Source organism: Oncorhynchus mykiss, chromosome 1, assembly GCF_057628025.1.
Source record: "Oncorhynchus mykiss isolate SJ-2025 chromosome 1, ASM5762802v1, whole genome shotgun sequence".
NCBI classification, from domain to species: domain Eukaryota; kingdom Metazoa; phylum Chordata; class Actinopteri; order Salmoniformes; family Salmonidae; genus Oncorhynchus; species Oncorhynchus mykiss.
Window position 1 is genome coordinate 76773178 of NC_143022.1, and position 282412 is coordinate 77055589.

The 282412-nt window shown below is 41.5% G+C and overlaps 10 protein-coding genes across 24 annotated transcripts; 7 read left to right on the forward strand and 3 right to left on the reverse strand.

Moving 5' to 3' along the window:
* Positions 1-9506: 9506 nt before the first annotated feature.
* On the reverse strand, positions 9507-11307 carry LOC110529015 (cholesterol 25-hydroxylase-like protein). Its single transcript, XM_021611166.3, has one exon. It carries the CDS (start codon positions 11275-11277, stop codon positions 10345-10347), a length of 933 nt encoding a protein of 310 aa, XP_021466841.1. The 5' UTR covers positions 11278-11307; the 3' UTR covers positions 9507-10344.
* A 2605-nt stretch (positions 11308-13912) lies between these two features.
* On the forward strand, positions 13913-16100 carry LOC110529026 (antiviral innate immune response effector IFIT1-like). The gene is made up of 2 exons (XM_021611170.3): positions 13913-14031; positions 14168-16100. The coding sequence occupies exons 1-2, from the start codon at positions 14006-14008 to the stop codon at positions 15483-15485; spliced, it is 1344 nt and encodes a 447-aa protein (XP_021466845.2). The 5' UTR covers positions 13913-14005; the 3' UTR covers positions 15486-16100.
* Positions 16101-33338: 17238 nt separating this feature from the next.
* LOC118936305 (antiviral innate immune response effector IFIT1-like) lies at positions 33339-37282 on the forward strand. The gene is made up of 2 exons (XM_021611211.3): positions 33339-33508; positions 33641-37282. Exons 1-2 carry the CDS (start codon positions 33483-33485, stop codon positions 34956-34958), a joined length of 1344 nt encoding a protein of 447 aa, XP_021466886.2. The 5' UTR covers positions 33339-33482; the 3' UTR covers positions 34959-37282.
* A 5153-nt stretch (positions 37283-42435) lies between these two features.
* itprip (inositol 1,4,5-trisphosphate receptor interacting protein) lies at positions 42436-51884 on the forward strand. 2 transcript variants are annotated; one of them, XM_036985027.2, is made up of 3 exons: positions 42491-42675; positions 47996-48063; positions 49099-51884. In XM_036985027.2, exon 3 carries the CDS (start codon positions 49190-49192, stop codon positions 50810-50812), a length of 1623 nt encoding a protein of 540 aa, XP_036840922.1. In that variant the 5' UTR covers positions 42491-42675; positions 47996-48063; positions 49099-49189; the 3' UTR covers positions 50813-51884. The 2 variants fall into 2 exon arrangements, with proteins under 2 accessions (XP_021466854.1, XP_036840922.1); XM_021611179.3 differs by lacking the exon at positions 47996-48063 and having other exon boundaries at positions 42436-42675.
* A 10543-nt stretch (positions 51885-62427) lies between these two features.
* On the forward strand, positions 62428-103536 carry cfap43 (cilia and flagella associated protein 43). 10 transcript variants are annotated; one of them, XR_016497138.1, is made up of 38 exons: positions 62428-63036; positions 86122-86375; positions 86496-86592; positions 86695-86865; positions 87027-87177; positions 87333-87477; positions 87759-87841; positions 88014-88145; positions 88233-88349; positions 88437-88517; positions 88698-88846; positions 88972-89075; positions 89177-89329; positions 89508-89671; positions 89881-90045; positions 90293-90423; positions 90644-90815; positions 91230-91340; positions 92049-92126; positions 92247-92372; positions 92526-92630; positions 92725-92841; positions 92988-93182; positions 95319-95525; positions 95644-95733; positions 95955-96035; positions 96218-96346; positions 96466-96585; positions 96686-96793; positions 97291-97377; positions 97472-97560; positions 97650-97860; positions 98175-98287; positions 98399-98669; positions 98836-99000; positions 100838-100918; positions 101006-101159; positions 101395-101699. XR_016497138.1 is itself a non-coding variant. In XM_090240523.1 (38 exons), exons 5-38 carry the CDS (start codon positions 87050-87052, stop codon positions 101568-101570), a joined length of 4473 nt encoding a protein of 1490 aa, XP_090096649.1. In that variant the 5' UTR covers positions 62428-63036; positions 86122-86375; positions 86496-86592; positions 86695-86865; positions 87027-87049; the 3' UTR covers positions 101571-103536. The 10 variants fall into 10 exon arrangements, 8 of the variants coding, with proteins under 8 accessions (XP_090096649.1, XP_036840925.2, XP_090096658.1 ...); XM_090240523.1 differs by having other exon boundaries at positions 87027-87223; positions 98510-98669; positions 101395-103536; XM_036985030.2 differs by having other exon boundaries at positions 98510-98669; positions 101395-103536.
* Positions 71317-73564, forward strand: LOC110529046 (antiviral innate immune response effector IFIT1-like). The gene is made up of 2 exons (XM_021611189.3): positions 71317-71436; positions 71654-73564. The coding sequence occupies exons 1-2, from the start codon at positions 71411-71413 to the stop codon at positions 72969-72971; spliced, it is 1344 nt and encodes a 447-aa protein (XP_021466864.2). The 5' UTR covers positions 71317-71410; the 3' UTR covers positions 72972-73564.
* sfr1 (SWI5-dependent homologous recombination repair protein 1) lies at positions 101575-103025 on the reverse strand. Its single transcript, XM_021611213.3, is given in 4 exon segments — positions 101575-102059; positions 102191-102438; positions 102441-102552; positions 102885-103025. Coding segments are annotated over 4 exon segments (648 nt in total). The 5' UTR covers positions 102981-103025; the 3' UTR covers positions 101575-101867.
* A 6783-nt stretch (positions 103537-110319) lies between the features above and the next one.
* Positions 110320-134403, forward strand: col17a1b (collagen, type XVII, alpha 1b). Of its 2 annotated transcripts, none has more exons than XM_021611215.3 (55): positions 110320-110489; positions 112544-112611; positions 113171-113221; positions 113415-113531; positions 113645-113974; positions 114394-114441; positions 114589-114630; positions 114756-114806; positions 115043-115189; positions 115417-115611; positions 115955-116041; positions 116298-116369; positions 116487-116645; positions 116727-116822; positions 117164-117208; positions 117305-117460; positions 120157-120453; positions 120601-120651; positions 120830-120856; positions 120955-120981; positions 121117-121179; positions 121340-121444; positions 121556-121618; positions 123210-123245; positions 123407-123460; positions 123568-123603; positions 124929-124964; positions 125098-125160; positions 125264-125299; positions 125394-125465; positions 125621-125647; positions 125764-125799; positions 125879-125914; positions 126018-126098; positions 126296-126331; positions 126444-126554; positions 126811-126933; positions 127071-127133; positions 127261-127320; positions 127475-127501; positions 127657-127719; positions 128139-128216; positions 128352-128399; positions 129929-130057; positions 130174-130305; positions 130384-130503; positions 130749-130880; positions 131006-131110; positions 131222-131389; positions 131482-131637; positions 131723-131959; positions 132135-132299; positions 132461-132541; positions 132638-132718; positions 132816-134403. In XM_021611215.3, exons 2-55 carry the CDS (start codon positions 112554-112556, stop codon positions 132863-132865), a joined length of 4965 nt encoding a protein of 1654 aa, XP_021466890.2. In that variant the 5' UTR covers positions 110320-110489; positions 112544-112553; the 3' UTR covers positions 132866-134403. The 2 variants fall into 2 exon arrangements, with proteins under 2 accessions (XP_021466890.2, XP_021466893.2); XM_021611218.3 differs by having other exon boundaries at positions 116301-116369.
* A 1-nt stretch (position 134404) lies between these two features.
* Positions 134405-172026, reverse strand: slka (STE20-like kinase a). 3 transcript variants are annotated; one of them, XM_021611226.3, is made up of 19 exons: positions 170871-172026; positions 166111-166275; positions 162725-162773; positions 160317-160466; positions 159519-159591; positions 154286-154480; positions 153873-153954; positions 153539-153670; positions 152352-153425; positions 152076-152206; positions 151537-151660; positions 150965-151144; positions 149230-149322; positions 146772-146901; positions 144590-144714; positions 143860-144051; positions 143655-143780; positions 138669-138782; positions 134405-138399 (listed from the first exon to the last, which is right to left on the reverse strand). In XM_021611226.3, exons 1-19 carry the CDS (start codon positions 171021-171023, stop codon positions 138253-138255), a joined length of 3435 nt encoding a protein of 1144 aa, XP_021466901.3. In that variant the 5' UTR covers positions 171024-172026; the 3' UTR covers positions 134405-138252. The 3 variants fall into 3 exon arrangements, with proteins under 3 accessions (XP_021466901.3, XP_021466903.3, XP_021466909.3); XM_021611228.3 differs by lacking the exon at positions 149230-149322 and adding an exon at positions 148478-148549 and having other exon boundaries at positions 135069-138399; XM_021611234.3 differs by lacking the exon at positions 149230-149322 and having other exon boundaries at positions 135069-138399.
* Positions 172027-175674: 3648 nt separating this feature from the next.
* LOC110529112 (SH3 and PX domain-containing protein 2A) lies at positions 175675-271219 on the forward strand. Of its 2 annotated transcripts, XM_021611240.3 has the most exons (14): positions 175675-176126; positions 180114-180194; positions 188384-188459; positions 189137-189213; positions 190516-190607; positions 205674-205705; positions 227173-227301; positions 249357-249470; positions 252263-252346; positions 258242-258359; positions 258463-258824; positions 258923-258972; positions 266735-266854; positions 266970-271219. In XM_021611240.3, exons 1-14 carry the CDS (start codon positions 176055-176057, stop codon positions 268902-268904), a joined length of 3342 nt encoding a protein of 1113 aa, XP_021466915.1. In that variant the 5' UTR covers positions 175675-176054; the 3' UTR covers positions 268905-271219. The 2 variants fall into 2 exon arrangements, with proteins under 2 accessions (XP_021466915.1, XP_021466924.1); XM_021611249.3 differs by lacking the exon at positions 252263-252346.
* The last annotated feature ends 11193 nt before the right edge of the window (positions 271220-282412 follow it).

Below are 282412 nucleotides of genomic sequence, written 5' to 3' on the forward strand. Positions count from 1 at the left end.
GTTCCTTTCTCGCTGGATCTGTTTGTTGTCCCTCTCTCTCTGGATCCATTTGTTGTTCCTACCTCTCTGGATCTGTTTGTTGTTCCTCCCTCCCTCTCTGGATCTGTTTTTTTGTACCTCTCTCTCTGGATCTGTTTTTTTGTACCTCTCTCTCTGGATCTGTTTGTTGTACCTCTCTCTCTGGATCTGTTTGTTGTACCTCTCTCTCTGGATCTGTTTGTTGTCCCTCTCTCTCTCTATGGATCTGTTTTTTGTGCCTCTCTCTCTGGATCTGTTTGTTGTTCCTCTCTCTCTCTCTGGATCTGTTTGTTGTCCCTCTTTCTCTCTCTGGATCTGTTTGTTGTCCCTCTCTCTCTGGATCTGTTTGTTGTTCCTCCCTCTCTGGATCTGTTTGTTGTTCCTCCCTCTCTGGATGTTTGTTGTTCCTCCCTCTCTGGATCTGTTTGTTGTTCCTCTCTCTCTGGATTTGTTTGTTGTCCCTCCCTCTTTGGATTTGTTTGTTGTCCCTCCCTCTCTGGATCTGTTTGTTGTTCCTCTCTCTCTCTCTGGATCTGTTTGTTGTCCCTCTCTCTGGATCTGTTTGTTTTCCCTCCCTCTCTGTATCTGTTTGTTGTCCCTCTCTCTCTGGATCTGCTTGTTGTCCCTCTCTCTCTGGATCTGCTTGTTGTCCCTCCCTCTCTGGATCTGTTTGTTTGTTCCTCTCTCTCTGGATCTGTTTGTTGTTCCTCTCTCTCTCTCTGGATCTGTTTGTTGTCACTCTCTCTCTGGATCTGTTTGGTGTACCTCCCTCTCTGGATCTGTTTGTTGTTCCTCTCTCTCTCTCTCTCTCTCTCTCTCTCTCTCTCTCTGGATCTGTTTGTTGTCCCTTTCTTTCTGGATCTGCTTGTTGTCCCTCTCTCTCTGGATCTGTTTGTTGTCCCTTTCTTTCTGGATCTGCTTGTTGTCCCTCTCTCTCTGTATCTGTTTGTTGTCCCTCTCTCTCTGGATCTGTTTGTTGTTCCTCTCTCTCTCTCTCTCTGGATCTGTTTGTTGTTCCTCTCTCTCTCTCTGGATCTGTTTGTTGTTCCTCTCTCTCTGGATCTGTTTGTTGTTCCTCTCTCTCTGGATCTGTTTGTTGTTCCTCTCTCTCTGGATTTGTTTGTTGTTCCTCTCTCTCTGGATCTGTTTGTTGTTCCTCCCTCTCTCTCTGGATCTGTTTGTTGTTCCTCTCTCTCTGGATCTGTTTGTTGTTCCTCTCTCTCTGGATCTGTTTGTTGTTCCTCTCTCTCTGGATCTGATTGTTGTTCCTCCCTCTCTGGATCTGTTTGTTGTCCCTCTCTCTCTCTATGGATCTGTTTTTTTGTGCCTCTCTCTCTGGATCTGTTTGTTGTCCCTCTCTCTCTCTCTGGATTTGTTTGTTGTTCCTCTCTCTCTGGATCTGTTTGTTGTTCCTCCCTCTCTCTCTGGATCTGTTTGTTGTTCCTCTCTCTCTGGATCTGTTTGTTGTTCCTCCCTCTCTCTCTGGATCTGTTTGTTGTTCCTCTCTCTCTGGGTCTGTTTGTTGTTCCTCTCTCTCTGGATCTGTTTGTTGTTCCTCCCTCTCTGGATCAGTTTTTTGTTCCTCTCTCTCTGGATCTGTTTGTTGTTCCTCCCTCTCTCTCTGGATCTGTTTTTTGATCCTCTCTCTCTGGATCTGTTTATTGTTCCTTTCTCTCTGGATCTGTTTGTTGTGCCTCTCTCTCTGGATCTGATTTTTGTTCCTCTCTCTCTGGATCTGTTTGTTGTCCCTCTCTCTATGGATCTGTTTGTTGTTCCTTTCTCGCTGGATCTGTTTGTTGTCCCTCTCTCTCTGGATCTGTTTGTTGTTCCTCCCTCTCTGGATCTGTCTGTTGTTCCTCCCTCCCTCTCTGGATCTGTTTGTTGTTCCTCTCTCTCTGGATCTGTTTGTTGTTCCTCTCTCTCTGGATCTGTTTGTTGTTCCTCTCTCTCTGGATCTGTTTGTTGTTCCTCCCTCTCTGGATCTGTTTGTTGTCCCTCTCTCTCTCTATGGATCTGTTTTTTGTGCCTCTCTCTCTGGATCTGTTTGTTGTCCCTCTCTCTCTCTCTGGATCTGTTTGTTGTTCCTCCCTCTCTCTCTGGATCTGTTTGTTGTTCCTCTCTCTCTGGATCTGTTTGTTGTTCCTTCCTCTCTGGATCTGTTTTTTGTTTCTCTCTCTCTGGATCTGTTTGTTGTTCCTCTCTCTCTGGATCTGTTTGTTGTTCCTCCCTCTCTCTCTGGATTTGTTTGTTGTTCCTCTCTCTCTGGATCTGTTTGTTGTTCCTCCCTCTCTCTCTGGATCTGTTTGTTGTTCCTCTCTCTCTGGATCTGTTTGTTGTTCCTCCCTCTCTCTCTGGATCTGTTTGTTGTTCCTCTCTCTCTGGGTCTGTTTGTTCCTCTCTCTCTGGATCTGTTTGTTGTTCCTCCCTCTCTGGATCAGTTTTTTGTTCCTCTCTCTCTGGATCTGTTTGTTGTTCCTCCCTCTCTCTCTGGATCTGTTTTTTGTTCCTCTCTCTCTGGATCTGATTTTTGTTCCTCTCTCTCTGGATCTGTTTGTTGTCCCTCTCTCTATGGATCTGTTTGTTGTTCCTTTCTCGCTGGATCTGTTTGTTGTCCCTCTCTCTCTGGATCTGTTTGTTGTTCCTCCCTCTCTGGATCTGTCTGTTGTTCCTCCCTCCCTCTCTGGATCTGTTTGTTGTTCCTCTCTCTCTGGCTCTGTTTGTTGTTCCTCTCTCTCTGGATCTGTTTGTTGTTCCTCTCTCTCTGGATCTGTTTGTTGTTCCTCCCTCTCTGGATCTGTTTGTTGTCCCTCTCTCTCTCTATGGATCTGTTTTTTTGTGCCTCTCTCTCTGGATCTGTTTGTTGTCCCTCTCTCTCTCTCTGGATCTGTTTGTTGTCCCTCTCTCTCTCTCTCTGGATCTGTTTGTTGTTCCTCCCTCCCTGGATGTTTGTTGTTCCTCCCTCTCTGGATCTGTTTGTTGTTCCTCTCTCTCTGTATCTGTTTGTTGTCCCTCCCTCTTTGGATCTGTTTGTTGTCCCTCCCTCTCTAGATCTGTTTGCTGTTCCTCTCTCTCTCTCTGGATCTGTTTGTTGTTCCACTCTCTCTCTCTCTGGACCTGTTTGTTGTCCCTCCCTCTCTGGATCTGTTTGTTGTTCCTCCCTCTCTGGATCAGTTTGTTGTTCCTCTCTCTCTGGATCTGTTTGCTGTTCCTCTCTCTATGGATCTGTTTGTTGTTCCTTTCTTGCTGGATCTGTTTGTTGTCCCTCTCTCTCTGGCTCTGTTTGTTGTTCCTCCCTCTCTGGATCTGTTTGTTGTTCCTCCCTCCCTCTCTGGATCTGTTTTTTGTACCTCTCTCTCTGGATCTGTTTTTTTGTACCTCTCTCTCTGGATCTGTTTGTTGTACCTCTCTCTCTGGATCTGTTTGTTGTACCTCTCTCTCTGGATCTGTTTGTTGTCCCTCTCTCTCTCTATGGATCTGTTTTTTGTGCCTCTCTCTCTGGATCTGTTTGTTGTTCCTCTCTCTCTCTCTGGATCTGTTTGTTGTCCCTCTTTCTCTCTCTGGATCTGTTTGTTGTCCCTCTCTCTCTGGATCTGTTTGGTGTTCCTCCCTCTCTGGATCTGTTTGTTGTTCCTCCCTCTCTGGATGTTTGTTGTTCCTCCCTCTCTGGATCTGTTTGTTGTTCCTCTCTCTCTGGATTTGTTTGTTGTCCCTCCCTCTTTGGATTTGTTTGTTGTCCCTCCCTCTCTGGATCTGTTTGTTGTTCCTCTCTCTCTCTCTGGATCTGTTTGTTGTCCCTCTCTCTGGATCTGTTTGTTTTCCCTCCCTCTCTGTATCTGTTTGTTGTCCCTCTCTCTCTGGATCTGCTTGTTGTCCCTCTCTCTCTGGATCTGCTTGTTGTCCCTCCCTCTCTGGATCTGTTTGTTTGTTCCTCTCTCTCTGGATCTGTTTGTTGTTCCTCTCTCTCTCTCTGGATCTGTTTGTTGTCACTCTCTCTCTGGATCTGTTTGGTGTACCTCCCTCTCTGGATCTGTTTGTTGTTCCTCTCTCTCTCTCTCTCTCTCTCTCTCTCTCTCTCTCTCTCTCTCTCTCTCTCTCTCTCTCTCTCTCTCTCTCTCTCTCTCTCTCTCTCTCTCTCTCTCTCTCTCTCTCTCTCTCTCTCTCTCTCTCTCTCTCTCTCTCTGGATCTGTTTGTTGTCCCTTTCTTTCTGGATCTGCTTGTTGTCCCTCTCTCTCTGGATCTGTTTGTTGTCCCTCTCTCTTTGGATCTGTTTGTTGTTCCTCTCTCTCTCTCTGGATCTGTTTGTTGTTCCTCTCTCTCTGGATCTGTTTGTTGTTCCTCTCTCTCTGTATCTGTTTGTTGTTCCTCTCTCTCTGGATCTGTTTGTTGTTCCTCCCTCTCGGAATACTATATAACAAAGTATTGAGATAAACTTTTGTTATTGACCAAATACTTATTTTCAACCATAATTTGCAAATAAATTCATAAAAAATCTTACAATGTGATTTTCTGAAGAAAAAAAAATCTAATTTTGTCTGTCATAGCTGACATGTACCTATGATGACAATTACAGGCCGCTCTCATCTTTTTAAGTGGGAGAACTTGGACAATTGGTGGCTGACTAAATACTTTTTTGCCCCACTGTATGCTGCCATATACTGTACATTGATTGAACTGAAAGCTTAAACATCTACTTGCTTTTTTTCTCACTAACCTTCTTCAGACATGCTCCCTCAGCCCTGTCAGCCTCCAACTGCTTTCCCTCATTCTTGTCTGCTGTGTTTTGACATGTATTGTTATTAAACTCCTATTTACAATAACTCAAGGCTTAATAGGTGATTAATCAGTTTAAGTTTTAATTTGTTTGTTTGAACTGGTCAAATCTTAATTTCTCACCAGATTGGCCTTCTGGCTGCTGGCACTGCTTCTCTTGAAGAGTTTCCATATATCCATCTAACGTTAGTCATTAGCTAGCCTACAGTTGAGAAGTTGAGGATAATACAATGACATTGTGATCAACACTATGTCGCCTTTTCTACACATGACCTACTGATAATTGTTTTGCAATGGCCTACTGAATGAAAGCAACTGAGTACGAAAAGGTTTGTGCATGATGTTACGTCATCTGTCTCATTTATAGCCTGGCACAGATAGCAAGACTACATTAAATATAATGTTAATTAGATATCATCTGTCTCATGTATAGCCTGGCACAGATAGCAAAACTACATTAAATACAACGTTAACTAGATATAACTTAACTTGTGTCGAATTTAAAAGACACCGTCACCGTTAGCTAGCTCGCAGCGTCTGTTACACTGTAACTTACAGGCAGACTCACATAAAAACTTATTGGTTAACAAAAAATACTTTATTTTATTCAGCCAGGAGTTTATTGTATGAAAAACATATTTCACTGTCTCTGGCATCTAATGGTGTTTGTCTTGGTCTTAAAAACATCTGATGAACATCTGATGTTAATTTCATCAGTGATTTGAAATGATGTCATCAGTGGGAAAGGCAGGGAAAGTTTTTTCAGGGTATTTAGGAGCATACACTGGGGAATGGTTCCTAGCTACCTACAGTATGAGGCCATGAGAATAATTAAATAAAATATCAGAAGCCAACGAGAGAAGTTTTGTGCAAGAGAGAGATGGGAGGGTGAAAAGAAAAGGAAAGGGAACGCGAGGAACAGGGAGTAGCAGGTACTGTATATGAATGTCAGGTTAGCGAACAAGAGTCTTGAGGGTCATTGTCCCTTTACCATCAGCCACTCTGTCTCAGCCAGTCTTACGGAATACATCAACATGCATTATGCAAATATGTGTTAACAACCAATGACATTGATTTGCTGTGATTTGATTAGATTCGCTCTAAACATACTCATGAAAGTTCAATCTAAAGCATTTTTTTAATGGAAAATCCCAAACCTCGTTTTTCTTCGCTGGGACGGGTACAGTTCAAGTTATGCCCAAAACGAACCAGTTGTGGATGTAACTGTTAGTTTTGCATTGATGGATTCATGTGCATTTAACATCCCAAAACCCATACTGCTCCCATAATATTCACATACCTCAGTTTGCTTTCACAATTCTCCAATGCCCAAGTGAGATGACAGACACTTTGGCACCCTACTACATAGAACCTGACAGGCATGATTCTCTATTTCCATGCACTGTTTTGTCTTGAAAGATATTTTTGCACAGAGGATGTTGTGTCACAGTTGTATTGTAAGTAATGTTTTAATTTTGGTACCTGTGCCAATAGTTCATTGACATGTACTGATCTGTTGGAAGGGAGGTACAATTTCAGTGAGTTTTCCAGTGAGTTTTCCATCCGGTATTAAAACAGGAATTACTGGTCAGGAAATATTGGTCATAAATCTACTCTACTCACAGTGTGCTCTCCTTAACAGTTTGACATCTGGTTTGAATATGTACACACTATACATTTCAGATTGTGTTTTATTTAGTAAAAAATCGAAGAAAAATATTATTGCTGGTAACTAATGAACGTATCCTCTGCATCAAAGGTAACCCTTCCTTTCCTTTGGCGGTCATGTTTTTTGCAACTGCACTTGAAGAAACTTTCAACGTTTTTGAAATTGTGCAAATTGACTGACCTTCACGTCTTAAAGTAATGATGGACTGTCATTTCTCTTTGCTTATCTGAGCTGTTCTTGCCATAATATGGATTTGGTCTTTTACCAAATAGGGCAATCATCTGTACCACACCTACATTGTCACAACACAACTGATTGGCTCAAACGCATTAAGAAGGAAAGAAATTCCACAAATTAACTTTTAACCAGTGACACCTGTTAATTTAAATGCATTCCAGGTGACCACCTCAAGAAGCTGGTTGAGAGAATGTCAAGAGTGTGCAAAATATATTTGTTTAACACTTTATTTGGGTTACTACATGATATGTGCTATTTCATAGTTTTCATGTCTTCACTATTATTCTACAATGTAGAAAATTGTAAAAGAAAAGAAAAACCCTTGAATTAGTAGGTGTGTCCAAACTTTTGACTGGTACTGTATATACACACACACACACACATATATACACATACACACACATACACATACTGTATATTCCAACGATTTTACTGAGTTACATTTCATATAAGGAAATTGGGTAGGCCTGGGAGGGCATAGGCCCACCCACTTGGGAGCCGGGCCCACCTACTGGGGAGCCAAGCCCAGCCAAAAGTGCTTTATTATAGACAGAAATACTCCTCAGCACCCACCACCAATGTTCCCTCAAATGTTTTTCGTCACTGAGCAAATGTCATGTCTGCTGAGTGCAAACCTGAGCGTTGTGAAAATTCTGTGCAACTTCCAGCAAACTTTTACTGTGAACTCTGAGGCTGTACCCACTTTAAGTTACAGTTTTAAAAGTGGCCAAGAAGGCTACTGTGGCTATTTGATCATGATGTAGGCCTACCAGAGTGACCTACCATCAAAAACAATGGAGAAAATGCACCCCATAACATCTTAACATAGAAATAGCTGTTCAATCATTCAGCCTACACTAGCAGCCAATGTGTGGTATTCAATGTAGGTCTACATTCCGTGAGACTTTTGAAAAAAACACATGCAGGGCTTGATATCAACCTGTTTATCCACTTCTCCTTCAGACAAGGAGTTGACTGAAAATGATGCAAGAATCCACCTTATAAAATAAAATGCATTATTATTACAGAGAATTAGACAAATTATACTACCCTCTGCCCATTGGCTACTTAGCTTATTCAAGCCTGTCTCAAGATACAACACTTTCAGCTCATGAAACATGGGACCAACATTTCACATGTTTTTATTCAGCAAATATACACATTAGATATATGTATACAGTATATATATATAGATACACATATATATATATTTATAGATACACATATATATATATATTTATATGTATACACACTGTATACACACACACACACACATATATATATATATATATATAGATATAGATATAGATATAGATATAGATATAGATATCGATCTATAAATATATGGGTGATTATGCAACTACGGGCACTTCTATGTCCTCGGGTCAATTTTGGGGATTTTATAAAAAATAAAACAAATACAAATATGTGTATGTTAAGTTCACACTGGAATCACCCCATACTTTTTAAAACACCTCTCTATCAAGTATTCTAGCTACTTTTCAGATGCATTGTATACCTCAATTTCACTATTTTGCCCTTGTCCCTAACCCAGACTTTTAAGCTTCTACTACGTTTTTCTATGAGAAAACATTAATAATTACACATTATATAATATTATGTACTACAGAAAGAGTCAATTAAATAAAATCTATATCAATATTTATTGTGAGTGTGCATACAGAGCATACAGAGATCTTATTATGACAAATGTCAAACTTGATCATGCTTTATGGAATGCTGAGAAATACAAAAAAAGGTATGATCGACTGATGAACAAAATGGAGAGACAAGATTCCCCAAAGACAAAGACAAAAACGCAAATGAAGGGAACTCTGAAGAACTTGAGAAGGATTGTATTGTTTCAAAATGCCATCATTGCAGAGTTAAAACAAAAGTATAAAATAAATTGCAGTGCCAAGGACAAACAAGGGGCTTCAAAAATGCTCAGACATCCTGAGAACGTATGGCCTGGTCAAAGCCGCAAACAGAGAATTTTGGGGCCAATGAAAACAGGCCGTCAAGTCTTCAATACTCCAGGAAAAATTTGTGTAACCGAATTAGCACAGCCACAGAAGAGAACATCACAAGATTCTATGAACGTGATGACAACAGCAGAGACAACAGGGAAAAGGACACACTAACGAGGAACAAGAAGAAAAAGCAGAAGCACTTCTTGAATGACACAATTCAGAACCTTTATCAGAAGTTTAAGAGGGAATATTCAGAAATTCAAATTTCCTACTGTGAATTCTGCAAAAGACATCATGTTGGTGTTGTCAAGGCAGCAGTACAAGATAGGGATACATGTCTCTGCAAAACCCACGCCAACCTCCAGTTCATGGCGGACAAACTACAATATCACTAAGTGATCAGCTGCAGCAACATTGAGGAAGTTATTGAGTCTTTGTGCTGTGAGAACCTGAAGAAAGAGTACATGTATAGAGAGTGCTCTCTTTGCCAAGCCAAAGAGCTTAAAATATCTGACTTTGATGCTGGTGAGCAGACATAGTGGTTAGAGTGGAAAAACAAAGCGAGAGAGAAGAAAAACAAAGAGGGAAACATGGAGAAGTTCACTGTACATTTGACAGTAAAATAAAAGGTAGGTGGCACACTGCAGATTCTATTGGAGGACTTCTCCAACGGATTGAAAGAGAAGTTGGGGAAACACGTGTACAACATTCGACACCAATACTCCAAACTGAGAGAATTAATAGAGAATCCGGAGAAAGAGGAGATCATTGCGCATATTAACTTTGCAGAGAACTACAGTACCTGTGTAAATACACCAGTGAAATCCAGGCTGTTCACTTTGTTTTCATGTTTTATTTTTACATAGAAGTCATTTCCACCACACCTTGTCATTTCCATCACAACCCATATTTTTGAGGTAAATTAGTATATTCTGTATAATTTACATACATTTATTTGTTTTAGATATGGAAATCATACGGTTATTATCATAATCTCACAAAAAGGTTGGGTGGAAATATCTTATTTTTCATGATAAATAAATGTTTTCAGCTGTCAGCAAGGCAAGTTTATACATTCAGGCATCGTGTTGAATTATTCATATTAGGAAAACCTTAAAAATCACTTAAAATAATATTCAATACAAGTTCATGTACAAATGTATAAGAACTCCGTCATAAATCAATTGTATGATATTTGATTTTCAACAAAAATGGATGTTTAATGACGTGATGGAAATGACATTTGTCTATGGCTGTCTGGGAAAAGGGACAAAAATATATACATTCCTGAATAGTACGATCGCAGGCATTATCAGATATAGTTTCTAGACAAATAAAAGGCAAGTACAATACTGGTAAAATGGTGTTTGAATAAGTTTTACTTTCTGAAAGTTTGCACGGCCAAAGTGGCCAAAGTTGCAGAATCACCCATATATACACTCATATACACACACATACATAAATTCATTGTATTGAAGCAGCTACAGTAATAGTCCATTGGTCACATGATTCTCAATTTTTTTCTTCACAGTTTTGCCATTTTTAAAAACAGAGATAAGATTCATACATTCATACAGTGACATAGTACTATTCTGTTTAGTTTCGTTCTAAGTTAAATGTATACATAATTTAGTCATTATTCATAAAAATCCAAATAACAGTCAGAGAACAGGTCCTCATTTTCCTCTGAACTGTACCTCATAGTCTTTCACACAGCTTTGTGTAGTCTCATACACTGGTGCATGGCTTACATCAGTCACACCACTTGATGCTGTATCACATCTTTTTGAAGCATCCAACACATCTACATCAAACGTGTCTGGTTTGTCTGTATGCAGCAGCGAGCCAAACAGCCTGTCCCAGTGTGTGAAGTAGGGTGCGTAGTTGACCATGAACTTGAGATGGTGGAGGTCGTGGTGTGGAGATCCGCCATAGAGCCCAAAGGGTACCAGTCTGTGAGGGGCCCAGGGCAGGTCATAACCTGAGTGGTCCTCCACAGACAGCCAGATGTTCAGGGTGAAGAAGAACATCTTGGTGAGCGGGTGGCAGCCCAGCAGGTTAGGGTTCACTGCAGCAAACAAGCCCAGACTCAGGGTCTCCCAGATCCCAGAGTGCTCTGTGGTCAGGGCGAAGGTGGCTGTGTAGCGGTGGTGCACCTTATGGAAAGTCCGGTAGAGCCAGGGCACCTTGTGGTGCAGCACGTGCCACACAAAGTACTGCAGGTCAAAGAGAAGGAGACAGGCTAACACATCCCAGGCCACACGAAGAGACCCAGGGGCTTGGGCAGGGAGGACCACTGGTCTCCAGTACCAGTGCAGAACACTGAGGGGGAAAATGAACACAGCGTGGGTGTGCAGGGAGGTAGCCAGGCAGCTCCATGCCATTGCCCAGGTCACCCTGCTCTGTGACTGAATCTTGTAGCGGTGCACCAGGGCTACTCTGGAGGACAGGGTGTCCAGGCACAGGTAAGGCAGGCAGCAGCTCAGATAGAGTGTCATGGAGAACAGGACAGGGAACAAGGGAGAGCGGAGAAAGTCTTCTTGTGCTCTTATCTTGTCCCATAAAGTCTGTAGCAGGAAAGGAGAGGAGGACTCCAGTGAGGGCTCCATCTTTACTGATCGAATGGTCTTCAGTCTGCAGTAGAGGATGCCCTGCCTTTTAAAGAGGGTGTATTGTTACTCTGTGTGACGTTGTGCAGGTCCTTATGAGTCTTTTCCTGCTGGGGAACTCCGCAAGGAGGGAACGACATGCTTCACTCTCCAAACTATTTAACCCTGTGTGTCTATGAACAACTGTCCTCAAATCAAAATGTCATTTTTCAAAGGGAAATAAAATGATGTTTAGGGTGACACAATGCTTCAGACAACGAAGTAAGTCATTATTCATTAGTTTAACATAGTTGATCGTAACTGTTTTCAAATGGTCTACAACACCTTCCCACCCGTTTGAACCATAGACAGGTAAATACATCACTTGATCACATCATGGACTCTAGTTTCCAACTGTGTGTATGTTTGTTTTGTTTCGTGTTTTTATTTACAAAAATACTAGTATTTAGTATTTATTGCTGGGTTAACCAATAGGAATACGCCTGAGTTTCATTTATATGCAGTACCAGTCAAAAGTTTGGACACACCTACACACCTACTCTATTAAAGGGTTTTTCTTTATTTTTACTATTTTCTACATTGTAGAATAATAGTGAAGACATTACAATTATGAAATAACACATATGGTATCATGTAGTAACCCAAAGATTTGATTTTATATTTGATGTCTTCACTATTATTCTTCAATGTAGAAAATAATACAAATTTAAGAAAAACTCTTGAATGAGTAGGTGTGTCCAAACTTTTGACTTGTACTGTTGGTACAAGGTCAGGGTTAGGGTAGGCGGTCAGAGACAGAGTTTTGGTAGAAAGCAATGTGGAATGAAAGGTGACTAGACTTCAGTATCCATCCCAATACATCACCTTCTCAGAAGTGCTCCAGAAATCACAGTACAATTTCTCTTAGAAACATTGGACAACATTTTGCCAGTAGGCCTACTGTACAGTATTTCACATATTCTTAAACTTCTATTGTACATGACATTATTGAAATACCCACTACACTGCACACCTATTGATCTTCTTGATGTTGTACAGTGCAGTAGTAGTGACAGCGGGGTCATTCGTGGGTCATTCGTCTCTTTTTGAACGGCTCTTGTTGGTGAACGTCGAATCGCATCCGTGGAAGAGACATTTCTTTGTCTCCCAGATTTGTCTAGCCTGCTGTTACCACTGCTTTTTGAATCTGCCAACAACAATTATCTGTAGATAAGTTCTTTTAAATATTATCTGGAGATTCCTCACTGCAGGAATAATAGGTAGTGAGGAGAGAGCATCATTCTGGTCCACACACTGTGTTAAAAAAAAATCATTTCATTTTCTTTGCAGATGTGCTCTTTTGTATGGTTTTATGTAAAAGTTTAAGCACTACAGAATGAAGAACTATTTGAGAGGCAAATTAACAACTCTTTTAGTTGAAAGGAGCAAAATGATCCGGCTCACCAAAAAGACCAGAATGCCCATCACTATAAAGTAGACTACCCCTTCAGTCTTCGTGATATACAACACTCTTTTCCTTGCAATGGCTTGACAAAAAACAGGATTTTTATTTTTGTTTAAGGTTCCACCTAGTGTTTTAGTAAAGTCAATGCATCACTTCACCATCGTCTCATGCAGGGATTGGCAACTCCAGGGTTCCCCAAACACGGTCCTGGGGCCACATTTTGTTTTTTTCCCCAGCACTAGACAGCTGATTCAAATAACCAACTCATCAACTAGCTTTGGTTATTTGAATCAGCTTTAAGGAAATAAGCAAACGAGTTCGGGAAACCCTGGCCTAGCCCATAACTCTTGTGCGCTCTTAAAGGGGCACACAGCGATTTAACATTAACGTCACATCTCTCACCATCTTTTTCTCTTTGAAAAGTGAGATGACGAAACATTGCTTTTGATTTCTTAAGAAGAAGAACTAAGAACTAAGATGTTTCAAACATTATAATAAAATGTATCTAAAAAAGCTAAGTCTTGTTGTCAACTATGGGAACCTGTCCTGGGTTATTAACTGTGGGAACCTGTCCTGGGTTATCAACTATGGGAACCTGTCCCGGGTTATCAACTGTGGGAACCTGTCCTAGGTTATCAACTGTGGGAACCTGTCCTGGGTTATCAACTGTGGGAACCTGTCCTGGGTGCACCAAGAGGAGCTAAACCACACGTGATGCCATAAAATATGAAACCTTTACATCTGGTGTACAACACATCTAGACCTTGGACCTGAAAGAGCCTGCTCTCTGATCTTAATAAACTTTAACCTGTAAGATGTGATACACAAAACCTCCTTTGGCTCAACGTGTTGACTCAACATCTCTGTGACTGCCAATTAAAATGGGTCAGTTAGCAATCCACTGACGTGTTTCTTACTTTTGCATAGAGTAAAAAAGGCTGAATAATGTTTGTATTCATTTCTCAGAAATATCATAATATCATATATTAAGTCATTGTGATGATGGGTCGGTTGGTTGGTTGGTTGTTTGAAGTTGATTGATCTTTAAATGTAAATGATATTGGAATGGTGTCTTCAATGACCATTCACTTTAGTCTCTATTTGCTAGAAACAAAACTATGGCTAGAAATTAAACTTTGATACTGCTTGTAAAGTGAGGCAGTAAACAGCATAAGCAGCTGATTGTAAGATAACAATGTGGTCCAGACAGTATAAAATCAGGAGAAAAGTCAGTGAGGTATCTAATCAGACACTCATTTGCTCTTGAAACTCAGAGACGACAAGATGGCTTTCTCTTGTCCAACTAAGAGGTAAGCTCTCGCTCTCTCTCTCTCTCTCTCTCTCTCTAAACAAGTAATTGGTTCATCATCCAGGTCTGAAATATTTCTCTTAAGTATTGTTAGTTCTAAACTATTTTGATTGAAATGTTGTCTTTTTTTAAACCAGAATGGCTCAGACCTCCTTGAAAATTAGGCTGCAGGGTTTGGAATGCCACTTCACCTGGAAGCTGGACGACAGCAGATCTAAACTGGAAAGTCTCAGACATACCCTGATAGATATCATCAGCAGCGAGGGGGTTCTCTGTTCCTGGACGGGTCATCTGTACAACCTCCTGGCTTACCTACACCACGCTTTGGGCTCCACAGAGGACGCTCTTCAATGCCTGAAGAAGGCTGAAGAGGCCATTCGCCTAAACAGCCCAGACGACGTGGAGCTAAGTCTAGTGGTCCACTATGGGAACTTGGCCTGGGTGCACTATCACCAAGGGGAGCTGACAGAGAGCCAGACCTATGTGGAGAAGGTGGGGAGACTACTGCGGGACAACCCCTCACCCTGCCCAGGTGTAGTGTGGGGAGAAAGGGCCTGGACTTTGAATAAGTTTGATGTAAGCAAGAGGAAGGCAGCGGTATATTGTTTCCGGATGGCCTTGAAAGGGGACCCTGAGAACAAGGTGCTGCGCTGTGGTTATGCCATAGCATTTAGTAAATCTTTTGAAAATAAAGACATTACCCCGAGGCTGCGATCTGAGATGTTGGAGCACCTACGGATTGCTAGAGAATTGGATCCAGAACATTTGACCATCACAGTGATGTACCTGCAGAGGCTTGCAGATAGCGGCCAGGTTGAGGAAGCACGTAAACTTGCAGAGGAAGTGATAGAGAAGCCTTTGGACAGCTTTGGTGGATTTGGACTCTTACTATCATTTTTCAGAGATTACGTCTCTCATGATTCAAGCATTGACCTGGCAAGAAAGACCCTGGAGAGACACCCTGATTCACGCCAACTGAAAAAGCGTCTTGCGCAGTGTTACAAATGGAAGATTTTCTCTCCGGAAGAGAAAAGGAACCCAATGAGGCATATTCTGATTGAAAATGCAGTCAGCCTTTATGAAGAGGTGGTCACACTCTACCCAAAATCCCTTGCTGTAAAACTGGAACTGTCTTCCATGTACAAAGAATCTGGCAGACTTGATAGAGCAGATAAGATATTCGAGGACCTGCTTCTTGAAATAGAAGCAATGGATCCACAGGATTTACAAAAATTCTACAACAGGTATGCCCAACATCTGTTTTATGCCAAACACGATGCTTCCAGGTCAATTGATTTCCACAAGAAGGCAGTAGAGATTATGCTACCCACTGGCCAACGTGACAGCAGTATTCGTGTTTTGTTGTCAAATGTCCATAACGGAGGAGACAGAGCTGAGGAAATTGTTGACTTTCTGGATGGACTTGATAGAGATGGTGCTGTCAGCCAGTTCTAGACCTTTTTTTTACAATAAAGGCTTGAATTAACCAGAACTGCTTGTCGAATCAGTCAAATTTGCATAACCTGTTTATGATTGATTCATGTGGAAAATATATTCACTATACCACTAGGACAAATCTAGGGCAATCTAGTACAAATTTTAATTTAGTTCTAACTGAATACCTTCGTATTCCAAATGTCTGTGCTCAATTTTACTACTGGGATTGCTGAGAGATGCATGATCATCAATACTAACACTGGAAAGGAAATTCAAGGCTGAGAGTAAAGTCATAAATATGTAGGCCTAACAGGACAATATCTGTCTGGAATCCACATTTTGAATTGAGTCTCTACAAGTTAACTGTGGACAATGTACTGCAGACAAACTAATATGTTATTTTAAATGTTTCATTATAGAGTAGAGAGGTCCAGTATAGCCTCACAGACAGACTATCCAGAACAATATGATCATATTTATTTTATTTTCTTCACACTGGGCACAATAGATAGAAAATGAAAATGTATGTAATGTGTAATATTATACTGTCTAATATCTTGTAAGTTCTTGTGAAAATAAAGTTGTTCTGTTCTATTAAGAGATCATTAATTAAAGAAATACAATAACAGCAAACAACAACAAGTCATTTTATAATTATAAACCACTATCCCAGTAGGTTACTAAAATGTCTTAATGCATAGCTGTGGATATCCAGTTGAAATTGTATGACTAAATACATTGACTGTCATCAGCTATGGTCTGAGTTTGATTGATTAAGGCTCTGAAGGTCATGGATACGGTACAAGGTCAGGGTCAGGGTACACGGTCAGAGACAGAGAACACCCCAATACAGCACAGAATGTTTCAGTGGAAAGCAATGGGGGAATGAAGGGTGATAAGTGTCAGTTGACATCACAATACATCCATCACCTTCTCAGAAGTTGCTCCAGCAATCACAGTATCATTGCTGCTGAAAAAGATTGGCCAACAGTACTGTGCAGTTTTTCACTAATGTTTTAAGTTCTAAGGTATGTGACTTTATTGAAATACAGATTACACTACACACCCATTGAGCTCCTTGATTGTGTTCAGGAGGCTTCCTCTTCAGTTTTTGTCATAGGAAAAACAGGATTAGATGTGTATACTTCGCCACCTAGTGTTTTAATAAAGACAATGCATCACTTCCCATTGTCTCATGCATCACCACCAGTTCAGCATCCAAAATTATGTCAACCTTCATGAAGAGGTGGTCGCACTCTACCCACAACCCTTTGCAGTAAAACTGAAACTGTCTGGCTTGTACAAATAATCTGTCAGCGTTGATTGAGCAGATAATATAGAGGATTTACAAAAGATTCTTCAACTGCTATTTCCAACATCTGTTTTATGCCAAACAAGATGCTTCCAGGTCAATTGATTTCCACAAGGCAACAGAAATTATGCTACCCACTGACCGACGTGAGAGCAGTATTCGTGTTGTTTCGTCCACTATCCGTAATGGAAGAAACAGAGCGGGGCAAAAAAACGCCACCTGCTGGAGACTTCATATTTTGGGCCCACTTCACACCTCTCGGTTCAACTCTCTCCCCTAACATAACTTTCATGCGCTCTTAAATGCGGCACACACCCATTAGCTTTAGTCTCTATTTGCTAGAAACTAAATCATAGCTAGAAATAAATCTGTAACACTTGAGGCAATAACAGCCCATTGGAAGATAAGGATGTGGTCCATACAGAATAAAATCAGGACAGAAGTCAGTGAGGTATCTAATCAGACACTAATTTGCTCATTAAACTCAGAGATCATGAGGTGGCTTTCTTTCCCTAAGTGCGTTTCTCTCTCAATCTATCCCTCACTCACTCACTTAGGCATTGTTAGTTGAACTAACTTAGTTCTAAACTATTTCTCATTGAACTGTTTTTTTTTTTAAAAAAGCTCTTCAACTGGTATGCCCACCATCTGTTTCATGTCAAACAAGATACTTCTATATCAATTATTTTCCACAAGAAGGCAGCAGATATTACGCTACTTACTAAACACCGTGACAACAGAAACCGTGTTTTGTTGTCACTTGTTCGTAATGGAGGAGCAGCTTTGGAAATTGTGGACTTTCTCAATGACCTTGATGGAGAGGGTACCGTTGGTCAGTTCTATTCCTTTTTTCCAATAAAGGCTTGAATTAACCAGAACTATCTAGTATCTAGAACAATCTAGAGACAAAAATGATTTAGTAAAATCAAAATACTTTCACATAAAAAAGTGTCTGGGCACAGTTTTAGCTACTGGGATTGTTGAGAGATGCATGATCATCCATACAAACATTTCAAAGTAAATTCAAGGCTGATGGTAAAGTATTCTAATTCCTGTAAACATGTAGGCCTAACATGACAAAAATGTGTCTGGAATCAATATTTTCAAAATCAAATAAATAACAATTGGTCACATACAGGTGTTGAGCAGATGTTATAGCTGGTGTAGCATAATACTTGTGCCTCTAGCTCCAACAATATCTAACAGTTTCACAACATATACCCAAAATACATGTAAATCTAAGTAAGGAATGGATTAAGAATATACAGTTGAAGTCGGAAGTTTACATACACTTAGGTTGAAGTCATTAAAACTTGTTTTTCAACCACTCCACACATTTCATGTGAACAAGCAAGTTTGGCAAGTCGGTTAGGACATCTACCAGTTCCTCTTGCAGCAAAGCACCCCCACAACATGATGCTGCCACCTCTGTGCTTCACAGTTGGGATGGTGTTCATCGGCTTGCAAGCCTCTCCCCTTATCCTCCAAACATAATGATGGTCATTGTGGCCAAACAGTTCTATTTTTGTTTCATCAGACCAGATGACATTGCTCCAAAAAGTACTATCTTTGTCCCCATGTGCAGTTGCAAACCGTAGTCTGGCTTTTTTATGTCAGTTTTGGAGCAGTGGCTTCTTCCTTGCTGAGTGGCCTTTCAGGTCATATCGATATAGAACTCGTTTTTACTGTGGATATAGATACTTTTGTACCTGTTTCCTCCAGCATGTTCACAAGGTCCTTTGCTGTTGTTCTGTGATTGATTTGCACTTTTCGCACCAAAGTATGTTCATCTCTAGGAGACCGAAGGTGTCTCCTTCCTGAGCGGTTTGACGGCTGAGTGTTTATACCAGCATACTATTGTTTGTACAGATGAATGTGGTACCTTCAGGCATTTGGAAATTGCTCCTAAGGATGAACCAGACTCGTGGAGGTCTACAATTGTTTTTCTAAGGTCTGGACTGATTTATTTTGATTTTCCCATGATGTTAAGCAAAGAGACACTGAGTTTCAAGGTAGGCCTTGAAATACATCCACAGGTACACCTCCAATTGACTCAAATTATGTCAATTATCTTATCAGAAGCTTCTAAAGCCATGACCTCATTTTCTGGAATTTTCCAAGCTGTTTAAAGGCAAAGTCAACTTAGCATATGTAAACTTCTGACCCACTGGAATTGTGATACAGTCAATTTTAAGTGAAATGATCTGTCTGTAAACAATTGTTGGAAATATTACTTTTGTCATGCACAAAGTAGATGTCTATAGGCAGCTAGTGATGGCTGTTTAGCAGTCTGATGTCCTTGAGAAGCTGTTTTCCAGTCTCTCGGTCCCAGTTTTGATGAACCTGTACGGACCTCGCCTTCTGGATGATAGCAGAGTGAACAAGCAGTGGCTCGGGTGGTTGATGTCCTTGATGATCTTTTTGGCCTTCCTATGGCATTGGGTGCTGTAGGAATCCAGGAGGGCGGGAAGTTTGCCTCTGATAATGCATTGGGCAGACCACACCACCCTCTGGAGAGTTTTGCGGTTGTGGGCGGTGCAGTTGCCATACCAGGTGCCATACCAGGTTGTGATACAGCCCGACAGGATGCTCTCAATTGTGCATCTGTAAAAGTTTGTTATGGTTTTAGGTGTTAAGCCACATTTCTTCAGCCTCCTGAGGTTGAAGAGGCACTGTTGCGCCTTCTTCACCACACTGTCTGTGTGGGTGGACCATTTCAGTTTGCCAGTGATGTGTACACCAAGGAACTTGAAGCTTTCCACCTTCTCCACTGCAGTCCCATCGATGTGGATAGGGGAGTGTTCCTTCTGCTGTTTCCTGAAGTCCACGTCCTTTGTTTTGTTGATGTCGAGTGAGAGGTTATTTTCCTGGCACCACACTCCCAGAGCCCTCATCTCTTCCCTGTAGACAGTCTCATCGTTGTTGGTAATCAAGCCTAGTACTATTGTGTCGTCTGCAAACTTGATGATTGAGTTGGAGGCGTACTTGGCCATGCAGTCATGGGTGAACAGGGAGTACAGGAGTAGGCTGAGCATACACTGTTGTGGGGCCCCAGTGTTGAGGTTCAGCGAAGAAAAGGTGTTGTTTCCTACCTTCACCACCTGTGGGCGACCCGTCAGGAAGTCCAGGACCCAGTTGCACAGGGCCTTTGTTCAGACCCAGGGCTTCGAGCTTGATGATGAGCTTGGAGGGTACTATGGTGTTTAATGCTGAGCTATAGTCAATGAACAGCATTCTTAGATAGGTATGCTTCTTGTCCAGATGGGACAGGGTAGTGTACAGTGTGGTGGCGATTGCATCGTCTGTGGATCTTTTGGGGCGGTATGCAAATTGAAGTGAGTCTAGGGTGGCGGGTAAGGTGGAGGCGTTATAATCCTTGTCTAGTCTCTAAAAGCACTTCGTTATGACAGAGGTGAGCACTACGGGGCGATAGTCATTTAGTTAAATTACCTTTGCTTTCATAGGACAATGGTGGCCATCTTGAAGCATGTGGGGACAACAGACTGGGATAGGGTGAGATTGAATATATCTGTGAACACACCAGCCAGCTGGTCTGCGCATGCTCTGAGGATGCGGCTATGGATACCTTCTGGGCTGGCAGCCTTGCGAGGGTTAACACGCTTAAATGTCTTACGCGTGTTGGCCACGGAGAAGGAGAGCCCACAGTCCTTAATAGCGTTCCCCGTCAGTGGCACTGTATTATCCTCAAAGCGAGCGAAGAAGGTGTTCAGCCTGTCTGGAAGCAAAACTTTGGTGTCTGCGATGTGGCTTTTTCTCCTTTTATAATCCGTGGTTGTCTGTAGACACTGCCACATGCGTCTCGTGTCTGAGCCGTTGAACTGGAACTCAACTTTGTCCCTATATTGACGTTTAGCCTGCTTGATTGCTTTGTGGAGGGAATAACTACACTGTGTGTATTCTTCCATATTCCCAGTCTTCTTGCCCTGGTTAAATGTTGTGGTTTGTGCTTTCAGTTTTGCGCAAATCAAATCAAATGTATTTGTTACATACACATGGTTAGCAGATGTTAATGCGAGTGTAGCGAAATGCTTGTGCTTCTAGTTCCAACAATGCATTAATAACCAATGAGTAATCTAACCTAACAATTCCAAAACTACTACCTTATACACACAAGTGTAAAGGGATAAAGAATATGTACATAAAGATATATGAATGAGTGATGGTACAGAATGGCATAGGTAAGATTCAGTAGATGGTATCGAGTACAGTATATACATATGAGATGAGTAATGTGGGGTATGTAAACAAAGTGGCATAGTTTAAAGTGGCTAGTGATACATGTATTACATAAAGATGCAGTAGATGATATAGGGTACAGTATATACATATACATATGAGATGAGTAATGTAGGGTATGTAAACATTATATTAATGCTCCCATCTATCTACGGTTTCTGGTTGGGGTAGGTTTTAATAGACACAGTGGGTACAACATCTCCTATGCACTTCCTGATAAATTAATTAATCGTATTTAATGACTCCAACTGAAGTGTATGTAAACTTCTGACTTCAACTGTATATGTCAAAACGGCATTGGACTAATATACAGTGACATAGTATAGAGTACATTATATACATGTGTGATGCAATATTTACAAACAATTCAAGTGGCTAATGTGTCAATATTATTTTCTGAAGCTACTCTGAACATATCCTAGTCCACGTGATCAAAACATTCTTGAAGAGTGGATTACGATTGGTCAGACCAGAGTTGAATAGTCCTCACCACGGGTGCTTCCTGTTTGAGTTTCTGCCTATAGGAGGGGAGAAGCAAGATGGAATCGTGTTCCGATTTGCCGAATGGAGGGCGGGGGAGGGCCTTATATGCATTCTGGAAGGTAGTATAGCAATGGTCGAGGGTTTTAGCAGCGCGAGTACAGCAATCAATATGTTGATAGAATTTAGGAAACCTTTTCCTCAAATTTGCTTTGTTAAAATTCCCAGCTCTAATAAATAAATAAATGCAGCCTCAGGATATGTGGTTTCCAGTTTGCATTAAGTCCATTGAAGTTCTTTGAGGGCCACCATGGTATCTGCTTGGGGGGGATATAGACCGCTGTGGCTATTATTGACGAAAACTCTTTCGGAGATAGTACGGTCGGCATTTGATTGTGAGATATTCTAGATCGGGTGAACAGAATGTCTTGATTTGCTGTATGATATCAATTAAACCATAAGTCGTTAATCATAAAACATATACCTCCACCCTTCTGCTTCCCGGAGAGATGTTTGTTCCTGTCGGCGCGATGTACTGGGAACCCAACTGGCTTTACAGAGTCAGACAGTATATCTCGAGAGAGCCATGTTTTCATGAAGCAGAGTATGTTACAATCCCTGGTGTCTCTCTGAAAAGCAATTATTTTCATATTGTGTCTGTAAAGGCATACTGCGGACGAATGTAGACAAACTAATGTTACTCTTAATTCTTGCATTATAAAGTAGAGAAACCCATTATAGCCTCACAGACTGACTATCTGTTTGTTTTTGTTTTCTGCACAGTGGGAACAATCGATTCTGTTTCTAGAAAATCTGTTAAATGTGTAAGATATACTGTATAATACCTTATAAGTTCTTGGGAAAATAAAGGTATTCTATTCTATTGTCTTTACATATCATTAATTCAATTAATACAGTAACAAACAAGGCAAAGTAATTTTACAATGTACATCACTATCCCATGTAGATAACTAGAATTTCTAAATGGAGTTGTGGATATCAAGTAGCAATTTTAAGGCTTAATACATTGACTATTAGCTAAAGCGCCATTGAGGCCATTTTCATTTTGAAGTAGTCAATATTCTTCTTCTACTTCTTCTAGGAGTTGGCAAACAGACTGAAAGGGAGCATTCTGCCACCTAGAGTGGGTTGTTTGAAAAGGTATAAAGCTACGGTTTGTAATTTACTGCCATATCCAGTTATGGAATGTTTGCTCACCAGTATAATTCATTGGAATATCCCTTCTGGTGACCCGGATGTAATCACGTGCAGTGATGCCAACTTAGCAATTGTGTTGCTAGATTTAGCAACTTTTCAGACTACCCTGGCAACTTTCTTTTCAAACAGCACCTAGCAACAAATTTAGCTACTTTAAAAAATGTATTTAGAACTTTTAGCAACTTTTGAAAAGTGACTCAAACGCTAAAATGGACACATTCTCCCTCACACTCAGTCACAACACACGTGCCTGGCTGCAAAAGTGCATTGTGAGTGATGTCAGCAGCAGGCGCTCAGCTCGTGCACAGGCAGCAGCAGGCCAGCAGCTATTTCAGCAAATTGCAAATCATTGTTGGCTGACTGCAGCAGCAGTAGTACAGGTTCGACAAGCCAGACCCAATGAATATACACTGCTCAAAAAAATAAAGGGAACACTAAAATAACACATCCTAGATCTGAATGAATGAAATATTCTTATTAAATACTTTTTTCTTTACATAGTTGAATGTGCTGACAACAGAATCACACAAAAATTATCAATGGAAATCAAATTTATCAACCCATGGAGGTCTGGATTTGGAGTCACACTCAAAATTAAAGTGGAAAACCACACTACAGGCTGATCCAACTTTGATATAATGTCCTTAAAACAAGTCAAAATGAGGCTCAGTAGTGTGTGTGGCCTCCACGTGCCTGTATGACCTCCCTACAACGCCTGGGCATGCTCCTGATGAGGTGGCGGATGGTCTCCTGAGGGATCTCCTCCCAGACCTGGACTAAAGCATCCGCCAACTCCTGGACAGTCTGTGGAGCAACGTGGCGTTGGTGGATGGAGCGAGACATGATGTCCCAAATGTGCTCAATTGGATTCAGGTCTGGGGAACGGGCGGGCCAGTCCATAGCATCAATGCCTTCCTCTTGCAGGAACTGCTGACACACTCCAGCCACATGAGGTCTAGCATTGTCTTGCATTAGGAGGAACCCAGGGTCAGCCGCACCAGCATATGGTCTCACAAGGGGTCTGAGGATCTCATCTCGATATCTAATGGCAGTTAGGCTACCTCTGGCGAGCACATGGAGGGCTGTGCGGCCCCCCCAAAAAATATTTTGGAGGAAAGTGTTGTCGGTGAGAGACACAAGAAGTGGTCATATTTAGACATTTTGTGTGTTTACCAAGCAGAAGAAGCATGTTTTAATCCTTATTAAAAAGATAATCGGTGGAATGTTCCTGTATGGTTTTTTTTACGAAGCAGGGCGCCTATCAAGAGGGTTATTTCTGGGGTTGTGTAAGAAGTAAAGGCAGATGATATAACTGAAGACATACTGTAGATGGAGTGGTTGTTGCACGTTGACTGACCCGTATGGTGGATGGAGAAAATACATTTACTTCATCCATACTAGTGTTCTTTAATGAAGAGTCTTTCCCTTCTCATATAAAGTCAGGATTCATGAGTTTTTGTGCACAAACCCTTTCAGTGTCATTAATGCAGAAGTTTTGATCTCGTGTCAAATGCGGGTAGATGGGAAGAGTATCATATGCCAGATGAAGTGAAATGCTGCAATTGTCGTGGTGAACATGCGTCCGAATTCCTGGAGTGCCCTTTTAGGGTGAAGGAGACAGAGGTGGAAAGAGTAAGGGGTGTCCAGAGTGTCTCCTATCTGGAAGCGGAGAGAAGAGTGGAAGGAGCAAATGGCGGTGAAGGAACAATGGTAGTAGAGCCACACTAGTTTCTCATTAAACAAGGGATCATGAAATGTTACATGTTAAAAAGATGGACTTTGTATTATTTATTTCAATGGTTGTAAACTGTACAGCACAAGCTGAGTAGAAGTCTGAGAAAATTGGAATCATTGTGAATGCAGATTATAGTTTTTGGGATATTCATGATTTCACAGCGAGGCCTTGCAATAAATCTGATCGGTGAATGTTCAATCTCACAGGCCTCTGAGCCTGTGTAGGGATGCATTCTGAAATGGACTGTGATTGAATAAGTGGGATGCGTTTTGTTTGTTGAAGTGTTTTTTCCACAATTAATGTTTTTATTTTCTCTTTCAATACCCCGTCCAGCTGGTGACAGTAATGCACCATTAACATTGGGTGCCAACGGCCATCAAACCCCATCAATGGAGAAGGAAATGTGAAAGCTTATCGTCAGTTCTAAACAAGCTCCTGTTGGTCTTGAAGAATTGCAATCACAGAAGAATGAATTACGTTTAAACGTTTGTGATTTTAAATAGTTCTTAAAAATGCAATGTATCATAAAATGTATCATTCAGTTGATCATCTTTTATTTCGGCTCCAGTTCAAGTGTTCCCGTTCATTCATTGGCCTAAACATTATTAATGGAAAAACTTCTAGTTTTGTTGAGTTATTGCATGAATCCACAATTAAACCATGGATTGTTACAATAGAAAATGGGTAAATTGCAACTTTTTTAATAGACAGCTGGTTTTGATAGGCTCAATGTATTATGTCTACGTTTAAAGCAACATCTTACATTATTTCAAGTTGGAACTTTATGACTCATCGTCAGGTCCGGCAGTGCTAGTCGTCAAGGGTCCAAATTGCAGTGTCATAATAAATGTCCATCCTTCATTGGCGTATGGGCTAGTTTGAAGTATCTTTTAAACAATAACAAAACACTTCATTACAAATAATCGCTTTGCTAATGGTGTATGGTTGTAGGCAGTTCCTATTTCAATTCTGTCCGCCATCTTGGCAGCCATCTCTCCTGTTCTGTCTCTCTCACCTCTATCGCTTAGATTCTGCCAGTCCACTCTGTCTTCCATCTGTTTTCCACAAACAAGTGCTGTGACATGGAAATATGGCCGTGTGGGAACCCTAAACATACAGTGCCTTGCGAAAGTATTCGGACCCCTTGAACTTTGCGACCTTTTGCCACATTTCAGGCTTCAAACATAAAGATATAAAACTGTATTTTTTTGTGAAGAATCAACAACAAGTGGGACACAATCATGAAGTGGAACGACATTTATTGGATATTTCAAACTTTTTTAACAAATCAAAAACTGAAACATTGGGCGTGCAAAATTATTCAGCCCCTTTACTTTCAGTGCAGCAAACTCTCTCCAGAAGTTCAGTGAGGATCTCTGAATGATCCAATGTTGACCTAAATGACTAATGATGATAAATACAATCCACCTGTGTGTAATCAAGTCTCCGTATAAATGCACCTGCACTGTGATAGTCTCAGAGGTCCGTTAAAAGCGCAGAGAGCATCATGAAGAACAAGGAACACACCAGGCAGGTCCGAGATACTATTGTGAAGAAGTTTAAAGCCGGATTTAGATACACAAAGATTTCCCAAGCTTTAAACATCCCAAGGAGCACTGTGCAAGCGATAATAGTGAAATGGAAGGAGTATCAGACCACTGCAAATCTACCAAGACCTGGCCGTCCCTCTAAACTTTCAGCTCATACAAGGAGAAGACTGATCAGAGATGCAGCCAAGAGGCCCATGATCACTCTGGATGAACTGCAGAGATCTACAGCTGAGGTGGGAGACTCTGTCCATTGGACAACAATCAGTCGTATATTGCACAAATCTGGCCTTTATGGAAGAGTGGCAAGAAGAAAGCCATTTCTTAAAGATATCCATAAAAAGTGTCGTTTGAAGTTTGCCACAAGCCACCTGGGAGACACACCAAACATGTGGAAGAAGGTGCTCTGGTCAGATGAAACCAAAATGGAACTTTTTGGCAACAATGCAAAACGTTATGTTTGGCGTAAAAGCAACACAGCTGAACACACCATCCCCACTGTCAAACATGGTGGTGGCAGCATCATGGTTTGGGCCTGCTTTTCTTCAGCAGGGACAGGGAAGATGGTTAAAATTGATGGGAAGATGGATGGAGCCAAATACAGGACCATTCTGGAAGAAAACCTGATGGAGTCTGCAAAAGACCTGAGACTGGGACAGAGATTTGACTTCCAACAAGACAATGATGCAAAACATAAAGCAAAATCTACAATGGAATGGTTCAAAAATAAACATATCCAGGTGTTAGAATGGCCAAGTCAAAGTCCAGACCTGAATCCAATCGAGAATCTGTGGAAAGAACTGAAAACTGCTGTTCACAAATGCTCTCCATCCAACCTCACTGAGCTCGAGCTGTTTTGCAAGTAGGAATGGGAAAACATTTCAGTCTCTCGATGTGCAAAACTGATAGAGGCATACCCCAAGCGACTTACAGCTGTAATCGCAGCAAAAGGTGGCGCTACAAAGTATTAACTTAAGGGGGCTGAATAATTTTGCACGCCCAATTTTTCAGTTTTTGATTTGTTAAAAAAGTTTGAAATATCCAATAAATGTCGTTCCACTTCATGATTGTGTCCCACTTGTTGTTGATTCTTCACAAAAAAATACAGTTTTATATCTTTATGTTTGAAGCCTGAAATGTGGCAAAAGGTTGCAAAGTTCAAGGGGGCCGAATACTTTCGCAAGGCACTGTATAAAGTTGATCAATTTAATCTGTTTCGATTAATGAAAGATGAAGAAGGTCCTCATGCTTCCAAAACCGTACCGCAAGCAATGGGGGTTAATGTTCAGACAGAGTGTAGCAGCTCTTAACAACCCCCCCCCCCCCAAGGAAGATGCCTTCGTCCAATAACTCTTATGTGTAATGTAATGCAACTGAGAGTCATGATCAAGGGCTAGGGATGTATGGCAGGCTACTGTAGAGTCGTAAGAGTGGCCTTTTGGTGTTAGCTGTTATCAGTAATTTGTCTTGATTCTAAAGACAAATGTCAGTGCTTTGAATAGAGAACACCACTTGTCATCTCTTGTTGTTGCAGGCCTAGATTGTTTGTTGAACTGTAGATTATGGAAAATGCAAATAGCCAAGTGAAGTAAGTAATGGGAGAAAAGATTTGAAGTGTTAGCAAGGTAAAATGTTACTCTGAATTATATTTTTCCTGGCTCTATAACTTTCATACCTCACTATAGTCTTTGTCATGAGGGAAAATTCAAAGAACAGACAAAACCCACCTAAAAGCCATGACAACTTTATGGGGTATATTTTGTATCATATGCTTGGCTACTATTGCAGTTTGCAGAGGAATTGCCAAATATTCTGAACAAAATATAAACGCAACATGTAAAGCATTGGTCTCATGTTTCATGAGCTGAAATAAAATACCCCAGAAATGTTCCACAAGCACAAAATGCGTATTTCTCTCAAATTGTGTGCACACATTTGTTTATATCCCTGTTAGTGATCGTTTCTCGTTTGCCAAGATAATCCATCCACCTGTGTCACGACTTTAGCCGAAGTTGGTCCCTCTCCCCTCTTGTTCGGGCAGCGTTCGGCAGTCGACGTCACCGGCCTTCTAGCCACCGCCGATCCACTTTTCATTTTCCATTTGTTTTGTCTTAGTCTTACACACCTGGTTTCACTCACCCAATTACCTGTTTATTATTTAACCCTTTGTTCCCCATGTTTGTTTGTGAGTGATTGTTCTTTGTAAACCGTTATTTGTGGGCTCGTATATTTGCCTTGTATTTTTGAGTAAAGTACGTTGTTTACTCATTTCTGCTGTCCTGCGCCTGACTCTCTACACTAGCTACACACAGGACCACATTAAAACCTGACAGGTGTGGCATATCAAAAGCTGATTAAACAGCATGGTCATTACAGAGGTGCACCTTGTGCTGGGGACAATAAAAGGCCACTCTAAAATGTGCAGTTGTGTCAAACAACACAATGCCACAGATGATTCCAATTTTGAAGAAGTGTGCAATCGGCATGCTGACTGCAAGAATGTCCACCAGAGCTGTTGCCAGAGAATTGAATGTTCATTTCTCTACTTTAAGCCTCCTCCAACATTGTTTATAGAATTTGGCAGTACATCCAAACACCCTTGAAACCACGTGTAACCATGCCAGCCCAAGGACCTTCACATCCAGCTTCTTCACCTACGGGATCGTCTGAGATCAGCCACCACGACAGCTGATGAAACTGAGGAGTATTTTTGTCTGTAATCAAGCCCTTATGTTGGGAAAATGTATTCTGAATTGTCGGGCCTGGCTCCCAAGTGGGTATATATAAACGCAACAATTTCAACGGTTTTACTAAGTTACAGTTCATATAAGGAAACCAGTCCATTGAAATACATTCCTTGGGCCCTAATCTATGGCCTTCACATGACTGGGCATATGCCCACCCACTTGGGAGCCAGGCCCACCCATGCCTGCACCCCTGCCCAGTCATGTGAAATCCATACATTAGGGGCTAAGGAATTTATTTCACTTGTCTGATTTCCTTATATGAACTGCAATAGTATATTTTTGTTCAGTATAATTAAAGGAAACTATTCCCCTCTGTTTAAGTTCAGTCTTGGGTCAATGTATAATTAAATGTCAAATAGAAATGTATGGTTGAAGATAGAAGAGTGGAATGCACTAGTTAAAATTTGTGTAAATGTTTGTTCCTTTTATTTAAAAAAAAGTTGTATGTTTTGTAGTATTGACAGTATCTCTCATACCCATTGTAACTTGCCTATTTTACCACAGAATGTAATTTTAACAATGTATGTTTTTATTTGCATTAATGCAAATAAAAACGATTCATTAATGTTGAAGGCTGCTTCCATTTTGAAGGACTGTCTATTACTTGTGTTGTTAGTCATTACGTTGATTTAGCTATGCGTGGACATACAAGATAGGACTTGACAATGTGGCAGGCAAGACAGTAGAATAACCAATTCCACAAAGAGATATTATTACATGGCAGTGCTCCACCCTCTTTTCACAGACCTGTCCAAGTACCGTATAGGTTTATGTCAGGACTGGTGGTGAACATAAGGTAATGCAGATGACTATCACACTATTTCACTTCCAGATTTCAGGACAACAATAAAAAAAACACCGGAACTCTTGTTGTGCAGTCTTTATTACATTAAAATATTTATATGCTTTTGTAAATGTTTTTTTTTTTTTTTAATATGTCAGGTGTTGACAGAGCATGATAGAATTTAACTTCAACAGACATGATTCACATAGTTCCCATCAGTATTTCTGATCTACCTCTTATGAACCTACACTACAATCATTCTAAATAATCATTGTTATGGGTTCATTGAACATCTGGTAATCAAACCATGTTCCATATACAATGAAATGTAAACAAAGGAAAGGAGTACAGAAATGAACCTTCAGAAAAGTTTCCTATGAGATCAACAGCTGCACAACTAAGTTGACATCTTCAGCTGATGCCCTAATTACATAGAGGATATATAAGAAATCATTTTAGAATGGGAAAACTGGGCGGTTAAGGGTGAATTACCATCGTGCCATGTATCTACAGGCAATAGTCAAAATTGGATTTCCATTCGACCTTTGTTAATAAAGGCCTTGTACAGTAGGTCTCATTGGGGTACATGGTGGCTTTCACTGTTGGATCCTCAAACATGCATTCCGTCCACTTCTTGAGCTCAGTGGGAATAAGAGAAGAGATGTATTTTATTTTTTGAAATGAGACTAATGAGCCCTTGTCGATCGCAGTGCACTTTAGTTGAGCCAAACTATATAAATCACTCAAGTAACAGGACCATCTCATAAAACCTGTGAGAGACGCAATAAGAATATGGAGGATTTTGTAGACTGCTATTCATACACTAGGGCCAGTATTCACAAAGCATTTCAGAGTAGGAGTATGATCACACTATCGTATGATCAGGGGGGACCAGAGCCCTTATCCAAAAAGCGTCCCAGAGTAGAACATTTGTCGCATGTGCTGAGAATAAACTCTTATGGGTAAAAATAAAAACTATGAATGAAACCTCTTTATTCATAAGAGTCCCACTTAGGAGACAGATACTTAGGATCTAATGAGCTCAGTGTTGCCAACTCATTTTCAGGGTAAGTTGCTAGAGGCAGGTTGATTTGTTGCTAAAAGTTGCTAAATGACGTTGTGATGTCATTGCGTGATAACGTAAAACTGCGTCATTACATAGAATAAACAATAACGTTACTCAAATTGACTGGCCATCTCGGCAAAAAATATGATTTGACATTTGTTCAGGTTACAGACTCCCACTCTTTTCTGTACTTCTGGCTGTGCAATTTTGATTGAGACATGTTGATTGATGTTGTAAGTTCTGTTCAAGTTCAAACATTCGTGACCAACTATATTCATTGGGTTTGGCTCGTCGAACACGTACTACTGCTGCTGCAGTCAGCCAACAATAATTTTCAATTTGCTGAAATTGTTGCTGGCCTGCTGCGGCCTGTGCACGAGCTGAGTGCCTGCTGCTGACATCACTCACAATGCACTTTTGCAGCCAGGCACATGTGTTGTGACTGAGTGTGTGACAGAGAAAATCGTTTTTGTGTCATTTAGAGGGAAAAGGTGTGCAGTGTAGCATTTGAGTCACTTTTCAAAAGTTGCCAAAAGTTCAAAATACATTTTTAAGTAGCTAAATTTGTTGCTAGGTGTTGTTTGAAAAGAAAGTTGCCAGGGTAGTCTGAAAAGTTGCTAAATCTAGCAACACAATTGCTAAGTTGGCATCACTGAATGAGCTGCCCTAACCAGTTGAGTTAATAGCAGGTGTCATTATAATAGAAAAAGGCAGTGAGTCAATGGTTCCTGCGCCACATGCAACTGCTTTGGAGTTGCTAACATAATGTTTTGGTATATGATCACTCCATAAATAATGTAGACCTACATGCAACAGTGTCTCTTGCGCTTTTGACAATGATGTTGCATGATGCCTATTTCACATGATATGCCTAAATACTTAAAACCACTAGTCCAATGAATACGTTTCTTTCGATTATTGAATTAGCTACATCATGTTATTATTGAAGCGCAACATCACATAAAAATAAACAAAAATCCCTAAATTGGGCATGCTTAAAGTTGGGAAATTGAAGGCATCTAGGACTTATGTTAATTTTGATTTGTGTTTGATGGGAAAAAAATCAACATTTGTTTCAAACGTATGCAATGTTGTATGCAACCCAGACAGCACACATACATCTCACAGAAGTCAGCCTGAAGGCGGGATATAATTAGTAGATCGGGGTCCATTTAGAAGGTTGGCACGAGGGCGTGTAGACATCGAAATGGGGCCGAGTGTAACAATGCTGCCTTCTCTCGATGCATAATCATTCCTCACCCGCTGGGGCCACATTTCACATCTTTTATGCATAGCCTACCCATGGACAGTCAAACATCTACGGGTCATGGTTGGCAATACTTTTACCAGAAAAGATGTATAAAGCCTATAAGCTTAAATTAATTAATTCAAAACGCATTTTCTGACAACAGGACACCACTTGGCTCAAATGTTATCATTTTTTGTAAATATATTCATCACACATTCACTGCAAAAATCAATTAGCCTGTAATAAAACCTTAATTCCATCTTTATCGAGCTAACTGGACACCATCTGCATTAGATATATTTTTGTTACATGTGATGTTTCAGTTTCTCTGTTCCTTGTTTCTCTCTTTATGCTGGAGTTCTTTTAAGAACTTGATTGTATAGCAGTAGCCTGATAAACATTAACTTGAACCTTTTCTTTTCATTTTACTTACAAACAAAATCCCTTATAGTCCATTATAGTCCCATTTAGCTCAGTTGGTACAGCATGGTGCTTGAAAAACCAGGGTTGAGGGTTCAATTCCCATGGGGGACCAGTATGAAAATGTATGCACCCACCACTGTAAGTTGCTCTGTAGAACACTCTCTGCTAAATGAAAAGCATATTGTGTTTCATTATTGCCAGTGTAATTTTGCTAATAATATTTTATATATTTTCCATTCAAATTTGATGTTAACACTCATTTGGTAATGAGTATTTCAAATCGTGTAGTGAAACATTATTTGCTGTTGGATCCGACCTCAAATAAAGGTATTTTTAATGTTGTCTGTAGAGAGCTAGAGGCATCAACATCAAGTCACTTTCCCCGGTCAATTGTAAGTGCAGTTATTGTGAAGTAGAAACGTCTAGGAGCAACAACGACTCAGCTGCGAAGTGGCAGGCAACACAAGCTCACAGAACGGGGATGATGAGTGCTGAAGCGCCTAGCGCGTAAAAATTGTCTGTCATCGGTTGCAACACTCACTACCAAGTTCCAAACTGCCTCTGGAAGCAATGTCATCACAATAACTGTTCCTAGAGAGCTTCCTGATATGGGTCTCCATGGCCGAGCACCCACACACAAGCCTAAGATCACCATGCGCAATGCCAAACATCAGCTGGAGTGGTGTAAATCATTCCACCATTAGACTCTGGAGCAGTGGAAATGTGTTCTCTGGAGTGATGAATTCCGCTTCACCATCTGGCAGTCCGACGGACGAATCTAGGGTTTGCTAGGAGAACGATACGTGCCCGAATGCATAATGCCAACGGTAAAGTTTGGTGGAGGAGGAATAATGGTCTGGGGCTTTTTGCCATTGCTCCGGCCAGGCCCCTTAATTCAAGTGAAGGGAAATCTTAACACAACAGCATACAATGACATTCTAGACGATTCTGTGCTTCCAACTTTGTGGCAAAGGGCCCTTTCGTGTTTCAACATGAGTCTTGTGGAGCACACACCCATTTGCTTAAGTCTCTATTTGTTAGAAACGAAACTATGACAATAACCACATAACCCTCCCATTGGAAGATAACAATTTGGTCCATACAGTATAAAATCAGGATAGTCAGTGAGGTATCTAATCAGACACTAATTTTCTTTGTCGTGAAACAGACACTCATTTTCTTTGTCGAGACCACAAGATGGCTTTCTCTTGCCCAACTACGAAGTAAGTGATCTCTCTCTCTCACTCACACATAAACAACAAGTAATTGGTTCATCATCCATGTCTGAAATATTTCCCTTAAGTATTGTTAGTTCTAAACTATTTTGATTGAACTGCTGTCTTTTTTTAAACCAGAATGGCTCAGACCTCCTTGAAAATTAGGCTGCAGGGTTTGGAATGCCACTTCACCTGGAAGCTGGACGACAACAGATCTAAACTTCAAAGCCTCAGAGAATCCATGATTGACATCAGCAGCAGCGAGGGGGTTCTCTGTTCCTGGACGGGTCATCTGTACAACTTCCTGGCTTACCTACACCACGCTTTGGGCTCCACAGAGGACGCTCTTCAATGCCTGAAGAAGGCTGAAGAGGCCATTCACCTAAACAGCCCAGACGACGTGGAGCTAAGTCTGGTGGTCCACTATGGGAACTTGGCCTGGGTGCACTATCACCAAGGGGAGCTGACAGAGAGCCAGACCTATGTGGAGAAGGTGGGGAGACTACTGCGGGACAACCCCTCACCCTGCCCAGGTGTAGTGTGGGGAGAAAGGGCCTGGACTTTGAATAAGTTTGATGTAAGCAAGAAAGCAGAAGCACTAGATTGCTTCCGGAAGGCCTTAAAGGGGGACCCTCAGAACAAGGTGCTGCGCTGCGGCTACGCCATGGCGTTTAATAAATCTGTTGAAAATAAAAACATTACCCCGAAGCTGCGATCTGAGATGTTGGAGCACCTACGGATTGCTAGAGAATTGGATCCAGAAGATTTGTACATCACAGTGATGTACCTGCAGAGGCTTGCAGAGAGCGGCCAGGTTGAGGAAGCACGTAAACTCTCAAAGGAAGTGATAGAGAAGCCTTTGGACAGCTTTGGTGGATTTGGAATCTTGCTATATTTTTTACGAGATTACGTCTCTCATGATTCAAGCATTGACCTGGCAAGAAGGACCCTGGAGAGACACCCCAATTCACGCCAGCTGAAGAGACATCTTGGGAAGTGTTACAAATGGAAGATTTTCTCTCAAGAAGAGAAAAGGAACCCAATGAGGCATATTCTGATTGAAAATGCAGTCAGCCTTTATGAAGAGGTGGTCGCACTCTACCCAAAATCCCTTGCAGCTAAACTGGAACTGTCTGCCATGTACAAAGAATCTGGCAGAGTTGATAGAGCAGATAAGATGTTCGAGGACCTGCTTCTTGATAGGGAAGGAATGGAACCACAGAATTTACAAAAAATCTACAACTGGTATGCCCAACATCTGTTTTATGCAAAACAAGATGCTTCCAGGTCAATTGATTTCCACAAGAAGGCAGTAGAGATTATGCTACCCACTGACCAACGTGATAGCAGTATTCATGTTCTGTTGTCCATTGTCCGTAATGGAGGTGACAGAGCGAAGGAAATTGTGAACTTTCTGGATGGCCTTGATGGAGAAGGTGCTGTCGGAAAATTCTAAACCTTTTTTCCAATAAAGGCTTGAATTAAGTAGAACTGTCTGCTGAATCAGTCAAATGTGCATCACCTTTTTAATATTGATTAATGTAGAAAATATATTTACTATACCAAACACCACTAGGAAAAATCTAGGGCAATCTAGGACACAGTTTGATTTAGAAGAAACTGAATACCTTAGTATTAAAAAGATCTGCACTCAATTGCATGACCATCAATACTAAAACTTGAAAGTAAATTCAATGCTGATAATAAAGTCTTATAAATATGTAGGCCAACATGACAAACATCTGTCTGGAATCCACATTTTGAATTGAGTCTGTAAAAATGTACTTTGGACTAATGTACTGTAGACAAACGAATATGTTATTTTACATGTTTCATTATAGAGTAGAGGCCCTGTATAGCCTCACAGACAGACTATCCAGAGCAATAGGATCGTATTGCTTTTATTTTCTTCACACTGGACACAATAGATTGTGTTCCTGGAAAAGGTATGTAATGTGTAATATTGTACTGTCAAATATATTGTAAGTTCTTGTGAAAATAAAGGTAGTATGTTAAGAGATCATTAATTAAAGAAATACAGTAACAGCAAACAATTCCAAGTTATTTTATAATACACCACTATCCCAGTAGTTTACTACAATTTCCTAATGCATAGCTGTGGATATCTAGTTGAAATTGTACAACAAAATACATTGACTATGACCAGCTATGGTCTGCGTTTGATTAAGGCTCTGAAGGTCATGCATACGGTATAAGGTCATGGTACACAGTCAGAGACAGAACACCACAATACAGCACAGAATGTTTCAGTGGAAAGCAATGGGGAATGAAGTGTGACAATGGTCAGTTGGCATCAAAATACATCTTCTCCGTAGTAGCTCCAGAAATCACAGCATCATTTGGGCGGCAGGTATTCTAGTGGTTAGAGTGTTGGGCCAGTAACCGAAAGATTACTAGATTGACTCCCCGAGCTGACAAGTTAAAAAGCTGTTGTTCTGACCCCGAACAAGGCAGTTAAGAAGGCTGTTCCTAGGCCGTCATTGTAAATAAGGATTTGTTCTTAACTGACTTAACATTGCTCCTTCAGTTTTATACAGACAACTACTTATCTCGAAAGGGTTTGACAAAAAAAATGATTTTATGTGTATAAGGCGCCACCTGGTGTTTTAATGAAGACAATCCATAACTCTCCATCATCTCATGCGTCACAACCAGTTTAGCATCCATAAATTCACCCATGTGTCTCTATTTGTCATTGATTGACTGACCTGCTGAAGTCCGGTCAAGGAAAACTCCTGGCCTTAAACATAACATTCTCATTCCATCTCTCTTCTCCTGTCTCTGGTGGTGGTAGCTATTCATAGTAGGTGAATCCAGTGTGAGGAATATGTGAACCCTGGGCTCGTTAATATACATTCTGTCCCGTACTCTTCGATTGTATATCCTGTTTCTCTATTTGGTTATCTCTCCCCTAACCTAATCTGTCAGGCCTCCCCAACATCCTGGATCTGACATGAAGAAAAAAAACTTTCGGGGGAGGTTCTCTTCTGCACTGTTCAACCAATCCAGTAAATGTGGAGTCACCTCGTGTCTGCCAGCAGGGGAGGACCTAACACCTCAGCTCGTGCTGTATGGGGTGGGCCGAAGGCCCATTCCATCAAAGGCCTTCACCAAGCTCTGGCCCACCCTCACGTGCCTGAAGGAAGCACTGTGGTCCTCCCGTAACCTGCTGGTAGCGAAAAACGTAGAGACCACCCCCCAGGCAGTGGCCACGGTAGCCACGGAAGCCCTGGGGTGGTACGGAAGGAAGGGGGCCTCGACCCCAGGCGAAGGGTCCCCCACAACACCCTAGGTCCCGGCGGCCACGGCCTGACAGCGCTGCGGCGCCTAGGGCGATGCGCCTAGGGGAGGGATCTCCTCTGGGCCCCGAAGGATGGGACGATGATCTATTCAGAAGAGCAGGATGAGGTGAGCTTGATAAAGGACTCACCCCGCTCCTGTACAAGGGACCGAAGACAGCCTTTTAACAAAGTGACTTTTTAACATGTTTTTCATGTCTTAAAAATGTTTTACCTTTGTTAGATCATTAGTACACATTTTAAATGGCTTTTACAGATTTGATGTTTTTACAAGGAAAGTACTTTTATTCATGGTTGTTTTCATTGGTTTTAACAACATGTACTTTTTAACAAATTTAAATGTAACTTTCAAATGCTGTGTTTTATGCTTTGTTGCCGTTTTTATGTGTATCAATGATGTAAAAAATGTATGAGCTGTTTTTAAAGGAATGTGTCAATAAAACTTTTCCAAAAGAAAAAAGTAACTGTGGAGTAGTTCAAATGGAGTGTCGCCACAGATAGAACAATGAGACAGATATTTCACTAGGTGTATAAATGTGAAGCATCCGGAAGCATCCGCCAGCAAGCCTATTTGCGGGCAATGGGAGAAGATGGAATGAGATGGATTTTGATCGACATCCTGCAAATCTTCACATCAATGAAACATTTGATCTCAATGCAGTTTTCTGTTCCCAAAACTAAAATATGTTATGAACAGAACATACAAAGTTTTGTAGACTTCACCCTTTGCCAAAGCTTTTAAAAAATTGCGCTGTTTAAGAGTGCAAAGGTGAATTGAGTTCTTACACACACACACACACACACACACACTTCAGAGTAGGCGTTCCCAAACGGAAATATGCAGCTGTAGACTAGAATGCGCCAATAGGTTCTGCCCACTATGACTCATTTGTTCCTATTGGAAACGACAAGCTTTTTATTTTATTTTTGTCTAACGTTTTTGTCTCTTTTTTTTACAACACAATTTTTGATTGTTTTAATGTATTTAGAAGCCCTCGAATGAATTACATCCAAAATCAAGGCAACATTTCTTCAGCCAATGGCTGGGCCACAAATTCAATACTAAAATATCCAACTTGTCATGTCTGATGCAACAAAAACTATTCTAATGACATGCCACTATCGTTGTTGTCTCGTTGTTAACGTCCAAAAGCGGATTTGGTTCACAAGCTCTCTTTCCATTTCTTCTGAAAACCAGAACCAGATCTGGTTAGGGGACTCGGCAGAGGCACAGATAATCGATTATATTGACCAGAAACTCCAGAGAGAAATAGTAATTACGTATTTTTGAGGCACACGAACTCTGAATTGTGTTTTTGTAGTTTTGTTTTTGGATAAACGCCAAAAATAAGGTCAGCGGCAAACACAGGTTTAGGAGATCTTAAACGTGTTTTTGTAATCTTTATCAGGCTAATGTCACTTAAAAAAATAAATAATTTAAAAGCACATAAAGGCTTCATCATTAATAAAGGTCATGTTAACTGACTTATATTATTTCACAGAATCATGTATGTTAACCTCAGACCTTATTTTCGGCATTTAGTCCAAAACCCTTCTCTTTCCCAATAAATAATCCACATTGGAATACATGAACCAAAGATTATGGTCATACTGACAAAATACATGTTTCACAGCCATAACAATGGGAGTTGTTGTTCACAAAGCGGCACAGAGAGCTGTCTAGCTCCCGCTTATCCTTTCTTTGGATTGGTGGATATATCTCATTATTGTAAACCTCTTTTGAATATTCGATGAGGGTTGTTGACGTCAACCGCCCATATTCAATAGAGAGATGCTATGCTACTAACCTCAGACCATGCATCTCAAGACAACTCTGATTACGTTATTTTTTTCAAAGTTGCTGGGTTGCCACGCACACTCGTAACAGCAATTAGCAGTAATTAGCATTACGAAACCTATTTTCAATCAAATAAACCTCACGTAGCAAATAAGCCATGCATTTTTTTATTTACCAAATTCGAAACTCCATACAATTGATTTCCTTACAAAAAGTCCTTGCTTGGTTGGGGAAACAACAAAAAAACGTCATGCTGGAGGGAGACAAAATTTCCCCCGAGTTGGGTCTTCCTCTCTAGCTGAACGAACCAGAGGAAATGTATTTCCAGGTTTAATGACTACAACAAAGATATGTACAGTGGGGCAAAAAAAGTATTTAGTCAGCCACTGTCCACTATCCCAAAATATGTTTTCTGTATAGTTCACAGTGAGCAAATGAAGAAATGAGCTGGGCAAAGTCAAGCACGAGATACTGGCGCGTTGTAGCAACTATTTGCATATTGTCGTTAGGTAACGCCTTCTCTGTGAAGTACGCGTGTGCACAAACTCAATTCAAAATTGCACTCCTTCTAAACAACGCATTTTTTTTTTTTTTACTTTAGCATTGTGTCAACTCTATAAAACTTAGTGCACTGTGTTCGTAACATATCTTAGTTTGGGGAACTGAAAAATGTATTGAGATCAAATTTTTCATCGATGAGCCAATTAACAGGCCCAGTTTGACCAGAGATACTTTAGAGGAGACGGAAAACTCCATAATTCTCTTGATAACGTCATTGACGATGCATGGGCAACGTACACAAAGGGTGTGCATTCTGAGCTATTTTGGGACACAGAGCGTCTCTCCTTCAAAAGGGTGAATGGGAGTCAATTGGGTGCCAGCTCAAATCAAATCAAATGTTATTGGTCACATACACATGTTTAGCAGATGTTATTGCGGGTGTAGTGAAATGCTTGTGTTCTTAGCTCCAACAGTGTAGTAATATCTAACAATACACACAAATCTAAAAGTAAAGTAATGGAATTAAATAAATATTAGGACGAGCAATGTCGGAGTGGCATTGACTAAAATACAGTACAATAGAGTACAGTATATGGATATGAAATGAGTAAAGCAATATGTAAACCTTATTAATTACGGTGCAGGGTTGAGTAACCAGGTGGTAGCCAGCTAGTGATGCCTATTTAACAGTCTGATGACCTTGAGACAGAAGCTGTTTTTCAGTCTCAGCTTTGATGCACCTGTGCTGACCTCGCCTTCTGGATGATAGCGGGGTGAACAGGCCGTGGCTTGGGTGGTTGATGTCCTTAACAATCTTTTTGGCCTTTCTGTGAAATCGGATGCTGTAGGTGTCCTGAAGGGCAGACAGTGTTCCCCCGGTGATGCGCTGGGCAGACTGCACCACACCTGGAGAGCCCTGCAGTTGCGGGCAGTGCAGTTGCCGTACCAGGCGGTGATACAGCCCAACAGGATGCTCTCAATTGTCCATCTGTAAGAGTTTGTGAGGGTCTTAGGGACCAAGCCAAATTTCTTCAGCCTCCTGCGGTTGAAGAGGCGCTGTTGTGCCTTCTTCACCTCACTGTCTCTGACCATTTCAAATCATCAGTGATGTGTACGCTGAGGAACTTGAAGATTTCCACCTCCACTGCGGTCCCTTCAATGTGGATAGGGGTCTGCTTCCTCTGCTTTTTTCTGAAATCCACAATCAGCTCCTTTAGTTTTGTTGACGTTGAGGGAGAGGTTATTTTTCAGGCACCACTCTGCCTGGGCCCTCACCTCCTCCCTGTAGGCTGTCTTTTTTTATTTGTTTTTTATTTAACCTGTCAGATAAGAACATATTCTTATTTACAATGACGGCCTATACCGGCCAAACCCGAATGACGCTGGGCCAATTGTGTGCCACCCTGTCTCGTCATTGTTGGTAATCAGGCCTACTATGGTTGTGTCTTCGGCAAACCTGATGAATGAGTTGGAGGTGTGATTGACCACACAGTCATGGGTGAACAGGGAGTACAGGAGGGGGATGAGTCCTACCTACCCTTGTGGGAACCCTGTGTTGAGGAACAGTGAAGTGGAGGTGTTGTTTCCTACCTTCACCACCTGGGGGCGGCCAGTCAGAAAGTACAGGACCCATTTGCACAGGGCGGGGTTCAGACCCAGGGCCCAGAGCTTGATGATGGTACAATGGTGTTGAAGGTTGAGCTATTGTCAATGAACAGCATTCTTAGATATAAGTATTTGATGAGAGGGCGGAAAATGAGGTTTTGTTTGAAACTGTTAGTGAGTTAGGTGAAGATAATAGCACAGAGAGTGAGAATGAGTGGGTTACAGTGGAAAAAAAGGGAAACAAGAAATGTACAGTTGTGGTGGAAACTAGGAAACCCCTAGACTCATTTTTAGTCGGAGTGAGGGTATTGGACCAATGCTACCTGGGAAATCTGTTTAACGTCTCTAGGAAAATCTGGAATGTGTTGAAGGAAAGTGTTAAGTCAGTGAGAATCACAAGAAGTGGTCTTATTTAGATGTTTCATGTCTGCGGAGCAGAAGAAGCATGTTTTAATACTCAAAAAGATAATCGATGGAATGCTTCCTGTATGGATTTTCTGAAGCAGGGCGCCTATCAAGAGGGTTATTTCTGGGGTTGCGTAAGAAGTAAAGGCAGATGATATAACTGAAGACATACTGTAGATGGATGGAGTGGTTGTTGCACGTTGACTGACCTGTAATGGTGGATGGTGAAAATACATTTACTTCATCCATACTAGTGTTCTTTAATGAAGAGTGTTTCCCTTCCCATATAAAGTCAGGATTCATGACTTTTGTGCACAAACTATTTCAGTGTCATTAATGCAGATGATTTGGTCATATGTCAAATGTGTGCAGACGGGAAGAGTATCATATGCCAGATTAAATTAAATGCTGCAATTGTGGTGGCGATCATGCGTCCAAAATCCTGGAGTGCCCTTTTAGGGTGAAGGAGACCGAGGTGGAAAGAGTAAGGGGTGTCCAGTGTCTCCTATCTGGAAGCTGTGAGAAGAGTGGAAGGAGCGAGTGGCGGTGAAGAAACAATGGTAGTAGAGCCACACTAGTTTCTCATTAAACAAGGGATCATGAAATGTTACATGTTAAAAAGATGGACTTTGTATTATTTATTGTAATGGTCATAAACTGTACAGCACAATCAAAGAAGAAGTCTGAGAAAATTGGAATCATTATGAATGCTGATTAATGTTTTTTAGATTTTTGCTATTTCACAGCCGAGGCCTTGCAAGAAATCTTGTCTTTGAATGTTCCACTCTCACAGGCCCCTGAGCCTGTGTAGGGATGCAGTTTGGAATGGACTGTGATTGAAAAACGTGAGATGCGTTTTGTTTGTTGAAGTGTCTATTTTTTGTATTTTGTATGATGTAATTTTCCCCACTTTTCTGCAATGGATTTTTGTATTTTCTCCTTCAATATCCCGTCCAGCTAATGTACTATCAAAATTGGATGCCAAACGCCGTTTAACCCAAATGAAGAAGAAGGAAATGAGAAGGCTGAACCAAAGATTTTTATAAATTAAACAAGAAATCCTATTGCACGTTCTAGCACACGTCTGCATATTTCCGTTAGGGAACGCCTACTTTGTGACGTGTGCAATAACTCAATTTGTCTTTGCACTCCTAAACAGCGCAATTTAAAAAAAACTTTTGCCACGGGTAAAGTCAAGAAAACTTTTCCCACTCTGTTCATAACCAATTGTAGTTTGGGGAACAGAAAACTGTATTGAGATCAATTGTTCAATCGATGAGAAAATTTACAGAATGTCGGCCAAAACGCCAGTAGTCTTCCTCTCACTACCATATTTGTTAGGGAGTGGAAACGCCAACCGGATGCTTCACATTTATACATCCAGTAAAATATCTGTCTTATTGTTCTGTCTGTGGCTGAACCACTTCTTCCTCATTCGCACATTTCAGAGTTTGCGTTTCCCCGGTTCTAAATAATCTCCTGTTTGTCTTGAAGAATTGCAATCGCAGAAGAATGAATTATGTGAGATCTGACATCACTTAAAGGTTCGTGATTTTAAATAGTAAATCAAAATGCAATTTATCGTTTAGTTGATAATGTTTTATTTCGGCTCTCGTTCGAGTGTTACCGTTTATTCATTGGCCTAAACGTTATTACGGGAAAAAAAAACGTTTTATTGAGTTATTGCGGTAATCCACAATTATCTATGGATTGTCAGAAGAAAATGGGTGAATTGCTTATATATACACACACACATATATATATATAGCTTGTTTTGATAGCTTCGATGTATTCTATCCGTATTTATGGAAACATCTCATTCTTTCAAGTTGGCACTGTGTGACTCATCCTCAGGTCCGGCAGTGCTAGTCGTCAGTGGTCCAATTTGAAGTGCCATTCTGTTTTTCTATCCTTCATTAGCCTATGGGCTATTTTGAAGTACCCTAGAAACAATAACAAAACATCATTGCCAGTAATCACTTTGCTAATGGTGTGTGGTTGTAGGCAGTTACTATTTCAGGCAGAGAGTACTGCAATTTTGTAAAAGTTTTTTTGTTTTATGGTTTTCCATTGAGTCAGTGTATTTTATTTTGTCCCCTTTAAGTTATGGGTTGTAAGTAGCACAATATTGGACTAAAGGAGCTAGCGTTACTCCTTTGTCAAAGAACCATACAAATACTCCATCTGAACGTGAAATTGATTCTCAATTGCTGTATGTCTCTGGAAACATAAATCCATCTACTTTCATATCAAAATAATTTCACAAATGCAAAAAACACACTTAATGTACACTGTTTAACCGGTTTAACACAATTGCAGACGACAGTTATTTTACAGTGACAGCACGTTTGTGGAGTCAGTCTTCTGTTTATACACAGGTGGTCGGAGACACAGATAGCTAATTAGCACAGGTAGTCCACTTTGGGATTGGGTTGGCGGATCGCATCCAACTTTTAGGTGCATATACCGCCACCCACGGTCTAGGAGTGTGAGGCCAGTCACGGCCTACCTACAATAAATTCTAGTACTACAAAATTGTGGAAAAAGGAAAATTACCCTGCCAACTATTATCCCTCACAAAAAAACACCACCTCATTCCACTATTTAACCGTATCTAATCTTACTACTGGCCAATGGTCTGGGAAGACAGATACTATCACACAACACCCCCTGCAACTCTTCTGCAGTAAAACCTTGCAATCCCAAGGACTTCTTTGCAGCTGCCAACACAACCTCTATTTTCTGTGACTTACTTTTTCTGTAGTACAGTTGACAACCATGGCTAAGAATGCTAAGAAAACCCACCATACTGAAGCACATTCTTCCCATCCCCCTGTATTGGTCTCTGCTTATTCACGGGAATCCTCTCAGGATCCCTCACCCTGTACCCATCTTACTCTACCAATCTCTTCACTGCTTCAGCATACAACACTTTCTTTACTACTCTGACCATGGAAACCTCAACCTGCTTTTCTCTCACCGGACACCTCTGATTTCCTGCCCCATGGGCAACCCCTCGGCTAGCACACACAACTTTCTCCACCGATACTACACATTCCTTCATCTCATGTCCTCTTGCACACTTCTCAAATCTAAGAATCTCCCTCTTACACACTGCTGCCACATGACCATAAGCTTGGCACCTAAAACACTGTAGTACTTTTGGAACATAATCTCTCACGGGATAACTGACACATCCTACATTGACCTCGTAGGGCAAAGACGGCATCAAAACTTAGCAGGACAGACAATGTCTTCACTGTTTCACCACGTTCCTACCTCGTCTGTGTCACACCAAACGCCAGGCGTCACAGACACCAGGGATCTTCGATTTCAGCTGATCCTCCTCAACACTTAATGCCACCCCCTTTACCACTCCTTTCCAACGTCGCCCTGCTCCAGGGAGCGAAGCAAGTCACAGTTCTTGTTGCGTGGTCCAGTTGTGTTTCGGAGGACGCACGCCTCTCCTGAGTCCATACGGGAGTTTCGGCGATGAGACAAGACTGTAACTACCAATTGGATACCAGCAAATTGGGGAGAAAATGGGGTAAAACAAACAACGTTCCACTTTTCTCATTTCTTTCTTGTCCACCATCTTCTCCTTTATCAGATCTTCCAGAAGGCTTGTGTAATCCACCACTCCATATTTACTCATATGTTCATATGTTGTTAGCCATCTCTCCTGTTATGTCTCTCTCACGTCTATCGCTTAGATTCTGCCAGTCCACTCTTTCTTCCATCTGTTTTCCATAAACTAGTGCTGTGACATAGAAATATGGCAGTATGGGAACCCTAACCGTATAAAGTTGATCAAACCTTTGTTTTTTGGCCGTTATTTCTCACCGATATGAAAGACAGCGAAGGTCCTTATGCTTCCAAAACCATACCGCAAGCGATGTGTGTTAATGTTCAGACGGAGTGTAGTGGCTCTTAACAAATCCCCCCCCCTAAGTAAGACGCCTTCGTCCAATGACTCTTATGTGTAATGTAATGAGGGGTTGGGTTAAATGCGGAAGACACATTTCATTTGAAGGCATTCAGTTGTACAACTGACTAGGTATCCCCCCTTTCCTTTCCTAATGGAACTGAGAGTCATGATCAAGGGCTTGGGATGTAGGATAGGCTACTGTAGAGTCAAAAGAGTGGTATTTTGGAGTTAAAATAGTTTAGGCTTTAGCTGTTATCAGTATTTTGTCTTGATTTTTAAGGCTAATGTCAGTGCTTTACATAGGGGAACAACCTGACATCTCGTTGTTGTAGGCCTATAATGTTTGTTGAGCTGTAGATTATGGAAAATACAAATAGCCAAGTGAAGTAAGTCATGGGAGGAAATGTTGCCAGTGTAAAATGTTACTCTGAATAAAAAAAAAATCCTGGCTCTACAACTTTCATACCTCATCATAGTCTTTGACCTGAGGGAAATTTCAAAAAACAGACTAATTCCACCTAAAAGTCATGAACAACTTTATGGTGTATATTTTGTATCATATGCTAGGCTACTATTGCTGTTTACAGGGGAAATGCCAAATAGTTGTTCAGCATCTTAATGGCCTATGGGAAATTCCAGCGAAATGTCTCAGAATGGACCAACCAAACAAATTAAATGTGTGTCTACAGAACCACTTCGGGGGGAGCGTATACCCCAAAAAACAGACTTATACATATTGGCATGTTGGAGAAAAAGCTAATAATGGACGTTATAGATGTGTCATGAAATGGACAAGCTTTTTGGGGAGACTGAACATAATTAGCGATGTGAGTTTGTAAGTCCTACGTTAATGCATGGATGGCCATTTTGAAGGAAAGGCTTGGCTGAATACAAAAACAATCATTTTGATCAAGAAATCAATCATAACACATTTGTAGTCATCTGGAATAGGGATGCACAATTTATTGGTGAACATATCGGAATCAGCCGACATCAGCTACAAATGGCAACATCGGTATCGGCCCGATGTCTAGTTTAACATCGATGTGAATAACCGATGTCAAAGCTGACATGCATACCTATATGACGTAATGACGCCAAGGAAAATTTTTCGCTACACGTGCAACACAGCATTCCTAACCTAGCCCACAATGTCTGCTATGTGGATCGAGCAGTCATTTGAAAGAGTAAGAAAATTTCAGCGAGACAACTCAAAAGGCGAAATCCATTAATGCCAAGATAATGGAATTCATTGCTCTTGACAGTCAACCGTTCTCTGTCATGGGTGATGTTGGCTTTTGCTAATGGCTTCAGCACCGGTACACACTAACGTTACCAACTGCACTGTTATTCAGATGTTGCCCTACCGGAGTTACACAGTAATAACGTCACTGCTATTAGCTTCACAGCATAGCTAGCTTTTGCTTGGTACCTAGAGATCACCAATACAACCAGCATGAAAACAATGACCAGTAGAAACTGCAGTCATTTTCACTGTTCTTAGCAATGATTTAGGAATCCTTGTGAGTAAGTATTAGCTAGGTAGCCACTTGTTGTTTTCCTATTTAAATTGAACTTCAGTTCATGAAAATAAATAGCTAGCCAGCTACTTAACCTTGACGCCCAAAGCTAATGTTATAAGCAGCCAGACAACTTCATCTGGCTAGTGAGGCTTGACCTGACCGGGTTATGTGTTGTGAAGCTAGCCACAATAAGAATTAGGCACAATAGTGGAATTTGCTGTTTGACTTCAAAATAAAAGTACCTCTTTGAAAGTGATGCAGAAGGTTACAATTGGTGGAATCATGCCATATTTAGACTAGATAATGTTAAACAAGGTTGGAATGTGACGCAATGAAATGGGGTATCAGTCTACTCGGTGACACCCACAGAACACAACTGTAAAGAGTTTACGCAAATAGCATTGTAGCTCTTATCGCGGGACTGTGACTATGTGAAATCACCTCCCCAGTTAGCCTATTGTGTGTATTGACATTAATTTTGCACTCTACAGCTTTACCTAAGAATTGGGAATCAATGAAATGGGGTAACACTCAATACCCAATATATTTTCTCCCAATGTGCTCCTCATCAGACTCAGCATCCACACAGTATTGTTATTCCTTAGGAATAGTGTTCAATACACATAGGTTGACAATAAATGTGGCTCAATTCACAGTTGTTTCAGAATCCCGCAATAAGAGCTACCATGCTAATGTTCTCTGGGTGTCACTGAGTAGACTGATACCCGTGTCATTAATCCACAATCCATAGGTAAGGCTGTACAGTGAAACACGTATGCCCCCCAATGCAATTCTAAAGTATAATTAATCCAGTGTGATTAACAGATTTGCCAAATTAACAAATTGTCTTTTGTTGATTTTATATAACAACATTCCAACCTTGTTTGGCATGAGCTACTAAAACAAGTATGGCATAATTCTACTATTTGTAATCATTTGCATCACTGTCAATAAAATATTTTTATTTTGAAGGCTAACCGCAAAGTTCACTATTGTGGCTAATCCTTATTGTGGCACGCTTCACATAGATGTGTCCGACCACCATTAATCAAATAAGAACTGTCTTATAAATTAGGGTTCTTTTAGATGATGACACATAGCTCCATAGTTAGCTAGCTAACTGTAGCCACTGAAACAGATTATGCCGTTTTGCTATGTTTTTGGGGAAGAACATTGTTTGCATCCATGAGCTAGCTAGCTTTTCTTTATGACCAGCACTGTAGGTGTGCGAGACAACTTCACCAGCATCATAGCATCGGTATCGACGAATCGTTGTGACATATGAAATACGAGTGATTGTGTAATAACTACGTAAAAAAATGTATGAACGCCTTAAATGATTACGTGCAGTCATATTCAGGTCTTGATTGGTCAACATGCTTATTTGACGTGTATCTTTTTTGACATGCAAAGACCCAAACGGCGTTCCATAGAAATCCTGGTTGAGAATGAAACAAATGAGCAACGAAACAGCACAGCAAGTAAGTGAAATAAATAGGTTTTGATTATGTTTTACTGGTAATGGGGACATACGTAAATGCCAACAAAATAACTTTTTGGTCAGTGTGGTGTGTGTGTAATCTTTTTTTTACTAGGCAAGTCACTTAAGAACAAATTCTTGTTTACAAATGACGGCCTACCCCGGCCAACCCCAGACGACGCTGGGTCAATTGTGCAGTGCCCTATGGTACTCCCAATCACGGCCGGATGTGATACAGCCTGGATTCGAACCAGGGACTGTAGTGATGCCTCTTGCACTGATATGCAGTGCCTTAGACCGCTGCATTCATGTGTGTGTGTTAACTATTTAACTGTACTAGAATGCTTAAAAGGCTGCCAAAAATGTCATATTGGTGCGTCACTAGTTTGGAAGGTTTATGTTCAGTCTCCCAAAAAGCTTGTTAATTTCATGACCCATTCATAATGCCTACAATTTCTTTATTTCTCCAAATATTTAGACGTCTGCTTTTTTGATTATATGCTCACCCCATTATGGCATTTCCTTTCCTATTTAGGCTAAATTATGGTTCCTTCCTATCTAAACACAATCAAAATGTTACATGAACTGAGCTACTATTTACTCCCTTAATAGCGCTATGCAATAGTGATTCTTTGACACAAATAAAAATGAATTATACATTTGCCAAATTAGTTATTGTAAGGCTTTTCATCTAATTGTTTACTGGAAGCAAATTCTTTACAGATGCAATGCGATCCGTTCTGTTTGGTTCTCGCAGTGCTTACTTCCTTCCATGACACACAGTTCAATTTTTGGCTACAGTGCGTCACTCCTCTCTCTCTATATTTAGAGGTGCAGGCTGCTTCCTCAAGAAGGCTGAGGCTCTTCAGAGTTAACATGTGATTTTGTGTTATGATTCTACTGAATCACCTCGCAATGCATAGTACACAATAACAACGTGTTTGAAGAAGTAAACTAGCTCTCAAGCTGATTACGAAATCCTCCAAAAAGTTGCAAGGACATTTAATAATTTAGTCAAATCCTATTTATTTTTCAGGTTTTGGGCTGCAGCTTGATCAGAGTTGATGAGATGCTGGCGTGAGGGGTGACACTGGTTTTGTCTCCCCCCTGAGGTCCAGGGAGCCAGGATGCAGGGGGCCATAGCACGGGTGTTTGTGGTGGTGGCAGCAGCCATCTTGAACCATCCGCTGCTGTTCCCGCAGGAGAACACCACCCTCCCAGAGCAGGATGAGGCCCTGCTGGCCCGCATGAGGGAGCATGAGAAAAGGCTGGAGCTGGAGCAGGCGCGGCTGGAGCAGGAGCTCTTGTATGCAGGCACGGAGCAGCAGGACCCTGGCTCAGAGGACGGCTACGGCTGGTACTTCTGGAGCGCCCTCTCACTGGTCATCTTCTTCACTATAGAGGTGTGTCGGCAGGATTTGGCAGACATGGAAGCCCGATACGCTGATGATGAGGATGGGTTTGTTGAGGGTGGATCCATCAGTTCCAAGACACTCCAGCTTGATAAGGGAGTCCTAAACAGCTTCTGTGAGAGATGCATCCACACCTCGGCCCATGAGAACTGGAGGGTGCGGGAATTTGTGGAGGGCTTCGCTGATGACCTGCTAGAGTCCCTGAGGAGTGTGTGTGACAGGGAAACTGACATGGAGGTGGCGGACTTTGTGGGCGTTGGGAGCATGTTTGAGTCGTGGAGGGTGAGCAAGCCCCTGATGTGTGATCTCATTGTCCCTTTCGCCCCACCGGAGCCATACTCCTTCCAGTTCCATCTGTGGTGCAGCCCCTCCAGTGACGTGCCCCTGGACATGCAGGGCTGTGGCAGGATCAAGGTGACAAAGGTCGGGGAGAATGAGGACGGCTGTCTCTGTGGCTCTGCCAACCTGGGTGAGGACATGCTGTGCTTGCTACACAGCAAAAATGAAAAGCCTAGAGCAGACTACACCCCGGATGACCTTCTGTGCTCCAAGAACACACCTTATCTGGCTAAGGACCAGGTCATGAAGTGGTTCCAGATCTCCGTGACCAAAGCCTGGGGTCGGATTTCTCACAAGTACGAGTTTGAGCTCACTTTCCGCAACCTGGATGCTACTGGAGCACTGAAGGTCCGATTCCGCTCAGGAAAGGTTGTTGTGATGAACATCATCCCTGTTGTGGAACTAGATGGCACAAATGCCTACTTTGTGTCACACTTCCCCTCTGACAGCAGCACCTCCTCAGACACTTACTGGCCCCTCTCCTTCGCTGTCTATGAGAGGAACCTGCTCAAACATCTGGCTAAAAGCCTGCCTGAAAATTCCTGCCACCTCCACTGCCTTCAGATCATCACTTTCCTACACAACAAACAGATGGGTCTAACTGGCAGGTGTGCTCTGACCAACTACCACCTGAAGACGACCCTGCTGCACCTGTTGTTGAGTAAGGGCTCGTCTAGCTGGGGCCCTGAGAGTCTGGAGCACAGGCTACGGGACATGCTAGGCTTCCTTCACAGGAGTCTTCAGGAGAAGAGACTCTGTCACGCTCTGGTTGGGAACAGCCAAGTTCCGCCAGAAGTCCGGGTTCCGGAAACATTCCACAGAGCGGAACCCATCAATCTTTTCCGGCCACTGGTGTTACAGAGAGAGCTTTACGCTGACACGCTTCGGCATTTCCAGGAGATGCTCAGGAACGCTCCTGTTCTGATTCAGGAGTACACGCCTCTGTTACAAAATGGCGACACTCACCACAGATTCAACTCGATGGCACAGTCTGAGTAATGGACTCTGTTTTAATGCACTGCAATGAGTGGAGGTATCCTTAATAACAACAATAATAATAACAATAATTAACAAATGTATGTTACAGCCTTAAGACATTTCTCTAGGCACTGAAAAGAGAGGTGAACAATGTTCCTTTGTTATTTTGAAATGGACTTTGTGGTTGGTGGTTTTATTTGATAGCAGGTTCTAAAAACACTCAAGGAAGTTACCAAAGTGTGTTCTTAGTAACAGTACTGTAACTGCTATTTCAATATGGCTGTTTCCCAAGTGCAATTATATTTTACTGAATGAAGGTTTACAAAAACAGTTTTCCCCTCACAAAATTAGAGCAGTATATTTTGATATGAAGAATAAGTATTATTTTTGTATTCTAGAGAAGACCACATCATACTTTGTAGTATGTGTGTTTTTATGATGCAGTACTTGTCAGCAATTGCTGTTTGACATGAAGGAATATTAATTTTGTAAGCCGTGCAACAGTTTGAAAATACCAATTGAAGACTCCCTGTTACATGTCTTGGCTGTCATTCACCAAAAGATAAGAATGTCAGCAAAGGTATTCCGTTGAAATTCCTTTACAATGGGTACACGAGGAACATAAGATTATTTTAGAAATTCCTTTCAGCATGACAATCTTAGAAATGACACAACATGTACACAGCAGATGTTGTAAGGTTGTGCTAACTAATTGAAGGAAAAATTCCCCTCTGTTTAAGTTCAGTCTTAGGTTCAAGTATAATTAAATGGCAAATAGACAACGTATGGTTTGAGATAGTGGAATGCACTCGTAAAAATTGTATTTGTATGTATGTGTGTGTGTGTGTGTGTGTATGTATGTATGTATAGATGTATATACACATACATATAGATGTGTGTGTATATATGTATATACACATGCATATTTTGGAAGCCGAAATACTCACATTTTATTTATTAAAAGAAAATGTATATTTTGTATTACCTGTATCTCTCATACCCATTGTAACTTGCCTGTTTTACCACCGAATGTACTTTTAACAGCGTATGTTTTTTGCAGTAATTTTATTCATAAATGTTGAAGGACTATCTATTCCTTGTGTTGTGAGTAATGCCATTGATTTTTCTACACATTCTACACATTTTTCTACATAAAAGATAGGATTTGGCAATGTGACAGGTAAGATAGTGGCATAACCAGTGGCAGTGCTCCACATTCTATTCACAGACTTGTCCAAGTACGGTGTAGGTTTATGTCAGGACTAGTGGTGAAAATAAGGTAATGCAGATGACTATCACACTATTTCACTTCCAGATTTCAGGACAACAATATAAAAACACTAGAACTCTATTACATAACAATATTTATATGCTTTGTAAATGTAAAAATACATATCTGCCAGGTGTTGACAAAGCATGATAGAATTTAACTACAACAGACATGATTCACATAGTTCCATCAGTACTTCTGATCTAGCTAAACTAAATTATCATTGTTATGAGTTCATTGAACATCTGGTAATTAAACCATGTTCCATATACAGTGAAATGTAAACAAAGGAAAGGAGTACAGAAATGAACCTTCAGAAAAGTTTCCTATGAGATCAACAGCTGCACAACTAAGTTGACATGTACAACTGATGCCCTAATTACCATAGCAGGAATATAAAATATATTTAAAATGGGAAAACTGGACGGTCAAGGGTGAACTGCCACTGTACCATGTATATACAGGCCATGGTCAAAATTGGGTTTCCCTCCAACATAGCTCCCTTGTAGGTCTCACTGGGGAACATGGTGGCTTTCACTGTTGGATCCTCAAACATGAACTCTGTCCACTTCTTGAGCTCAGTGGTACCATTCAGACAGCTTGGAATAAGAGATTACTTTTGAGTTTTGAAAATGAGATCTTGTCACTCGCAGTGCACTTTGGTTGAGCCAAACTATATAAATCACACAAGCAATAGGACCTTCTCATAATACCTGTGAGAGACACAATAAGAATGTGAATGATTATGTAAACTGATATTCATACACTAGGGCCAGTATTCACAAAGCGTTTCAGAGTAGGAGTATGACCACACAATCATATGATCAGGGGGGCCCAGGGCCCATATCCACAAAGCGTTTCAGAGTAGGAGTATGACCACACAATCACATGATCAGGGGGGCCCAGGGCCCATATCCACAAAGCGTTTCAGAGTAGGAGTATGACCACACAATCACATGATCAGGGGGGCCCAGGGCCCATATCCACAAAGCGTTTCAGAGTAGGAGTATGACCACACAATCACATGATCAGGGGGGCCCAGGGCCCATATCCACAAAGCGTTTCAGAGTAGGAGTATGACCACACAATCACATGATCAGGGGGGCCCAGGGCCCATATCCACAAAGCGTTTCAGAGTAGGAGTATGACCACACAATCATATGATCAGGGGGGCCCAGGGCCCATATCCACAAAGCGTTTCAGAGTAGGAGTATGACCACACAATCACATGATCAGGGGGGCCCAGGGCCCATATCCACAAAGCGTTTCAGAGTAGGAGTATGACGACACAATCACATGATCAGGGGGGCCCAGGGCCCATATCCACAAAGCGTTTCAGAGTAGGAGTATGACCACACAATCACATGATCAGGGGGGCCCAGGGCCCATATCCACAAAGCGTTTCAGAGTAGGAGTATGACCACACAATCACATGATCAGGGGGGCCCAGGGCCCATATCCACAAAGCACCCCAAGAGGGGAAAATTGGTTGCAAGTTCTGAGAAGAGACATTTTACTCCTACTCTTATGGGTAAAAAAATGGATTTTTAGGGAACCTCATGAGCTGTCCTAACCAGTTCTGTTTTAATAGCAGGTGTCTTGATAATAGAAAAATGCATTGAGTCAGTGGTTTCTGCACCACATGCAATTGCTTTGGAGTTGTTAAAATGTTTTGATTTTTTCATCCATAAATAATCTAGAAGTACATGCAACAGTATTTGCGCTTTTGACTATTTCGATCATTTAATTACCTGCATCATGTTGTTTCAAGTTATCCCTTTGGAGCGCAACATCACATCGTAAAACAAATATTTCTACAATTTGTAACGGTTGTCGTAGGTGGAAGAAGGTGAAGAGGACCAATGTGCAGCGTGGTACGTGTACATGGTAAATTTAATAAAGAAACTGCACACTAGAACAAAAGAAACAACAAAACAGTTATGTTTGATGCAGACAGAAAACCACACCCATAGTAGGAAAACAGGCTGCCTAAGTATGGTTCTCAATCAGAGACAACGATAACCAGCTGCCTCTGATTGGGAACCATTCCAGGCCTAAACATAGAAACACAACACCTAGACATACAACATAGAATACCCACCCACATCACACCCTGACCAAACTAAAAATAGAAACACACAAAGCAATCTACGGTCAGGCCGTGACACAATTGTGCATGCCTAAAGTTGGGCAATTGAAGGCATCTAGGGCATATGTTAACTTTGATTGTGTTCGATGGAAATAATAGACAGTTTCAAACGTATGCAATGTTGTATGCAACATTATCAGGAAGTGACTTAATCTTGATGCCTGTCAGCCAAAACGATTTAGAGTTGTAAAACTGGAGTGACGAGTGTGTTGATACAAAGGTAATATTGTAAAAATTCCACTTTAACAACCATCAGAATTGCTTTAAAAAAAGTTATTCATGCCAACAGTCATCCATAATTAAGAATATGCAAAGTGATCATGTCAGGCAAAAAATATTTTAAACATTTATACTAATGCTGATGGTTGTTAAAAGCGGAATTTTGACAATATCACCGTTATATCAACACACTCCTCATTCTCGTTCTACAACTTTAAATAGTTTTGGCACACAGGAATCAAGATCAAGTCACTTGCTGGTAATGTTGCATACAACATTGCACAAGCAGCCGCACAATGCATAATGCCAAGCGTCGGCTGGAGTGTTCTAAAGCTCGCTGCCATTGGAAACACATTTTCTGAACGGACGAATCTGGATTTGGCAGATGCCAGGAGAACTCTACTTGCTTGAATGCATAGTGACACATTTTTTATTTGTTGGAGGAGGAATAATGGTCTGGGGCTGTTTTTCATGGTCCGGGCTAGGCACCTTAGTTCTTCAGTGAAGTGACATCTTAATACTACAGCATAGAATGACATTCTAGAAGACGATACCGTGCTTCCAACTTTGTGGCAACAGTTTGGGTAATGCCCTTTCCTGTTTCAGCACGAATATTGTGCACTCTTAAAAGTGGCACACATAGGACTGTGGCGGTCATGAAATTTCGTCAGCTGGGGATTGTCAAGCAAATAACTGCTGGTCTTACGGTAATTGACAGTTAATTAACAAACACATTTAGCATATCCAGGCTTCCACACAAGCTACTGATGCAGACCTTTGGAACATCTACATTTTAAAAAGTCAAATAAACCCATGTGATATAGCCTACATCTTCACAATAAATCCATTATTTATTTAGGATAAGTCTAAAGAAACATGATATGAAGAAAATGTAGTCTATTTCAGAAGAACTGAATAGCATACTCTGAGTTGTCCTTATGTTAGGTCCTGATCTGGCTATGCCATTTGGCTGTGGGCTACGCTAGTTAATTTAGCAGACAAGATTGGCTTAGAATTCCATGGCATTATTTTACAGTTTGAAAAATACAATTGAACTAAGCAGAATAAAATAGAAAGGATATTTTCTCCAAACAATTTGAGGGAGTGCGCACACTTACCTATTCTGTGTTAAGTTGTTAACATACTGTAGAAATACAATGCATTTGGAAAGTATTCAAATCCCTTGACTTTTTCCACATTTGGTTAAGGTATTGTTTTTTTCCCTCATCAATCTACACACAATACCCAATAATGACAAAGCAAAAGCAGGTCGTAATCTTTTTTTGAAAATGTATTAAAAATCGCAAAGTATTCAGACCCTTTACTCAGTACTTTGTTGAAGCACCTTTGGAAGCAACTACAGCCTCAAGCCTTCTTTGGTATTACACTACAAGCTTGGCACACTCGTATTTGAGGAATTTCTCCCATTCTTCTGTACAGATCCTCTCAAGCTCTGTCAGGTTGGATGGGAAGCGTCGCTGCACAGTTATTTCAGGTCTCTCCAGAGATTGATCGGGTTCAAGGCTTGGCCACCCTAGTCTGAGGTCCTGAGCACTCTGGAGCAGGTTTTCATCAAGGATCACTCTGTACTTTGCTCCGTTCATCTTTCCCTAAATCCTGATTAGTCTTCCAGTCCCTGCCGCTGAAAAACATCCCTGAAGCATGATGCTGCCACCACCATGCTTCATCGTAGGGATGGTCCAAGGTTTCTTCCAAACGTGACACTTGACATTCAGGCCAAAGAGTTTAATCTTGGTTTCATCAGACCAAAGCATCTTGTTTCTCATGGTCCTTTTGGTGCCTTTTGGCAAACTCCAACCAGGCTGTCATGTGCCTTTTACTGAAGAGTGTATTCCATCTGGCCACTCTACCATAAAGGCCAGATTGGTGGAGTTGGTTTTAAACTTCTTCCATTTAAGAATGATGAAGGCCACTTTGTTCTTGGGACCCTCAATGCTGCAGAAATGTTTTGGTACTCTTTCCCAGATTTGTCCCTAGACACAATCTTGTCTTGGAGTTCTACGGACAATTTCTTCCACCTCATGGCTAGGTTTTTGCTCTGACTTGCACTGTCAACTGTGGGATTTTATATAGACAGGTGTGTGCTATTTCCAAATCATGTCCAATCAATTGAATTTCCCACAGGTGGACTCCAATCAAGTTGTAGAAACATCTCAAGGATGATCAATGGAAACAGGATACACCGGAGCTCAATTTCTCACTTTTGAGTCTCATAGGAAAGGGTCTGAATACTTATGTGAATAAGTTTATATATATATATATATATATATATACAGTCATGGCCAAAAGTTTTGAGAATAACACAAATATACATTTTCACAAAGTTTGCTGCTTCAGTGTCTTTAGATATTTTTGTCAGATGTTACTATGGAATACTGAAGTATAATCATAAGCATTTCATAAGTGTCAAAGGCTTTTATTGACAATTACATGAAGTTGATGCAAAGAGTCAATATTTGCAGTGTTGACCCTTCTTTTTCAAGACCTCTGCAAATCTGCCCTGGCATGCTGTCAATTAACTTCTGGGCAATGTCCTGACTGATGGCAGCCCATTCTTGCATAATCAATGCTTGGAGTTTGTCAGAATGTGTGGGTTTTTGTTTGTCCACTCGCCTCACACCTGCCTGCTGCCATTCCTGAGCAAGCTCTGTACTGGTGGTGCCCCAATCCCGCAGCTGAATCAACTTTAGGAGACGGTCCTGGTGCTTGCTGGACTTTTTTGGGTGCCCTGAAGCCTTCTTCATTCACAACAATTTAACCGCTCTCCTTGAAGTTCTTGATGATACGATAAATGGTTGATTTAGGTGCAATCTTACTGGCAGCAATATCCTTGCCTGTGAAGCCCTTTTTGTGCAAAGCAATGATGACGGCACGTGTTTCCTTGCAGGTAACCATGATTGACAAAGAAAGAACAATGAGTATATGCAAATTGCCATCATACAAACTGAGGCAGCAGACTTTGTGAAAATGAATATTTGTGTCATTCTCAAAGCTTTTGGCCATGACTGTGTGTGTATATATATAAATTGACAATTTCTTTAAAAAAATCTGTTTTCACTGTCATTATGGGTATTGTGTGTCGATTGATGAGGATTTGTATTTATTTAATAAACTTTAGAATAAGGCTGTAACGTAACAAAAATGTGGAAAAAGGTATGGGGTCTGAATACTTTCTGAATGCATTGTAGGTACTACTATATGCTTAATTTAGTTGTTCTACAAACACTGGGCTATATGTTTTGATTTTGAATACATTGTAAGGCTGCAGCATGCGATTAATGATGATTTGAAAAAAGTTGCATGAGATGTGCTTTGTTTTTTTGCACAGGCTGTACACACTTCATCAGTCTGTCATTCACAATTTGACAAGCACATGATAATGCCTCGACTTTCTCCTTTGTGTGTCCGTAATGCCTCCTAACAAAATCCATGCCTTTGCGCTGAATATAATAAATTACTATTCCCTTCTCCCTGAGTGCTTCACGCTCCGAAGCACCTCTCACTCACATGGTTCTCCATCATCTGATCGAGTGTTGTTAGGCCTACTTTCTCACAGGCTACAAGTGAAGACAGACACATCGGGGACTCAACTACCTTATCCTATTCCGAGGTGCATATTGAAGATATTAGAAGATCTGTCCACATTTACAATTTTGTCAGCCAACATGATAAGTAGGCCTGACAAACAGCAAAAGCACTAGCCTATGTCAATCCACTATCCATAATACAAAAGTTGACTTATTCTATTCTGTGTAAGAAAAATATATTCCAAACATAGTCTGGGACAGTTATGGGAAGCTATAGATCCCAAATTAATACAACTACTGGCATCAAAAAAACAGTTTTACTCAATGAGGCTGACTCAACAGATTAGGCTGACTCAACTATTAGGCTATTTCTTCACATTATAAATGCAGCAATGCACACACAGCAGTAGGCTATAAGTGTGAATGGTCCACTTAGCGGGAAAACACCATTATCAAGTGACTGCAAATGCGATTACTCATGTAATGCTTTTATTATAAAGGTGCGTTTTTATTGTGAAAATGATCTTCCCCAAATTTGAAACTCACGCACTGCTTATGTATGCCAGTTAGGCTGTAAACCCCTTGTAAAGCGGATTAATGTGCTTATTTATAAGAAGTTATTTGGCCACTTTAGTTGTAAAACAAACCTTATCAAAACATACAGGCCTATGGGCACTTGATAATGGTGTTTTCCCGCTAATGCACCATTACTCATGTAATGCTATATGATTCAAAATTGTTGCGAAAAAAAAGCACAGTTTCTTGCCTTACGCTGGGCATCATTCACAAGTAATAAAATATCATTTACAAGTGATAGCCTAATATTGTTATTAGGGATGCACGATATATCAATAAGCATATCGGAATCGGACGATATTAGCTAAAAATGCCAACATTGGCATCGGCCCGATGTCTAGTTTAACGCCGATGTGCAAAACCGATGTCAAAGCTGACGTGAAAACCTACAGTGCCTTGAAAAAGTATTCATCCCCCTTGGCGTTTTTCCTATTTTGTTGCATTACAACCTGTAATTTAAATAGATTTTTATTTGGATTTCATATAATGGACATACACAAAATAGTCCAAATTGTGAAAAAAATTACTTGTTTAAAAAATGAAGCCCCTAAATAAGATCTGGTGCAAATAATTACCTTCAAAAGTCACACAATTAGTTAAATAAAGTCCATCTGTGTGCAATCTAAGTGTCACATGATCTGTCACATGATCTCAGTGCATATACACCTGTTCTGAAAGGCCCCAGAGTCTGCAACACCACCAAACAAACGGCACCATAAAGACCAAGGAGCTCTCCAAACAAGTCAGGGACAAAGTTGTGGAGAAGTACAGATCAGGGTTGGGTTATAATAAAAAATCTGAAACTTTGAACATCCCACGGAGAACCATTCTATCCATTATTTAAAAAAATGAAAGAATATGGCACCACAACAAACCTTTTGTGCAAAGCAATGATGACGGCACGTCCCAAGAGAGGGCCGCCCACCAAAACTCATGGACAAGGCAAGGAGGGCATTAATCAGCGAGACAACAAAGAGACCAAAGATAACCCTGAAGGAGCTGCAAAGCTCCACAGCGGAGATTGGAGTATCTGTACATTGGACCACTTTAAGCCGTACACTCCACCGAGCTGGGCTTTATGGAAGAGTGCCAGAAAAAAGACATTGCTTAATAAATAACAAAATAAGCAAACACATTTGGTGTGTTTAGGGAGACTCCCCAAATATATGGAAGAAGGTACTCTGGTCAGATGAGACTAATATTGAGCTTTTTGGCCATCATGGAAAATGCTATATCTGGTGCAAACCCAACACCTCTCATCACCCCGAGAACACCATCACCACAGTGAAGCATGGTGGTGGCAGCATCATGCTGTTGGGATGTTTTTCATCGGCAGGGACTGGGAAACTGCTCAGAATTGAAGGAATGATGGGAACGAGGGAAACCTGTTTCAGTCTTCAAGAGATTTGAGACTGGGACGGAGGTTCACCTTCCATCAGGACAATGACCCTAAGCACACTGCTAAAGCAACACTCAAGTGGGTTAAGGGGAAACATTTAAATGTCTTGGAATGGCCTAGGCAAAGCCCAGACCTCAATCCAATTGAGAATCTGTGGTATGACTTAAAGATTGCTGTACACCAGCGGAACCCATCCAACTTGAAGGAACTGGAGCAGTTTTGCCTTGAAGAATGGGCAAAAATCGCAGTGGCTAGATTTGGCAAGTTAATAGAGAGAGAAGTATTGACTTTGGGGGGGTGAATAGTTATGCACCCTCAAGTGTATAGTTTTTTTTGTCTTATTTCTTGTATGTTTCACAATAAAAAATATGTTTAATCTTCAAATTTGTAGGCATGTTGTGTAAATCAAATGACCCCCCCCCCCCCCCCAAATTAATCTATTTTAATTCCAGGTTGTAAGACAACAAAATAGGAAAAATGCCAAGGGGTTGAATACTACGATGACGTAATGATGCCATGAAAAATATAGCTCTACACGTGCAACACAGCAATCCTAACCTAGCCCACAATGTCTACTGTGTGGATCTATTTTTAAGTTTCAAAGGAAGATAACAAAAAGGCCATATGCAACGTTTGTGCTGCTATTATTTCCCGAGGAGGAAAGAAAGTGACATCATTTAATACCACAAACCTAATTACTCATTTGAAAGTGCATGACCCCCAGACGTTCAGCAACTACTTAGAACAAAAGCAGAAAAATAGAGCTCTAGGGGCGCTATTTCATTTTTGGATAAAAAACGTTCCCGTTTTAAGCGCGATATTTTGTCACGAAAAGATGCTCGACTATGCATATTCTTGACAGTTTTGGAAAGAAAACACTCTGAAGTTTCAGAATCTGCAAAGATTTTGTCTGTAAGTGCCCCAGAACTCATTCTACAGGCGAAACCAAGATGATGCATCACCCAGGAATTAGCAGAATTTCTGAAGCTCTGTTTTCCATTCTCTCCTTATATGGCTGTGATTGCGCAACGAATGAGCCTACACTTTCTGTCGTTCGCCCAAGGTCTTAGCAGCATTGTGACGTATTTGTAGGCATATCATTGGAAGATTGACCATAAGAGACTACATTTTCCAAGTGTCCGCCTGGTGTCCTGCGTCGAATTCGGTGCGCAATTGCCAGCTGCTTCTACTTTACCATTTGATTCAGGGGAGAAAGCATGTGTCCAAGAACGATGTATCAATGAAGAGATATGTGAAAAACACCTTGATGATTGATTCTAAACAACGTTTGCCATGTTTTCAGTCGATATTATGGAGTTAATTTGGAAAAAAGTTCGCGTTTTGAGGACTGAATTTTCGGATTTTTTTTGGTAGCCAAATGTGATGTATAAAAGGAGCTATTTCTAATACACAAGGAATCTTTTTGGAAAAACTGAGCATCTGCTATCTAACTGAGAGTATCCTCATTGAAAACATCAGAAGTTCTTCAAAGGTAAATGATTTTATTTGAAGGCTTTTATGTTTTTGTTAATGTTGCGTGCTGGATGCTAACGCTAATGCTAACGCTAAATGCTAACGCGAAACGCTAACGCTAGCTAGCTACTTTTATACAAATTATTGTTTTCCTATGGTTGAGAAGCATATTTTGAAAATCTGAGATGACAGTGTTGTTTACAAAAGGCTAAGCTTGAGAGATGGCATATTTATTTCATTTCATTTGCGATTTTCATAAATAGTTAACGTTGTGTTATGCTAATGAGCTTGCTGATAGATTTACACAATCCTGGATACAGGGGTTTTTTCATAGCTAAACGTGACGCAGAAAACGGAGCGATTTGTCCTAAACAAATAATCTTTCAGGAAAAACTGAACATTTGCTATCTGAGAGTCTCCTCATTGAAAACATCTGAAGTTCTTCAAAGGTAAATGATTTTATTTGAATGCTTTTCTGTTTTTTTGTGTAAATGTTGCCAGCTGAATGCTAATGCTAAATGCTACGTTAGCCATCAATACTGTTACACAAATGCTTGTTTTGCAATGGTTGAGAAGCATATTTTGAAAATCTGAGATGACAGTGTTGTTAACAAAAGGCTAAGCTTGAGAGCTAGCATATTTATTTCATTTCATTTGCGATTTTCATGAATAGTTAACGTTGCGTTATGGTAATGAGCTTGAGTCTGTATTCACGATCCCGGATCCGGGATGGGGAGATCAGAAAGGTTAAGAGCACACTTCCAACAACTGAACAAGTTCAAGTCGAGCAGTCATTTGAAAGAGTAAGAACATTTCAGCAAGACAACTCAAAGGCGAAATCCATTAATGCCAAGACAATGAAATTGATTGCCCTTGACAATCAACAGTTCTCTGTCGTGGATGATGTTGGCTTTCGCCGACTGGTCAAGCACCCCGACTCACATCCATGAACTACTTGCTATGGGCGTCACTGCTATTAGCTTGATAACTGACATTTAGACCAGCGATGTCAGCCCCATGAGCATGCCGAGTCTGACAGCACAGTGGGTCGACAAGGATTTCGTACTGAGGAATGCCGTATTGCATGCTCAAGAATGTGCTGGCACCCATACCGCTGCTGCCATTTCAATGGCATTTGAGAACATGTTTGAAACTTGGAAACATGAACACACTCCTCGCTCCATTCAAACAACTGGCTCGAGAAATAAGCTCATCAACTGCTTCTGCAGCAGACGTAATACCCTCTGTCACGGCATTGAAATGCCTGCTCAACAAAACTTCCGCCAGACCGTGAGGTTAAACTTGCAAAGGTATTCTACTAGAGGCTGTGAACAAGCGATTCGGTGGCATTCTCTCTGAGCCTCTTTACTGTGTCACCACCATGCTCGATGCTAGGTACAAGGACCGCTACTTCAATGCAGACAAGAAACAGGGTTTACGTGAAATGTTACAGACACAGCTGGACAAGTTGGAAACGGACACAGTGACAGTGCGCACCAAGGAAGAGAGACCAAGGACACACAGAGCTGAAACTTCACTACTTGACATGTATGACAAAATCCTGGTTGAGAATGAAACGACTGAGCAAATGAACAGCGAAACAGCCAGCAAGTAAGTGAAACAAATTGGTTTTGATTATGTTTTACTGGGAATGGGGACATAAGTAAATGCCAACAAAATAACTTTTTGGTCAGTGTGTGTGTTTCAACTATTTAACTGTACTAGAGCAATTAAAAGGCCTCTAAAATTTTAAATATTGGTCATCGTATCGGGTTTTCTGGCAAGAAAATATTGGATTTTGGTATCAGCTAAAAATGTAATATCGGTGCATCCCTAATTGTCCCCAATCAGACTATTCTTGATTTAATCTTGTCTTTACATACACTAAATAATATGTGTGAAATTTGTTTTGATTTAGAATGGACTGTTACGGAGTCTAGTTGATAGGTAATCGACTAGCTGGGCTGTTCCCCGGACCCCGTATGTAGGGACTACTACAATACTTGAACAAGGCTATTGAACTTCACATTTGTGTCTGTCTTTATTCGTTTATCCAATATATCATACTGAAACATGGTATCAGAGGCTAAAAAAACATGTTTGTTATTTTTGTAGCTAAGTACAGTTTAGGCGCAGTTACGTTCCATATGTTAACATACACCGTTTCCTACTGCCAATGTTAGTCACACCACTGATCAACTCGTTGTTAGCTGGCTAGCTAGCATCACTACCTACCTCGATGGCTGAAGGCAAAGAGATCTCCTATTCCATAGCTATGGCAGTGAGCATTCCGCCACCAAATCCCGTGGTTCTCACAGGGGACTGGAATACTAATTGGGACAACTTCAGGGATGAATTTAAAGACTATGCACTAGCGACCGGTCTACAAGAGAATCCCAAAGAGGTCCAAGCGGCAACTCTGAGGAGCTTAATGGGGAGAGAATGCAGGCATATTTAACGGCACAATCTCACCCTCACAGCACGACAACAGGCTGATGCAAAGGCCATACTGGATACATTAGGGAATTACTTCAAACCCGCCAGGAACGTAATTTACGAGTGGTTCGTTTTTGGAAGCTGCAAACAGGAAGAGGGTGAGTCAGTACACAACTTCGTAACCCGTTTGAGAGAAAGATCAGCTACTTGTGAATGCGGGGGATTGAAAGATTAATTGATTCGTGGCAAAATAGTACTGGGAATTCCAAATGAGAACACGAGCTGAGGGCGACTACTAAGAGAGATAGGCTTAACATTAGTAACTGCCATTGAAGTGTGCCGCACTGCCGAAGTCACTGACATGAGAATGAGAGCAATGGAAATTGAAACCCCACGCACAAGGCAAAGTGCACTGCTCTGCCAACGGAAAACCTGCATTGCTTGTGGAACTAATTATCCCTTTGCAAAAGTGTCTCAAAAGCAAAAAATGGGTGAGTGAGGGCAAGATTCACTATTTTTTAAGGTACACTTAAAAAATTGGATGAGAGCTTCCCTCCAGTCCAGTGTGCTCCTCGCAATGTGCCCATTGCAATGAAACTGGATGTGAAGGCCCAGCTGGACAAGTATGAGGCCGATGGCCACATGACATCTTTTTGAGTAAAGTAACGGTTATTACTCATCTCTGTGTCCTGTGCCTGACTCCGCCTTACCCGTTTCACATAGACATATGACAATTCTTGGTATCATTTGAAAGGAAACACTCTGAATGTTGTGGAAATGTGAATTGAATGTAGGAGAATATAACACAATAGATCTGGTAGAAGATAACACAAGGAAAATGTATTTTATTATTTATTTTATTATTGTTGCATCATCTTTCAAATTAATAACAACAGCCAAACATTCAGATAGGATGCTGGGGATAATTTCAATGAAGAACATAAGAAGACAACAATAGTTGAGGAAAGTTTCAGACAGATAACTTCAGGAATGAGCAAGCTACATGACATTGAGCATGAAGTCACCCAGGTGTCCCACACACATGTACCCAAATGTACCTAAGTGGCCGAATTGGTACAGTGATACATTTGGAAGCAAATAACTATATACAAAATACATAAATGCTATTCTAACACACCCCCTAAAATAAAAAATAAAGAATAACAAGGGTAACTATTTACACACTTTCAATTTACAATATTGTGAAGACCCTCAGTCCTCTACACAATATTGTGCTGCTGATGCCATGGCCCATAGCAGTCTCTTTCTGCTGTAAAGCAGAGGGTTACTGAACAAGTGGTGCAGGTGATGGGTCATTTCCTGTGACAAAGCGCACAACGATAACCTCCCTACTGTGCCCTTTTTGCCCTGTGGCACATTCATGCCTGCAGAGATGAATCTGGGCAGGTGAACACCACTGGTTGGAGCAGAAGGGACAGAGGTAGAGGGGACAGAAGGTGCTACAGTGGACTTGCTGTAGCTAGCAAGCTCCTGGATGAGCAGCTCTCTGAAGGCTAGCTGTGAGATGGGGGGCTGTCCACAGTTCTTAGCCATTTCCTTCTGGAGGATGAAGGCATTCACCACAGCAATGCCGATGAAATGATAGAACAATGTCTTGTACCATTTCATTGTCTTGTGGAGAACATTGTAGTAGCCTATCAGTGCGTCTGACAGGTCCACACCTCCCATGCCCTTGTTGTAGTCCTTTACAGCAGCTGGAATGGGGACATTTTTTTGTGGTCCATGCCCCAGTAGTGACCTACACGCCTGATGATGTGATCGCCACTGAAGGACTTGTGGATAGTTGTGCACATGACCACCTCTCTGGTATCCATTCACTTTACAAAGAGCAGGCCATCTTCACGAATCCATCACATGGTACCCCGATCAGCCCGCTTAGGCATGTCGTTCACCTTTGTTTTTGGAAAGCCCACTCTGTTGGTCCGAATGGTGCTACAAGCCCACACAACCTGCTTCCTCAGGTCTGTAAACAAGGTAGGGCTTGTGTAGAAGCTGTACACAAACCATTTGTAGCCCTTCCCCAGCAGTTGAAAATCCTATAACTCCATAATGGAGTCATGACTAAGTCCTTTACTGGTAGCAAAACTGTTTACCCTTCATAAACAAAATAATGTAAGTGTAGGCAAACAGTATCAGCCAAAACAAACAGTTTGTAACCCCATTTTGTTGGTTTGTTACGCATGTATTGTTTGAGGCCAATTCTGGCCTTTGAGGCTACCATCCTCTCATCTAGGGACAGGTTCTAGGCAGGCTGGGTCTTGCAGGCCTCAACGATGTTGGGGTAGAGATGTTTGATTTTGCAGAGCCTATCAAACCTTGCTGTGCCTCTCTTCTTGTCATTCTCCCCATCAACTTCTGGGTCACTGATGTGAAGCGCCCCTGAGATAGTCTGAAACCTTTTACAATACATGACAGTGATGGGGAAAGGCAGTAGATGGAGAGGTGACGTTTTCCAGTAGTCCCTCAGAGTTTTCAACTTCACCAGCCCCATGTAAATGACCAGTGAAAGGTAGCAGAAAAGGTCTGACATGGAAATGGGCTTCCATGCCTCTTTCTTTCCTGCCTGCTTCTTAGCCCCATACTTGTTGGTGTTAGACACCAGGGAATCAATAACAGACGAGGTGAAAAACAGCTGAAAAAGTTGAATGGGGCTGTACTTTGAGGTCATGTCCAGCTGCGGTCCTGGTGGTCTTTTCGGTCTGAATGTTGGTGGAAGTGGCTCCACATCCTCGTCTAATACAGTGTGCCAACGATCTTCTGCAGGTTTTACACTTTCCCTCCTCCACTTCTTTGTCAGTGCCTTCACACCTCTAGATGGCCTGGGTAGGTGTGGAGACGGAAACAGCAGCGGTCCGGCTCGATGAACCAGCTTCAGTTGGGGATGGACACCTTGACATTGGGGGCTCATATTCAGAGTGCTTGGCAAAAAAAATACAAAAAATCAGTAAGAATACTTTCACCTATGAGCCCTGTATCAACATGTAAAATTAACAGATATATGTATTATATAGAGTACAGGGAACATAATCACTATGGTGAAGTGCTGTTCCATTCTACTCCATTCCATGTTTTTATAAAATAAATGTAAAAAATATATAATACACACACACACATCCACAATGTATAGCCAATGTTACTTTACACATTTCATTAATTATGATATTTTTTATATATTGCAAATAAAATAAGAAAATCTCAAAAAAATTCAAATTAATAATATTTGATATTATTAATTTCAAACAACAGCATTAGCATGACAAGTACTTACCAATCCAAAATGGCATCCTCTCCAAGCAGAAACATGTCTTCTGCCTGTGAGTCAAAACTATCATCGTTGACTGACTCATCTTCCTGAAGCAACTCTGTCTCGCTTTCCCTATCAATTTCCTCTATAATTTGGGTTAAATCTGTATGCCTAGACTTTGTTTTTGCTTTTCCAGATTTATTCCCCACAATTTAAATATATAAAATAGCTGAAAATGCTCTTTACCATGTACTGCTATGTGTAACACTCGTGGCATCGTCAAGTATGATTTGCAATGGCGAATTAACCTCTTTTACGCCTGAGTTTATGACAAAGGCTGGTCTTCGAACGTATAACCATTACATAATGCCTTTTACCTCAGCTCATTGGCTATCTTCCAAGCAAGATTTCAAGATGATCAGTGGTCATTGGGCCAAAATATAGTCATTCGACGAAAGACTAGTCCTATCATTGGTGCGCAATTAGATCATTGATTGGTGTCTTCAAATCGGTTTGTTTCGGTCAACCAGAGGATTGCAATAAACCAACCATGACTGGATAAACGTATGTTTAGTGTGTGTAATTACATTGAATGTTTCGTCAAAAGTTGAATGAGACGGAATTCACGACACAAGCGGTTTACAAATGTTCCATGTTAGGCTATAAAAATTGATTTTATCAAACAAAATGAACATTCACTGTATCGCTGGGATACTTGGCATTGCCACCAGAGGAATATCTTTAAAGGTAAGCGATTTATTTAATTGCTATTTCTGACTTTCGTGACGCTAATCCTTGGTTGGAAAATGCTAGTAATACTTTTGTGTGATGGGCGCTGTCCTCAGATAATCTCATAGTATGCTTTCGCCATAAACCTTTTTGAAATCTGACAAAGCGGCTGGATTAACAAGAAGTTAAGCTTTTAAATGATGTAAGACACATGTATTTACATGAATGTTTAATATTACAAATGGTGTATTTAGACTTTTAGCGCTCTGCAATTTCACCGGATGTTGTCCCACGTTACCGTCCCACATGCCCATAAATTAAGCTACGCTTTGGCCTGAAGAAGCTGCAGTTCAAGGTGAAAGGCGTCCACTTCCATGGCCACATTCTCTCGGTCAAAGGCCTGAAGCCAGACCCAGACAAAGTCAGTGCGATCCTCATCATGTCAAATCTGTCTGATGCAAATGGAGTGCAGCGTCTCATCAGCTTTGCAAACTATCTTGCAAAGGTCATGCCACACCTATCAGCAGTCTGTGAGCCTCTGCGCTGGTTGCTGGACAAAGACACACCATGGCACTGGCTAACCAAACATGAGGCCATAGTGCAGGAGATTAAATCTTTGGCTTCATCCATGCCAGTTTTGCGGGACTCCAGCCAAAGTGAACTTGGATGTTGCCTTATTCAGAAATCAAATCAAACTTTATTTGTCACGTGCGCCAAATACAACAAGTGTAGACCTTACCGTGAAATGCTTACATACAAGCCCTTAATCACCAGTGCAGTTCAAGAAGAGTTAAGGAAATATTTACCAAATAAACTACAGTAAAAAACAATTAAAAGTAACACAATAAAATAACAAGAACATGGCTATATACAGGAAGGCCAGCCCATTGGGTTCGCTTTGAGATCGCTCACCCCCATCTAACATGCACAAATTGAGAAAGAGTGCCTCAGCATAGTCTTCTCCTGCCAGTGCTTCCATCACAACTTATATGGCCGAGAGCTGGTCACCAATGAAACGGACCACAAACCACTCATTGCCATATTCAATAAACCTCTCCTCAACGCGCTCAAGAGGCTTCAAAGCATGCTCATAACTATGCAAAACTACAGCCTGAAGGTTGTCTACAAGAAAAGGCCAGAGATGTACATCAGCGACACAATGAGCAGGGCAACAGCACAATATACAGGCAGAGGCACTGCCTATCAGCAGCATGTCATCTGTTCGCTACAGCAGGAACAACAATATGTTCAACAGAGCAATCAAGCAGACTACTTAAACGTCACTGAAGTCCATGGCTCTCACATGTTGGCCATACCTGAAAGAGGAGACACCTTTCACAGTGAGAGAATACTGGATCTTTCGAGATGAGATCAGCGTGCAAAATGGCATCTTGTTCAGAGGTCAGAATGTCATTATTCCCAAATCACTAAGTCCAGAGATGCTTACTCGCATACACTCGAGTCACGTTGGAGGTGACACATGCTACTGCCAGGCACGTGAAACATTATACTGACCAAAAATGCAAGCAGAAATTAAAGACTTTGTCAGCAGCTGTACCACATGCAACGAGTACACTCTTAAACAGCAAAAGGAAACCATGATGTCGCACAAACTGCCCACAAGGGCTTGGCAAATCATCAGCATGGACTTATTCAGCCACAGACAAAAGCACTATCTTCTCATTTTTGAGCACTACACTGACTTTTGAGAAATTGAACGGCTCCCTGACTTGTCTGCAGAGACAGTCATAAAGTGCTTCAAGGCGCAGTGCAAGGTAAGGCCAGCCTGACAAGGTCATCACGGACAACTGCACAGTTCAAGCGTTTCGCCTCAGAATGGGAGTTTGACCATGTGACCTCCACGCCTAAAGGCAAATGGCAAGGCAGAGTCAGCTGTCAAGATTGCAAAAACCCTGTGACGGAGGGCCTTGCGTGACAGCAACGACCCCTGGAAAGCCATCTTACAGTGGGGGAACACACCCACCGAAACATGGACAGAAGCCCAGTGCAACGCTTGCTGTCCAGACCTCTGAAGACTACCATCCCCGTAGCTAAAAAGCCACTTGAGCCATGCGTCATGGTTGGGGTCACGGACAAACTGTGGCACAGAAAGCAGCTCACTAAGTGCTTCTACGACCAGACTGCTGGAGACTTACCAGAGCTGGAGGTGGGTGAAACAATAAGGATGAAACCACTGCCGGGAGACCACCCAGGACTTTGGAGTCTGGATACATGCCTACAGAGTGTTGCACCACATTCTTACCTGGTGGCTCCCTCTATCGTCGCAATCAGGTGGATCTGCATGTAGCAGAGCAGACAACTAACGAGAACACGCCATTCATGCACCTAGATGAGTTGGATCTCAGTCCAGGGCTAAAGGCAAGGGGCACAGAATTGAGACAGGAGCCAACTGAAGGTTAGGATTCTAGCACACCAAGCTCTCCAGCTCGTGGCCCTAATCCTACCCCTGTCAGAGCCCATACTTACTCACGGGTGGGTCAACTGTGTAAGCCACTAGACAGGCTTACTCTGTAAGCAAGAGTCTGTGGTAACTTGTCCTCTGTTTATATAAAAATATCAAATGTAAAAACAGAGGAAAATGACAACTGATGTAAATAGAAAATGTAATGCTTTTTCAATTGTTATGACTTGACTGTTAATAAGAACTTAATGTTGTTCTGTTATGTTTTCACTTTCTATTGAAAAGGATGATGTTACGGAGTCTAGTAGATAGGTAGTTGATAGCTGGGCTATTCCCTAGACCCCGTATGTAGGGACATGTACAATGACATTTGTGTCTGTCTTTATTATTTTTACCTAACATATCATACTTTAACATGGACCATTGTCATACACCTGTCTCAAAACAGGGGCAGGGGAAAAAAAAAGACATGTCATCCATGCACATGTCATAAATAGCAAATGGAGGCTCATTGTTTAATGCCAGCCAGGTAGGCTATACTCCTGCTGTAAAGAGAAGCAATTTGCTTAATATTAGGAAAGTTGAGAAATGAATATTGTAAGCCTTTAGAAAGCTGATGGAATCCTCCTCTTTTTAATAGAGGCCACCACTCTGTTTTCTCATGCAATTGCATAGACTATAGAAATGTTGCACAACATGAGCTCATGGGCTCTCATGAAGTGTTAGATTAGATTTTTGATGACATATGCATTGACGTCAGAGTGATTAGAGGGACAATAGAGTGCTGAGTACCAGGCAGTTAGCGTGTTTGGTAAGCTACTAATGACCATCATTAGCATCAGAGCTTGAATGAGACTAATTACCGTGACTAAACGGTCAAGTGGAATTTGACTGCCTTCATGACTCATAACTGCTGATGACGGTAATATGGTTATCATAACAGCCCTTGGCAAACACTAATTTGCTTTGGTCTCTATTTGCTAGAAACAAAATTATGATAGTTGTTTGTAAAGTGAGGTAATATCAGCATAACTTGCCCATTGGAAGATAATGTGGTATAAAATCAGGATAGAGTCCGTGAGGTATCTAATCAGACACTCATTTGCTCTGTGTTGAAACTCAGAGACCACAAGATGGCTTTCTCTTGTCCAACTATGAGGTAAGTGATATCTCTCTAGCACTCTCTCTCTCTCTCTCTCTCTCTATCCTCTCCTCTCCTCTCCTCTCCTCTCCTCTCCTCTCCTCTCCTCTCCTCTCCTCTCCTCTCATATGACTGAAATTAGTCCTTGGTTCACCATCCAGGTCTTAAAGATCTCTCTTAGGTATTGTTCATGAAAAAAATGTATACAATTAAAATGTTGTCTTTTTTTAACCAGAATGGCTCAGACCTCCTTGAAAATTAGGCTGCAGGGTTTGGAATGCCACTTCACCTGGAAGCTGGACTACAGCAGATCTAAACTAGAAAGCCTCAGAGAAACGATGATAGATATCAGCAACAGAGAGGGGGTTCAATATTCCTGGGAGGGTTATCTGTACAACTTCCTGGCTTACCTACACTATGCTCTGGGCTTCACAGAGGACGCTCTTCGTTGCCTGAAGAAGGCTGAAGAGGCCATTCGCCAAAGCAGCCAAGATGGCATGGAGCTAAGTCTGGTGGTCCACTATGGGAACCTGGCTTGGGTACACTATCACCAAGGGGAGCTAACAGAGAGCCAGACCTATGTGGAGAAGGTGGGGAGACTATTGCGGGACAACCCCTCGCCCTGCCCAGGTGTAGTATGGGGTGAAAGGGCCTGGACTTTGAATACGTTTGATGTAAGCAAGAGGAAGGCAGCGGTATATTGCTTCCGGATGGCCTTAAAAGAGGACCCTGAGAACAAGGTGCTGCGCTGTGGCTACGCCATGGCATTTAATAAATCTGTTGATAGGAAAGACATTACCCCGAAGCTGCGATCTGAGATGTTGGAGCGCCTACGGATTGCTAGAGAATTGGATCCAGAAGATTTGTACATCACAGTGATGTACCTGCAGAGGCTTGCAGAGAGTGGCCAGGTTGAGGAAGCATGTAAACTTGCAAAGGAAGTGACAGAGAAGGCTTTGGACTGCTTTGGTGGATTTGGAATCTTGCTAGATTTTTTAAAAGAATACATCTCTCATGATTCAAGCATTGACCTGGCAAGAAGGACCCTGGAGAGACACCCCAATTCACGCCAGCTGAAGAGACATCTTGGGAAGTGTTACAAATGGAAGATTTTCTCTCTGGAAGAGAAAAGGAACCCAATGAGGCATATTCTGATTGAAAATGCAGTCAGCCTTTATGAAGAGGTGGTCACACTCTACCCAAAATCCCTTGCAGCTAAACTGGAACTCTCTGCCATGTACAAAGAATCTGGCAGAGTTGATAGAGCAGATAAGATATTTGAGGACCTGCTTCTTGAAATAGAAGGAATGGAACCACAGGATTTACAAAAATTCTACAACTGGTATGCCCAGTATTTGTTTTATGCCAAACAAGATGATTCCAGGTCAATTGATATCCACAAGAAGGCAGTAGAGATTATGCTACCCACTGGCCAACGTGACAGTAGTGTTCGTGTTTTGTTGTCCATTGTCCATAATGGAGGAGACAGAGCTGAGGAAATTGTCGACTTTCTGGATGGACTTGATGGAGAAGGTGCTGTCAGCCAGTTCTAGACCTTTTTTTACAATAAAGGCTTGAATTAACCAGAACTGCCTGCCGAGTAAGTCAACTTTGCATCACCTGTTTATGATTGATTAATGTGGAAAATATATTCACTATACCACTAGGACAAATCTAGGACAAGATTTTATTCAGTAACCATTGAATACTTTAGTATTAAAAATGTCTGCGCTTAATTTGGCTACAGGGATTTATTTGCATGATCAACAATACTAAAACTAGAAAGTAAAAATTCAAGGCTGATTGTAAATCCTATAAATATGTAGGCCTAACATGACAAACATCTGTCTCAAATCCACAGTTTCAATTGTATCTGTAAAGGTTTGCTGCACACTAATGTAGTGTAGACAAACTCATATTTTGTTCTTCAATATTGCATTATAGAGTAGCCTTACAGACTGTCTATCCAGATAGGATCTTATTGCTTTAAAAAAAAAAATGCGGACCTGGCACAATAGATTCTGTTTCTGGTAAATGTATGTCTAATATTATACTGTCTAATATCTTGTAAGTTATTGTGAAAATAAAGGTATTCTGTTCTATTCTATTAAGAGATAATTAATTAAAGAAATACAGGAACAGCAAACAACAAGTCATTTTATAATTATAAACCACTATCCCAGTAGGTTACTAAAATGTCTTAATGCATAGCTGTGGATATCCAGTTGAAATTGTACGACTACATACATTGACTATCATCAGCTATGGTCTGAGTTTGATTGGTTATAAGGTCATGGATACGGTCCAAGGTCAGGGTCAGCGTACACAGTCAGAGACAGAGAACACCACAATATAGCACAGAATGTTTCAATGGGAAGCAATGGGGGAATGAAGGGTGACAAGTATCAATAGACGTTACAATACATCCATCACCTTCTCTGAAGTTGTTCCAGAAATCACAGTATCATTGCTGCTGTGAAAGATTGGTCAATCTATTGCCAGTACTGTGCAGTATTTCAAAAATCCTTAAAGTACATGACATTATTGAAGTACACATTACACAACACAACCATTGAGCTCCTTGACTTCGTACAGTAGGCTACCCCTTCAGTTTTAGTCAGACAACACTACTTCCCTTGCAATGGTTTGACAAAAAACATGATTTTATCTGTGTAAGTAGCCACCTACTGTTTTAAGAAAGACAACGCATCACTTCTCCAATGTCTCATGTATCACCAGTTCAGTATTCATAAATTTGCCCATGTTTCTATTTTAGTCATTGATTAACTGACATACAGAAGGTTGAAATACAGGCTCAGAGTTTTTCCTGGTCTTGTCAGGTAAAACTCTTGGCCTTAAACATTCTCATTCCAAGAATATGTGAACCCTGGGGTCATTTATTTACATTATGTCCTGTACTCTAAGATAATTTATATTCTTTCTCTATTTGGTTATCTCTCCCCTAAACTAATGTAGCAGGCCTAACATAAACGCCTGAAACTAGATTCCCCCAATATGCTGGTCTTGACAAAAATAAAATAAAACTTGCAGGGTTCTCTTCTGCACTGTTCAACCAATCCAGTAAATGTGGACGAGTTAAAATGGAGTGTCGCTTTGTTAACGTCCAAAAGCGGATTCGACCTCACAGGCTCTCTTTCCATTTCTCCTGAAAACGGGAACATCTGCTTAGGGGACTCGGCAGAAGCACAGATTATCCATTATATTTACAGAGAGAAATATTAATGGCATCTTTTTCTAGGCACGCTCACTCCGGCATGGCTTGTTGGACAAAGCCTATGTGGAAACGAATGGTGTTTTTGGATAAACTCTGAAAATAAGGTCTGTAGTAAAAACAGGTTTAGGAGATCTTATACGTTTTGTTCTATGAGATAATCTATCAGCTAACTTCCCTTTGTGAATGTTTAAGCATTTATATGATTTAAAAAAGCACATAAAGGCTTCAGAATTCATAAAGGTCATGTTAACTGACATAATCTCACAGAACAAAACGTAAAAGAACTCCTAAACTTGTGTTAACCTCAGTGTAATGTTCGTCGTCTTCCTCTGATGAGGAGTAAGATAGATCGGACCAATTTGCAGCGTGGTAAGTGTCCATTTTAATGAGTAAAAACTGACCTGGGCAGTAGCCACCTACTGACAAGCGGGAGACTCCGGCAGTGCTGGACAGGCGGGAAACTCCGGCAGCTCTGGAGTGAAGGGCGATTCCGGCAGCTCCTAGCTGACTGACGGCTCTGGCAGCTCCTGGCTGACTGACGGCTCTGGCAGCTCCTGGCTGACTGACGGCTCTGGCAGCTCCTGGCTGACTGACGGCTCTGGCCACTCCTGGCTGACTGACGGCTCTGGACAGACTGGCGGCTCTGGCAGCTCAGGACAGACTGGCGGCTCTGGCAGCTCAGGACAGACTGGCGGCTCTGGCAGCTCAGGACAGACGGGAGACTCTGGCAGCTCAGGACGGACGGGAGACTCTGGCAGCTCAGGACAGACGGGAGACTCTGGCAGCTCAGGACGGACGGGAGACTCTGACAGCTCAGGACAGACGGGAGACTCTGGCAGCTCAGGACAGACGGGAGACTCTAGCAGCGCTGGAGAGGCGGGAGCACCTGTAGGGAGAAGACGGAGAGACAGCCTGGTGCGGGGGGCTGCCACCGGAGGGCTGGTACGTGGAGGTGGCACCGGATAGACCGGACCGTGAAAGCGCACAGGAGGTCTTGAGCACTGAGCCTGCCCAACCTTACCTGGTTGAATGCTCCCCGTAGCCAGACCAGTGCGGCGAGGTGAAATACTCCAGATATAACAGACTGACCCTAGCCCCCCGACACATAAACTACTGCAGCATAAATACTGGAGGCTGAGAGAGGAGGGGTCAGGAGACACTGTGGCCCCATCCAATGATACCCCCGGACAGGGCCAAACAGGCAGGATATAACCACACAAACTTTGCCATAGCACAGGCCATACACCACTAGAGGGATATCTTCAACCACCAACTTACCATCCTGAGACAAGGCCGAGTATAGCCCACAAAGATCTCCGCCACGGCACAACCCAAGGGGGGACGCCAACCCAGACAGGAAGACCATGTCAGTGACTCAACACACTCAAGTGACGCACCCCTCCTAGGGACAGCATTGGAAGAGCACCAGTAAGCCAGTGACTCGGCCCCTGTAATAGGGTTAGAGGCAGAGAATCCCAGTGGAGAGAGGGGAACCGGCCAGGCAGAGTTAGCAAGGGCGGTTTGTTACTCCTGTACCTTTCCGTTCACCTTCACACTCCTGGGCCAGACTACACTCAATCATAGGACCTACTGAAGAGATGAGTCTTCAATAAAAACTTAAAGGTTGAGACCGAGTCTGCGTCTCTCACATGGGTAGGCAGACCATTCCATAAAAATTGAACTCTATAGGAGAAAGCCCTGCCTCCAGCTGTTTGCTTAGAAATTCTAGGGACAATTAGGAGGCCTGCATCTTGTGACTGTAGCATACGTGTAGGTATGTTCGGCAGGACCATTTCGGAAAGATAGGTAGGAGCAAGCCCATATAATGCTTTGTGGGTTAGCAGTAAGAACTTGAAATCAGCCCTTGCCTTAACAGGAAGCCAGTGTCGGGAGGCTAGCACTGGAGTAATATGATCAATTTTTTTGGTTCTAGTCAGGATTCTAGCACTAACTGAAGTTTATTTAGTGCTTTATCCGGGTAGGCAGAAAGTAGAGCATTGCAGTAGTCTAACCTAGAAGTAACAAAAGCATGGATTAATTTTTCTGCATCATTTTTGGACAGAAAATGTCTGATTTTTGCAATGTTACGTAGTTGGAAAAAAGCTGTCCTTGAAACAGTCTTGATATGTTCATCAAAAGAGAGATCAGGGTCCAGAGTAACGCCGAGGTCCTTCACAGTTTTATTTGAGACGACTGTACAACCATTAAGATTATTTGTCAGATTCAACAGAAGATATCTTTGTTTCTTGGGACCTAGAACAAGCATCTCTGTTTTGTCCGAGTTTAAAAGTAGAAAGTTTGCGGCTATCCACTTCCTTATGTCTGAAACAGAGGCTTCCAGCAAGGGCAATTTTGGGGCTCCTCCATGTTTCATTGAAATGTCAAAAACAGCTGTGTGTCATCCGCATAACAGTGAACATAGAAGTTAACATTATGTTTTCGAATGACATCCCCAAGAGGTAAAGTATATAGTGAAAACAATAGTGGTCCTAAAACGAAACCTTGGGGAACACCAACATTTACAGTTGATTTGTCAGAGGACAAACCATCCACAGAGACAAACTGATATCTTTCCGACAGATAAGATCTAAACCAGGCCAGAACTTGTCCGTGTAAACCAATTTGGGTTTCCAATCTCTCCAAAATAATGTGGTGATCGATAGTATCAAAAGCAGCACTAAGGTCTTGGAGCACGAGGACAGATGCAGAGCTTCGGTCTGACGCCATTAAAAGGTAATTTTCCACATTCACAAATGCAGTCTCAGTGCTATGATGGGGTCTAAAACCAGACTGAAGCATTTCGTATACATTGTTTGTCTTCAGGAAGGCAGTGAGTTGCTGCGCAACAGATTTTCCAATTTTTTTTAGAGGAATGGGAGATTCGATATAGGCCAATAGTTTTTTATATTTTTTGGCTTTTTCAAGAGAGGCTTTTTTACTGCCACTTCTAGTGAGTTTGGTACACATCCGGTGGATAGAGAGCCGTTTATTATGTTCAACATAGGAGGGCCAAGCACAGGAAGCAGCTCTTTCAGTAATTTAGTTGGAATAGGGTCCAGTATGCAGCTTGAAGGTTTAGAGGCCATGATTATTTTCATCATTGTGTAAAGAGATACAGTACTAAAACACTTGAGTGTCTCTCTTGATCCTAGGTCTTGGCAGAGTTGTGCAGACTCAGGACAACTGAGCTTTTGAGGAATACGCAGATTTAAAGAGGAGTCCGTAATTTGCTTTCTATTGATCATGATCTTTTCCTCAAAGAAGTTCATGAATTTATTACTGCTGAAGTGAAAGCAATCCTCTCTTGGGGAATGCTGCTTTTTAGTTAGCTTTGCGACAGTATCAAAAATAAATTTAGGATTGTTCTTATTTTCCTCAATTAAGTTGGAAAAATAGGATGATCGAGCAGCAGTGAGGGCTCTTCGATACTGCACAGTACTGTCTTTCCAAGCTGGTCAGAAGACTTCCAGTTTGGTGTGGCGCCATTTCCGTTCCAATTTTCTGGAAGCATGCTTCAGAGCTCAGATGTTTTCTGTAGGGGTGCGACTGAATCTAGGGTTTTGCGCAAGGTTAAATTGAGTTCCTCAGTTAGGTGGTTAACTGATTTTTGTCCTCTGACGTCCTTGGGTAGGCAGAGGTAGTCTGGAAGGGCATCAAGGAATCTTTGGGTTGTCTGAGAATTTATAGCACCGACTTTTGATGATCCTTGGTTGGAGTCTGAGCAGATTATCTGTTGCGATTGCAAATGTAATAAAATCGTGGTCCGATAGTCTAGGATTACGTGGAAAAACATTAAGATCCACAACATTTATTCCATGGGACAAAACTAGGTCCAGAGTATGACTGTGGCAGTGAGTAGGTCCGGAGACATGTTGGGAAAAACCCACTGAGTCGATGATGGCTCCAAAAGCCTTTTGGAGTGGGTCTGTGGACTTTTCCATGTGAATATTGAAGTCACCAAAAATTACAATATCTGCTATGACTACAAGGTCCGATAGGAGTTTAGGGAACTCAGTGAGGAACGCTGTATATGGCCCAGGAGGCCTGTAAACAGTTGCTATAAAAAGTGATTTAGTAGGCTGCATAGATTTCATGACTGGAAGCTCAAAAGATGAAACATCGTTTTTTTTTGTAGATTGAAATTTGCTATCGTAAATGTCAGCAACACCTCCGCCTTTGCGGGATGAGCGGGGGATATGGTCACTAGTGTAACCAGGAGGTGAGGCCACATTTAACGCAGTAAATTCATCAGGCTTAAGCCATGTTTCAGTCATGCTAATCACATCAAGATTATGATCAGTGATTAGTTCGTTGACTATAACTGCCTTAGAAGTGAGGGATCTAACATTAAGTAGCCCTATTTTGAGATGTGAGGTATCACAATATCTTTCAATAATGGCAGGAATGGAGGAGATCTTTATTCTAGTGAGATTGCTAAGGCGAACACCGCCATGTTTAGTTTTGCCCAACCTAGGTCGAGGCACAGACACGGTCTCAATGGGGATAGCTGAGCTGACTACACTGACTGTGCTAGTGGCAGACTCCACTAAGCTGGCAGGCTGGCTGGCTAACAGCCTGCTGCCTGGCATGCACCCTATTTCATTGTGGAGCAAGGGGAGTTAGAGCCCTATCTATGTTCGTAGATAAGATGAGAGCACCCCTCCAGCTAGGATGGAGTCCGTCACTCCTCAACAGGCCAGGCTTGGTCCTGTTTGTGGGTGAGTCCCAGAAAGAGGGCCAATTATCTAAAAATTCTATCTTTTGGGAGGGGCAGAAAACCGTTTCAACCAGCGATTGAGTTGTGAGACTCTGCTGTAGAGCTCATCACTCCCCTTAACTGGGAGGGGTCCAGAGACAATTACTCGATGCAGACACATCTTTCTAGCTGATTTACACGCTGAAGCTATGTTGCGCTTGGTGACCTCTGACGTTGGTGCCGACGTGGATAACAATATCCCTATACTCTCTACACTCACCAGTTTTAGCTTTAGCTAGCACCATCTTCAGATTAGCCTTAACGTCAGTAGCCCTGCCCAGTGGTAAACAGTGTATGATCGCTGGATGATTTGTTTTAAGTCTAATACTGCGGGTAATGGAGTCGACAATGACTAGGGTTTTCAATTTGTCAGAGCTAATGGTGGGAGGCTTCAGCGTCTCAGACCCCGTAACGGGAGGAGAAGAGACCAGAGAAGGCTCTGCCTTTGACTCCGACTCGCTGCTTAATGGGGAGAATGGGTTGAAAGTTTCTGTAGGCTGAATGAGCGACACAGGTTGAGCATTCCTACAGCATTTCCCTCCAGAAGCCATGAGAAAGTTGTCCGGCTGCGGGGACCGTGCGAGGGGATTTATACTACTATCTGTACTTACTGGTGGCACAGACGCTGTTTCATCCTTTCCTATGCTGAAATTACCCTAGCCTAACGATTGCGTCTGAAGCTGGGCTTGCAGCACAGCTATCCTCGCCGTAAGGCGATCGTTCTCCTGTATATTATGAGTACAGTGACTGCAATTAGAAGGCATCATGTTACTGTTACTACTTAGCTTCGGCTGGTGGAGGTCCTGACGAACCCTGTCCAGATAAAGCGTTCGGAGTGAAAAAGTTGAATGAAAAAAAGTTGAGTGAGGGAAAAACTAAAAAATATACACGGTAATTAAAATGTAAAGCCGTAAAGTTGTCAGGTAGCAAAGTAAGGTTAGTGAGTTGAGTGAGGGAAAAACTAAAAATATAAACGTAATTAAAAGTAAAAATCGTTGTTAGGTAGCAAAGTAAGGTTAGCAACAAAACGCACAGCAGCACGTAAACAAGTCTGCAAGTTGTGACTGGAAATAAGAGATTACATTTATGTGAGTTTTGAAAATGAGACTAATGAGTCCTTGTCACTCGCAGTGGACTTTGGTTGAGCCAAACTATATAAATCACACAAGCAATAGGACCATCTCATAAACCATGTGAGAGACGCAATAAGAATGTGAAGGATTTTGTAGACTGCTATTCATACACTAGGGCCAGTATTCACAAAGCATTTCAGAGAACGAGTATGATCACACGATCCTATGATCAGGGGGACCAGGGCCTGTCAGACACCTGGGAATAAGAGATGAAATTTATACTGAACAAAAATATAAAGGCTACAATTTCAACAATTCTTTATGATGGGGAGGAGACAGGTTCAAGAAGGATTTTCAATTCAGACATGGATTGTGTATGTGTGCTATTCAGAGGGTGAATGGGCAAGACAAAATATTGAATTGCCTCTGAACAGGGTATTGTAGTAGGTGGCAGGCGCACCTGTTTGTGTCCAAAACTGCAACGCTTTCTTCCTTTACAGACTCCATAAACTTATGACTGTTTCCAAAATATTAATTTTGTGTATGGCTTCCTAGAAACAAGGGGTGGCTCAACTAACCTTTTGGGACAATTTATCCCACCCTCCCTTAACTTGAACAAAGATCCTTATAATCCAGTGACAGTGAGTTTGCAGAATTTCAAGAGCACTAGGCTACATACAGTAATCACATCTTGATCATGGTGACTTAAATAGGTCCAAACGAGGTCATATCTCAAGATATCTTGTAAAACAAATGTCCCATCCTTATCCTGAAGTAGATATCTAATATATGTTGAATATGTACAGTACCAGCCAAAGTTTTGACACACCTTCTACTTCTAGGGTTTTTCTTTATTTGGACTATTTTCTACATTGTAGAATAATAGTGACGACATCAAAACTATGAAATAACACATGGAATCATGTAGTAAATGCCTAGGTGTCTGGCTAGACTGTAAACTCTCCTTCCAGACTCATATTAAACATCTCCAATCCAAAATTAAATCTAGAATCGGCTTCTTATTTCGCAACAAAGCCTCCTTCACTCACACCGCCAAACATACCCTCGTAAAACTGACTATCCTACCGATCCTCGACTTCAGCGATGTCATTTACAAAATAGCTTCCAATACTCTACTCAGCAAACTGGTTGCAGTCTATCACAGTGCCATCCATTTTGTCACCAAAGCCCCTTATACCACCCACCACTGCAACCTTTATGCTCTAGTCTGCTGGCCCTCGCTACATATTCGGTGCCAGACCCACTGGCTCCGGGCCATCTATAAGTCTAGGTAAAGCTCTGCCTTATCTCAGCTCACTGGTCACGATATCAACACCCACCCGTAGCACGCGCTCCAGCAGGTATATCTCACTGGTCATCCCCAAAGCCAACACCTCCTTTGGCCGCCTTTCCTTCCAGTTCTCTGCTGCCAATGACTGGAACGAATTGCAAAAGTCGCTGAAGCTGGAGACTTATATTTCCCTCACTAACATTAAACATCAGCTATCTGAGCAGCTAACCGATCGCTGCAGCTGTACATAGCCCATCTGTAAATAGCCCACCCAATCTACCTACCTCATCCCCATATTGTTTTTATTTACTTTTCTGCTCTTTTGCACACCAGTATTTCTACTTGCACATCATCATCTGCTATTTATCACTCCAGTGTTAATTTGCTAAACTGTAATTACTTCACTACTATGGCCTATTTATTGCCTTAACTCCTGTCATTTGCACACACTGTATATAGACTTTATTTTTTTTCTGTTATGTTATTGACTCTACGCTTGTTTATTCCATGTGTAACTCTGTGTTGTTGTTGTGTCGCACTGCTTTGCTTTATCTTGGCCAGGTCACAGTTGTAAATGAGAACTTGTTCTCAACTAGCTTACCTGGTTAAATAAAAGGTGAAAAGAATAAAAAAATAAAAAAATAAAAAAAATGTGACAATGGGATGGGATGTTTGTTATGAAGTTGAACGTATGAGCTATGACAGAATGTGTAACGATTGTCGTTGGTGGAAGGAGAGGAGGACCAAAATGCAGCGTGGTAAGTGTTCGTCATACTTTATTTGACTGAACGCACAAAACAAAATAACAAAGTGAAATGAAAGAAACAAAACAGTTATGTAAGGTGACATGCACTAAACAGAATACAAACACCCACAACCAAAATGGGGAAAACAGGCTACCTAAGTATGATTCTCAATCAGAGACAACGAACGACACCTGCCTCTGATTGAGAACCATACTAGGCCAAAAACACAGAAATATAACATAGAAAAAAGAACATAGACTACCCACCCCAACTCACGCCCTGACCAACCTAACACAAAGACATAAAAAAGGAACTAAGGTCAGAATGTTTAAAATGAAAATAAAAAGTTAGTTATTTTGGACAAAAAAAATACACTACCAGATATTCTATTCATATATTTCAAACCTTTATTTAACTAGGCAAGTTAGTTAAGAACTAATGCTTATTTACAATGTCAGCCTACCAGGGAACAGTGGGTTAATTGCCTTGTTATGGGGCAGAAGACCGATTTTTGCTTTGTCAGCTCAAGGATTTGATCCAGCAATCTTTCGGTTAATGGCACATATAATGAGGCAAGGACAAGGTAGAAAATACAGCTGGAGGAAATACAGCCTAAGAACTATAGCTAGCTATGGGCCCGAACCAACACATTACATAACCCTTGTGTGGTATTCATGTTTTTGTTATTCACCCAATGTTTGCGGGTCTGATGGACCCACAACATTATTGTGTTTTTAAAACAATACAGCAATAACAATTTACTTAAAAATATTTAATACTTAAATATTGACTTATATCAATTACAAGCAATATAGACAGCATACATGGTTAATATTTGCCATTTACCTCTGCTAGATCACATTTATCAAGAAAAGCTCTATTCATAAAATAAAAAAAATAAAAGATTTTGTAAACAAAAATCTATTATAATCAAGACATGGGTAGAATAAATAATGTTTATCTGGAACAAATATAAATGAAACAACGTTTTCATAACTATTGATGTTTGTTGCTTCGAATTGAACAAATTGGAAGAACAAATGTTGAACACAAATTAAGGCCGGTCTATACACCACATGAGGGACAGAGTTTTACTGTGTGTGTGTTGCAAATGCATTTCTTGCACGTGCATGTGTAATGTGTCTTTCTGTCCTTGGGTCCACACACATCGCAGCGCTTCTTCTTGTTGGTACCGGCTGCAATCTAGTATGATGAAAACACTTAGTTCAGGAATTTTACGAACATCTCACTCACTCAGTCACATATATAGCTGCAGCAGGCCAAGGTAGGAGAGTCAGACACACGCACATGCAACATCACTCACACTTACTTGTGTGAATTGTCGGTTCTGTGGGTCATGCGGATGGGGCAGCCGCATCCTCCTCCTGAATCCTCTTCACGATGGATTCGTCAAGATGACAAACACGTTGTACGCCAAAATGTCCAAGTGGCCAGCGTAGGGTTCTTCTTTTGCAGCTGTAGCCAGTCACCAGCTTATCTAAAAATTGTCCACCGCTCCTTTCATGGCATTGTAATAATTCATTATGATTTCTGTTTTTTTCTGGTCATCCCTATTCAGAACACTCATGAGTACCACATTTTTGCCTTTCTTTGGCACGTAGGACACTAGGGACGTATCGGTCGTTAACACAAACTTAGAGGAATTGATAGGCCTGTGCCGTGTATTCAACAGGAGACAGGCAGACTGGCAGCGAGACAGACAGGTGCTTGGTGCTATGTTGAAACAGCCAGCCCAGGGAGGAGGAAGACACACACACTTTTCCACACTTTTATTACCCTCGGGTCCAGGAAGACCTGAACACCACATATGTAATATAAATGTGTAGGGGGGTTCACAGTGTGCACTCAATGAAAATGTGTTATTTTACATGGTCTTCACAGAAAATTAGCCAAGGCCAGTGAGTCTTAGATTGAAAAAATAATTAATTGTATAATTTTTAATTTAGTAAACATTGAAAATGGGTCCCACAGGCCCGAACACCACACAAGGGTTAAATAGATTTTAGAAGTTGTCTTTCTTACTTTTGGCAAAAGAAATTCAGAGGCCATGGAAGATGAGCAGTTGTGGTTACTCCGAGTCTCTAAGTGACAAATGAACATGTTGCACACTTGTATAGAAACATTACAATGCAAACACTCCTTGTGCACATGTTTTGTCAAATTAAATTAATACCTAGGTAACACTATTTTCTTTACCAAAGTCACAGATAGAACAAGGAGCTAGTTATAGTGTTAGTTATTATAAATATATTTGGCAATGTTACGTTCTCCTCTTTGTTTTGACCGTGTTTCCGAGGTCTGTGGATTTAACACAGAGTTACTGTCTTAACAAGAGTATGGACAAATATGTTTTTTTTTGTGGTATGGTCAAAGATTTGTTTATTTTATTTATTTATAAAAACATGTTTTTTTACAAAAAGTATAAACTGGGTGGTTTGAGCCCTGAATACTGCTTGGCTGACATACAATGGGTATGACACCACTTTTCTTTTTACTGCTCTAATTACGTTGGTAACCAGTTTCAAATAGTAATAAGGCACCTCAGGGGTTTGTGGTATATGGCCAATATAAGAGCTGTATCCAGGCGTTGAGTCGTGACTAAGAACAGCCCATAGCCACGGTATTTTGGTAATTTTATTTTCTTTTGTCTTTTTTAAAATTCATAATGCAGATTACATTGCTACATCAACTTACATTGCTACATCAAACAAAAAGAACGCAAGTATTAACCAGAAAATACTAAAACACAAAAAATATCAATGAAATAATAAAAAAAATAAACAATTATAGTGCACTTGTAATCCCTCTGAAACAATATCATTATAATGATTCAGGAACATTTTATTCCTGTTGTTATTCACCGGGGTTAATCTTTTAAGAAGATAGTTAAATTCAATCAAAAATATGTGTAATTTTGGTATAGAATTTGGGGATTTTTGTTTGTGTATAAAGTATTTGGCAACAAGAATTTTAAAAAATCACAATCATTTCAGTGGTCTTGTTATCATTGCAATAGCAACATATTATATATATCCTTCATGTCAAAAACATGGGTAGTGTTCATAATGGTAAATAAGTATTCTGCAAGCTTTTCCCAAAATTCTGACACAAATTTACATTCAAAGAACAAGTGGTCAAATATTTGTATGTATTTTACTTTCCTGGGTGTGACGGATTTAGAAATCAACAAATGGTTCAAACGCATGTAGGGGGAGGGTGTGGAAGGGAAATTGTAGTTGTCAAGACAACAAACCAAACATTTGCTCCTGTGTTACATGCTAGCTGTTAGTTGTCTTGCACAGCTCAGTTTATTCAGTACATTTCCAGAAATGGATGTATTGGGAAATTTAGAAGTCAGGTAAGTTAAAATGCATTGGTTTGTTCGTTTGGTGATGCGTGGTGTATCTTACTTAGTTCATCTAAAATTATGTGTGTTAGCGAAATGGTAAGATAGCAAACTATATAAATTATGTATCTATATTCACGTTAACGTTACAGTAACTAACGTTACTAGCTAACGTTAGCTACTATAATGCACGCTTAGAAAAAATGGTTCTTCGTCTGTGTGTTCTGTTTCTTAGGTGGGCTCAGGGTTTGACAAGCCAAAATGTTGAATTTGTTGACAAGAAAACAGCCTGCTACATTTGTGGGAATTACATCGTTTTCCTGAATATAGAGACGAAAATTAGAAGTGTGCTGCAGTGTCCTGGTCGGGGTATTGGTGCCTTCACAGCAAATGGACATTGCAGGACACTTGCATTCTCCAACCATAAACTAAATCCCTCCATATTTGTGTACAACTACCCTGAACTTATTCTGAAGAATGAACTGAAGGGTAAGTCTTTATCTGAAACACTGACATTATTAACATGATTAAAGAGTTATATACATTGCATTAGCTATTCAAATACTTCCTCCAGTTAGCAACATTACTAAAGTGTTTTCTCATTTACAGGAACAGCCCATGTAGACTACACATCTCTGGCACTAAGTGATGCTGGTCCTTATTTGGCCTGCTGCTCATCAATACCAGACCACACCATAACAGTATGGTAACTGAAACCACTCCACTTAATATCCTCCTTCCACATTCATTTAAATGACCTCTGTTTTGTACACTCACTATTTGTGGTAATACCAATGCTTTTTTGTAGGAACTGGGAAACTGGGGATCCAATTTGTAACCAACCACAAGCTGGAAAAGACATCACCTCTTTGGTGTTTAACCCAATGAACTGGCTCCAGATTTGCTCTTTGAGTGCATCATCATCCCTCACAGTTTGGACCGTTGAGAAGAGTGACAGCTTTCATATAATGAAACCAGGGTAATTGAGGTTAATTGTAACTACATAAATGCTGCTGGTTATTTCAATAATCACAATTGACACCTACAATAAATGTTATCCATGTCTTCACTATAAATTACATTTCATGGGTACATTTCATGTGTTATTAATGTATTATTCATTACATTGTCAATTGTCAGTGTGATAGATCTCCCTGCGACTGATGGCTGTCTGGTTGAGAGGGAGATTAACCCCTCTCATGTCCCCACTGGAATACTCACCTACTTCGGACCTCAGATGCCCATCTCAGCCATCGCAGGGCTTGCAGAAGACAAGGCAGAAACCTTTGTGGTACTGTCTTCTTAACACCTCTCAACTGCAGGAACTAATTGCACAGGTTTTGTCTCACTCTGTAGTGAGTAGCTTATGTAAAAAAATTTTTTTTTAAAATGTGCAATTGTACTCTTCTCAATCTCAAAACAAGTTCACTATCCCTGTTTTGAAAGCCCAAAGAGCGCATCAAGACCAGGCTAAGACCTAGCACCATCTGCTGGACAGCCTCATCAGAGCTCTATGTGGGCTGTCAGGAAGGCCACCTGCTGCAGGTTGACCCAGACTCTCTGGCTGTCTCTGTCCTCTTCAACCCCTCAGGTACACCCTGCTGTCTCATAGCGTTCTTTACTCTGGCCTAGGGGACCTGCTGTGCACTGGCTCTCACTCCAGATGAGTATCAGTCAGACACTCATACTGAGGTTCATGGGGAACAAAAATGTACTGACAGTCACCAATTTTAGAAACATTGCCGAAAATAATCTACTTGGTTAGAATAATTGTGCACTGACATATCACGTCAATGATCACAATTATATGTGTAGTGTTATATTGCATGTTCATATCAATATGATAAAATATGTGTGCTTACTATTGTTCAGCTGCAGATGACATTCCTGGGTTGCAGCAGGGTAGCTTCCAGAGCTTAGCCCTGCACAAGGATGGACTATTTGTGTCAGGAAAGGTAACAAACTGCTCTTCACATTGATTGGAGGATGGATACATGATATCCAGCGAATTCAGCAGTATGAAGTCTGGGTCTTAGAGTTCAACTTACCCAGATGCATTCTATTTAGAGCCAACAACAACATATTCCAGATTTATATTGTTTAAAAATAGGCTTTTCTATTCTACAGGAGAATGTGCTACGCTGCTTAAAAATTAAGGGGAACCAAGTGGAGGTTACACAAACTTGGACATTGGAGGAACCAGCCACAACCATAATATATTCGCCAGACTATGAAACACTGCTCTTAGCTTCCAGTACAGTGAGTGCATACATTGTACTGTATTATGGATACATATTTTTATTATTTCTAGGCTCTTGTTATAGTATGCTTTTGCTTTTTTCCCAGGGGCGCATCTACAGGTATAAACGATCCCAGTGCGAGAAGGTGGTGAAAGTCCTGGACGTTCTCAGTGGAGACTTTGTGGCAGCAGCTTCACTGTATACTGATAATAACTTATGTGTGGTAAGAGATCATTGATGTCATGTTTAACTGATGTAAATGTTTTGTAATGGATCCTCATTCATAATGATGTTTCTCTCCTCGTTACAGTCAGTGAGGGACTCGGGAGAGTTGCAGCTGTGGTCTCTAGATACTGGCTTCTGCATCGGCTCTATATCTCTTCAAGTAAAGGTTAATAGTCATTCAATTACAATAGTATTAGGGCAGCTATGCTAAATAATACAGTAAGTAGGCATAGTCAATTGTGAATTGTGCTTGTTACAGTATTTAAGTGAAAGTCTCATGTAAACTTCATGGACAATAGAACAATAATAAAAAAAATAATAATAAATCAACTACTATTGTGTCTAGGTGACCAGTTTGGCCTGCTGTCCGATTGCTCAATACGTTGCCGTGGGAACAGTGTCGGGGCATGTCCTGTTCATTGAGCTGACCAAGGAGCAGCAGCCTCGTCTGGTGCACAGGGTTCACCTCTACTACACTCCTGTGGACCACCTACTGCAAGTATCTCCAATGGGTTTACTGTTGTTATTTGCGTTTTGGTTGTTCTTATTGTAAAATGAGCCTTTTAAAGTTATCAATGTTCAATAGTAATATAGGATTTCATATTGTTTTTGGTTTACAGTTTTGATCAAGGAGGAAACTTCCTTATCACTGGTGCCTCGGATGCAAATATATATGTGTTGAATGCAAGGGCTTCCAGAGTATTTGAGGTAATCGGATACACAGGTACATTAATGCTCCACAAAAGTCCATATATGTTTCTCCTGGTATTTCTTTAACTCATTTCAACCCATTATGTTTGATTAAAGCAGTGTTGTTCTCTCCAGGTGCTAAAGGAGCCATCGTGTCCCTGTCTACCCAGTACAGCCGGGACATTAAGCAGGTCAAACTGCTGGCTCTGTGTGCTGGAGAGAAGGACATAGGCCGAGGGGAGGGAAGTCTGCTTACACTGCTCACTCTGCCTGTGCAGGCGCTTACGGGTACTGACTGGGCTGTGTGTGTGTGTGTGTGTGTGTCCACAGAAAGAAGCTGTTGTTAATCATCCTGCCTGACTTTGGGTCTGTTCCATTTTATTTCACATCTGTCTCTGTTTAATTCCTGTATTGACATGCTGGAACTGAGATAGAATGGAATTTGTGTACTGCTGTTGCTTTGCAGGGGCAGGAGTGTGTGCAGACCCGAGAGGATGTCTTTCCAATAATGTCCTACAGCGGTGCACATATGAGGTCCCTCACGCACTCAGCTCCTCTGCCCTGGGAGCCAATAAGATCTTTGGCTACTGCCAAAAGAGGAAAGCTCTCCAGAGATTCCAGCTACCTGAGGTAAGGTCCCATGCATTACCAGTCTGACTTATGTTTAAAACCCCAAAAATCTTATATCTAACATCTGAACATTTGTTGATGATGGGTGGTTTGCTGTTTAGTTTTTATTTGGTCATGACGTATGACCAAATTTGACACAATACCAATAACATTTGCATAAACACAACACAATACACGTGACCACTGTGCCATCCATGTCTGTCTCCTAGAGCACAGAAAGGTTCTCTGACCAGGACGTGGTCCAGTTGACCCCAGAGAAGGAGGTGGAGGGTCACCCTTTGGGCCCCGCCTCCATCCTCCTGTCGCCCCACCAGTCTTGGCTGGCCTCAGTGGGCCAAGACGGACTGCTGCGCATCCGGGAGATCTCCAGTCTGGTACGACCTTGTTTCACTTCAGGCTTTGCATGTTACATTGAACATAACATGCAGCTTTATAGAGCTCATTTGAAATATGCTGAAGAAAAAAAACAGTATTGTATTATAAATGTAGTATTGTTCTTAAAAGAGTGAATCTCAAAAGAGGAAATCTGTGAGAACAAAATATTGATGAAAACACATTATCTTTGTGTTATGACCACTCGTAATGCTATTAACCTGAGTATGTTGTCATTGTCATGTACAGGACCGGTATGTTCAGATGCAGTGTCACTCGTGTTGGCTGGGAGGGGTGAGGACAGTGTCCTTTACCTCAGACAGTCAGACAATGATCACTACAGGCCTGAAAGACGGCTCTATGGTCTGTACAAGACTAAGGTAAGTCAACGGGGACAAGTCTGAAGGCAATGCAGCGTTGAACACCAGAGAGCACTGTAGTTCATGTAGATGTGGAATTTCAAAGATTATTAGATCATTCTAAAACATTTCACAATTTCTACTATAACAAGGAGAACCTTTCTCTCATTATAATGCATTGGACTACTTTTATTTGTAAGACATTGTATTCTGTCTATGTATTTTTCTGTTTTCCATGAAGACTGAAAATGGCAGGTGTTGGCAAAGCGAATGCAGCTACACAGTACAGCCAGTCTATAGCCAAATACCAGGAGAGTGTGATAACATCAGAGAACCCTATTCTCAGTAGGATGGCTGACTGGGACCCAGAGGCCCTGTCCCCTCCTGGGTCAGCAGATCTACACAGAGAAGAGGTAGCCAAGGTTACCATTCACATCACAGGAAGTTGCTGGCACCTTAATTGGGGAGAACAGGCTGGTGGTAATAACTGGAGCGGAGTTAGTGGAATGGTGTTAAATACATCAAACACATGGTTTCCAGGTGTTTGATGCCATTCTATTTGCACCCTTCCGGCCATTATTATGAGTCATTCTTCCCACAGCAGCCTCCTGTGATTCATATAGATTTTACATCCTCCATCTTAACTTACGCCTCACTGCGCCAGCTAAATACATCCTAGTTGACGCTATTCACACAGGGTTTGTCCTTTGCATCAGTGTAATGAAGATCATTTCAGATCCATCAAATCTTATGGAGTCAGATATGTGATGTTTCATATTTACACATGAAATGTAGTTAATTTGTTTGTCCTCACCTCCTGTCTTTAGGCCAATGATAAGCGACAGATAGTTGATGTGATGGAACAGGATGAGAGCTCCACCAACCTACCCTCAGCCACAGCCTCAGACTCCACCTGGCTGGACAACAAGCTGGAAGCGGTCAGTAACACTGCTGATGTCACTTCAGCACAAGAGCTTTAGTCCGTCATTGTAGGCCGTCAATATCAAGAAGAATTTGTTCTTAACTGACTTGCATATTTAAATATAGATTTGGTACTCAGTTTCACTCCAGTACTGATGGGAGAAATATTGATGTTGCCCGTGACAAATACTTCAATACCTGATTCACAAAACAGCTGTGTTGCTGTTGGCACATTCTTCCTGGGTGAAAAGATCAGGCGCAGGTTGGGAGAAAGGCAGATAAACATTTCGGAGATTGTAGATAACACTGAACTGATATCAAAGCTGTGGCATTCATTGTGTTGTGGGTTTTCAAATTGTAGATCACAGTTAGATAACAGTTAGATAACATAAAACAGCCATAGTTGGGTAACGTTCAGCCACTGTGCCATTACCTGCTTTATTATTTGTGTGGTGATGTGTTTGATTCCATTCAAGTCCCATCATGTTGAGTATAGAAGAATTTAGTAGGGTGTAATGTTATAGCTGATGTATTGTGAAATATATGACAACAGTTCTGGTGAAAGTCAGTGTTGAAAGATATGCTGGCAAAACAATGTACTGTTTTTCAGGTAGTCCAGATAAATGTATCCACTGACGTGCTTTGAGTATGGGGATACAAAACAGAACAACAAATTGTCATCAGACAATACACACATCCTGCTACTACCATTATACTGTCCACAGGTTATCAATGAGGAGATCCAGCAGTTTTCACAGACAAAGAAAAGCCTGAGGAAAAATGTCAAACAATTGCGTGACACAGTAAGCAGAGCTCTAATCCTCTTTTTATTTACTTTGCTTAATGAATCATGCGTGAGTGTAAAATTAGACACAATATCATCAAAATGCTAATGGCTAATGTGACCATGTCGTCGGCCCCAGATCCAGGCAATGATGCGTGAGAACGAGACACTGCCTGACATGGAGAAGCTGGAGCAGCAGGAGTTCAACCTGGATGTAGATGAGCAAAAGAGACTGCAAGCCGAGGGGGAACAGGAGGTCACCAGGGTAAAACACACACACACACACACACACACACACACACACACACACACACACACACACACACACACACACACACACACACACACACACACACACACACACACACACACACACACACACACACACGTGATAGTATTCTTATTGACTCCCTTACAGGTCCGAAATGAGATTGAGTTGGAGAACCTAGCCAAGTGCTACCTGCGTGACGTCCTTAAGAGAGAATGCTGGGATTCCATGAAGGTCAAAGGGCAAGCTATCAAGGTAAGTTGAGAGTCACAACCAAAATGGAGTTGGTTTTCAAAGGTGCAGCAACAGATGTGTTTTGAGACTGTGTGTTTTGTTGGCTTTACCTTAGGCTTTCCACACTGAACACGAGGTGAAGAACTACCCCATGAAGGAGCGGACACAGCAGGAGCTGGATGAACTTCATAGAGTGGAGAGTATGAGGAAGATTGAACGGGCTGACAGTAATGTGAGTTAGAATGTGCTGTATGTCCCTTTAGTCACAGTGCAATTGCTAGAGATTTTGCCAATTTTATACACCTTCATTGGCAATAGTGCCAAGCGATATGTTTTTTTTGTTTTACATGCCACTCATCCTCTTCCAAAACACTCTAGCTCCAGCAGGAGATTCTAGAGAAGAAGACCAAGACCACGACGGAAGAAGAGGAGGAGGAGGAAGGCCGTGAGATGGAGAGTGCTTCCCTCACAGGTAGCCTCAGTGCCCAGTATGGAGGCTCAAACCCCTACCTCTACAATCAGTTCAACCTGCATATCAGAGAGCAGAAGATCAACCAGATCACTTTGCTACAGGTAAACAAACAGTTTGACAATATGTACTAGGATTTTAATAACCAATGTATACATATTCAGCATTTAAAGGGCAATTCCACCACTTTTCAACCTCTTATTCATTATCTCCAGCACAATAACAACAGTGTCTACATATGCGAACACAGCACATTTCTATGATCTGTGGTTGAAATGATAAAAAAATCCATGAATTGCGAAACCTGTAACAAGTTGTTTTTGCCAAAGACAGGGTATTTTCTTGCTCCTCATGTCACGGTGAATCTCAGTGTTTGAAAATCATTTAATATATTTTTTTACTACAAAACATAAACACGCCATTTTCACATACAGTGCCTTGCGAAAGTATTCGGCCCCCTTGAACTTTGCGACCTTTTGCCACATTTCAGGCTTCAAACATTAAGATATAAAACTGTATTTTTTTGTGAAGAATCAACAACAAGCGGGACACAATCATGAAGTGGAACGACATTTATTGGATATTTCAAACTTTTTTAACAAATCAAAAACTGAAAAATTGGGCGTGCAAAATTATTCAGCCCCCTTAAGTTAATACTTTGTAGCGCCACCTTTTGCTGCGATTACAGCTGTAAGTCGCTTGGGGTATGTCTATCAGTTTTGCACATCGAGAGACTGAATTTTTTTCCCATTCCTCCTTGCAAAACAGCTCGAGCTCAGTGAGGTTGGATGGAGAGCATTTGTGAACAGCAGTTTTCAGTTCTTTCCACAGATTCTCGATTGGATTCAGGTCTGGACTTTGACTTGGCCATTCTAACACCTGGATATGTTTATTTTTGAACCATTCCATTGTAGATTTTGCTTTATGTTTTGGATCATTGTCTTGTTGGAAGACAAATATCCGTCCCAGTCTCAGGTCTTTTGCAGACTCCATCAGGTTTTCTTCCAGAATGGTCCTGTATTTGGCTCCATCCATCTTCCCATCAATTTGAACCATCCTCCCTGTCCCTGCTGAAGAAAAGCAGGCCCAAACCATGATGCTGCCACCACCATGTTTGACAGTGGGGATGGTGTGTTCAGCTGTGTTGCTTTTACGCCAAACATAACGTTTTGCATTGTTGCCAAAAAGTTCAATTTTGGTTTCATCTGACCAGAGCACCTTCTTCCACATGTTTGGTGTGTCTCCCAGGTGGCTTGTGGCAAACTTTAAACAACACTTTTTATGGATATCTTTAAGAAATGGCTTTCTTCTTGCCACTCTTCCATAAAGGCCAGATTTGCGCAATATACGACTGATTGTTGTCCTATGGACAGAGTCGCCCACCTCAGCTGTAGATCTCTGCAGTTCATCCAGAGTGATCATGGGCCTCTTGGCTGCATCTCTGATCAGTCTTCTCCTTGTATGAGCTGAAAGTTTAGAGGGACGGCCAGGTCTTGGTAGATTTGCAGTGGTCTGATACTCCTTCCATTTCAATATTATCGCTTGCACAGTGCTCCTTGGGATGTTTAAAGCTTGGGAAATCTTTTTGTATCCAAATCCGGCTTTAAACTTCTTCACAACAGTATCTCGGACCTGCCTGATGTGTTCCTTGTTCTTCATGAAGGCTCTCTGCGCTTTTAACGGACCTGTGAGACTATCACAGTGCAGGTGCATTTATACGGAGACTTGATTACACACAGGTGGATTGTATTTATCATCATTAGTCATTTAGGTCAACATTGGATCATTCAGAGATCCTCACTGAACTTCTGGAGAGAGTTTGCTGCACTGAAAGTAAAGGGGCTGAATAATTTTGCACGCCCAATTTTTCAGTTTTTGATTTGTTAAAAAAGTTTGAAATATCCAATAAATGTCATTCCACTTCATGATTGTGTCCCACTTGTTGTTGATTCTTCACAAAAAAATACAGTTTTATATCTTTATGTTTGAAGCCTGAAATGTGGCAAAAGGTTGCAAAGTTCAAGGGGGGCCGAATACTTTCGCAAGGCACTGTATGTAGACACTGGTATTGTGCTTGAGATAATGAATATGAGGTTGAAAAGTGGTGGAATTGCCCTTTAATGATTAAAGTATTAGTGTTTAGCATTTAATAACCAAATTGAGTTTAGCTAAGTATTTCACCTAATTGCCTATAACAGCCTCCTTCTCCATTTGACTTCTCACCTTCACTCACACACTAGGATGTCATCTACAAAGTGAAGACAGCCTTTAACACAGACTTTAAGGGGGTGCACAAGCAGAAGGAGCAGGAGATCAACCGAGTGAAAGACAAGAACCGTCGCATCATGGAGATCATGTCAGAGCTGGACCACAAGATGAAGCTGTGGGAGCCCAGTCTGTCTGACAACGAGCGGCCAGAGAGGGCACTGTCTGTGGAGGACTCTGAGGTTAGACTTGAAGCTGTTTTTTTTTTGTTATTGACCTACTTTAATGGTTTAGATTTCCACCAAAACACAAGTTACTGCACATCAACTGATAATTTATGACTTATGACTCCGTCTCCAGATTCATTTTGAAAAGTACCTCACCCCAGAGCAGAGAAAAAAAGAGGAGGAGAAGAAGAAAGAGGAGGAACAAAGACGGCAGACGGCCAAGGTACTGTACCTTCCTACCTTTCCCATCTCCCACTTATTAAATGTTTACTCTTAGGGGTCATTCTAACAGCCGATAAACCATTACTAACCCAAGCAAGGTCTTAATCACTAACCGATAAATTGTGAAAACTGAGCTGTTTTCTTAGTAAAAATACAGTGTGAATTGATGTTATTGGCTTGGGTACCCATTGAAACAGACATTCTGGTTCTCCTTTTCCTTAGAGTGACAATATCAGAGAGCGAGCTCTGGATGAAATGATGGGTGGAGTACTCGAGCTAAAAAAAGAGGACATCTTGAGAGTGGTATGGTGGTGGTCAAAAAATGAAAAATCTGAAATATGGATATTAATTAACATTTAATACATCTACCGTTAACATGATAAACATTTATTAAACATCATTGTCCTGAAGAAAAGTATTTGAATGACAGAATGTAGAGAATGTGTTTGAATGTATTTTCTGACCCTGTACTTTTCTACATGCAGGAGGTGCCTCAGCCTGAGTTCATTGTATCCAAACCGGACATTCAGTGGACAGAGGAAGAGAAAAAGATCTATAAAGAGTATGAGAAGAAAGCCAAAGAACTGAGCGAGGAACAGGAGAAGTACAGAAAGGTGTGATTTTTGTGTGAAAACATCTGCTTTTCAATGTTGTATTCAAAAGAAACACACCATCATAATAGGACCCAGACTTGATTTACTACATACGTTCAGTTGCCATTGTCTTGTTCCAGACTCTGGAAGCTGAAATGAATAAACTACAGACGTCCATCATGGACTCCACTCAGGGGTTTGATGAAACCTTGACCAAGCTCTTTGAGAGGAAGGTGAAATCTGAGATGGTTATATACCAGGTAAGACAGAGCACACACCCACACATATCAAGATTTAATTAAAGAAATATACAGTACATTCCATGTGCCATTGTTGTTTTCTTGCTATGTTCTTTTGTAGGAAGAGCTGAAGATTACAAATCTAGTTCACTCCATTCTGATAGAGGAGGAGGTTCTCAATAGAGAGCGAGAACTCAGCCTCAAGCTAGAAAAAAACAGGGTCTATAAGGTGAGATGTCGTTATATTAATGCCAATGGAGGCTGGCGTGAGGAGCTATAGGAGGACGGGCTCATTGTAATCCAGCCTTTACAATGAGCACATCCTCCTCCTACCATACTTCATGCTCTATTGGCTATCTTTCTCATGGGGAAGGGATTTACAATGGTTGAGTCCACAGGAGGTTGGTGTTTGTGGTAATGGCTGGAGCGGAGTGAGTTTCCATGTGTTGGATGCCATTCCATTCCAGACAATGTTATGAGCCGTCCTCCCCTCAGCAGCCTCCTGTGGTTGGGTTAGAGATCATTTTATGTTAGCTATCCTATCTCTATTATATACAACCATATTATTACACATTCCAGTCAGATATTATCCTGTTTCTCTGTCTTAGACTGTGTTTTACAAGCTTCAACATGTGTGGCAACTTAATTGGTTTGCCTTCAACACTGTTCTTGTTACTTCCTGTACTTTGCGTTCCCATCGCTTAACATGCCTTATTCTCCTGACAGAATGAGATTGGAGAAGAGCTTAAGAAGCACAAAGAGGATGTAGAAATGTTCCGGGAGACCTACGACAATGTTGTGGCCGAGGACAAAGTACGACTGGCAGTAGCACGTCTACTATCTCATGTCAGATACTGTCCGACACTTGTTGTTCTTGGGTACTATCTGACATATTGTGTATCCCTAGCTTCTCGACAGGGGATTCAGGAAGGAGTTCTTTGATGTCCCAGGCCATATTGTTGATCAGCTGTACAAGCTATACAAGCGCAGACCCAGGTACTGCATAAAAAAAGAGAAACTGTACATAGCTTTTGCCATTCAGATTTTTAGAATAGGGTGCAACATCCCAGTACTCTCTTGCCCAGGGTCCAGAGGATGAGGACCCAGGCAGACAACAGTACCAGCCCCTTTAAAGAGCGGCCCCTGCCGGGCCCAGTGGCAGCAGAGGGTCTCTGTCAGATGATGAAGGCCATGGAGGAGCTGGACGCTCCAGAGAACATGCCTGAAAGCCTAGACGTGTCTGTGTGGGAGAGGTTCTGCCTGGCCCGCAGAGCCAAAGTTGAGAGTGAGCAGCAGGTAATGGAAAACCAGCCACGGAACAAGTGAGGTAGTCTGAGGAAATGTTAGTGGCAGTACATGCATTTCCTTGTCATTGACGTTCTCCAGCACCTTGAAACCTACAGTATATTTCATAGAATATATAAACTTACTTTACTTACAGGGTAAGTCTGCCTTATTAAAGTGTTATGTAACACAGGACACAAAGAATGTGGAACAGAGAATGAGAGATTGGATCCAGTTAATTATCCCATTTTGTTAAACATTGTAGTAGTTCTAGTTAATTTCCCTTTGTTATTTCAATGTCATCTTTTGTGTCTTGTCCTACTCAGGTGAAAGTTAAGGCTTTGACTCTGGCTGAAATGCAAGCCTTTCTGCAGAAGAGGACCGATGAGGATGAGAGTGCAAGACTGGAAATGAAAAGTCTCATGGATGACATCAATGGGTAAGAGTGTCATACCGTGAGAGTACATCAATTATATTCTTAAAAGCGCAGTACATTTTTCACTAAACACAAATGTTTCCACCCCATGATTCTTTTGAACACTTTATACAGGTGTAGTCTTTCTTAACAGCTGTCTGTCTGAGCACGAATAAGCTTGGCACGCAAGGCTAATTCAGGAGTGACTCATTGATAGCGCATGGTCTTTAAACTCGATGTCTCCAGGCTACGAGAGGAGAAGATGCGTTTCCGCCTGGACATCATGGTTCAGATCCTGATCAAGCAGGGCCAGGTGGAGGTAGAGAACGGAGACTTCATTGCGGACTACTCTGACTCTCTGCTGCTCCATAAGAGTGTGGTGGAGGACCTCAACGGGACCATCAGAGTGAGACCCATAGACATTCTTTATTCATTTATGTGAGCAGAATCATGCTAACATTGTAGCATAAGTTAAACATTTCTAAATGGGGACAAACAGGGCAAAAATGGGTCATGAGGAACTCCACCGATGAGATGCATAGGCTATGTATTGACCTGTGCTCTTCTGTCAGGCTCTGGGAGAGCAGAAGATAGCCAGCATGGTGGAGTGCAAGGACTTCCGTAAAGGCATCATCCAGCAGGAGTGGGAGCACAAGAGGATGAGGATGCAGAAGGAGGACCTGAACAACAAAGCCAGGGACATCCAGATGCTGCGAGTCTCTCAGGAGCTGCAGGAGGTACACTAAAGCTTACCATGGGACAGGTCTCCCTGGAACAATAGTTAATTGCAAAGGCATACAGTACACTACCGTTCAAAAGTTGTCACAGAAATATCTTCTTTTTTTTTATAAAGAAAAGCAAAGAAAATTGTCCATGAAAACAATCAAATTGATCAGAAATAGTGTAAACATTGTTAATGTTGTAAATGACTATTGTAGCTGGAAACAGATTTATGGAATATCTACATTATCAGCAACCATCACTCCTGTGTTCCAATAGCACATTGTGTTAGCTAATCCAAGTTTATAATTTTAAAAAGGCTAATTGATCATCAGAAAACACTTTTGAAATTGTTGGAACAGCTGAAAACTGTTCTGATTAAAGCAATAAAATTGGCCTTAGACTAGTTGAGCATCAGCATTTGTGGGTTCGATTACAGGCTCAAAATGGCCAGAAACAAAGAACTTTCTTCTGAAACTCATCAGTCTATTCTTGTTCTGAGGAATGAAGGCTATTCCATGCAAGAAATTGCCAAGAAACTGAAGATCTCATACAACGCTGTGTACTACTCCCTTCAGAAGAAACAGCGCATACCGGCTCTAACCAGAATAGAAAGAGTGGGAGGCCCCAGTGCACAACTGAGCGAAAGAACACAAAGTACATTAGTGTCTAGTTTGATAAAGACGCTTCACAAGTCCTCAACTGGCAGCTTCATTAAATAGTACTCGCAAAACACCAGTGTCAACGTCAACAATGAAGAGGCGACTCCAGGATGCTGGCCTTCTAGGCACAGTTCCTCTGGTGTTTTGTGGGTACTATTTAATGAAGCTGCCAGTTGATGACTTGTGAGGCATCTGTTTCTCAACCTAGACACTAATTTACTTGTCCTCTTGTGCACCAGGGCCTCCCACTCTTTCTATTCTGGTTAGGGCCAGTTTGCACTGTTTGGTGAAGGGAGTAGTACACAGCGTTGTACGAGATCTTCAGTTTCTTGGCAATTCCTCACATGGAATAGCCTTCATTTCTCAGAACAAGAATAGGCTGACGAGTTTCAGAAGGTCTTTGTTTGACCATTTTGAGCCTGTAATCAAACCCACAAATGCTGATGCTGAAGATACTCAACTAGTCTAAAAAAGGCCAGTTTTATTGCTTCTTTAAAATCGGTACAACAGTTTTCAGCTGTGCTAACAATTGCAAAAGGGTTTTCTAATGATCAATTAGCCTTGTGTTAGCTAATCCAAGTTTAGCATTTTTACAACATACTATTGGAACACAGGAGTGATGGTTGCTGATAATGTAGATATTCCATAAATCTGTTTCCAGCTACAATAGTAATTTACAACATTAACAATGTCTACACTGTATTTCTGAGCAATGTTATTTCAAAATGGACAGAGTACTTTTCTTTCAAACTTTTTTTTAAGTGACCTCCAACTTTCGAACAGTAGTGCACATGTGATAATAGAAACCTGTGGTCTGGTTAGCGCAGCTGGTTTGAGCAAAATGCTAGCAACACCAAAGTTGCAGGTACAAGTATGAAGCCTCTATAGGCCACAAGACATCTCATTGGCTGTAATATAGGTTATGCTGAAAAAGTGTCTGCACTGTAACAATGTAAAATACCTGCATTGCCTCTTCCACATGGCCAAAAACCATTGACATATCAAAAATACCCTGAACCACCACCTATTTTTGAGCTATAAAATGATCAACCTGCTTTTTTTGTTCTGACATTTGACAGTGAGAGCTTGTATCGTTCGGGGGATGTAGAATCAATCTATGTCAAATGAAATATGCATGTTTTTCCACACAAACTAAGAGATCATTATTTAAACAAAGCTTTTTTGCCCCAAGTATCTCAGTGAGACGGATCATGACAACCGCATATCAAAGCAGGTTTCAACTCTGGAGAAAACCATAACATTACAGGAAAAGGTAATGTGAACAGAGTTAATATAATTTCATATCGATTACATTTATTCAAGTGCTTAAAATATCAGCTATAATGCTTGTGTATTTCAGACTCACCAAAAGAATGTGCTGACCTGTAAGAAGTTGATCAAGCAGCTGAACAGACAGGCAGCAATGAAGGCATCGAAGAATTCTGCTCTGGATGAGCAGCTGACCAACATGCAAGTGACTGTGGCTGAGAGGAGACACATCTGTGAAGCCATAGGTACTATAATAACTACACATTTCATTGCAGTATAGGTTTACACAATTGTAGGTACATCATTACTTCAACTGTGATGTTATCAGGAGATTTATTGGCATCAGTGTGTACATGTGGTGGATATTGTTCCATTGCATTGTTGTTTTTAACCCCTAACTTGCCCCTTGATGCCTCATTTCCTATAACACTTCCACTGAATCATCTAATGAACTGTGATGTTATTTGCTGCTCTGCTCAGCCATGGAGGAGAACCATGAGAGTGATGCAGAGGAGAGATACCAGGAGATCATCCAGAGGAAGAAGCTGGTGGAGCTAGCCAGGGCCCAGGCTGAGGAGGTGGCTACCCTCAGGGCAGAGGTGGAACGCATGAGGATGAAGTCCTTCCCCGCTCTCGCTCAGCTAAAACATAACTGACACATTTAGGAAACACTTTATTTTTAAAAAATTTACAAAACATCAAACTGATTTTCATGTTTAAATATAGAACTAATATAAATTACTATGGTAGGTAACAGTATGAAATTAAACTGATGAAGTGGCAAATTAATGTTATTTTTTTCACTCAAATTACTTGTGGATCATAGTAAATTTAGGGTGAAAAACATCCAGTACATAAGATTGAATCTAGATTATTCAACAAAGGCAGGAAATCTGCATGATAAATCAACAATTAATATTATTTGTGACAACATGAACAGAAGGCATGTGGGTCTATGCATTGGTGAAGTCCTCTTCTGTGCGGTTAAAGTGCAGTATGCTGTCCTCTACACCAAAGAGGTCAATTAGCTGGGAGATGCTGGCTTTCCTGCCATCTATGGGGAGATCTGACTGGAGCTCATACAATGCAGCCTGACTACAACTCCGCCACTTGTCAATCAAAACTCTCAACTGTGTCAGGTCATTCTAGAGAGAAGTGAGAGATGGGGAATACAATAAACAGTGGTTGAATATTCACAACAAATTATACACATATTATTCACAAAACAAATTATTTTTTACACCCATGTCATTTAGCATTTTCATTGAGTGGTTACCTTGCTTCTGTACATTTGAACCATCTTCAGTCTCCGTAGTCTCTCGGTCCTTTCTTTAACCTCTCTCTTCAATTGGTCTCGTAGTTGTAGCAAGTCTATATGAGTGGGTTGAGCTGATTCAGGCATGGGGCCAGGGACCCCAGCCCTTCTAGTCTCTGGACATTCACTGGGCGTGATCTCATTTCTGTTCATGTCAATATTCTTCGGTCTGTCTGTTTTGGCACCATGCTCGGTCTCTTTGCTGTTGAGGGTAGTTGGTCATCATCGATGTTAAGACGTTTGGCCACGGAAACAGGAGAGGTGAAGGAACGTTTTGATCTTTTCAGTCGTTCCTTCAGAGAATAACTCATCTGCTGTTTTGGCTGAGAAAACGTTTGACACTTGTGAATGACAATGAACAGCTAGAATCATACCAGAGGCCCATTATTTAATACGAAAATCCATGTAGAAAAACATCAGTACGTTAAATATGCATGTTAGAGGGGTTTGACAAACGTTAAGAAATGGTATCTAACTATACTGTAGCTATCTTTGTGTGTGTGTATTCAGCACAATTAGATGGGTTTGAAACAAATTAGATTAGCTACTGGCTGCTACATATATTAGTTAGGTAATTTTAGCTACTTAGCTAGCTAGATTTCACTGTAAATTACATTGCAACATGCCTGGTTCTGGTACTGTAGACCGTCCTTACCTTTTGCACGCTACTGGATTCACATGGGCTTGATTTTAAATAACAGGGTGTGCCGTACACAGGTTTTGATTTGGTTGTCTTCGGTGTGGTCTCCATTTCTTTAATTACAACAAGCTACATCCATATAAACACAACGCGTAGGTTACAAATTGGCCTCACGAAAGTTTTCCACAGGGTTAGCTTGCTAACAACAAGCTCATGCAAACCTCCAAGCTTTTATTGGTCATTATTACAGTCACAAAGTCATAAACCCCGCCTATTTCTACAATTTATTTTCTTAAAATCTGATTTTAAAACTAACGTTAACCACACTGCTAATTTATACATAACACTAACCTTACATTAACATCAAAAAGCCACTTGTTGTTTCCATGTTTTTTTACGATTTGGCCCATTTTGACTTTGTGGCTGTGGTAACTAATGGGACTCCTTTTGATTGGTTGAAAGTTAGACTCCATATTTCCTGTTTACAGAAAATAACTGTGGGAGTTGTAGTATATCAATCCTAAAACAGATTTAATTCGTTTCAGGCCAATGTATTTATGAATATTTCAACTGGAAAATCTATTTTGTTTTAGTACAGAAATCAACAACACATATTGCTTTATTTTATTTAATCAGTGGTGTTGAATAAATAAAATAATTGAAAACATGTCTGTTTTTTCCCCGGATTATTTTAGATGCCCAGGCCTTCAATATTTTGTTGCAATTACGTTCAGCTCAACAAAAAACATTTGAATTCCCTATTAAAGGATTTATTCGCTAATCTCAAATATGGCCACATATGGTTTTCAATTCGTGAGAGTTTTGCGATGCCTTATTGTATTAATTGTCTTTCAATAGAGTTAGCCAGTCTGTAGTCCTAAAAACGGAAATGAGCTAACTCTGCTTTGTTCAGCCATTCCTATGGGGAAAATAAATGGTGAAAGAATCAATGTGTTTAATCCCTGGATTGCTCATGCTATGTGTATTTAAAGTATTTGAAGCCACCGTTCGTACTCCATAGGAATTCTACAGTATTTCAATTAAATGTTTCAAAGACAAAATTACATGTATTTAAGTAACATTAGTACTCTATATAAAAAAATACTTTAATAAAATGTTTTCATATATTTTTTCATATATTTTTTCATACTTTTTATGTTTAGCTCATGTGATGTAGTTTAAAAGTGTTTATAATAAAATAACCGTGTCAAATACTAAATGCATTTTTATAGCTTCTAAAGTTTTTTTTACAACGGAGGATGAATACCAAGATGGCCGCTCATTGGCTTCAATACAGAACCCAGTCATCCAGGGTTTATGCACATAATTGGTTATTAACACAGGCTTTGGAGATATTATATGTTTTATTGTATGAAATAATATCAGTCAGTTAACATGACCTTTATGGATTATGAAGACTATGCGCTTTTTCTGATTACATAAATGCTTCAAAATCCATAAAAAGTGATGAAAATTATCTCAAAGAACAAAACGTACAAGATCTCCTAAGCCTGTGTTTACCACAGACCTTATTTTCGGAGTTGATCCAAAAACCCTACAAAAATAAAATACATTTCCCCATAGGCTTTGTCCAACAAATCATGGCGGAGTTAGTGTTTATGAAAAGACACCATTACTACTGGTCTGTATAGCCTTGGGGAGAGAGGTGTGGATTGAAATTATATCCTGTCTTGACTTGAACATCAGCATCTGGCTGTCTTATATTACACACCTTAGGGGAGGGAATTTTTTACTTTTTATACTGCGGTTGATTCTCCTAGAGATGAAGGTTGATGATGATTACTCTGTCTGAATGAGTAAGCAGACAGAACTTTTTTTCTTCAGGAATTAAACCGTTGGAAGTTGTTGAGCATGACTCATTTTTTGTGGACTGTTGAGAGAATATAGACATTCAGAGACCATCAGACATTCCAAAGTGGGGCTAGATAAATAAACATGTTTCTACAGTATATGGGTCATCCACCAATTTGTGCAGTTTTGAGCATGGTTACTTGGTAAAACAATTGTTTTAATAATTTAAACATTCTGTCATAAAGAGCACATGTTCAACTTAATAAAAAACAAATTTTCCCATTTTAAGAGCTTAAATTAAAAAAATACCATAGTAAGTGCCTATTATGTGTCAAATAAAGTAACAGGGCTGACTGTAATAGGGTTGACCGTAACAGGGTTGACGATTTCATCTTAAATCAGCCATAAATCCTTGTGCCAGGGGGAATGAAAGCTTGTTGCGTACAATAGGGAGGGGAAATTGAATGCAAGCTTAAAAAACAAATAAAAATTGTTAAATCATTTCTAGCCTGTCTATCTATGGTTAACAGGGTTGACGTGTTATTCTCGCCTGTCTATCTATGGGTAACAGGGTTGACGTGTTATTCTAGCCTGTCTATCTATGGGTAACAGGGTTGACGTGTTATTCTAGCCTGTCTATCTATGGGTAACAGGGTTGACGTGTTATTCTAGCCTGTCTATCTATGGGTAACAGGGTTGACGTGTTATTCTAGCCTGTCTATCTATGGGTAACAGGGTTGACGTGTTATTCTAGCCTGTCTATCTATGGGTAACAGGGTTGATGTGTTATGCTTGACCCGCTCAGTTTTACACCACAAAACTTCAGAAAATGGCCAAAACGAGTATAACCAGCTCACCTGCCTTTACACTATGATTAGACTATAAGTTGTTCAATGTTTCTTTTGAAAAAAATATTTTAAAAGGAATAATTTCACCATAATTAATACGAGAGCTCAGTTCATGTAACAGGGTTGAGCTTAAAATGAGGGACAGACGTAAATGAATCACTAATCACATGAAATAAATAATCATCTTCATAAATTACTTTGTCAAAGCAACAAAATAACTAGGGCTTTACAATGATGGTGAATATTTGGAGAAATGTTGGTGTGAAGTGGGTTAAAATCTTCCTAGAAGTGATTGAGGGTGTGCGGAGGGACATGTCAAAATGCACAATTTTGTAACTTTAGCAAGTCCTTATTCATATATCATGCTTTTAAAATTCATAATTGGTGCATAGTTTTTCATTAAAATATCAAAGGGATGCAAAAGCACTCATTTTCATAGAACGACCTATATGAATACTCTTGTTATTAGTCAAGGATTTGCAGACATGGGCAAAAAAAAAACAGTATGACCAAGTCCATCTTTCAGGTCTGCATATATTTCAAATGGTAGCATTCATTCTGTCAGAGGTTCTGTAAGAATGGAAATGTCAGGGAGAGGAAAGATCTAGAAGATTCTGGGGGGAACCAAATGGGTAAAGATAAAGGACATTTAGCATTTTATCTGTAAATAGGACATTTGCTTTTAGACCCTTTCCAAGAGAGATTGATAGATAAAACACACAATAATTTAAGAAAACAAATGGCAAAGTTCCTTACATAATTAATGAATGTAAATAGGGTGTGTAGGGCAAACAGTATCTCTGGTGGGATGTCTTTGTTGCTATGGGCTGTCAGTTAACCAGTGTACCATCCCTGATGTTTTCTGGTGTATCTGAGGTAAAGTTGTGATATCCTGGCAACACCTACATAATCATATGATTTAATTGAGTGGTGAATCATCAATCTATTCATGCTTTAAGGGCATTAAAAGTCACTCTTAATCAGTGGCGTAAAAAAAAAAAGTGGAATGCATGCCAGCCAGCAAAGCCACTACACAACACAACACTAAATAATACATTAATTACACTATAACGGTGACAAACGGTGCCCACAAACTGTTAGGGTCTACATAAAGCTGTCCCAACAACAGTCTCAACATCTTACCACTGCTACACCTGGCTATCATCGGAGACTTATCTGGCAGCGAAACAGTTCATTCAGTCTCATTTACTGCCTTTTAAAGAAACATAGCTGATATGACTGACTTGCTTAAACAAATGTGGTTTCTAATGACACCTTAGATGTACAAACTATGGCATAAGAAGATGACTAGCGTATAAGAGGCAATCCATAATTTCGATCACATTAATGAGCGAGCTAGAACAGTTAGTCAATATAACTATTTGTTTAGCACTTTTGAAATGTACAGCGACAGAATTCAGAACACTGGCTGTTCTTACAGTGTTTTCCCTGTACACCAAGTCAGAACCGTAGGATAAATAAAGAGGACACATAAGCAGACAATGAAAGCTCTTACAATATTCAATAATTACATTTCTCTAAAACAGATTATAGGCTACAGTAAAACAGTCAGAACAGTAGGTGAAATTAAGAGGGGTAAATAGACCAAATGATTAATGTGAGGCACATGGGCTACTAACATCTTACTACACAACATACACATAGTATTACTATCTTAGCTACAGTATACATATATCCCTGGCATATTACATAATTTATGAAGCAGCATACAATACATTTTTGGACTCACATTGTTCATGGTGTACTCACTTTAACAGGAAGGTGGTGCGGCGGCCCTCCGAGTTAACAGTTGTTTTGTGCGCGTCACAAATAATGCTTCATTGACAGCATGGCCAATGTTGAATGTTAATGATTTTAAACTTGGAAAAGCGCCCCTTAATCACAGATTTGGGACCACACAGCCACTGTCACTGATTCCTTCCAAACCACTCATTGTTGAATTTGCGATTTCCAACTTATAGTTTATGTCCAATGGCCGATGAGCACCGATACGTTTTGAAGCTGCCTTGCTAAAAAAAAAAAAAAAAAAAAAAAAAGAGACTATGTTTGTATGCGGCTTTATTAACTCAATGATATATATATATATATTTTTACATTGTTTGCAAACTGATATGTGACAGGTATTAATTACAAAATAACATGCAAAACGGTTGGAACCAAAAATCTCAAATTTGGACTCATCAGACCAAAGAACAGATTTCCACCTGTCTAATGTACATTGCTCGTGTTTCCTGGCCCAAGCAAGTCTCTTCTTCTTATGGTGTACTTTGGTAGTGGTTTCTTTGCGGCAATTCGACCATGAAGGCCTGATTCACACTGTTTCCTCTGAAAAGTTGATGTTGAGATGTGTCTGTTACTTGAACTCTGTGAAGTGTTTATTTGGGCGGCAATTTCTGAGGCTGGTAACTCTAATGAACTTATCCTCTGCAGCAGAGGTAACTCTGGGTCTTCCGTTCCTGTGGCGGTCCTCATGAGAGCCAGTTTCATCATAGCCCTTGATGGTTTTTGCAACTGCACTTGAAGTAACTTGAAATTCTTGAAATTGTACAGATTGACGGACCTTCATGTCTTAAAGTAATGATGGACCGTCATTTCTCTTTGCTTATTTGAGCTGTTCCTGCCATAATATGGACTTGGTCTTTTACCAAATAGGGCTATCTTCTGTATACCATCCCTACGTTGTCACAACACCACTGATTGGCTCAAACGCATTAAGAAGGAAATAAATTCCACAAATTAACTTTTAACAAGGCACACATGTTAATTGAAATGCATTCCAGGGGACTACCTCATGAAGCTGGTTAAGATAATGTCAAAAGTGTGCAAAGCTGTCATCAAGGCAAAGGGTGGCTACTTTAAAGAATCTCAAATATAAAATATATTTTGATTTGTTTAACACTTTTTTGGTTACTACATGATTCCATATGTGTTATTTCATAGTGCTGATGTCTTCCCTAGTAGATAATAGGAAAAATAAAGAAAAACCCTTTAATGAGTAGGTGTATCCAAACTTTTGACTGGTACTGTATTCGAATATGAAACAAAAAATGAGTTCACACATTTTTAGATAATTGACATTAAAGGTTAAAGACATTATTATAAACTAAATTATGGAGTAGTTTGACAACCCTGTTTGTAAGCTTTTCAATTATATCAAACTCAACCATTTATCTTTTCCATGAAGATACATGTCTCATGGTATGTTGGTGAATGCAATATTGGTCAACTTTGACCGCATTTATCTCCTACATGTTTTGTCATTCAGGTTCAAAAGGTCACTTTCTGACCAACATGGGCAAACATGTATGGAAGGTTTTTTTTAAATCAAAATGTAATGTATTCAAATGGCTTTACCCATACACATTTTCTGACACTCATGTTACAGTAGTCTGGTAGGCAACATTTAATTACTGTAAAGTAAGTGGTGGTGTTGACAGCAGGCGTATTATGTTTGTGTGACTTTAGGCATCACTAACTTTAAAATACCTTGGAATTAGGGCACCTATAATTTTAGGGATGGGTTTATCACTTTCTCCTGTATCTTTATGTATAATTCATCGGTTAAGATGCTGTGTAAGCAAGATGAATCCACAATCACTAGTTCCTCTTTGTGTATATTATAATAAAAATACCGGTGTCATTTTATGGTAACTATCAGTGAAGAAGCTGATGGCATCCAAATACCAAGTGCATGTGAAGAACCACTTAAAAACCTCTACCACACTTTTTTTCTGACATTAAATAGCCGATTCGGAGCAAACACAGATTTCTCAGCAATGCATCATTCAAGCCTGTGAATCATTCATCATTCAAAAGCTGAAGAGCACAATGAGTTTTCAGTGATAATTGCAGATTAAGAGGTGTATCCCGGAGTGAGTCATGCAGGGTGGGTGGTTGTTTCTGGAGGGTGTGGTGGGTGGAGACTGGTACCCACCCGACGAGAGCAGGGTGGCAGCCAACCAACCCCTCAGGACAGCAGAGGAGAAGACTTGTGACTGCCGGGATCCTGGGCAGCCCTCCTAATGAAACATCCTCATTTGTTCCATCCTCCCCCTCACAGCAATAAGGAATCAATGAAAAGGCATTTGCACATGCTCCATCTTGTTATATTGGACTCAATGGACATTGGTAGAACACACAATTCAATGAGCCTTTGTTATCAAATGTTCCTTTTCCTATTCTCAATCATCAACAAAGCATAGCTATCTAGGTTGTGGAACTTTATACACACAGTAGGTCTATATGAGGCAATTTATAAGACCCTGTAGGGAAACAACTTCACCATCATAAATCGGCACCATTCAATTCAACTGCATGTTTCTGTAACTTTGAAATCAGTATTAAAGTAGGTCTTGTCCAGGCATGGGAGGTTAGTGTGTGTGTGTGTGTGTGTGTGTGTGTGTGTGTGTGTGTGTGTGTGTGCGTGCGTGCGTGCGTGTGAAATGTATATAAATCTGAAAAAGTTAATTTAGAATTATAAAGTAAAATAGGTAGAATGTCAGTCCAGAAAAGAGAAAAACTATCCAAAAGCAGATTCTTGGTTTGCTTTTTAACAGTTAAAGGCTCTAGAATATCTAGACACTACTCAAACTCCTATCTCCGAGTATGCACATGTTTTGAGTGTGAAAAGTTAATTGGTCATTCCCGAGGGCACTGTTTCTTTCAAGCCGTGCTGGGTAGCCTACCTGTTACCTGCCAAGCAACGGTGATGGGTGTGGTTGGATTGGGACAAAAGCCCATTGCCCTGTTATGACTTGCCTGAGAAAGTTGAGAGAAAATAAAAAAAGAGGCAGGTATAAGGACAAACCACTTCACTACCCTGCAACAGTAACATCAACAACATTCACTACCTGACGGATATCAGTTGGACTATCTTAGTGGATTTTATTTATCTTCTTCAGAAGTTGACTGAAGATTCTCCTATTGACACACACTAAAGGTATGCCACGGGTCCACTTGATGATGATATATTTTTGTTGTTTGACTGTTTGATGAACTTGCAGGTTTTAAAAGTGCATATTACACTGATAATTCAAAAATACTTTTTGGGAGAAAAATGTTGATTTAGCGGTTGTTTGTTGCTGTAAATTACTGTAAGGTAGGTGGTAGGCTAGTTAGTTCCCCAAGACACAAAGACAGCAGGTTAATTATGGTTGTGTGGCTTTAGGCGTCACTAACTTTAAATACCTTGGCATTAGGACACCTATCATTTTAGAGATTGGTGTATCACTTTCTTCTGTAGGACTATTTTGTCTGTTGTCTAGTTCCTTGGTTGAGACACTATGTACAGGTATACGTTCACTTCATGATGATCAATGTTTTTGTTGTTTGACCGCACCTGCAGGTTTTCTAAATTCTGGGTTTGCTGTATTTTGATTGTTGCAACTACATTTATGGGAGGCATAGGACCTTTTCTATTGAAGAAATTGAAGAGCTAAAAAATTGTGACAGAATCGCTTAATTAATTAAACAAATGCTTTGTTATTCTTTCTTTTTTAAATATTTTTTTTTTACATAGGCTAAGCCTTTTTATCTCACGGGCATAGACTAATAATAAGCAGTCATACAGAATGAATGTTATTGCTTTAACAGTCTAACAGGGATGTAGCTACGTTATTCAATGACCAAAAACTTGTTCTGAGATGTGCCGTTTGTGCGGTGTTTATGTCCTATTTTAGAATGATAGCAGGTATTCTAGTCCCTGTTTTAGCATGTTCAGTTTTGACCATGGAAATTGGAGTTGAGCGTGCGGACACAGAAACTAAAGCTACGCCTAACCTAATGAAATGGAAATTATATTAAATCATAGTAGGTCTGTAGATAGGGGTCTGAAACTGATTTTCAAAATGCCCAAAGTCTCCGATGCATTCTATAGATCTGGGTGTGGTAGAGAGACAAGCCACAGTTAAAAAGGATGATCCTTTGTGTCCTCAGAACAGTACAATGCACCAGGTTTTTTTGTTCTTTGATTACCATGGGATCTTCAAAGAAGACTGCAAAGTTATTTTACCCCAGGCCTCAGGCCCATTCAAAAGCTGCTTGCTCAGGCGTACATAATCTCCTTTTGGGAATTGAGGGCTTTCCCTGGGGTAGGCGAAGTAGTTATGCTATTCAATTTCATGCACTGGCTGTAAATGTGTAAATGCCTCTAACGAACACAGCAAACAAAATAATAGTAGAAGCTCAAAAAGCTTAATGAATCTGCTTGTAAAACACCAAACTAGGCTACTCCCTACAATAATTATGGATGATATCTGTGTAACATGTAATGCCTGCACGAGAAGGCCTATCTGAAAATCCAGGTCCTCTACAATGTAGTGACCTTAACCCAACACCTACTGTAGCAACCTCGTCTAGAGGTTTGGCTCTCTTGGTGCAACGGCTAAGATTTGTCGGAGTAGGCCTGTGAACCGTTTGTGTGATTATAATTTATATTGTAAGAATGATAATGCTGTGCTGTGCATGTTAACTAAACTAAGAGGAAACTTTAAATAGGCCAATTTTCAGTATCTACTGTAAAATGATCAGTTGCAGTTGCTAGCTGATAACTCTTTGAAAAGCAAAACAAATGTTATCAGTCTGTGTTTAATCTGCACTTAATACTCTGGTAAACTATCACTGATGTTGTTATTTGAGATCAATTGAGGTTATCTAGTTAATAATGAGCTGTATCTATAAGTGCTTTCATGAAAGGAGTGACTGCGGGAGGTGATTTTCTGCCCTCAGGAATATAAAAATGAAATTAATGAGTACAGTATGTGTTCAGACATATACTTGGCTTGTGCGCTGTATTTTTGAGAGTGTTACTGGTTTAAGAAATTAAGCTGTTTATTCTCATTGTTAACCTTTAATTTTATCCAAAAAAATACAATGGTAACAAAAAAAATGCTAGACCACACAACTAAAAGCTTTTTAGTTCAGTTGTTGAAGTCAAGTTAATACGCTAATGCTATTGACATATTATTTTCCCTAAATGTGGTCTCACTTCACCAGATAACATGGGATGGATGATTTAACAACAAGAAAGAGAAACCACTCAGGAGGAAGCTCCGGGGGAAAGGGTGAGAATTGCCTTCTTACAGTTCTAATGTCGACCTTGTTGAGATATTTATTATTACGTCTATTGTATAGTAGAGATCTATGATAGTCATGAACTGCTAGTCATGTGATTTACTGTGTTTCCAGTTGCATATCCATTTCCATTCCTGTCTGAACAAACCATTCTAATTCCACCTTTAATACACAGATGTGAAATGTCTGGATGAAAGCAATTATCTCCAGTCAGGCTATTAGTGGGCTGGGTGAAGTCATCATCACTATGTTCCTTGCACCTATTTGGTAGATCCTGAACACAGAGGGGGTTGTTGCTTGGGGAAGGGTGGAGCCCAGGGAGGTGTAGTGCAATGTTTTTGTTTGAATTGATTGAATTGGACAGTCGATATTGTAGATACAGGGTGCCACCCAGTGGCTTCTTAAAGTTATTGCAAATCCTCTGCTGAATCCCAAATCGACCCTTTTCAAGTGTCTATTTGTGACTGTAAAATGTGATAACCAAACACAGATATAGGATCTTATAAATTGAATAACATTTGTAAGTGATTTTCTTCTCTTGGTCTCCAGTTGTGACAGAAACTACAACCTCGACAAGTAGATTGGTATCTTTACCTCCAAGTAAGTTTTCTGTACTCTTAAAATTCCCCTCAAACTGTTAAATTGTTTGATTAAAGGTATTGGTAATGCAGATTTTGTAATAATTTGATTATCATTTCACACTATCTTTTTGTGAAAATTCTGAGAGTTGGACTGCTCTAACACATTGAAAGAACTGTTGAAGAATGTGGCCATGTATCTCTTTATCTACCAGAGGGTGGCAGTGGATCAAAAAGTAGTACCCACAGGACTATGTCTAGCAATGCTGGAGGCCTGTGGTTGGAAAAGAACATTTTAACCCAGAACAGCAGTGGAACTAACTTTTCCTCATGTGAGAATAGATCTGTTAAAATGTTAATTTGTACATTTTTAATCTGGAACATGGACATTAGGCTATGACTATAAATACTTAGGGGGATTAACCCATGCTCTCTGCCCCTCCAGCTTCTGTGGGTGTCAATGCCGGAGGATCCAGCTCCTCATCAGGGTTCTACATGGGGGACTACTCTGAGGGTGGTGGAGATGGTGGAGGGGGAGGTGGTGGAGGGGGAGGTGTTGGAGGTGGGGGAGGTGGAGGAGGCGGCGGAGGTGTTGGCAGTGGAGGTGGGGGTGGCTCAGGCTATGGAGGAGTGTATGGAGGAAGCCCCGGGTCAAAAGTAAAGAGCAGCTCGTCAGGGTGCTCCAGGAGGGCCCAGAGCTCTGCCTCGCCTGGGGGTCTCTCCCCTGGCTTCCTGGAAAGGAAGAGTATGGCCAGTCGCTCAGGAGGCTACGACGGTAAGGGAGGATCCAGCCAATCACACTGTTGATTGTGTGTGTGTGTGTGTGTGTGTGTGTGTGTGTATGTCAGAGAAGGCTGGTGGGAGGAGCTATAGGAGAGCGGGCTCATTGTAATGGCTGGAATAAAATCAATGGAATGACACCGAACACATAAAACACGTGTTTGACTCCGTTCCATTGATTCCATTCGAGCCATTAAAATGAGCCCGTTCTCCTATATCTCCTCCAACCAGCCTCCTTTGTTATATGTGTGTGTGTGTGTGTGTGTGTGTGTGTGTGTGTGTGTGTGTGTGTGTGTGTGTGTGTGTGTGTGTGTGTGTGTGTGTGTGTTTGTGCATGCGTGCGTGCGTGTATGTGCAGCTTCTAAATGTGTGTTAGTGTAAATGACTAATCTGTCTTGACCTGTTTTCATTCAGGAAGCTCAAGTGGCAACTCCTCCCCCGAGTTTACACGGAAAGACTATGGTACCTGTTTTATATCAATACATTTTAGAATTATGTATAGGAGTATTTTTTGTAGCTACATTGTGACTATAGAGATCATACTGACATTTCAATAAAATCCAATTTAGTCAAAATCTACATAATATCAATATGTGTATTTCTTTTCAGCAGGGTCAGGTGCCACTAGAATAGGGAGGAGCCAGAGCAGAGGTATACCAATACTTATATTTATTTCTGCTTTCTCACCTCTATTCCTCCCTCACCTGTCATACTGATAATGACAAGGTGACTATAAAACACCATTATTAATAATAATAATGTGTTTGATATTCCAGAGAGTGAAATCAGAGCCAGACTGCAGAGTGCCTCTCCCAGTGCTGGCAGATGTGAGTTGATATGTCTTCAGGGAAATTGTTTCTAGACACAATTCATCAAATATATGTCATGATGTTGTTTTTGAGATATTGTGTGGCAATGAATAGCAGCATGGGGAGTTTTATTTTTATCTGACAGAGCTATTTGTACACCATTTTAGTTGATTCATTTTGATCTGGTGGATCAGTTGTGATGTGAGGTTACCATTTCAGTAATAGCATTACTGACTCAGTTGACTTCCACACAGGGACTGAGCTGGATGATGTGAAGAGGCTGGTGAAGGGAGGACGCTCCAACAGTGTCAGCCCCACCCGCTCCTCCGCTTCCTCCACCCTGCCTGTCCCCAGGAAGGCCACCGTCGAGGCCAAGATCGTCACCCAGGCCTCCCAGTCAGGTAAGCTACGCAGTTCACACACAGACCATGTATACACACTTGCAGCATGCTGAACAAGAACACACACCTGCAGGATCAAGAGTCAGATGGTTAGGTTATATTTATTTATGGTTTACCATAGATTTATGGCTGGAGATGGTTTTTGCTGTTGCTGTCCCCCTACCTCCTCCTATTGGGGCATATAAAAAGCCTCAATTTACAGACTCTTTCTTCCCTGGTCCCTCTAGTCTCTGGGCAGTATGAGACCACTACCCTGGACTCTGGCCTACCTTCTTCCTACTGCTGGACTAGCTCTACGCTGCCCATCTCCTCTGCCACTGGCAACAGCAGCAGCGCATACGGTTACCATAGTAACACAAACAACATGTCTCCAGGCTTGGGGTCCTCCCTGCTCAACACCACCTCACCCTCCTCCTTGTCAGGTGAGACAACCAATGAGAGCACTGAGCAGCACTCTGGATGATGTTAGGGCAACCAAATTTGGATCCAGTTCAATTATATCCAATAAGACGGCAGATGCTGTCTTCAGAAAAACGCCCCCACTTAGCTATATTGGGTACTACATACTGTATGTTTTTCATGATTCTTATTGGTTCGTCTGAACTCAGTAAATTGTTTTGGGTGTATATCTTCACCTCACAGTTTAGCAAGCGCTCTTCTAGTGCATTCTCTCATGTTTCAGAAAATGTAAAGCTAATGTTCTGTTTCGACATAAAGCCTCACAGCTCTGAGTACAATTCTGTGTGTTGTCTGTGACTGCTGCAGTGTATGGATTCCAGAATAACTTGGCGCCCATGTCCAGTAGTGTCCTCACCACCAGTGGAGTTAACGCACATTCAGGCACTTTGACAGGTATGGTAGTAGAACCTCCTCATCCTACAGAGAGTATACATTTTAATAGACTTAGACACTCATGAAATTAACACTGTGTGTCTGTGTGTGTGTGTGTGTGTGTGTGTGTGTGTGTGTGTGTGTGTGTGCGAGCGCGTGCATGCGTACGTGCGTGCGCGTGTGTGTGTGCGTGTGCATGCGTGCGTGTGTGTGTGTGTGTGTGTGTGTGTGTGTGTGTGTGTGTGTGCGTGTGCATGCGTACGTGTGTGTGTGCAAGCAGGATATGGAGTGCAGAAGAACATATCGAATGGTGGTGGTCTCGTCAGCACCGGAGTGTCAACCTCTGCAAGTAAGTCTAGAGTTTAGAGGATTGCTGAACTTAATGTATAGATTTTGTGATACTGAATTAGAGAACCATGTTTATGGCAACTTATGTTTTTAAAGGACTATTTGTGTTTCTCCATAGTGTCCGCTTTGAGGTCTCACACTGATGACGCATACAGGAAAGACTTAAAGTACCTTGTGCTGCAGAAGGAGAATGTTCCAGTCAAGAGAGATACTGAGGTGCTCACCCTCACAAAAGACAGTGGAAAACACTTCACTAGCAGTGTTCGCAGTGTTGGGGGTAAGACAGCTCCTTCAATATCAGAGTATTCACTGCTTTGTAATGTTGATGTGATATTAACTTCTGTGTATGTTATCACAGGTTCACTGTCTGGTGATTCTCTAAAGAAGGAGAAGATGGTGTCCAGCTACAGTGAGACTGCACCAGTCCTTCTGAAGTCTGAGTCCAATTCATACTGTAAGCACCATGTTTATATGTGCACTCACTCACTCACACACAGGCACGCACACACACACACACACACCTGAAAACGTTAACCCTAAACCTAACCCAAGCTCGTAACCCTAATCCTAAAACTAACTCTAGCTCTTAACCTTCAACCTAATTCTAACCCTAACACTAATTCTAACCTTAACCCTAAACCCCCTAGAAATGTAAAAACGTCCCCAGTTGGTCAAATTGTTTCTTTACTATTCTTGTAGGAACTTCTGGTCCCCACAAGTATAGCTCGTTAAACACGTCCACACATGCACACAGTGAAGAGAATGCTGCTGATACATCACCATTTTATCCCGTAGATGGATCACCCCTAGTGTCAACAAAAGACAAAGCAACATATGCAGGTATTTGTGATTTAAATATATCAGTAGTTGGCCATTTGTATCTCACACTTCATCCATAACCCACCCATCATATTCTCTGTTCCCCCTCCCTGTCAGAGATCCAAAAAGAGGGGGACTACTACAGCAGCGGAGGACGAGGTGGGGGCTGCTGTGGGTGTGAGGACTCCTGCTGTTCCTGGTGGAAGTGGCTGCTAGGACTGCTCCTGCTCTCCCTGCTGCTCCTGGGCCTGCTCTTTGGGCTCATTGCCCTGGGTCAGTCATGTTTAGGGACAAGAGTTTCCCCTGACCTTATGACCTATAGATGTAGGATCCTAATTTGACCAGTATGGTCATAGTAAAATAATCTTGCAGCAACAGGATTTGAAGGTTTGGTTAGGCTATTAGCAGAACAAAAGTAGGCTACATTAAAAGTGCAATACTGTTATAGTTTTTTCAATTGCTAACAAGCATCTGTCAATACTGAAGCCACTTTTTCAAAACAATTCTCACTCAGAAAGCATACATTGTCACTCATAACACACTGACCTAAAAAACACTAACAGGGAGCATTACGTAAATTATGAACTTTTCTCTTTGAAGTTTGAATGATTTGTCACATAAATCAGTATTTGATTATGGAATAAGAATGGCATCTTTTCACTTTATTGACTGTACTAAAGTATATGTAACAAGAATTCATCAGAAATGCAGCAATTTGCTTCAGTAGCCTTTATTTTTCTATATCTTTGCACATAGTAATTTACTGGTGAAAAATAAAAAGTTGATACAAAAAAATAATTATTGAAATTCCAGGGCTGCAATAATAATTACAAACAAGAACAACATGTATAGTATAATCACTCATACTGTACAGTACTCTGAGGGTTCTAGTTCTCCCTCTCTCCTACATTTGGTCATTTGGTTCTCATCAACATCACATCTTATGTCTTCTCTGGCGATGCATCTTGGGAAGTATCTTCTGGAATGTCTAATCCAACCCTGGCAGTCTTCAGGAGAAGTGTTTCCACACCCCGCATTCATGGCATCTAGTAAGGACATCTGGTCATGTGGATGGTGGTCATAAACCTTCCACCTCCAAGCAGAGAAAAGCTCCTCTATGGGGTTTAGGAAGGGGGTGTATGGAGGCAGGAATAGTACTGACATCTTGGGATGTGCAGCAAACCAGTCTGTGACTGCAGCAATGTGGTGGAATGCCACATTATCCCACACAACAACGAAGGTAGGGGAGTTTCTTGCCCCTCTCTCCTTCACCGGCACAAGTCGATTATGCAGGTCATCCAGACCACATGAGCCTCTGTATCATAAGGGCCAATGAGTGGTTTGTGTAAAAACAAACCATCATTGGACAGTGCTGCACACATTGTGATGTTAGCGCCTCTCTGGCCTGGGACATCCACGGTTTCTCTCTGTCCAATCACATTTCTTCCCCTGTGGCGTGTTTTTGCCAGGTTGAATCCAGCTTCATCCACAAAGATGGAGTTTGCCTGGCTTACAGGGAAATTTTGCCTGGCTTATGTGCAGTTTGCCTGGCTTACATCTCCATTACTCTTTAAAATACAGTAAATACACAGTTTTACAGTACTTGACATTATGAATAGCTGTGTACCCTGTTTGGTTATTGAACCATATATTGATACCGGAGTTCTTTCACAGGTTCACCGTTTCTCTCAAAGGGTACAGTGAACAACTGCTTCATCCTTATTTTCTGTTTCTCTAGGACTCTGGCAATTGTCGTTTTGCTGACCGTAGTCACATTGCCAAAAATGATCTAGTCTGCCAGCACTCTGTCCCGAATTTCCCGCCATTTTATTGAATTGTTGCCAATTACCATGTCAACAATGGACATTTCCTGCCCATCTAATAATATTCTGCCTCTCCCTCTTGTGGGAGGCAACCATTGGATCCTACTGAAAAACACAAAACAATCAATATATTTCTAAATGTAAAAATGTAAAAATGTGAACATACTGTATTGTACTGTAGTATGTAGTTCAATTATCATTGAAGGATGCACATCTCACCTGTTGTTTTGCCGGAAAATTCATACTATTGATGCAACTGTTGAACGCTGCAGATTTGGTTGCACCCTGAAACCGGCCACTCTCAAAGAGAGACCATGGTTTACAACATGGTCAATAATTGTGGCCCTTATCCCATCAGAGACCACCGCTCTTGGTCTTCCTCTCCTTTGTCCTCCACATATTCTCCCTCTCTCTGCCACTCTTCTTTCCCCACCAACCTGTCTTCCTTGATCCATATTTATATTTACAAATTAAATGATTTCGAAGCCGTCCTCTTTTGTCTGTTTGGTAACGAGTCTAAAAACAGGACACTTGGGTAGGCTTTCAGCTAAAATTACAATCAGCTGTGTTTGGAATGATCAGCTATTCTGCTGAGATTTTCTATATGTTTATATGTTTACTGCAGAACTGTGCGACATTTGCCATCATTCTGTTTTGAATGTGTTTTTAACAGTTTTGGAAACAGTGTGTTAGCATTTGAAAACGTGCTGCAAATATATAGTTTTGCAGGTGGTGGAGAATGAATGTGAAAAGAGGATGGATTCATGGATTTCGGAGAATGTGGTCATTGAATGCATTTTGTGTGAAAGCAATGAAAAATGATTCACAGTTTGGACCACATACACTTCTTTTTCGCTGACTGTGTGATGAGTTTTGACAATGTGACTTCAGTTTTGACCAACGCATATTAGCAGTTGAAAAAAACTGTAATAAAACCGTGTGTTTGTGTGGGTTTTCAGTGAATTTATGTAAATCACGAAGCTCTCAGCAACAAAAGAGTGATTCAATTAAGATCCTACATCTGTATAGTTAACTAGGACCAATGCACACAATATAGTCAAAACATGTAGAGATACCGAACATAGTGAACTTGTATACAATCATCTTTACCTCTAGAAACATTTCTCACTCTGTGTCCCTCCACAGCGGAGGACGTGAGGAATCTGAAGTCTCGAGTGGCAGCTCTGGAGTCCACCTCCACCGCTGCTCACGCCAGCCGCCTGTCAGCCTCCAATAACGACATCCACAACCCCCAGTCTGGCACCTACATGGACACTGGGGGCGCGGCCCGCTCCGACAACACCCTGAACCTGGATACCAGCCTGGGCATGGGGATGGGCACTGGCACGGGCACTGGCATCGCCGGGCACACAGACAATGCTGCCCTCCAGAGGACCATCCAGCAACTACTGAGAGCTGAGATGCAGTCTCAGTCATTCAGAGGTATTGTACACACATGAACATGACTAGAACTCGAACGTAAGAAATACATTCACCATTTATGGTATATGTACATTAAACATTTACTGAATTCACTGAGCATTCATTTTCTTCCCAAATGTGTGCTTATTTTGTTATTTTGTTTCACAGCCCTTCTTACCTCTTCAATGAAAGGGGACAGAGGAGAGCCGGGAACTAAAGGTAAGATCTCTTGTGAAAATATTGTCAGTATGTGTATTTTGTGAGTACAAACAATGGAGACAATTGTGTAATCCAAGGATATTCAAAGAATTCTGTCTCTACACCGATACTTTAAGGAGTTATTCTGTCTCATTGCTCTTTCTGCTTTGTTTCATGTATTCTGTTTACTTTGCTTCAGGCGATGCAGGGAATCATGGAACTAAAGGTTTGTTTTTTTAAGACTTAAAAAATAAACGTATTTATTGTACTTTAATTTGAAGTTCGCTGTCACCAAGTGTGTAAACGTCATTTTCTTTGTTTCAGGTGACAATGGTTTCCCAGGCCTGCCAGGTAAGGACAATGGGTATGATGTGGAAGTTACCATTATGCTGGTTCAGTACTAGTTTAATTGACAGTACAGTATGACTTTTAAGAATAACTTGGTACTTATGTCACACATGTTTGACCTCTCACCTTTGACTTCAGGTCCTCCAGGTGCCATTGGTCACCCAGGACACGAAGGACCCAAAGGACAAAAAGGAAGTCAAGGTACAATAACATTAACCTTTTTTTTATTATTACTTGTGTTGATTCATTTTGTAACCAGCTTTTATCAAAAAGCTAATATGGACCCATTTAAACAAGTGGGTTACAAGTCAAACTATGTGTATGCTTATACATGTGCATGTGTGTGTGCATGTGTGTGTAGGTGACCATGGAGCTGAGGGGCCACAAGGGCTCAGGGGCCGAGAGGGGCCTGGAGGGCCCAGAGGGGAGCCAGGACCCTCAGGGTTTGGAGAGAAGGGGGAGAAAGGTAGGTTGTGAATTTAGATTTTCCTAATTTATATAGACTGCATACTCACATGGTTCACTTTCCAGGTAAAAAAAGAGTAAAATGATCATCAATTTGGGTTTGTTCTCACAGGTTCTCCTGGTGAATCAGGATCTCTTGGTCCTGCTGGTCCAGTCGGCCCGGCTGGGCCCAAAGGTAGGGCTAAGAGTGGGACTGTGTGTCTCAGAGAGGATCATAAACACAATAGCGCTTCACTCTAGACCAGGGGTGTCAAACTCATTCCATGGAGGACCTACAGTAGGGTCTGTGAGTTTTTGCTTTTTACTTTCATTTAAGACCTAGACAACTAGGTGATGGGAGTTCTTTAGTAATTTGTGACCTTAATTCATCAATCAAGTACAAGGGAGGAGCAAAAACCCACAGATATTCTGTGGAATGAGTTTGACAGATATGCTCTACACTGTAACAAAAAAATATTGATTCAATGTATATTTGTAAGGAAACCAGCTGCAATAGGATTGCGAGTTGGCTTAACATCTGGGCATATAGCTGAACCAACATACATTCTCAAGTTGAATTGTATGTTCACTCAACTTAAAATTTTAGGTTGAGTGAACATACATTTCAACTTGAGAATTTATTCAAACTTATTTGCACATTTCAATGTTTGGTATACTAAGTGTATATCATAAGGTCTTTCTTTGAGATCCTATCCACTGGGCACACACTGGTTGAATCAACATTGTTTCCACATCATTTCAATGAAATTACGTTGAACCAACGTGGAATAGACATTGAATTGACCCACCTAACACAGTGGTCTGAAACTCTTTTACAGTCCACATCAAACCTGCAAGTCATATTATGCTGGTTTACAAAGTGATGGGTTATTCCTATTGGAATCCAGTCAGCGTGAGGATATCCAACAACTGGAACTTTTAATCACCCTCAACCTGCATTGAGAAGATTAATATAAACTGCAACTACTAACAGATTGGAGTAGTTTAGAAAAATGTATGTTTCTGTAGCATAAGATTAATCAACCAATCAATGTACATACAAAAACACAGGTATTGAAACAAGCCATTTTGAAAACCAACCTGCAATAGAGTATGCTGGGAAATATGATAATGATGGGCATGTTTTTTTTGTGGTTTTAAGCAAAAATGAAATAGTAATTCTTGTAATTTGTTCAAATTCAGCTCACGTCGATCTGTTTGTTGAGTAAACAAACTTTAACATATTAGCTCAAATTAAGCCATGGGTCAGTAATGACTTTTTTACAGCGTTCCCTTCCAAAGGCAAACATGAATTTGTAATTTTACTCAATCAGCTTTTTCATATTCAGCTCACTTCGAGCAGAGTTTTTTGAGTAAACGAACTTGAACACATTAGCTTGATTCTTGTCCTTTTGAAGCACAGGAGGTTGGTGGCACCTTAATTGGGGTGAACGGGCTGGTGGTAATGACTGGAGCGAAATAGGTGGAATGGTATCCAATACTTCAAACACATGGTTTCCAGGTGTTTAATGCCATTCCATTTGCTCCGTTCCAGCCATTATTATGAGCCGCGCTCCCCTCAGCAACCTCCACTGTTTTTAAGTCCCCCTCAACTCACAGAATAACTCTGATTAAGCAATTGGTTAAGTTGGCTTCTTTACAGTATACTACCAATGTCAAACTGAGGGTAGCCATACAACATTGTGCTTCTGAAGTGTATTTCAAAATGAATGGTATTGCATACACTCTATCAGGTTTCTAATATCCTTTCTAAATATCTGTTCCAGGCTCAGGGGGTGCTCCGGGTACTCCTGGTACGCCAGGTCAGTCTCCTTCATTCACTTAGGGCTAAATCCTAACTTGAGATATAAACTCTGAGTAGCCTACATGAAAGTTTGAATTAAGTGTGCGTTGACCTTTTGGAATTATTCCACAGCGCATTCAGTGAAAGGTTAAAACCTTGTTATTGTGTATATGCTTCTAGGCCAACCAGGATCTCAAGGCTTCCGTGGAGAATCAGGACTACCTGGTCCGAAGGGTACAGTATGACCTTACATTATGAGGGGCTAATTGATCCAGAGATCATTGATTGAATTAATGAATACTAGTATTGAACTGTTCAATCATGTATTTTCTCTGCTACAGGGGAGAGGGGTCCTGCTGGATTTCAGGGAATCAAAGGTATGTCTTAGGAACTATGTGTTAACATAGAGACACAATCTATTGTGTGGTTTTACTTTTGGCAGTGGAAAACATTGAACTGTTCATTGACCGCTAAGCAGTGTAGGCTATTGGGAGGAGCTATAGGTGGACGGGCTCATTGTATTGGCTGGAATGGGATAAATTAAACCGTGTCAAATGGTGTGTCAAATCAATCAAACGTTCAATCAATCAAATGTATTTATTAAGCCCTTTTTACATCCGCCGATGTCACGAAGTGCTATACAGAAACCTAGCCTAAAACCCCAAACATCAAGCAATGCTGATCATTCAGAGTTAGAGACAGCAGTTGAAAACAGCAGAACCGGGACAAGGTAGCGCGTCCGGTGAACAGGTCAGGGTTCCATGTCCGCAGGCAGAACAGTTGAAACTGGAGCAGCAGCACGACCAGGTGGACTGGGAACAGCAAGGAGTCATCAGGCCAGGTAGTCCTGAGGCATGGTCCTAGGGCTCAGGTCCTCAGAGAGAAGAGAAAGAGAGAGAGAGAGAAAGAGAGAGAGAATTAGAGGGAGCATACTTCACACAGGACACAGGATAAGACAGGAGAAGTACTCAAAATATAACAGACTGACCCTAGCCCCCCGACACATAAACCATTGCTGCATAATTACTGGAGGCTGAGACAGGAGAGGTCGGGAGACACTGTGGCCCCGTCCGACAATACCCCCGGACAATGCCAACCAGGCAGGATATAACCCCACCCAATCTTCCAAAGCACAGCCCCCACACCACTAGAGGGATATTTTCAACCACCAACCTACTACCCTGAGACAAGGCTGAGTATAGCCCATGAAGATCTCCCCCACGGCACGAACCCAAGGGGGGCGTCAACCCGGAAAGGAAGATCACGTCAGAGACTCAACCCACTCAAGTGACGCACCCCTCCTAGGGACGGCATGGAAGAGCACCAGTACGCCAGTGACTCAGCCCCCGTGATAGGGTTAGAGGCAGAGAATCCCGGTGGAGAGAGGGGAACTGGCCAGGCAGGGACAGCAAGTATGGTTCGTTGCTCCAGTTCCTTTCCGTTCACCTTCACACCCCTTGGCCAGACTACACTCAATCATAGGACCTACTGAATTGATGAGTCTTCAATAAAAACTTAAAGGTCATCAAACATATGGAAACCACATGTTTGACTCCATTCCATTCACTCCATTTCAGCCATTACAACGAGCCTGTCCTCGTATAGCTCCTCCCACCAGCCTCCACTGCCACTAAGAGAGTCAGTAACATGCCTGTGTTTTTCCCATATGATATACAGTATTAACCTTTATTTTTTATAATAGGTGATCATGGTGAGAAAGGACCTCGTGGTGCCGCAGGTGCGTAGCTGGCGTGATATAGATATACGAAAGGCACTTTCATCCCAAGCAACATATTCAGTATTTAAATGACCCATGATGCAGCATCTGGCATTGAAGGTACTGTATTCCAATCAACGGTCTTTTCCCTCAGGTGACCCAGGACTATCAGGCTTGCCAGGACCAGCCGGAGAGAAAGGACCCAAAGGATCTGCAGGTGAGTGAGTGGCTGGCTGGCTGCGCTTTGAATCTCTACCATTCTCCCCAAACTCATTCTAGAGCTTAACGTGGTTTAATACATTTATTTAATTCTCAAACAGGAACTCCTGGAATTGATGGTGACAAAGGCCAAAGAGGTAGAGGAAATAATATGTTCTATGTAAAAAGACAGGAAACAAAACATCAAGTGTTATGTACAATAGGCCTATATAACGATGATGTCATCCTCAGGTGATCACGGTCCTACTGGGTTACCAGGGATCAGAGGTCCATCTGGGCCTGCAGGGGACTCAGGCCTACCAGGTAAGCTACTGTGTCACGCTTAAAATATTCCCTGAACACCTCTCTTATTTACATTCCTGTTCATCCTGACTTGGCTTTTCTACAGAAAATGATCACATTGTATCCACTTGAAAGAGAAGATTGAAATGCATCTTAACTGATCGTTCTCCCTATAGGAACACCCGGGCTTCAAGGGCCACCAGGTATGTTGTTGCAGTTGGGATTTAGTGTAATAACAGAATTATGACGACAAGCTCAAGTGAAGTCTTTTCATCACTCTTGTCATCAGTTTTCCTCTAAAGTGTTCTTCCCTCTGTAGGAATACCAGGGAATCCTGGACAACCAGGAGCCAAGGGTAAAACAGCTGACATTTTTTTTAGAAAATGGAGGGCTTTAAACTTTGATATTGTGATGACTGTGTAACTTTCTTTTAGGTGAGGCAGGAGAACCAGGAAGAATCATCAATGCAGGTAACCGGTTGACTATTGCAGAACAGCGGCGATGTGTTTACAGTAGCTATACATCTGTATGACTGTCAGTGTGTACCTAAAACTGCTTGTGGTGATTCCTCAGGGGGATCCAGTTCTGTGGCCATCCCCGGCCCCCCAGGAAGCCCCGGAGCACCCGGTCAAGCCGGACCCCCAGGGTTATCAGGTCAGACATAGACTTCCTGTTTAGCTTTGTAGCACTGTGTTTTGTTACAACTACAACATAACAAAGTTGTAATAGCGATACCATGTAGTTTCTACGGTACGTAGTTGACCTAGCTGTGAACCTATGTTGGTTTGGTCAATATGAATGACATGTATAACACAACAGTGTTTTCTAATACAACTTTTCAATCTCCTCAGGCCCCATTGGCCCTGCTGGTCTTCCTGGCCAGTCTGGTAAGTCAGATAACCTATGGATCTGTGGATAGCTAAAGTATTGGTCTTATACATGCTATCTATTTTCTGGCCAAGAGTCCTGGACGTACTGTATGTATGCTTATTTCCCCAGGTCCTAAAGGTGAGAGAGGGCTGAAGGGTGAGATGGGTATTCAGGGACTCCAGGGAGAGGCAGGTATCTCAGTGAAAACCAGTGAAACCGTCAGCTCATCCAGAGCTGAGAGTGAGTACTCATTACAATGATGCTTATAATTTAATTAAAGGATAAATTCATATTTTTTCAACCAAATCAACATTTTTGATGTAAATGGCATGTTCTAGAAGACACTGTGGACTCGAGCAATGCTTATTGCCTTATTGCCCAAGCATGCACACATTGAAAAGTATCACTCGAGTCCAACACAGTGAAACATAACGTTGCGGATAAAACAGTCAGATGCTTGTGTAACCTCATGGTTCTTCTTGATATCCTCATCCAGGACAGTTCAATCTTCCTGCACAACCAGGTCCCCCTGGTCCCCCTGGACCCCCTGGAGCCCCTGGACGTGCAGGTGACTCAAGATCAGGACTCCCAGGACCAGCTGGTCCCCCAGGAGAGCCAGGTAAGCCTGTGAGAAGTGTCCATGTTAAGAATGAATATCAACAATACACAAGTTACTGATTTTTTTTGTTTGTTGATTTGGCTAAATGTTGAGTCTTGATGTCATCGTATGATTTTCCTGGTGCTTCTGCTTCTCAGGATATGGCAGACCTGGTCCTAGAGGAGAGAAAGGAGAGTCAGGAAGCTTTGTACCCAATTCAGGTGCGTAACAACATGACTTACATGACCAAACCCATAACGCAATCGAGTTCAAGAAGTGACCCTACATTTCTGTAGAGCTTTTTTTGGCTGCATTGTAATGTTGTGCTTGTCACTATAATTCTTTCAGGAACATTCTTCTCTGGACCCCCTGGACCACCCGGGCCATCTGGGCCAAAAGGATCACCCGGTAGGCCTTTCAGACACCTTTCACCTGCCTTTCAGAGGCATTGCAGATGCATACTGACAGCATACTCTAAACTGGCTCTGTTTATCATCACAAATGTAATCTCCTAGTCCTATGATCTTCATCTAAAAGTATTTAAAAAATATTCTTACTTCAGGTACACCAGGACCAAGAGGAAACCAAGGTATGTGATCTGTCCCCCTACAATCTAAAAAGCTACATTGGGTGGAAATCAATTCATATAACAGAATGAACTACTTATCTGGATCCACATTGGTTGTTCCCATTGGAAACACTAATCCTCTGTCCTTCATCCCTGTGTCCCATGTTCCCTTGTAGGAGATGCAGGCCAGCCTGGTCTACCAGGGAGCCCAGGAAGACCAGGAGGAGGCTCTGAAAGAGGTGAGCTTATCTTGGTCCAACTCAAGGCTAAGCCAACAGCGATTGAAAAAAAACATGACCAACTCTGATACAGGAGGTTATTGACCCAGTAATGAGAATTTATTGTGGCCCACCATAGTCTACCACTGGTCTAGTGGTTCTCAAACCTCTCCTCTGGGACCCACAGACTAGCTCATCTCTAAATTAGCTCAACTAATTCACCTAGTCATGGGCTTGATAATAAGTGGACAAGTTGAATCAGGGGGTGCTAGCTCTGGAATAGATCAAATACATGGAACGGCTGGGGGGCCCAGAGGAGAGGTTTGATAACCACTGCTATAGACCATAGTCAAAACATTGTTAACGGGCAGAAGTCTAGAAGTATGTATAGTAGGACAAACTATTTCTGATTAATTGCTTTGCTCTTTTGTTCCACACAGCATCACCATACGGTGGAACACATGGGCCACCTGGGCCCCCAGGGACTCCAGGGATTCCTGGACCAGAGGGACGGAAAGGTAAACTACCAAAACTTGGGAATCTTAATTAGAAACAAATACACTTAGCTTCTGAAGGTTGTGGTGCCTGTAAAAGTAACAGGTCTAGACTCAGTCTTTGAAATAACTAGTTGTCTTGTTCTCCACATTTCCAAGGCGAACCTGGAATTCCCGGTTCTCCTGGTCTTCCTGGCTCTGCAAGAGGTAAACACTCATCTTTGACCTGCTGTCAATATTCCACCCACAACATTAGATACACTTAGATCATCAAGGTCTCCAAGGTGAACAGCCTCTGGCATGTTAGAACAATGTAAGGGAAGTAGGCAGGTCGGATCCGTAACTTCAGGATAAAGATTGGCTCTAAGGGCTGGGTCGGTCGGGGCTGGGTTGCGAAGCGTGGCTGCGCTCGAGCCGCGGCTGGGGGAGCAGTTGCTCCGCCTCCCTTCTCTCGCCACTGCTGGAAGTTCGTTGTGCGGTCCAACTTGTGGGCTCTCGTTTGTGGTCTCGCAAGGGGCTGCTTATGGGGGTTCATTTGGGTGGTGTCTGTCGGCGTGCCGAAGGTGGATCGGTGGGGATTGGGTTGGTGGTTGGCAGCGGCGACTCTGGGCGCGTGCTGGGCCCTTCTCGCGGATCTCCCCAGCTACAGTGCTCGTTGGCCTCGTTTACGTGGGGTCTCTGGCGGGTTGCCTCGGCCGGCGCCTAGCAGCTGACTTAGAACTGGTGTCGACCAGGGGAATCCGACTGTTTAAAATGAAAAGCCCCGGAAAATAGTGAAGCGTGGGCAAGCAAACACAATACTACACAAGAAATGGGAACTAAAAACCAAAATAAAATCGGCAGACAACCGGAGGGCCACAACATAATATAGCTACTAAAATGCATTTATAGCGGGCAAGAAATGTATGAACAAAGGGGCCATTGGACAGGACCCCAACACCCAATTGTGGTGAGGAGCAAAAAGAGAAGTCTAAGGCCCAAGCTATGGGGCCGTGTAAGCAATAAAAATTGATATATAGCGGGCAAGAAATCTATAAATTAAGGGGCCCTCAGACCGGGCCCCAACACCTAATAAAGGTGATGAGTACAAATGTGTTTACAAAGGGGCCTGTAGACAGGACCCCAACACCTAATAATGGTGACGAATGCAGTGAGAACAAATCAAAAACCTGGACCTCGAGCGGACACCACAGGGAAAAAAGGTTGCGAAGTGAGCTAAGTAATGCAGGATGCACCTCCTGATAGCCGAAAAAAGGTGCCGCTAGTGGGTTGGGTACCACTGGTGAAATCTTCTTATCTTGACCCAGTACAGCTTCAGAGGAAGGGCCACTCCAAGGAGCCGGGTCCTCCCAGGGATTCTCCGCTGGGCCCGACTAATAGGGAGTTTTTGCCACTGGCCGCCTTACATCATTTTCAAACACGGTGATCTCCAAGGAGTACCGGCTGGGTCAAGGGACCCCTTGAAGTACCAATTTACCCCGTTTTCCGTCACCGATTCGGAGCGTTCCGAAGGGCCCGTTAGTAGGGAAGTCCGTTGATTACGCCGAACATCCGCTCGTTCAACTAAGGCTGGGTTAAAACTAGACATGAGGAGTTAATGGGAATTTTCGCCACGACTGTGTTTAACAACCAATTTTGAAGCAATGTGCACAACTTTAAATAGCCGATCATTTCATGAATGCAGATACTTCTCATTAAATAAAGACTGTTGTATCTAATTATCTAATTTCTGACAGGCACTGTGGCGGCCAGCTCAGGGTTCCCAGGTCCTCCTGGTCCACCGGGTCCTCCCGGACACCCAGGCATTCCAGGCATAGCCTCTGCTCCTCCTGATCTGCGTCAGTATGTCAACGACTATCTCCGAAGTAAGAGTCTTCTTCTAAGGCACATTGAACACTAAGTCATGAAGTAATAATTCCCACATGAAATATCGTGACGAGCTACTCTACTTAGATTAACCTGTGCTGGTTGTCCTTTGCAGTTAATGCTAGGAGTATGTCCTCTGGTCTTCCTGGCCCCCGTGGCCTCCCTGGACCCCCAGGAGCCCCTGGATCCTCTGGATCCTCTAGTTCTGTGGAGGACATATCTTCTCGTGTCATTGCTTATCTGCAGCGTAAGTTCCTTTCCTGTCCAATTTTGTAGTTCTGTGGAAGAGTGGAAGCAGCCTAATGATTGTACTGTCTTGTCTCAGGTTCAGGATCAGGCTTCGGCGGTGGTGCTCAGGGTCCTCCAGGCCCCCCAGGACTTCCTGGGTCCTCTGGCTCTGGTTCTGGCTCAATGTCTGTCAACGACCTCATTGTTATGCTACAGAGTGAGTACTTGCATGGTCATTCAGCAGACTCTTATCCATAGCAACTTACTGTTGATAGTTGTGACTGAAAACACAATATATAATGTATACTATGTAATTTCTACTTTGTAACTACTGTGAAAAAAAGTGCCATGTATGTAATATGTGTCTAGAATGTACAAAAATAAAAACCTGTAAAAACTATGTTTGGGCAAATAAAAAAAAGTATAAATACTTACAATTGATTGATTGACTGATTGGTTCAGGGGATGACGTACGGCGATATGTAATGGGCCCACCCGGACCTCCAGGCCCAGCAGGACCAGCAGCCAGAGGAGGCAGTACGGCAAACTACGACCCACAGGAAGTGGCTACCTACGTCTTCAGAATCATGAACGGTAAGTAGGGGCTACTGGAGCAAAACACACGCACAGTATGGGTAACATGAATGTCTTTGGGTTTCTTATGGACCAGGCTTCAATCTCTCACCTTGTGGATGGCGTTTTTTAAATTATTATTATAGAACGCGGGATCGGTGGTGGGCAGCCTGGACCTCCGGGTGCAACCGGGCCTCCAGGGCTACCTGGCTCCTTCAGCGGTGTTAGTGACATCTCCGCACTCCTGCAAAGTAAGACCTCACCCTCTGGGATTTACAGAGGTATCTTGTGTTTATGATCATCTAAACACGTTTGATTTACTGCTTACTCTTTGTCTTCTTCCTACTTTCCCGCTTTCTAAGATTCACAATTCCGTGCAATGGTTGGGCGCTCTGCTGGAGCCCCTGGTCCTCCTGGTACTCCAGGTATCCCGGGACCCCCAGGCACCCCTGGTACCCCAGGAGGGTCATCTTACAGGAGCTCAGCCTCAGGGGGTTTAAGGATAGAGGACGTCCAGCATTACCTACAAAGTGAGTCTGGTTCAGTTAAGAGGTTCTCCATCCTTCTGCGCTCAGTCGACAAAGACCATGAAGGTTTGACATCTGTCTCTGTCTCATCTCAGGTTCTGGGTACAGTGGTCCTCCAGGGCCACCCGGCCCCCCAGGACCTCAGGGGCCCCCAGGGAACTCTCACGGAGTAGTCTCCTATGGAGATAGTAGAAACATAGGAAACTACCAGCGAGAAAGCATCCGCACAGAACTCCAGGCGTACCTCAGCAGTGTGTTGACCTCTTCCCTATCCATTGGAATAGATATTAACCTGACACTCTACATCACATTAACTATTGTTGTGTTATTTCCCAGGTGACAGTATACGGCACTCCTTCATTGGCCAACCAGGTCCTCCTGGGTCTCAGGGTCCCCGTGGTCACAAAGGAGACCCTGGAGAACCTGGTGGGGTTCAGACTAACCGTCAGAGTTATGCCCAGAGTGACCCACGTTACTCTTCTGACCTTGAGCGGCGCCAGAGTGACATTGGGAGATTGACAGAGCCACTAGACTACTCCAACGTTGCCTTGAGAGTGACAGACTACATCAAGAGTGAGTGAATGACTAGCAATAGCGTGTCTCTGTAACTGTGTGCTTCTACAGTATAAGTGCTGAGACTTGATTGGGTTTGAGGCTTTGATTGACTTTGCACAGTGGCTTAGACGGTGCTGTGACCTTTTAGGTTAAAACAGACAGTATATAAACAGTCTATCCTCTGATCCTCCAGACCAGGGCTTACTGCAGGACATCCTGTCTGAGAGTCACCAGCGAGGAGGCTCCTGGGAGTCCCAAGGCCTCCCAGGACCCCCTGGGCCTCCTGGACCTCCCGGGTATAGCCGTGTCATTGGAGCTTACGGCAACGTGACTGCTGACCTCATGGACTTCTTTAGAAGTAAGATTTGGGGCAAACTCTCCGTTTTTTCTAAATACTGAACTAATGCACAGTTGTGAATTGAATTGTGGTACCCAGAATAATTGCTAAGAAAATGCTTGCTGAAAAGATTTGTGGCCTTGCCTCCTGTCCTCTGACATGGCGTGTACTCTCTGCTCTAGCCCACGGCACCATTGTTGGCCCCCCAGGGAATACTGGCCCGAAAGGAGACAGGGGGTACCTCGGACCCAAAGGAGACAGAGGTACGGTAGTCATACTACAGGGTCACACTGTTGAATTACATTTCCAACAGGGATTGACACTAGGACATAACATGACTATGGTATATCTATCTGCAGGCGAGATGGGTCGCCCAGGCCCTCCAGGACTGCAGGGACTACATGGTCAGGATGGATACAGAGGAGAGAAGGGAGAGAAAGGTAAACATTTCACTTTGCTTGCACCATTTGGGATTTTTGTGATACAAAATCACGTGCAGCTCAGCAACTGTTTTTCATTCCCTTGTTTTCTTTCCAGGTGCAGGTGAAGTTAGGGTTGGTCGTCGGCGTCGGAGCATCGGTGTTTAAGGTGTTTTAAGCTTAACCAGATCTATCAGATAAAGCTTTATTTCTATTCAGCTCTTCTGTCCTGTGCATAGTCAAAATCATACATTACGTTAGAATATGCCTGCTTGCCTATTCAATTACAGTTTCTTTTTTGAGTGTGAATAAAATGGATGATATGGAAATGTTATAATGGCAGTAAAGCAGAGGTCTCCGACAGGTACTATAGGTCGCGAGCTAGCAGTAGCTCGCAGCCCACCTATGAGTAGGTCGCCAAGTAATTCTGAAAGTACATGGATTTTTTTAAATATGTTCCATTGCAAACTGTCATAAACATAAAGCTCCTGGCAACCATCCAATCAAAGCCACATTGACATTATCCCACCCCTGGTTAGCCACTATTGGCTTAAAAAGCCAAATATAACACAATATCTGGCAATTAATTTCAAGCAATATTGCACTTCTGTCTGTATGGTTCACAAATGTGTCTCACTGTATGTAACCTGTTAGCGATGCTAGTAATGATAACCGTCTTGTGGGTACACAGACTTTCCCCAAAAACCTTCTGCCTACCTGACAGAAATATATAATGATTATTCGTATCAATTGGGTGTTCTTTTTTTTTTACTCTGCCATGAGGTGCTGCAGAAGTAGGCCTAACATAGACATTGATAGACTCAGACATTCCTATCTTTCTAAATGCGCAATTAAAGGGTAATTACACTCAAAAATCTAAATGTATGTTTTTTTTCCAGACCTCAAAATTAGTCGTCTGATGTGATTTAAGCATTGACATGGACTCAAAACATCAATTGTGGTTATTTTTCTATGAATAACTCTAATATTAAGAGTAAAAAACATAATACAAAAATACAGCAATTTTATGGGGCCCCTTAGAGTTGTTTATTAACCATTATTTTACTAGAAAACACATATATTGTACAACAAGGACCCGGGGAAGACAGGTGAAGAGAAGAATGTGCCTATTTGAAAGTAAAAAATAGTTTTGAAGTACAGTAGCTCTCATGCTAGAAAAGGTTGGAGACCCCTGCACTAAATAATGTGTTTAACAGTCTGAAGTAGAGTGATACATTGGCTGCTGGTCATGGTTGTGGTTGCACTCTTTGATATTCTAGTTAGTATGTGGGTGTATCGTGTTTACCTTTCTTAATAAAGCTCTAGTTATTTTTCTCAAGGGAACTCATGGGAAAATGTACTTTTCAAAAAGATAATGATAGTTATGGATCTTAGCTTTATTGATAACATTAAAGTATTTTTCACCCAAAACGTTTAAGTGTTACTTGGGCACTTTTGAACCACTCAAAACAACAATTGTCATTTATTCTTTATTTTCATTAAAACTTCAGAAAACTTAATTTTCAATAAATGTTTATTCCTTGTCAAGCCATGTATTGAAAATTATTGCAATGTATTTTGTGTGGAGAAAAGAAAACTGCACTGAAATGGACTCTTGTCATGTTGATGTTGACCAGCTTTTTGTACCTTGAAGTAAATTCTACAAATAACAATAAATACTATTAGTAAGAACAAACAAGAACACAGTTTAACATAATTATTGTTTTATTTACAGCACAAATGTCCATTAACAAACATCTTATATACACTTTACCTGACCTCAAAAATGCATATGTTTGTTCAGGATGATAAGATGTCCCACATTATAGCTAAATGCAACAACAATAGGCTCATGACGTGTTATATTTTAAATCAACCCCTGTTGATTTTCAATATCCAATTACTTGCAATAGTTTTGTGCCTGTAGGTATTTGAAAAAAAAAAAAAGTAACAAAGAAAATAGAAATATGATAATGCCTGAACCATATAGAATTACAGAGTCCTCTAGTGGTCAAAATGCTGTATTAGCATGTGCAGCGCCATTGAGGGCTTCCACCATTTTAATGTAGTCAACTGGGTGGCTGAACCCTCTTGGTGGCCTTGTTCGAGTCATGTCTAACCCGGGTCATCAGGAGGGATCAGCCAATCGCAAAGAAGAAAATTGACTACTTCAAAATGGAGATTGCCTCAATGGCACTGCCCATGCTGTCACAGATGCTATAATGGTCCAGATACAAAGATGAAACCCCCATCTAGCGCTATGGCCTGAACCTAATGTGCATTATGGGTAATATTACCCACAATCCCAATACAAATCCAGAATTCAAGACGTGATGTCATTGTAATAAAATAACAGCATTCACCCTTTGCATGCCATCTATGTTTTTTATTAGGACGTCATACACAAACCATGACATGCTATAAGAATATGTTTGTTATAGAGCGCTTGCCATCATGTCAAGGGGACTCACTTGAAGGGGTCAGTACTTTGTCCATATTATAAATACATACAGTACATACATTCTTATTTGAATCAACTAATTAGGACAGTATAATGACTTCCATTTACAGATATCATATTGTCCATCCAAAAACGATGTCCAAAGACTATATTGAGATGTACATTGATACAACATGTATACATATTTAGAAAACTGGTAATCATAAAATAGCAGGGATGAGATCAATTCCAGAAATTCAATTCAAATCGCTCTCCCTGTAAATCCCATTTAATTAAATTCAAGTTCCGGATCAATCTTTAATTTCAGAGATAATTCCATTCAACTCAATATTATCACAACAATTCAACAAATTCCAACTCTAATTCAGTTCCCTCAGGCTTTGAGGCTGACCATATCACTGTTCAGACAGCCTAGCTATACCTGAAATATAGAAATACAAGTTGAAATGATTCAAATCAAATCATACAGTCAATGTTTGATGCTATATGTGCATTCACTTTATTAACTGGTTTTACAATTCCAATTCAAAAAGTCCAAACAATCTAATTCCAGTTCAATTCCATAGCTTGAAGACTTTTTAAAAATGAATTTAATTTAATTAAATTCTCCACTTCATGAGTGAATTCAAACTATTTATTGGAATTTTAAATTAAATTAGAATTGACCCCAACCCAGTAAAATAGTAAGGACATATTTCAAATTGAAAATAAAAGTATAAATACAGAACAAAATGCAAGGCGCCACAGCTTTGAATGATTCAGTTCATTTGAAAATAAAATAGATTTGGGTAGAGGCGGCAAAAAGTCATTTGAAAATAGAACTAATCCAAGTGGACCCTCGTTTTTTTACTGACTGTAAGACACAGTGAGCTCCAAAAGTATTGGGACAGTGACACACGTTTTGTCGTTTTAGCTGTATCAGCTGTATTAGCTGTATTAGCTGTAGCTGTATCATTTCAAATACAGAGTACAATGACTATAAGGTTAAAGTATCATTTAAAATCCAAAGTGCTGGAGTACAGAGCAAAAAATAAAAATGTGTCACTGTCCCAATACTTTTGGAGCTCACTGTACATACATAAGTCCATTACTGCATATTCTCAGTTCACATAAAACAGTGAAAAATTATGACCAGCGGCTTACATTCCTTTCAGCGTAAAAATATGTATGTCTGCCACATCCAAAATAATGTGTTCAAAGTATAACCAAAAGACAATAAGCTGTGTCGATTTTTAACAGGAAAGGTGACTGACATGACGACAACCCAGAAGTCTAACAAAAACTATCTACTGATTACAATAGGGAGAAAGTGGGAACATTTGTTCTAATATACAGGACAGTTTGATTTGATTGATTCAACAGCACAGTATCTAAAATAAATCACAACTCCATACATAGTACATCACGTGAATGAGCACTTCACGATTTACCAAAAAATGACTTTTATTTGTTAACAGATATCCATCAATCAACGACCTTAGAATGAACTCAACCACCAGCTTATATGGATCACTAAAAAATACAAGTTTGATGGTATTTCATGGTTTGTACAAATTTCCAGCCATTTTAGTGCAAAAGGCCTCAGGGGAGCACTGGGCTGCAGGTAAGAGAGCAAGTCTGGAGAAAAGCATGATCATTATGTCAATTCATTTAGGCACTGGGTTCTTTATAAACTTGGTACTTGCAATTGGTTTGAAATTTGCCTGAGCTATTTTAAAAGTGGTAGAACATAACCGTGCTCAGAAAAGTGCAATTGTCACTTTTGACAACATTTTCCTTGGAGCTGAGAAGGGTGAAATTGTAAGGGGGAAGAAGGAGAAAATAGTCTTGAAAAGGAAAGTGTTGTGATTGCATCCCTCTATATGACAGCTGACACTGCTGTGTGTGTGTGTGTGTGTGTGTGTATGTGTGTGTGTAGACATAAGTGTGTGCTCTTGCATATGTACACTACTGTTCAAAAGTTTGGGGTCACTTAGAAATGTCCATGTTTTTTCAAGAAAAGCACATTTTCTGTCCTTTAAAATAACATCAAATTGATCAGAAATACAGTGTAGACATTGTTAATGTTGTAAATTACTATTGTAGCAGGAAACCTATCTACATAGGCGTACAGAGGTCCATTATCAGCAACCATCACTCCTGTGTTCCAATGGCACATTGTGTTAGCTAATCCAAGTATATCATTTTGAAAGGCTAATTGATCATTAGAAAACCCCTTTGCAATTATGTTAGCACAGCTGAAAACTGTTGTACAGATTAAAGAAGCAATAAAACTGTCCTTCTTTAGACTAGTTGAGTATCTGGAGCATCAGCATTTGTGGGTTTGATTACAGGCTCAAAATGACCAGAAACAAAGACCTTCTGAAACTCTGCAGCCTATTCTTGTTTTGCGAAATGAAGGCTATTCCATGTCAGAAATTGCCAAGAAACTGAACATCTCGTACAACAATGTGTGCCACTCCCTTCACAGAACAGCGCACATGCAATAGCCTTAATTTTCTCAGAACAAGAAAAGACGGATGAGATTCAGGAAAAAGGTCTTTGTTTCTGGCAATTTTGAGCCTGTAATCGAACCCGAAAATGCTGAAGATACTCAACTAGTCTAAAGAAGGACAGTTTTATTTCTTCTTTAAATCAGTACAACCATTTTTAGCTGTGCTAACATTATCAATTAGTCTTTCAAAATGATATACTTGGATTAGCTAATACAATGTGCCATTGGAACACAGGAGTGATGGTTGCTGACAATGGGCTATGTATGACTATGTAGATATTCCATTACAAAAAAAATCTGCCGTTTCCAGCCACAACAGTCATTTAAAACAGTAATGTCTACACTGTATTTCTGATCAACTTGATGTTATTTTAATGGATATTTTTTTAAATATTTTCTTTCAAAAACAAGGACATTTCTAAGTGACCCCAAACTTTTGAACATTAGTGTATGTGCATGCTTGTGTGAAGACATCACACTAGCCTAAGATCCACAATAGACCAACGCTAGTTTCCAGATAACAACAGGGCTGAGGTCCTCCCCACCACCATGGGGACACAGTCTATGAGCCCAGCCAGTATGTTCCTGTGCTGGGGAGGGCTATAAACCAGAGTTGTGCACACTGGGGATGGGGTAGAACTTGGACACTCGGCTCTGGGTCGTGGGGTTAAGGCATTCCGACTCCCCGCTCATCTTGAAAAAGACCTCCTGCTCCTGGAGCTTGCGTGTGAATTCCTCCTCCAAGGCCTACATGTGCCAGAAGAGGAAAGACAACAGACTCAATCATCCAAAACAACAACTTACACTGAGGCTATGTCATGATTCTCCACACTGTGCACTTACAAACTCCCAGTCATGGAGTCAAAAGCAATGGATTGGTGTAATCATTGGCTAGAGGAAGTTTCCACCATTGTTACATCCATGCAAGTGCATTTTAGGAGAATCGCAACGCAGCATGAAACTTTAAAGGATGAGAACATAAGAGGGTTGTAAACATGGATAGGTCTTTGTTTCACCTTCTTCCTGGGCCGCAGTTTCTCCCTCCACTCCTGCAGCTCCTGGCTGTGCTCTTCATCGAGCTCCTTCAGCTTCTGAGTCTCGTGTTCAATCAGGAGATGGCACTTCTCATTCTGAAACACACAACAGCAGGAACAGGGTTACCTACTGGAGCTACCTACATACATAATGGGGATGCCTAGTCAGTTAAAAAACAATGCATTCAACCGAAATGGGTCTTCTGCATTTAACCCAACCCTTCTGAATCACAGAAGTGCGGGGATCTGCCTTAATCAACGTCATCGGCGCCCGGGGAGTAGTAGTTGTTGGGGGTTCCCTGCCCTGCTGAAGGGCAGAACAGCAGATTTTTCCACCTTGCTAGCTCAGGGATTCGAACCAGCGACCTTTCAGTTACCGACCCAATGCTCTTAACCGCTAGGCTACCTTAAAAGGAATTGTATCACAATCCGTGTTTTAAGGAAAGGACAATAGCAAAACATGCCAGAATGTCTATCCGCAGGCCTTCATCATTGGTGGAATGTAGGATTTGCCCCATTCTGAGCTGTGAGCTGCGCTGTTCAGCAGCCATGGTGCTGAAACTGGCAATCAGCTATCCGCTTTACCTAGCGTTTGACCGTGGAAGGTGTCCATGGTGCTAAAACATTGCTTGTGTGTGCGCCAGTGCATGACACTTTGGAGTTACCACAAGCTCCTTTATTTTAACAGTGCATTCAGAAAGTATTGAGACCCCTTGACTTTTTCCACATTTTGTTACCTTACAGCTTTATTCTAAAACTGATTAAAACGTGTTAGTGTCATAATATATATTTTCACCAATTTCTCTTCTGACTGAATAGTCCATGACACAAGAGCTGAGGCAACAGAGTAGATGGGCAAAGGTTGGTTTGATGCAGCAATTTGATGGATGCTCATGATGACAACATCTCCCTCAACATGATCAAGACAAAGGAGATGATTGTGGACTACAGGAAAAAGACAACCGAGCATGCCCCCTTTCTCATCGACGGGGCTGTAGTGGAGCAGGTTGAGAGCTTGAAGTTCCTTGGTGTCCACATCACCAACGAACTAACATGGTCCAAGCACACCAAGACGGTCGTAAAGAGGGCACGGCAAAACCTATTCCCCCTCAGGAGACTGAAAAGATTTGGCATGGGTCCTCAGATCCTCAAAAGGTTCTACAGCTGCACCATCGAGAGCATCCTGACTGGTTGCATCACTGCCTTGTATGGCAATTGCTCGTCCTCCGACCGCAAGGCACTACAGAGGGTAGTGCGAACGGCCCAGTACATCACTGGGGCCAAGCTTCCTGCCATCCAGGACCTCTATACCAGGCAGTGTCATAGGAAGGACCTAAAAATTGTCAAAGACTCCAGCCACCCTAGTCATAGACTGTTCTCTCTGCTACCACATGGCAAGCGGTACCGGAGCGCCAAGTCTAGGTCCTAGAGGATTCTAAAGAGCTTCTACCCACAAGCCATAAGACTCCTGAACATCTAATCAAATGGCTACCCAGACTATTTGCATTTTTTTCAACTGCATTGTTGGTTATGTAAGCATTTCACTGTTGTATTTGGCGCATGTGACTAATACAATTTGATTATATTTATCATTACATAAAGAGTCCCCGTTATTTATTCTCTATGATTTGATTATATTTATTAAGATCCCCATTAGCCGACACCAATGGCGACAGCTAGTCTAAACTGGGGTTCGACACATAACGATAAAGACAGACAAAATAGTTTACAATTGACATACATTTAAAAACATTAACATGTAGTGTGCATCTATCAGTTACACATACTGTACATGTCAATACATACACACAACAAGTAGGTCACATGTGGGAGAAACGCTGTGCAGTGAGGTGTTGCTTAATTTGTTTTGCTGTTCACTTGCACAATGTGAGATGGAAAAGAGTTCCATGCACTCATGGCTCTGTATAATTGCATATAGATTGTATATAGACTTTTTCTATTGTATTATTGACTGTATGTTTGTTTATTCCATGTGTAACTATGTGTTGTTGTTTGTGTCGCACTACTTTGCTTTATCTTGGACAGCTCGCAGTTGTAAATTAGAACTTGCTCTCAACTAGCCTACCTGCTTAAATAAAGGTGAAAAAAATACAAAATAAATACTGTATGTTTCCTTGAATTTGTTCTGGACCTGGGGACTGTGAAAAGACCCCTAGTGGCATGTCTGCTGGGGTAAGTGTGTGTGTCAGCTGTGTGTAAGTTGACTATGCAAACAATTTGGCATTTCCAACACATTTCTTATAAAAACAAGAAGTGATGCAGTCAGTCAGACTGGCATGCATAGTATTAATATCAGCCCTCTGATTACAATGAAGAGCAAAACATGCCGCTCTGTTCTGGACCAGCTGCAGCTTAACTAGGTTTTTCGTTGCAGCACTTGACCATATGACTGGACAATAATCAAGATAAGATAAAACTAGAGGACTTGCTTTGTGGAGTGTGGTGTCAAAAAAGCAGAACATCTCTTTATTATGGACAGACCTCTCCCCATCTTTACAACCATTGAATCTATATGTTGACCATGACAGTTTACAATCTAAAGTAACACCAAGTAATTTAGTCTCCTCAACTTGTTCAACAGCCACACCATTCATTACCAGATTCAGTTGAGGTCTAGAACTTAGGGGATTTGTACCTTTCCTAGTGGCTGGGGATTTTAATGCAGGGAAACTTAAATCCGTTTTACCAAATTTCCACCAGCATGTTAAATGTGCAACCAGAGGGGAAAAGAACTCGAGACCCCCTTTACTCCACACACAGAGACGCGTACAAAGCTCTCCCTTGCCCTCCATTTGGCAAATCTGACCATAACTCTATCCTCCTGATTCCTGCATACAAGCAAAAATTAAAGTAGGAAGCACCAGTGACTTGGTCAATAAAAACAAAATAGTCAGATGAAGCAGATGCTAAGCTACAGGATGGTTTTGCTAGCACAGACTGGAATATGTTCCGGGATTCTTCTGATGGCATTGAGGAGTACGCCACATCAGTCACTGGCTTCATCAATAAGTGCATCGATGACGTCGTCCCCACAGTGACTGTACGTACATACCCCAACCAGAAGCCATGGATTACAGGCAACATCAGCACTGAGCAAAAGGGTAGAGCTGCCGCTTTCAAGGAGCGGGAAATTCTGCTATGCCCTCTGACGAACCACACCGGCTCCGATGCTCGTCGGATGTGGCAGGGCTTGCAAACTATTACAGACTACAAAGGGAAGCACAGCCGAGAGCTGCCCAGTGACACGAGCCTACCAGACGAGCTAAATGACTTCTATGCTCGCTTCGAGGCAAGTAACACTGAAACATGCATTAGAGCATCAGCTGATCTGGGCGGCTGTGTGATCAAGCTCTCCACAGCCTTTAAACAAGTCAATATTCACAAGGCCACAGGGCCAGACGGATTACCAGGACGTGTACTCAAAGCACGCGCTGACCAACTAGCAAGCGTCTTCACTGACATTTTCAACATGTTTCAAGCAGACCACTACAGTCCTTGTGCCCAAGAAAACTAAGGTAACCTGCCTAAATGACTCCGGCCAGTAGCACTCACATCTGTAGACATGAAGTGCTTTGAAAGGCTGGTCATGGCTCACATAAACACCATTATCCCAGAAACCCTAGACCCACTCCAATCTGCATACAGTCCTAACAGATCCACAGATGATGTAGTCTCTATTGCACTCCACACTGCCCTTTCCCTCCTGGACAAAAGGAACACCTATGTGAGACAGCTATTCATTGACTACAGCTCAGCATTCAACACCATAGTGCCCTCAAAGCTCATCACTAAGCTAAAGATCCTGGGACTAAACACCTCCCTCTGCAACTGGATCCTGGACTTCCTGATGGGCCGCCCCCAGGTGGTAAAAGTAGGTAACAACACATCCGCCACACTGATCCTCAAAACAGGGGCACGTCAGAGGTGCATGCTCAGTCCCCTCCTATACTCCCTGTTCACTCATGACTGCACAGCCAGGCACGACTCCAACACCTTCAATAAGTTTACCGATGACACAACAGTGGTAGGCCTGATCGCTGACAACAACGAGACAGCCTATAGGGAGGAGGTCAGAGACCCGGCCGTGTGGTGCCAGGACTACAACCTCTCCCTCAACGTGCTCAAGACCAAGGAGATAATTGTGGACTACAAAGTTGTAGCAGAGGTCGGGGAGGGCCTTGTAGCCATCCTGAAATGGGGAGAAACAATGGTTGAGAGTTTTTGAAGAGCGAGTACTACAGGTGATGTGTTGATAGAACTTCTGTAGCGTTTTCCTCAGATATGCAGTTTCTAGTTTGCACAAGGTCCAGTGTAGTTCCTTGAGAGCTGTCGTGGTATCGGCTTGAGGGGGAATACACATAGCTGTGACGATAATCGAAGAAAATTATCTAGGGAGGTAATGCCGTCTGCATCTGATTGTGAGGTATTCTAGGTCGAGTGAACAAATGGACTTGAGTTCCTGCACGTTACCTCAATCACACCATGAGTAGTTAATCATGAAACATACACCTCCGCCTTTTTTCTTCCCGGAGAGTTCTTTATTCCTATCCTAAATGTATTGAAAACCCAGCTGGCTGTATGGATGGGGACAGTACATCCGGAGAGAGCCATTATTCCATGAAACAGAGTACGTCTCTCTGGAAGGAGACCCTCGCCCTGAGCTCGTCAACTTTGTCCAGGGACAGAACATTAGCGAGTAATATACTCGGAAGCGGTGGAAGGTGTGTACGCCTCCTGAGTTGGACTAAAGGTCCCCCCCCGAAAACCTCTTCACCGGCAGCGTCTTGGATTAGCCTCTGGGATAAGTTCAATCGCCTTGGAAGGTATGAACAAAGGATCCAATTCAGGAAAGTCGTGATACCTGGTCGAAATGATGTTGAGTTTCCGTTTCACTGTATGTAATAATGCTAAGAACATTCTGGGCTAGGGGTAAGTGTGTGTGTGTACCTGAAGCTGCTGCAGCTCTCTGATGTTGGAGTCACACTGCAGCTGCAGGTCTCTCATCTGGTTCTCATGTTTCTGATGTTGATGGAGTCTCTCGTTCTTCTGCCTCTTCTCCTCCTGGGCTGCAAACTGTAACAAAAAACACACACCTCACATGATTCTGTTGAAAAAAATATATAACTGTGTGTGTACACACACTATAAAATACCTGTTTGATCTTCTCCCTTTCCTGCTCCGGGGTGCCAGGTGCAGAGGTGATGCGGAGGCTCTTCTTGAACATGGCCATGCGTGTCTTGGCATCACCCCGCTGGATCTTCGGCAGACGACCTCTCTCCTGGGCCTGTCTGTTCTTCATCTCCTCAATCAGACGCTGGTTGTAGCGCTGCATCTGCTCCATTTCCTACACGACACATTTCAATTATTAACCTTTATTTAACTAGGGAAGTCAGTTAAGAACAAATTCTTATATGCAATGGCGGCCTACCAAAAGGCAAAAGGCCTCCTGCGAGGATAAAAAAATAAATAAATTAAAACACACATCACGACACGAGACACCACAACACTACATAAAGAGAGACATAAGACAACAACATAGCATGGCAGCAACACCACATGACAACAGCACAATATGGTAGCAGCACAAAACCTGGTACAAACATTATTGGGCACAGACAACAGCAAGAAGTTAGAGACAACAATACATCACGCGAAGCAGCCACAAATGTCAGTAAGAGTGTCCATTCAATACTTTATCTGGATCCACAATAAAATGCATTGAAATGAGAGCTCTAACCTTTCAGCACACTTTCAAATCACCCATTAATGTCAAAATGTAATGCACCTCACAGTCTACCCTCAGTCCAGATTACCTGATGTAGATAATACCAATACTGGATTGTACTTCACCAGAGCTGTTCAGTAGGTCCCAGAGCCCTTACCTTCTCGTGTCTCTTGAGCAGCTGGTGTCTCTGCATGAAGTACTGGTCCTTGAGCTGCTGCTTGAGCAGCTGGTGCTTCTCCTGCAGGTGGCGCTCTTCCAGCTCCCACATGGCTGCCTCTCGAGCTGAGGGAGGAGGCCAGAGACACGTCAGGCGGGGTGGTAACGCAACACACACACACACACACAAGCAGCATTTCCGGTAAAGAGCACCATCTGGCAAGACAGGCTGGTCACAAATAAGTCATTCAGGAAATTGCATCACTGTGGTGGGAAAGTTATAACACAACACTCCACTGAGAACTTCACCATTTACAATAGTATTATTTCACTATCAAATCCTTCATATAGCAGAAGGATTGAGGTAGCCATTGAGGTAGCCAAGGTGAAGTCATGTTAAATGATTGAGATCTCTCTCTTAGGCAGTCTCTTTATGGTAGTCTGTGGTAAGTATATGTATTTTTTCACAAAGCTGTTGTATGTGGCTAGGTTTGCTGTGTTCATAAGACTCTGTGGTACTGTGCATTTCTCCCTCACATCTCATGAGCGGTTGTATCTGGTTAAGTTTGAAAAGTGCATTCGGAAAGAATTAATTCCCCATTCCCTTTTACATAATATATATATATATATATTTTAAAATCTACCATAACGACAACCTGAAAACTGGTTTTAGACATTTTTTGCTAATTTAAAAAAATAAATCCCTTTACATAAGTATTCAGACCCTTTGCTATGAGACTCGAAACTGAGCTAAGGTGCATCCTGTTTTCATTGCCCATCCCTGGGATGATTGGAGTCCACCTGTGGTAAATTCAATTGATTAGACATGATTTGGAAAGGCACACACCTGTCTACATAAGGTCCCACAATTGACTGTGTCAGAGCAAAAACCAAGCCATGAGGTTGAAGGAATTCTCCGTAGAGCTCTGAGACAGGATAATGTTGAGGCACAGATCTGGGGAAGGGTACCAAAACATTTCTGCAGCATTGAAGGACCCAAGAAAACAGTGACCCCCATCATTCTTAAATGGAAGACGTTTGGAACCACCAAGACTCTTCCTAGAGCTGGCCACCCAGCCAAACTGAGCAATCGGGTGAGAAGGACCTTGGTCAGGGAGGTGACCAAGAACCCAATGGTCACTCTGACAGAGCTCCAGAGTTCCTCTGTGGAGATGGGAGAACCTTCCAGAAGGACAACCATCTCTGCAGCACTCCAGCAAATCAGGCCTTTATGGTAGACTGGCCAGATGAAAAACACTCCTCAGTAAAAAGCATGACAGACCGCTTGGAGTTTGCCAAAAGGCACCTAAAGGACTCTCAAGACCATGAGAAACAAGATTCTCTTGTCAGATGAAACCAAGATTGAGCTCTTTGGCCTAAATATCCAGTGATGTCTGGAGGAAACCTGGCACCATCCCTACGATGAAACATGGTGGTGGAAGCATCATGCTGTGGGGATGTTTTTCAGCAGCCGGGACTCAGTCAGAATCGAGAGAAAGACGAACAGAGCAAATTACAGAAAGATCCTTGATAAAAACCTGCTCCAGAGCACTCAGGACCTCAGACTGGGGCAAAGGTTCACCTTTCAACAGGACAACGACTCTAAGCACACAGCCAAGATAAAGCAGGAGTGGCTTCGGGGACAAGTCTCTAAATGTCCTTGAGCGGCCCAGCCAGAGCCCGGACTTGAACCCGATCAAACACCTCTTGAGAGACTTGAAAATATCTGGGTAGCGACGCTGCCCCATCCAACCTGACAGAGCATGAGAGGATCTGCAGAGAAGAATGGGAGAAACTCCCCAAATACAGGTGTGCCAAGCTTGTAGCGTCATACCAAAAAAGACTTGAGGTTGTAATTTCTGCCAAATGTGCTTCAACAAAAGTACTGAGTAAATGGTCCGAATACTTCTGTAAATGTGATAGATTTTTTTGATTTTGGAGTTTTTTCTTTGTCATTATGGGATATTGTGTGTAGATTGATGTGGGCAAAAACAATTGAATCCATTTTAAAATAAGGCTGTAACGCAACAAGATGTGGAAAAATTCAACAAGTCTGAATACTTTCCAAATGCACTGATTTCATAGCTCTCTATGGTACTGTAAATCTCTCTCTCACGAGCTGTTGTATGTGGTTACGTTTGCTGTATTATAGCGCTTTATGGTACTGTAAATCTCTCTCTCACCTCTCATAAGCTGTTGTTTGTGGTTGAGGCAGTCTCTCTCGATGGTGGCGATCTCATGTTTGTGCTGTTGGATGATCTTCTTCAGGGCTCCATCCAACTCCTGCTGCTGCTTCTGCAGAAACTCCTGCTCCTGAGGATGGAGAGAAGGGATAGAGAGAAAGGGGGTATGGGGGACAGAAAGGGAGTGAGCAGGGATAAGGGGAGGAAGTGGGGCAAGGTAAAGGTATCAGAGGGTGATAAGAGAACAATGGGTAGATGGGGGTTCATTGACAGAAGATGGAGGGATGAGACATGGGCATGGGGAGGAGGGATGCAGGAGATGGTGGGGTAAGAAACAGACACATGGTGCGAATGAGGTATAGAAATGAGGCATGGGGATAAGGAACATTTAGAAAGGACAGGGGGTTAAGAGTTGATGACAGAGAGGGGAGAGAGAAGGAAAGAGGCAAACATGAGTGATTTTATTTATTGTGCATCACACACCAGGGACAGCCAAAACAGTGCAGACTACATGAAGGAACTTTCATAAATACCATGCCAACCACTACTATAGATCAACACAGTACAGTACTACACTCCAAAGAAGAAGCACATCATTGACTGCAGTCAGTGGGGCAAAGAGACAGTCAGAAGTCATGGGAATGATCCAACATTTGAGGAATGGATGGAAAGAGAGAAAAACATTTAACAACCCAGTCGAGATCCACAGTTTCCATGTATGACGACATCCAAATTGACATTCACAGAAAGAGTAAATTATACATAACATCATTACGGTAAAATAATATGCCTGGTTATTGTTGCTGAGGGGTATGTTTACATGATTATTAAACATGAAACCAAAGTTATTGTCCTGGTCATGCCTTTTGAAGCCATCATTGAGGAAAAGCTTTCCAATAGAAAATGAAGTTTAAAGATTCACTATGCAGAAATTGCTCTGCCATTTCCTGGATGTAATAGTAATACCTCATTTCAGTTTGTGACAAAACAAGGCAGTATAGTGTAGAGAATCATTGTACCATCTAAGCCACAGTGAAGTATATTTTCCATAACAAAAAATATAGTATTTTGAGCTGTTTGAAGCTGGTGTACAAAACCGAAAGTAAGATGCAAAAACTAAACTTAAGAAGCGAAAGCACAGAAATAACGCACATAGAACCGATCTACCGCTACTTAGACAAGCTTTCAACGAGAATGACAGATCTGTAACTGACATTTCCGTGTGAATTTGGTCGGGTCGCCCAGAAAGTGACATATTGCAGATTTAACAATGATTAATTATCTGATATTTCTCAGCAGGTTACACTACTATAACATTTACAATATTATACTTATTAACTTCTTAGGTTTTAATCCAAGAGCGTTAGCATAACCTAGAGTTAGCATAACCTAGAGTTACCAGAAAATACTCTCCATTGGATCACACCACAAAAAAAGGTTCAGCTCTGTTGCAGTCTCCCAAACAGAGTGTGATGTCACAGGTGGGGGCGTAACATACAGGACACACCTACAGTTACAGTGCGTGGCAGAAGAGATATCAAACAGAAGAAGAAGTACCAGTGTAGCAACACAGTGACAACACTGCAATACATCGACACCACAATGCTCGTATGTGCAGTCTCAATCTCAATCAGGTTTACACTTTGACGAAGACATACACATGTGAGCAGGAGGCCGGTAGAGACGGAGAGGGGGTGACAACTTACATCCTGCATCTGAGCGTTGAAGAGAGCACATGAGGACAACTGAAAAGACTGTATCATAATCTGGGCCACACCCTGTGGAGGAGAGCACACAGCGCACTCATCCAGATCAGGGAGAGAGCACACGCTACACACAGCAGGCTGAGGAAAACACACACAAAGACACACAAAGACCGACAGACACAGGCTAAGAAACACACCCGCACACCCAAAGACAGACACTCGCCTCGACACAAGCCGAGAAACACAAAGACAATCCAGTCAACAGGAACAACCACACACGCACACACCAGACACACTTTCCCAGAGTTTCTAAACCTTTTTCTGTTTTAGGGGTAGACTAAAGCAGGAGAGAGGCGCATGGCACAGTAGGAGGACGAAGTTAATTCAATTCAGGTTATTCATATGCATAACGAATACAGGATGGGTTAGTGTCGTTGTTGTCCTATTCATGCGTGGTCAGATTTGAGTTGCCTGTGCAGTAGGAACTACTAGTCACACTTCTATTCCAGCGATCAATACAAAACTGTGTTAAACTTCCATGCTCCCTTTCTGATTAGCTCCTTCTTTGATGGTCAGGTAAAAAACTGAGCTAACCAACTCCTGAAAACAATCATTTCAAAAATGGAGGGAAAAAGAAGAACAAGGGGGATGAGATCTTGTCCTCAACAATGCTCAGAGACATTTGAAGAGGGGTGTATTTGTGGGAGAAGATTTGAGAAAGTGTGTGTGAGAGTGAGTGAGTGAACATTTACCTTTGGAGTCTGAATGAGAGCTAGATCTTCCTTTAAGAGTTTCATGAGCGCTCTCCTCATGAATTTGGGTGACTGCTCAACTTCCTGTTTCACCTATAGTGTGGGAAAACTGGGAGTTGTAGTTTCCTGGACAGCTATGTACGGCAGCCATAATAACTTGGGAAAAGTCATGCAAGGACCTGATGAATTAATTTAGATATCCACAAACCCTGGTTTGATTGATAGTGTCTCCACGCTAGATCTCCAAGGGGTCGGTGTTCGATTTAATGAGGAAATGTTTTGCTTTGTTTGATTAGAAGAGTGTTCAAAACCTTTAGCGCAAAGACATGTTTCCAGTGTTTGAGGGATTAGAGTTGATTAGTTTCTGTTGACAGACTTGATACCTGCATGATTAAATCAGCTTGCAGTGTTAAGTAGGAAAACAAGCTTGTCTGGAATAATTCCCTAGTGTTACCTTCCCACCATGCAAGTCCTTTAGAGAGATTTAATCTTAAGTACAGAATGCTTCCACAGTGATCTCAAAAGAAGGTGCACACTACTAATCCAGTCTGTAAAATATCTTTTTAGTTTTGACCACAGACAGCTAAGGCAGTTTTGTTGAGACATGGCACCAAAATAATTTCCAGAGTTTTCTCCTGACCACAGTTATTTTTTTGTCAAGACATTCTCTTGGGACAGCTTGGTATTTGAATGTGCATCAATCTTGGGATCACTGGTCAGTAAGAAAACCCCCAATAGGAAAAGGCCTAAACGGCTACAATACTTCACAAGGCCATTGAAGTGTTTCATCAAAGATGTAATCCTATGAGCCTTTAACAAAATGAGTTTCCCAAAACCTGCCATCCCATCACCAAGCCCAACTCACACACACTCACACAAGCGACATGGTTACTTACACATAAATACAGTACAGTCAAATACATTTATGGACTAATATAACTTAGAATACAATATAAATAGCCATATAATACAATATGAAATTTAACAATATATAAAACAACTATGCCCGAAAGAAATATGGATTTTAAAGATTCATTCCAGGAGCCAGTGCAGATCCTGTATAGGTTCGAAGTAGTTACTATGTTCAGTTGAGCAGCGAGAAAGGTCAGTCTAATCAGGTGTGTAGGATTGCCATGCATGTATGAAATAACCACCATCACAGAGTTAGATAGAATTGGCTATGAGAGTTGCCTGAGAACACTTCACCAACATGGCAGAATACTTAAAAGCTTCCCAGATAGCTAATGGAGCTATAAGAGCAGCATAAATTAGAGACACAGTAAAGCTAAGCTACATTGCCTGTACTCTACACAGAACAAAGAATGCATCATTTATAGAACTTGGAAAAAGAAGCCACATCATTTTCAGATGTATGGCATGAATTTTAAAAAAGCACATTGTATGCATGACTAGTACCAAGAAATAAGGCAAGAGTTGCATGCCAAAGCTGTTGAGCAGAGAATCACCCTGTTGCATCCCAAAAATCATGAAAAAGGCATGATACGGGCTTATTATGGCTATAGACTATAATAAACAGTTTATAAACCATTTATAAACCCTTTATAAATTATACTCAAATGTAAGGAAGGTATCAACAGCAAGGAAAATGGGAGTTTATTTAGATATCAGCACACCAGCTCTGGTAAGTAAGCCCCAGTCCCCAACAGTCTCATGCACTTTCCATTCATGACAAGAGCTTGAGGCATTGCACATGCACAGACCCACGGCCCCTTACCTCCTTCTTGCGGTTCTTGAGCATGTTCTGGAACTTGGAGAGCTCCTTGTCCTGCTCGGCCTTGATGCGTTTTGCCTCGTCCCTCAGCCGGTTGGTATGGTCCTGCTCCAGCCGCTCGATGGTCTGCTTCTGTTTCTTCTCCAGATTCTCCACTTCCTGGTCGTACTGACGCTTCTTACCCTGAAGGAACACACATGGGATTAGTAAGATCAGGCCTTCACAAAGACAAATGCCTATCCTTAGTGGAATGGCAAACGCTTATTTTGATTATATTTATTATGGATCCCCATTCGCTGCTGCCAAGGCAGGGGTCCAGCAAAATGAAGGCACTTATACCATTTTTAAAACATTACAATACATTCACAACAGATTCTGACTCTGAGGGATGTATATTATTAAAGTATTCGAACATGTCCCAAAGGAATAACAGTTGCTCATTTTGTTATTCATTTCTATCTAAATACGTGTGCAGGATAAAAACCCATTGATATGAATCATCTGGTTTCCAAGGGGACATCCCTAGACAACAACAACGGCATGCACAGATAGATGCACCAGGATGGGTGACTTACAGTCATCTCCTGCTCGAAGCGGCGGTAGATCTGTTCTCTCTGCTGCTGCAGCTTGTCGCTGAGCGCCTGCTGGGCTCTATGCTCCTCCTTCTGCAGCAGACGCAGCTCTCTCAGCTCCTGGCGCCTGACAGCACACAACAACAACACTTCACATTTGGACTCAACAGATTTCCACCTTCAACTAATGAATAATAACGTATTATATTTCACTCCCGGGAGGGGCACGGAATCTGTCCCTCAGGTGACCGATTAATATCCTGATTTGACTCGAAATGGAGTCAAAATGGAATGAACCCAGCTCTCAACTCAAGACACCAATAGAGGAACAACAGATGACATTTGAGATGGAATATTTGTTTCACTGCTTTTTAAAACATACAGAGGCCAAAATAGACCATAAAAGTCTACCCATCATCATTGTTCATCAATCTTGGAGTTGTAAAAGCCAGAGAACTGAGCAATGAATGACAACTATTTATGGCAGGGCTCCGAAATGGGTCACATGCCATATTTAGTCACGGTAGAGAGGAGAGAAATACCTCAGGAATCTCATCTCCTCGTTCTTGGTGTCGTTATCGGTGACTATCTTTGACGTGGTCACACTGACCTCCACTCCGTCTACCATGAACTTACGGGTCTTCTTCAGAGTCTTCTTCTGCCGTCTCGTGTCCTGTGGAGAAAAGGAGTTTGTTTTATGTAATGTCTGAATTGAAGTGCATATGTTGGCCCCTTAAATAGGATGTTCACTTGAATGACACTATGTATATCCTGTATATAGGACACATTTGTCATCATTGGTCCTTATGCCTTGTTACCTGTATGGACACAGACCCCGCCTCAGCCTTTTTGGACAGGAAACTGGAGATGGATAGGTTGAGGTCCATGCTGTTGCTATCTGCTGCAGAGCTGCTCCCCGAGTCAGAATCCTTCTCCACATCTGGCTCCGACTTAACAGGAGTGCTTTCCTGGTCGGTCTTTGACTCCGAAACAGCATCCTGGGATGGAGCTTCCTCATCTGGTGGCTTCTCCTCCGTCTCGTCTGTGGTCCCCTCCTCAAGAATCACCAACGGTATTACATTATTGCCTCTTTGGGCTTCTGTGTCTGCAGAGACCTCTGTGGAGCCCTCAGCTGCGTCTACCTCTGCGTCTGTGTTGACGTCCGATTCTGTGTTGTCTGCGTCTGTGTCTTCATTCAAGTCGGTGTCTGTGTTTATGTCTGTGACCCCATCAGCCTCTGGTTTAACCTCCTCTGTCATCTCCTCAATGAGCGTCTCCTTCTCAATCTCCTCTGGTTTAGCATTGACCTCGGTCGATACGGCGCCAGGCTCTTCTAAAGCACTCCTAGGCTGGTCCCCTGGATCTGTGAATTTGGTGGGAGGCTGGAGAATCACCTCTGGCTCCTCTTTGATTGGTTCCTTCTTCACCTCCTCCTCTGTCTTCTTCTCCTCTACTTCTACTCTTTCCTTCAGGAATACTTGTGGAGGTCCATCCTCTACTTTCTCCTCTTCCCCTGTCTCCTCACTCACAATCACACTCTCCTGTGTGTCTGATGGTGCTTCTGACACAATGGTGATTTGACGGTCAGGAATCTCCTCAGGCTTTCCAGCAGGGCTTTCCTCTGGTTTGGGCTCCATGGCCTTCATCTGTCCATTGACTAAGTCCTCATTACTGGCATCAGACACCTCGTTCAGTTTCTCACCCTCTGCCCTGTCGCCCACGCTGGTCCCAAGGCCCTCGTCAGACAGCTTATCACTGGCCTTGTCCTCTGCAGTCTCAGGCTCTGTCTTCTCTGTGACTGAGTCCAGTGTAGAGGTGGTCTCAGAGAGCTTCTCATCCTCAGAGCTGGCCATGCTGGTGTCTGATGGCGCTCGCTTATGTCCGGGCACCACCTTGACAGAAACAACACATGGTCAATCAATGCTGTGAGACCTTTTGACCTTTTATGACATTGTACGACACTATTCCATAACAGATTATGAAAACAGTGTGCTATACTACATACCAGAGTTGCATCCGTCTCTTCTTCTTCATCTTCCTCTTTGCCTTCTTCTATCTCCTCTAAGACGTCAGCATTGGCCTCAGCAATCAGTTCTCTCAGCGGTTTGTTGTCAACTACACTGCTAACAAAGGGATGCTGTATGGAGTGGTGGGGAAACAAGGTAGTAAATTATCCCACAAGATACAGGAGCCTGCGTGTGACATCAGCACATCATTTAAATGAGGTGTTAGGGTGGGGTATTTCAGATGTTTGTTCTTCGCATGTGACAATAGAGGGAAAGAAGGATTGGAAACAATTTTTTTCATATGCAGGTTATCGGACATGCCGAGTCGTTCACCTGCAAGAGCTGGGCTGTGCACCACCTACGGTCCACATTCTTATCCAGTGCCTTCCTCAGAAAGTCATTGAACTCTGGTGACCTGCCAAACAGAGGGGAACCATATTTAAGACTACTATTTATTTTACCTTTATTTAACTAGGCAAGTCAGTTAAGAACAAATTCTTATTTTCAATGATGGCCTAGGAACAGTGGGTTCAGGGGCAGAACAAGAGATTTTTTTTAACCTTGTCAGCTCGGGGATTCGATCTTACAACCTTTCGGTTACTAGTCCAACGCTCTAACCACTAGGCTACCTGCCACCCCATACAATGAAACTATTTCAACACCTGGTCTAGGGTCTGTTTCTACGGCACTAGTCCTGACTCATTCCATCACCGCTCCCACTCTACAAAATTATTCTACACTCTCACCAGCGTGAAGGCTGCATGAGTGTGGGCGGATCGGCCTTGGCTATTCTCAGCAGGACTCTCATGGGGTTCATCTCGTGGTTAGGAGGTTCTATCTGTGCCAGCTCAATCAGGGTGACCCCCAGGGACCAGATGTCAGCCTTGTAGTCGTACGGACGGTCCTTAGATGTCTCACACATCACCACCTCTGGAGCCATCCTGGAGAACCAGAGGAAAGAGAGGTTGTTTTAGTATGTGTACGTGTGTGTCAGGGTTTAAGTTAGCCGGTAATAGTCGGCTTTTGGACAGTATTTTTTTATTTTTAAAAAGAGGATGAAGAAAATTGGCTCCGGCCAGTTGTCCGGGAAAAGAAGAAACCAATTCCCAAATGTGAAATCATACTTTTTAGCCTATTCATTGATGGAAATACCAGCCGATGTAAATACAATGCCTTTGGAAATGATTCAGACCCCCTAACTTTTTACACATTTTGTTAGGCCTCGCCAGCAGCATACCACCCTGCATACCACTGCTGGTTTGCTTCTGAAGCTAAGCAGGGTTGGTCCTGGTCAGTACCTGGATGGGAGACCAGATGCTGCTGGAAGTGGTGCTGGAGGGCCAGTAGGAGGCACTCTTTCCTCTGGTCTAAAAAAAAGAAAAGAAAAAAGAAATATCCCAATGCCCCAGGGCAGTGATTGGGGACACTGCCCTGTGTAGGGTGCCGTCTTTCGGATGAGACGTTAAAAGGGTGTCCTGACTCTCTGAGGTCATTAAAGATCCCATGGCACTTATTATCGTAAGAGTAGGGGTGTTAACCCTGGTGTCTTGGCTAAATTCCCAATCTGGCCCTTGAACCATCACGGTCACCTAATAATCCCCAGTTTACAATTAACTCATTAATCCCCCTCCTCTCCTCTGTAACTATTCCCCAGGTCGTTGCTGCAAATGAGAATGTGTTCTCAGTCAACTTACCTGGTTAAATAAATACAAATAAATAAAATTCTAAAATTGATTAAAGTGTCGTCGTCCCCCTGATCAATCTACATACAATAAATACCCCATAATGACAAATTAAAAACAGGATATTAGAAATGTTTGAAGAAAAGAAAAAGGAAATATTACATTTACATAAGTATTCAGACCCTTTACTCAGTACTTTGTTGAAGCACCTTCGGCAGCAATTACAGCCTCGATTCTTCCTGGGTATGACCTGTATTTGAGGAGTTTCTCCCAATTTGCTCTGCAGATCCTCTCAAGCTCTGTCAGGTTGGATGGGGAACATCGCTGCACAGCTATTTTCAGGTCTCTCCAGAGATGTTCGATTGGGTTCAAGTCCAGACTTAAGGACATTCAGAGACTTGTTCCGAAGCCACTTCTGCATTGTCTTGGCTGTGTGCTTAGGGTCATTGTCCTGTTGGAAGGTGAATTTTTGCCCCAGTCGAAGGTCCTGAGCGCTCTGGAGCAGGTTTTCATCAAGGATCTCTGTACTTTGCTCCGTTCATCTTTGCCTCGATCCTGACTAGTCTCCCAGTCCCTGCCGCGCTGAAAAACATCCCCACAGCATGATGCTGCCACCCCCATGCTTCAGCGTAAGAATTGTGCCAGGTTTCTTCCAGAAGTGATGCTTGGCATTCAGGCCAAATAGTTCAATCTTTCATCTGAACAGAGAATCTTGTTGCCCTGCATTTGAATGACTTGTTACTTTTATTTCTTATTCTTACCAGTATTTTTTTAAACTGCATTGCTGGTTAGGGGCTCGTAAGTAAGCATTTCACTGTAAGGTCTACCTACACCTGTTGTATTCGGCGCATGTGAATAATACAATTTGATTTGATTCTCAGAGTCCTTTATGTGCCTTTTGGCAAACTCCAAGTGGGCTGTCATGTGCATTTTACCCGAGGAGTGGCTTCCATCTGGCCACTCTACCATAAACGCCTGATTGGTGGAGGTCTGCAGAGATGGTTGTCCTTCTGGAAGGACAGAGGAACTCTAGAGCTATGTCAGAGTGACCATCGGGTTCTTGGTCACCTCCCTGACCAAGGCCCTTCTCCCCCGATTGCTCAGTTTGGCCGGGCGGCCAGCTCTAGGAAGAGTCTTGGTGATTCCAAACTTCTTCGATTTAAGAATGATGGAGGCCACTGTCTTCTTGGGGACCTTCAATGCTGCAGAAATGTTTTGGTACCATTCCCCAGATCTATGCCTCTACACAATACTGTATCGGAGCGCAACGGACAATTCCTTTGACTTCATGGCTTGGTTTTTGCTCTGACATGCACTGTCTATAGACAGGTCCCACAGTTGACAGGGCATGTCAGAGCAAAAACCAAGCCACCAATCAGGTGTGCAGACCTCCACCAATCAGGTGTGCCTTTCCAAATCATGTCCAATCAATTGAATTTGCACAGGTGAACTCCAATCAAGTTGTAGGAACATCTCAAGGGTGATCAATGGAAACAGGATGGACCTGAGCTCAATTTCGAGTCTCATAACAAAGGGTCTGAATACTTATGTAAATAAGGTTTTAAAAAAAACAGATTAAAAATAATAATATTAATAATATATAATATAATAATACATAAATGAGCAAAACATATATTTTTTTAAAGTTTTCGATTTACGAGGTATTTTGTGTAGATTCTTGATGATAAAAAAATCGATATATTTTAAAATAAGGCTGTACATTTGATCGGTCATGCTTATCGGTCTGTAGGTTAATTTGCATAATTTAGCCAAATTAGCTTGTGTACAGTATATTCGTTATGCATCTTATTTATCACGCGTACTGCATACAGATACAGAGCCTTTGAGTGTAAAATCTGTAAGACCACGTGGGAGCTGCTGCTGCTACAGCATCTCAAACAGCAAATGCACAGGCAACGGAAGGCAGGCTCCATCAGCGCGTCACACCCCACTTTGCAATGAGCTGGAGGCAGTATGCATTTTAAAAACATATACTTAACTGTTTGAAACCTGAATATTTTACTACACATTATGAGGCATGTCTCACCTTGATTCAAAGTAACCTAGCCAAAATCAGACCATCTCCGTGGAGGCAATTCTTTTATATAAACTTTCTTTCATTATCCAGTAGTCAAACACACAATTCTACTCATGCAGTATTAGCAACCCATGCTAGTTGTTGCTTATTATCTCTCCCCTCTCTACATTTTGAATGGATATTTTCCATCTCTGTCAATTGACGCCGCTCGCATGTGCAGTGCGCTTTCCCAATAACTGCATTATGGAACGAACATTCACCCGTAGCCTACTGACTTGTGCACACTGTTAAGCTTATAATGTGAAGAAATAATAGTTAATCAACATTTTAAGCTGAATGTTCTAATCTGTGGCATCAGACACATATTTTTAATGTAGCTTAGGTCTACTGGTTGTTGTCACACGACTGTCCCAGGGTCTGTTTGGAATAGGCCATTTCTTTCTCGACAAACTGACCAAAAGATTCGGTACACTTTTCTACAATGGGGAATAGTAGATTGACATAGGCTAGTGATGTTGCTGTTCGTTACTCATCTTGCTGGCTAATGTAAATGTGGACAGTTATTCTAACACCTTCAAAGTGCGCATCAGAATGATGTAAAGACCGCACATTGTTTTATTCTCGACTTTTTATTTATTTTTATTTCACCTTTATTTAACCAGATAGGCAAGTTGAGAACAAGTTCTCATTTACAATTGCGACCTGGCCAAGATAAAGCAAAGCAGTTCGACACATACAACAACACAGAGTTGCACATGGAGTAAAACAAACATACAGTCAATAATACAGTAGAAACAAGTCTATATGCGATGTGAGCAAATGAGGTGGGATAAGGGAGGTAAAGGCAAAAAAAGGCCATGGTGGCAAAGTAAATACAATATAGCAAGTAAAACACTGGAATGGTAGATTTGCAATGGAAGAATGTGCAAAGTAGAAATACAAATAATGGGGTGCAAAGGAGCAAAATAAATACATTTATTAAATACAGTAGGGAAAGAGGTAGTTGTTTGGGCTAAATTATAGGTGGGCTATGTACAGGTGCAGTAATCTGTGAGCTGCTCTGACAGTTGGTGCTTAAAGCTAGTGAAGGAGATAAGTGTTTCCAGTTTCAGAGATTTTTGTAGTTCGTTCCAGTCATTGGCAGCAGAGAACTGGAAGGAGAGGCGGCCAAAGAAAGAATTGGTTTTGGGGGTGACTAGAGAGATATACCTGCTGGAGTGTGTGCTACAGGTGGGAGATGCTATGGTGACCAGCGAGCTGAGATAAGGGGGAACTTTACCTAGCAGGGTCTTGTAGATGACATGGAGCCAGTGGGTTTGGCGACAAGTATGAAGCGAGGGCCAGCCAACGAGAGCGTACAGGTCGCAATGGTGGGTATTATATGGGGCTTTGGTGACAAAACGGATTGCACTGTGATAGACTGCATCCAATTTGTTGAGTAGGGTATTGGAGGCTATTTTGTAAATGACATCGCCAAAGTCGAGGATTGGTAGGATGGTCAGTTTTACAAGGGTATGTTCGGCAGCATGAGTGAAGGATGCTTTGTTGCGAAATAGGAAGCCAATTCTAGATTTAACTTTGGATTGGAGATGTTTGATATGGGTCTGGAAGGAGAGTTTACAGTCTAACCAGACACCTAAGTATTTGTAGTTGTCCACATATTCTAAGTCAGAGCCGTCCAGAGTAGGGATGTTGGGCAGGTGCAGGTAGCGATCGGTTGAAGAGCTTGCATGTTCTGTTAATATAAATGACCATAATCTAAAATTGATTTCTGTCATCCTGAGCACCGTGGGTGGACACCCTAATCAGGTTACGCACCAATGCATACATGTCTGGTAAATGAATCAAATGTCCAGTAAATTAAAATGCTGCTGGTCAAATGTCCGGCACCACATTTTCCTAACGGAAACCCTCTGTGTGTGTGTGTGTGTGTGTGTGTGTGTGTGGTGAGTGCCCACAAGTACCATTCTTTGTGTGTGTGTGTGGTGAAAGCTGGTGTGCATTTGTGTACACCGAGTGTGCGTTCTGGTGTTAGTTTCAAATAATGTACTATTGGGAACATGAGTCAGTGCTTTGGACACTCTGAAAGAGCTTTTTCATTCACCCCTACAGTAATATACTGGTAATTAGCTTGACATCATCGCTGCGAAACAAATGGTTGCCCCGTGGCAATGAAATACCCCTCACACAAGTTTTGTTCAGTTCAAATCAGAAGCTCTATAAAATGGATACATAAAGAATCAGAACAGCATGACTCACCAATATGGAGTGCCAATGAAAGAATCTCTTCTCTGCAGCGTCATGGTATTCTTAGCGGACACGCCAAAGTCAGCTGAAAACAGACATTGATTCAGAATTTAGTAGTTGGGCAGTTGGGTAGAGATGGAGAATGACAGAGACTTTATGCATTTCATTGTTTTTATAAGAAAAGGTTAATATAGGTTAATATACATCCACATTATATGAATAATAAAGGACTACTTCTACTGTCATTGCTACACTACCTTGTGATTATTTCAGAATGTTACTGTGAGTCTCAACGCAGTCTTCGAGTACATCTGAGAGGTCAAATGAAGCGTTGTGTAGCTAGCGACTGCCTGCTAATTAAGGCTACGCCTAGCCCCGTCACGACCCTCTGTATGCCTACATCGTATGAATCATCATGGAAACTGTAGCTATGGATGCTATCACTTAACTCAACTGCAATCATTTACATATCCAAGGCTTCATTTGCATACATTTGCAGCCTGCATGTTGCCAATAATGATGATGAATCGCCCACATCATGAAACCTGTATTTTTAACAATACATATCAGGCCAGTGTCCAGTCCACTACATTCTCTACTGGGCTGGATGCAAAGGCACTCAAAGGGGTAGTAATACTACACTTTTCCAGCCTAAAGCATGTTAGAAGTGTCACGTTTGAACAATATCTTTTCAGGATACCAGTTAAACCTATTCGCAAGTCAACAGAGGACAGCCTACTACTCATGAAATACAGTAGGAGATATTCTTAGACAAAGAGCCAATAGAAGTCCAGCGAGGCAAGGCCTTACCCAATTTGATGTCTCCCTCCTGTGAGAAAAGGATGTTCCCGGCCTTCAGGTCTCTGTGGATGACCTTGATCTCATGAAGGTAGGCCAGGGCCTCCAACGTCTGCCTACACACCACCCGGATCTGGGGCTCTGTCAGAGGCCTCTCAAGCTCTGCAGAGGCAAAGACGGAAGCATCCACATGAATTTAGTGTACCATAAAATCTCTATCCACTGGAACTTTCTGTGTCGTATGTTGACATTTCATGAAGGTTTTACCAATGCTTTATGTACTGTATCCTTCATAGTACATGGTGAACACACACTAAACATAACAATTTGGAGACATGGGCCTGTAACCCTTAGCAACTGCAAAAGAACACTGTTCCATGCCCTTCTTCCCACAGCCAGCAGTCATAACTGGACCAACAGCATGGTAGAGTGAGTCACACCACTGGACCACTCCTGATCCAACAGAAGAGGTTCAACCATGACATCTCTTCTCTGTTTAAAGAGTGACTGCTTTTAAAAAGCAACGAATCCCTTTGAAAAAACAGCCTGTGGCATCAATATGAGTCAGACACAGTTATTCCAGTGTCAAAATTGACTACAAAGTGTAAATAGGATAATTTAGGTGATAAAGTCAGTCTAACCTAAAACGGAGTTTGGACCATCCGTGCGTCACAACGGGTAAATGATTTCATTTGATGATGTCCATTTTCCCACTAACATGGGGTGAAGAGCTGTGGTGATTGCGCTCTATCCAACAGCATACACGATGAGACATACCTGCCCAGCAGCCTGGCATTATCTACATAGTAGAACATGTTGCACATTTTCTACTAGCGAAATCCTGCAACAAACTCCTTAAGATGTCAAATTGCGCAACTCAAACATTCTCAGCAAAAACATTAAAATTAATTACAGATGTCTTGTTTTATCTTAGATTCATTGTGGCGATTTTGAGGGGACAAACATCATCAACCAAACGCGGAATCGGTCAGGAAACACACCTACAAACTGAAACCATGTGTTTGATGTATTTGATACCATTCCATTTATTCAGCTCCAGTCATTAGAACGAGACCGTTCTCCCCAATTAAGGTGCCACCAACCCCCTGTGACTTACATGCTTAGAGTGAAGAATGGTAGCAGCCTATGTCAACTTATTACACAAAACAGGCTATTTGTGCTATCATTATCAGCCTGTGTGAATTGTGATCTACTCACTATAAACTGTGTGGTACAATATAATGACAGGGTGTTGTTACAAAATGGAGGACATGTGGTCTCAACTCAAAGATTAATTTAATATCTTACATATCACAGTGTAAAGACTGACACCCAGTGTTACAGATACAGGTAACCTGTGTGTATCCTGTGTGTATTTCTTTTCTCTCCTTCTCCCCTCACAGGTGACAATCATCATTCCCCAATCAGTCACCAATCAATCATCAATCAGAAGACACCTTCTCCTTTTCCCTTACCCTATCACATTCCCTTTCCCTTGGTTTAAAACCCATTCAGTTGTTTTCTCTGGAGCTCAATCTCTCTGTAGATCTCTTGTTTGGTTTAGCAACTACATGTCACAATGTCTGTTACCCTGTGAGTATTGTTTTTGTTATGGTTTTTGACTTTGTTTGATGGTGGGGAAAGGGGGTACCAAGACAAGTCGCCCATGGGCATACACTACCCGTAGGAATACTTTGTCTAAGAACACTAGTTAGAACTGGGTGGACCACCCACTGTATTTTTGGTTAGTTAGTTAGCTGTATTGAAGTAGGCTAGTCTAGCTTAGGGGTGTTTTTGGGAGATTTGTTTCTTTCCTTGGGTCCAGCTCAGCCCCTTTTCCTGCCCCGCTTTACCGTGTGTTTACCAAATAAACCATGAGTGTTTGACGGTAGATTTAAGTTGTCTGTGGTTATTCTCACTGTTACTTTTTCACTGTTATAATTTGCATGAATTATGAGCCAAAGCGATTCGTATCACCCAGTCACATCTGCAGGCTTAATTTTGTAGCCTAGCGATTATTAAGAGCATTGGGCCAGTAACCAAAAGGCCGCTGGTTTGAATCCTTGAGCAGACTGTCTGTGCCCTTGAGCAAGGCACTTAAAGCTAAATGCTCCTGTAAGTCGCTCTGGACATTTAGCGTCTGCTAAATGACTAAAATATCAAATCAGCAAGTCCGAATACAACTCTAAACCAATGGTGGGAGGTTCCTTAAATTCCAAAGAACACAAAGGAAAGTACTGAGGCATTAAAACTGGACTAACCACTCCTAGAAATGGGAACTATGATACACTTTCACCACTCCACCACTGAGTGGAGGGAACATTCTACACTGGCTGAAATGTCTTGAAATAGAAAAAAACATTTGATCTGACTGATGAGTGACATTTTCCATGTATTCCTTTTTGAAAATCCATACTCACCCAACATGACTGCATCGACAGCACCTCCCGCACAGAACTCAATCAGAATCTGAGGAGAGAAAAATACAGTTACTGTACCAATGTGTCCCCCCCAATGTTATGTGCGTTTCAGAGTAACACTCAAAGCAGGAGACATCAACGTTTTGAGGGAGCCTCGAGGTCAAATTCTTTGGCGCTGGATGAAAACAGCATTTCACAAAAGGCGTTTGCGAGACACTTTGATTCAACCTACTCTGTTGCATGCACAAACTTGTCATTTAATAAGATGAGTGAGTTTCACAGTGGATATTCACATTCTATTATGTAAACTGTGAGCTTAATTCACATGTAAAAAAAAAAAGGGACAACTCAATTACAGATATCCTTCACAGCAAATTATCTTAACAACCTTGTGAAAGCTATTCAAATTCTCGTGGTCAATGCTAACCAGTGCAATAACTTATCAAGTGTGAGACTTCATGAAGGGGACTTCCTCATTTTTTGTAAGGGATTCAGTTTGGCATACATGTTTGTTAATCTGCAGCAGAAACGACATCAAGTTTTTACATCAGCTCTATTTCAAAGAAAGTGTGGAGTCCTCAGACAGCAATGTCACTGCAAGCAATTCAAATCTGACCACACTATTTGTATTACAGGAAGATGTGAGGAAAAACAAATGCCTACTCTATTGAGCTCTGCTCCAGTGTTGTTCCTAGGAGGAAGAATCATTGTAGCAGCCCTTGCCTCAGATACAATGGTCCACACACACAGCAGAGGAATGAGAGGTCTACTCTACATAACCTCTTAGAACCATTCCAACACTTTCTACAACAACTATTAAAGATAACTTTATCAATTGACCCTTTGCTAAGCACCATCCCAGAATTTTGGGCAACCACTTGCAGCACTCCAATAGATAGCAACTGTGTAAAATCTGACAACTCTGACAAGCTCACGTTTGTATTGCATGAAAGCCAGTGAGGGATATGGCAAAAACGGTTTAAAAAATGTATGTTTAAATGGCTAAATAATTGAACAGTACACCAGAGGTACTTGCTACTTGTTGTTCCTGAAATGCAGCACCTGTTGGACCTGTTGGAGAATTTTTTTAAATCTGAAATTACACTTGTTATATTGTTTGCTAGCTCTGTCTTATTGACCACCCCAAGTTTCTAACGCTAGCTAGCCACTTAATATAAGTTTTTTTTTTTCTCAAAATATATGTTAGCTAGCAAAGCTAGGAACGTTATGAATACATCTCCAATCTGCTGTCGACATCAGGATACGATTTGAGAGCACTAGTTATCTCCAAAAGTGGATATAGCTTTGACTGCGTGCTGACAGTGAATTCAGAACCCTTCAGTGGCTAGCTAAAAGTTTGAGATCACTGTGAGGGGATTTCGCCAGTGGTTGGATGGGGAATTGGGCTTCCCGGGAAAATGTTGTCCAAGGTTGCAACAGTAACCAAGGGGGGGGGGGGGGGCTTAGCAAATTGTAAATTGAAGGAACAGAACTTCAAACCTGTGTTGTGTTCAGTTGGCACACCATGGAAAAAGTTCCGCCTGGTTTATCAGATGATGTCATGGACTAATGCAGTTTTGGAGATGTGAAAACTGACCAGCCTCTGTGATAAAAGCTATTGTGAACTATACTATATCACCTGATCTATGGGAGCATAGCCAGGACGTGTCAAACAGCAGCTTGAGGTATCGGATGCACAAATCAATCAAAACCCTCACTGAGCAACGCCCATTCAGTGAGTTAAACAAAGAGGATGGAAAGACTGGTGATCCATTATGTAATGATGCACATCAATGGAGGGCTAACCGTTTTACAATAATGAACCATTTGAAACGGTTTACTAATGTTATCATGAATTAAATATGATACAATTATCCTTACAGCAGTAAAGATCTCCATTATTGTTTACTATGCCTTAACCGTGCCATAAGACATCAGCCGCTAGCTACCATTTTACTGGCAGTGCCTGCCTTATGTATATTTCACAGCATTCACCTACTGTTGCACAGGGTTTGGTATGAATGAGTCCTTTTTTTGGCTGAATGGAATGTTCACACACATTAACTAAACGCCTGACATGTTTTAAAGGCATACGTTACACATTAATCTCTCTCAGGACTCAACCAGTGGCACACACGACAAGGTTTGATGTCTCTAAATTATTCATTAGCACTTTCTCAAGCCCAGAGTAGCAGTCCATTATCTTCCCATGGCTGCAGCCCCACAGCGGGGGATCACATGATACCACCTGGACATAAATGCGCTGTTGTTCTCTCCAAACACACCAACAGTGTGACAGGATCCTCTGACAGCGTTCACACAGCAGTTGATGGTGATTAGTGCTTTTTGAGGTTGGTTCATTTATGAAAAAATAATCACAGTTTTGATTCAGGCTGCCCACTGTTCCTAAGCCGTCATTGAAATTAAGAATTTGTTCTTAACTGACTTGCCTAGTTAAATAAAGATTTTAAAAAATACAGAAATAGGAAATTACTATGAAATAATAAGATATTTATGTTGAGTATATTACTTTGTTTTTATTTGAGGACTTTGTCATCATTTAATCTCTGCTAAGGCAGTAGCAGCCAGCCAGTCAGACCACCTAACCTTATCTCTGTCTTTAGCCATCCTATTTAGATACACTAGACTGCCTAAGGATGCTGCAGAGCTCTCTGACAAAATCCTTTTACTAGTTCTTCAAAGTAGAAAAGGTACTTTCACAAACTGTCTCTATCCCTCTCGTCGTTGTGTACATTCCTCTCTCATGCGTTCTGTGTGTATCTAACCTTACATAGCAGGGTAAAAGTGTATCCGAAAGAATCAGCGCAGTGGATTCTGGTCATTGTAGTTAATTTCCACGTTTCTGCTCTGAGCTAGGTTGAATATTTCCTTAGTGAAAACTTCAACTCCCTTCAACCCAGTGTCCCATAGTTCTTGACTTCTCTTGTGAATTATCTGATTTCTCTCTAGAGAAACGGCACAATGGGCTCACACAGAAATACAAACTAAACGGAATTCAAGTAATTGAACCGAAAATTATCGAAAAAAATGCATAAAAACAAAATGGTCGCTCAGCACTATCCCCATGTGAAGTCTGGGGCTTGAGAGAGAATAAGGGGCGACATTGATAAAAGAATGTGAGGTGACCTTATTTAAATCGTAATCTCAAGCACTGGTTTGTGAATAAATTAGGAATATCATCATGTTTGACTTGTGTGAGGTGCATATAGATTGATGTTTCTCAAGTGTTAGACGGTGAACTCCCGCACTTTAGCAGGTTCATGAGTATACACACAAGTGTGTGAGTGGTGTGAACTGTGAACACTGTCAGTGGCCCTGTTCTCCACATCTGAGAAACCCAATCCCTTCAGAGGGAGCCCACTTACCCACAGTTTGCTTTCATAATAGAAGGCATCCAGCAGTTTGACTATGTAACGGTGATCACAGGAGGCCAGAATGTCTATCTCCACCATGTAATCCTCCAACTCCTCCTCTGTCTTGGTATCGATCACCTTGGCAGCAGCCAGGGTTCCAGTCTGCTTGTTCTGGGCCTGAAACAAAGACACCAACAAAGGAAATTAGTGAATATATTCCCCTGATAACAAGCACCATTCGATCAAACTCATACCGCAGAAAAAGAGCAACAGATTATTAGCCGTACTAATGGATAGTGGTTAATGTAAAGACATTTATGAACGGTAACGATAACATGAAAAGGCCACTGCCATTTTGGAGTTGGAGCATTTAGCATTGGAGTGGTTTATGGTAGAGCAGCTGAAGGCAATTTTCTAAAAAGGTCACATCTTTCTGTAAATGTATTTCATCATTCAGACACAAAAACGTAAGAGGCTTTATATTTGCAGGAAAATCAGCTTGAGGAGAGGCCAAATTCGCATCTGGGGTCAGGACAATTACAGTGTGGAGTCTGGAGAAAACGGATCATCTGTTAGCTGAACTGTATTAACTAGTCTATCAAGGTTAACTGTTCCTATGTGTTTCATTTCAGGAACAACGGATACCACATGCCCAAGCTATGCCATCTATCCTCGGTGATAACTACTGTAGAAACATTTACCGAAACATATTTTATATACTGTTTTATAGCAATATAAGCATGTTTCTGCTTTTAAAACAACAAAATTGTCATGACAGTTAAGTTACTGTGACCAATAGCCATATAACAAATGTTGACAGTAGGAAATTACAATAAAAAGAAGTGATTTAGGATCCAGCTCAAGGTCTGACAAAAGAGGAAGTTTGATTAGATATATAGAAAATGGTATTAGCTTATGGCTTTAGGAAGCATAGACAAGTAACCATGTGTAATGGTCAAACGCATATAGATACATGCATGTTCCTTTGGCTACTTGCAAAGGCTTGACCTAGTTGAAAATGAATACATTTAAAGGGGAGAATGACCAGTTGTTCCATTCTCCACTTCCTCTCGCTCATGCAGACGGGGCTGCTATTTTGAGCTAAGCTTTGGCCGTAATGTTTATGGATACAGACCCAACCTAGTGGAGTTAAGGAAAGTTAAGGAGGGAAAGAGGGTGTGTCAGTGTAGCGAACTGCATCAGAATTTATATTTACACATAGTCACTCCCTTTTGTCTGTACCAGGCAACGCCTGCCCTAGCCTTAGCAGTCACACATTCAACACGAGGTCATACCTGTGACACTGTGCATATTTGCCTTCCTATTTTAGAGGGCTCTATGACCTCAGTTCTACTGGGCATGAGCCTTCACATTCCATCAAGAACTCTGATGGTTCATATCCAAGAAACAGTCTGACCTTTAGCAAAGCATAACAAGGAAACTGGCAAGAACACCAAATCAAAACATGTCCAAGGATTTACATTAAAGAAGCATGGGCACATCCCCAAGCACGCAGAAGAGAAGGTAATGCGCTCTCAAATGATGAAGGGGAAAGTAACCTAGCTACAGTATGTAAATAGAGGGCTATCAGTTGTTTTTATTGGCCATTGTGACAGGGAGCTTTGGCTTGTCCTCACACCCACTTCAGCGGCTGTGCTCCACGGCCCGTCATGGGGTGAGCTCAGAGCTGTGACTCAGACTGAATGCCAAGAATCCCCTTCCTCCCAGACCCAGCCAGCTGATTCACCCACTGCTGCCACCTCTAACACCACCACACCTCAGCATGACACAGCCACTACAGGGCTGTGAAATAACACATGGAATATGATATTAAAAGGATCACTTTTATTTATACCAAATCTCTATTTGATGTAAATCAAATCAAACGTTATTTGGTCACATACACGTATTGACATGGCATGTAATATACAAAGGTCCAGATACTTTTTTGTCGATTTCACATGTTTTTGAGAAACTTACCAAAACCAGTGATTCACTTCCTCATCCTCGTTGTGCAGTACAGGGGCTCTGAAAAAATGGTCCAAAAACACCCAAGTACAGCTTGATTCGCAAGTAAATGGAATATAATGTTGTGGATAAAGTATAGAATGACAATTTCACGTGTACAACATCTAAAGACATGCACCACTATACTAAGAGCTTTTGCATTTCTAAAAGGACGTCTTTGGGTGTTTTTTGCAGCATTTGTTCCATGTTTTTTTCAGAGCCCCTGTAGTACACAATGAGGATCAGGAAGTAAATCGCTGGTTGGGGTAAGTTTCTCAAAAACAAGTGAACAAGTGAAAAAAGGAGTGTGGAACCTTTTATATCATGCACTTACACCAAAAATAGAGATTTGTTTGTGAAAGAGCTCAATTCTCCTTTAAGGTACAGCAGTGTAGAACAATGGCTGTAGGACAAGGGATGACTAAGATAATAGTGTACAGGGTATGATATTGTTATTACATGGTAACAGATTTGGTCAAGTGATCGGCTATGCACACTGCTCTGACACATACACTTACCCCACCAGACATGCCACCAGGGGTCTTTTCACAGTCCCCAAATCCAGAACAAATTCAAGAAAGCGTACAGTATTATATAGACCCCTTATTGCATGGAACTTCCATCTCATATCGCTCAAATAAACAGCTAACCTGGTTTCAAAAGACAGATAAAGCAACACCTCGTGTCACAACGACTCTCCCCTATTTGACCTAGATAGTTTGTGTGTATGCATTGCTATGTAGGTTACGTGTGCCTTTAAAAAATATATTGTTAACCATTAGGGCAAACTCAACTTACTACATTCCATGACTGGGAGTGGATAGGAATTATATAGTACAATCTGTGACTGATAATATTAGAGCTGAGCTCACTGAAACAGTTGACATGATGTGTTTACTAGTGACAAAAGATATCCAGTTTAGACACACCAAAGATGTTCTTATGTTGACAGAGACATTAGACATTAGAATGCTTGACTGAGGATGACAAGAAAAATAATTACAAAACAATGACAACAGGTAGGTGTTTTCCCCAACTCTGTTTGAGGGCTGCAGTGTCTCCAGTCCTGGCTTTCATCATTGCCTGCTAATCAGCTAATGAAGACATGGGTAACTGGGGAAAATTGACTCACTGGCTAATCACTGACATTATTTGATCAGTTAAGTTCCAGGAAAAGGAGAGAATCAGCAGACACGGAAGGCTCCAAGGACTGAATAAGAGACTTCTGACCTGTAGAATACCTGAACATGCGCATGCGATAACAATTTGTTTACATTAGACATTAATAAACATGAGGAAAAAATTAAATCGATTTCAAATGTATATTTTTCTCTTGGTCATCAAAGCTCCGTTAGCAGATACCATGTAGGAACAGGTCAGCAACAAACAGTGATATTCCCTCTGCTCCATCTTGCTGACTCGGTCAAAGATGACACCCGTCCCAAACACGACAACGAAGAAAGTACAGCAGGGGGTAAATCATCAACAGTTCTATTTCTCAGTGTGTTGGTCCCAACCCTGACAGAGTAATGTTCAGGCCTTAACTAAGCATGACAGCTATTGAATGGTTTAGCTTACTAGCCGCAGAGCCAAGAATAGACTAATACAACTGTTAATTGGCAAAATAAAGGAAACATCAACATAAAGTGTCGTAATAGGGCTTTGGGCCACCAAGAGCGAGAACAGCTTCAATGCACCTTGGCATTGATTCTACAAGTGTCTGGAACTCTATTGGAGGGATGTGACACCATTATTTTACGATAAATTCCATAATTGGATGTTTTGTTGATGGTGATGGAAAACGCTGTCTCAGGTGCCACCTGTTTTCAATATACTTTGTATCCCTAAATTACTCACATGTTTCCATTATTTATGCAGTTACCTGTAGATAGCCAATGTACATTTTCTCAAATTTCCACCCACATACTGACCTTCCGACATGAGAACCTACTACAGTATATGGTACTAACGCACATCCTGCTCACCCCTGAGCTATGCCAACAAAGTACCTGTTCACTAATGATGATGTGTCTACACTGCTGGGGCCTTTCTGACTGATAAGGCCCACTTATCTAGGGAACTATTCAACTGTATCCTGTTTCCTATGAGGTTTACTGCCTGCAATTCACACCCTCAAGCAATCCATATTGCTCTCATCTTCACAGTCAACAATAAGCTCTTCTTGAATGTGAACTATTCTGATTTGTTTTGCAGCCAAAGAGTTCCCCTTCCCAACTGGCCATGAGGACTTTCATACCCCACTGCACTGCTGTTCTGGGAGTATGAACTTGAACCCTTTTATTTGCACTTATCACCCACCATATCATTATGGAGGCCCCGTTGACTTTCTAGGAGAGGCACTCCTTGAAAACTGAATTTTTGACACAGATGAGCATTGAAAATGTCATTGTTTACCAGCAATGTATAATTCAGTAAGGATACCACTACCATATTCAATATTCATTCATAGAACAGTTGTGAGACATGTTCCCTTGGGTTGTGTAAAAAATAAAGTACTGTTTAGACAGGCAATGAGTCTTGCTATTTCATGTTGAGGTAGCCTAGTATTTGACATGTCAAGGGTGAACAAAAACGACAAAATTAGATGGGCCATGAGACAACAAAAAAAGGCATATTTGACATGTTGATGATAGGAGGGGTTGAGTTATGTCTCTCAGTAGAACTTCCTGTACGAAGGTATCATGAGTTACAGACTTGATCTTAATGGATTTTATATTGAAAGATAATATATCCGTTCGTTTTACCTTGTATACTTTCCCAAAGGCCCCATCTCCCAGTTCCCCAATAATCTCCCAGATTTCCTCCGGGTTCTCGTCTCTGTGTACGTGCTCATACTGTTTCTTCTTCTTATCAGACCCCAACTTGAAGATTTTACGAAAATTGAAGAACGACGACATCTTCTGTGAGTTTAGTATGAGTGGCCTTTCCAGCAATTCCCACAAAGAAAGAAGAATAATCCAATATTCCCAATAACGTCCAAGTGTCTATCAGGCTGTAATAGGGCAGCTTGCTCGCGCCACTGTGTCCATTTAGCCGCTAGACAAGTAGACAGACGATTCTTGAAATAAACCCAATAATAATAAACTACAATTCAATACCCGAATTTACTCATGAGCTGAAACATCAATCGCGCATTATTATTATTGTAAATTAAACAGTTCACATAACACGTTGGCTAGATTTGATCGTTCTCAACAAAATTCACAAGGGTGGTCTTGGGATGGTTAACGTTACTGCCCCAATACACACACCGTCATTCTTAGACAATGTAACAACCGGTTTAATAAATGGATCTCAACAGACTAGCAGCATCTTCTTGAAGTTCAGCGGTAGCGATTTCATAAAACTCCCTTCAAAGACATACTTATAACCCGTAGTTACGGCCCAACCACGCAATCTAATACAAGTCCTCTGTCGTCACAAGGAACGGAAAAATAAACGCGAGAATGAAATTAAGTTTCTCAGACTTGAAGCTCCACGAGACGGTAGTCATTTATGGTGTGGCCATTTCTAAACATTTCATTTTCCTCCGGTTGGTTTTAATAGGGAATATTCCTTCATACCGAACCAACTTCAGAATTGATAGAGTGCCTTGCCACCTCCTCCTTGCTGCATGTTGTGGAAAGCGCGTACCCGTGAAGCGCAGCCGCAATGAAAGCCTTGACATGGCCAAACAAAGCATTTGATAAATTCCTTCCAACCGATTACTAATACATTAAACAAATTCCACTCAAATGCAGTCTTCTTCATATCAATTTGTTTAATTCAGTTACCTGACTCAATTTGAAATTGAACAGGCTTGATATGTTTTATTCCTGTGCAATTAGCCGAGGCCTAAATACGATTCCAGTTCATCATCAAATCTTACATTTCCATATTTACATTTTAATTAACTGATGTAATTTTTTTTTGATTGCATTGACCCTCACCCTCCCTGTTCAAACTAAAGTGATGCGAGTTATAATTGAAGTCCGTGCTTTTGGCGCCACCTTCTGAATTGTTTTGTCACGCACTCTTTTGTCATTTGCAATTTCTGTCTCACATCGAGGTTCAAGCAGCCAGCTCACTGCTTTGAAGAAATATGTATTTCTGAAAGGCTTGATTTATTCCAGTGTATTAACAATAAGCCAGTCCATTTTTGAACCCCACTCCCCCTTGTCAGTCTGAAATAGGTTAGGTCCACATGTAGTGGGGCAAAAAAGTATTTAGTCAGCCACCAATTGTGCAAGTTCTCCCACTTAAAAAGATGAAAGAGGCCTGTAATTTTCATCATAGGTACACTTCAACTATGACAGACAAAATGAGGAAAAAAAAGCCAGAAAATCACATTGTAGGATTTTTAATGAATTTATTTGCAAATTATGGTGGAAAATAAGTATTTGGTCACCTACAAACAAGCAAGATTTCTGGCTCTCACAGACCTATAACTTCTTCTTTAAGAGGCTCCTCTGTCCTCCACTCGTTACCTGTATTAATGGCACCTGTTTGAACTTGTTGTCAGTATAAAAGACACCTGTCCACAAGCTCAAACAGTCACACTCCAAACTCCACTATGGCCAAGACCAAAGAGCTGTCAAAGGACAGCAGAAACAAAATTGTAGACCTGCACCAGGCTGGGAAGACTGAATCTGCAATAGGTAAGTAGCTTGGTTTGAAGAAATCAACTGTGGGAGCAATTATTAGGAAATGGAAGACATACAAGACCACTGATAATCTCCCTCGATCTGGGGCTACATGCAAAATCTCACCCCGTGGGGTCAAAATGATCACAAGAACGGTGAGCAAAAATCCCAGAACCACACGGGGGGGACCTAGTGAATGACCTGCAGAGAGCTGGGACCAAAGTAACAAAGCCTACCATCAGTAACACACTACGCCGCCAGGGACTCAAATCCTGCAGTGCCAGACGTGTCCCCCTGCTTAAGCCAGTACATGTCCAGGCCCGTCTGAAGTTTGCTGGAGAGCATTTGGATGATCCAGAAGAAGAGATTGGGAGAATGTCATATGGTCAGATGAAACCAAAATATAACTTTTTGGTAAAAACTCAACTCGTCGTGTTTGGAGGACAAAGAATGCTGAGTTGCATCCAAAGAACACCATACCTATTGTGAAGCATGGGGGTGGAAACATCATGCTTTGGGGCTGTTTTTCTGCAAAGGGAGCAGGACGACTGATCCGTGTAAAGGAAAGAATGAATGGGGCCATATCATGAGATTTTGAGTGAAAACCTCCTTCCATCAGCAAGGGCATTGAATATGAAACGTGGCTGGGTCTTTCAGCATGACAATGATCCCAAACACATCGCCCGGGCAACGAAGGAGTGGCTTCGTAAGAAGCATTTCAAGGTCCTGGAGTGGCCTAGCCAGTCTCCAGATCTCAACCCCATAGAAAATCTTTGGAGGGAGTTGAAAGTCTGTGTTGCCCAGCAACAGCCCCAAAACATCACTGCTCTAGAGGAGATCTGCATGGAGGAATGGGCCAAAATACCAGCAACAGTGTGTGAAAACCTTGTGAAGACTTACAGAAAACGTTTGACCTCTGTCATTGCCAACAAAGGGTATATAACAAAGTATTGAGATAAACTTTTGTTATTGACCAAATACTTATTTTCCACCATAATTTGCTAATAAATTGATTAAAAATCCTACAATGTGATTTTCTGATTTTTTTTCTCATTTTGTCTGTCATAGTTGAAGTGTACCTATGATGAAAATTACAGGCCTCTCTCATCTTTTTAAGTGGGAGAACTTGCACAATTGGTGGCTGACTAAATACTTTTTTGCCCCACTGTATGTGTAAGAAATGGCCTAGTCTTACTCATACATGTATGTGCCTTATTGCTCACTGCAATAAGGCACAAAGGTTCACAGGAACTTTGTACAAACATATTTAATAAAAAAGTAAGTAGGTTAGTAGCATAGCATCAAAAAGCAAAGCTAAATAGAACATTTGGAGATTACTGGAATAACTGCAAAAACTGCAGAACATTATGCCCAGATAGGGAACCTCACCAGAAGGTGAACGTAACAAATATAGCTGTTGCCTATAGGTCTAGTGTGATCTCAACCACTGCCCTTCCGTTAAGCGTACCATAGAGCTGGTTATAGGCCTATAGCTCCGTCTTGAACTTGGAAGATTCCAACAGCAGGTAGGGTCAGGAAATGTATTATTTAAACATGAATAGGCCCATTCTTGTAGCATTTCATGCATTATTTAGATTATCCTTTTTGTTTTATATACAATTTTAAACCGCAATTAAATAATTCAATGAGCATTAGATTTAAACAATTGACAAATAATTTTAATAGTCTGAAAAAATAGGCCTACCAATACCATCCCTCTCAAAGGACAATGTAGAAAAAAGGCCAATGTAGAGTCCACGCAGTGAAGTGTTTTTGCGAACACACCTCAGTTCCTGGCAATTCGACACTGAGAGAGAAACTCATAAACAAAAGACAACAAACAAGTATTAGAAAACAAACAATTCAAACTTTGTGAACGAATATGTTTTACTTTAATAAATATCCCAGTCTCAGTGTATTTGGATTGTGTAGTAGGCCAAACAAACCAAAACATTGTCAGAGGTGTTCACTGGCCTCTACTCTCACATTTCAAATGCAGAATGTATGTGAAATGTACAGGTTGGCAAGTTCGAATCAGCCAGTGGATGAGCTCTATTGGGACCTCCACACAGTATGGTGGGGATCGTACATAACATACAAACGTAACATATCATACTAAATAGAAAGTTCGGTTTTACGTGCAGAATAATGCTCTGAGACCAAGTTGCAGCCCGACCTTTTACAGGGCTATCAGTTTCAATATTTTCAACAGCCTCTTTAGAGTTGGTGAATATTGTCAGAGGGAGTTTTCAGGGTAAGTGTGGGAGAACACGGTATTCGGTACAGTAGGACCCAGCTAGCGTCGGCTCGAGGCTTCGCTCACGTGTTACAATAGGTAAATTCTGGGTTCATGAGCAAGAACAATAGAATGCATTATTTAAGATGACCAATAGAGTGCAGTATAGCCACTTGTTTCAACTTCTTTCTCAACAATGGAATGCGGTCAGGGAAAACAGTAGGCTAACAGACTGAGATAAAACGAACTATTGGAAATACCATTTTGTTAAGACTACAAAAACATGTCCTATGGCAATTTGCTGAATGTGTTATAGTGGACTTGTAGGGTGTCAGAATTTCAACTGTAAAAATGCGTATTGCTTTATACTCATTGTGTCGATTGGACTACTTAAATAACCCCGTGAGACTTATGAAATGGTCGATTTTGTAGCCTATGCCATATGCGTCATTGTTGGAATCCTATTTAGAGCAGACCTAAAATTCCTGCTGTAGCCTATAGGCCTATTTAATGATAGGCCTAACTAGTCATGGTAGATATAATCCCTTTAGATACGTCTATTCTACTATACAATTTTAAATAAGCTATTCTATTTTATTATATTCTAGTTGTTTATAAATATTATGTGTTTGGGAGCACGCTATTTTTAAGGCTATAGTAATTCATCAGCCCTACAAATGACAATGGCTAGAGTCACACCGCCCCTCATTTAAGGACAGTAACTGTCCAACACAAGGGCCAACCTACTTTTCTTTCAAGGAGGGCTGAGCAGCAGTGCTCTGCAATATGCGCTCCCCGAACCGCTGCCCTCCTTCGGTGTGTTGTTTACAGTATTTCCTGCTCCGCAAAAATAACATGCAGCTGGTAACAACTTACATTGGATGGATGTAGCGGATCAGCACGCACGTTGTGCATTGTTACGCCAAACTTTACTTGACAAACATCGACTTTTCTTTTAGGCCTACATTGTCTTTTTTTGGGACAATTGCGAAACTTTCCTTGACAATAAAGGATCATAAATGCCCCACACGTAACTCATTTCCCACCAACTGGATCAAAAGTTGTTCAAGATGCAGTTCCGAACTGTCCTTGAAGTGAAAGTTGTGGATGTGCAAAAGAGGCGGAATCCCTCCAAACATTATGTGAGTATATTCTATTGATTTCTGACAATGCTTGTGCTTGGCTTGTGCTTCATGACCATAAACAATAACTTGACGTTTTGTCTATATAATTTTAAATACGTACACTTGCTTATTATTTTATTTTCTGCTGTCAGTTTTTATTTTACATTTACTTAACTAGGGAAGTAAGTTAAGAACAAATTCTTATTTTCAATGACGGCCTAGGAACAGTGGGTTAACTGCCTTGTTCAGAGGCAGAACGACAGATTTTTACCTTGTCAACTCTTGCAACCTTCCGGTTACTAGTCCAACGCTCTAACCACTAGGCTACCTGCCGATCCAAGTAAAACCGTCAATAAGTAAAACATTGAGTTATCTATATTGTATAATTATATGCACTGGAACAAGTAGGAACATTGCTAGTCTCCATAGAGGAAAATCAATTAGTCTGCCAAATCCAATAGGATTAATTAAGCAGAGAGAGGATACATGTAACCAGGACTGCCTGAGGTCCCCAAAGCCTTCCCCCCTGGGGTATCACATTGGGAGATCCTGCTGGCCTGGGAAGTCCCTTGAGTAAAACATAAATCAAATCTCATTATCGATGAGCTAAGCAACTGAAAATGCTTATCCTGTTTTAGAGAGAGGAAAAAGGCAACCCTTTGTCTTTTGTCTCCAAGGTTACAGTGTGACTTCCTTGCATGGGTGAGAGAGGGACACTGGGCACAAGGACTGAGAGTCTTTGGCAACTACAGTATTGCCACAGTGTTTTGAGATAGAAGACAGTTTCTTTCAGATACCTTCCATAACCTTTTGTCCAAAAAGCAATTTTGTTCATTCTTAAAAATGTTCTATAATGCATATAAATGAAATAACAAGCCTGTGTTTAACTTGCATTGGATGAAATCCCATGTCCTTGTGCTTTTAGCCAGTAAGAATAAGTAAAAACACTACTTATAAATAAGTAATGTCTCCACAGTCCACATCCCAAGCTTTAATGGTAGGTGTTTTTCCTTAATATCCTGCCAGCATGGAGATATTCTGTGGAATCCGTTGGCCTCTTTGTCAAAAAGTCTTGAGAGTTTGCTGGTCATGCAGATATTATGCTGACTTGCATGCAGAGTACTGTGGACATGGTCAGATACCATGTTGGATTTTATTGCAAGTTTTATTTTGTCAGTCCAACAACAACACCAGAAAGTGCTTGTTTTGTACATGTATTGTACATTCAGCAGTATTATGTTGGGCTTGAGAGGACCTCTCTTGATGATGTGTTGAATGAGTCTCTAGTGCCCAAAACGCATTCTACATATAGTAAATGTGTGTCATACGAACAAATGAGGTGTCTGAACTGACATTACCATTTACTGCACAGCTCCAAATTTGCTCTCTATGCACAGTATGTAAGACATTCTCAAAGGGATCTATATTTACCACACTTTAGGGGCACTGTTGTTTCCTAAACACTTAATCCAAAGCATTTGGCCATGTCGTCTGCACTCAATTAACTGTACAGGAACTTGGTCCACCCTGCAACACACTATTTCTGTAATGAACTATGCATAAAATCAAGAATTGATTTCAAATAGGACAGTTAAGTCTTTACTGATTGTAGTAATGTGTAGCGACACTTAGAAACCGCATGCAGATGCAGAACAATTAGCATATGTTCCTGCATCTGCAGTAGAAGAAAGGGTGTGTCCAAATGTTTGTGGCCTACATAGTAAGTGCCAGGGAGAGCTCCCACTCTAGCCATATAGTTATAGTCAACAGCCCCCTCTGGGATTATGCCATGGCTGTCGACTAGAGTCTGACAAAACAACATTGTAAAATACTAGAAAATGCAACTCTGGCCTAACTAGCTAGAGTATCTATCAAAGTTGGAGCCAATGAAGTGTAAATAGTTGATTATTTCCTTGAATTGTTTAAATGTAAAACCCAAAATGAAATGGCTAATGATTAAACCCTGTTGACCACCTCTTTGACCCGGCACGGGCTTCTAATGAGGTGTGTGCAGACAGACAGGCCTAATGAGTTAGCTTGACCTCTACTGACCCCCTGAAGTTTAGTCTGAAGGGAATTCTCTATGTGTCATTGGGTCAGTCAAAACTAAGTGGTATTACAGTGCCTTCAGAAAGTATTCACACCCCTTAACTTTTTCTACATTTTGTTGTGTTACAGCCTGAATTTAAGATTTTGTGTCACTGGCTGACACACAATACCCCATAATGTCAAAGTGGAAATATGTTTTTAGAAATGTTTACAAATTAATAAAAAATGTAAAGCTGAAGTGTCTTGAGTCAATAAGTGTTCAATCCATTTGTAATGGCAAGCCTAAATAAGTTCAGGAGTAAAATTGTTCCCAACATGACACATAATAAGTTGCATGGACTCACTCTGTGTCTAATAATAGTGTTTAACATGATTTTTGCATGACTACCTCATCTCTGTACCCCCCCCCCCCCCCCCCACACACACACACACACACAATTATCTGTAAGGTCCCTTAGTCAATCAATACATTTCAAACACAGATTCCAACCACAAAGACCAGGAAGGTTTTCCAATGCCTTGCAAAAATGGGCACCTATTGGTAGATGGGTAAAAATAAAAAAGCAGACATTGAATATCCCTTTGAGTATGGTGAAGTTATTAATTACACTTTGGATGATGTGTCAATACACCTATTCACTACAAAGATACGGGCATTCTTCCCAACATAGTTGCTGGAGTGGAAGGAAATCGCTCAGGGATTTCACCAAGAGGCCAATGGAGACTTTAAAACAGTTTAATGGCTGTGACATGAGAAAACTGAAGATAGATCAACAACATTGTAGTTACTCCACAATACTAACCTAAATGACAGAGCGAAAAGTAGGAAGCCTGTACAGAAAACAAATATTCCAAAACATGCAACCTGTTTGCAATAAGGCACTAAAGTAAAACGGCAAAACATTTGCAGAAATTAACTTTATGTCCTGAATACGAAGCGTTATTTTTGGGGAAAATCCAACCCAACACATCACTGAATACCACTCTTCATTTTTTTCAAGCATGGTCAGGGCGGCATCATGTTATGAGTATGATTGCCATCGGCAAGGACTAGGGAGTTTTTTAGGATAAAAATAAACAGAGTAGAGCTAAGCACAGGCAAAATCCTTGAGGGATGTGGCTCAGTCTGCTTTCCAACAGACACTGGGAGACAAATTCACCTTTTCAGCAGGATAATAACCTAAAACACAAGGGCCAAATATACAATGGATTTGCTTACCAAGACAATTTTGAATGTTCCTGAGTGGCCTAGTTACAGTTTTGATGTAAATCGGCATGAAAATCTATGGCAAGACTTGAAAATGGCTGTCTAGCAATGATCAACAACCAACTTGACAGAGCTTGAAGAATTGTAAATAATGTGCAAATATTGTACAATCTAGGTGTGCAAAGCTCTTGGGCCTACCCAGAAAGACACAGCTGTAATCAGTTGCAAAGGTGATTCTAACATGCTGTATATGTATATATATTTTTTGCCTTTACCTCCCTTCTCACCTCATTTGCTCACATCGTATATAGACTTGTTTATACTGTATTATTGACTGTATGTTTGTTTTACTCCATGTGTAACTCTGTGTCGTTGTATCTGTCGAACTGCTTTGCTTTATCTTGGCCAGGTCGCAATTGTAAATGAGAACTTGTTCTCAACTTCCCTACCTGGTTAAATAAAGGTGAAATAAAAAAACGTTCGCTCACGGGTGTGAATACTTATGTTAATGAGATATTTCTGTATTTCATTTTCAATAAATTTGCTAACATTTCTTAAAACTGGTTTTGACTTAGTCATTATGGGGTATTGTGTCTAGATGGGTGAAAAAAAGTAGTATATTTTGAGTTCAGGCTAACACAACAAAATGTGGAATAAATCAACGGGTATGAATACTTTCTGAAGGCACTGTATATGTCTGACGTATGTGACTTTGTTAATGAATCTTCCTTGTTTGTTTTCTTCTGTAGGCATACCTCATCAATGTCACATACTCTGACTCCACCTCTCATGTCATCTATAGGAGATACAGCAAATTCTTTGATCTCCAGGTAAAAGTATATATTTTTTCCTTTGGCTGATATCACCATAGCACAATGATATAGAACCATGTTCCAGTATCTGTTTGATCATGCACTCAATCATCTTAAACTTATACTAATGTAAACGTGTATTTAAAACGGTCAATCTGTATGTTTTAACATCTATTTGTCTTTCCATGTATACATTTCCTCACTCACTTTTCCCCAACCCTGGATTTCCTGTCAAACTGACCTGCTGCCCTCTGAATGGGCAATAATACTCATGATCTATTAGAATAGGTTGCAAAAGACATTGCTATGAGGTTCTCTATGAGATTACATTAACATGAACTTTGAGTGTTGGACGTCTGGGGCTCAGTGGGGAGTCAAACCTCAATGCTCTGTGTGTTCCCCACAAAATGATGTTTCAATCAGGGGAAGCCCCAACTGAAAAGCCCCATTGAAGACCACTGGTGCCTGGCGGAAGTAGGGAAAATCCCATTCACCCATGCAGTCTAGTGGTGAGAGGAAAAAATGACCTCAGACTAAAAGATTGGATATGGGGTGAAGTTGCCCCTTTATTGGTTGGAGGGACACCAATGCCCTCGAGGGAAACTTCTTGAGCTGCTGATGCCAGACTTTCCAATTGAAACCCACTGAAGATACATGAATGTAGGGAGGCCACAGCTCTGAACAGTGTGGGTTCAGACTGTACTGCAGGTCTCGTGACTGTTGAAGTCGGACCCTTGTCTGTTCCAGGGACCCTTGCTCTGTTTGATGGAAGTGGAGCATATCCCCCGTCTCTGTAAACATGAGTCTTTTCCAGAGACCCCTTCTCCTGGCTCTTGCTCAGTTTCAGTGTCTGTAAGGCACAAAGGTCAACACCTGCCCGCACAGAGAATGGGGAGGGATACTGCCTTTTACTAGTCCTCAGTCATACAGTATGGTCCATTAGTCAGTTAGGGTGTTGTTCAGCCCTTGTATTGTTATGCACTGACTGAAAGCATATGATGTATCATTTACCATAATGTGGGACCATGTACAGGAAGAAGGGCAGACTCATTGGTCGATCCAGGAAATTGATTCATAGTTATAACATTAGTAACATGGTTAGTTATCTTTATCAATGTCTCCAAGTCCTCATCTGAACAATGTTTTGTATTTTTGTGGAAGCAATTTAGTTTAGCACTTGATTATATTGTAGCCCAATTTGAGAGTGACCGGGCCAGTGGGCTTTGTGACCTGCTTGGAGGTATAGGATCCAGCTGAGGAGATGACAGGCTTCAATCCCAAGATGCACTGAGTGGAAATAAAGGGGAAGTCAAGATCAGGAAGGAGGGGTGGGGGAAGGATGGAGGGAGGGATGGCCATTGGGGAGTGAAATGACCACCAAACATGATGAGAGTGAACGATAAGAGTGGCTTTTCCTGTACTACATGTTGGATATAGTAATGAATCCTTCCCGCATGCTCTAGATTGTAGATACTCAAACACAGTTTCTCGCTGTGTTTTAGTGATGCATATATTTCCAATAGTTTTAGATTTTTCAACATACATCATCTAAGATTATGACGTTTCACTGTACTTCATTGTCAAAAATTATTCATTTTCTAGCAGTAGTTAGTTTGATCCACTCCTTCATTCCTCTCTGTTCTATGAAGTCCTCTAGTGGCTTCTATTCTTGTTTTAAGCTAAGTAGACACAAAGCCTGTCTGTGTGTGTTAGTGTTTGTGCCTGGTGCCAACAGACACTTACAGTTCATCTGAGGCTCAGCTCTGTTCTCTGTCCTTTCAGCACAATCACACACTCAGTTCGAAGCTGGCAGGGAAAAGGAACGTGCTTTGCACTCTCTGGCTCGCCAAGGGATCATATGCATGATTTTGTATGAAAGAATGAAATCTGAGATTAAAATGGTGGTTGGTGTACACAGTTGTAACATAAAGCCGGACATGAATTTTCATGGGTTTATGAAATTGCCTCTCATAGTTGTTTGTCCTTGAAATTCAGTAGCTCTTGATAGCTAGATGTGTAGTATTGTTAGCAAGTGTTCACTAGCTTAGTTTGTAATTTGTCTGTTAGATAAACCATCACCCTTCTTCCAAGGGATACTTTAAGTACACTTGCTCCTTGTTTTGCCAGCCTCTCTAGCACACTCATCAGCTCTAGTGATTTCTCCTCAGGGATGCAATCACTATAAACTATTATTTTCCATCCAGTTCACTCTTTCATATTCAGCTGATTTCACAGTATGTAATTTGTGGAGTGTAAAAACACATGATTAATCTACACATTTCTTACCAGTTCCTGAGATTTAGCTCAATAATGGCTTTAATTTTGTTGGGTGTAAAAATGTTACAGAGCTTGTGTTCCTACAACATCATCTCTGGTGTGTATGTCTGAGAGAAATGTTTTCACCCACACATTTCATTTTGAACTAAGCAGAAATTATCCCGAACAGAGTTTCTACCCTCAAAGAGAAATGATCTTCCCCGCTCCACACCCTTGGACCACAGAGGACATAACACAGAGGTCATGACATTCCACTGGGCGATTGTGGCGTGTGCAAGTTGGCCCGTTTCCCTTCACTCTCCGCTCGGATGGAAACTCGTCTAAAGGTCCCTTAGTCACTTTATTTTTGGGTTCAGGACTTGGACCAGAATCAGAACGGCATCTCTGTCTGCACTGTAATTTGTCTGCTGCCCTGGTTTCCTACTGAAATAAGCAGGCTCCGTAACAAGTTTGTTCACTTTTAAAACTCTTATCCAAAATCCTACGAGCTTTGATGTCATTTTTAGTGTGAAAGTATTAATCATGAAACCCTGAGTAAAGCAATGGAAGGCAGCATCAATAAACTGTTGAGATATTGATCAGTCCTAAGTGTGCTAGCCATCATCTGTAATTGGTCAAGGATGCAGTGGCGTGTTCAGTACATTTTGAATGAGGTGGCCAATGTGGGGCACAGACCCAGTTTAGGGGAGGCCATAACATTTTGATCCTTAATCGATTTAAAAAAAACAAAAATTATAGTGGTTAAACGCATTAAATGCTTCAACTTACAGTATGTTTGGTACATTTTCCTGTTCCCCAATTAAAATATGTATTCCAAAAGTAGTGTTTTATATTTAGCCTAACCTTAAGATTTCTTAGTTAATGCCTAAACTTAACCCTTACCTTAAAAGTTATGAGTTAACATCTAAACTTCACCTTAAACACTTTGAAATGTGATGTTTGGAACTTTGACATTTGAGAAACGTGAATGAACATCTAATTCTGACGTGAGACGGCGAAAGCTAGTTGCTATTACAAACGCAAAGTGTCATGACATTCAGCCTAAAAAGTGGCGTGTATTCATGGATGCCAAGGGAAGCCGTGCTGCCCCAAAAATGTTAGCAATAAAAAAACTTAGTACAAAATTATTTTATCATTCATGTCTATCCTTGTTTCCAAATGTTCCTTCAATTCGCAAGAGGCTTAATCTATTTCACCAGAGAAAGTATCTGAGCAAGGCAAACAGCGCCCCTCTGTCTTAGTATCTGCAGCCCATCTATCTGATACTGTCTTGCCAAAAAGAGTATGACATGCCATGTGATGTTTGGCCAGACCGCATCAGATACATGGGCTACTCATACTAAGACAGAGGGACGCTGTTTCGCTTGCTCTGATGCTTTCTCCGGTGAGATTGAGTCTTGCTGTCGGTGCACGTCTTGGTAAAAATGATCAATATATTCAGAGAGAACCTATCAGATCTCAGAATTTCTGCTGTGGCCATCCCCTGGATATGCCACTGCAAGGGCATACAATCGGAATCATAGGAGTACTGTGTACCAAGACATCCAACCAGAACCAGAACAAATAGCAGGCCAAACTATCCCTCTCAGCACTGCCTGGACTGTGCAAAAATGCAAATGCTTTCCGTTTGAGTTATATTAGGTTTTATTTTCATTGTTTTGTGTAGAGTAATGACATGAAAACAGATTTGCCTCTCTGTCTTTTCATTTCTCTGTTGTGAAGTTACATGCAGTAAATAAATGTACTGTTGATGCTAGAACACAACCACTGCATGGAATTCAGTTGGCTTCCCACTCAAACATTCTTCCACCCTCTTTCTGTCTGAGAGCTGAACAACACTCACTGTCTCCTTTTTGTCTCCCTCCTATTCCTCTCTTCGTGTTCTGTTTATGTATGTCTGTGCTTCAGGAATACTTTTTATAGTATAGCAATCTGAAATATACTTGAAGCATAGTCACTGACTTTTTGGCAATCTTTTCAGTTAGGGAGTAATGTAAAAGATAGCTGTTAGAATTTTTTTGTTTGTTGTAATGTTTTCCCCCTTCTCCCAATTTCTTGATTACGATCTTGTCTCATGAAGGTCGAGTCATGCGTCCTCCGAAACAGGTGTCCGGCCTGTCACAAGGAGTTGCTAGAGTGTGATGAGCCCCCCCTCCCTCCCCTCCCCCTCGTCCAAACCCAGATGACGCTGGGCCAATTGTGCGCCGCCCTATGGCACTCCCGGTTACGGCCGGTAATGACACAGCCTGGGATCGAACCCCAGGCAGTAGATCCTAGCATCTGCATTTTAATCCGCCCCTAGGGTAGACTTGGCTGACACAGCACTTTTAACATATTAAACTGAACTGCACACTTTGGGAAAGAAACACTGTATACACAAATATAATATCTCCTGGGCAACTGACTAAAGCTGCCGTAACACAAATGTAACAGGAGAAATGCCCGCACAGGGAGTTGTGATTCCAAGCTGTTACTTTGTTTCCATGGGAATGATGGGTCTCCCACCTGTCTCGGGAAGTTTGGAGCAGATCCAGTCGTGCCTAAGAGGGATCCCATCATCACTTTGGGATTGGGAATGTTCTCTGTTTGCCAGGGATCTGTTAGAGGTGTGGAGAGAACTCTCCTAGCCTGCGGGGAGCAGGCTACTGCTATCATGTCCACCAGTGATACAGATAACATGGTACTATGAGTGTGTGGCACAATCTCAGATAAACAGTCAGATAACTAATAGGAGCTTATTGTTTATCTGACTGTGCCATACACTCAAAGTAACATGTTATCTGCATCTCTTTTGAGAAATGCAATTTTGAGAAAAGCCCAGCTTTAGTGAAGGTACAGTTGAGTACTCTGTAGACATCATAATGGCAGTGTGTAGAGTAATGACATGAAAACAGATTTGCCTCTCTGTAAGCTTATACCATATTTTGTTTCTTTGCATTGTTTTGTACGATACATTGAATCTGGTTTTAGTAGAGTTAAGTCTTTGCTTTTTTGTCAGTAGCATTTTGCCATATAAATGAAAGTTTCCCATCTTCCCATTTATATACTGTAGACAGCTCTTACTGTTCAGCTTTTCCCCCTTACCCTCAAAGGACAATATTGAGTGCTCTCCCCTTCAAAGGAAACTCCTCATTTACGGTCTCTGTTTGTTTGTGAGGGGGAAATACCAAGGTCCAAAATAGATGTAAAGTTTCATTAACAGAAGCAGAGAGAGAGAGAAAAACCACAAGAAAATAACTAAACCAACTTTAGCTGGAAAACCCTCTCAAACAACCATTCCATCCCAGACAAGTTGGCCTGGGACTCTTTGTGCACCTGGTTCTTTTGCGCCCTCTTTGGTCCACTTTGGCCCTGGCCCAGTCCCCTGGCCTAGATACATCTGTTCACAGCATCAGTCCCTCTCCAGAGCACATCTGGAACAAGGAAGAGCAGGACCACATCTGGAGCTGAGCAGGCTTGTTACTGTAGGACTCTCCCACTGCATGTGTTTACTACAGCACACTGCAGTGATTTATTAGACCAGGAAACCCGAAGCTCAGTGAGCATGACGCTAACAGATATACACTTGACACTTAAAGGGTGCAAAAGAACACACCTTTTCACACTTACCAATGCATGCACTCGTGTATTGATGCACATGACACGCTACATGAACACATGCGCTCATGAACACATGCAAGTACATATGTACACACACACACACAACCACCCAAACACACATAGGCAAACTCGCAGGCATGCATGCATTCACAGCAGAATGCATTTTTATGCGATCTCGTCATAAAAGACCACTTGATCCAGAATGACCTCTCCTTCATGCACATCTGTTGCCCTAACTCGATTTTATTATTGGGTTACTCCATTTTTAATGCACTCAGTAGCGACAATGATCATGGTTCAAGAACTGTCTCTGAAACTACAGTCGGAAGTTTACATACACTTTAGCCAAATACATTTAAACTCAGTTAAAAAAAAAAAAAATTACGATTCCTGACATTTAATCTGAGTAACAATTCCCTGTTTTAGGTCAATTAGGATCACCACTTGATTTTAAGAATGTGAAATGTCAGAATAATAGTGGAGAGAGTGATTTATTTCAGCTTTCATTTATTTCATCACACTCCCAGTGAATTTTGGCCCTTTCCCCCTGACAGAGTTGGTATAACTGAGTCGGGTTTGTAGGCCTCCTTGCTCACACATTCTTTTTCAGTTCTGCCCACAAATGTTCTATAGGATTGAAGTCAGGGCTTTGTGATGACCACTCCAATACCTTGACTTTGTTGTCCTTAAGCCATTTTGCCACAACTTTGGAAGTATGCTTGGTCATTTGGGAAGACCCAAATGGGAAGACCCATTTGCGACCAAGCTTTAACTTCCTGACTGATGTCTTGAGATGTTGCTTCAATATATCCACATAATTTTCCTCCCTCATGATGCTATCTATTTTGTGAAGTGCACCAGTCCCTCCTTCAGCAAAGTACCCCCACAACATGATGCTGCCACCCCCGTGCTTCACGGTTGGGATGGTGTTCTTCAGCTTGCAAGCGTCCCCCTTTTCCCTCCAAATATAACGAGGGTCATTATAGCCTAACATTTATATTTTTTGTTTCATCAGACCAGAGGACATTTTTCCAAAAAGTACGATCTTTGTCCCCATGTGCAGTTGCAAACCGTAGTCTGGCTTTTTTATGGCGGTTTTGGAGCAGTGACTTCTTCCTTGCTGAGCGGCCTTTCAGATTATGTCGATATAGGACTCATTTTACTGTGGATATAGATACTTTTCTACCTGTTTCATCCAGAATCTTCACAAGGTCCTTTGCTGTTGTTCTGGGATTGATTTTGCACTTTTTGCACCAAAGTACATTAATCTCTAGGAGACAGAATGCGTCTCCTTCCTGAGCGGTATAACGGCTGCGTGGTCCCATGGTGTTTATACTTGCGTACTATTGTTTGTACAGATGAACGTGGTACCTTCAGGCGTTTGGAAATTGCTCCCAAGGATGAAGCAGACTTGTGGAGGTCTACAATTGTTGGCTGATTTCTTTTGATTTTCTCATGATGTCAAGCAGAGGCACTGAGTTTGAAGGTAGGCCTTGAAATACATCCACAGGTACACCTCCAATTGACTCAAATGTCAGTTAGCCTATCAGAAGCTTCTAAAGCCATGACATAATTTTCCAAGCTGTTTAAAGTCACATTCAACTTAGTGTATGTAAACTTCTGACCCACTGGAATTGTGATACAGTGAATTATAAGTGAAATATTCTGTCTGTAAACAATTGTTGGAAAAATTCCTTGTGTCATGCACGAAGTAGATGTCCTAGCCGACTTGCCAAAACTATAGTTTGTTAACAAGAAATTTGTGGAGTGGTTGAAAAACGAGTTTTAATGACTCCAACCTAAGTGTATGTAAACTTCCGACTTCAACTGTAGGTTTAACATGTCTAGAACACTTCATGTGGTTAGACTACCTACACTAATGCAACAGAACTGTGAGTTCTGGGGGTTGTTGTTGTGAGTGTGTTTTCAGATGACTGTGTTGAGTGATGTAAGGCTGTCTGCAGTTGAAAGTGGGCCTGTGTCTGGTACATAGTAGCTCTTCAGAGACTATGTAATTACACCCCACATTGTAGTCATTTAATTGGGAGGTCGACTGACGCGAAGAGGCCATGACCCAGTGGTTCTCCTCCTGATCTCATCTAGATTCCTCCATTTTGAGCTTCCTCCCATTTATTGCTGATAGCTAAATGGCTTTGTTTGTCACATAGCTATCAAATATACTTTATTGCCACCAGTAATTGATTTAAGTTTGAAATAGTATTGACCATAAAAAAACTACTTAGTACTTAGGACTGGATTAATTGAAAACTGTTATCCATTTGTTTAATATGACAAAAGTTAAGATGTCCTTTATTTCGCTTTAATTCCAGATGCAGATCCTGGACAAGTTCCCAGTGGAGGGAGGGCAGAATGACCCCAAAAAGAGAATAATTCCCTTCTTACCAGGTGAGCATGCCGACATGTACAGAGAACATACTGCACTCATCAACCAGTATAGCAGCATTTTAGAGGTGGGGGTTTGACAACACAATGAAACAAAATGCAATGAATCCCAAGAACACACAGAAAGGACATGTTTCTCTATCATTTTGTAACACACCACATTTCTATTCTTTCCACTGTTCCAGCTGGGTGAATAAGGCTGTGTTGTGGTTGTGGTATGGCAGTGGGAGGCTGGTAGAGAGAATCTCTCTAATCTGATAACCTCAGCATGCCCCAAAGGAGTGAAGAGTGCCATTGTCAGAGAGCTGCACCGCTCCCAAACGTCTGGATAGTGTTGTTTACACTGCCTTGTAAAACCTAGCCAGGGAGTTGGCTCTGTGCACTTAGTCACTCGAAAAGAAACAGTCCTCTTACTGTTATCACAGACAGACAGGGTAACAGAAAGACAGATACACACACACACACATTTCCCACACATATTTGACATTGGTCTTTTTCATGAAATGTTGTCTTGAGTACTACATACTATTTAGAATAGGCCTACTACATAATAGGCCAGACCTTTTTTCTTAAGGTCCACTGCTGAACGCTTGGGTCTGTGCTAATGTCATGCCACCTGGTGGTAGCTTTTAGAAACAGCACATTCAATGACAACTCAAAGTGCTAAGTCTTTTTTACAGGTAAAGTTTTATTTCGGCGAAGTCAAGTCAGAGACGTGGCTGTGAAAAGGTTGAAGCATCTTGATGACTACTGCAGAGTAAGAACAAATTATCACGTTTTTTTCTTCACAGTAATTGATGATGCACTGTTTGCTGCTTTAAAGGGATGCTTCGGGATTTTGGCAGTGACGCCCTTTATATACTTCCCCAGAGTCAGCTGTAGTCATGGATACCATTTTTATAACTCTGTCCAGTATGAAAGAAGTTAGAGGTAGTTTCTCGAGCCAATGCTAACTAGCATTTAGGGTACCCATAGACTTCCAGTCATTGCGCTAACAGTAGTTAGCATTGGCTGGAGAAACTCTCTAACTTCCTTCATACTGGACAGATACAGAAAAATGGTATCCACGGAAGTAGATAAAGGGTCTCATTCCCAAGTATCCCGTTAATGTATGGCAAGAGGTCTATCTATTACTCATAACCTTCTAAGGAGCCTCATCTCACACAGTCCAGTCATTTCAAGAAATGGTTTAGATTGAATGTCTTTGTAGCATGTTTGCTGTGGTAGAGACAGGCCTCAGAAGCTATCTCCTCCACCAGCATCCACAGGAAAGTCCTGCTCTATCTTCTCTTATGTCATTTCCTTCCACGTAGTGGGTTTATATAGGAAAGGAGGGAAATAGGGGCACACAGGTCAAACACAGCATCTGTAGAACAGAATGATTCAGCAATTGAGAAGGAGAAATGAATACAGCTAGCCACCTAACCTCATTTGTTTCAGGCTTTCTGGGATCTGGGATACTTGGTGGCTTGCCAAGTGGGGCTGTAATCGCACCTATTTATTGTGGAAAAAAACTGAAACTTGTCTTGTGAGCTGAATGTAGATTCTTGTGACCCAAAGTCAAAAAAAATGTAATGTTCTAAAATGATCTGTTTTACAGTATAATATAAATACTGTATGCACCTATGTCTATCATATACATCTGTTAATTGTGTATACAAACAGTAGAAGTCGTTTTCAAAGCAGACAAAGATGTAGTCCTGTCAGAGAGGATTGTGGTAGTTATCGTCCTCCATCTGTTTTCCTCTGTGTTATCCCTGCTCCGGGTTCTGATCCCTCTTCCTTCCCCTTTATCCTCTCCACTGCTGAGTAACAGGGCCTTACTGAAGTGTAAACTGTGCCGTCCACATCCGTACTATACAGGAACACACACACAGTCCTTTTGTGATGTAATGGCAGGCTTCCACATATGGAGTCAGTCAGTCGATGAAATCCAGGGTACATGTGACCACATTAGCTGATAACGTTGTCTTGATGATGTTCCATGAAGTATTGTGAATGAGCATTATACTATTTCACAATTATAATCTTTTCCATCTCCTTCCCTCTCTCCCTACAGGCCCTGATGAGGCTCCCTAACCAGATCTCCCAGAGTGAGGAGGTGCTGAGGTTCTTTGAAACCAAGGCTGAGGACCTTAACCCTCCTAAAGAGTGAGTTTAACTTATTATAATAATACATGGTTATCCCACATATTGTAATGTTTTATAGTGTGGCTATTTATCCATTTCTGTCTTTACTGTTTGGGGCTAATTACCGGTTCTTCATGTTGTACTTTTCAGCTGTACTGTAATGTATCAAACACTGCCCCCAAGTGGACTTGTTACAGTAGTACAACAACACACATGTTTAATTTAGGTTACTATGTACTAGTAGTTCATTTGCATGAGTATGATTATACCAAGTATATGTGTAATGTGTGTGTGTCAGTGTGCTAGCAGCTGGTGCAGATGTCTCTCACCCACGCTGACATGTTTTGATCTCCAAGTGACCTCATGTCACATAGATGACGGATGGTCAGCAAGGCACTGGTGTTTTATTAATGATGATACATGGGAGGTGACACCTGATCCTAGCGCAGAGCTTTTTGTTCAATGGTATTATGAGAGGGAGGTTAAGTTCAGGTCTCAGGTCAGACAAGGCATTACTATAATTAATTTATCATCCTTAGGGCTGTGACGGTCATGGAATTTTGGATGACGGTTATTGGCTAGCCACATGACCACAGTCACCATAATAACCGGTCGAATATGATTTTTTTTGATTGGTTATTAATTTATATATTTCTCCTCTCCTCCGCTAGTTGCTGCATGTGCTGCCATAGAAATAGAATAGAACCACTGCACTTTGTATACCAGGGTTGGCTGGCCTTCTCTAGTCACTCGTAGGCTCAGTCACTGGTATACTTTTATTTACAAAGCCATTTGGGGTTTACTACCTTTTTATTTGTGCATTTTTATTGTTCAGAAATGGGGTGGGTACTCTCTTCGTTCGCTGGACTTTATCCTGCTAACTGTTCCAAATGTCTGAACTGAATTTGGTAAAAGGGCTTTTATGTACTCTGCGCCATCGTCTTGGAACACCTTACAAAATACTTTTAAACTGGAAGAACTTGTCCCGATATGGTGTTTTTAAATCACCAATGAAGGATTTTGAGGCTGATTCCCTGACCTGTCAATATTTTTAATTTGCTGTTTTATACTCTTGTGAATTCAATGGTTTTTACTAGATTACTTGTAGTTTTTCATGTTGTCTGTCTGTAATTTTTTTTTTGTAATGACTTGGTGCTGCCTATCTTGGCCAGGGCGCTCTTGAAAAAGAGATTTTAATCTCAATGAGCCCTTCCTGGTTAAATAAAGGTTAAAAAATCAATTTAAAAAAATAAAAGAATGACTAGAACGGAGGTCCACATTTCAAGTCAATTAAGGAATAATGGGTGGACTGGTGGCCATTGTGAGTGTACCCTTAGGTGCAAAGCAAGAGGTAAAAGAAAGAAGTAAAAGCAGGAAGTGTACCCATCAGTATTTGCTGTGATTTGTTGATTCAACTCAACTGACATTACAAAAATATATTCCATTGCATGAGCCACGTCAGTTAACATAATTTGAATAAACATTCTACATTACAGTGGAAACATTGCAAGTGTATCCATAGGTTTACCAGTCAAATTGCCAGGGTTAGAAGTTCCCAAGCCTGTTTTTATTAATTATATTTCTATGTGTGCTGCTGCTGCAGGGAGAGGGCCATTGCTTAGGCAACCAAAGACTTATTTGCTGCAACACCTTGCTTGTTTCAGCAAGGATCAACAAGGTTTCATCACGTTGTTAGGAGTACGTTACCGTCACATCTTCGGTCAGCTGTTCGCTCCTTAAAAACGGTTATGACGTTAGTCATGGCGATCTTCATCCATAACCGTCGGTTACACGGTAATATGGTAATTGTGCCAGCCCTATTCATCCTCAGATCTATACCAGTAGGCTTAGGTACTTGGTGTCAATGGACATTTGATCATTGGAAACTTACATCTGCATTTAGTTATTTTTTTCTCACCTCCTTGAGGTCATCTAGTTAATTTTAGTTCAGCTCATTTTCCTTTCTTGGAAAATGTGCAGTAAAAGCTGACATTTAACTTTGCAGCAAATGCCAAAGATGTTGGCATTTGTTTAACTGTGAATTGCCTCAAATATGTTTAACAGCATTCAGATGTATCTTCGCTGCCTCAACCAATTATTCTCTTGGTATTCTTCATGGTGGTCTCCACCTACGACAGCTACCCTCCACACACACACACGCACTCACACGATAATCCCACTTCAAAAAGTATAATCCTTCTTCAATCCCACAGATAGCCCACCACAGCTTTCCCATAATCAGTTTGGAGTAAAGGCAGGATGGTTGTCAGCGGAGCCCCTCCATACCACCCAGATCCCGGCCTGCTCCTGGGTTATAGTTCAGAGAGAGAGAGTTCTGCTCTACTGATCTATGGCTCCCTCATGGCCCCATGTTGTCTGTCACATTACAGTCAATGTTAAAATCCCTCTATGACAACCAAAGAAGATTGTTCTTATTATGTAGTTGGTAGAGAATGCACAGGCAACTGCCAAAATAAAGGAAACACCAACATAAAGTGTCTTAAAGGACGTTGGGCAACACGAGCCAGAACAGCTTCAATGCACCTTGGCATAGATTCTACAAGTGTCTGGAACCCTATTGGAGGGATGCGACACCATTATTTTATGATAAATTCCATCATTTGGTGCTTTGTTGATGGTGGTGGAAAACGCTGTCTCAGCCCCCGCTCCAGAATTGGCTTGAGATCTGGTGACTGAGACAGCCATGGCATGTGGTTTACATCGTTTTCATGCTCATCAAACCATTCAGTGACCACTCTTGCCCTGTGGAGGTGGGCATTGTCATCCTATGGGGGCATAGTCTTGCTAGCAAAAATAATGGCCTGCACAGCATTTTTATACATGACCCTAACGGCCCTGCTGCACTGCAGCCATCGGGCGTCCGGCATTGCAATCAGCTGTTAAGGGAATTCTTCCTTTGAAATCAATGAAAGCTGCTATACTGCTCGTTTGTTGAAGTCATGTGTCCAATGGCAGCGTCCATGCTCAAGAATTGCTGAGGTTCAGTTCTCGATGGCTGACACATGCGTTCATCTTTGTGAATGGAAATAATGAGAATTTATTTTTGATTTTGGTTGGTTTCTGTGTAGCAGGTAGAATGTCACGTTGACGCAGAAGTGTTAGCGTTATGGGATGTTAATTGCTTAATTAACTCAGGAACCACAACTGTGTGGAAGCACCTGCTTTCAATATACTTTACTCAAGAAGTTCCATTATTTTGGCAGTTACCTGTATATTGGCTTCATGAGCGGACAATAAATAGATTCAGACTTAGTCCCGCTTCTTTTGGTCTGACCTGACAGTCCTTGGTTTGCTCTCTGTCAATAGTCAGACCATGGGACTCATTGTCAAATTGTGTATTGTATGAAGGTAAGTATGAAGGAAACAACCTGATGTGACTTGTTGCCTGACAAGTAGTTTGTTTGTTGAAGTCATGTGTGCTCATTTCTCAGACGGAAAGCATCTTGACAGTTACAATTGCCTTCCCTCCATTGCCCTCTATTTTCTCAGGAACCTCATTCCACCACTCAAGCAGTATACAGAAACCAGAAATACAATACCTTTACTATCACAAGAGGGAGCCACCGATATGTTTCTGAACAAGGGTTTTACGGTAACAAAATAGATTGAATTATGCATAGAGTTTTCATCTCAAAAGATAAGATGATAGATATTGTACTGAAACAAACTATTTTGGACAAATGTAGGCCAAAAAGCAAATATGCTGGCTTCTGATTAGCCAACAAACTAATCTAACCATCGTGCTATTTACCTTCACTGACATGGATCCAGGAGCTCCATTGTCTAGGGGCTTTTACTAAATTGGAAACTAGGTTGTCATTGACTCTGTACCTCGGGACAGGATGGAGAACGGAGTACAGTGTGTGTGTGTGTGTGTTTGTGAGAGAGAGAGAGCACATAAGGTTCAGTAGATTTAATCAGAACAAGTGCTTTTGCATGTCAGTTGCATGCATATCCCACACAAGCACACACACACATGAACCAGAAACACAACCTACCCCTTGGAGATGCTGTATAAACAACAACAACATAAAACCTGTGTCATGTTATTAAATCACCACGAGATATATCATTAGTAGTTGACATAGGGTCAAAACAGCATTCTCTATATCTGACCTGATTCCCACTGCTATCCAAGGATGATCACCCAATGGATGTATCCATGCGCTTGTCATCCCCCTCCTCCCACAAGTGCACACACTGCATGATTCTGTGGGCAGGTCAACTCTTGATTAGGCCTGTAATGACTTCCTGTTCAATGTCTTTTGACCACGGACCAGGGGTAACGCATGCAGGGGACAGACTAAGGTTACGGACAGCAGTATTTGTTTAGTGTATACCTCGAGCAGACTCTGTCTCTTGGATGAAACCCAACTGGTTAAAAACTGTGTGCAAAAGCCTAATATTTCACATTCCATGTCTAATAGGCCCACCTACAAAGACTGAGCTGCAGTTGCACACAAACAGCTGGTTATTCTCAACTCTGGCTCAGGATGGGCCCTCGCGGATTCAGATGCAATGGTATATTCAAAACTCCCCCACCCATGCAGTGAATGTTTCTGTGTGTGAGGGTGTGTATTAGGGAGAGAGTGGGTGTGAGAGTGATTGTTTTGTTCTTGTATATGTATGTACTGTACAGTGTCTTCGGAAAGTATTCAGACCCCTTGACTTTTTCCACATTTTGTTACTCAACAGCCTTATTCTAAAATGGATTTAAAAAATAAAAAGACCCTCAGCAATCGGCACACACTACCCCAAACTGTCAAAGCAAAAGCAGGTTTTTAGAAATTTTTGCAAATGTATTAAAAATTTAAAACAGATACCATATTTAGGTATTCAGACCATTTGCTATGAGACTTGAAATTGAGCTCAGGTGCATCCTGTTTCCATTGATCATCCTTGAGATGTTTCTACAACTTGATTGGAGTCCATCAGTGGTAAATTAATTTAATTTGACATGATTTGGAAAGGCACACACTTGTCTATATAAGGTCCCACAGTTGACAGTGCATGTCAGAGCAAAAACCAAGCCATGAGGCCGAAGAAAGTTTCCGTAGAGCTCAGAGACAGGATTATGTCGAGGCACAGATCTGGGGAAGATTACCAGAAAAGGTCTGCAGCATTGAACGTCTCCAATAACACAGTGACTCCATAATTCTTAAATGGAATATGTTTGGAACCACCAAGACTCTTCCTAGAGTTGGCCGCCCGGCCAAACTGAGCAATAGGGGGAGCAGGGCCTTGGTCAGGGAGGTGACCAAGAACTCGATGGTCACTGACAGAGCTACAGAGTTCCTCTGTGGCGATGGGAGAACCTTCCAGAAAGACAACCATCTCTGCAACACTCCACCAATCAGGCCTTTATAGTAGAGTGGCCAGACGGAAGCCACTCCTCAGTAAAAGGCACATGAACGCCCACTTGGAGTTTGCCAAAGGACATCTAAAGACTCTCAGACCATGAGAAACAAGATTCTCCTGTCTGATGAAACCAATGAACTCTTTGGCCTGAATGCCAAGTGTCACATCTGGAAGAAACCTAGCACCATCCCTATGTTGAAGCATTGTGGCGGCAGCATCATGCTGTGGGGATGTTTTTTAGCTGCAAGGACTGGGAGACTAGTCAGGATCGAGGCAAAGATGAACAGAGCGAAGTACAGAGAGAGATCCTTGATAAAAACCTGCTCCAGAGCGCTCAAGACTTCAGACTGGGGGCAAAGGTTCACCTTCCAATAGGACAATGACCCTAAGCACACAGCCAAGACAACGCAGGATATATTTCAGGACAAGTCTCTAAATGTCCTTGAGTGGCCCATTCAGAGCCTGGACTTGAACCTGATCAAACATCTCTGGAGAGACCTGAAAATAGCTGTGCAGCAACGCTCCCCATCCAACCTGACCTTCTCCTCTTGAGAGGAGAAGAATGGGAGAAACTCCCGAAATACAAGTGGGCGAAGCGTGTAGCATCATACTCAAGAAGACTCAAGGCTGCCAAAGGTGCTTCAACAATACAGTTGTTCAACAGTACTGAGTAAAGGATCTGAATACTTATGTAAATATCATATTTCTGGTTTTTATTTGTAATAAATCAACAAACATTTCTAAAAACCTGTTTTTGCTTTGTCATTATGGGGTATTGTATGTAGATTGATGAGGGGGAAAAATCGATTGAACACATTTTTTGAATAAGGCTGTAACGTAACAAAATGTGGAAAAAGTGAAGGGATCTGAATACTTTCCGAATGCACTGCATTTGTGTGAATATGCATGTGTGTGTGTGTGTGTGTGTGAAGACAGACACTTTCCAGTCAGCAAAAGGTTAACATCAAAGCAGAAAGCAATAACACACCATCTTAAACATTTTAATAGTGTTTGGACGTATTTTCTCCCCTTACCATCCCCACATCTATTAGATTTTACTATTGGTAGCAGTGGGTTGAGCCAGAGTGCATATGCATTCTTCTCCTGGGAAGTGTATTATTCCATCTCTGAGGTACTAGTCACTTGCTAGCCTGGCTGATCCAGCCTCCCCCGCCCCCCCCCCCCCCCCCCCCCCACTCTAGCCCTTAACGCTCCCCAGCCCCTCTACCCCACCCAGTCCTCCATGGTAATGCGTTTCATATGCCACTACGGCCCAGGACCATAAATAGCTAGATCCAGAGGCCAGAGGTCCAACCGTCCAATATAACAGCTCTATTCTCCTGACTGGCCCTCAGCAAAGAATTGGCTGAAGTGGTGTAATGATTATTGGTGTGTACAGTGCCTTGCGAAAGTATTCGGCCCCCTTGAACTTTGCGACCTTTTGCCACATTTCAGGCTTCAAACATGAAGATATAAAACTGTATTTTTTTGTGAAGAATCAACAACAAGTGGGACACAATCATGAAGTGGAACGACATTTATTGGATATTTCAAACTTTTTTAACAAATCAAAAACTGAAAAATTGGGCGTGCAAAATTATTAATGTGGCAAAAGGTCGCAAAGTTCAAGGGGGCCGAATACTTTCGCAAGGCACTGTATGTTAAGGGATAGGGTTTGTGTTTAAGGTAGGTGTAAAACTGGACCCGATGGTTGCTTACTATAACCTTAACTACATCAACTACCTCAACTTACAAATGATGAATAACCTATTAATGAGATACTAATAAGCACTTGCCTAGTTCCATATACAGTCAGTACATGTTTTCATGTTCACAAGTCAGGATAAACTTTAGTAAAGTGTTCCCAAAAACTATTGTTCATTTTTGATACAGTTCAAGTCTTAGTATGTTGGCTAGGAATCAAAAGGAGCAGGATATAAGGTTATGTGTCTAGTGTCTAGTTTGAGAAACCAACGCCTCAAGTCCTCAACTAGAAGGCCACCATCCCGTAGTCGCCACTTCACTGTTGACATTGAGATTGATGTTTTGCGGGTAATATTTAATGAAGCTGCCAGTTGAGGACTTGTGAGGTGTCTGTTTCTCAAACTAGACACTCTAATGTACTTTTCCTCTTGCTCAGTTGTGCACCGGGGCCTCCCACTCCTCTTTCTATTCTGGTTAGAGACCGTTTGCACTTTTCTGTGAAGGGAGTAGTACACAGCGTTGTACGAGATCTTCCGTTTCTTGGTAATTTCTCACATGGAATAACATTCATTCATTTCTCAGAACAAGAATAGAGTTTCAGAAGAAAGTTATTTGTTTCTGGCCATTTTGAGTCTGTATTCGAACCCACAAATGCTGATGCTCCAGTTTCTTGACTAGCCTAAAGAAGGCCAGTTTTATTTATAAGTACAACAGTTTTCAGCTGTGCTAACATAATTGCAAAAGGGTTTTCTAATGATCAATTAGCCTTTTAAAATGATAAACATGTATTAGCTGACACAACGTGCCATTGGAACACATGAGTGATGGTTTCTGATAATGGGCCTCTGTACGCTTATGTAGATATTCCATTAAAAAATCTGACGTTTCCAGCTCCAATAGTCATTTACAACATTAACACGGTCAACACTGTATTTCTGATCAATGTAATGTTATTTTAATGGACAAAAAAAATGTGCTTTTCTCTCATAAACTAGGACAATTCTCAGTGACCCCCAAACATTTGAATGGCAGTGTACGTATGCTAGATCCATGTAATAGTTAAATGGAAGTGTCTATTTAATCTGATTACCTTGTTATTTCAAAATGAGGTAAGATTTAATGAGTCTGTTTTTCATGAAGTGAAAAATTAACTATTTACATGTCTCTTGAGGCACCAAGAGGACTCTGCCTAGTTGAGTTTGTTTCAGAAAATTCTTCTGAATATTTAGAGGTACTGTTCTTAAAATGTTCCATTGGCTGAAGGAATAGGGACGTTTGTTGGAGTTTGTTGTGATAGCGCTATTAAATTGTTCCAGTTCAGTTTTATTTCTAGGTTTAATATATTAAGTACAGTTCAGGCAACAAGTAACGGTCGTAATACTGTATTTCATTAAGCGGGTTTGATGTCGCTTCACTGATATTTTGTCATATAGATCCATTTATCATAGTTAAAATGGTCACTACTATGACTTTAAGAATCAGCTGGGCATATCACACTACCCAAAGGCCTATCATGTCACAATGGCAACTCTTGACAGCTTAAGAAAGACCTCATTGAGTTCAAACAAAGACTAGGCTCTGTGTTCTGACAATGCTTGTCGAGTCAATGACTATTTTAACATTCATAGTGGATACCGTGGTACAGTATTTTACTTTAGGTAATAACATGTCAGGATTGGATACTTTTATAAAGGGTTATAATTTCTACATTCACCAAAACAGTTTATTAACTTCAGCAGCTGATCATAACCTACATTTTCTTGAGGTTGATAAACACAACTTATGGAATTGTTTGACCAAATTGTACATTGTTGTAGTCCTGCTGCTGGCCTCACTAAACAGCTGTCTGTGTTTGCATTCACATTGACCTTCAGTCTTTCAACACACACTGTTCAGTCTGAGGTTAACCTAATGAAAACCTGCAAACTGCCATTTCCAAACTGCAGTACGCATGCACACACATGCACAACATACACACACACACACACATGCTCCACCAATAAACAGATGCAAATCAACAATCACTCACTCACTCTGTCACTCTCTCTCACTTTCACATACTGTACACACAGCAATCTCTCCCTCTCTCTCTCCCTTGTTCTCCCTCTCAATTTCAATTGAAGGACTTTATTGGCATGGGAAACATATGTTAACATTGCCAAAGCAAGTGCAGTAGATAATAAGCAAAACTGAAATAAACAATAACAATTAACATTAAACATTACACTCACAAAAGTTCCAAAAGAATAAAGACATTTCAACTGTCATTATGTGCAAATAGTTAAAATACAAAAGGGAAAATAAATAAGCATAGATGGGTTGTATTTACAATGGTGTTTGTTCTTCACTGGTTGCCCTTTTCTTGTGGCAACAGGCCACAAATCTTGCTGCTGTGATGGCACACTGTGGTTTTTCACCCAGTAGATATGTGAGTTTATCTACATTTGATTTGTTTTTTGAATTCTTTGTGGATCTGTGTAATCTGAGGGAAATATGTGTCTCTATGGTCATACATTTGGCGGGAGATTAGGAAGTGCAGCTCAGTCTCCACCTCTTTTTGTGGGCAGTGTGCACATAGCCTGTCTTCTCTTGAGAGCCAGGTCTGCCTACGGCAGCCTTTCGCAATAGCAAGGCTATGCTCACTGAGTCTGTACATAGTCAAAGCTTTCCTTAAGTTTGAGTCAGTCACAGTGGTCAGGTATTCTGCCTCTGTGTACTCTCTGTTTAGGGCCAAATAGCATTCTAGTTTGCTCAGTTTTTTTGATAATTCTTTCCAATGTGTCAAGTAATTATACCACAGGCTTTTTTGGGTTGGAGGGTTTGTATTTTGTCCTGTAGTTCATTCAATGTAATTGGAGAATCCAGTGGGTTCTGGTAGTCTTTAAAAGTTGATTCTAAGATTTGTATTTGATCATGTATCGGTTTCTGTTGTTTGTTCTTTGTTATAGGGCCAAAAAAGATTGGAGAAGAGATTTACCTATACATCTTCATTTTAGATAGATAGATAGATAGATAGATAGATAGATAGATAACTCTTCAAATCAAATGTATTTATATAGCCCTTCGTACATCAGCTGATATCTCAAAGTGCTGTACAGAAACCCAGCCTAAAACCCCAAACAGCAAACAATGCAGGTGTAGAAGCACGGTGGCTAGGAAAAACTCCCTAGAAAGTCAAAAACCTAGGAAGAAACCTAGAGAGGAACCAGGCTGTGGGGTGGCCAGTCCTCTTCTGGCTGTGCCGGGTGGAGATTATAACAGAACATGGCCAAGATTTTCAAGTGTTCATAAATGACCAGCATGGTCAAATAATAGGTCTGGGACAGGTAGTACGTCCGGTGAACAGGTGGACTGGGGACAGCAAGGAGTCATCATGCCAGGTAGTCCTGAGGCATGGTCCTAGGGCTCAGGTTCTCCAAGAAAGAGAGAGAGAGAGAATTAGAGAGAGCATACTTAAATTCACACAGGACACCGGATAAGACAGGAGAAGTACACCAGATAAAACAAACTGACCCTAGCCCCCCGACACATAAACTACTGCAGCATAAATACTGGAGGCTGAGACAGGAGGGGTCAGGAGACACTGTGGCCCCATCCGATGATACCCCCGGACAGGGCCAAACAGGAAGGATATAACCCCACCCACTTTGCCAAAGCACAGCCCCCACACCACTAGAGGGATATCTTCAACCACCAACTTACCATCCTGAGACAAGGCCGAGTATAGCCCACAAAGATCTCCGCCACGGCACAACCCAAGGGGGGGCGCCAACCCAGACAGGAAGATCACATCAGTGACTCAACCCACTCAAGTGACGCACCCCTCCTAGGGATGGCATGAAAGAGCACCAGTAAGCCAGTGACTCAGCCCCTGTAATAGGGTTAGAGGCAGAGAATCCCAGTGGAAAGAGGGGAACCGGCCAGGCCAGGCCTTCCCCATTCCTCCTTCTCCCAAATCCGTTCAGCTGATGTTCTGAAAGAGCTGCAAAATCTGGACCCCTACAAATCAGCCGGGCTAGACAATCTGGACCCTTTCTTTCTAAAATTATCTGCCGAAATTGTTGCCACCCCTATTACTAGCCTGTTCAACCTCTCTTTCGTGTCGTCTGAGATTCCCAAAGATTGGAAAGCAGCTGCGGTCATCCCCCTCTTCAAAGGGGGGGACACTCTTGACCTAAACTGCTACAGACCTATATCTATCCTACCATGCCTTTCTAAGGTCTTCGAAAGCCAAGTCAACAAACAGATTACCGACCATTTCGAATCTCACCATACCTTCTCTGCTATGCAATCTGGTTACAGAGCTGGTCATGGGTGCACCTCAGCCACGCTCAAGGTCCTAAACGATATCTTAACCGCCATCGATAAGAAACATTACGGTGCAGCCGTATTCATTGATCTGGCCAAGGCTTTCGACTCTGTCAATCACCACATCCTCATCGGCAGACTCAACAGCCTTGGTTTCTCAAATGATTGCCTTGCCTGGTTCACCAACTACTTCTCTGATAGAGTTCAGTGTGTCAAATAGGATAGTGCTGTCCGGACCTCTGGCAGTCTCTATGGGGGTGTCACAGGGTTCAATTCTTGGACCGACCTTCTTCTCTGTATACATCAATGGGGTCGCTCTTGCTGCTGGTGAGTCTCTGATCCACCTCTACGCAGATGATACCATTCTGTATACTTCTGGCCCTTCTTTGGACACTGTGTTAACAACCCTCCAGGCAAGCTTCAATGCCATACAACTCTCCTTCCGTGGCCTCCAATTGCTCTTAAATACAAGTAAAACTAAATGCATGTTTTTCAACCGATCGCTACCTGCACCTGCCCGCCTGTCCAACATCACTACTCTGGACGGCTCTGACTTAGAATACGTGGACAACTACAAATACTTAGGTGTCTGGTTAGACTGTAAACTCTCCTTCCAGACCCATGTCAAACATCTCCAATCCAAAGTTAAATCTAGAATTGGCTTCCTATTTCGCAACAAAGCATCCTTCACTCATGCTGCCAAACATACCCTTGTAAAACTGACCATCCTACCAATCCTCGACTTTGGCGATGTCATTTACAAAATAGCCTCCAATACCCTACTCAACAAATTGGATGCAGTCTATCACAGTGCAATCCGTTTTGTCACCAAAGCCCCATATACTACCCACCATTGCGACCTGTACGCTCTCGTTGGCTGGCCCTCGCTTCATACTCGTCGCCAAACCCACTGGCTCCATGTCATCTACAAGACCCTGCTAGGTAAAGTCCCCCCTTATCTCAGCTCGCTGGTCACCATAGCATCTCCCACCTGTAGCACACGCTCCAGCAGGTATATCTCTCTAGTCACCCCCAAAACCAATTATTTCTCTCCTTCCAGTTCTCTGCTGCCAATGACTGGAACGAACTACAAAAATCTCTGAAACTGGAAACACTTATCTCCCTCACTAGCTTTAAGCACCAATTGTCAGAGCAGCTCACAGATTACTGCACATGTACATAGCCCACCTATAATTTAGCCCAAACAACTACCTCTTTCCCTACTGTATTTAATTTATTTTGATCCGTTGCACCCCATAATTTTTATTTCTACTTTGCACATTCTTCCACTGCAAATCTACCATTCCAGTGTTTTACTTGCTATATTGTATTTACTTTGCCACCATGCATCTTGTGACCGTAGCGTACGTGTAGGTATGTACGGCAGGACCAAATCAGAGAGATGGGTAGGAGCAAGCCCATGTAATGCTTTGTAGGTTAGCAGTAAAACCTTGAAATCAGCCCTTGCCTTGACAGGAAGCCAGTGTCGGGAGGCTAGCACTGGAGTAATATGATCACATTTTTGGGTTCTAGTCAGGATTCTAGCAGCTAACTGAAGTATATTTAGTGCTTTATCCAGTTAGCCGGAAAGTAGAGCATTGCAGTAGTCTAACCTAGAAGTAACAAAAGCATGGATTACATTTTCTGCATCATTTTTGGATAGAAACTTCTCATTTTTGCAACGTTACGTAGATGGAAAAAAGCTGTCCTTGAAACAGTCTTGATATGTTCGTCAAAAGAGAGATCAGGGTCCAGAGTAACGCCGAGGTCCTTCACAGTTTTATTTGAGACGACTGTACAACCATTAAGATTAATTGTCAGATTCAAAAGAAGATCTCTTTGTTTCTTGGAACCTAGAACAAGCATCTCTGTTTTGTCGTGTTGTTGTTCCAATTTTCCCAGAAGTGGTTGGTCTATGATTCTTCAATTACATTGAGCTGATTTCTGACGTGTTGTTCCTTCTTTTTCTGTAGTTTATTCCTGTATTGTTTTAGTGATTCACCATAGTGAAGGTGTAGGCTCAGGTTTTCTGGGTCTCTAACAGGCTGACTACACCACTCACGTCAAGTGCGCGAGCGTTGCAAAATAAATGTAGAAATCTATGTTATTCAATTATTGCACCCCACACTGCTCACGCGCGTCAAGGAGCATCTGCGTTGCCAAGGGCTAAAATAGAAGTCAGTTCTATTTTTGACGCAGATTGCGCTGCAAGTCCTGCCTCTCCCATCTCCTCATTTGTTTAACAAACCATTAAATGATAAATAATTTTGTCATTGTTCAAATTTTTATCAAATCAAATGTTTTTTTGTCACATCGGCCCAATACAGGTGTTAACATTTACAGTGAAATGCTTACTTACAAGCCCTTAACACTTATTTTTCTTAACTGCATTGTTGGTTAAGTAAAAAAAATAGATAAGTAAAAAATAAAAATGACAAATAATAGCTGTTTTCAGCTACAATAGTCATTTACAATATTAACAATGTCTACACTGTATTTCTGATCAAGTTTATGTTATTTTAATGGACAAAAAAATTATGCTTTTCTTTCAAAAACAAGGACATTTCCCAATGACCCTAAACTTTTGAAAGGTAGTATACATGTAGGTAGAGTTAAAGTGAGTATGCATAGATAATAAACAGAGAGTAGCAGAAGCGTAAAAAGGGGGGGATCAATGCAAATGTTCTGTGTAGCCATTGAATTTGCTGTTCAGGAATCATGGCCCTAGACTTGGCGCTCTTGTACCGCTTGCCTTGCGGTAGCATCGAGAGCATTCTATGACTAGGGTGGCTGACAATTTGTCTTTGACAATTTTTAGGGCCTTCCCTTAAAATTGTTTGTTAATTTTCTAAGGTTTTCTGTTTGAAATGTTTAGATTTGATAGGGAAGCTGAAAGGTCAAATGTAATGTTTTAGGTTTTCTTCTGCCAAGTTTACACCTTCACTGTTACAGTGGAACGTTTTGTCCAGGAAGTTGTCTAAAAGGGATAGAATTTGTTGTTGCTTGATTGTTTTTTGGTAGGTTTTCACACTACTTTCCTTCCATCTATAGCATTTCTTAATAATTTTTAGTTCCTTTGGCTTTGATGCCTCATGATTGAGTAATGCTCTGTTCAAGTATACTGTGATTTTGCTGTGATCTGATAGGGGTGTCAGTGGGCTGACTGTGAACACTCTGAGAGACTCTGGGTTGAGGTCAGTGATAAAGTAGTCTACAGTACTACTGCCAAGAGATGAGCTATAGGTGTACCTACCATAGGAGTCCTCTCGAAGCCTACCATTGACTATCTACATACCCAGTGTGTAACAGAGCTGCAGGAGTTGTGACCTGTTTTTGTTGGTTATGTCGTAGTTGTGCCAAGAGGGGCATATGGGGGAGGGAATGCTGTCACCACCAGGTAGGTGTTTGTCCCCCTGTGTGCTGAGGGTGTCAGGTTCTTGTCCAGTTCTGGCATTTAGGTTGCCACAGACTAGTCTCTCTCTCTCCTTCTTTCTCCCTCTCTGTCCCTCCCTCTCCCTCAATCTTTCTCCCTCTCTCTGACATGCTCCATGTGGGGTGCCTGTCTGTGTGTGTGCATTCTTAATGAGGGTTTGGCTGGTAGTGTACAGAGTCCTCTGTAGGACAGCATGCTCCTGCTCTGGCCTGGCTCCCTGTCACAACACTGACCATGACTCTCTGGTGTTGTTTTTTTTGCAGGGACTATGGGGGATCCACCAAACGCAAGTCAGGTAAGACAAGTCACCCAATTTCTCTCTATATTGATCAGCACTCACATAGAAGTGCATCTACTCTGCTCCGGTCAGTTACATTGCATGGAGTCCTGTGTGTAATTTGTGTTTTCAGTGGAAGTGCGTTCTTTTTTGATTTAAGTTATTACAGTAGTGTATGACTTTGGTTGGTTATCCAGTTACCTGGAACAGGTCATGTAGCCTATGAGATGATTTTTCTAAGTCCATTTTTGACATTTGTCTGGTGTGTGTGTGTGTATCTCTGTTGGTGTTTGTGTGTGTAGGCATACATGTCTTTGTACCAAACAGGCATACAGTAACAAAACATTTATTGGGAGTCCATATCCTTTCCAGCAAAGATTGAATAGACCGTTGAAGAAAGCTCTATAACGTCACAAGTGTATACTAAGACCAACTCGGCTCACGATAACATATCAAGTCTCTGCTTAATGCACACAGCCAAATCCAACACAGCTTATTGTGATGAAAGGGTTAAGCAAACAGCGTTGGGTGGGAAGGAGCACCTGTTTGTACAGCTATGCTGTGCCTGGGTTGGGTGCTGACTGTTGGGACGGTGAGTGGGCTCAGTGCATGGGCATATGGCCTTGGGTGGGTTTATACGTAGGATTCAGAAGGGCTGGGGGCGCAGCTGTGCATCTGCAGTATGACCGTGTGTGTGCGTACTTGAGTCACCAGCATTCTACACTCCAGGTGATGTTACCAGGTGATAGTTCTGAGCAATTAACCCAAATTTCGGTTATTTTTTGTTTTATAAACAATTTACTGGAGTCCGTTCAATTATTTTAAATCCATTTAGTTTTTCTTTCTTCTGTGTGCTCGATACGCAGTTTCTCTAGAGATCACTCGGATCAAGCCTGAACTGTGCAATGTAGTAGGGAGTTGTAGTTTCTAACAGGCCAATCATTATTCTACATAGTTTTGCTTAGAGAACGTGGTAATTAACTGCAATGACCATAATCCATTGCGCACCCACCTACTTGTCCGGTCTGTGTGGAGCAGACACAGAGACGGAGAGAAGAGAAAACGCATGATCTAGAGGAATAGAAAGCAGTTGCCTGGCAAGGTATCTCTACCTGAAAGTGGTCACCAACCGGTCAATCGCGATCGACTAGTCGATCTCCAAGGCATTCATAGTCGATCACCAAACATTTCTGTAAAAAACAACAACGGTAAAGCCTTGCGTTTCTTCGTTCAGTGCTGTTGGCGGTAGGCACACTTGATTCTGCAGCCTTAATGCTGGGAAGGCTAAGTGTTCCCTTTTTTAAAACATTTAATGTGTCTGATGGTAGAACTCTGCATACCCGGCAGGCCCAGAGAGCAAATCAGGTGCACCTATAGGCCTACCCCTGGTCAATCAGATAGCGCAGATCACAGTGTCTGCAGTTTCCTCGAGACATAAAAAATGTAGGCTGTATGATTTCAAAACTTTTAAAACCATGACTATAGAGAGACTCAATGAATACAGCAAGCAGCTGCTGTTTTTACAAGTAAGTTCATGTTTAAGTTGTTAATCAGCACTGTCAACACTTTGTTCAACACTTTTATAAGCCATAAAATGCACGTTCTCCCTACGTCCACTCGCGCAACAACAAGCACTAAAGCTACAGTGAATGAGTATAGCAGTGTCATGCACCAATTCAGAGAAAGTGAAATATTCCTTGATATTAGAAAAGACACAAGCCGCTGATAATAATAACGCAAACTTATCGAAGCAGCAGAGGGAGCACCCCGCTATCCACATCGACAGGACAGTAGTGGAGAGGGTAGTAAGTTTTAAGTTCCTCGGCGTACACATCACGGACAAACTGAATTGGTCCACCCACACAGACAGCGTTGTGAAGAAGGCGCAGTAGCTGAAGAAATTCGGCTTGTCACCAAAAGCACTCACAAACTTCTACAGATGCACAATCGAGGGCATCCTGTCGGGCTGTATCACCGCCTGGTACGGCAACTGCTCCGACCACAACCGTAAGGCTCTCCAGAGGGTAGTGAGGTCTGCACAATGCATCACCGGGGGCAAACTACCTGCCCTCCAGGACACCTACATCACCCGATGTCACAGGAAGGCCATAAAGATTATCAAGGACAATACCACCCGAGCCACTGCCTGTTCACCCCGCTATCATCCAGAAGGCGAGGTCAGTACAGGTGCATCAAAGCAGGGACCGAGAGACTGAAAAACAGCTTCTATCTCAAGGCCATCAGACTGTTAAACAGCCACCACTAACATTGAGTGGCTGGTGCCAACATACTGACTCAACTCCAGCTCACTTCAATAATGGAAATTGATGGAAATTGATGGAAAAAATGTATCACTAGCCACTTTAAACAATGCCACTTAATATAATGTTTACATTCCCTACATTACTCATCTCATATGTATATACTGTACTCTATATCATCTACCGAATCTTGCCATCTTTATGTAATACATGTATCACTAGCCACTTTAAACTATGCCACTTTTATGTTTACATACCTTACATCACTCATCTCATATGTATATATTGTACTCGATACCATCTACTGCATCTTGCCTATGCCATTCTGAACCATCACTCATTCATATATCTTTATGTACATATTCTTTATCCCTTTACACTTGTGTGTGTATAAGGTAGTAGTTGTGGAATTGTTAGGTTAGATTACTCGTTGGTTATTACTGCATTGTCGGAACTAGAAGCACAAGCATTTTGCTACACTCGCATTAACATCTGCTAACCATGTGTATGTGACAAATAACATTTTATTTTATTTGCTATACTCATTCATTGCAGCTGCAGTGCTGGTTGTAGTGTGAGTGGAAGTAGGGAGAACGCACATTTTATGGCTTATAAACTCAGCAAAAAAAGAAACATCCTCTCAATGTCAACTGCGTTTATTTTCAGCAAACTTAACATGTGTAAATATTTGAATGAACATAACAAGATTCAACAACTGAGACATAAACTGAACAAGTTCCACAGACATGTGTCTAACAGAAATGGAATAATGTGTCCCTTAACAAAGGGGGGGTCAAAATCACAGTCAGTACCTGGTGTGGCCACCAGCTGCATTAAGTACGGCAGTGCATCTCCTCCTCATGGACTGCACCAGATTTGCCCGTTCTTGCTATCAGATGTTACCCCACTCTTCCACCAAGGCACCTGCAAGTTCCCAGACATTTCTGTGGGGAATGGCCCTAGCCCTCACCCTCCGATCCAACAGGTCCCAGACGTGTTCAATGGGATTGAGATCCGGGCTCTTCGCTGGCCATGGCAGAACAGAGACATTCCTGTCTTGCAGGAAATCACGCACAGCACGAGCAGTATGGCTGGTGGCATTGTCATGCTGGAGGGTCATGTCAGGATGAGCCTGCAGGAAGGGTACCCCCTGAGGGAGGAGGATGTTTTCCCTGTAACACACATCGTTGAGATTGCCTGCAATGACAACAAGATCAGTCCGATGGTGCTGTGACACACTGCCCCAGACCATGACGGACTCTCCACCTCACTAGATTCCGCTCCAGAGTACAGGCCTCGGTGTAACGCGTATTCCTTCAACGATAAACGCGAATCCGACCATCACCCCTGGTGAGACACAACCACGACTTGTCAGTGAAGAGCACTTTTTGCCAGTCCTGTCTGGTCCAGCGACGGTGGGTTTGTTCCCATAGGCGACGTTGTTGACGGTGATGTCTGGTGAGGACCTGCCTTACAACAAGCCTACAAGCCCTCAGTCCAGCTTCTCTCAGCCTATTGCGGACATTCTGAGCACTGATGGAGGGATTGTGCATTCCTGGTGTAACTCGGGCAGTTGTTGATGTCATCCTGTACCTGTCCCGCAGGTGTGATGTTCGGATGTACCAATCCTGTGCAGGTGTTGTTACACGTGGTCTGCCACTGCGAGGACAATCAGCTATCCGTCCTGTCTCTCTGTAGCGCTGTCTTAGGCGTCTCACAGTACGGACATTGCAATTTATTGCCCTGGCCACATCTGCAGTCCTCATGCCTCCTTGCAGCATGCCTAAGGCACATTCACGCAGATGAGCAGGGACCCTGGGCATCTTTCTTTTGGTGTTTTTCAGAGTTAGTAAAAAGGCTTCTTTAGTGTCCTAAGTTTTCATAACTGTGACCTTAATTGCCTACCATCTTTAAGCTTTTAGTGTCTTAAAGACCGTTCCACAGGTGCATGTATATTAATTGTTTATGGTTCATTGAACAAGCATGGGAAACAGTGTTTAAACCCTTTACAATGAAGATCTGTGAAGTTGGATTTTTCAGCTGTTCTAACATAGTTTCTAATGATCAATTAATCTTTTAAAATTATAAACTTGGATTAGCTAACACAGTGTGCCATTGGAACACAGGAGTGATGGTTGCTGATATTGGGCCCTTATACGCCTATGCAGATATTCCATTACAAATCAGCCGTTTCCAGCTACAATAGTCATTTACAACATTAACAATGTCTACACTGTATTTCTGATCAATTTGATGTTTTTTTAATGGACATAAAATTAGCTTTTCTTTCAATGACAAGGACATTTCTAAGTGACCCCAAACTTTTGAACGGTAGTGTATGTACTAGGCGGTGTCAGAGGAAGGCCCAAAAAATTGTCAAAGACTCCTGTTACCCAAGTCATAGACTCTTCTCTCTGCTACCTCACACAAGCGGTACCAGAGCGCCAAGTCTAGGACCAAAAGGCTCCTTAAAAGCTTCTACCTCCAAGCCATATGACTACTGAGCAACTAAACAAATTAAGTGGTCCTCTTTTTGTTTTTACATTGCTGCTACTCGCTGTTTATTATCTATGCACTCACTTTACAAATGACCTTGATTAACCTGTACCCCCGCACATTGACTCGGTATTGGTACCCCCTGTATATTGCCTCGTTATTGTTATGTCACTTTCTTGTGTTACCTTGTGATTGATTTGCATTTTTAAAACTCTTTTTTTTTAACTGCATTTCTTGAACTGCATTGTTGGTTAGGGGCTTGTAAGTAAGCATTTCATCCTAAGGTCTTTGATTTGACCACTGATCTAAGTGATTGCTATTCAGCAGTCTTAAAAGTATGCCTTATTTACTTTGAAGAATTACTAAAATAGTAATTTTGTCAGATTGCCTAGGCAGGAGATCTAAAGAGATGAGATGATGACTTGGAATAAAAAAAATGTCATATAATAAACAAATGTAAGATACACAACATCTGAAATATTTTATGAAAGTAAAGTAATGAAAATAATGGATGGTAAATAAGTGATAAGCAGTAGTGTGTAGTCATTACCATCATGGAATTTGTATTAATTGTTTTATTTTCTGTTACAGCATTCAACTCACAATGTCTTTAAAAATTATCAAAACCTGGGGGAATAAAAATGTGGTAACCAAATCCGAACCAACCTCAAGAAGCACAAATTGCTCACTACTACCAGGTGAAAAAAATAGAAGATTCAACAATTCATGAAGTTGCCATAAATTTGACTATAATTATTTGAATAGTACATTATACCTGAAGCCTTCAAAATCAACTCTGGACCTCCAAGCCATTTCCACTGCATTTTTTTGTTTCCCTCTGATCAGGGACTGATTTAGACCTGGTACACCAGGTGTGTGTAATTAATTATCAGGTAGAACAGAAAACCAGCATTCTCCAGAGTTGAATACCCTTGACCTACGGTATTATGCATTAAATAGTACAGCTGAATTACACATTCCTGGCAACCTAATGAAGTTGCCACCAAATGAAATGAGACTCCAACCTCATTTTATTCTACACTCTATGGTATTGTGCCTTTACGTAACAGTGAATTCCATTGACATAAGGAAATGGAAAGCTAGATTTTTTCAGGCGTGTGTCTCTGTCGTAGCCTACGTTCAGACTGTGCAAGATATTGCATTTCTTCCAGGAATCGGAGGCTGGAATAATAGCTTATCCACAGTTGTAAAAGTTGCTCTTCCGATACATTTTGAATAGTTACAGTAGACAAACAATGATTCATTAATGAAATGGTCCTATTTTATTGTCTCTTGTAATAGTAAACATAATTTTCCATCTTTTAAATTAAGACGGAAAGCCTTGGAGGAATCTCTCAAGATGCTGATATTTTGCCGCACGACTCTAGTCTAATCAAGGCTTCTATAGCTTAGCCTTACTGGACATCTCGTTTTTAAATCTTCCTCCGGCACACCAAGAAACAGAGTTAACTGCACTGAGATATTGGTATTACTTTATTAAACCAGAACAGCAAAGAGACTGTGCAAGTCTGTGGTGAATTTTTGCTGTAGCTGCAGCTTAAGGTCCCCATAATTACATGTTGTTGGTCTCTCCTAAGAGTTTAGAGTTAGGGTTAACAGGAAAATGTGCCCTAACAGGAAAATGTTGCCCCAGGCCACAAAACTGCTGGTGGTTACTGCATGGTTTAGCCAGACTGGTTCCCACTGTTTACCTGGCATGGACATTCTGCAGAAATCACAGGCTATCTGAACAGCTCTGTCTTATACTCTGACGTAGACAATCAGTCATTCATAGCATCGTCATGATGACTGCCCCATTCTCTCGCTCTCTCTCTGTGTGGTTTGTCATTCCCTCATACACTCGCCAGCTATCTTGAATTTCTTCAATGTTTATTCAGTGTTCAAAAGTTTCAAGTTCCGTTATTTATTATGGACTGGTGAAATTGCCCATAGGTGAACCGCTGGGTCCCTGATTAGGAGCAAAAAAGGATTTACTCCATAGATTATGACATTAAGATAAAGAAAAGATGTCCCTGAAAACCACTATTGAGTTACGAATAAATGATTTGCTCCTTCATGTGGTTTCGGTAAGGTTTTGGCCTGTATCTCAGTAATTATTCTCCAACTGTGTCCTCCCTTACAATCAAATCAAGGGCCCTATGGGGTTCTCAGTTGGATGATTTCCACTCCCTGTTGAGTCCACTTCATTCTGTAGATCTGTTGCTCTCTATGGGTCAAAACAGGACATACAGTACCTTACTAGTTCTCCAGGTATATATAGCTTAGCACTGTTTACAGTACGTCTCTTTCTGTCTATTGTTCTCTTCACTTGTTCTCTTCACTAACTTCACAGACAGCATACAGTACAGCCTGGGTGGCTGCCTAAGCATGTGTGGTTTGGTCAACTCCTCATGGGCACAGCACAACTAGACTTGAGACAAGCACATAGAGTAGTGCTATTGATAGACAATATGAGGTTACTCATGAAGTAAGACCTGAATGTTTTCGCTAAATCTGCTGTGTCTCCAAGGAAAATGGTTTGGAAGTTAACACACTGTTAATACACTGTTAACACACTGTTTGGAAACTGTTTTGAAGTAACTATGACAGAGAACAGTTCAGGCTGAAACCCTATTTACTAAAAGAAAACTTAACTTAAACTTGTACAACTGAGCACAAGTGAATAAAATGAGCTGTTTGTCTGAGCAGCTTTACTGTGTTAGGATAACAGGACTGAGTAGAACGAGTAGGAGAGGGGGAGCGTGAGAGAGAATGAGAGCGAGAATGAGAGTTTGGGAGGGAGAGAGTGTAAGAGCGCTTGGGGGCTCTGCATGTGAGGAGAGTAGGTTTACGTGGCAAGTGTTACGCACGGACCGGGGGTGTGTGCGCAGCCATGCTGGCTTTATCTGAGCTGGGGGGCTCAGGGGCATATAGGGAGTGGAATTGTATGTGACGGGTGGTAGGGTGGGGTGGGAGGAGTATCAGGGGGAGTATCGGGGTGTGTGTGTGAAAGGTCAAGGGGCGCACGGGTAAGAGGCCAGCTAGCCGTGTGTGTGTGTGTGCGCGTGTGTGTATGTGTGTACGAAGGTGTGTGTGTGTGAAGGGGAACTGACAAAGAGTTCCTGCACAAGGCTAAAATCTCTATGACGAATGTGTGCTTCTCTACCACATAAACAACTGTGGGCTGTTTCAGCAATCACACTCCCCTTACTTGATAAGCCATTGCATACTGAGCTTTTTGACTCATGCTGCCTCCCAGACACAGGACTTTTATTGTACATGCTGCAAGTCCAATACCATCTGAAAGATTGAATTAACTGAATCTCACTCGAGTGAAACTACCATTTTTATAATGACATTTTTACGGGTTAGACAATGCGAGGCAAACATTTGCACCATTCTTATGTTTTTCTATAAAGATACTGTATGGATATTTGGCTGAACTAACTCTAAAATACACACAGCAGTAGCAGAACTGCATTATAAACAGGCAAGTCTCTTAAACCACAAAGTCTGTGTGTGCACTGACAGTTTGTGACTTTTTGCCGAAGTAGCTAACACCATCATGAGTTCTAGAGCCAAGCCAGTGACCATTGTCACCTCTGCCTCAACAAGGAACCAACCCCTCCTAAGCCTGTAGGCAGCTAGCTGGAGCACTTGTGAAAAGCAATCGAGTCTTCATCTCATAATACCCAGTGTGTGCCAGAAAATACATGTTAGGAAACCAACAGACACAAAATAAGACAAAAAGGCTGCCTGATGATTTTCAATGCTAAACAGCTGTTGAGTGTCAATATGTGGCAAGAACACATGACACTCCAGTTGTCTGATGAATCAATAACAATCAATAAAGACTTTATAACGTAGATGCAATCTGCGAATTGTATATTGAGACGTTTATGTTGGAGTCAATAGATTGTTTGCCAATGCTGCTTTGAGATCCTTTGAATGTTTGAGTTTTGTGTTTCTCAACTCGTGCTGTGGTACAAGAACATTCATAACTGTTCTATAACACCTCAAATTAATGTCACTTTATTGAAGGTTTCTGTGCACACTCTATAAGGGCATTTGACATGGTTATGATGCCCATCATTCCATTTAATGTAATAATGTGACACAGATGTTGGTAAATTACATAACACCCTGTTTATATCATCTGGTATGTATAGATTGCTAAATAGCATGTAATAACATATGACATTAGTTGTCATTCAGGCTCTGTTATAGCAGCTGTTATTAACAGTTGACATTAAAGCATATGTCAACAGGATCAACAGTCATCTATAACACCCGTTATAACTAGTTTTATAACATCTTATGCCATTACTCATAACAATATAAAACTCCTTATGTCACTTTATGACTAATGTTATGTGTTATAGCTGTTATAAGGGCTTTATGAATGCATACATAAGGACACCTACAATCGTGTTACTACATAGGTTTATGTCCTTATACAATGTCTGATTTTGAATATGAGCTGCTCAATATGGTTAGAACCCCATGTGCAGTTTATTTCCCTTTATGCAGGGTTTTATTTATTTGTTGTCTGACGGTACACATTCCACATCCTTTTTAGAGATAGTTTTAACAAAGTGACTCAGTGAAAGCATCTGTAAACTGCATTGAACAACCGCTCAGTATCCCCTTCTTATCCACCCACACAACTGCAGCTGGCGGTCCAAAGACCAGATTGAGATCTACTCCATCTCTCTGCTAAATCAGCTTCAGTGAAATCAAAAGGTCCTCATCATGCCAGTGTCACACCAGCCCCCCCTCTAACCAGACCCAGAGTAAGATCAGGAACCCCGACAACAAAGGAGGATAAATCCTCTGACCCAAACCAACAGCCTTCCCAATTCCCAACCTCCCCTGTTTCCTCCCCAAGATGCATTCTTGCAACGCTCCCAACTTTCGTCCTGTTTTGGACAGGACCAATAATGGGATTGGGAAGGAGGGAGAGCAGGGCTGGGAGCAGGAAGTGCAAGTATAAATCTGAGTGAGGTGAGATGTAAACAGAGAGTGTCTAACAGGGCTATTTCAAAAGTCTGGTGTCAAATATAAAATTTGAAGGGTTATAGATACAGTGCATTGCGAAAGTATGGTACTTTGGTACCTTTTGCCACATTTCAGGCTTCAAACATAAAGATATAGATATACAAACATAAAGATATAAAACTGTATTTTTTTGTGAAGAATCAACAACAAGTGGGACACAATCATGAAGTGGAACGACATTTATTGGATATTTCAAACTTTTTTAACAAATCAAAAACTGAAAAATTGGGCGTGCAAAATTATTCAGCCCCTTTACTTTCAGTGCAGCAAACTCTCTCCAGAAGTTCAGTGAGGATCTCTGAATGATCCAATGTTGACCTAAATGACTAATGATGATAAATACAATCCACCTGTGTGTAATCAAGTCTCCGTATAAATCCACCTGCACTGTGATAGTCTCAGAGATCCGTTAAAAGCGCAGAGAGCATAATGAAGAACAAGGAACACACCAGGCAGGTCCGAGATACTGTTGTGAAGAAGTTTAAAGCCGGATTTGGATACAAAAAGATTTCCCAAGCTTTAAACATCCCAAGGAGCACTGTGCAAGCGATAATATTGAAATGGAAGGAGTATCAGACCACTGCAAATCTACCAAGACCTGGCCGTCCCTCTACACTTTCAGCTCATACAAGGAGAAGACTGATTAGAGATGCCGCCAAGAGGCCCATGATCACTCTGGATGAACTGCAGAGATCTACAGCTGAGGTGGGAGACTCTGTCCATAGGACAACAATCAGTCGTATATTGCACAAATCTGGCCTTCATGGAAGAGTGGCAAGAAGAAAGCCATTTCTTAAAGATATCCATAAAAAGTGTAGTTTAAAGTTTGCCACAAGCCACCTGGGAGACACACCAAACATGTGGAAGAAGGTGCTCTGGTCAGATGAAACCAAAATTGAACTTTTTGGCAACAATGCAAAACGTTATGTTTGACGTAAAAGCAACACAGCTCATCACCCTGAACACACCATCCCCACTGTCAAACATGGTGGTGGCAGCATCATGGTTTGGGCCTGCTTTTCTTCAGCAGGGACAGGGAAGATGGTTAAAATTGATGGGAAGATGAATGGAGCCAAATACAGGACCATTCTGGAAGTAAACCTGATGTAGTCTGCAAAAGACCTGAGACTGGGACGGAGATTTGTCTTCCAACAAGACAATGATCCAAAACATAAAGCAAAATCTACAATGGAATGGTTCAAAAATAAACATATCCAGGTGTTAGAATGGCCAAGTCAAAGTCCAGACCTGAATCCAATCGAGAATCTGTGGAAAGAACTGAAAACTGCTGTTCACAAATGCTCTCCATCCAACCTCACTGAGCTCGAGCTGTTTTGCAAGGAGGAATGGGAAAATTTCAGTCTCTCGATGTGCAAAACTGATGGAGACATACCCCAAGCGACTTACAGCTGTAATCGCAGCAAAAGGTGGCGCTACAAAGTATTAACTTAAGGGGGCTGAATAATTTTGCACGCCCAATTTTTCAGTGTTTGATTTGTTAAAAAAGTTTGAAATATCCTATAAATGTCGTTCCACTTCATGATTGTGTCCTACTTGTTGTTGATTCTTCACAAAAAAATACAGTTTTATATCTTTTATGTTTGAAGCCTGAAATGTGGCAAAAGGTCGCAAAGTTCAAAGGGGCCGAATACTTTCGCAATGCACTGTATGTGCTGTGTATATGGGGCGATGCCCGCAGGCATCCTAGGAGGCAGGCAGGCACACACGCACGTAAACACAGTAGTCTAGACACTAAAGTTGTTGATATTCTGAGATTCCAGGAAGGGTGGGGGAACTGATATCAATCATATGTGCTAAAAGCAGGATTTCTCTCCTAACAGGCTCAGTTTGTTAACACTATTGTGGCCACTACTTGAAGCACACTAACCCATCCTCCTCCAATCGATCAAATTGATTTAATCTACTGCATCTAATTTAATGCCCTCAGATGATGGAGTTGGAATACATAACTACTGTAAATCACATGTGCTTACTAAAGCTACAGAGTTTGGAGACAGAGTAGAAGGAAGTATTATGGTATGAAGCATATTTCACCCAACATACAATTTCATATTAATCTACATTTCTCTTTGTGGAATGTTACACAGGTTAGAGTTAAAAAATAATTTCATTGGTATCCAGATGAAGACCTTATTTTAGCTCTACCCTACAACGTCTTAGGCTTTCCCTCCTAATATTTCTCACCTTAGTGACCCTTGTTCTAGCCTGTTCTTCCTGCTGATGCAAAACATTTCATTTCCTGAAAGGGGCTGAAATATTAGATTTTGTTTTTGGGACCTACTGAGTGTGTTGACACAGTCTTTACTCATTCGCATAGCGCATGAGCGCCCTGCCCAACAAGAGAAGCAGCACGTTTCAAAAACATCACTTCACGTCGTTTTGCGTCGATTCCTGTTTTATCAGATCACACCCTGTTGAGTTTTTTAAATATCTATTTTTATTTTTAATTAATTTGTTAGGCCCGAGGGGGTGTAGTATATGGCTAACATACCACAGCTAAGGGCTGTTCTTAAGCACGACACAATGCGGAGTGCCTGCATACAGCCCTTAGCCGTGGTATATTGACCATATATCACCAACCCCATAAGTGCCTTATTGCTATTATAGACTGTTTACCAATGTAATTACAGCAGTAAAAATAACTTTTGTCATACCCGTGGCACACGGTCTGAAATACAACGGCTGTCAGCCAATCAGCATTCAGGGCTCGAACCACCCAGTTTATATATAGATATACACTTTTAGTCGGAAGTTTACATACACTTAGGTTGGAGTCATTAAAATTTGTTTTTTTTCAACCACTCCACAAATTTCTTGTTAAGAAACTAGTTTTGGCAAGTCGGTTAGGACATCTACTTTGTGCATGACACAAGTCATTTTTCCAACAATTGTTGTACAGACAGATTATTTCACTTATAATTCACTGTATCACAATTCCAGTTGTTCAGAAGTTTATATACACTAAGTTTACTGTGCCTTTAAACAGCTTGTGGAATTCCAGAAAAAGATGTCATGGCTTTAGAAGCTTCTGATAGGCTAATTGACATGATTTGAGTCAATTGGAGATGTACCTTTGGGATGTATTTCAAGGCGACATCATGGGAACATCAAAAGAAATCAGCAAAGACCTCAGAAAAAAATGTAGACCTCCACAAGTCTGCTTCATCCTTGGGAGCAATTTCCAAATGCCTGAAGGTACCACGTTCATCTGTACAAAAAATAGTACGCAAGTATAAACATCATAGGACCACGCAGCCGTCATACCGCTCAGGAAGGAAACACGTTCTGTCTCCTAGAGATTAACGTACTTTGGTGTGAAATGTGCAAATCAATCCCAGAACAATAGCAAAGGAAGAAGATGCAGGAGGAAACAGGTAGAAAAGTATTTTATATTTAGAGTAAAACGAGTCCTATATCGACATAACCTGAAAGGCCGCTCAGCGAGGAAGAAGCCACTGCTCCAAAACCACAAATCAAAAACCACAAAAAAACCACAAAACAAAAACCACAAAAAGCCAGACTACGGTTTGCAACTGCAAATGGGGTCAAAGATCGTACTTTTTGGAAAAATGTCTGTTTGGTCATAATGACCATTGTTACGTTTGGAGGAAAAAGGGGGAGGCTTGCAAGCTGAAGAACACCATCCCATCCGTGAAGCACGGGGGTGGCCACATCATGTTGTGAGGGTGCTTTGCTGCAGGAGGGACTGGTGCACTTCAAAAAATAGATGGTATCATGAGGTAGGAAAATTATGTGGATATATTTAAGCAACATCTCAAGACATCAGTTAAAGCTTGGTCGCAAATGGTTCTTCCAAATGGACAATGACCCGAAGCAGACTTCCAAGGTTGTGGCAAAATGGCTTAAGGACAACAAAGTCAAAGTATTGGAGTGGCCATGACAAAGCCCTGACCTCAGTCCTAAAGAGAAATTGTGGGCAGAACTGAAAAAGCATGTGCGAGCAAGGAGGCCTACAAACCTCACTCAGTTACACCAGCTCTGTCAGGAGGAATGGGCCAAATTCACCCAATTTGTTGTGGGAAGCTTGTGGAAGCCTACATATTTGACCCAAGTTAAACTATTTAAAGGCAATGCTACCATATACTAATTGAGTGTATGTAAACTTCTGACCCACTGGGCATGTGATGAAAGAAATAAAAGCTGAAATAAATCATTCTCTCAACTATTATTCTGACATTTCACATTCTTAAAATAAAGTGGTGATCTTAACTGACTAAGACGGAGAATTTTACTAGGATTAAATGTCAAGAATTGTGAAAAACTGAGTTTAGATGTAGTTGGCTAAGGTGTATGTAAACTTCCGACTTCAACTGTATATAGATTTTATTTTTTTATTTAACCTTTTATTTGTTGTCTGGTAGGCTTTTGAGAACAATTTCTCATTCACAATTGCGACCTGGCCAAGATAAAGCAAAGCAGTGTGACACAAACTGTCATGCCCTGACCTTAGAGAGCCGTTTTATTTCTCTATTTGATTAGGTCAGGGTGTGATGTGGGGTGGGCAGCTGTCTATCTTTGTCTCTGATTGGGAACCATACTTAGGTAGCCCTTTTCCCTCCTTTCTTTGTGGGAAGTTAACTTTGTTTGTGGCACATAGCCCTTAAGCTTCACGGTTGTTTTGTATTGTTTTTGTCGGCGTCATTTCTAAATAAAAGGAATATGTACGCTTACCACGCTGTGCTTTGGTCCTCTTCATTCGATGGCCGTGACACAAACAACAACACAGAGTTACACATGGAATAAACAAACACAGTCAATAACACAATAGGAAAAAGTCTATACATTGTGTGCAAATGAGGTAAGATAAGGGAGGTAATAAATAGGCCATAGTGATTAAATAATTACAATTTAGCAATTAAACACTGGAGTGATAAATGTGCAGAAGATGAATGTGCAGGTAGAGATACTGGGGTGCAAAGGAGCAAAGAAAAATAATAACAGTATGGGGATGAGGTAGTTGGATGGGCTATTTACAGATGGGCTATGGACAGGTGCAGTGATCTTTGAGCTGCTCTGACAGCTGGTGCTTAAAGTTAGTGAGGGTGATATGAGTCTCCAGCTTCAGTGATTTTTGCAATTAGTTCCAGTCATTGACAGCAGAGAACTGGAAGGAAAGGCGGCCAAAAGAGGAATTGGCTTTGGGGGTGACCAGTGAAATATACCTGCTGGAGCGCGTGCTACGGGTGGGTGCTTCTATGGTGACCAGTAAGCTGAGATAAGGCGGGGCTTTACCTAGCAAAGACTTTTATAGATGACCTGGAGCCAGTGGGTTTGGCGACAAATATGAAGCGAGGGCCAGCCAACGAGAGCATACAGGTCGCAGTGGTGGTAGTATATGGGGATTTGGTGACAAAACAGATGGCACTGTGATAGACTGCATCACATTTGCTGAGTAGAGTGTTGGAGGCTATTTTGTAAATGAAGTCGAGGATCGGTAGGATAGTCAGTTTTACGAGGGTATGTTTGGCAGCTGGATGCTTTGTTACGAAATAGGAAGCCGATTTCTAGATTTAATTTTGGATTGGAGATGCTTAATGTGAGTCTGGAAGGAGAGTTTACAGTATAACCAGGCAATAACCCTCCGATTTGACACACTGAACTCAGTGTGGGCAGTCATTTGAGAAACCAAGGCTGTTGAGTCTGCCAATAAGAATGTGGTGATTGACAGAGTCAAAAGCCTTGGCCAGGTCTATGAATACAGCTGCACAGTATTTTATCTTATTGATGGGGGTTATGATATCTTTTAGGACCTTGAGTGTGGCTGAGGTGCACCCATGACCAGCTTGGAAACAGGATTGCATGGCGGAGAAGGTACGTTGGGATTTGAAATGGTCGGTGATCTGTTTGTTAACTTGGCTTTCGAAGACCTTAGAAAGGCAGGGTAGGATAGATATGGGTCTAGAGTGTCAACCCCTTTGAAGAGGGGGATGACCGCGGCAGCTTTCCAATCTTTTTGGATCTCAGACGATACGAACGAGAGGTCCAGATTGTCTAGTCCTGCTGATTTGTAGGGGTCCAGATTTTGGAGCTCTTTCAGAACATCAGCTATCTGGATTTGGGTGAAGGAGAAATAGGGGAGGATTGGGCAGGTTGCTGTGGGGGGTGCAGTTATGTTGACCAGGGTAGGGGTTGCCAGGTGGAAAGCCTGGCCAGCCGTAGAAAAATGCTTTTTGAAATTCTCAATTATCGTGGATTTATCGGTGTTGACAGTGTTTCTTATTTACCATGGACTTTACAGTGTCCCAGAACGTTTTTGAGTTTGTGGTGCAGGATGCAAATTTCTGTTTGAAAAAGCTAGCCTTTGCTTTCCTTACTGCCTGTGTATATTGGTTCCTAACTTCCCTGAAAAGTTGCATATCGCGGGGGCTATTCGGTGCTAATGCAGTACGCCACAGGATGTTTTTGTGCTGGTCAAGGGCAATCAGGTCTGAAGTGAACCATGGGCTATATCTGTTCCTGGTTCTACATTTTTTGAATGGGGCATGCTTATTTAAGATTGTGAGGATAGCACGTTTAAAGAATAACCAGGCATCTTCTACTGACGGAATGAGGTCAGTATCCTTCCAGGATACCTGGGCCAGGTTGATTAGAAAGGCCTGCTCACTGAAGTGTTTTAGGGAGCGTTTGACAGTGATGAGGGGTGGTCGTTTGACCACAGACCTATAACGGACGCTAGGAATGAGGCAGTGATCGCTGAGATCCTGGTTGAAGACAGCAAAGGTGAATTTGGAGTGCAAGTTGGTTAGAATGATATATATGAGGGTGCCTGTGTTTACGAATTTGGGGTTGTACCTGGTAGGTTCATTGATAATTTGTGTGAGATTAAAGGCATCAAGCTTAGATTGTAGGATGGCCGGGGTGTTAAGCATGTCCCAGTTTAGGTCACCTAACAGCACGAGCTCTGAAGATAGATGGGGGCAATCAATTCACATATGGTGTCCAGGGCACAGCTGGGGTCAGAAAGTGGTCTATAGCAAGCGGCAACGGTGAGAGACTTGTTTCTGGAAAGGTGGATTTTTAAAAGTAGAAGCTCAATTTGTTCGGGCACAGACCTGGATAGTAAGACAGAACTCTGCAGGCTATCTCTGCAGTAGATTGAAACTCTGCCCCCTTTGGCAGTTCTATCTTGTCGGAAAATGTTATAGTTAGGGATGGAAATTTCAGGGTGGCCTTCCTAAGCCAGGATTCAGACATGACTTGGACATCTGGGTTGGCACAGTGTGCTAAAGCAGTGAATAAAACAAACTCAGAGAGGAGGCTTCTAATGTTAACATGCATGAAACCAAGGCTTTTACGGTTACAGAAGTCAACAAATGAGAGCGCCTGGGGAATGGGAGTAGAGCTAGGCACTGCAGGGCCTGGATTAACCTCTACATCACCAGAGGAGCAGAGAAGGAGTAGGGTAAGGGTATGGCTAACGGCTGTAAGACTGGTCATCTAGTACGTACGGAACAGAGAGTAAAAGGAGCAGGATTCTGGGTGCGGTAGAATAGATTCAATGCATAATGTACAGACAAAGGTATGGTAGGATGGGAGTACAGTGGAGGTAAACCTAGGCATTGAGTGACGATGAGAGAGGTATTGTCTCTAGAGACATCAATTAAACCAGGTGAGGTCACCGCATGGGTGGGAGGTGGGACAAGAGGGTTAGCTGAGGCGTATTGAGCAGGGCCGGAGGCTCTACAGTGAAATACGACAACAATCACTAACCAAAACAGCAATGGACAAGGCATATTCACATTAGAGAGAGGCATGCATAGCCGAGTGATCATAGGGTCCAGTGAGTAGCTGGGCGGGCTGGAGACACGGCGATTCAGGCAACTAACGGGCGTAGAAGATATATATAGATCTATATATACAGTGCCTTGCAAAAGTATTCATCCCCTTGGTGTTTTCCCTATTTTTTTTGCATTACAACCTGTAATTTTAAATGGATTTTTATTTGGATTTCATGTAATGGACATACACAAAATAGTCCAAAAGGTGAAGTGAAATGAAAAAAATAACCTGTTTCATTTTTTTTAAATATAAAATAAAAACGGAAAAGTGGTGTGTGCATATGTATTCACCCCCTTTGCTATGAAGCCCCTAAATAACATGTATTGCAACCAATTACCTTCGGAAGTCACATAATTAGTTAAATAAAGTCAACCTGTGTGCAATCTAAGTGTCACATGATCTCAGTATATATACATCTGTTCTGAAAGGTCCCAGAGTCTGCAATACCACTAAGCAAGGGGCAACACCAAGCAAGCGGCACCATGAAGACCAAGGAGCTCTCCAAACAGGTCAGGAATGAAGTGGAGAAGTAAAGATCAGGGATGGGTTATAAAAAGTATCCCAATCTGAACATCACAAGGAGCGCCATTTAAATCCATTATTAAAAAATGTAAAGAATAGGGACCACAACAAATCTGCCAAGAGAGGGCCACCCACCAAAACTCACAGACCAGGCAAGGAGGACATTAATCAGAGAGGCAACAAAGAGACCAAAGATAACCCTGAAGGAGTTGCAAAGCTCCACAGCAGAGATTTGAGGAGTATCTGTCCATAGGGACCACTTTAAGGGTACACTCCACAGAGCTGGGCTTTATGGAAGAAAAAAAAATCTAACGTGTTTGGTGTTCGCCAAAAGGCAAGTGGGACACTCCTCAAACATATTGAAGAAGGTACTCTGATCAGATGAGACTAAAATTGATATTTTTGGCCATCAAGAAAAACGCTATGTCTGGCGTAAACCAAACACCTCTCATCACCCCGAGATAACCATCCCCACAGTGAAGCATGGGGGTGGCAGAATGGAAGGAATGATGGATGGTGCTAAATACAGGGAAATTCTTGAAGGAAACCTGTTTGTCTCCCAGAGATTTGAGACTGGGACAGAGGTTCACCTTCCAGCAGAACAATGACCCTAAGCATACTGCTAAAGCAACACTCAAGCGGTTTAAGGGGAAACGTTTAAATGTCTTGGAATGGCCTAGTCAAAGCCCAGACCTCAATCCAATTGAGGTATGTGGTATGACTTAAAGATTGATGTACACCAGCGGAACACATCCAACTTGAAGGAGCTGGAGCAGTTTTCCCTTGAAGAATGGGCAAAAATCCTAGTGGCTATATGTGCCAAGCTTATAGAGACATACCCCAAGAGACTTGCAGCTGTAATTGCTGCAAAAGGTGGCTCTACAAAATATTGACCTTGGGGGGGTGAATAGGTATGCATGCTCAAGTTTTCTACTTTTTGGTTTCACAAGAAAAAATATTTTGCATCTTCAAAGTGGTAGGCATGTTGTGTAAATCAAATGATACAAACCCTGCAAAAATCTATTTTAATTACAGGTTGTAAGGCAACAAAATAGGAAAAATGCCAAGGGGGGTGAATACTTTCACAAGCCACTGTATATATTCACCAGGAAATGACATCATGAACTTGTTTCTATTTTCTTTTTTACAATATGGTGTCCAAACATTTTAAGAGATGGGATTAATCTTCCTCTGTCTTCCACCATCCTTTTTACAATTCCCGACAGGTTATTAAAATGCCTTGAGTGATCTGCACTCAAATTTTAACTAATATTAACTTTCCAATGCTTCTGCGCCCAACCTCGCGGTGAGAAAATAACTGTGTGAATAATGAAAAAGCAATGGAAACCACAAAAGGAACCACACTGGTTCAACTTCACTCATTGGCAGGGTTAGTATTTTGAATGCTATTGAAGCTGAACTCATCCGGTTGATTTATTAGTGTTTTGATGTTTCTGCTAGAATGTGAATATAATCCTAATTTACGGAAATGTTCATCTTTAGTCTGGCAGCTGTCATCAGGTCCTCTCTTTTATACTGGCAGCTTAATCCAAGCAGTATCAATCACTTCTTATCTAATCTTCTTTATTGGACTGGAATCATGCTACACTATTTTCCATTGTCTGAGATAGAGCTCTCTTTACAATGTTCCAGACACTGAGTTTACCACAGGTTGAATAATCTATTAATTTAGACGCATTTGGCTTCATCTAGTTTAACATTTTGTTTGGTATACATTTCTCTTATGTGGGACAGGAACTCCACTATTTCATTTATTTTTCACTAAATACTGTAATTGATTTCATCTAAGAGAGAAACAGTATATTGACAATGTTATTGCATTTTCTTTGTATCCTCTGTTTTAGTATCCATATACTTGAATTGTCTGTTAGCAGTTAAACTACACGTCTGTTTACTCAGGCAAGCCTTGAAGCAGCTTGGAGTTTAGGCCAAAGGATATCCTGGTTTTTCATCCAGATAACGTAGTATGTGCTGTATACTGTCTTGTTACTCTATGTGATCTGTGAATCACTTCTCTCCTCTTTTTATGACACTTTATTTATTTTATGGAACTCTGTGAATAGTCTGAGCTGTCAGTAATGTGTGAACTCCATCTCAGCAGTCTCTGATTCTAGGGTACAGCGGACATGTTAGTTCTGCTCCTAAACGGGGTTCTCTGCAGCTGGAGATGTTTTGGAGTGTTTTTAAGATTCAGTGTACGGTGGTATGTGGGTCAATTTGTTAGGAAGATTTTATTTCCTGTTTTGAAGTCATGCAACAGGTGCTTCGTTTTTGAAAATGAGAATTATCTCCAATGATCTTTCCTTTTGAAGTTTAGGTTATTATATTTTTTACAATACCTGTCTGTGCATATTAAGTGTGCTTTAGTCTTTGGTACAATCCTCTGGTTCAAACTTGCTTTATGGTATGAGATTTATAAAATAAACACCAATGCCATGCAATGCAACAGGGACTGCACAGTTTGTGTAAAAGCCAGATATATGAAATAAACCCCTGCAAAACTGCCATCACAGTGTAAGAGCAACCTCATCTATAATAGTGACACATTCTTGGATGTTTGAAGTGATAAATTTATGGTCTTGTTGAACAACATTGTCAAAATGAAGTCATTTCTGGTGCTTAGATGGTTAACCCAGAGAGGGCAGGAAAGAAGCTTTCCATTGGCTATGCTGAATGAAAGTCCTGTGTTCTAGTGTTTCATAGCAGCTGAGGCCTGGCCTCCTGAGCTCAACTCCAGCCCACTCATCTGGTTCTATTTAAGGCCTCTGGTGTCGACTCTTATGATTGGCGTACACAACCCCCCTACTCTTCCTCCAGCCCCAACGAGGAGGAGAAGGAGGCTTTTTAGCAGTGTTTATTTTCCAGGGGAAACCGTTCCTCTATCCCACTACACTGTCCCATCTATAAACTGCTGCTGCTCCTGCTCTGTCTCGCTATTGCTCTCCTCTCTTTCTCCTCTCTCTTTCTCTAACTAAACCCATCTATTCCTATTTTTTTATCTCAAGTTTGGACAATGGATGAGGCCCCCCAACATCATAGAATGGATTCTCTTCAGCTAACTGCTTGATGTTTTTGGGGGGACTTTTAGTTTTCTTTTTAGACTCTCCACTGCCCCTGGTTTTGGGCTGGTGGGGGATCCAGCTATATGGCCAGACTCTTGGGAAGATGCACTGAGCCCAGCGTGTGTTCCCATTGGCTAAGGTCTACTGACAAATTGGCCTATGGCACAGCGGGTGCCCGGCAGTCGCTCTCGCGGACCCATGCCCGGGAGTTGGCTGACAGCTTGTTTTTTCCCATCAACCCCAGGCTTGGATGGTGCGGATCCTATGCTACTGGAGCAGTACATGGTGGTGGCCAACTATGAGAAGCAGGAGCCAGCGGAAATCAGCCTGCAGGCCGGCGAACTGGTGGACGTCATCGATAAGAGCGAGAGCGGTGAGTTACCAACTTACACATGCATATGCATACACATGCACGCACTCACACACAGAGATGCACATGCATGCACACTTTCCGGCCAGCATCAACATGAGCACTTCCATTTTCACCTCTCAGTCTGGGTTTCCTGTCTTTCCCTCATCCTGATAGTTTCCCTCATGTTACCTCCTCTCCCTATCTTTCCCTCTCTCTCCCCTCCCTCTTTGTCCACAGCCTTCCAACTGTGCCTTAGCCCCATCTGGAGGCTTGCTTTGGCCTGCAGAGAGGCCTGTTTTTTTTCTCCCTTTGTTGGTTTAGGCTGGGGGCCAGAATGTTGCCTTTTGTAGGGGGAACGTCTCTCAGACTTCTTTATTAATTATCCAGCTCACTTTAATGGAAAGACATATGCCAGCTGCACAGAGTCCTGAGTCAGCTGTTTAACCTCTAAAAATTGAGTGCTAGGAGTGCTAAACCCTGCACGCACAGCCCTTAAGATCTTCAAAAAGAACTGAAAACGATTTTCATCTAGCCCTTGTTATGAGATTCATTCAATTTGGCTTTTTTCTGTAAGTGTATTTCACAATGAGGTGTGGTGGAAGTTCGCAGAGCTGCCTCTTGACTATTATGCATATTAGGCCCTCCAGAAGAAACAAAGACATGATGTACTCTTTATAAAGTGGCCTTACTTGATGATGGCCTTGCCTTACTTGAGGATGGCCTTGCCTTACTTGAGGATGGCCTTGCCTTACTTGAGGATGGCCTTGCCTTACTTGAGGATGGCCTTGCCTTACTTGAGGATGGCCTTGCCTTACTTGAGGATGGCCTTGCCTTACTTGATGATGGCCTTGCCTTACTTGAGGATGGCCTTGCCTTACTTGAGGATGGCCTTGCCTTACTTGAGGATGGCCTTGCCTTACTTGAGGATGGCCTTGCCTTACTTGAGGATGGCCTTGCCTTACTTGAGGATGGCCTTGCCTTACTTGAGGATGGCCTTGCCTTACTTGAGGATGGCTTTGCCTTACTTGAGGATGGCCTTGTCTTTCTTGAGGATGGCCTCACTTGATGATGGTCTTACTTGATATGATGTCAATGTTTACTTTTGCCGCTACACTTTGACGCAGTTAAGGCTTCTCACAAACCCTTGCACTATAACATCAAAGCACATCTCACCAATTAACTGAACCAGTTTTAGCTGATGCAGCATAAGGAAACCTGTAGTTTTACTGTCCCTTCAGCAGAATGAAATGAGAGGTTTTGTCATGTCCATCTCATGAGCCTCTAGAGAGAGAGAGACAGGCTCAGTAACAGAGGTTGACATCCTGGCTTTAATGGTGTGCCCAGACAGTAAAGCACTAATGGGACTCATGTGTTCTTCAGAGGGGAGGAGAAACGGGGATCAGAAAGCAATTGGTTTCACATTGGGTGTGAGTGAAACCCCATGCCATAGAGGCCTAAAGGAATAGAGTCAATTGGCTGCTTTGAAGTGTCTGTACCCACCCTTTGAGTTCCTCCATTTATTTTCCTGCCTTGGTCCAGTTGGATTTGAGCCCACTAGGGAGTCACTTTGAGGCAGATTTCCAAACACCTTGAAGTCCTTTTGCTCAAGGCCTTGACCTGAGTCCTTTCCTCCATAATTAGCATGGACCTTGATGGATGGTGCTGGAGACTGGCTGCAGTACATTTTGATGACTACAGGGTAAATGTGTCACTGGTTAGGGAGTTCATCCACCTGCAGGTCTAACTGAATCACTGTTTGATTCATAGGAACACAACCAATAGTGTATAGACAGTATTTGACATAAAGGACTCAAAGCACTGTAGGCTAGGGACTCCCAAGTATTAGAGGTAGCTAAAGCCAATCCACTCAGCGCACTGTGTTCAACAAAATGGTTAGCATTAGCTGAAGCCTATTTTGTTATACAGAATGTTTAGCGTTAGCTAAAGCCTGTAGTGTTCATCAAAACCGTTAGCATTTGCTGAAGCCTGTTGTGTTCAACAGAATGGTTTGCATTAGCTAAAGCCTTGACACCTCCTGGACAGCATAGGCTAAGCTGCAATGTGGGTGACATCATTCCTCAGCCCTGTGCCAATGCTAACAGTTCCAGGTGTGCGTAAAAGAGTCCATTTAGTTTATTATCCATTTCTCACAGAATAAGTTAATCTAAAGTCTCAGACTTTCAGTGGTGAACAAGTTAGTTATATGCTCTTTATGAACCCAAAGCTGCTAAAAGGTCTCCATACTTCTCTGTGGAATGATGTCAAAAAGGTTCTGCAGGTCTTTAGAGGCTTGTACATTTCTTAAAGGGTGTTTACCATTCCTCTTCTACAGAGCGCTATCATGAATAAGATGGCTTGGAATGTAATTTGTCCTTATGTCTGTGTAGTGTATGCATGGCGTAAGTGCAATTATATTGTGCTTTACTTATTACCATGTTGGTTCTCAAATTTGAACATAGAAAGCACTTTGGTAAGTAACTCTATGTACCTTCATTGTACAAGGTAAATTTAACTGTGAATTTCACTGCTACCGTATCCAAGGTTAATGCCATTGTAATGCAAAGGATTGCCCACTACACTAAAGGGAAGGCATGTTTTCTTACATTGGATTATATAATATATTTCTGACAGGGGCTTTGAATCTAGGGCAGTTCATATATGCAAGCTCCGGTTTATCAGTGTTCCATGTCCCTTTACCAGGACAAGTCAGTATTTTCCATTGCAATGGTTTGTTGATACTGTACTGCTTTTGGCCTCCAGTCGCTGTCATGGTTAATAATGATTCATGTTTTCATGAGAGGGTGTTCCTTGTTATTAGATCAGGTACCAGAGGGGTATACTACAAAGCAAGATCAATGACTTAACTAGCTAACTTATTCTGAAATATTCTGAAATAACTTTACATTTTTTAGAAAGATATGCTTGAAATTGACTCAACAACCAAAACAACATATCTAGCTGGCTAAATCATTGATCCTGGTTTGTACTATACTCCTCTGGTTAATCAACATAGCTCAGAATGGCAATGTGTGTTGTGGACGCACTCAGCTCTGATTTTATTTTTTTTTCAATTTTTTTTTTCAATTTTTTTATGTATATCATAGAATTCTTGTAAAATAATATTTAAGACAAGGAATGCTGCACTGCCAGGACACATCAAAGACAGAGAAATGGGACAAATCTATGTTTTTGATTATGTAATTTTCTCAGCGTTGCATAAAAATCAACTGCCACTTTTTAGGATACTCAAAAGAAGTGTTCCATCAGTGTTTTTATCCCTGATGCCCTTGCAGTTGCTTGCATTTGTTTGATTGCAATTCCTCTAATGGTCTATTTTCACAACTGAATTAAGTCAGAGCTTGTCAGAGAGAGACCCTAGCTTTGAAGAGTAGAGGTGTGTGGGGTGGGGAGAGAGTCAGCAGGAATATGGAAAAAGCCATTTCCTGCCAAAGTTAGTGGTTCAGAGGTTGGTTCATTATAATGGATCCTCCAGGATGCTCCTCAACATATACACTGTGTTAGAGAGATGTTAACCAGGGATAGGCTAAACTAGCACCCCACTTTTTAACCTTCACTTAACCAGGTGGGTCAATTAAGAACAATGTCGTCTTTATGGCAATTACGACCTGGCACAACAGACCCAGTGCATTTCTCTGAGGTTCAAGTGCACTTCAGTCTACTGTTGAACTTTTCTTTTTATCGAAATGTGTAGGAAAGGTAAAGAATTTCCCTCTCGAGGTATGCTGCCTGTTGTCTAGTCTACTATATACCTCAAGGGCAGCCTAGCCTTGCCCAGTCCAATCCAGATAATATCCCTCTAAATCTTTTCTGACCACTGTGCGTTTACATTGGCCTTGCTCCAAGTCTAGATCAGCTTTTTGAATTGTAATTTGCCAAATTAACTCCAGGAATGTCTGTGTCGGAGAGGGCAGCAATTCGGGTTTGTCAGCCCCTCAGGCTCTCATAGCCTCTCTGTACCACCCTGCGTGTGTTTCCGTCAATGAACCAATAACTGCGTCAGTCAGTGGTGAATTCTGGGAACACGTTGTGGGGTATTTTAGTCTGCTTAAGGGCTCTCAAATGTTAAAGCTGTGTCCCAATTCTCTTCCCCATCTCTCTTCGTTATTGATGGACCATGGATACGTTGAGGAGGAACTAGATGGCTTTCCTACGTACTGTATTACTCTCTGCTCTTAAATCCTCTCTGATACTGTAGATCAGTGTTCATGAGGGACAGGAGATGTGGATAGGAAGCTGTTGAACACCATTTGGCTACGGCCAGACGATGGACATGAACCAATGGATTCGTGAGGCGCCTCACACTTAGGAACAACCATTAAAGTTAAATAGCATTTTAGAGGGTTGGGATATCAGGCACATCTCACATGCCATCTGTGCTGTCTAGAGCCTGGGACTGCAGAAGACTTTTCTAAAGCTACGTACAGCACACCATGAGGGAATCCTTTCATATTCTAAGGTGCTGCGTGGGTTGTTCCTTAGGTCAACATTAGTTCTTATGCCGTTTTTCGCCTAGCACTCTTAACAGAACCATCGCTGGTAATTGGACCCAGTGTTTTATAAAAAAACTGAAAGTGAATGTATTGCACTTGATATATTTCCCCTCTTTGATACAGTGTTAATAACTACAGAAGCTTGAACTGAATTAGGTTTTCTCCTGCAGTGCTTTGAATTTACCAGAGGACTCCAATGAAGTTGTAGAAACATCTCAAGGATGATTAATGGAAACAGTATGGACAAATTTCAAGTCTAATAGTTATGTAAATAAGGTATTTTTATTCTTAATATATTTGCAAACATTTCTAAAAACCTGTTTTCGCTTTGTCATTATGGGTTATTGTTAGTGATGCACCAATATGACATTTTTGGCCGATACCGATATCCAATATTTTCCTTTGCGCCCCCAAAAAAAACAGATACCGATAACCGATATTTATCATTTTAGCGGCCTTTTTAAGCATTCTAGTACACTTAAATAGTTAACACACACATGGACGCAGCAGTCTAAGGCACTGCATCTAAGTGCAAGAGGCCCTGGTTCGAATCCAGGCTGTATCACATCCGGCCCTGATTGGGAGTCCCATAGGGCGGTGCACAATTGGCCCAGCGTTGTCCGGGTTTGGCCGGAGTAGGCTGTCATTGTAAATAAGAATTTTGTTCTTAATTGACTTGCCTATGTAAATAAAGGTTACACACTCACACCACACTGAACAAAAAGTTATTTTGTTGGCATTTACATATGTCCCCATTTACCAGTAAAACATAATCAAAACCTATTTATTTCACTTACCTGCTGTGCTGTTTCGTTGTTCATTTGTTAGGTCATTTCATTCTCAACCATTTTCTATGGAACGCCATTTGGTCTTTGCTATGGAACGGCGTTTGGGTCTTTGCGTGTCAAAAAATATACTATTTAACACGATCTGACGTGTCAAATAACACTTTGACGTGTCAATTAAGCTTGATGACCAATCAGGACCTGACATGACTGCACGTCACATAATAATTTAACACGTTCATAATTTTTTTTACATAGTGTAATCAATGTGTAATAACTATCACTCGTATTTCATGTCACAACGATTCGTCGATAGGTATGCTATTATGCTAGTGAAGTTGTCTCGCGCACGTACAGTGCTGGTCATAAAAAAAAGCTAGCTAGCTCATGGATGCAAACAATGTTCTTCCCCAAAAACAAAGCAAAACGACATATGTTTAAGTAACTATAGTTAGCTAGCTAACCTATAGCTAGGCGTCATCATCTAAAATAACCCTAATTTATAAGACAGTTCTTATTTGAGTAATGGTGGTCGGACCCATCTATGTGAAGCTAGCCACAATAAGGATTAGCCACAACAGTGGACATTTCGGTTTGCCTTCAAAATAAAGGTATGGCATAATTCTACTATTTTTATTAATTTGCATCACTGTCAATGACATACTTTTATTTTGAAGGCAAACCCCCAAATCCACTAGTGTGATTAATCCTTATTGTGGCTAGCTTCACAACACATATCCCGGTCCAGTCGAGCCTCACTAGCCAGATGAAGCTAACTAGCAGCTTGTAACATTCGCTTTACAACAGGGTTAAGTAGCTGACTAACTATTTATTTTAATGAACTGAAGTTCAATTTCAATAGGCGAACAAGTGGCAACCTAGCTAATAGTTTCTCACAAGGATTCCTAAATCACTGCTAAGAATAATGAAAATGACTGCAGTTTCTACTGGTCATTGTTTTCAGGCCGGTTGAATTGGTGCTAGCTAGGTACCAATCTAAAGCTAGCTACCCCAGAAGTTGCAGTCAAACAAATTATGCTTTTATTACCAACCCGGTATTGAAAACACATTGACAGTGCTACTGTATATTTTTTTACACGCAAATACCTCAACAGCGTTCCATAGTATGTATGTTGTGAAGCTAATAGCAGTGACGCTGTTACTGTGTAACTCCAATAGAGTACTTGGTAGTGTGTACCGGTGCTTGACCAGTCGGCGAAAGCCATCATCACCCACGACAGAACGGTTTCTGCAGGTGCTTCTACACGAAGGGCTATATAAATAAATGTGATTTGATTTGATTTGGTTGATTGTCAAGGGCAATGAATTCCATTATCTTTGCTTTTTTTCAGGCAGCCTAGTCATTGTGTGTAGATTGATGCGGGGGATAAAAAATATATTTAATTCGTTAGAGCCTTATTCTAATATGTAACAAAATGTGTAAAAAGTCAAGACAGAAGGCATCTCAATACTGTGTTAATTACACTGCATATCATTATAGTTTAGATGAGTGCATAATGGTATATATTCACAGTAGGAAAATCTGGAGTTGCTGGTCGTGTCCCATCTTTGTCTTGAGCACTAAATATGTTGATTACAGTAAAAAGGAGACTGGAGTGTTTAACCTAATAGTGTTTCCGGACACCAGGTACTGTAGGGGAGACCAATAGGGCTGGCCCTCCTCGACAGATCTTTTGTCCTCCCTCGGAGAAAGAGAGAGGAGCAGAGTAGTGCATACAAATAAAGCTTTATCACTTTGAAGTCTGAACCAAACATCTGTTTACTTCCTCCACTTTCTCCTTTCAAGGAAATCCATACTGTAGCAGTACCATTTTTCTTCTCACCCCCTAGAGCCACATTACGACACACATGGCTTACATAATCAGCATAGTTTTTAATGATTCATTTTCTTTGTAAACAAAACAAAGAACCCACTGGGCACACACTGGTTGAATCAGTTGTTTCAACATAATTTGGCAATGTAATGTGATGTGGAATCAATGTGGAAAATACATTTGATTTGAAAAAGTAATCAACCAGTACTGTTTTCATAACATTTGAACCAATGTTGTAAACATTGAAATTAGAGTAAAACTTAAACTTAAATACAGTGGACCAAACCTAGCACTGTTGCAGTTCTTGACACAAACCGGTGTGCCTTCTACCATACACCGTTCAAAGGCACTTAAATATTTTGTCTTGCACATCCACCCTCTGAATGGCACACATACACAAGCCATGTCTCCATTTTCTCAAGGAGTGAGGTTGGGTTTATGTAGGTTTATTGGATCTTTGGAAGTTTAGAAGTAGTTACCATTAGCCCTTATACATGTTTTTTCATAATGTACAGAATATATACTATCCACGCAAATGTTGATATTTGGTTGTGTTCACAATTCAATATCTGGTTTGTCTACAAATTAATGATTGATTTGTTGGATTCACGTTCCAAAGTAAAAAAAAATAGAACTAAATCAAACTTTAAATGCACTTCAAATAAAGTTTGATTTGATTTAGTGCTATTCTTCCACTTAGATTTTTGGTTGAGATGGAGACGTGAATCCAACATACAGTTGAAGTCGGAATTTTACATACACTTAGGTTGGAGTCATTAAAACTTGTTTTTCAACCACTCCACAATTATTTTTTCTTCTTGTTAACAAACTATAGTTTTGGCAAGTCAGTTAGGACATCTCCTTTGTGCATGACGCAAGTCATTATTCCAACAATTGTTTACAGACATTATTTCACTTATAATTCACTGTATCACAATTCCAGTGGGTCAGAAGTTTACATACACTAAGTTGATTGTGCCTTTAAACAGCTTGGAAAATTCCAGAAAATGATCCCATGGCTTTAGAAGCTTCTGATAGGCTAATTGACATAATTTGAGTCAATTGGAGGTGTACCTGTGGATGTATTTCAAGACCTACCTTCAAACTCAGTGCCTCTTTGCTTGACATCATGGGAAAATCAAAAGAAATCAGCCAAGACTTCAGAAACAGCTTGTAGACCTCCACAAGTCTGGTTCATCATTGGGAGCAATTTCCAAATGCCTGAAGTTACCACATTCATCTGTACAAACAATAGTACGCAGATATAAACACCATGGGACCACGCAGTCGTTATACCGCTCAGGAAAGAGAAGCGTTCTGTCTCCTAGAGATTAACGTACTTTGGTGCGAAAAGTGCATAACAATTTCCAGAACAACAGCAAAGGACCTTGTTAAGACTCTGGATGAAACAGGTAGAAAAGTATCTATATCCACAGTAAAACAAGTCCTATATCGACATAACCTGAAAGGCCGCTCAGCAAGGAAGAAACCTACTGCTCCTAAACTGCCATAAAAAAGCCAGACTACGGATTGCAACTGCGCATGGGGACAAAGATCGTACTTTTTGGAGAAATGTCCTCTGGTCTGATGAAACAAAAAATATAAATGTTTGGCTATAATGACCATCGTTATGTTTGGAGGAAAAAGGGGCAGGCTTGCAAGCTGAAGAACACAATCCCAACCGTGAAGCACGGGGGTGGCAGCATCATGTTGTGGGGATGATTTGCTGCAGGGGGGACTGGTGCACTTCACAAAATAGATTGCATCATGAGGAGAAATGATGTGGATTTATTGAAGCAACATCTCAAGACATCAGTCAGGAAGTTAAAGCTTGGTTGCAAATGTGTCTTCCAAATGGACAATGACCCCAAGCACACTTCCAAAGTTGTGGCAAAATGGCTTAAGGACAACAAAGTCAAGGTATTGGAGTGGCCATCACAAAGCCCTGACCTCAATCCTATAGAACATTTGTGGGCAGAACTGAAAAAGCATGTGCGAGCAAGGAGGAATACAAACCTGACTCAGTTACAGTTGTGGCCAAAAGTTTTGAGAATGACACAAATATTAATTTCCACAAAGTTTGCTGCTTCAGTGTCTTTAGGTATTTTCTCAGATTTTAGTATAGTATAATTACAAGCATTTCATAAGTGTCGAGGCTTTTATTGACAATTACATGAAGTTGATGCAAAGAGCCAGTATTTGCAGTGTTGACCCTTCTTTTTCAAGACCTCTCCAATCTGCTTCGGCATGCTGTCAATTAACTTCCGGGCCACATCCTGACTGATGGCAGCCCATTCTTGCATAATCAATGCTAGGAGTTTATCAGAATTTATGGGGTTTGTTTGTCCACCTGCATCTTGAGGATTGACCACAAGTTCTCAATAGGATTAAGGTCTTAAGGTGCGCCATCATGCTGGAAAAGGCATTGTTCGTCACCAAACTGTTCCTGGATGGTTGGGAGAAGTTGCTCCCGGAGGATGTGTTGGTACCATTCTTTATTCATGGCTGAGTTCTTAGGAAAAAATGTGAGTGAGCCCACTCCCTTGACTGAGAAGCAACCCCACACATGAATGGTCTCAGGATGCTTTACTGTTGGCATGACACAGGACTGATGGTAGCGCTCACCTTGTGAGGTGTATGTAAACTTCCTACTTCAACGGTATATTAATACTTTTGAAATCAACCAACCATCCTTTTTATACAAGACAATATCCAAATGTAAAAGTGTATAATGAATTTCCCATCCTATTTATAATGGTAAGTACTTCTAAACAAATTAATGATAGTAGCTACACGTTGAAACTATGGCGTCCTTTGTTGGGCAAATCAGATTTTTATTTATTTAACTAGGTTAAAGAACAAATTCTTATTTACAATAAGGCCTAGGAACAGTGGGTTCAGGGGCAGAACGACAGATTTGTACCTTGTCAGCTTGGGGATTTGAACTTGCAACCTTTCGGTTACTAGTCCAACACTCTAACCACTAGGCTACACTGCCGCCCCTGTCAATGTAGCCTACATAGACCCAACCTTACTCCAAATTTACTTTCACATACAGCTTGTGTAAAACTATTCAACACAAATGAGTATGAAAGCTGATCATGTCTAAATGTGCTGACATTATAGCTCAGCTGAAACGAACACCGCCTGTTTCCAACGTGCCCAGTGTTGTCTGGGTTTGGCCAGAGTAGGCCGTCATTGTAAATAAGAATTTGTTCCTAACGGACTTGCCTAGTTGAATAAAGGTGTAATATATATATATACAAAAATGTAATTGATTGGACACCATTTGTAAAGGCACACACCTGTCTATATAAGGTCCCACAGTTGACACTGCATGTCAGAGCAAAAACCAAGCCATGAGGTCGAAGGAATTGTCTATAGACCTCTGAGACAGGATTGTGTCGAGGCACAGATCTGGGGAAAGGTACCAAAACATTAATGGGGCATTGAAGGTTCCCAAGAGCACAGTGGCCTCCATCATTAGTAAATGGAAGAAGTTTGGAACCACCAAGACTCTTCCTAGAGCTAGCTGCCCGGCCAAACTGAGCGTGAGGTGACCAAGAACCCTGATGGTCACTAACAGATCTCTAGAGTTCCTCTGTGGAGATGGGAGAACCTTCCTGAAGGACAACCATCTCTGCAGCACTCCACCAATCAGGCCTTTATGGTAGAGTGGACAGATGGAAGCCACTCCTCAGTAAAAGGCACATGAGAGCCCGCTTGGAGTTTGCTAAAAGGCACCTAAACAACTCTCACACCATGACAAATAAGATTCTCTGGTCTGATTAAACCAAGATGAATACCAAGTGTCACTTCTGGAGGTAACCTGGCACCATCCCTACGGTGAAGCATGGTGGTGGCAGCATCATGCTGTGGGGATGTTTTTCAGCTGCAGGGACTGGAGACTAGTCAGGTAGATGAGTGTAGGTAGATGAGGGGAAACAAATATTTAATACATTTTAGAATAAGGCTGTAACGTAACAATATGTGTAAAATTCAAGGAGTCTGAATACTTCCCGAAGGCACTGTTCCTCTTTATTTAGGTTGATAGCCCGACGTTGAAACAATGTTGATTCAAACTATTTTACTATCAACATTGAAACAAGGTCAAATAAAATGTCTAATCAAATCTAAAATTCTACGTCATTTCAACCACCCAGTAAACTGTTGTATTGAATCTAGGTATTAATATTATAGCTTTTTTTAATGTGGAATTTTCAGCACTTTTTCAACATATACATAGTTCTGATGATTACGTTGAAATTAGATTGATGCATCAACCTGTTTGTCAGCTTAAATCAATTAATTTAAGTTGAAGTTTTACCCTAATTTCAATGTTCTTTTTCAAATCCAATGTATTTTCCACATTGATTCCACATCACCAGTGTGTGCTCAACCAGTAGGTGCTCAGTGGGAAGTTTTTTTTTCTCCAGATGTGTTTTGTTAGTGTTTTTGTAGCTGTGCATCTCAAGCTGTGTAAATCAGGCTGACATAGGCATTTTGTCTAGGTGTTAAAATCCTAATTAGATAGTTGGCAACCGTATCCTTTAATTCAGTACATCCTGTATAAACTCTGTGTGCTATGGCAAACATAAACTTTGCAACATAATTTATTTGACTTTTTTCATGGTTTCCTTGCAGTACAACCACTAAAGTTGTCATGACAAACCATTTGTATTGTTTGCAGTAAAGTTGTGACATTTAAATCAGGAATCCTCAATGGGGAAAAAAACATGGCCGTTTGCGATATTACTAACAAAGTGTAAAACTAATAAGACAAAACCAACAGACAAACGAAAAAGGGATCGGTAGTGGCTAGTAGGACGGTGACGACGACCGCTGAGCACCGCCCGAACAGGCAGGGGAGCCAACTTCGGCGGAAGTCGTGACAGTAACCCCCCTGACGCGCGGATCCCGCAGCACGCCGCCACCGGCCTCGAGGACGACCCGGAGGACGAGGTGCCGGGCGATCCGGGTGGAGGCGGTGGAAATCTCTCAGGAGAGAAGGGTCCAAAATGTCCCCCTCCGGACCGTACCCCTCCCAGTCCACGAGGTACTGTATGCCCCCCACCCGGCGTCTCAAATCCAGAATGCCCCGAACTGTGTACGCCGGGGACCCCTCGATGTCCAGAGGGGGCGGAGGGACCTCAGGCACCTCACCTTCTTGCAGGGGACCAGCCACCACCGGCCGGAAGAGAGACACATGAAACGAGGGGTTAATACGGTAATACCTAGGAAGTTGTAACCTGTAACACACCTCGTTTATTCTCCTCAGGACTTTGAACGGCCCCACACACTGCGGCCCCAGCTTCCGACAGGACAGGTAAAGGGGCAGGTTTCGGGTCGAGAGCCAGACCCTGTCCCCCGGTGCAAACACGGGGGCCTCACTGCGGTGCTGGTCAGCGCTCCTCTTCTGCCGTTCTCCCGCTAACCGTAGTGAGTCCTGAACGGCTTTCCAGGTGTCCTTGGAGCGCTGTACCCATTCCTCCACCGCAGGAGCCTCGGTCTGGCTCTGATGCCATGGGGCCAGGACCGGCTGGTAACCTAACACACACTCAAGTTAGTTGAGGAGTGGCGTAGGGAGTTCTGAGCTAGTTCAGCCCAAGGAACATACCTTGCCCACTCACCAGGCCGGTCCCGGCAATAGGACCGCAGAAACCTGCCCACATCCTGGTTTACGCGCTCCACCTGCCCATTACTCTCGGGTGTAAACCTGAGGTTAAGCTGACCGAGACCCCCAGTCTCTCCATAAACGCCCTCCACACTCTGGACGTGAATTGGGGGCTCCGATCAGAAACGATGTCCTCAGGCACCCCATAGTGCCGGAAGACATGGGTAAACAAGGTCTCCGCAGTCTCCAGGGCCGTAGGGAGACCGGGCAACGGGATGAGACGACAGGACTTAGAAAACCGATCCACAACGACCAGGATCGTAGTACTTCCCTGGGACGGGGGAAGGTCGGTAAGAAAGTCCACCGATAAGTGTGTCCACGGCCGCTTGGTCCTGTTGTGGTGGGTGATTCTGTAACGGTTCTCTTGTTGTGAAGTAGAGGCGGACCAAAAAGTAGCGTGGTTGTTATTCATTGTACTTTAATAACGAAACTGTACATGAAAAACTAACAAAACAACAAACGTGCGTAAACCTAAAACAGTCCTATCTGGTGCAAACACAGAGACAGGAACACAAAAACAATCCCGCACAAAACAAGGGCGGGACAACCTACTAAATATAAGGAAGCTAATTAAACTAAAATACACACAGGTGAAACTAATAAGACAAAACCAACAGACAAACGAAAAAGGGATCGGTAGTGGCTAGAAGGACGGTGACGACGACCGCCGAGCACCGCCCGAACAGGCAGGGGAGCCAACTTCGGCGGAAGTCGTGACACAAAGAAGTTACTGTAAACAACCAACACAGTTTTTGCCCCTCGGACATCATTGCACGCGCGACGCTGATCATCTCATCGACAAAAGCAATAACAATGGTGGTGGGGTGGCCAGTGGCGCTCTTTCCTCCTACTGCGGATTCCATCTTTAAGTTTAACAGACCTAAAGGTTCAGTGAATTAATAGAAGACCTCCACCAGAGAGTTGTGGGTTTGACCCTGTTGTCTCACTATTGTCTCACTGAACCACCAACCTAAAGGATAGGGCACAGATCTAAGCACAACTCAGTGGGGAGCTGAGGAGATAAGCACTGCATGGACCTGGACATAAACTTTATGAAATTACTCCTAATTTAAGTGAATGTAGTTTCTTTGGTTTATTTGTCGTGTTTGCAATGGATCCTCGCAATTGCCCCTAGAAGCTAGTTGATGGGCACTACAGTATAAAATGAAAATAGTATTTGCTTTATCCATTGCTTCCTCAGCACAACTAGTGATGCAGACAGACACAGATGCGGTGTCACAGAGGATAAAGATTCATACAGCTGCAGGAGGCACAGATGATGATGTTAATAGAGATGACAGACATACGGTAGACAGACAGACAGATGAGGATGTTAATAGAGATGACAGACATACAGTAGATATACAGACAGATGAGGATATTGATAGAGATGACAGACATACAGTAGATATACAGACATATGAGGATGTTAATAGAGATGAAAATGCAACAGAAACAGTTGTAGCACTTTAATATTAATAGTATTTATTACTGAAAGACAAGAGACAGGCTCTGAAAAAAAACATGTTTTTTGGGTTCCTGTCATTTGCACCTACGTGTTATAAACCTGCGTTGGCAAGGAAATCAGCACTTGTGTAGTGGGCATGTGTTTCCAAGTACTTTTATTGCCTCTTGAGGATCATTGAACTCAGCCTAAGCACCTGCCATATGGGAACAAGGTTGAAAAATACAGTCGAGGCAACCCTAGCCATCAATAACAGCTTTTATTTACTCAAACCTTTTAAAGTGATAGAGTTTTTTTCCCATAATGTATATTCAGACATCTAGCTAAGCACTTTCAAATTAAGGTACCACATTTCTACACCTTATTCCCATATTTGCTTTGATTTCAACAGCTGCCAATTTATAAAAGTGCAAAGGAAAATGTTCCCTATACTGGCAAGCCAATATGAAATTGGCAATTTGATCTGTAAATTCTTAACAATTTCATTCTTGACTTCCCAACAAACCAAAATGTAATGTTTGTATAAAGCTTTTGGCTGATGTTACAAGAATGTTCCTGGAACATATTTAATCTGTTCTTTTAAAGTTTACTAGAATGTTTCATTAGGTTGTGGGAACATTGTGGGGACATCACAGAAGATATGTTCCCTCCCCCCTAAGAAATCCAGTTTTACGGATGATTCTTAATGTTTCTTTTAGGGTGCAAAAAACATTCACCTGATGTTTCAAGAACATTCCCAGAACACATATTGTCTGTTCTTTAAAGGTTTCCAGTATCTTTCTTTAGGTTGTAGAAACATTGTGTTGATATGACGGACTAGGTTCCCGAAACACTAAAACTGTCCAGTTATGCTGACATTCAGCAGATGTTTGTATCAGGGTGCACAAAACTTTATTTTGATGTTGTTATAATGTTTACAGAACAGACTTTCTGATTTCTTTAAAGGTTCCCAGAAGATTTAATTAGGTTTTGGGAACAGTGTGGGTACATTACAAGAGAGAGGTTCCCAAAACACAAAATATGCTCAGTTGTGATGGCATTCATACAATGTTTAAGTTAAGTTGCACAGGACATTCCTATAATGTTGGCAGAACACCTGGTCCAAGTTTCCCAGTATATTGAATTAAGCTATGAGAGTTGTCTGGGCTGTTGCAAGAATATTTTTGTGATATTCACATAGGTTTTTATTTTTATTTTACCCTTATTTTACCAGGTAAAATGTTGCACAGAACATTTCCACAATGTTCCACAATTTCCAAATAAGTCAGTTTTTATGATGCTCATAGCACATTTGTTTTAGGTTTAGCATAATAGTCCATTGATATTCAAGCAATATACATTTGCCCTGGTCTTGGAGGTTCTCAGAACATTTAGAAACTTTTATTGTATTTGTATCTACTATTACCACAACATTCTCAGCATGCACATTTGTAGCCACTTAAGGCACAAGAAAGCAGATTGGATGACATCCCCACAATTTTGTTCTCCAGATTTAATGGCAATTCATATTTGAAGTTGATATAGAGATACATGGCATTTTCTTCATAGGACATTTGAACAGCATTTAATCATACAAAACCCAACCATATTCTTTACACTGCATGCAGTACATTGACATTCTGCACATGTAGGGTTTGAACTTGCAATGTTTGATTTCCAAGGCCAGTCTTTTATCCTCTGCACCTTCAGCACCTTTGCTACTTTTCCTAGGAGTGGCCATCTTGCAAAGATGACTGCAAGAGCGCAGCACATAATGCTCAATGAAGTTAAGAATAATCCTAGAGGGTCAGCTAAAGACTTACAGACATCTCTGGAACATGCTAACATCTCTGTTGATGAGTCTACGATGCGGTAAACACTAAACAAGAATGGTGTTCATGGGAGGACACCACAGAAGAAGCCACTGCTGTCCAAAAAAAACATTGCTGCAAGTTTGAAGTTTGCAAAAGTGCACCTGGATGTTCCACAGCGCTACTGGCAAAATATTCTGTGGACAGATGAAACCACAGTTGAGATGTTTGGAAGGAACACAACACTATGTATGGAGAAAAAAAGGCACAGCGTACCAACATCAAAACCTCATCCCAACTGTAAAGTATGGTGGAGGGAGCATCATGGTTTGGGGCTGCTTTCAGGGCCGGGACAGCTTGATATCATCAACGGAAAAATGAATTCCCAAGTTTTTCAAGACATTTTGCAGGTGAATGTTAGGCTATCTGTCCGCCAATTGAAGCTCAACAGAAGTTGGGTGGCGCAACAGGACAATGACCCAAAACAGAAGTAAATCAACAACAGAAGAAAATACTCCTTCTGGAGTGGCCCAGTCAGAGTCCTGACCTCAACCTGATTGAGATGCTGTGGCATGACCTCAAGAGCAGTTCACACCAGACATCCTAAAAATATTGCTGAACTGAAACAGTTTTGTAAAGATGAATGGTCCAAAATTCCCCTTGACCGTTGTGCAGGTCTGATCCACAACTACAGAAAACGTTTGGTTGAGGTTATTGCTGCCAAAGGAGGGTCAACCAGTTATTCAATCCAAGGCTTCACATACTTTTCCCACCCTGCATTGTGAATGTTTAGATGGTGTGTTCAATTAAGACATAAACGTATAACTGTTTCTGTGTTATTAGTTCAAGCAGACTATCTATTTGTCTATTGTTGTGACCTAGATGAAAATCAGATCAAATTTTATGACCAATTTATGCAGAAATCCAGGTATTTCCGTAGGGTTCACATACTTTTTCTTGCCACTGTTCATCTTCTTTTTCAGTATAGCCATGGCAGGGTGGTCAATCAGGAATTCCATGCTTCCTTTTTTTTTTTGCAATTTTTATTTTACCAGGTAAGTTGACTGAGAACACATTCTCATTTACAGCAAAGACCTGAGGAAAATATGAATGAGCCAATAGGAAGCTGGGGATTAAGTGAACATGATGGTATGAGGACCAGGTTGGGACTTTAGCCGTAAAACCAGGGTTAACACCCTTATTTTTACAATAAGTGCCGTGGGATCTTTAGTGACCACAGTCAGGACACCGTTTAACATCCCACCTTAAAACTGCACCCTACACAGGGTAATGCCCCAATTACTGGCTGAGGGCTTTGGGATATTATTATAGCGTTGGGTTATTATTTTTTTTCCAGAGGAAACAGTGGTTCCTTCTGGCCTTCCAACACCACTTCCATCAGCATCTGGTCTCCCATCCAGGGACCAACCCTGCTTAGCTTCAGAGGTAAAACAGCAGTGGGATGCAGGATGCTATGCTGCTGATGTAATTCATCCAGGGAAATAATGTTAATTGTGTTATTCACCATCACTTCACCCATCCTCTTTTTATGCTGCATACTTCTGGGCCAACATTTACAAGGTATCCAGGACTGACTGCTGATCTAGGCTCACTTTTGCTTTTCAGATTATGTAAAATAAGTCTGGGGGGGGGGGGGAACATATCAAGCATCTCAAAAGTAGGAATTATATCGGGTGTGTTTAAAAAAAAAAAGTTGAACAGTACAATTTTACACAATGTTTAATTTTGTACAGTTTGTCTAAATTCTGCATTTATGACTGGATTAGAAAACATCTGGATGGAATAAAGACATCCTATCTTTTCGTAGATTATATCTGAGCCTCAATTTTTTGTTAAATGTCTAAAGAAAACATGGTAAAAGAAGATGGAATTAAACCTGCAGTCTTCAGCTCTGCATTCACATCATTAACTCGCTGCACCAACAAGAGATAGCTGTAGCGTTTTTTTTTTAGTTGTCTAATATGGTCAATCAGGACACAACACAATTTCTGAGTTATTCAAATGTTCCCATCCTCTTCATATGAGGTGTACTTGTAACACTGTATTTTATGACAAAATGTGTTCTGGGAACGTTCTTGCAACACCAGGCAAATGTTTTATATAAATATTGTATAATCATTGTATAATCATCAGCACGACTGGACAGTTTTTGAGAACATTTGCCCGAAGCCTAACTAATGTTCTGGGAACTTTTACAGGACCAGTTTTGGTTTGCTTGGACAATAGTACTGCTACATTGTCTTATTATCTAGAAACCTAGTGATAACTTTTGGGGAATGTACTTTGGTGGTTGTTACAGATGTTGTGCACGACATTTTAGTAAATGTTAGGGGAATATTTCAAGGATATTTCGTTTTAAACATTTAAAAAAAAAACATTATTTGAATGTTTTTGGGATGTTATCTTAATGTTAGATAAAACCCTAACTAGAACTTAATGGGAATCTTAGCTAATGTTCTGGGAATGTTACCGGTTTGCTGGATTGAGACACTTGACCACTGCCAACATGAGATACCCATGTGATAGTTATTGACGCTGGATATTTGGCTCCTTGTTGCAGATATAGCAGAAGAAGAAAAAATGTATTTCTAGGACAATATACTGGACAAGCTTCCAACCGTGCCTTATACAAGTGGAAGCAAAATGGCTGTATTTTAAAGGCTCCGGTCCTAAGTACTGTAGACTTTAGCTCTCAGTTCTCCGTTTAATTTATTGGCACAGGATTTATATGAAGCCACAGCTTTGGTGTAAAGACATTACATGGCTTGTTAGGGCCTTGAGCCTTTGCCAATGTGGGGGCGCAGGGCCAGATCTAAACAGCCTTCTAGTCTCTGGACCCACACAAAGTCAATGTAAAGTACATTTAACAGCTGCTGCAGCATGTGTGATTGAATTGGTCAATTCAAATTAAACAACTCACCCATGTATATAGATTGAATAGGTGATATTCTAGGTTGGCAAATAACATCTTTGTTGTTAATCTATCTTAATACCACTCTGTTCAATTGTTTGTAAGTTCTGCACGTTATCCGGCAATTCACTGTTTTAAATCTATATTCAACCTAGCCCCAGCCTCTGTCAGGGTTTCCCAACTGGCCGATTTTGGCCCGCGCATGGTTTTATTTGGCCCTCAAAGTTTTCTGGGGACATAATAGACTAAAAACACCAGGAAATCAGCTCCAAGTGATTTTAATTTAAGAAATCTGTTCTCAAGTATTCCCACACAAAATAGAGAGACACGTGATCATATACAAATGAAAGCAAGGTTTGAAAGTATTATGTTTTAGACAAACATATTTTTTGGGGCTTCTTGCTGTCAATTTGCCGTCTAGAAATTATTTGTAATTATTCATAATTATCCCTGCTCTATGTCCTTGAAGCACTGCAACTGTTGCCTGTCAACTTGTTTAATTGAATGTGGCAAAGACATTAAACCGCTTGTAGTGTAGCAAAGCGTTATAGTGCAGTCCTCTCCCTCTAAATGACCTTGGCTCTCATCATCATCATCAACTCATGGTTAACCCTGATACCTATAATTGCTATCTGTCTGTCTGTTATCGAATACTCCTGATTGGACGATATAAAATAGCTTGAAAACATTATGTTCCATGATTGGTTTGGGTGAGGACTGTCCCATAGGCTTTCATGAGGTTACAGACTTGCGTATCTGACATGACCAACATCATAGTGTACTGTACCTCAGCGCTCTGTGTTCTGTTTACATGTTTGTAAAGTACAGTGTTTTTGTGATATATCACATAGGTTAGTAGCTAACGCAGCAGGCAGTAAAGAAACACCTGAGCGGAGTCCCCACATCCGGTTTTCAGGGGAAACGGAACTAGTCTGACGAGACTGTGTCTTCCAGTTTCTTCCAACTCCGCATAGGCTACATAGCTATTGACATAGCTTTAGCTTACATAGCTCTAATAAATCATTTTAGGCAAGTAAGTATTTACATTTCACAGCATTGCTCCACAAGACAGTCAGTGAACGTCTAGAGGTTGGAGAAGCAGTGAATGTTCCATGGAACCCTCCAGTCTTCTTTATGAGGGTTGTGAAGAGCTGTCAGCCATCTTGGATTCCGGTTACCACAACAAATAGAGCATTCGTGGAGCGCCACATCACAGGGGAGGTTTAACGAGGGTGTTTTGTCACTTCACTCTCCTGCAGAGAACAGACATGACCTCTCCAGAGCAAAGCGACAGAGAAATGGTATTGATTAGCCTACGTGGCAGCAGCCCTGGGGTTCGTGCAAAAAAGTTAATAGAGATCAAGGTTACTGGCTGAAGCCAGTCAGGCTATGTATTGTTTCACATCCACTCTGTGAATGACCGTATGACTCAGAAATGGACCCAAACATGCGTGACTCACAAGGCCTGGAACTTAAATCTCACTGTTTTAGTACATCATTTATTTCCATGCACTAAGAACATCAATATTGTCTTACATTATTTGTTCGATGAAGCTGTCCTGTGTATGCTCAATACTGTACCTTTCACTCAGACCTTTGTCTGGTATCCAACTGACTGAGTAACTCAGTCATATCCCAAGGAAATAAATAAAATCAAGCAAGACGTTGAGTGTTTTGCCAGTAACGTCCCACCCATTTAAATTATGATTGATGTTGATGAAAGTCAGTTCAAACAAGGCCAAATCAGGATTTATGTCGTCACAAAGACATCCCAAACCAGATGTGATGTTGTTGGGCTTGGGGATAGAGACTATAAAGTACACAGTGAGCCAACATTAATAATTTGCATGTCAATCTCTCCTGTAGAGGAGAGATTAACTTGAACCCTACTTGTATTTGTGAGAAGTATTGACATGCACCAAGCTGTCTGTTAAACTACTAGTACACAGCTCAGACACCCATGCATACCTCAAAAGACATGACACCAGAGATCCCTTCACAGTCCCCTAGACCAGAAAAGACTATGGGAGGCGCACAGTACTAAATAGAGCCATGGCTACATTGAACTCTATTCCACATCAAGCAACTGATGCAAGCCGTGAAATCAGATAAATAGATGTTATGGAACAGCGGGGGCTGTGAAGAGACACACACACAGGCACAGACACACAAATACACACCTACACATGATAACACACTGTAGGCACTATACACACACGTACACATGGATTTTGTGTTGATCGGGAGTCCCATAGGGCGGCGCACAATTGGCCCAGGGTCGTCCGGGTTAGTAGAGGGTTTGGCCGGGTGGGTAGGCCGTCATTGTTGTCACGTCTTGACCATAGAGAGCCTTTATTTTCTATGGTGGAGTAGGTCAGGGCGTGACTGGGGGGTTAGTCTAGTTTATATTTTCTATGTGGGGTTCTAGGTTGTTTTTTCTATGTTGGGGTTTTGGTATGATTCCCAATTAGAGGCAGCTGGCTATCGTTGTCTCTAATTGGGGATCATACTTAAGTAGCATTTTTTCCACCTGTGGGTTATGGGATATTGTGTATGTTTAGTTGCATGTTAGCACTGCATTGTCATCACGGTTCGTTTATTGTTTTGTCTTTGCTAAAGTTTCTCTTCTTTTAATAAATGATGTGGAACTCAAAGTACACTGCGCCTTGGTCCGACATTCTTTCCAACGATCGTGACAATTGTAAACAAGAATTTGTTCTTAACCGTCTTGCCTAGTTAAATTAAGGTAAAAATAAATGTATTCAGGTTCTATAAACTAGAACAGACATTTTTCTAGAAATGGAGGAGGAACACTCCTCTAAAGTCCTTTATCAGATTATTTTATAAACCATACTGAAAGATGCTGTGCTAGTCATGTTGAACGAACATCCTACAAAATCTGTCTCGTTTAAGGCAAGTTCCAACGGAAATTGATTTAATCCAAAATAATTGTTCTATAATTGGAATTGTCAGGGTAGGTGTCTATTCCAATAGGCAATGAATAACCAGTCATTTACCAGGTACTGTATGATAACTTTTTACCTTACAGTACCTCCATTGACCTCCCTCTCTCTGTGCCCCCAGGCTGGTGGTTTGTCAGTACAGCGGAAGAGCAGGGCTGGGTCCCTGCCACCTACCTGAACACCCACAGCAACACACGAGATGACCTGGAGCTGGGAGCCTCCAAGTCCGGGGAAGGTAAGAGCTCCACACCACTTTGAATACAGGAAGAAAGCTTGTACAATACATCTAGTATTCAAGCTGCACCACAATACCGACCATGTTAGCCTTCGTCACTTCCAGCAACATGGTGACATTTAGGGACCTACAACCTCCCCCCACCCATCTCTAAAAGGGTACAGTAGTCTGACTCCCACCCCCGACCCACCGCCGACTGACGCTCACGTCCCTCGTCCAGTGAGAACACCCTTCTCTGTGCTGTTATCCACTATAAGCACCCATGAACAAGCTCCAGATTCAGCCCTGAGTAAATAGGCTGGAGAAGGACTGCCAGGGCCTAAGCCACAACTCTGGGCTGAGGTGCACTGAGTGATGCACTGTACTCTACAGTAGCAGTGTAGAAATTCTATACTAAAAGGAGGTTACCTCCTTGGAGTTTTGGACGGTGAACGAATGAAAGAGGTGCATGTTTGGTTCACTGTAGGGATTGAGCTGTGAGGAAGATGTTTATGCGAGTCTGTTGCTAGTAAAGTCATGTCTGATGTTAATTATTCCGGGCCCTGAGATAAATTCATACAGACTGATCAGTGCCTTAGCATTTTCACTCTCCACTCTCTCACAGACAAGTGCAAATATCTTGGAAAAGGCCACAACTGTTTTAGTCATTATTTTACAGTAGGCATCTTTAAAGATGGAAATCATTTACTTGCATCTTACTGTTCCAAGCAAACATTCAGATTTTCCAGCAGTCTGGCAAAACAAGCATTTACTGTAACGAGTGTCGACTCAAACACTGTGACCCACATTCCTAGGACCGGAGTTATGGGCGGGCCTTAGGGGGCCTGGCTCGCCCTACCGTACCTTCTTGCCCTTCCCAATAAAAATTATAAATATTGATCATTTATTTGACCAAGATGCTCGCCGACAGAAAGATACATTTTCTGATAAAGCATCCGAGCGAGCGAAATAGCGCCCTTCTGTCTCAGTATTTGTAGCCCATGTATTTTATGATGTCTGTCTAAAAGGACTGTGGCATGTCATACTGTTTTTCGCCAGACGTCATCAGAAACATGGGCTGCGTATTGTAAAGCAGTGGGGTGCTGTTTCACTCACTTAAGATGCTTTCTCCAGGGACATAGTTTCAACCACTTTTAAGGAAAGTTGGCAAGTGCACTGTTTTGATTGTGCAATTATTTTGGACGAATGTACGATGGTAACCTACTTTTTGAAGTCATTTGTTTGACAATCAAATGAAAACATTGTGACTGGTTGTGTTCATGCCACATTGAAAGGTAATACATTTTTACAGTTAAATTACATATCTTTAGTATAACACCCATACCAAAATAGAAACTTGCCTCCCTATTGAAATCAAATGCCCTTCCAACTGATTAGTTCTGGCCGCCGGCCCTGTACATCCCCCCCTGGCCCTGTAGATATTTTGACTGGAGGAGAGAGGAGATGTCATACAGCACATAATGTACTGAGTAAGCCTCTTTAGTCCAATAGTTACAAAGTATTCTCAATGGGCTTCTTTCTCCCAAGGCACGCATCCAAAATGCATATCCATTCCATATAAAGTTTTTTTTGATTTTTAAAGAAGGAATTAATCTCTCTGTTAGTGAGACAGCTTTCTGGATTTTCACATTCATGCAAACCCCACAACTGTGACCCCATACACGCAGGCATACGCACACACGCACGCGCACTCACACGCACACACACACATAGCAGATGCTGCCAGAGCGGTCAGGGGACAATCTGTCAGTGTAATTAGCGTTTATGTGTCTAATCAGTCATGGGAATAACTCAGGATCCATAAACTCTCTCTGTCAGCCCTGTGGATTGTGCTCCATAGCACTCTGTAAGACACTTTCATTGAGATGGGGCTCTTGTGGCGAACAGGACTTGGAACACGTTATATGGCTTCAGCTGAAGATGTTGACGTTTGGACTGGAGGATATGACGGTGTAAATGGGGAATTTCTTCCTCATTGGAGAAAGACTATCACATGAATGAGAAACACTTGGATATGTTCCTACTTGGGGTGGTCATATTTCATCATTTGTTTTTATTCTGTAATACCTATGATAGGCCTTCTCAGATTGACTCATCCAATATAATGGTTATCAATCTGTCTTCTGACATTAGTGTTCTGGAGGAGTATGTGGGTCAGTTTTAGTATAGTTTTGAGCAGGTACTTCGAAAAATGTCTCATTTCAGTTTTTCAGCTCCCAGTGTACGTACCACTCAGTTTTTGCCTGAAATCTCAACTTCATGCTAAACGTTGAGAGTAGTGCTCTGGTTTAGTGATGGAAACCTTTTCCTTGAACTAGATAATTATATAAGCCTTGCCGTTTTATAGTGTTGGAATGTGACAAAAGATCCCTCCGAAGCGCCTAATCATTCCCGTCTCCTGCATTTAACTAACAAAAACCCCCAACAATTATAGACCTGTTGTGGCTGCTGCCAAAGGAATTCAGCTGGTCTATTAGTTGCATACTATTCCCAAGCAGCAATGTGTTCCCCAGATGCTCGAGCAGGACAGGATGGGAAGACCATGCTAACAATCCACGCTAATTACCAGCCACAGAGAAGATGTCCATGGCTTACATTTCCTGTGTAACATTCATTCAACCCCATCACTGTCCAGTCCTTCCATTGCAATGTGGCATTTTGTTTCCATGTTTGCCATGTGACTAACTAATAACAGAGTTGAATCTATGTCGTTTGTGATATATGTGCCTGCCTTTTATGTTTCTGTCCCCATTTGTGTGTGTTTGTGTCTGGTCACCATGTGCGTGGTTCAGTCACTAAACGACGTAAGGCCCATCTGAAGAGGCTGGACCGGAGATGGACCCTGGGGGGAATGGTCAGCAGGCAGCAGAGCCGAGGTGATCTGAGACAGGGTGCCCACCTCCTCATCTTCCTTCACCTCTCATCCCTCTATCCTCTGACCCCTCACCTGTCCTCACTCCTGTCCCCATTGTACCTTGTCCTGTCTTCTCTCATACCTGATTAGGGTTGCAAAGCTACCTGTAATTCACCAAAGTTTACAGAATCTTCAAGTAATCTATGGCAATTTATGGTAATTTATACTTGAGTTTCTAGTGGATATACCATATGGATAAAGAGAAAAAAAGCCTAATTAATTTTAAAAAGCAGCTAATCAATAATGGCATTTTCAATTAATTCTTCCAAAGATTTACTTTTTTTCACAACTGCCACCAGTTTGGCGCCATAACATTTACAACAAAGACATATTTACATGGTAAAATCCATAAGTGTGTCATATTTCATGATGAAACCCTCATATTAAACACCAATGGTATTCGTTAAGTTGATGGTTTATATTTAGGATCATGTTTTACGGCTTTGTCATTCTATTATTATTATTTTTTATTTTTTTTATCATTTTACAGACACCTGTGATGATCTGACGTACCCAAAAGGGCCACTAGATGTCTTGTGATAAATTACATAAAATCCTTGAAAGTTACCTGGAAGTTTACTGATAAACTTCTAAAGCTTCTAGTAAAATACCCTCGCTTTGCCACCCTACAACTGATGCCTAATGTATTGTCTTGTCATATGCTGTCTGTTACACCGTAATGACCCACACCCAATAATCACTAACATCGTTATTATCCAGCTAATTAACAGTCCAGCCATGTCATTACCATGCTAAACAGGGTTTCACATCCACAGTGGTGGCTTGCAACAGTTACAGATTTGACCTTATGCAAGAAGATAAACTTACAAAAAAATGTACCATCTTGTTGTTTCAAGACTACTACATTCAAGTGCAGAAACTGAGTCTTTTCTGCACTTGAATGTAGTAGTCTTGAAATCAATGATTAAGTCAGCAACTTATATTTCAGTGTTGGAAATTGAGTGAAATTATATTACAGTATATAATAAGATTGCCTCATGTAAGCAGTTCATTTTAATTCACCGCTATGTGCAACTCCAATCTTTTCTGAATTACACCTATAGCTATAGCTACAGAACCATCTAAAAGTTGTAGCATCATTTACTTTGGTAGGCCGCATAAAATATTTTGCCACTTTGTTGGGTTTTTACGAGCAAATTAAACATGAATACAGTGCATTCGGAAAGTATTCAGACCCCTTGCCTTTTTAAACATTTTGTTATGTTACAACCTTATTCTTAAATGGATAAAATAGTTTTTTCCCTCTCATCAATCTACACACAATACACACATTTTTTTTGCAAAAAAATGAAAACATTTATAAAGTAAATATCACATTTACATAAGTATTCAGACCCTTTACTGAGTACTTTGTTGGAGCACCTGGCAGCGATTACAGTCTTCCTGGGTATGACGCTACAAGCTTGGCACACTTGTATTTGGGGAGTTTCTCCCATTCTTCTCTGCAGAGTCTTTCAAGCTCTGTCAGGTTGGATGGGGAGCGTCGCTACACAGCTACTTTCCGGTCTCTCCAGAGATGTTTGATCGGGTTCAAGTCCAGGCTCTGGCTAGGCCACCCGAAGACATTCATTGACTTGTCCCGAAGCCACCCCTGTATTGTCTTGGCTGTGTGTTTAGGGTCATTGTACTGTTGAAAGGTGAACCTTCGCCCCAGTCTGAGGTCCTGAGTGCTCAAGGATCTCTCTGTGCTTTGCTCCATCTTTCTCTCGATCCTGACTAGTCTTCCAGTCCCTGCTGCTGAAAAACATCCCCACAGAATGTATATTTTATTTTTCATTTAACCTTTAACTTTAACCTTATGCTGCCACCTCCATGCTTCACCGTAGGGATGGTGCCAGGTTTTCTCCAGATGTGGCGCTTGGCATTCAGGCCAAAGAGTTCAATATTGGTTTCATCAGACCAGAGAATCTTATTTCTCATGGTCTGAGAGTCCTTTAGGTGCCTTTTGGCAAACTCCAAGTGGGCTGTCATGTGCCTTTTACTGAGGAGTGGCCTCCGTCTGGCCACTCTACCATAAAGTCTCGGGGACCAATGCTGCAGAAATGTTTTGGTACCCTTCCCCAGATTGGTGCCTCGACACAGTCCTGTCTCGGAGCTCTACGGACAATTCTTTCGACCTCATGACATGGTTTTTGCTCTGACATGCACTGTCAACTGTGGGACCTTATGTAGACAGGTGTGTGCCTTTCCAAATCATGTCCAATCAATTGAATTTGCCACAGGTGGACTCCAATCAAGTTGTAGAAACATCTCAAGGATGATCAATGGAAACAGGATGCACCTGAGCTCAATTTCAAGTCTCATAGCAAAGGGTCTGAATACTTACGTAAATAAAGTATTTCTGTTTTTTATTTTTAATAAATTTGCAACGATTTCTAAAAACCTGTTTTTGCTTTGTCATTATGGGGTATTGTGTGTATATTTGATCCATTTTAGAATAAGAGTGTAACGTAACAAAATGTGAAAAAGTCAAGAGGTCTGGATTCTTTCAAAATACACTGTGTGTACTTTTCAAAAGGAGTTAAAAAGACAGACGTTTATCGACTGGAGGTGTTAAGAGCGAGCAGGTCTGCCGATGGACCAGGCCAGTAAAGAGTTTTATTCATCTTTCGGAGAAAGTGTGAAACGTGTTTGTGCTTGCACATATTAGCCTTGCCTCGAGCCAGGTTTTTTTTTGACAGGGGATGCAGTTGGATTGCTGACAGCGGAGTGAGGATAAGCTATTTGAGTCCAGCCCAGGGTTTGTGCTTGGCAACAGTGTCCACAGTGCACACAAAAAATGTACGGCCTCTGGAGTAAAAAGAGATTTTTCCACTGCAAGAACTAAATCTCGCATGTAAAAACAAATAAAAAATAAGCAGAAATAGCGCTGACTGCAGGGAAATAATGTATAAAAGTTATGCAAGCGATGCATGTTGTGGTTAACATAATATCTGATTCAGAGATTCCCCCCTGCTGGTGAGTGTGAGCTCAGGAAGGTTGAACAGGGTTGCCCCTGTACAGAGAGCCCTACCAGGCCTTAAAAAGAGCGACCGGAGGTCCCATAGGTCAGTGCAGAGGAAAACAAAGCATACAGGAAGTGGCATTTTCGGTTCTATTTACACGGCTGTACATGAGCCTATTTCTTTGAAAGTATTAGGAATTTGAACTATATCCTTAATCAGTTCTTTCAAATCCCTGAGTGAGACTCAACATGGGCAGAGGAAAGGAAACAGATATCAGATAGGCATCCAGTGATTCCAGAGGTATTCAAAGATAGGATATCCCCTCTTCTCTCTTTACTCTGCTGGGCAACATTCCTTCCTGTGTTTTACGGTGTGATGAGATGAGACCTCTGGTCTGTAATGACAGGAAGCACTGTCACTGAGCGTGCCCTCTGGCCTTTTGGGAAGTTACAAATCAAGATAGCGTCTCTGTTCTCTATCATCAGTCGAGTTTACAGAGGCTGACCGCCACCATGCCATTAGTCCACTCTGCCGTTACCCACTGGACACAGTTATCAATTCAACGTCTATTCCACTTTGGTTTAACGTAATTTAATTGAAATGACGTGGAAACAACTTTGATTCAACCAGTGTGTGCCCAGTGGGTTGGAACTGTTTTCCTCATTTCAAAAGACTAGTGTTTGAGTCTATTTTGCCCCATATTTACACCGAGTAATCAACTATCATGACATCAAGTCAAGGTAATTGTCAGTTGCTGCAGGAAGGCATTTTCAGTATGAAGTGATTGACAATTTATTCATTTTATTATTTTGAAACTTTATTTAACTAGGCATTTAATTGGTGTCCCTGATTCTTCTTAGAATCCTTTGAAAGTAAAATGCTGGATATCTTTGTGGATCTGACAGAATCAATCACATCAGAACTACACACAGAGACATAATATTAAGTCAAAAGACTTCTATATTATGTGGCCTAGATAAAGTACCTTCAGAAAGAATTCACACCCCTTGAGTTTTCCTAGATAATTATTGATTTAATTTCACTTCCTCTGAGATGTTTCTACCATTGTTGCAGTAGGGAGACTGGGGTTGGTTGTCTCACAGGTTGGTTGTCACAGTGCCTATTACTCAAAGTCCTTTGGGTGCTGTGTTATAATTTCAAGATAAAAATGTGCGTCCTCTATAGGAGAGGTCATCCATGTGGTCAATTCAGGTCAGGATCACAAAACAGTGAGGTGAGAGGAACACTTCATTGGTGGAAGTAAATATTAAAATGCTTGTTATTTCTTTAATGAATAGTTAATTAAGCAATATTATCCATACTTTTCAACTTTTATTGAAAAGAGGAAAGGGAGAGCTTTATTCCAAGCCTATTTGTGAGTTCCAAGGTCATTCAGATTCAGAACACTTTTAATGTCCTCAGAGAGTTACATTCATCCTGCAGCAGTCGTAAAACATATCACATCGGGTAAATAACATCTTAATTAGCATTGGGGGGGTTAGGGATGGTTGTCACAATCTGACAACCGTCTCCATTGTAACAATGTACCTAAAAGCTAAATGACATTGAAAAACGCCTTGAAGACTTATTTTCCGGATGTTGAAAAGACGTAAATGTTTCACAAGTTTGGACAGCACAGTACAGAACAGCACAGTACAGTCTAGTAGAGTTTAATTCAGCAGAGTGCAGTGCAGTACAGTACAATTTAATTCAGTAGAGTACAGTATATTAGAGTGTGGTGCAGTTTAATTCAGTAGAGTACAGTAGAGCAAGTACTGTACAGTTGAGTGTATTTCAGTAGAGTAGCGTACAGTATATAAGATTACAGTGCAGTACAGTAGGACAAAGTAGAGTACAGTACAGTTGAGTTTATTTCAGTAGAGTACTGTAGGATATAATACAGTACATTACTGTACTCTACCTTACTGTGCTGTAGACTACATGTCTGTTCTGTACTGAACTATAGTCTACTTTACCTTTCTTTACCCTACTGTATCCTACTGTACTGTTCCCTACTGTATACTCTTCTGTCCAAACTTGTGAAACTCTATGATTGGTTCAGATTTGGTCCAATCTGGAACTACTTGTCAAAACTGTGAATCATGTTATTCCGACTGAGAGTCAGCAACATTCACACACACACATTCACACACACAAACACACACTTTTTTCAAACTGTTCCTGTTTGAAAAAGCATTCCTTGCTTTCAACAAAAAATGTAGTAAACACAAATGTTTACAGCTTTACTTTTTTCATCTGCATTAAAATATTTCATTTTCATCCAAATATCAGATGGTTACTGTTTTATTAAGCATTGATATTACAATTTGAGTGGAGTAAGAACTACAATGTCAAAGCAAATACTCAATTATGTTGAATTTATTTGAATGTATTTATTTTTATTATTTTAGAAATGCTGTTCAATAAATAAAGCCTTTACTTTTTTTCTCAAATAAAGGCTTCACTTTTTCTAAAACTTTGTAAATTGGCTCAATTGTTGCTGAAAAACAAATGGCAAACACTGTAACAACCAACCCTATAGTGTGTGACAACCAACCCCGGGATGGAGCCGGGTGTCACAAGTGGACAGCGTGTGTTTAATGGCTTATAATTCCATGTTAGAATACGTTATGAGGATTAAAATGGTCCCCATTTCAACTCAAGACCTTAGTCTCTCCTAATATTGAAAATTGTCTTGTAAGATATACTGGTCCTGAGAAATACACTTATTGATAAAAAGTGTGACAATCAACCCCGGTCTCCCCTACCTCCTATAAAATGTTGACATATTTTACATTCGTTTGAGTAATGTTTTGTTATTGAAGCAGCGTAGTAAGAATGAAACTGACGTGAGTCTCTTGTGTTCCCACGCCCTCTCTGTGGCCCGACAGAGGAGAAGTATATGACGGTGCAGCCATACACCAGCGAGGGGAAGGATGAGATCGCCTTTGAGAAAGGAGTCATCGTGGAGGTCATCCAGAAGAACCTGGAGGGCTGGTGGTTCATCAGGTAAGGCCATGATTTGTGCTCCAACCACAATATAAACTGTTGCCTGTTTATGCTGTCTCTTATTCTCACTCATGATCACCTCCTCTCCTCCCTCTCTCCTCAGGTACCAGGATAAGGAGGGATGGGCCCCGGCCTCCTACCTGAAGAAGGTGAAGGAGGATTTTTCTCCCCGTAGTAGTAATAAGAAGAGCCCCTTAACTAGCCCTGTGGAGATAATCGGAAACATCATGGAGATCAGCAACCTGCTCAACAAAAAGGCCCTGAGTGAGAAGGACGTGCAGACGGACGGCCAGTCAGAGGACACCCCCCTGACCACCCTCTCCCTGGCCAAGAGGCAGATCAGCCTGCCCATACCCTGCTCTAGCTCGGACTTCAGCCCTGGTGCCACCCTGGTGGACGGAAAGGGCAAAGCAGAACCGGCCTCTCCAGCCATAGCCCGCGTCACTCCTCACAGAATAGAGATTGGTGAGTTGTCATTCAGAGACGGAATTGGAAGGCATAGCGGTTTGTTAAACTAATACACTCTCAGAATTCAAATCACAATCTCATTTTCTTCTATCTAGGCTCCCCGATCCTCAGACAAAAGCCACCTCCTCGAAGAGATGCAACTCTGGTCAGTATGAAAAAAAGAATTACAGTTGAAGTTTACATACACCTTAGCCAACTACATTTAAACATAGTTTTTCACAATTCCTGACATTTAATCCTAGTAAAAATTCCCTGTCTTAGGTCAGTTAGGATCACCACCAATACCTTGACTTTGTTGTCCTTAAGCCATTTTGCCACAACTTTGGAAGTATGCTTGGGGTCATTGTCCACTTGGAAGACCCATTTGAGACCAAGCTTTAACTTCCTGACTGATGTCTTGAGATGTTGCTTCAATATATACACATCATTTTAATTCCTCATGATGCCATCTATTTTGTGATGTGCACCAGTCCCTCCTCCAGCAAAGCACCTCCACAACATGATGCTGCCACCCCCGTGCTTCACGGTTGGGATGGTGTTCTTCGGCTTGCAAGCCTGCCCCTTTTTCCTCCAAACATAACGATGTTCATCATAGCCAAACAGTTCTATTTTTGTTTCGTCAGACCAGAGGACATTTCTCCAAAAAGTACGATCTTTGTCCCCATGTGCAGTTGCAAACCGTAGTCTGGCTTTCTTATGGTGGTTTCGGAGCAGTGGCTTCTTCCTTGCTGAGCGGCCATTCAGGTTATGTCGATATTGGACTTGTTTTACTGTGGATATAGATACTTTTGTAACTATTTCCTCCAGCATCTTCACAAGGTCCTTTGCTATTCTGGGATTGATTTGCACATTTCTCACCAAAGTACGTTCATCTCTCGGAGACAGAACGCTTCTCCTTCCTGAGCGGTATGATGGGTGCGTGATCCCATGGTGTTTATACTTGCGTACTATTGTTTGTACAGATGAACGTGGTACCTTCAGGTGTTTGGAAATTCTTCCCAAGGATGAAGCAGACTTGTGGAGGTCTATAATTTTTTTTTAGGTCTTGGCTGATTTCTTTTGATTTTCCCATGATGTCAAGGAAAGAGTTTGAAGGTAGGCTTTGAAATACATTCACAGGTACACCTCCAATTGACTCAAATTATGTCAATTAGCCTATCAGTAGCTTCCAAAGCCATGACATAATTTTCTGGAATTTTCCAAGCTGCACAGTCAACTTAGTGTATGTAAACTTCTGACCCACTGGAAGTGTGATATAGTTAGTTATAAGTTAAATATTCTGTCTGTAAATAATTGTTGGGAAAATTTATTCTGTCATGAACAATGTACAGTGGGGCAAAAAAGTTTTTAGTCAGCCACCAATTGTGCAAGTTCTCCCACTTAAAAAGATGAGAGAGGCCTGTAATTTTCATCATAGGTACACTTCAACTATGACAGACAAAATGAGAAAAAAATCCAGAAAATCACATAGTAGGATTTTTAATGAATTTATTTGCAGATTATGGTGGAAAATAAGTATTTGGTCAATAACAAAAGTTTATCTCAATACTTTGTTATATACCCTTTGTTGGCAATGACAGAGGTCAAACGTTTTCTCTAAGTCTTCACAAGTTTTTCACACACTGTTGCTGGCATTTTGGCCCATTCCTCCATGCAGATCTCCTCTAGAGCAGTGATGTTTTGGGGCTGTTGCTGGGCAACACAGACTTTCAACTCCCTCCAAATATTTTCTTTTGGTGTTGAGATCTGGAGACTGGCTAGGCCACTCCAGGACCTTGAAATGCTTCTTACGAAGCCACTCCTTCTTTGCCTGGGCGATGTGTTTGGGATCATTGTCATGCGAAAAGACCCAGCCACGTTTCATCTTCAATGCCCTTGCTGATGGAAGCAGGTTTTCACTCAATCTAACGACACATGGCCCCATTCATTCTTTCCTTTACACGGATCAGTCGTCCTGGTCCCTTTGCAGAAAAACAGCCCCAAAGCATGATGTTTCCACCCCCATGCTTCACAGTAGGTATGGTGTTCTTTGGATGCAACTCAGCATTCTTTGTCCTCCAAACACGACGAGTTGAGTTTTTACCAAAAAGTTATATTTTGGTTTCATCTGACTATATGACATTCTCCCAATCTTCTTCTGGATCATCCAAATGCTCTCTAGCAAACTCAGACGGGCCTGGACATGTACTGGCTTAAGCAGGGGGACACGTCTGGCACCGCAGGATTTGAGTCCCTGGCGGTGTAGTGTGTTACTGATGGTAGGCTTTGTTACTTTGGTCCCAGCTCTCTGCAGGTCATTCACTAGGTCCCCCCGTGTGGTTCTGGGATTTTTGCTCACCGTTCTTGTGATCATTTTGACCCCACGGGGTGAGATCTTGCGTGGAGCCCCAGATCGAGGGAGAATATCATTGGTCTTGTATGTCTTCCATTTCCTAATAATTGCTCCCACAGTTGATTTCTTCAAACCAAGCTGCTTACCTATTGCAGATTCAGTCTTCCCAGCCTGGTGCAGGTCTACAATTTTGTTTCTGGTGTCCTTTGACATAGTGGAGTTTGTAGTGTGACTGTTTGAGGTTGTGTACAGGTGTCTTTTATACTGATAACAAGTTCAAACAGGTGCCATTAATACAGGTAACGAGTGGAGGACAGAGGAGCCTCTTAAAGATGAAATTACAGGTCTGTGAGAGCCAGAAATCTTGCTTGTTTGTAGGTGACCAAATACTTATTTTCCACCATAATTTGCAAATAAATTCATTAAAAATCCTACAATGTGATTTTCTAGATTATCTTTCTCATTTTGTCTATCATAGTTGAAGTGTACCTATGATGAAAATTACAGGCCTCTCTCATCTTTTTAAGTGGGAGAACTTGCACAATTGGTGGCTGACTAAATACACATCTAAAGCTTTTTCTTTTGGGGTGTTGCTATCGGCCACCAAGTGATAACAGTCAGTATCTAAATAATATGTGTGTAATGCTTTATAATGTATGTGATATAAACAGATAGGTCTACTTTCTTGGGGACCTGAATATTGACTGGTTTTCATCAAGCTGCCCGCTCAAGAGGAAGCTTCATACTGTTACCAGTGCTTGTAATCTGGTTCAGGTTATTAATCAACCTACCAGGGTGTTTACAAACACTACAGGAACAAGATCATCCACATGTATCGATCACATTTTTACTAATACTGTAGAACTTTGTTCTAAAGCTGTATCCGTACCCATTGGATGCAGTGATCACAATATAGTGGCTATATCCAGGAAAGCCAAAGATCCAACAGCTGGGCCTAAAATAGTGTTTAAGAGATAATACAGGCCTCCCGGGTGGTTAAGGGCGCTGTAATGCAGCGCCAGCTGTGCCATCAGAGTCCCTGGGTTCGCGCCCAGGCTCTGTCGTAACCGGCCGCGACCGGGAGGTCCGTGGGGCGACGCACAATTGGCCTAGCGTCGCCCGGGTTAGGGAGGGCTTGGTCCCTGTCCTTGTCTCATCGCGCACCAGCGACTCCTGTGGCGGGCTGGGCAGTGTGCGCTAACCAAGGTGGCCAGGTGCACGGTGTTTCCTCCGGCGCATTGGTGCGGCTGGCTTCCGGGTTGGATGCGTGCTGTGTTAAGAAGCAGTGCGGCTTGGTTGGGTTGTGTATCGGAGGACGCATGACTTTCAACCTTTGTCTCTCCCGAGCCCGTACGGGTGTTGTAGCGATGAGACAAGATAGTAGCTACTACAACAATTGGATACCACGAAATTGGGGAGAAAAAGGGGTAAACATTTTTTTTAAAAACAAGAGATAATACAAAAGATTTTGCTGTGACTCTTATGTGGATGATGTTAAAAATATTTGTTGGTCTGATGTGATTAGTGAGGAGCATCTAGACGCTGCTGCACTTAATGAATTTATGAAATTGCTTCTTCCAATTATTGATAAACATGCACCTGTTAAGAAACTGACTGTTGGAACTGTTAAGGCTCCATGGATTTTTGAGGAATTGAAAAACTATGGTTTAAAGAGATGGGGCAGAAGGAGTGGCTAATATGTCTGGCTGCACATCTGACTGGCTTACTTACTGCAAATTAAGAAATTATGTGACTAAATTCAACAAAAATAAGAAGAAACTGTATTATGAAGCCAATGATATGAAAACTTTGGAATATTAAATTATGGGCAGAAAGACAAATTCAACTCCGTCTTTCATAGAATCAGATTCATCACGAAATCATTTGATGTTGGCAATTATTTTAATGACTATTTCATTGGCAAAGTGGGCAAACTTAGGCAGGAAATGCCAACAACGAACAGTGTGAAATTGTATTCATTCATAAAATAACAAATAATGAAACAAAAACATTGCAAGTTTGAATTTTGTAAAGTTAGTGTGGGAGGTGGAAAAATTATTGTTATCGATCAATAATGACAAACATCCTGGCATTGACTACTTAGATGGAAAGCTACTGAGGATGGTAGCTGACTCTATAGCCACTCCTATCTGTCATATTTTTAATCTGAGCCTAGAGGAAAGTCTTTGTCCTCAGGCCTGGAGGGAAGCCAAAGTAATTCCGCTACCCAAGAGTGGTAAAGCGGCCTTTACTGGTTCTAACAGCAGACATATAAACTTGCTGCCAGCTCTTAGCAAACTGTTGGGAAAACATGTGTTTGGCCAAATACAATAATATTTCTCTGTAAACAAATTAACAGACTTTCAGCATGCTTATAGAGAAGGGCACTCAGCATGTACAGCACTGACACAAATGACTGATTATTGGTTGAAAGAAATTGATAATAAGAAGATTGTGGGAGCTGTACTATTACATTTCAGTGCAGCTTTTGATATTATTGACCATAACCTGTTGTTGAATAAACTCCCTTCACAGAACAGAGCAAACGGGCGCTAACCAGAATAGAAAGAGGAGTGGGAGGCCCCAGTGCACAACTGAGAAAGAGGACAAGTACATTCGAGTGTCTAGTTTTAGAAACAGACGCCTCACAAATCCTCAATTGGCAGCTTAATTAAATAGTACCCGCAAAACACCAGTCTCAACGTCAACAGTGAATAGGCGACTCCGGGATGCTGGCCTTCTAGAGTTCCTCTGTCCAGTGTCTGTGTTATTTTGCACATCTTAATCTGTTCATTTTATTGGCCAGTCTGAGATATGGCTTTTTCTTTGCAAGTCTGCCTAGAAGGCCAGCATCCCGAAGTCGCCTCTTCACTGTTGACATTGAGACTTGTGTTTTGCGGGTACTATTTAATGTATGAGATCTTCAGTTTCTTGGCAATTTCTCGCAAGGAATAGCCTTCATTTCTCAGAACAAGAATAGACTGATGAGTTTCAGAAGAAAGGTCTTTGTTTCTGAACATTTTGAGTCTGTAATCAAATCCACAAATGCTGATGTTCCAGATACTCAACTAGTCTTAAGAAGGCCAGTTTTATTGCATCTTTAATCAGCACAACAGTTGTCAGCTGTGCTAACATGATTGCAACATTATTTTCTATTGATAAATTATCCTTTAAAAATTATAAACTTCAATTAGCTAATACAATGTGCCATTGGAACACAGGATTGATGGTTGCTGATAATGGGCCTCTGTACGCCTATGTATATATTCCATAAAAATCTGCTGTTTCCAGCTACAATAGTCATTTACAACATTAACAATGTCTACACTGTATTTCTGATCAATATGATGTTATTTTAATGTTAAAAAAAAAAAAAAATCTTTAAAAAACAAGGACATTACTAAGTGACCCCAAACTTTTGAACAGTAGTGAATGTGTTATGGCTTTTCAACCTCAGCTCTGAATTCACGACATGGCAATCTATATAATAGAACTCAGAGTTTTCTTTAATGGAAGCTTCTCTAATATCAAACATGTAAAGTGTGGTGTACCGCAGGGCAGCTCTCTAGGCCCTCTATTATTTTATATTTTTACCAATGGCCTGCCACTTGCATTAAACAAAACATGTGTGTCCATGTATGCTGATGATTCAACCATATATGCATGAGCAACTGCAGCTAATGAAGTCACTGAAACCCTTAACAAAGAGTTGCAGTATGTTTTGGAATGGGTTGCCAGTAATAAACTGGTACTGAACATCTCTAAAACTAAGAGCATTGTATTTGGTACAAATCATTCCTTAAGCTCTAGACCTCAGCTGATCTGGTAATGAATGGTGTGGCTGTTGAACAAGTTGAGGAGACTAAATTACTTGGTGTTACTTTAGATTGTAAACTGTCATGGTCAACATATAGATGCAATGGTTGTAAAGATGGGGATGGGATCCGTAATAAAGAGATGCTCTGCTTTTTTGACACCACACTCCAAGAAGCAAGTTCTGCAGGCTCTAGTTTAGTCTAATCTTGATTATTGTCCAGTGCTGGAAGGAAAGACCTAGTTAAGCTGCAGCTGGCCAAAAACAGAGCGGCACATTTTGCTCTTAATTGTAATCAGAGGGCTGATATAAATATGATGCATGCCAGTCTCTCTTGGCTAAGAGTTGAGGAGAGACTGACTGCATCACTTCTTATTTTTATAAGAAATATTAATGTGTTGAAAATCCCAAATTGTTTGCATAGTCAACTTACACACAGCTCTGACACACACGCTTATGCCACCAAACATGCCACCAGGGGTCTTTTCACATTCCCAAAATCCAGAACAAATTCAAGAAAGCATACAGTATCATATAGAGCCCTAATTGCATGGAACTTCCTTCAATCTCAAAACAGATAAAGCAACACCTCACGGCAAAATGCCTCTACCCTATTTGACCTAAATAGTTTGTGTGTATGCATTGATATATTGGCTACGTGTGCCTTTAAAAAAATATATGGTATTTCTGTTTTTGAGCTGTTCTTATCTGTTGATGTTCTCTATTATGTCATTGTGTTTTGTGTGGACCCCAGGAAGAGTAGCTGCTGCTTTTGCAACAGCTAATGGGGATCCTAATAAAATACCAAACAATGACAAAGCGAAAACAGATTGTTAGAAATGTTTGCAAATGTATAAAAAAATACAAAACAGAAATACCTTATTTACATAGATATTCAGACCCTTTGCTATGAGAATCGAAGTTGAGCTCAGGTGCATCCTGTTTTCATTGATCATTCTTGAGATGTTTCTACAACTTGACTAGTGTCCACCTGTGGTATATTCAATTGATTGGACATGATTTGGAAAGGCACACACCTGTCTATATAAGGTCCCACAGTTGACAGTGCATGTCAGAGCAAAAAACAAGCCATGAGGTCGACAGAATTGGGGAATGGGTAGCAAGCATTCAAGGTCCCCCAGCAAGGGCCTTGGTCAGGGAGATGACCAAGAACCCGATGGTCACTCTGACAGAGCTCTAGAGTTCATAAACTCTACTGAAAGTAACAAACTCATGAAAATGCTATTATGTTCTTTGAAATAATAGTTTTTTAGTATTCTAATGTTTGTTACCTAAGACCTTTATAAACACAACCAAATTATTATTCCTCTGATTGCATATATGAAATGCATTTATTAGACTGTTCGAGTGTTGTTGATGCATCATTGGCTCGAAGTGTTCCAAATTGACTTTTGGCCTATGTTGTTAACTAGGACTTTGTAGAATTATACAAAACAGAGTAAAGGATATTCTATCTAAATAAATAACTGTTTTTATATATTTACATGGATATATTTCCACAAATATGTATTCATGCAATTCATGATTTACAGTTGTTTAAGAACTATTTATCAAGCAAGGGTGCTTATATTTGCGCACCTTGTGCGTTGATATGCATCTGATGCGTATGCTAAAGGTGACGCCCGGCAACATTCTCAGGGTTCCGTAGTGGGTACTTATAGGCTCAACGGCCTGTCGGTTCTATTATTAAAAGTATCAGCTGTGCAATATTCATAATGCCTGACATTTTTTTCCACTCAGGGATCCAATTTACCCTCACCACCAGAGCCCCCTACTGTTGAAGCAGAGTACTACACCATTGCAGAGTTCCAGTCTGTCATTTCTGATGGCATTAGTTTTAATGGAGGGCAGAAAGCAGAGGTAAGCTTTTTTCATGTTATTTTTTTATTTTTATTGTTCAGGTAAATTATTGAAATTAACAGATACTGCATGTAGTTCATTTCTCCCCATCTATTCCCTCTGTTCTGTCCTGTAGGTGATCGAAAAGAACTCTGGTGGCTGGTGGTATGTCCAAATCGGGGAGAAAGAGGGGTGGGCTCCCTGCTCCTACATCGACAAACGAAAGAAACCCAACCTAAACCGCAGAACCAGCACTCTGAGCCGCCCCAAAGTCCCACCCCCAGCCCCGCCCGTCAAGAAGCAGGACTCTGAGGAGACCGCCCCTCCCAGCAGCCCTGGGTCCGAGGCTCCAGAGTCCCCTGTATCTCCCGGGAGGCCTGTGTACGAGGAGCCAGAATATGACATTCCTGCCATTGGGTTTGATCTGGAGTCAGAGTTTGAGTTCCTCAGGACAGATGGGTCCTCGGGGGATGGGAAGAATGAGGATGACTCCTCAGGTAAGGGCTCTCATCTGTCCTCCAAGCTGTCTCCGGCCTCTTCTCTCCACAGCGCCTCCTTCAAGATGGGCGAGTCATCAGAGGACGTGGGACAGGAAGAGGAGGAGCCTGAGGGAGAGGAGTGTATCTATGAGAATGACGGCTTCAGGCCTTTCAGAGAGAAGCCTGATGCACAATCCAGTGGCGACTCGGATTCCCCGAAGACGAGCGCCCCATTGGAGACTTGCAAGGCTGAAAACTCTCACTCCACGTTGGGGGCAAGGAGAAAAGGGAAAAATATCCAGCTGGAGCTGAACGGAAGCCAGTCCCATTCTCGAACAAAAGCAGAGGCTGGGGAGTCCAGCCCCAAACCTGCTTCCACAGAGTCCATCCAAGATCTATCCAAGCAGTCCAGGTCCAAGAAGGACAAAGAGGAACACAAAATGGGTTCCACCAAGTCATCCACCAAACCTAAGCCAGTGGTCAGGCCTAAGCCCCAGGTGGCCAAGGCCTCCAGTGCAGAGAAGATGGACATCAGCAGCCTCCGGAGACAGCTGAGGCCTACAAGCCAGCTGAAGAAGGGCTCCAGAGGAGAAGACTTTGAAACAGCCTCTGTCATCTCCTCTGAGGACTCTGTGTCTTCCCACAGCACCTCTGACCTCTCCTCCATCTACTCTAAAGGCAGCCGTGGAGACTCAGACGAGGGCTGCAGCTTCTACCGCACCACAGACACCTATGAGAAGGTCCAGGACTCAGAGATGAGCTTCCCTGCCGGGGTGGAAGTGGAGGTGCTGGAGAAGCAGGAAAGTGGCTGGTGGTACGTCCGCTGGGGCGACACTGAGGGCTGGGCTCCAACCTACTACCTGGAGCCTGTCAGGCAGCTGGACGACACAGCTGGGTCCGAGTCCGATGGCACCCCCACCAAGCCAGGCAGCCTGAGCAAGTCCAACAGCCTGGAGAAGAATGAGCAGAGGGTCCAGGCTCTGAACAACATCAACCAGAGCCTGAAGAGGAGCACACCTCCCATTCCCTCCAAACCCCCCGGGGGGCTCTCCAAGCCCTTTGACCTGTTCAACAGCTTGCATAAGCAGAGGAATGGTACGAAACAACAGCAGGTGGTCAGGCCTCAGTCTGTCTTCATCTCCGGGCCGATCATCGACGGCCCAAACCCAGTCGGCTCCCTTAGGAGAGGTGAGTCACTCAACTCCACCGACCACCCACGCTCTAGTCCCACCGTGCGTCGCAATGCTTCCTTTGGTACAACCCCGCGGAACCCAGCGCCAAACGGTAACATGGCGAACCGGAACAGACCCGGCACGGGCAGCTCCGAATCACTGGGCCTTGGGTCTCCAAGGAACGGTCTACCTGTTTCCACTGTAAAACCCAAACCCCACCTCATCCACAACAACCTCCGTGAGGTGTATGTCTCCATAGCGGATTACCATGGTGATGAGGAGACCATGGGTTTCCCTGAAGGAACAATTCTGGAGGTTCTGGAGAGGAACCCTAATGGGTGGTGGTACTGCCAGATCCTGGATGGAGGTCGACCTCGGAAAGGCTGGGTACCCTCGAACTACCTGGAAAGGAAGAACTAGTATCACGCTTCTGTTCAGTGCATGTGCAATCAGGTCGTCAAGGTCAGAGACCATGGAAGACAGTGGAAATGGAAATGGAAAGAAGACACTGCTTTTTTACATTTTATAGATGGATTACATTTTATAGATGGAAATCAGAAGAGACCATGCATAATCTAAGTGGCATCCTTTGTATTTTCTAAACTGAGGGTGGCCAACCCATCCTGGCATGTCATTTCTTGCCATTTTATTACTCTCATCTAGTGACAGATAAAGCACTTCATCGTGCAATTTTTAGACAGGATTTTTTTATATTCACAGACAGCCGGGTGGACAGAACAAATACCTTTGGCATTAAAATCAGCAGAAGGTCAACCATATTAAACGGAAGAATTAAACAACAAAAGTGGTTGATTTGATGAAACATGCTTTTTAATCCAAAATGGAAGAATAATGGGACTTGGACACGAGAAGAGGAGCTTTGGACATCTTTGGCTGATGATGATCCTTTATAACAACGAGAGAGGGTTTGTAATATGATAACATTACTTACTTAATGATTTCCAATGGGCAAAACATGACTCACTTCTGATGACATTTGATCATAAAACATTTACTTTTTAAAGCTTTTTGCATGGTTAAAAGGTTTCTATACTGACCAAGCCTTGGGCACATTTTAAGTAAACATTTCTCTTAAAATGTTTTGTATGTTGTGTTTAAAAGATCTGTTGCTACACCTTCTCATATGTTAAATGCAATCTGCAGAATGTCTTGTGCATGTTTTTACGTCAAAAAAATTGTGAAGGTTAATGTGTATTTTATGTAATACTTTTATATAGCTTTGTGTGTATGTCATCTTGTTGTAAAGTGTATATTCTGTCAATTTATTACAGTATGTAAGTAATTTTAAATCTCTTAAAGCTACAGTCTGCAATTTTTTTATGGGGTCCCTGCCACCTGTTTTGGTATACAGCTAAAGGATACGGCTAGGGAGATTTTGAGACATGCTATGCTGTAGGTCATGAGGCATTTATAAGTATATTCTTCAATAATCAATGGGTAAATATGAAGAATTTTAATAACAATTAAACAGCTTCCCAAGTTGCAGACTGTAGCTGTAAATCTTTATGAATGTTTCATGATTTTCTTGATGACACTCTAGCTAATGTCTTATACGTACAGTATGTATCCTTCACCTGCTTAGAAGTGTATTTCTGCTCTGGTCTTGTGACACAATATAGGTCAGCCTATTTGAAGGAGTGGTAAATCAGCTATTTTTTGCGCTCTCTAGAATCGTCGTCTTCTAGTAAATTTTGATGTTTTCTATCAACAGATTTCTCCCATGGCTCCATTTGACCCATCATATTTAGAATAAAATAAAAGGCCGATACCATATGGTTATGATTTGTTTAGTTCTTTTGAATCAAATTTGAAGTTTTGTTTTCACATTGAACTTGACCTTTGGAGGTGTTCGCTAGGTTGTAAACTAAAAAGTGGTGAGCTGCTTATGCATTTCCATTATTCCATTTAAGCTACCAGAGGAAGGAATATTTGACTTGAGGAATATTGGAATTGAGGCTTTTCATTTGCTTTCAAAACCAAACCCCAGGGATGTGTAGAATAGCAATTGAACTTAAATTGTGATTTTATCTGAGAGAGAGAACTCATTGCAAATGAATTCAATACCTATTTTTATCCCACAAGGGGCTTGCAGACAGCAGTGCAAATACATAAACAATGACCCATCTGGTGCTACTCATATCTGGAAAGACTTGATACTCATGCCCCTTTGAAAAAGGAGGAACATACAGCAAATAAAAATGTATACTCTTAATATTGCTGTGCAGTATTAATTTTAATCTTTGAACATGTCATCTATTCTAGCTACATAACTTTTGTTTTAAGTATTTCAAATTCCCTAATTAATTCCTTCTAATTAAGTAATATCTAGTTACATTGAGTTAATCTTACCCAGTGGTATACAAAACTTTGACTTATCAATTTATAGGTCACATTACATACTTTTTTGCCCAAGCATTAAATTCTCAAATTCTGTTAATGAATCTGGACCTGCTATGGCTGATGTTCAAGACTGTTGAAATATGGTTCTAGTGAAGGATCCTCTTTTGCCAGCTTGATATCCCATTAATATTTCCTTTGTCATTGTCTGCTGGACAGTATTGTATCTAACATTAGTTTTATAGCCTGCTACATTGCAGAAATTGTATTTATATTACTCAGCAGAGAAAACGTTCATTTTATGATTACATGTCAAAAAAAAATAATGATGAATTAAGTGTGTTTTTGTGAATAAATGCACTTTCTGCATTACCAGATTCCACATTGTTTTACAGAATTATTGATGATTCCTTCCATTTCTGCAACTTGTATAATTCAAGGTATGGGACAGCTCAGGTATAAAGCAAACTAAAGTGCCTTAAACCTTAACGCATAATTCAAAGCAGTGAAGCAGATGCAACAGATTGGGTAATGACACTGTTATGATTCACAGCAGTAAAGTGGATTTTCCTGCAAGAATCTGACCAAGAGCACCCTCTTGTGCTTTACAGTCTATACTACAATACATATACATCTTACATTAAGGACAAGATAAATATTGTCAATAAAAATGTTTTATTTGTATAAAAACAAAGAATTTATATGGATACATTTTTATTTTAAAAAATGATAATGTTTCTAAAACATTCTAAAATGGAGAGAATGCAAGTGTGTTAGCAATCAGTGAAGCCTCATGTATTCAGTTATTGTGTTGGTTTTGCCATTTGTAAACATATGTTTACAGTGTGTATTTGTAACACATGTTAACCATTTTGTTACGTATTGAGAAAATTTGCAGATTGACTTTGCATTTATAAAATTGCAGTTACTTCAGGCAAAGTTTTGTACAATATAATATAAATCCTTCCTTTGCTATCTAAGAACTGATTGAGATTATACGTAATTATTACGATGTGGGTACATTACTTTTGTAACAATGATAGTTAATATAAAGCCTGTGCTGACTCAGCACATTTAGATTTGGCTTTACCGTAATGGCTATTTACCCAATGGCCCAATATGGATTAAGTGCACGTTTGTCTGGTTACTGTTCAGCTCCTAGTGTATAAATAGCCATTGAAGTTCACTATGTCAGACAGTGTGTTATGCTGTATTAGCAAGTTTACATCCGATAGGCTTTTCCTGTGAAATATGTTCTCCCCATTGGGCCATTCCTTCCACTGGGAACCTCAGGCTATACTCCTCAGCTTAGCAGTGAGTTATGGCTGTCTGATCTGGTTGGTGTATGTGCAGTGCTGTAACTAGGGCCGGGAATTGCAAAGGGCCCCACAATACGATATCACAATACTTACGTGCCAATAAGATTTCGATGTTCCAAACACATGTCTTCTGCAGAGAGACGAAAGACCCATGATAACTCTTGGAAATAGAAGTGCTGAAAACATGTTGGTTCACTATTTAAAAAGAAGGAGAACAAGCTATATTGCCTAATATAATACCTAATACCGCCACAGGCAAAGTAAACCTTGTGGAGTGTTATGATCCCATATCCTCAAGGGGGCAGTATGAGCACTCCAGAACAGCTCAGCCCAAACATAAAGGTCCAATGTAGCCATTTTTATCAAATCATTTCTGGGTAACAATTAAGTACCTTACAGTGATTATTTTAAATTAAAATGGTTAAAAGAAACATAAATAGCTTGTTAGCAAAGAACAAATTCTCAAGCAAAAAACATTCTAGGACTGTCTGGGAGTGGGGAGGGGAAAACTGAAAACTAGCTGTTATTGGCAGAGAGGTTTAGAACTGTTATTGGTCTATTAACCAATTTACTGTCTGTGATGTCATCAGACATGCCAAAACTCCATCCCACCAAAACAGGCTGAAATTTCAGGTGGTCTTTTCAAACAGCTCTTAAACTAAAAGGGCATTATCATAATTTCACAGTATTATTCCAACCTCATAGTGTTGAAATATATATAAAACACAGGAAAATCACATTTTTGACTGAACAGGGCCTTCAACGATCAAGTCCTTACGTCAACACTATGCCATTAGAGTAAGATACATAATTGAAATTAGTATTATTTTATGAATAAAGCATGGTCTAGAAGGGAAAGAAACACCTATTTAGGCGAGGTGATGGCTAGCATAGTGGAACAGTTGAAAATAAAGAAGAGCCGCACACTCTAGAAACGTCCAACGTTTCAACAGACATCAGGGTGATGTAGATGAAGACAGCTTGTCTGTCGAAATGTTGAACATTACATTTTTGCATCTGAGCTCCTAGAGTGTGCGGCTCTCCTTTATTTTCAAGAATAAAGCATGGATCTGAAATAGACAACAGCTTTACTTACCAGACAAGTACATGCCAATTGAAATACACCTTTGGTGACTACCACTAGACTTTTGAAGCTCAAGTGTCCAACAATTACATTGAACCAACAGTGCACAACTTTGATAAGTGTTTGATAGTGAGTCATTATCAAATCAGTTTACTTTTACATTCATTCCCCAACAACCGTACCCAACAGGGTGGGAGGAATCAGTATACGTTTAAAATGTCTGCTGCCAAAAGTCTTAACTTACCGGCAGTTTGAATGAGGCCCAGGTTCACTCAGAGGTCTACATGGAAAGTCTGTGTACACACCAGTGAGATATATACTGTGTTCCATGTCATTTTTACACACGGTGGCTGTGCGTCTCCCTTCACTTCTGAGAAAATTGTCCATTAGCAATGGCTGCCTCTGCCTGTTTCATGTCCAGCCGTCACAGACTGTATTTGTGCGTATTAGACTGCAGTATAAAACACTGGTGCAGCCAGCCCAGCTAAGGCAGGATAGTAAATAACAGATGATGTTCACTCTGGCCAGGCCGACATGCCTCTGCTCTAAACAGACTATGTGAGTTATGCCTGTAGCCCTGTGCTTTGTTTTTCACATGCACAGACTGAAGACCAGAATACTACGTGCAGCATGGTTGTGTTAAATAGTAAGTAGGCCTATGGTTGGGCACAAACGTCAATTCAACATCTATTTCATGTTGGTTCAACGTGATTTAATTGAAATTACGTGGGAAACAATGTTGATTCAACCAGTGTGTGCCCAGTGGGTTGTTTGTATTTTTGAGGAATTGCTCTAATATTGCTGATTGAGGTGTACATATTGAACACTAATAACACACCTCTCCATCGTAGAGTGCACTCAACACATACACTGCCTTCACAAAGTTTTCATACCCCTTAACTTATTCCACATTTTGTTGTGTTACAGCCTGAATTCAAAGTTAAATTGATTTTTTTCTCACCTATATACAGACAATACCCCATAATGACTTAGTGAAAACATGATTTTAGAAGTGTTTGCAAATTTATTGAAAATTAAGTACAGAAGTATCTTATTTACATAAGTATTCACACTCCTTCTACATTGTAGAAGCCCATTTGTGAGTCTTTTTTATTTATATATTTTTAGGGGTGGATCAGCTTTAATATTGCAAATAGATTGTTGCTTCCACCAATGTAATTGTCTGCATCATTTCCAATCCCACACATTATATATATTTAAAAATATATATGTTTTCCTTTATTTTCCTCTAACCCTACCACCACTCCCTTAATTGGAGTAAACTAATAGAGAAGACTTAGGCTTCTACTTCCAGCTTATACATCCTATATACATTTTACGACCAAGGTACATTTTCCATTAGTTATGTTTTGTTTGTTTTAGTCCCATCCATCAGCTACCATCAACCCCTCCCATCTACCTCTGAAGACCATGCAGTTTTGATGCATATTTGCATTATATTTTTCAACTGTGCTGTGATGTTTCACAAAAGTTCTGAACCTTTCTATTCTCATAGTTTCTACAGATTGTAAATTGAACAAAACAAATTCTAAGTGTATTATTATATTATGTTATATATTGATTCTCTATGACTTTTCAGATCACCCAGCAGTGCTGTTTGCAAAGTTATTTGCAGGTAAATGTTGCAATTCTTCAGCCATTCAGAATCTGCGACCAAAAAGAAGCTACATATGGACAGTACCAAAACAAATGATCTAATGATTCTTCGTTAATCTGCAGAGCTGGGATGGTTGTACCACCTATATATATATATAATATATATATATATATATATATAACATTCTATATAACATTCTATTGGTTGCAAGATTTTGTACAATAATTCAAATGGAAAAACTAGGTTTTTAATCCAGCATCGTTTTTTATATCAGTTCATAAACAATGTGCCATGGAATCATTACATGGAAAATCTGTCCCCAACTATTTTTGCAATCTGTATGGCACATCTGTCAATTTAATGGGCCTTAAATGAAACTGGTATACTTTATCACAATGCTCAATTTTGGTCATTTTTGCAACAAAATGATACACATCCATCATTTGAATTAATCTTTCAAAGCAGCAACACACTGATGTACTTCATACAAAACACTGCTGTCTTTAGTACTTTGCATACCTTTTTAACTTTCTCATACTGACTTCTGAAAGATTATTCCAGTACAGTACATCTACTCACATTTCAATGAACATAAAAATATAAAGGCTTCAGAAAAAAATATATAGCTTATTTGTTTGCCATTGCTGGTTTTTAACAACAACAAAAAACTAAGAAAAGTAGAATTACAGTACTTTAATCAATACAATATGGTACTGTAAACTCAAGGAAACAAAAATAATAATAGTAAAATTACAGTGCAATGGCAAACAAACAAATAGTATTGTAAGGGATGGGGTGGATGTTTTATGGATCCCTCCTTCTGTAGGGTCTGGCCACATCACCTCATCCACATCACAAGCAATGTCATCCCTGGCGAGGCAACGGGGAAAATATTGCCTTGTGTGCTGTATCTAACCCTGGACTGACCCCACCTCATTGTCGCTGCGTGCCTCTTCCGATGCTTGAAGAGGCTGGCGCGCATATGGTTGGCGGTCATACACTTTCCAACGCCAAGCCGAAAAGTATTCCTCAATCGGATTGAGAAATGGGGAGTAAGGGGGCAGCATTCAGTCAAAACTACAAGCTACAGGCAAGGCAGGTGTCCCCACAGATGACACCACCCCCCACTCCAGAATGGGGGCACCTTAGGTCACATACTGCTTTGTCTTAATCTATGCAGTGCCAATAGGACACAATCTACTGCCATCACTGTATAGTACAGTGGCACTTACTTGCACATAGTCATAGCGAAGGTCTTTGACTCTAACGCTGTTCCTCTCAAATGGAACCCTGTACAGCTGCTTCATTGTAAGTTGGTGTTGACATACTGATATGGTTGATATTGTGGAATGTTGTGTGATCTGTGAGGATTTTCTCTCGTAGATGTAGGCGGGTGGTGCTGTTATCATGACACTAGGCGAGACCCAAATGCAGACACCGGAGGCAGATAGTTGGAGTTTAAGATGTTTAATAAATCCAAAAGGAATAGTCAAGAGAATGGTCGTGGAGAGGAAAAATGTCATAACCAGATCAGGAGTCCAGGAGGTACAGAGTGGCAGGCAGGCTCGAGGTCAAGGCAGGCAGAATGGTCAGGCAGGCGGGTAACAGAGTCCAGAATAGGCAAGGGTCTAAACCGGGAGGACTAGAAAAAGGAGAAAAGGCAAAGCAGGAAAACGGGAAAACCCGCTGGTAGGCTTGGACATACAAGACGAACTAGCACAGAGAGACAGGAAACACAGGGATAAATACACTGGGGAAAACAATCGACACCTGGAGGGGTGGAGACAATAACGAGGACAGGTGAAACAGATCAGGGTGTGACAGTTGTTTGCCAACACTAGATTGACAATGGCCAGTTCCTGTTCATGGGTGAACAGACGTTGCGTTCCTCCCTCAGGAGGTCATCTGGCAGTTCTGTATAAAATGCAACAAAATTATGTCATTGGTGAGGTTATTTTTTACATACTGTACTTACAAATCTGCCGTTTCCAGGTACAATAGTCATTTACAACATTAACAATGTCTACACTGTATTTCTGATCAATTTTATGTTATTTTAATGGACAAAAAAATGTGCTTTCCTTTCAAAAACAAGGACATTTATAAGTGACCCCAATCTTTTGAACGATAGCGTAAGTATAGATTTTGTATGATTGAAGCCTTTAATGAGAGATCTAATGCTTTAGTATTCAGTCATGTCTGCTGTCCAAATTCATATTCATTATATAAATAGGCCCGTTTAATTTTGTCTGGCTGGCCATAAGCAAATAGATTAACTGGGATATGACTAAAGTTAATCAGGGAGATTTTTTTTCCCCACAAATACAGGTATTTTCTTTCCATGGTAGCAAGATATTATCTATTTTTGCTAACTTTCTATTAAAATGTATTCTAGTGAGATCATCGCTTCCTCCGGGATATGAATACCGAGTATGTCCACTTCACAGTCAAGCCATTTTATTGGTCAACTACACGGTAATGTAAAAGTTGTATTTTTTTGTGATCCAATACGTAATATAGTACACATCAGAATTTGGTTGTAATCCAGAGGTTACAAAAATTATCTAGATCCTCTATGAGGCTATGGAGGGATACAAATTGTGAATTAATAAAATGGATGAATCATCAGCGTACATTGACACCTTTGTTTTTAATCCCTGGATCTCTATCCCATTGATATTATTGTTGGGTCTGATTTCAATAGCTAACATTTCGATGGCCATAATAAATAGATATGCCAATATTGGACAACCTTGTTTTACTCTTCTTGACAGTTTAATACTTGTTGAGAAGTAGCCATTATTTACTATTTTACACCTATTGTTACTATACATAACTTTAACCCATTCTATAAGAGATTCTCCCAAATAAAAATATTCCAGGCATTAAGATGTATATATAAATTCCAGTCGTGCCTTATCAAAGGCCTTTTCAAAGTCAGCCATGAATACCAGGCCTGGTTTCACAGATTTTTCATAGTGTTCTATTGTTTCCAGTACTTGTCTTATATTATCTCCAATGCATCGTCCATGTAAAAAAATCTGTCTTACTAGGATGAATAATATCTGACACTGAAGTATAAGGGGCCGGCAGTTTTTTTTTATGGACGATAACTTTATATTTACCACCTAGGTTCTGTTTCAGTAATAGTAAAATAACACCTTCTTGTTGAGTATCTGATAATCTACCCTTTTTATAGGAGTGGTTAAAACATTCAAATAACGGTATTTGAGTACATCGGAAAAGGTCTGAAATACCTCAACTGGTATGCCATACAGCCCTGGAGTTTTCCTGGACATGACGGCTTTAATTGCATCAATAAGTTCCTCCTCTGTAATTTTACCTTCACATGAGTCTTTCTGTACAGCTGTTAATTTTACAATGAATAAAAAATCCTTACAATTCACTTGGTTAAAAAAATATTTTTTTTAAAAATAATATATGAATTACATTTAGTATTTAGCATTCTGTCCCCAACAACACTTTTAAACTTTTGGTGCCAACGAGAATGAAATATAGTGCAACATTTTCCCATTATTACTTTCAAAATTCTTCAAGCTCTCTCAGTGGTTGTTGATCATTGCTTGACAACCATTTTCAGATATTGCCATAGATTTTTAAGCAGATCTAAGTCAAAACTGTAACTCGGCCATTCAGGAAAATTCATTGTCTTCTTGGTAAGCAACTCCAGTGTAGATTTGGCCTTTTGTTTAAGATTATTGTCCTGCTGAAAGGTGAATTCATTTCCCAGTGTTTGGTGGAAAGCAAACTGAAACAGGTTTTCCTCTAAGAATTTGCCTGTACTTAACTTCATCCTGAAACACCACTATGCTTGAAAATATGGAGAATGGTACTCAGTAATGTGTTGAATTGGATTTGCCCCAAACGTAAAACTTTCTATTCAGGACAAAAAGTGAATTGCTTTGCCACATTTTTTACAGTATTACGTTACTGCCTTGTTGCAAACAAGAAGGAAGCCTCTGTACAGGCTTCCTTCTTTTCCATCAATTAGTCAATTAGGTTAAAATTGTGGAGTAACTACAATGTTGTTGATCCATCCTCAGTTCTCTCCAATCACAGCCATTAAACTCTGTAACTGTTTTAAAGTCACCATTATTGGCCTCTTGGTGAAATCCCTGAGCGGTGTCTTTCCTCTCCGGCAACTGAGTTAGGAAGGACACCTGCATCTTTGTTTTGTACTGGGTGTATTGATACACCATCCAAAGTGTAATTAATAACTTCACCATTCTCAAAGGGATATTTTTATTTTTTACCCATCTACCAACAGATGCCTTTCTTTGAGACGCATTGGAAAACCTCCCTGGTCATTGTGGTTGAATCTGTGTCTGAAATTCACTGCTCAACTAAGGGACCTTAAAGATAATTGTATGTGTGGGGTACAGAGATGAGGTACTCATTCAAAAATCATGTTAAACACTATTGTTGCACACAGAGTGAGTCCATGCAACTTATTATGTGACTAGTTTCTGAAGGGACTGTAAAATTAGAGATATTACCAGCAGTCATGAACTCAGCTTTGGTATAGTCATATCTACACTGAACAAAAATATAAATGCAACATGTAAAGTGTTGATCCCATGTTTCATCAGCTGAAATAAAAGATCTCAGAAATTGTACGCCCAAAAAGCATATTCCTCTCAAATTTGTTTACATCCCTGTTAGTGAGCATTTCTCCTTTGCTAAGATAATCCATACACCTGACAGGTGGGACATATCAAGAAGCTGATTAAACAGCATAATCATTACAAAATAATCAAACAGATGACTGAGCAAATCAGTAGGCCTGTCTGGATCAAACAAAAGTATATGACACCTGACGGATAACTCTCAGCAGACCAACTCGTGCTGGGGACAATAAAAGGTCACTCTAAAATGTGCCAGATGTCTCAAGTTTTGAGGGAGCGTGCAATTGACAGGCTGACTGCAAGCATGTCTACCAGAGCTGTTTCCAGCTCATTTTAATTCAATTTCTCTACCATAAGCCGCATCCAATGTACTTTTAGAGAATTTTGCAGTATGCCCATCCGGCATCACAACTGAAGACCACAGGTAACCACGCCAGCCCAGGACCTCCATATCAGGCATTGCTCGGGATCGTCTGAGACCGGACAACCGATGAAACTGTGGGTTTGCACAAGCAAAGAATTTCTGCACAAACTGTCAGTAATCGTCTGGGGAAGCTCATCTGCATGCTCTTCGTTCTCACCAGGGTCTTGACCTGACTGCAGTTTGGCGTCATAACCGACTTTAGTTGGCAAATGCTCACCTTCGATGGCCACTGGCACGCCGGAGAAGTGTGCTCTTCAGCGATGAATCCCAGGTTCAACTGTACCGGGCACATGGTAGATAGCGTGTATGGCGACACATGGGCAAGTCGTTTCCTGATGTCAACATTGTGAACAGAGTGCCCCATGATGGCGGTTGGGTTATGGTATGGGCAGGCATAAGCTATGGACAAACGAGCACACTTGCAATTTATTGATGCACAAAATGACCGTGATGAGATCCTGAGGCCCGTTGTCTTGCCATTCATCCACCGCCGTCACCTAATTTTAACATGATAATGCATGTTGAAAGGATCTGTACACAATTCCTGGAAGCTGAAAATGTCCCAGTTCTTCCATGGCCTGTATACTCACCAGACATGAGCAGTTTGAGATGCTCTAGATTGATGTGTACGAAAGCGTGTTCCAGTTCCTGACAATATCCAGCAACTTAACACATACATTGAAGAGGAGTGGGACAACATTCCACAGGCCACAATCAACAGCCTGATCAGCTCTATGCAAAGGAGATGTGTCACGCTGCATGAGTCAAATGGTGGTCACACCTGATACGGACTGTTTTTTCTGATCCACGCCCCTACCTTTTTTTAAGGTATGTGACTAACAGATTCATATCTCAAATCAAATCAAATGTTATTTGTCACATACACATGGTTAGCAGATGTTAATGCGAGTGTAGCGAAATGCTTGTGCTTCTAGTTATGACAATGCAGAAATAACCAACGAGTAATCTAACCGAACAATTCCACAACAACTACCTTATACACACAAGTGTAAAGGGATAAAGAATATGTACATAAAGATATATGAATGAGTGAGGGTACAGAACGGCATAGGCAAGATGCAGTAGTTGGTATAGAGTACAGTATATACATATGAGATGAGTAATGTAGGGTATGTAAAAATTATATTAAGTGCCATTGTTTAAAGTGGCTAGTGATACATTTTTTACATCAATTTCCATTATTAAAGTGACTGGAGTTGAGTCAGTATGTTGGCAGCAGCCACTCAATGTTAGAGGTGGAAGTTTAACAGTCTGATGGCCTTTTCAGTCTCTCAGTCCCTGCTTTGATGCACCTGTACTGACCTCGCCTTCTGGATGATAGCGGGGTGAACAGGCAGTGGCTCGGGTGGTTGTTATCCTTGATGATCTTTATGGCCTTCCTGTGACATCGGGTGGTGTAGGTGTCCTGGAGGGCAGGTAGTTTGCCCCCGGTGATGCATTGTACAGACCTCACTACCCTCTGGAGAGCCTTACGGTTGTGGGCGGAGCAGTTGCCGTACCAGGCGGTGATACAGCCCGACGGGACGCTCTCGATTGTGTATCTGTAAAAGTTTGCGAGTGCTTTTGGTGACAAGCTGAATTTCTTCAGCCTACTCAGGTTGAAGAGGCACTGCTGCGCCTTCTTCACAACGCTGTCTGTGTGGGTGGACCAACTCAGTTTGTCCGTGATGTGTACGCCTTGGAACTTATAACTTACTAACCTCTCCACTACTGTCCCGTGTATGTGGATAGGGGGGTGCTCCCTCTGCTGTTTCCTGAAGTCCACAATCATCTCCTTAGTTTTGTTGACGTTGAGTGTGAGGCTATTTTCCTGACACCACACTCCGAGGGCCCTCACCTCCTCCCTGTAGGCCGTCTCATCGTTGTTGGTAATCAAGCCTACCACTGTAGTGTCGTCCGCAAACGTGATGATTGAGTTGGAGGTGGGCATGGCCACGCAGTCGTGGGTGAACATGGAGTACAGGAGAGGGCTCAGAATGCACCCTTGTGGGGGCCCAGTGTTGAGGATCAGCGGGGTGGAGACGTTACCTACCCTCACTACCTGGGGGCGGCCCGTCAGCAAGTCCAGTACCCAGTTGCACAGGGCGGGGTCAAGACCCAGGGAACCAGGCACGAGTTTGGAGGGTACTATGGTGTTAAATGCTGAGCTCTAGTCGATGAACAGCATTCTCACATAGATATTCCTCTTGTCCAGATGGGTTAGGGCAGTGTGCAGTGTGGTTGCGATTGTGTCGTCTGTGGACCTATTGGGGAGGTAAGCAAATTGGAGTGGGTCTAGGGTGTCAGATAGGGTGGAGGTGATATGGTCTTTGACTAGTCTCTCAAAGCACTTCATGATGACGGAAGTGAGTGCTACGAGGCGGTAGTCGTTTAGCTCAGTTACCTTAGATTTCTTGGGAACAGGAACAATGGTGGCCCTCTTGAAGCATGTGGGAACAGCAGACTGGGATAAGGATTG

Bases quoted from the DNA above. Each gene is read 5' to 3' on its own strand.
- LOC110529015 (XM_021611166.3), bottom strand. From the start codon at position 11,277: ATGGAGCCCTCACTGGAGTCCTCCTCTCCTTTCCTGCTACAGACTTTA.
- LOC110529026 (XM_021611170.3), top strand. From the start codon at position 14,006: ATGGCTTTCTCTTGTCCAACTAAGAG. The intron at 14,032-14,167 runs GTAAGCTCTCGC...TTTTTAAACCAG, and splicing joins TTCTCTTGTCCAACTAAGAG to AATGGCTCAGACCTCCTTGA.
- LOC118936305 (XM_021611211.3), top strand. From the start codon at position 33,483: ATGGCTTTCTCTTGCCCAACTACGAA. The intron at 33,509-33,640 runs GTAAGTGATCTC...TTTTTAAACCAG, and splicing joins TTCTCTTGCCCAACTACGAA to AATGGCTCAGACCTCCTTGA.
- itprip (XM_021611179.3), top strand. From the start codon at position 49,190: ATGCAGGGGGCCATAGCACGGGTGTTTGTGGTGGTGGCAGCAGCCATC.
- cfap43 (XM_036985030.2), top strand. From the start codon at position 62,807: ATGCTCGATGCTAGGTACAAGGACCGCTACTTCAATGCAGACAAGAAA. The intron at 86,593-86,694 runs GTAACTGAAACC...GCTTTTTTGTAG, and splicing joins GACCACACCATAACAGTATG to GAACTGGGAAACTGGGGATC. The intron at 87,478-87,758 runs GTACACCCTGCT...ACTATTGTTCAG, and splicing joins TGTCCTCTTCAACCCCTCAG to CTGCAGATGACATTCCTGGG.
- LOC110529046 (XM_021611189.3), top strand. From the start codon at position 71,411: ATGGCTTTCTCTTGTCCAACTATGAG. The intron at 71,437-71,653 runs GTAAGTGATATC...TTTTTTAACCAG, and splicing joins TTCTCTTGTCCAACTATGAG to AATGGCTCAGACCTCCTTGA.
- col17a1b (XM_021611215.3), top strand. From the start codon at position 112,554: ATGGATGATTTAACAACAAGAAAGAGAAACCACTCAGGAGGAAGCTCC. The intron at 112,612-113,170 runs GTGAGAATTGCC...CTTGGTCTCCAG, and splicing joins AGGAAGCTCCGGGGGAAAGG to TTGTGACAGAAACTACAACC. The intron at 120,454-120,600 runs GTATTGTACACA...TTTGTTTCACAG, and splicing joins GCAGTCTCAGTCATTCAGAG to CCCTTCTTACCTCTTCAATG.
- slka (XM_021611226.3), bottom strand. From the start codon at position 171,023: ATGTCGTCGTTCTTCAATTTTCGTAAAATCTTCAAGTTGGGGTCTGAT. The intron at 166,276-170,870 runs GTAAAACGAACG...TCTTTGTTTCAG, and splicing joins CCTTTGGGAAAGTATACAAG to GCCCAGAACAAGCAGACTGG. The intron at 144,715-146,771 runs GTGAGAGAGAGA...CTCCTCCCTCAG, and splicing joins CAAACAACAGCTTATGAGAG to CTCGAGAGGCAGCCATGTGG.
- LOC110529112 (XM_021611240.3), top strand. From the start codon at position 176,055: ATGCAGTTCCGAACTGTCCTTGAAGTGAAAGTTGTGGATGTGCAAAAG. The intron at 188,460-189,136 runs GTGAGCATGCCG...TCTTTTTTACAG, and splicing joins AATAATTCCCTTCTTACCAG to GTAAAGTTTTATTTCGGCGA. The intron at 189,214-190,515 runs GTAAGAACAAAT...CTCTCCCTACAG, and splicing joins ATCTTGATGACTACTGCAGA to GCCCTGATGAGGCTCCCTAA.